Source organism: Episyrphus balteatus, chromosome 2 (assembly GCF_945859705.1).
Source record: "Episyrphus balteatus chromosome 2, idEpiBalt1.1, whole genome shotgun sequence".
Taxonomy (NCBI): domain Eukaryota; kingdom Metazoa; phylum Arthropoda; class Insecta; order Diptera; family Syrphidae; genus Episyrphus; species Episyrphus balteatus.
In genome coordinates, this window is record NC_079135.1 from 9645613 (window position 1) to 9933970 (window position 288358).

A 288358-nucleotide genomic window follows, 5' to 3' on the forward strand; every position below is an offset into this window, starting at 1 on the left:
ATCGGTTTCCTGAAATATTCGAAATTGCATTAGTTGTGCTTGTCGTCCCAGCGACTCAAATCACAGTGGAAAACACATCTTCGTCTTTAGATTTTACTTTAAACTAAAAGAGGTATAATCTTGGGTCTAAAGAACTTTGAGAGTCTATTTAATACAAAAACTTAGAAAAAACATCCTTTTCATTTTTATTTTTGCAATATAAAGGCATTCTTGATATATTGGACATTTTCCTTTGAATTGACCATTTTTTATTTATTTTCAGCGAAAACGGTTAAAGGTTGACCTTTTCCATTTATTTTTTTTGTAAAAATCTCAACCATTGAGAGATATTTAAAAAAATAAAAAATAAATCTCATCCGATAACCTTTATTTTTGATTTTTTAAAATAAATCTCAAACCTTAACCGAAACTATTTAAAGTAATGTGGTAACTCTCAGAGAGAAACCGATTGAAAATAAAGGTTGACTGTTATTTCTGGTCTCTGAGATAAACTGATTATAACTGTGCTTCAATTAGAGTCAACGCTTGTATATGAATCCGCTATCTAGTGTTGTAATTAGAGGAAGAAGAACTGTTATAATTAAAATAGAACACTCGAACTATATTTTAAGGTCTATGGTAAAACATCAGTTCTCGCTTTTTTTTGCTCATATATAAATCGGAAAAAGTATAACAGTGCTTTTATCAGGAGATACAGTTTACTATTTAGCCGTTTGTTTTATCTGATATTCTTACGACTAAAAAACTGTTATAATCTCCGCCATAACCAAAATGGATTCTAATATGTATGGCAGCTGTCGAATGAGAACCTCGAATCTAAGCTGCAAAGTTTTCAGTTAAAACCCAGGCTTTTATTCCGTTTCCCCGGGGGCTTATAAACAAGACATTTATTTTCGAAACTACCCATAAGTCCAATTCAATCTTCAACAACCCACCACAATCTTACCTCAAAATCCTCTAACATATATTTTTTTTTATATGGAATCTGGAATAACATAACCGCCATTTTGAATAATGTATTATCTACTTCTCCGTTATTATTTCTTTTTAAGATAATCGGCACATTTACGGGCCCTTTTTCGGACCCCCTTAAATGCATTGCTAAATTTAAAATTATCTGTCACGTGGTGCCATCTATGTTGTGAAGATGTAAAATGATGATGATGGAAATATCGATGTCGTTGTTCATTATTCTGCCCGCCACTACTGCCAGCGCATGCGCCACCACCATTCAGACCCGATACCGAAGATGCTGCCGATGCTGGTGATGTTGGTGAAAATTGATAGTTAACATGTCCGTCATTGAAACTGCCATTTAATGAGCTGCGATGTGACAACAGATTATTATCCGATGCTTCGGTTTCGAAGCTCTCAAATGTCACAACTGCTGGTGAAGAAATCGATGGGACACCATCTATAACCCTTCCTGCCGACTTATATGATGGCTCTCCTGAAGGTGCAATCTCATCAATACCCAAAGGTTTATCGAACTGTGAATTCGATGACATATTGGTGTAATCGTAAGATGGATACGTGTAAGGGAGATAACCAGAGTGATGGGCTTCAGCCGATACAACATTCTCACGAGATGTATTTATGAATTTCACTTCGTTGGCATTGCGCTCGAGGTAGGAATTGAAGACAATATTAATATTATTCGAACTTGACGATAAATTGATGTTTGTTGGTGAGAGTGGTGTTGAATTTCGAGACTCGAGTGTGCTGCCATCTGTTGAATTTTGATTTAAATTGGTTTCTTTTGTGGAACTTCTTCGTGATTCTAATGATGCGCCACCACCACCGCCTGCACCAGCAGCAGGGTTATTATTGAAGTTATTTTTGTATTGAAATTCTAACGCGTTACAAGGTTGGAAAGGATAGTTTTTGGAATTGTTCAAAATCACACCTTGCTGATTGCCTTTTGACAGATACTCGTGAATATCTTCACTGGTGATTTGAAGATCATGATCGAGGTATGAATTGCATTGAATGTAATTACTACAGCAATTATTGTACGCTTCGCCCTCCTGATGGTACAGAACAGTTGTAGACTCTTCGTATTCGTCTGAAGTACCAGCGCCACCTCGTATATGCAACGGACTATCACGACATTTTCGGCTACCACTAGTACCAGCTCGATCATGCTGATGATCTGATCGATGATCACCCCCACCATGTCCTCCTCCACCACTCGCTGCAGCTGAATCATAGTCAGTAGGAGATTTTCGAGTACTGCCATCAGCTAAGAAGCTCCATCGTATCGGTGATGGAGAGCAGGCATATTCGGGAAGTTCCTTATTACTGCCGCCGCCATCTTTGCCCGATGACTGATGCTCGATGGTGACTTTTGAGGGGGAGACAATCATTTTGCCGCTTTCAATTTCTCGTGCACGATCGAAGATTGAAGTTAAGGAACCCAATTGGCTATTTGGCTGGCTAGCGTTAAGGCCTCGAAGGGATATTGATGTGTACGACGGTTGTCGATGGTGCACTCGTTTTCTACTGCGCATTGTCACTGATCCTGATTTTATCGAATTTTGTCGACTCAAAGATGATCGTGAACCATAGAGGCTAGTTGAGTCCGTGTGATAGCAGTAATCGGATGAAGTGCAACACGACGATGGGCGTCGAGAAGTTCCGTAAAGGTCTTCGGCAAAATATTGAGCCAACTCTGTGCGCGATGAGGTACAACAACTTTTTCGGATGAGAATTTCTTGAACTTCTCGATCGGGACACGAAGGCTCGTGGCACGTATTGATCGAGGTTGTCGAAACGTCAGTTGCTGATCGATGGCGTTTCGGGCAGCCCGATTCATGATGCTGGCGCCGTTGTTCCCCATGGCCGCCGCCATGGTGGTGGCCATGTCCAGAACCAATAGTGCCACCACCACCTCCTCCTGTTCCACCATTGTGATGGTGGTGATGTCGCCTCCGTCTCCGATGATGATGGTGCTGCTGCTGATTGTGAGAATGATGCCGTGTTACCTCACTGTTATCGATTGTAGCGGTACGTTCGTGATCATAATGCTGATGGGTCATAGTTTGGTGTGGTGACGAATGCAAGCTGTGACTGTGATGGCTGTGCGGTGATTGGTGATGTGATTGCTTTTTATGATGGCGCAGCGTGCCGTCATCATAGTCCGATTGCTGCTGATGCTGTTGATAATAGTGATGATCGCCGCTGTGATGTGCCACTGGATCATCACACACGATGTCCTTTTCATAGCTACAGTGCATGTGATGATGCTGTGACGATGAGGGTTGATGTTGATGGTGCTGCAATTGTTGTTGTTGCTGTTGATCGGCGTTCGAATGTAGGCTAGCGGTCTCAGGAGGGGAGGCGTTCCTCAGTCAAGGCCCGCTGTTCTGGCAGGCAGGTACTTGCTGACGAAGGTGATGGGGCACAGAGGCAGCGTTCCGTTGTGTATTTCGGCCGCCTTCTAAACAACGCTCGGATGCAGCTGTTTGTGGTGATAAATTACAAAACAAGATTAATCAAAATGTTTATAAAATAAAGTTTAAAATTGTATGAGTTTTTGATTTTTTTAGTTGTGTGCAGATTGTTTTTTGTTTTATTATTTTTTTTTTATTATTTTTAATTCAAAAACTAAAAAATAAAGCAAGTGCATGCAAGATTAACATGCCAACAATGTTTAAAGGCTTTTTTAATTTGTTGATCGCATTCAACAAAAAATTTTGACACATGAAGAGGGAAGCTTTTCAAAAAATCGCATGCGTCAAGGATAAACGTATAATTTTGAAAAATGAGTTTTTACATGCTTTTCTGAGGAAAAGAGGTATTTTTGAACTGAATTTTTTTTACATAGGTAAGAAAATGATACTAATTTGAATGAAGGAATGTGAATTGTTTTTTTTTTTTTTTTAATTTTCTAAATGATGTATGGATGGATGTTCCATAATGAAAATGTGTATTTTGGCTTAAAATGATATTATATTTTATTCTTTAAATAAATTTTTTTATATTTTGTTTGCATAAATTTTGTTTGGTTGTTTTTTTGATTTGCACACATTATTGGCATTGTCTCTCTCTCTTTCATAGATTTGTGGAGTTTATATCTTTTATTCAAATTTTTTTTTTGAAATTTTGCTAAAGGCATTTTGCAAAGAAAAAAATGTTTGGTGTTTAGTATAAATTATATAAAATTTTAGAACATTATTGCAGCTGATGAAGAAGTCCTGAAAGAAACATTTAATTTTTTCTTAAATGAAATGAAAAAAAAAAACAAAAATCAAAAATAACGTTTTTACATTTAAACAAAAATCCGACCATGATATCGTTTGGGTCGTTATTAAGCATTGAAAAAAAATATTTTTAGAGCAGTGTTCCCAGAATTTTGAAATGTAACTATGTAATGTTAATGTTAAATTAATTAATGTTATAATATCATAAAATGGGTAAGTGGGACAATTTCAGGGTCTAGTGACTTATACTCCCAACCAATCATGAAGTTAGAAACAATAGAGAAGAAACAATAGAGAAATCTCTTTTTTTTTTACTTTTTTGGCTTGTAACTTGTAATATTCAGAATATCGAAAAAGTGTTCCTAACATAAATGACGCGAAATTTTATTGTCTACGTTTTTTGTATAACCAACTTTTACCTAGGATGAACAGAAGTCCAGACATTTAATAAAAACTAAATTCCAAGATGGCGGCCAAAAGGTTAAATTCACCTTCACGAGTGCGAAAAATCAGGGTTATGATACCTATTCATCCAATTCTCTATTGAATGAGCAAACAAATCGAATGAGGAAAATCCACCCTCTTCGGAAGTTGGCTCTACGGATTCTAGTGAGAGCCAATTATTCCAACATTTAACAAACCGTTTAAAAAAAAAAACAAAGGTAACCACCATTTAAAGCGAGGAAAAAAATATGATAACCTAAATTGTAAGGAAGTAAGGTGTTCTCTGGAAGTCCATTGGCAGTCGAAAACCAATGCATACGAATGCAAACGAATGCCCATAAAAGATGTTTTAGAAATGGGAAATTCATATGCGTTCGCTTTCATGTTTCCTATTAGTGGTCAAATTGCGTAGAATTGCATAAATGTACCAAATGTAAAAGTTATGAAGCAGACAACTTGGAGTTTGAAGATTTAAGTAAATGTTGACACAAAATACAGCGAAAACTTCTATTATTATTTTCTCCTTTTTAGTTTTCAAAGCAATTAAAAAAAGTATTGTTAATCTGATAAAAAAAGGAAACTACTCCTAATTTTTAAAAGAACTTTTTTTTTTTAGTGTACAAAATGCTACTTGTCAACTTTACGATATTTTCAAAATGTTACTAAAAAGATACATTTAAAATTTAAAATCGTTAAACCCCAGTGACTTAAGCTGTACAAATTTTAAATAAAGCCTTATTTTTCCGTGTGATTCAATTTTTTAGTGCGATTGGAAACACTGCTGAAGCGTTAAAGAACAAAAACTTAAAAAAAAAATTATAAAACATTTATCCAGCAGTATAGTTGTGACTGAAACTGAATGCTTAAACTTCTTCCTATATAAATTATAATTACATATTCGTATACAAAGTCACAGCCATTACGTGGATTATAAATTACGTGAATAATCAAAATTGTGAGTTATTATAAATCAACACTTAAAAAAAAAAATATATTATATTCAAATTCAACATAAATGTCGTGAAATTCTTTTTCATAGCAATTTATTTTTTTGTAAAATTTTACTTCGGTGATTACATAGAAAAATTAATATTGAAAAAAAATTGCTGTATAAATTTTTTTGTTTGTTAAATTTATTTATTGTTGCAATTGTTGTAGTTTCTTAACTTTTTTTTTTGTGTGTGTTGGTTGTTTTTTTGTTTGCAATATACCTGAGGAACATATTCTTCCATGCGCTGAATGCCTTCGGAAACTGTCTCTACTGTAGTAACATTTTCGTATAGGAACTGGTGTATTAATATTTGTACCATAGTTCGTATAGTGACAAGTTGAGCTGCCAGCTAAACTTGTTGGACCCAATAAATTGGTGCTATCGCTTAATGGGTAAGGTCCCATGCCTTCAACCGTTAATGAAAACGAAGTGGTCCCAAAAACTTAATTTTTTTTATTTAGGTATAGGTATATATATTTTTTGGTTTTGTAATGCATGCACAGTGTTTTTTTTTTTATATAATTTCAAATTGTTGACGTTTTTTATGATTTGGCCAAATTTTTTTAAGTTTTGAATTTTGTTCATCCAATATGGGTATTATAATCCAGAGAATGTGTAGAAGTTTGGTTTATTTTTAATTTTTTGTTTGTTATTTTTTGATTCAAATGAAAATGTAAGGAACGCAAGAGGATTCATAAAATGGGAAGAAAATTAAATATCTTTATTGGTTAATTAATTTGTTTTACTTTTAATAAATTTCAAATCACACAGAAACTAACAAAGCAAAATATTATAATGGACATTTTAATAAGTCAAATATGGATAATAGGTATTTTTTTTTAGTTTTAATATAAAAACCAGTGGATTTGTTAGTTTTTGCATCAGAATCTAGCGATATTTCAGAAATTATTGCGATTTTTCAGCAAATTTAATGGGTTTTTTTATATGAACTTTGCGATATTATAAAAAAAATATTGGCGTTTTTGCAGCAGATTTTCTAGTTTTACATCCGATTTTTGCGATATTTCAAAAATTATAGAAGTTTTGCAGCAGATATGCTAGTTTTGTATTCAAATATCGCGATATTAAAAAAATGATTGCTTTTTTTCAGCAAATAACCATAGCAGTTTTGCAGCAGATTTGCTGATATTTTTATTTTATTCTGAAAGCTCGTTATCGAATTGACGGATTTTGTTTGTTTTATAAAGACATTACATAAGTTTCATAAACTCTATTATCCATATTTAAATTTATTTTGGAAACAAAACAAACATTAACTACGACAACTTAATGCATTTAAATGAAATGTAGGTACGTAGCACAAAAATTATAAATTTAATGCATATTTTAAAATGATTTGACTACAAATTATAAGTTAATTCAAGCCAATTTTATATGAAATTTTATAAAGTTTACTTTATTAAAAAAAAAAAAAGAAAACAAAAACGTAACAAAAACATTAAAGATTTTAAAACAAAACATTTCATCTCAAAATAAGACAGACAGAGACAAAAGATGAGACAGTCAATATTAGTTATGTTTTTTTTATAGAGAGCAGTTATCATATAGACAGTAGAGTACAGTAAAAATAAAAATATAAAAGAGCATTATGTTAAATAAAAAAAAAAAAAATATTTAAAAAATTAAAAACCACATAATAATTTTATGAAATAATTTTTAATACTGACACAAACTTATTAGCATTTTTTTAAACATTTTTTTTTTGTATTGATTTGTGAAATTTTTATGTATAATGTCGGGTGTTTTGATAAAACATTTAAATTCAGTGTCGTTGTGTTTAATTATATTTTTTTTTTACTTTGATTATTATATTTTTGTTTATAAAACATTTATGTATATAAATATTTTTTTTTTATATTGGTTTATGTATATTTTTTTTAATAGAAAAAAAAGACATTTTGGAAGTTAATTTAGTAGATGAAATTCTTACGTGAATCATGTTGGGTTTTTTCCTCAGATACCATCAATGCGGCATGTTCGATGCCAGAATTCATACTTTGCGGCTCCAAACTATTTACGCAGTTTAGCATACTCCTGAAATTCGCACACTCTACGATTATGTTTTAAGTGTATTTTTTAAATGCATTATATATAGATTTTTTTTTTATATTATTTTGGTTTTTTCTTAATAAAAAAAGGGTGGAAGTTTTTTTGAGTTTGGCATTTTTTTTTTTTTTTGTAGTGTGTGACTTTTGAAGTTTCTATTTTTTTTGTTGCTATTTTTTCATTTAATAATATAAGTAAGACGGTATTTTTTAAAAAAAGTTAGTGTTAAAAATTGTTTAATAATTTCAAACGCAAGGCTAGTTGAGTGTTCGTGCTTTAATAATTTGCACATAAATTGAAATGTTATAAATTAACGTGTTACGGCTTTTTTGAAATATCTTGATAATATTTCTAGCTAATGAAGAAAAATTAAACACTCTAATGAATTAGCAGGCTATCATTATCCCTCTGTCGGCACACGGGTGCGAATTTGGCAGGACAAAAATAAAAGGTGTTCACAAAAAAGTGTCTTTATAAGGGTGAAAATATCTTTCTTTGAAATTGTGAATACAATATTCGAATTCCTCGGAAAATTCTACATCAATTTCGTATATGATTCTCTATAAAATAGATAGACAGAAAAAAGTTCTGGCGACATGAAAAAGTATACACCAAATTCGCAAAAAAGAGGTGTGCCTACAGAGGGTTATTACGAAGACCTGTTTTAGTGCTTCGAACTGATCTATATCAAAGCGATTGATGATATACATCATCTGTCACTTGACGTTTTTTTTTATAATAAACGGACATTCAATGAATTAATCTACCCTTCATATGGTATTAGGAGGAGTTAGAGTCAGTTTTGAAGTTCTGAATTTCAAAATTGGATGTAAAAACAGATGCGGTAAATACCACGGGCTTTTATTTTTTGATGTAGGAGCCTAGATATTGGAGAAAAAAATTGATTTTGCTTTAAAAAATAATACTCTATCAATCCATGAAAAACAGACGGTGCCTTTGAGCGCGAGGTTAGGTCATTTTTTCCGACCCTTTAATTGAAGTTACCAGTACCCAGCAAAAATGTTTCAAGGTTCCAAATGATGTAAGAGATTTTTATACTCTCCAAGAAACTTGGAAATTTATATTTAAAAGCGTAAAATTTGTTAAACATTTTGTTTTTATTTCTAACTTAAAAAAAATACCGATTTACTTATAATATGATAAACTATTTAATCTTTATTTTTGAACTATCCAGATGGTGTTGTAGTTTCCCTAAATCTTTGTAACCCTGCGATTCCTGTATTCCTAAATGTAATTTAAAATTGATAATAGAAAGAGTATTTCCTTTGTTAGGTTTTAATTGATTGTTGATTTATTTTTTTTTATATAAAAATAATAAACTTAAACAAAAATTTAAGTGTATATAAAAAAATATATATAATAATTTGCTTTTATTTTGAACTTAAAACATTTTACTGTGCATATTATAGTTATGATAAGAAAATTCGTGAAACTATTTAGTGAACAGTTAAATAAATCTTTGTTTGAGACATTTTATTTTTTTTTTTTTAATTTACTTGTCGAGAGAAATAATGCACATAAGCGAAACAAAAAAAGTAAATGAATATTAACAAAAATATGTTTTTGTTTTTTATTTTGAACTTAAAAAATAATTATATAATATTTTAAAGCTCCTTATTATTTCGGTTTGATATTTCAATGTCTGAAGAATTGCTATGCCCCGTTGTTGCTGTATCGTTTTCACTAAAAAATAAAATTTAAATCAAATTAAAAACACAAAAAAATAAATAAAAATTAAATAACAAAAAATAATAAAAGTTTAAAAATGAATGTGAAATAATGAACATCTAGTGAGTTTGTGGGTTTGAAAAAAGAGTTGATTGTTGTTAGTTAGAAAAAGGAATGTATCTCGACGATGAGTACTTTATATTCAATTACTTATTGCTTTTTTTGTTTATGATAGTTGATCATGATGAGAAATTGGTGGTGGATCGATTTTTAATGTTCCTATTAAAAATTTGTAAAAATAAAGTTGGTTTTTAGGAGCATGCATTCAAGCATTCACAAAATATTTAGAAAAGGTATTTTTTTTTTTAAGTTTTTCTACTTTTGTCAAATTATCATTTTCGGAATATTGTATTATTTTTTTTTCATAGATGAAATTGGAAAGCATGAATTGTTGGTATTTTTTTTTTTGACTTGGAATAGAAACTAGTTTATATACTACAAATAGGCTGCGTTAAAAAAAATATTAACCAAAATTTCCTTTTTTTTTTTTTTGATTTTTTATTTGTGTGTAACGGTGTAGTTCATCATGCAACTTACCCATACAGTCTACTATCTCGAAATGTCCTTCTGTGTTATATATTGTATACAAATTCAATTACAAATTTGAAGAATTGAATATACATATAAAAAAGGTTGGGTACATAAAAAAATGATCAAATTCTATATTATTTGATTTATTTTTCAAAATAGATTTAAGTCACAGGTTTTTTATATTTTCTTAAAAAAAAAGTCTTATAAGTCAATTTAAATAAGACTTAAAGGATATAATGACAAGGAATGAGTCACGAAATTTACTAAATAGAAATACGTAAGAGAAGAACATTTTTGTTTTTTTTTTTAAACTTATTTGTGTGGGACATTGTGCTTAAAATTGGTTATTTTGTTTTAATATAATTGTGGTTGTCACTAACTAAAACAAAATAAAACTAGAAACAAAATAAAAGTAAAATTATAAAAATTAAAATATATAACAACAAAATTTTAACTCTCACAAAAAAAAATTATTTCGTTATTATTTGTTTGTCTATCCCAGAGTAATTTGGAAATTTTTGTATAATTTAATTGGACTAGTTCCAATAGTAAATTTACGAAGTAGGAGTCCGTAAACAACGAATTGACTTTGTATGTGTTTAAAATAAAAATAAGTCAATTTAGTTCTTTTTGATAACCTTAAGTTTTATAGAAAAAATTGATATTTCATTTTTATTTTCAAGTTTTTCTACATCGTAGATAAAAAGCAACCAGCGGAAGTAAGATGCTATAATATAGTTTAAATTCTTTGTTTAGTTTTGCTTCAAAAGCTGTGGGTTATTGTTAAACGATTTTGAAAGAAATTAATTTAGCAATACTGACAACAGAGTGTTGTAAAATTACATTCGTAGTTTAGAAATCAATATTACTTAATTTGTTTACCTACTAAACTTTTTTAACTACATTTGTAATTTTGGTACTGAATTTTTGTAAGTACATTTCTTTTATGTTCCCAGTTCCTAATTTAGGTACTAAACTTTTTCGGTAGGTACATTTCTGTATTGTTTTCAGTTCGTAATTTAGGTACTGAAATCTTATAAGTACATTCATGTACTGAGTATAGTGAACAAATATTTAATTGATTAAAAACTAAGTTTTTAGCTAAATGATAACCAAACATGTTACTATTGACATTTATATACTTTTTAAAATCTGCTATGAACAAACAGAAGTTTAAAATATGAGCTAAAAAGCAAAGAGCTATGATAAACCTTTAACGAGTACCTGCGTTCGTATTGAGAACAAAAAATTGGTTACTAAAAGTATGAGTACATTAAGGTCCATTTTCTTCACTCGGAGTTGAACAAAACTTGAGAATTTTTATATTAAAAATTCTCAAGTTATGTTCAACTCCGAGTGAAGAAAATGGACCTAATTATTATTGTGTACACAAAAGTATGTACGTTTTTATCAGTACCAAACAATTTTACTCAGTATAGTACCGTACATAGCTACTCTAATCAAAAAACAGTCTGGCGAAAGCGGGGCAGATAGTACAGAATTAAATATCGACCTTTTTTGAAATAGATTATTATATATTATTTCCGCTGGAGCTCACACAACAATGCAATTAAATAGTCAAAGCTTATTTTTAAGGATGTTTTTTTTTTTATTATTACTAATTTATTTTGAAACGTTGAATTTTGGGAAAATATTATTGAAAACTTGTTCCTATTCTAAAAAAAAATCCTTAAATTCCTCCCAATTTCCCAAATTGACGAACCTGTTAAAAAGTGCTATTTTATGTATTTCGTGAGTATTAATGTTTATAGTTTTTTTTTTACAATAATTTATATAATATATTAAATATGTTTTTGTATAAAATTTAAATCGAAAGAAACATACCTTCCATTTCCGTGTCGGAATAGTGCTAAAATTTCTTCGAATGTCTTATTTTTGGTCTCAGGAACCTTTTTATAGGTGAATATCCAAAATATAGCTAAAAATACGCTAAATGGCAAGAATGTATAATTTTCCAACGCAGTCTGAAATAAAATACAAAAAATATAATAGTTTCTAGTTTAAAATGTATATAAAAAATTAAATTCACCCTTATACTTGGGAAACCAATTCCGACGACAAAATTTGCCATCCAATTGACTAGAACAGCAATGGCCATTGCACTTGGCCGAGGACCTTGTGAAAATAATTCGGCAGTTATCATCCATGGTATTGAACCTGGTCCAACGGCAAAGAAGACCACAAATGCTAGTACCGAAACCACAGATAGATATGACATCCAGTCGATCATTTCCTGTACATAACCAAAAAACTCCTATACAAAACGTGAAATAACAATGTCCTACTCGAGTTTGAAGGCTTTTTAAATGTTCTTTTTTTGCTCTCGTTATATTATTTATTTTCGTATGAATTTATTTTTTATTTAATTTTTTTTTAATGATTTTAAAGAAAATTTTTTAAAAGGAATAAAGAGAAAGAGGGGAGTAAATTAAATTTAACTTAAAGTAGGGAATTCAATTAAAATTATTTTTTTTACTAAATTTGTGTATTAAGTATAAATCTGGTATTTTTTTATTCTTTTTAATCTGCACTGTAAGAGGTTGGTTCTGGTATATATTTCCGTGGTGATTAATTAAATATTTTATCTTAATCTTAAAAGCAATATAAGAAACACAGATGATAAATATTTTAATTTAAGGTCCAAATATAAAATATAGCAAACAAATACTAAAAATAGTACCTACCGATAAAAAATTATTGAAAAGCAATACTGGTATCTTAAAAACACAGAGATGGTTTCGGCTGTGGTTATTGGAAATTTTATTAGCATTGTTTTTTATTGCAAAAAAATAGAACAGGGACGGTATTAAGTGGGGCGTCCTAAATTTTGATGATACTCTATGTTATTTTTAAATTTTGACTTTCACAAAGGTCAATCTATTTTTATATCTACTTTTTTTGAAAGGCAAGGGCCCCATTTTTTTTTTCAATCCATTTTACTCTTGCAAAGACGTCTATATTTTTAGCTTCACACTTTTCGATGGATGAAGGTGTGGGGATTTGTTTGGGATGTGTAAGCCCACTTTTTTGGCCCTTTTCTATTTGAAGTACGGAGGTGCCTGCAATCATCTTTCAATTAAGTTGGTTTTCGTAGAGGTCTCCCTTTTCTTTTTGTAGGACGAAGTTGTCCCAAATTTAAACTATAAATATATATAATAAACCGTTGTTCAATTTATTTTGACTTTCACAAAGGCACCCTTATTTTTAAACCTATTATATTTTTAAAGAAAAACGTGGCCAATGTTTGCCTTTATTTTAAGACCTTCTTCGGAGAGTTTATTTTTCTCTTTTATAATGTTTCTCTGTTTGTTTGAGAAGAGTGCAAATGTTAAATTTTGCAAAGCTGCAGTGAAGACAAGAAGTTTGTGTTTGAAAAATATTGGCAAAAAAAAAAAAAAATAAAACCATAGGATATAACATGTAAATATTTGATTTTTTTTCGTGATTTAAAAAATTATTTGAAAATGAAAGTTTTACATTTGCAGAGGGCGCCACGTGAAATCTTGCTCAGGGGCACCGGTAGTACTTAATCCAGCACTGTTAAGGCGCTAAAAGAACCAACGATTGCAAAATCACCAAGGAGTGGAAAATCCAAACTGTTGTTTTTTTTTGAAGAAACATCCAAAATAATGCTTTTTCCCTTCTTATTTGTAAAAATCCTGTTTTGCGAAAAAATAAATCTTGTGGTAAATTTTGTTCATTTGATCCTGTATTTTTAATAAAACACATTTTTTTAGAGGTCAAAACTATTTGAGAAGATTTTTTTTTGTTATTTAAAATCAGATTTTATATTATTTTGTTTTTATAAAATTTCTTTAAAAAGTAAATTTAAAATATTCTTTCATAAATTTTTACATAAAGCAACAACCAACAACCTATACCATAAGAGTAACTACATTATTCCCTAAAATAACAAGTTACAATTCTAGGGGCCCTATTGGGTGCATTTGACACAAGGTCAACTATTTTATAGAAATTTTTTGTAAATGTTTTTTTTTTTGAGTATTCTACTCTTTTTTGTTATTTTTGAAATTTAAGATAATTTTCAATTTTAAAAACTAATTTTTATAATACGATACGTAACGTATTTCTGTTCTTCATAAATTATTTAAAATAGTTTTTCAAAATAATTAAAAGCATTATAATATTAGAACTATTTAAAGTTAAAATTTTTAATTTAAAATCATGCTGTGTTTCTTATATAATTTTGATTAATTAATTATTTAATAATAAATATAAATCATTATTTTGATCATTCTACAAACCATTTGATTTATTATTTATTTTCTTGAATAAGAAAATAGTGAAAAAAAAACTTTTGCTTGCGTCTAAAAATTATTATTATTATTTTTTTTTTTTTTTAATAATTTATAAAATTAAACCTTATCGATCTATATTAGCTCGTCAAGTTGAGAGTTTTTGCTCATCGTAGGTTAATTTTTTGCTTGCAATTAATTAAAAATTAAAAACCATCCGAACGAGAATTAAGTATAATTGATTCTCTTGTTGTTAACTGTTTTGCAAGTTTTTATTACATTCGATTCATTATTAAATAAGTTTTAAATTAAATAAATGCATTAATATGAAAATTAAATAAAAAATAAAATAAATAAAAAGTAAAAATAAAGAATGTGATTTTTCACTCGTGTTTTCTTTAAAAAGTGTGTAAAGAACTAAATCAGTATTTTGTTTTTAATTAGTTCTTATTTGGCAATAGCTCGCAGTGTATGAAAATTGCTAAAAATTTTTGTTTTTTTGTTTTTATTTTACTTTAAATTTTGTTTTTGTTTTATGGGTGAAAAATAAATTAGTAGAAGTGAGTAAATAAATTTACTTGTATAGATACATGTGTGTTGAGTTTTTTTTTCAACTGATTTAATGTGATGCTATAATAGTTTTGCACGTTTGCTTAAAAACAAAAGCTACATAAATAAAATAAATAAATAAAAACGAAACAAATTGTAAACAAAACATTTAATTTTTTCAAATTTGATTTTAAATCGATTTTTTGTTCTATTTGTCGTTATATTATTAATTTTCCAACCCAGTGCAGAATGTATACACAGTGCTTACGATTTTGATTTTATTTTTTTTTTGTTTGCTTTGCAAAGACGCTATACACAATTTTTTTTTTATTAAAGTTTTAGTATTTTTTTTTTTTCGTTTCAAATAAATATACTGGACACCACAAGAAAAAAACAGAAAAGCGGTTAAAAAATAATCAAATTATAAAAAAATTTTTTTTTGTTAATAAATTTAATAAGGTGGTAAACAAAAAACAGAAAATGTTTATACGAAAACGTTAGTATTTTTTTTAATTAGTTTATGATAGTTTTTATTACGGGACAAAAAGCCTGGCAAATCGAGATAAGTTTTAGTTTAAAAAGGGACGAGACAGCTGAATAAATGAGTTTTCTTTTGTTTTTATTAAAATTAAAAAAAAAATGAAACAAACAAACAAAAAATAAAAATAATAAATATTTATCTATAACTGTAAGTTTTTTTTTATAAAATAATATAATGCGTCAATGGAAGATTTCAATGGTCTAAAATTTTGTAGACTCCAAGACCTAGTTTTATGACTGCCAATAAGCGTTTTTGTATCTTAACTTATGTCTTAGTAAGCTCTCAAACTTTTCCAATTAAAAATTTTAAACTTTTTTTACACTAATCAGCGATTCAGAAAAGTCGCAAAGACGACTTAAAAACAAATAAAATTATTGGATTTTAGTAATGTTCGAGTAGAAAGAAAAATATAGAAAGAGTCTCTATCTTGTTGGCAATTTCGAGCGATTTCGGACAGCTTGGCGCATCTTTGAGCAGTTTCGCACTGTTGTTATTTTCACTCCAGACGTCATTTTTCATTGATTCGTCTTTATAAAAGTGCCGTAATGGCCAACATGTGAAACAGGCTCTAAAAAGAGCATTTTAAGGGCAAAAATACAATTATTCTGAAAGGAAAATTTGTTTTGCCATAGGAAGAGTATAATTTGCTCTTACACTCAAAAGTCCATTGCATTTAGCTTATATAAGAACCTAGACGTAGACACACAGCAATGCGAGAAGGCAGAAAAAGGCCATAAAAAGGGTCCTTTTTGATATTCAATAGTTGATTAAATACATAAATCAGTTATAACAAAATCCCTCCAAATACATAAATCGGTTAAAAATTTCGCATTTAACTTCAATTTTTTTTTGTTCGTGGACTTTTTTGTTCAAAAAAGACTTAAAAATTTTGTAGAAAAATAAAAAAAAATTAAAAAAAAAAAAAAATAAACTTAAAGAAGAGTTATGTATATTAATATATAAAAATATCAACTCATTTATTCAGCACCTTAAACCTAATTACAACACCAATAGCTACAAATGAAAGCAATGAACCAAAAAACTATTTAAGAAAATAAACAAAAACACATATAAAACACACTTTGTTGTATTTTAAATTTAATATTAATGAAAGTTAAGCAATAATTAGTATGTTTAAAAGCTTATAGCGTTTATAAGCGAAATATTGTATTTTACATTAAAAACATAAAAAGAAATATTTGTTAAGTGCGGTATATTGTGAGTTTTATTTTGTGAAAATGAGTTATATTGTTAAAAATGTTAAAATGTATTCCTTATAATATTTTTATATATAATAATGAAAACTAAGCATTTAAAAGAAAATTATTTTTAATTTCATTCCATACTTTCTTTAAATATCAAAATTCATTCATTAAAAAATATTCTTCAAAATAAAATTAAAAAAAAAATTATTATGAAAAAAACTTTTACGAATTTTTCATGTTTTTTTTTTTTATTTCATAAAAATTTTTAAAAAATTCAAAATAAAACATGCATGTGTCTATACATCATACCAGTTTTAGTAAAAATTAACCAAACTTTTATTTTATTTATTTTTTTTAACTTTGGCAAAAACTTCAAAATATATAATTTTATATTTTTCAATAAAATATAGGTACTTCTTCCGTTTATTTTTTGTATAAAATAAAAGAACAACTCTTCAAACTTTAGAGATTGTTAACTCAAAGATAACTTATAAATAGAAACATATTTTTTTTTTTGTAAACATACAAACCGTATTTTTTTGAGATCCTTTTGTACTGTCTTACCAAATAGTTATAGAGAATTTTGAAATCAATATAAATTGTACTTGCCTTAATTAAAAATGATATCGTTATGAATATCGAGAATATAAACATTCCACCTAAACCGTACAGATGGAGAGTTCTTCGACCAGTTCGGTCCATTAAGGGGATGGATACTAGAGTCATAACAACCTGAAAATATTCTCAATTTAAGTTTAAATCTTTCTTAACCCTTTTTACAAACTTACCATAATAGCACCAATACCGATAGTTGCAAATTTGGCGCTCTCTTCTGTTAAGCCTGAACTATTAAATAGTGACGTTGAATAATAAAATACCGCATTGATACCACTAAATTGTTGACTAAGTTGCATAACAATTCCTATAACAAGTGGAGGCCTCAGAGTTGGCGAACAAATTAGTTCCATAGTTGATATATGACTTTCGCATTGTTGGGCACGCTCTTCGGCACGCATTTCTTCAATATCTTCTTCTACTGAACTCGATGCACGTAATCTTCGAAGAGCTGGATAAAAAAAAAAAAAACAGAATTTGCATTTGTAGTTTTTGAAAAATGAGTAAATGACTAACCTTTTCGAGCTTCTTCTTCCCATTGTTTTGTAATAAGAAGATATCTGGGCGATTCCGGACATACCGGTAATAATATCAATTGTAATACAGCTGGACATATAGCTAAACCAAGTAATACTGGCCAGCCTTCATTGGTTCCTAATATTTGTTCTATTCCCAATACTTGAGATAATAGTAAACCTACTGTCACAGCCAATTGATTTACAGTACCTAAACCACCGCGTAAATTAAGTGGTGCTATTTCAGAGATGTACATTGGCACCAAAGATGTGTTTAAACCTGGTTAAAAAGTATGTAAAAGTTAGTTTAATGAAAATAAATTGATGAAGAGTTAATAACTTACCGCAATTAACACCAATAATAAATCGGCCGAGGAATAACATTTCATAGGAATGACTGACTTTAGTGAATCCCATTAGGCAAGCTCCCGATATGCCAAGAACGTTGTTTAGTAATAATCCCCCTTTCCTAAAAAAATTAAATTTAAATCTTTAGGTTGAAATATTTAAATTAGAAAATTTGTTGCACTTCAAAATCTAAAACCTAACCACTCCAAAATTATGCCCTAAAAAATATTGAAACCCAAGTATTATTACGGATAGACAGACTAACAGACAGACAGAGTTGCCGGATCCACTTTTTTGGCATTCTCCATCATCCTAATGTCATGTCAAATTGTTATCTCGAGTTCGATTTTTTTACGAATCCTAAACTTGCCATATAATATATAATAACACAGAGGGCTCTCATGTCTTCTAAAGATAATTCGAGTATGCTGAACACGATGGCGTTCTTAGTTTTTCTGGATTAGGTCAAATAAGAAATTTTGTTTGCACATGCCAAAACTGAGGGTGTAAAACACCATATATTTTTCAATTTTTGATTTTTTATCGATGAAAAATAATGGAAAATCTATTTTTTCGGAAGTATTATTTGTAAAAGAAGTTATTTGAAAAAAAAAATCTGTCGAATGACATTTTAAATCATTATTAAACGTCGATTTTTCATCAATTTTTCTTATATTTTTCGTATTACTTAAATTAAAATGCAGCACTCGGTGGCAACGATTTGATCTTGTATTTCAGGTTAGAATATGGCTTTGTTTACAAATACGAATACCTATCTACAATATTGGTTAAGCCAAAATAAAAAAATTACAAAATGTTTAAATGCAATACATGTATTATTCATACTATGTTGTTCATACAACAACAATAATAAAACTGGCAAAACTTTCAATATGAAAAAGTGGCTTTTGGTATGATCGACCATGTCTGAAAGTATGAGCATGTTTGGTTGAAACGCCGATTTTTCAAATAACTTCTTTTACGTATAATAGTTCCAAAAAATAGATTTTCCATCATTTTTCAGCGATAAAAACTGGAAAATATATGGTGTTTTATACCCTCAGTTTTGGCATGTGCAAACAAAATTTCAAACGCAAAAATCTTTTTTATTTGACCTAATCCAGAAAAACTAAGTACGCCATCGTGTTCAGCATACTCGAATTATCTTCAGTAGAGAGCCCTCTGTCGGAAAAAAAGTTCCATTTTCGAACACAGTGTAATTATTTGTTGCAACTGAAAAAAATTTGCATTGAAAGTAAAATTTTTATTGAAAATTAAAATATTTTGCATTAAAAATAATTTTTTTTGGAAATAATAAATTTTCAAAATTCAATGCAAAATGTGTGCAGTAATATTTTTTTTTGTTAATTATCGTAGAATTTCTTACAATTTTGACTACATTAGGTTCAGTTTTATAATTTTAATATAAAGAAATACAGGGATTACATATCGACGGTTAAACTGCAAAACCTCGTAAGTCTAAAAATTCGAAAAAATATTATTAATGCAAACAATTCAGAAAATTCAGAGCTATCTTTTGGTATATTCAGCTTAACAATGTTGTTCTGAACATTTTTCAGAAATGACAAAATTCAAACACTCGCATTGATAGATCCCATACAAAAACAAGAAACACAACACTTTGTTTTTTGATTTCTGAAAAACTTGCAAAAACGACTTACGAGGTTTTGCAGTTTAACCGTCGATATCTACTTTTGCTTATAGGTGTAATACGTACCTAATCAGTAAATGAGAAATGAAAATTTTGTTGTTCAATTTATTTTACAGTCAAATGTCATTTCATATTTTAATTTTGTTTTTTATGTTTACCTGTATTCCATAAGCGAAAATAATTGACTAATGTTTTGTTCTTTTTATATGAAACTGCAGCGGGAAATTTTGATAAGATGTTTAAAGAAATATTTTTTTTTTAAATTCTTATCATAACTTTATGACATCATAAAATAAATACAATGCATCATTGTGAATACACTTTTATAAGATAGGTATACAATAAATCTTAGGTATGTGGCAATTATTAACGAAATAAAAATACATTTGGCATTAAAATGACTGAAAAAAGAAACAAATGTATGGTTTTCATTCACAAAGCATTGATTTCACTCGTATAACTTGAAATGGTTATAATAATAAAAAAAAAGTCTTAATAGTTACACCTTCGAGAATGATACATATCAAAGGCCTAGTGATAACAGTTTATATCAACTCTCAAATGAATTATTTTATTAAAGTATTTTTTTTTTAGTAATAATTTTTATTGTGCTTGAGTTTGAAAATGTTCTTAATGGTACCACTTTAATATAATTTAAATTTCTGTTCTTATTTAATACTAATATTAAGGAAAGATTTTCATAGAAATGTTGGAACCTTTAGGATTTTGCTGATTGTCCTAAGTCAATAATGAAAATATATTGTTGTGTTTTAATAAAGCTGACAGCTGGTGTTAGTAAACTAAGTCTTTGGTTATAGCAAAACCAGAAACAGCTTAATGCTTCTATTCACACATCAACAACATATCTCTACACCTTTTCTTTATATAAGAATACAACCCATGAAGGCGCATAGAGGTATACTACAATAATCCTTGCCACAATAATCTATTTCTATTTTCCTTAAACCATCTTTTGGTATAGAATCTCCACAAATATTTGTGTCAAATATAACCCTCACAAACATTATTTATCTCTATCATCCCTGGATAATAGGTGATACATTAAGTCCCCGCATACCTAAAGTTTTCATACATATCCTCGTATTCTATCTATTTGTGTTTCTATACTCGTAGAATTTTTTCTTTTTATTTTGTTCCACACTGGAAACTCACCGTCCAAATCGATTTGCCATCCATCCACCACTGAATCCACCCAGCATACCACCGATGGCAAATATCGATACTGCCACCGAATACAATTGCTGTATGAATTCCTCGCTAATATCCTCCCCATATCGATCCTTGTACACGTCCTTCATGAAATTCTCAATATTCTTTTCTGGTGCATTTATCACTCCGGTATTGTAGCCAAACTGGAGCATTCCCAAGACGGCCGAAAATATCGAGTACGTCAGAAAGAACGTGAGTCCCTGTAAAAAAAAAGATTGCAAAAATTATTTTAACTTTTTTTTTTCTTTTGGCTAAGTTAATTGAGAGAGAGAAAGAGAGATAGGATATTGAGAGAGAAATTTTAAAAAGGTTCAATTAAAAAAAAAATCAAAGATTTATTTCCAAATTCGTTCAATTCAATTCAATTTTTTTATTTTTCAAAATTACAAAAATCAACCAAAAGCTATTTTTTTATAATTGAAAAATGTTTAAATAAGAGAAAAAACAGGTGCATTTTTCTAAAATAAAATAAATTATAAAAAAGGCGGTCAATTTTGAAGTGGAGTGGAGTGCAAAGAAAAAATTTAAGAAAAATTATGTGTTTTAATTTTTTTTTAACTAGAAAAATTGGGTTTTGCAGAGTAAATTAATAAGTGTTGTTTGTTGTAGATCATTAAAAAAAAACAACCAAAAATAAATTAAATTTCGTTTACAAAATTAAAAAATCTGCCATTTTTCGAATTCTTGATGAAGTTTTCTAAAGTAAAAATATATTCGAAAAAACAAAATGAAAAAAAAATTTCTTTTTCATTGGGAGCGTAGTATTACACTTTTTTTGATTTGTTCCATTTTTATGAGTTTGGAATGGAAACTTTCAAACTTTAAAGTCTATGAAGTAGGGTGAACCTATCGTTTGACCGGAAGTGTATATATGAGGACTGAAAAGGTGGTCAATAGGTCCAATTTTTGTATTCTCAGTGTTCAACTAGATGTATTCTTATAATTCATCGATATTTATGTATGTAGTTTCTAGGTTAACAAAACTAATGGTTCGTTTTAACCTCTCACTTACACATTTAGAAAATCAATAAAAGTTGACTGGAATGCATTTTTGTTTCTATATACATATTTAATTCTATAAAAATGCTTGTACTGACAGGATTATTCTTTTAAATTAAATCCATTTTACGGTCCATATTTCAATGGATATAAATTGAAATTGCATTTCAACCCAAAGAGATCACAACAACGGCAATCATTGTTGTGCCTTTCAACCCCAATCCGGGCGACTTATCCTGTTTCGCCCACAACTTGTCACTTTGTTTCGTGTACATTTTAAAACAATCACTAGTATCATGGTGATGTGTGTGGTTGTTGTGTTTTCACTATAATTATTTGTTTACCACAATATTTATTACTTTGGTTTAATTTTTTTTGTATGTTTAAATGTATCGAAGAGGCAGAAATACAGGAATGTTATCAAACAACATTAAAAAAAAATTAATAAATAAATAAAAATTTAATTGCAATAAACAAAAACCATCATCATCATCGCTTGTCTGCAAAAATCACCATCTGGTGTATAACTTTAATTTAATAAAAATTAAATTTATAATCTGTTTAAATAAAAAAAAAAACAATTTGGTATGTGTGTGTGTCAATGATAAAATAATATATTAAATTTTATTTTAGGCATAAATTCACTACAAAATAATATTAATTCATTACATAAATTATCGTCAATATAAAATTAAATTAAATGTTCTTTTTTGTAAAATGAATAAAAAGAAAAAAACAAACAAAATAAATTTTGTTTCAGTGTTCTTTTGCGTATTTTTTGTTCATCATCATTTTTTTTTTAGTTTTTTTTAATTTTTCTTTTTTTTTTTTTTTGTTGGAAAGTGTAGAAGAAAAAATGTTAAATATATTTAATTACACAACATGGCAAAAAATTTAAGCTACAAACTTGTTCTAAAAGTCTTAGCTTCCGTCTGTGCGTGTGCTCCTCAAGTCGATCCACATATTCACGAAGCTCTTCGATTTCTTCTTTAACTTGTTGCACTGTGTCCAATTCATGTTTTATTGCTACCATATCACGTTTCACCTAAAAAAAAAATTAATTTTCATAAAGAAAATATTATAGGGGAAAAAATTTCACATTTCTTTTATTAATCATAGCGATAAAATTTACAAGGCTTGAGCAATTGCAAATTTGTTTTTTTTGGTCATTTGAAAAATTAAATTTAAACTGAGCCTTCAAGTGCGCATATATTTTGCGGGTCGGAATTAACGGAGGTACTTGCCATGGAACCGTTTTCTTGATTTGTGACCTCGAAAACGACACGACCGATTTCAATGAAAATTTTTTCTATAAAAAAAAAAATAATTTTTGGATTTTAGTTCTATTATTGTGAACATTTTCATATTAAAAAACTACATATTTAAAACAAAAACGGATCTAACGTTTTTCAATTTTTTTTTTTCTAAAAATTCTTTTTTGGAAAATCTGAATATTTTTTTTTAACTAAGTTGATTTTTTTGCGTCACAACTACCAATTGTAAATTAACTAATTTGAAACTCGTTTTCCATTTTTTTCAACTGTTTTCCATATTATTTAGATTCTAGAATCTAGAGGCTTGAAATCTTATAAAAGAAAACTTTGAAATAAACTATCTTCACAACCTGAGTGGAAAAAAATGCAAAATATTTAATAGAATAGAAAAAGGCACGTATACGCCACAGTGACCAAGTTTGATTTCATAAATTTCATCAATACAGAATTGCGAATTACTTACTGTTTTTCAGTTGAGTATAATTTTTAAGAGCGTTCTGATTATTAACAGTAAAATTAGATTCACAATTCTTTGTTTTAATGATAGATTTGTGAAAAGAGGTAACATATTTCTCAATATTTACTTTTTATATATTTCGCAGTTTACCCAAGCCTTGTAATTATTCACTTTAAAAAATATAAAACTAGATTGTTTTTTCTGATTTCATTTTTTTTTTTTTTTTATTAAACTTACCTCTGAAACTTCACTTTGGCAACTCTCAACGGATTTCGTTAGCTCCTGCAGCTGTGTCCGTATTTCACACAAGGCGACTGTCGTCTCCAAGTGTCGATCGCCTCTTTGAAGCTCATCCAGCTTGGCTGACAAATTCATGCTCATCACGCTAACTTGCTTTTGCAAACTATTTATATGCAAAAACATTATTATACAAAACGTATGTATAACACGCAATTGCAATTTGTTTTTAGTTTTTTACACCACACGAAGAGCACAAACACAAAAATAAAATTGAAGATACAAAAATTTATATTACATTAAAATTTATATTCATCAAAATATATCTCATTTGTTTTATATATTATATTAAATTAGAGAATGAATTATATATAAAAAAATACAAAATAAAATAGAAAATCAAAAATATTATTTTATTTAAATTTATATTGCAAATAATATGAAATGAAATTACATGAATAAATGTATTTAATGTATTTTTTTTTTCACGAGAGAGGTCTACTCTATTTTTTTGAATTTTAATTTAAACTTTAAATCTGCTATGTAAATAAAAAACGAAGCATTATAATAAGCCCTCTAGCAAAACTACGAATGAAAGAGGTAAAAAAATTATCATCCTAAATCCTACCGAGCGAAGGATCTAGACCAAGAGGCAAGAGTACAAAAAAAAAAAAAAAAAAATAGAACTGAATCGAACTGTATATATTATTATATTAGATTATAAATTGGGTAGGAGCAGCGCAAACTACTTAGCTAACAAGTTATTATAATTTTTCTTCTACAAATTTCGCGGCATTTTTTTTTTCAACTTTATTTGCATATTTTTTTTTGTTGCGAAATGCATTAAAAAAGTAAATTGCTATATATGCAAAGGACGAGGAAATGAAAAATAAAAAAAAAAATAAAAAAAAAAGAACTGACGGAAAATGCCATGCAAATTATTTAAAAATGAAAAATAAACTGCACAAATGCAATCACAAAACGGCAGCAGGGGAGCAGAGCAGACAAACACAGCAGAGTGCGGTGGATCAGCGCGATTGCGGGTGGGAAGACTGCGGTTTGGCGTTGGCGGACGGAAGCAGCTACATTATCCTGTCGGATGTGATGTATCCAAGACCGTGTTTATCTATCTATGGGATGATGTGATGTGTTGATGGGATATACTATTTCTATGGAACTACACATACGTATATATAAGTAGGTATGCAATATGCACCTGTGGATATTACTTTCTATATGTATGAAAATATGTAAGTGTTGTTGTTGTTTTTTTTTTTTTTTTTTTTTTTTTATTTTTCTGCTCCGGATGGTCGCAGTAATGCATTGCAGAGTCCTGAGCAACATTAATATGTTTTCTGCTGCATGCTGCAAGATATAACCATCACAGATAGATATGGTATTATCAAGAAGCCTTTTGTCCTTTCACCAGTTCTCTGGATTATATGGGAATATTTTTTTTATCTACACACACACAGATAAATATTTATAAAAAAAATGCTATGGTAAGGGGATAAGAGAAACTATATTGTGGTATAATTTATTGGTACCGGAGGAGTTGATTTTTGAGTTCTTTCATACAGAAGGTGTAGAGATAGGTAGTTATGTATATGTGCATATTGCATACTAGCTCTGCACAGGAATTCTACCTTTTGTACATTATTTTTGTAATGGACGAGATAATTTTGTGAAAATGAGTTGATTTATATAATGAAAGTAGTATGTAGTGTGAAAATGTGTGTTAAAACGAGAGACATCCAGAGAAATTGGAATAAAAAAAAAGAAGAAATCGCCTGGATGTGTTTTGAGTTTCCTCCTTATCACATTAATTATATAACAACATAATCTAAATATGAAATACTGGGTCAGCTTCCAGGCATATTGTATGCATTTTTTTTGAAATTTCCAAGGCGGAAGCAAAAATCTCATTCCGACTTTTTTAAATACATTTTAAACCTTTAATTCTATATCTGTATTTTTGTTTTACTTGCGATGCACATAATGCGAAAGTATGTAAGTTTTTAACATCACAAAAAATTATTAAAATGAATTTCTGTGCATTTTATTGCTGTATAAATATTTAAAATTTCAATATGAATATAAAAGTAGGTATAAAAAAAGTTAAAATTTGGACCTTTTAAATTCTTGGAGTCAATACAAAAAATACAGTATTATGTATTGCATACACTGAGGGAAAAGCCACCATAAAATCACGTAAAATCAATGAAAACCACATTGATTTAACTATTATTTGGAATGATTTTGAGTTGAAGATGAACATTTTAAAATCAACGTTGAAAAAAGGTTAATTTTTGATGGTTTCGTATCTTAAAGTCACATAAATCAAAGTAGTTCATCTCTGAAACAACAGTGTAAGTTGACTCAAATAAAACAAATTTTTTAATTTAAACTTGGACCATTTTAACTTGAGATATACCTAAGTATGACTTACATACAGCTAAAATTGTCTCAAAAAAAAAAAAAAAAAAATAATTTCATCACATAAAATTAACAAAGCATTACAGAAACGATAGCCTTATAGCTTTTGTCTATTTAATATGTTAGTACGAGACAATGGCAAATGACAGCTTTTTTTTAATTGATCAATAAAATCCAAATAGCACAGCTATCAATATTGAAAACAATATCGTGTGCTGAGGACACTTGAAATCAATTTCAACGTGAGCATTGACAAGCTAAAAATGCCAAAACTAGTATACAATTGTCATTGGAATAATTTTTAAAAAGCTATCCATTATTTATAAGCAACCAATTTTGAACTACGAAAAATCACCATTAAATCAAATAAGAAACAAAATGAATCTGCTTTCGCACTATATGTTGATAAAACTTCAAAATTTATGCAAAACTATTTCCGGAAAAATGATTAAATTGTTAACTTAAAATCAATATTCTGATATTTCATTTTAAAATACTACAATATTAAATAGAATTTAAATATTACGTATACGCCCGAGTGTCTCTCAATTTGGTTAGCCTTAATTTATTATTTTCCTCTATCAGAAAGAATGAATTCTTGTTTCCTTGCTTTGTCTGAAATACTGACTGCTATGAAAAAACTGTCCATATTCAATAGTACATAATGGACTATTTGCCCACTTGGGTGGGTTATAAGTTCAAAAATCAATTTTGAATACAACCCATCCGATTGGACCAATAATACACAAAGTGAGCTAGAACTCCTTAATTTAAAAAAGTTTATGGATTAAAACTGCTTAAGAAATAATTATTTGTTAACAATAAGAATTTTTTTTAATTTATTTTATGATATTAGTTTTTTTTAAAGAATTTTTCGGAAATAGTTACATAATAATTTATTTATTTGTTATTATTTTAATTTTATTTTTTTTTTTTTATTTAGGGCCAATTTTTCAATAGTCAGTTAAACAGTCAGTTAGTACTTATTCCTAAAGATAGAGAAAAAATCAATTTTTCAACAAGCAGTTATAGCTTATTCCTAAGAACAAAACTATCTGCTTCTTTCAGAGACGAATAAAAATTATTCTAAGGAATAATTTCAACAAAAATATTGTGTCACTTGTCAAAGCTACTTTCAAAGAATTTTGACAAAAAATACAGAGGAACACAAGAAAACAAAAACAATCATGAATAAAAATGACGTTTAATTTTAAATATTTTTGAATTTGACAATATTTTTTTGTTATTTTGTAGAATAAATTATTCTTGATTGAAAAATTCAATGTTTTTATCTGATTGTTTATGAGCCTAATAAATTTATTCGTCGAACAGTTAACTGACTGTTTATTAGAAGATTGAAAAATTGGCTCTTAAAATAAAAAAAATTGTAAGCAAATATGAAAGCAATAAACTGCTGAATCTCTCTCGCTAACGAAATTATTTTCTGTTGGTAGTATGTATGTTGACTTTTCATACTAAGGGGAATACATCAACAAACTTCTAGCCACCTTTGCATTTAACATCAGAAATTTGTTAGAATTCTTTTAATAAGTGGACATAAAATTAAATGGAATAAAAAAGTACGTATACGTCACAGTGTACGAAATTCTTTCCATACATTTCTGACTCGAATTTATCACAGTATTAGCACTTTTTTGACCACTATATGTCCCAATAAGTGGTGTATGTTGAAATGTGTCAATAACTGTATAATTTTTTTACGTTACCGAAATTGTTTTTCGATAAAATAGACACCGAATTGAAATTCTTAAATTTCAATAGTTTCATATAAAGTATGAAATGAAATACCATAAGGGAGTTCTATTTTATAAAACTAGAGTGTAGTTGTTATAACACTAAGCAATTGAACTTATTTACATATAAATAATTTACAAATCACTGCACATAACGCAGTAAATTTGCAACTCAGGTGAGTTTTTTGTAAATTTCAAATGCAAATTATGCACTTTAATTGAACATTGTGAAATAGTAAATCTAGCAGAATAAATCAGAATAAATAATTTCATATACAATCAAGTCTAAATAAATATAGCACAAGGTAACCAGCATTCTTTACTTTTTATTTAATTTAAAATAATTGTTTGTGCAGTTTAAATTTTCTTATTTAAGAAGAATTTGAATTGTAAAAACAATACAAATTATTATAGTCTCCAAAGTAATTCCTTTGTAATATCTGTAACTGCATTTTGTTGTGCATAAAGCTCATTATGAATCTATATTTGCATATTTGTACATATATTTGTATACCCTCAAGATGTAATACTATTTGAACGATTTGCCTGTAATTTTATGTTTTTTGTTCATTTATATTTTAACATGAATCTTAAAATCAAATCTCTCAAAATCTAATATAATTCATTCATAAGATTTTGATGACATCAAATATTTGTATGCTTTGCAAAATGCTGATTGGCTTATCTCTGACATAGCATCATAACCAAACATAAAATTAAATTTCCTTCTCTTGTAACAAATCCGTCTTATTGTTCAAGCTCATCATATCATAACATCCTTGAAAACAGGAATATTAAACGAAAATTCCAATCTATCTACATTTTCATATACCTAACAACACTCACTGAAAACGAACAAGTGAACATGTTTATCAATTGACCCATTCTCTATCTCTCTCTTTCTCTAACACTTTATCTGTATCGGGATGTATCTTTTTTTATGTGTGTATTGTGTTATTAGAAAATTTTTGATCATATTTCATTGTCAATCACCACATAAATGTCATGTGATATCATCGCACAACTTCACCTTCTGCACTATGCATGTGTGCACTCAAAACAATAAATTCTAACACCTTCCTTGTCATTTAGCCTCGTATCTATCCCCTCTGTACTCGAACTCGTACACCTAAAATGAAACACACCAAACACGAATGCTATACACCTCCTCTGCTTTACTGCAATACTCTCTCTCAGATACGTGCGCACGAATGAAATATTTCTCGATGAACATTCAGGAACCATATCTAAATTGTATCCAATCTTGTGTACCTGTATTTTTCTTTTTTTTTTGTACATTGTACTCAACTCCCCATGCCTATCTCTAAAACCCCCCAACCACCTCCTAAAAAAATCACCTTCAACTCCGTTGAATTTATAGTCGAATACTGCACAACACAATAGCTGAAAGAATGGAGTGCAGAACCAACGAAAATAAAACAAAAAAAAGTTACTATTTCGTCTATTTATCACTGTTACCACAATTGTCCTAAAGCATCTTTTACAACCTCTAACACAATTCCAATCTTTTTTCTCTCCTCCCACATTTTCTTTTGCAAGTACAAAAAATAATAAAATGTAGTTGCTGAGAAAACATGGGCGATGCAAGAGAAAATATAAAAGAACTAAGAAGCATCTTTAAAAGTTTGGTCCTTAGAAAAAAACAAAACAAAAAAACTTAGGAAATACAAAAGAGTAGGTAAATGCTTGCAATATTCACATTAATACATTCTGATGCAAAAGGACGATAATTGCCAGTTATATATTCATAGGATGACATTCTTCGTTTAAATCTGGTCAAGGGACATGTTTTGCTTGATTTTTAATGAATGTGGTAATTTTTTGAGAAAATATTGTTTTTTGTCAAGAAATTTGGCAGGTCAAAGTTAAAATTTTTAGAAAAATATCGAATAAACTTATTGTTGTTGTTTTTTTTATAGGAAAAGAGAAGTATTTTTCAACTCATTAAAAATTGAGTGTCTGGTAAATGCCATAGTCCCAAAACAATAAAGTGTAGAATATTTAAATTTACTTTAGGTGAAAAAATTATCTTAGCAGAAAAAAAAAATAGATTAATTTGTCAGTTTTCTTGGAAAAAAAGCGGAGAAAATTGAAAAAAATTCTTTCCTATGGTAAGCTTATAGACGTAGAGATACTCAAATAAGCCAGAAATATAGGGGGTAAAACAAAACTTGTAATTTTGTCAAAAAGTTATAGCTTGTATCTTCGAAAATAGAAGTATTTAGATGAATTAAAAATCCTTAATTCTTCAAGTCTAAAAATATTTCCTCCTTTGGAGCTGCGAGGGAATAAACCTAATAAAAATAGTTTTTTGTTTGTTTGTTTTTTTTTTTTTATTAATTAACCACATTACGAGTTGAACGCTATTGTTCAGCAAAACAAACTTTTTTCGGGCGTTCAAACTTTTTGATCGCCTGATACTTAATCTATCGTTAAATTTTTCTAATGTTCGAAATTTAATACAAATAAGTAAGTGTCCCAGAGCTTTGAGAAATTTCAAAACAGAGAGACCGCCAACTTTTTGTGTTCCATAACATCTAAACTTAAAGAATACCTACTTAAAATTTCGTTTTTTTAAATCTCACAAGTTTGAATTTTAGCTATTGTTTTCGGTAAAAGAATTAAGCTATGATTACACGGTCAACGAAATCGGTCAACGCGTTGGCTCTCTGACGTAAAAATGACGTCAGAATCTGTCCCAAGAGTGTCACGTTGTGCGATCGTCAACGAAAACTGTTGTCATTGCGTTGACGGGTACGATGACACTCGCGTTGACACACATTTTTGGGTCAACGCATTGACTATTTTCGATGACCGTGTAATCTCTGTCAATGCCATTGGGACGCGTTGATAGGGTTTTAGGACTGGGTGTCATCGCAATGACCCTGTCCCAGCATTGACGCGGCAGAATTTAATACCGTGTCATCGTTTTAGAATGACATTGTTTTTTGTATAGAAATGTGATGAAAGTTGGATTGGGAAAATTTTTTGTAGGACGATTATTTGAATGGTGTACCGTTTTGGAGGGAGGGGGGTTCTCATTTCACCTTTTTTGTTTTTTTTTTACAAAAAAAAACTTTTTGGTATGGCCATGGCTTCCATGTTGGATGCAAAAATTTTGTTTCTACAAAAAACCAAAAACCATTTGTATATTCTAAGCTACATTTTAAGACCATAACCATTAACATTGGGTGCGGCGTTCCTATGCTATAAGCGTCTGAAGGTGGCCATGTTGATTTTTTTTTTCGATTTTTTTTTTCGATTTTTTTAAAATCAAATGTCGAAACATTTTTTTTTTTTTTATAACTTTTCGACACAAATTTAAAAATTTTAAATTTGTATTCGTTCAACAATCTTACCAGAATTCATTTAAGACTTTTATCTTAAAAGTGCATTGCGTATATCTCGAAATATTTACATTTCAATGCAACAATGTCAAACATATTTTCCTTTAATTTTTCTATGAGAGCTTTTTTTAAATCTCATTTTCTCCGCTTTTTTTTTTACAAATATTTTTGGAAAATTTAAATTTTTGCTTTGTGTCAAACAGTGTGATCAACAAAGTTTTGCGAGTCAACGCGTTGACACTGCTAAGTAAAAGTCACGTTGACACACCTGCGCGTCAACGTAATTTAGGACAACATTGACGCAATAGTGTCAATCGTGTGATAGTCAATGTTTTATGCATTGACACTGTGAACGTTGACGGTGAGATGACAGAGAGAATATGGATTTTTTCTTGACGTCAGAGAGTCAACGTGTTGACTGATTTCGTTGACCGTGTAATCATAGCTTTAATGAGATTTAAATGGAAATTTTAAATATATTGTTGAATTTTATGTAAAGTGGTCCGTTGTTGAGGTATTGATTGTTGAAGTGGGTATGTTTTTTTTTTGATTTGATGACTTATATTGCAGTCTAAAAAATAAATCTTAGTAAAGTTAACGCAATATAAACTTTAATTCATGTTATCAGATCAGAAAAAAATGTCTTTCCACTAAACTAATATTTCTAACGATTTTGCGATTACGGCAGTTAAAATAAAAAATCTTTTGTACTAGAACCGTAAAACTATATAACATGGATTTTGTTTCATGTCGAATCAATCACGATTTTTTTTATCCTTAAAATTTTTGGACTAGTGTATTTGAAGGCTCAAAACACCCCAACAGTACTCCTTAAAAAAGTAATACAGGTTACAAATCTCTGAAAAACCTGAAATAAATCCCTTACCCTCGAGTAAGGACTTTCCGTAAAAAAAAAAACTATTTTGAGTGGTGTCACAAAAAGGCATGAATGCGCGAGAAAATTTAAACTTATAGGTTAACTTAGTGTTAACCAATTGCTAAAAAAATTTCTTACAAAGACCAAATAACGAATCAAGAATCAATTTTCTCAATATGTATTTTTATCCAGGACATTAATATATATTAAACGCAAATTTCATATCCATAAAAATAACTAACTCCTATTTGCAATTTTTGTCTTCGAGACTAAATTTAGTTTGGTGGGAAGCAACCTGCTGTATTTATACTTTTTTAATTTTTTTTTAGTCCCAAATTTAAGACAATATTTTATTACATTTTATTTAGTATCGTAATAAAAGAGAAATTATGACGACAATGTTGAGATGTCCTTCATTATATATATCACACACTTGAGTATACACCACATACATGAATTATTATAAACTATTCAACAATCCTCTTGAGGATCCACATTTGAAGATATCTCTAACAGAGCCTCTTGAAACCCCACTTTCACACCTACCACAACCCACTTCTACCATACGTTTTCTCGAAAAGGCAAAATTACCACCACCACACACTTGAGAAGTATAGAAGAAGAAGATACCAAGGCGAACAATTACACGCTTCACGTTTTGGATATTTTCAATTCAAGGAAGGTGTGGTTGTGTTAGTGTTATAGTTTTCTCTATATTCGTTTGGATAGGTAGAAGATTCCTTTTTGGAAGAAAGAGACTTTGCCTACAACACTGAGTGTTGAAGTAAGTCAAGCGTCATATGGGAGCAATTTATTATGGCTGCTTTGTGTGTTCTCCTTCGTATAAGGTTATGTGAATGCCCGTGAAACCTATTTAACAGATTTCATCTCGATATATATGAAGATAATGTATGAATTATGATAAGACCCAGCACGACCTCACAAAACCCACCGCACAAAACACTATCATTTTCAAATATACATATACCGATACCCCCTTTCTGTCCCCACTAAGGAATGAAAGCAAGAAATATCATTGTGCCAGGAATAGTAGTAGAAGAAGAGCGCATAAAAAAACTGCCTGCAGCCATTCTACAACATCCATTTTGTGAATGCTAGAGGAGGTGCTCTTTAGCAAATCAACTTCATTCTCCAAGATGGCTTTTCATGATTTCATAAAGCCATTTTACACACTCTCGCTTGCACATATATGATAATATCTATAAGGAGCAGCACCAGAAGCAGCAGCAGCATCATAGGAATAAAGTATCTCATTGCACCAGAGATATCCTTTTTTTCTTTCTATTTTTTGGTTTGCAACTTTCTTTTAAATATTTGTCATTGTGATTATTATTATTCCTCGGCTTGGTTCCATGGGAAAGAGAGCGTTGCTGCCATTCGTGTTTTGCCACCACATCACCTAATGCTGCATGGTGGTACTATACACAGCAACAGTGTGAAGTGAAACTGGGATTTATTTCATCTTCATCCTACCTACCTCTACTCGTATCTATAGTTTTGGTGGCCTTCTCCTTTCACCTCGAATAATGCTTAGATTTTCAATTTTCTTTTTTTTTCTATTCTATTTTTTTTTTTCAATCTTTTGTTTGGATGTTTTTTCATAGAGATATGGATATATATTCTATATTTAGTTTTTTTTTTTTTTTTTTTGTTTTTGTTCTACTCCTGTGTCGTCCTTCTTCGAATGTCAGGATTATTATGTCTTTGTTTCATTTCCATATCTCTTAATGAAAAATCCTCGTGCAATCAATCAGAGGCCATGTTTAATTATGCGAAAGATGTGACTCGTAGACATTTACTTTGAGATTGTTATTTGAAAAGCACTCGCGAGGGTTAAGACTTAAGAGTTATTAGTTTGCTAGGGAAAAAGCTATGCTTCTCTACTCAGAGGCAAGGCACAGCACATATATAGAATTCGTTTTAGAAAAGATTTTATATTCCAAGGTACCCGAGAAGCTAGAGAGTATAATGTATGACTTTGTTGTATGTGTTTGTGTGTGTATAAATAAAAGAAGTATTATTATAGAAATATACGCGTATCTACTACATCATCACACAGAGGAAGCTTAGATTCATTAAAGTATAAGAAATTAATATGCGAATCCACCGTCATCAATCTTATGAGACCTTGTTTTTTTTTTTTTTTTTTTTGATAAATTGTGTATAGGGGAGATTACTGATGATGGCTTTTTTTTTAAGTATAAATAGTTTTTTTTTTTAGATTGAAAGATTATTCAGCATTCTGAAGATTGGAACTTTTGATTTTAAAAACTAAGCTATAAATAGAAGTTTTGACACAAAATAAGAATTCAATGAAAACATTCTGTTGGATTTTTTATTTCGTTCTTATAACGACCAATTGAAAATATGGAATTGAAGATTTCAAATTTAACTTTACCTTGAGTTTGAAAAAAACCTATGGTTTTACCAAACTTTTGGATAATAGTAAATAATAAATGGGCAAGAAGCGAAAAAGAGAAAGCAAAAGTTTTTGCTGATTACCTAGAGAAAACATTCAATGGGCAAGCATTGTATGATAGATACTGCAGAAATGTAAGAAAACTCCTAAGGCAGGTTTTATAAATCTCATTTATATGTATAATAAAATGAATGCCACGAATCTATTTTAATTGTATGGGCCCATTGCACTTCTTTTTGAAAGATCGAAACTTTTTGAGAGAATTTTAAATCCTCAACTTTAGCCAATAAAAGAAAAAAAAACCATCTGAATACCATCAGTTCAGTTTCAGAAGCAATCCCTCGACAATTAATCAAATCCTTAGATTCACCGGAGTCATTGAGAAAGCTCTTAGATTAAAAAAAAAAAATATTTAGCGGTATTTTTAGATGTGTTCAAGATTCTGATAAAATAATGGCACGAAGGTCTCAAATTCAAAGGAAAAATTTAGTGCCCCGTTTACAAAAGACCAAACCTTCTAATTTGCATCATTTTAAAAATTACTTTTCAAGAGTATCTAACAGTTTTTTTAATTTTTCTAAAATTCGTTAAAAAAAAGAAAACATATATAGAAATAGAGTTAAATTAAGAAATCCACTTTTTGGAAAATTTATAAAGTTTTTAAAGCTGGCAATTCTAGGTTTTACTTTCGTTAATTCTTAATTCATCTCTTTTAAGAACTCAATTTAATAAATTATTTAATATTAAAATCCTAGATGCAATCCATATTTGATTGAACCAATTTTTTTCGAACAGAAGTTGATCTTTAATTCCAAAAAATGGAATTTTTCACTTCAAGAACAAGAAGATAAAAAAAACAAGAAAATTTGTATTGAAAATCGTTTAGATAACATAACAAAGAACATTCCTTTCTTTTTATTACAAAAGAAAATAATAAGAAAAAAAAATGTTTAATTGTCTTGTCGCCTATTCTCAATGAGGACAAAGAAACGACAACAAACATGTTGATATTCCTTTATTATTCAAGAAAGGTCATCTCTTTCAACTTAACTGCAAGAAAAAAAAAAAAAAACTAAATATATTTGTACCTATACCAGTAGTACATGTACGTATGTACGAGTAGGATATAATAACAGAAAAACCACTTACAACCCCATTTCAATTCAATTTCTAGGTCATTTTAGTCATAACATGGTCTAAGTGGCTGGCTGCTCCTTGAGTTATAAAGTATACAACATGCTGCTCGGTATACTTGAGACTCAAATGAGTAATGGTCGCAACATGTATCCGCTCTGCCGCCTTATTTTTTCATGTTATTCTTTCAAATATACTTATAGTACATTCGTAAGAATAGCAAACCTCATGTTATGGTGGAAATAATGTATTTTAGATTGAAAATGGAAGAGAACCTTGTTTTGTATTATAGAAACTTTTATCTAAGTAGCCTTCTTAAAAAGCTCCTAAACACAGCCATGACAGTTTCTCTTTAGCTGTTTGACCTTTCTTGTACAACAGCTAACCTACCGACAGATATTTTGTTGTTTTTCTGAATCAGCACTAGCGTTTTATGCTCAATTTTACTTCTGCATGTAATATAGGTATTACAATTAGAATTTACTTCGAATTTAAAAAGTTTTACAGTAAATTAGACCAGTTTATACCAGTCAGAAGAATAAAATAGAGTACTGTTTTTAGTACTGTTTGGTAGTACAGTTCGAATAAAAACAAAAGAAATTAAATCAGTCTTTATGGATTTCAGACCAGTTTATACCAATCAAATAAAATGTAAATATTTTCTTTAACTAATTTGAAAAAAAGATATTTTTTAAAGTGTTCGAAGATACCACGAGCGATCCAACTAATTTGTTAATCATATTCGCTGGTTTCTCTTTCTTGTTTCAGAAAGGTCTAATTTGTGTTTTGTAGAAAGTTTAAAAAAATGAAAAGAAATTTGTGTAAAATTGTGTATTGGTTTTATTTTTTGTAGGGAGTAGGGGATAGTATTTAATTGGCACATTACAACATTTTCTTGTTCGATTCATATTGGTACTCATACTTTTTCACTATATCGTATCTTGACATATATGACATTCACCAACTATGCTGAAAATAGAATAATTATCTAATCGAGATTTTTTTTATTTAGCTTTTTTCATATTATTTTCACAAGTTTTCGCAAAATTATAAACTCTTTCATTCTAACCTTGGCCGCGTGAAAATTTGTTAAAAATGTAATAAATTGAATTTAAATTAAAATACAAATTATATATTAAAAGAAAAGTGTTTTAGTTTTTTTTATTGAAATATTTATTATGGGGCCAGGAAGAGAAAAGAAAACACGATTTTTATCAATAACAAAAATAAAACAAAAACAAAAATGGACAAAGACAAAAGCATGATTTGGTGAAGAGGCCATTTTGATGCCAATAGATAAAATATTTGTGCCAATTCGTTTTTGCTTGGTTGAATATTTGAATGTCAAAAGTTTTTTTTTTACAAAGATGGTTGAATCAGAGAAAATGTGTGGATAGCTTGTAGACGATATTATGGTGGTACGATTTATAGTTGAAATGATTTAATTCTAAATTTTTGAGATTGCTTTTGAAATGATCAAGCTGATTGAAAATGTTGATGGTTAAGTGTACTCGTACATATACATACCTATACTAATATTAAATTGATCAATTATATGATATTTTTTATATTCTTATTTTTTATTTCATATTTTCAACTTTAGTTGAACTATAGTTTCAACTAGTATGTGGAAGTAGAATGGAAATTGATGAACAATTTTTTACTGGCGTGTATTGAAATTTTTCAATATTTTATGTCTGATTCTAGATTTTCGGAAAAGATAGACTTTTAATCAAATTTTAATTAAAAATGTTCCCTTTTTTTAAACATAAAGACATTAAATTTGTTAATCTACATTGTACAAGGATATTTATAGATCTGATTTTATTGCAATTCTAAACGTTGAAGAGGATGTTTGCATTGTAGAGTACAAAACGTATGGTTTTCTTCTATTTTCTTTTATTTAAAAAGTTTAAAATTTGATTGTGTATTATACACATAATTGAAAAAATCTGAAATTTTTGTGTTACAAAATATTGGAGTCGTTTTACAAGGTAAACAATGACAAACGATTGCTTAGGATTTTTTTCAAAAAAAAAATCACTACTATTTTTTGAAAAAAAAAATTAATTTTCAAAAAAAATTCAAAATTTATGTTTCTGAATTTCCTTTATTTTGTTAATTAAGGGCATTAATCGTTTCTAACAAAATTTTTTGTTGAAATCGGTTTGAAAGATTTACGAGAAAGCCAGAAATGAAGAAAACGGTTCTATGAAAGGTACCGTTAGGTACAGCCATAGCTATCATTGGTTTTCATCATTAAAACCAATCTTTGGATTTTTTTCATAGCAATCATAGCAAATTTCTGTCAGTGAAACTTCCTCATTTTTTCTTCGAAATACATTTTTTTTATTGAAATCGATCTGACAGAAATCTATCATTAAAATCGAAACACGGATTAGTTGAACGATTCATTTTATTATTTTACTCAATAAAGTCAGCTGTTTAGGAAAATTAATTTTCCTTCGAAAAATAGAAAAATATATTTTTAGCAAAATTGCTCAATTGAAGTAATTTTTCTCAAAAAAAAAATTATTTTTGGGTAATTTTTAACATAATATTTTTAATCAAAAGAAAATACACTAAAAAAACAGTTTTTTTTATACATTTTATTTTGGTAATACAAATTTCAAAAAAGGAAGGTATAGAATATTCATGACTTTCAATTCGAGTTCAGAAAAGTAGGTATATTTTGGTTCTTTTGAAAAATGTTTATGTTTGTCGCTCAGTTCAAATTAAAAGTTTTCATAGTCTTAATATTAGGAATCTGGTAAAGAAGATATCTATGCTCTTGTTAGCTGCAAACAAAAATAAATTAAATAGGTAAATTGGCTTTTTAATTGAAAAAATACTCATCAATACATTAGTTTTTATAACGACTTTTTGTACCAAAACTTCTTGCATTGTCTTAATTTGCAAAATTCAACTTTTCATATATCATTAATCTTTTTAGATCTAGAACATATAGATATTTGCCTGGTGTCCGAAACTCACTTCTCCAATGGACAAAGTCTAGATAATGTAATAGAAAACTATTCATGTTACCACGCTCCACATCCAGCTGACAAGGCAAGAGGTGGATCGGCGATTCTTATAAAAGAAAGCTTAAAACATTATGAAGAAACCAAGCTTACTAATGAAAATATGCAAGTAACAACTATTAGTATTGGTATGAAAAAGAAAGAGTTTAAGATAGCAGCTATATACTGCCCACCAAGGTGCTCCCCGACAGAAGATGACTATACAGATCTATTAAATCTTCTTGGGCATAACTTTCTTGTTGGTGGAGACTTCAATGCGAAACACACCCATTGGGGTTCAAGACTTATATCAACTAAAGGCAAAAGACTTTTCCAAGCAGGCCGTAAATACAATTGCGAATTCTATTCCTCCAGGTCGCCTACTTACTGGCCTTCCGATACTAACAAAATACCAGACCTTATTGACTTTTTCGTAGCTAAAGGAATCAAACGAAATCACATTAGTGTCGAAGGTAATTATGACTTGTCATCAGATCATACTCCAGTGATTCTATCACTAAGTGAATCGGAAGTAATAGAAAAAAGTAATCCAAAGCTTGTAAATAAGAAAACAAACTGGAGTGATTTTAGAGAAAGGCTTTTAAGTTTTATAAATTTAAGATCTCCCATGGATACAATCGAGCAAATTGACCATGAAGTGGAACAATTTATTGCTGATGTGCAACAGGCCGCTGAAGAAAGTACTCCAACATTTTCTAATAGAAGACAAAATGAAATAAAATATCCTTTAGAGATAAGAGAGTTGATAATAGAGAAAAGAAGAGCTCGAAGAAAATGGCAAAATACTAGATTTCCAGATGATAAAACAACGTTTAACCGTATAAGCAACAATCTTAAAAAACAAATTTATAAATTCAAAAATGATTCACTCAGTACATTCCTAAAGAATTTAACGACTGATGCTTCAACCGATTTTTCGCTATGGAAAGCAGCCAAGCACCTGAAAAGACCGCAGTTACTAAACTCTCCCTTGAAATCTCAAGATGGGAAATGGATCGGTAACCCAAAAGAAAAAGCTAACCTTTTCGCGGAGCATCTTGCGAATGTTTTTAAGCCATACCCAACAAACGCGGCTGAAAATAGCTTACAGCTTGTTGATAAGATAGATGAAAGTGAAATACCAATTGTAAGATTAAAAGAAGTAAAAAGTATGTGTTTACATCAACTATCAAATAAAAAATCACCAGGTTACGATCTTATTACTGCTCAGGTTATGAAAGAACTGCCTTTGAAAGCCTTCATAAAACTCCAATATATAATAAATGCATGCCTTAAGCAACGGTATGTCCCACACCATTGGAAAATTGCTGAAGTTATTGTCATACCCAAGCAAGGTAAGCCACCTACAGAAGTGACGTCTTACAGACCAATATCGCTTATACCAATTATGGCAAAAGTTTTTGAAAAACTGCTTCTGAAGAGACTTAGCAAAATTATAGAAGAAAGAAGGTTAATCCCAAATCATCAGTTTAGCTTTAGAAATAAACATTCCACGATAGACCAAGTTCATAGAATAACGGATGTAATAGAAAAAGCATTAGAAGAAAAACAAGTCTGTTCAGCTATTTTCTTAGATGTTGCTCAAGCCTTTGACAAGGTTTGGCATGAGGGACTTGAGTAGTAACTGCAAAGGGATCTTCCCAGACAGTACTATGAAATATTAAAATCGTACATCTCAGACCGATTGTTTAGAGTAAGGTACGATCAAGAATATTCGGAATTGAAGAAAATAGAAGCCGGTGTACCACAAGGAAGTGTCCTAGGTCCTACCCTGTATTTACTATACACAAGGGATATCCCAGTTGGGAATCACACCATAATGGCTACTTTTGCAGATGATACCGCAATTTTGGTACCCGACAAATGTGTCTCTAGGGGAGCAGTAAAGCTGCAATATGCCGTCGACACAGTCAGAGATTGGACCGAAAAATGGCGTATCAAACTCAATGAAACAAAATCTTCACATATAAACTTTACAAATAAAAAGATAAACAATATTCCAATATTCATTAATAATCAAGCTGTACCTTACGCCAATACGGCCAAATACCTTGGAATGACTTTGGATGCAAAGCTAAAGTGGAAAGAGCACATCAAAAAGAAAAGAGAAGAACTAAACTTGAAATATAGAAAAATGTACTGGTTACTTGGTAACAACTCTGATTTATCAACCCAAAACAAAATAATGCTGTATAATCAAGTACTAAAGCCTGTTTGGACCTATGGTATCCAATTATGGGGCTGTACAAAGAAAACAAATACCGAAATCATCCAAAAATTCCAAAACAAAGTCCTTCGTGGAATAGTTAATGCACCCTGGTACATAAGAAATAGCGATCTACATCGTGACTTACAAATAGAAACGGTTACAGAAGTTGTTAAAAAATACGCTGTATCCCATAATCAGAGACTGCAATGTCATACCAATTCTGAAATGGTGTCCGTCTTGAATACAAGAAACCATGTTCGGAGATTAAGAAGAACCAAGCCTCATGAGCTTATGGTCTAAAAAAACATGGGAAAGTATTAAAAGTTTAAACTTCCCCCAAAGTGATTTTACAAAGTTAAGAAAGAAAAATCTGATGTCGATCTCTCAAGATTGGTCCTGATAAAGAGGTGGTTTTAGTGGTTAAGAGTCCCACACTACTTGGTGTCGAATACTGCCAAGTGTCTTTTGAAGATTTCCTCCCGTCAAAAAAAAAAAAAAAAATATATCATTAATAGATTATTTAAAATATCAACATTTTAGCTTCAAAAATAATTAATATTAGTTCAAATTTTAATCTAGGTATTGATTATTCGGACTTAATTCGGGAAATATTGAAAATTCTTACCGATACGCACAAAAAGAAGATAACATTCAAAGAATAAAAATGTATTCTGTCGGAGACACAGTTAAAAATTATTTTCTTTTAATACTTTTTGAAAGATATGTCAATCAATAATGGTCCAATTTTTTTTTTTTTAAATTATAGAATTCATTTTTGATAAAAGAAAATTCTTTAATTACAAGAACCATTATATTTGTTTAGTGTTTGAAACAATCAAAGTATTTGAAACAATCTTGCTGCAAAATTTTGAACAAATCTAACCGTGTCGATTAAGGTTAATTGGATCTTAATGGTTAATTTCTTCATTGGAATTATAATGTCAAACGATAATTAAATACTCAAAGAATTTTATTTAATTGATTGACATTTCAAGCTGAATGGAACAAATCATTAAAGTATTATATTTTTATATAAATTTTAAATATTTAGTGGAAAATTTAAAGATATAAATTTAAAGATATAGAAACTTTGTATCAACAGAGAAATTATCGTTATCGTTTTCTTAAATTATCGCTAAGTCAAATTTGCAGATAGAGGCTTACTGGAGAAATTTTGTTTTCTTAGAATATATCCGAATATAACCACCCTTTATATTTTCCTAATCTACTTACTTGTAAAAAGGAAATGATAAAAATAATATTTCTTTTTTCAATATTATGGTAGTGTCAAACTCTTAAAAAAAAATCATCGTAGTGATTTTAATACAGATATAACATTTTAGACGATGCGATGTAAGATGCAAACGAAAGCGGATACAAAACACGAGTTGTTTAAATTATTCAAACATCAACTCCTGATTTAAAGGAAAAAATATTAAAAATATTTCTTTCTGAAGTTATTACTAGAAATTTTATTTAAGGGATAATTAATTCTGCCACTTTTTACCGCTCCAAATAACTATAATCATTAGATCGATAAATCTGTTTGGGTATTTTAAAAATTGTTTGGGCTTAAAATATTCTCTTTAAAACTTTGTGAGATTTGTGCATGAATTAATGAAGGAATGGTGCATGAAGTGATGATATAAATTTTGTAATTTTTTTTACTTGTAATTATAATTGGTGCTTTAATACTTCAATTGAATCACGTGCTTTTGGGGGTAAATTACTTGTTGAAACTATTTCAACCGCAGATTTTGTCTAAAGCCTTGTCTTCTAATTTTATTTTATTAACATTTAACTTTCATAATTATGAGGATTGTTGCTAGTTTCGTTTCAAAAGCTTGCCAAGGTTCTAATTATAATAAAAATTACTTATATTTTCCAGTATTGGGTGTTTGTTAATGCTTACATGACATGCAAAATGGTGGAACGAATGAAAAAGAAAAAACAAAACTCTACATAAATTTAACTTTTACTTATAACAATTTGCATTTTTTATGAAGATATAATGAATAATAATAATTTACAAATATGTATGAAAAAATGAAACTAGAAATGAAAAAGAAATGCATTGAAAATGAGAGTTATAGATAATAGACAGGACAAGATACATGTGTGAAAATGAATAAAATCAGCGAGAGAAAAATTAAACAAAATAATAATAATGAACCAGCGAGAAAATGTTTATAAAAAAAGTAAGTAAGTATAGTATTTGTTTAAAGTATAATATAGTTTGTTCAGAAAGTTTCATACTCATTTAGTGGTGTGAGAACCATCCGACTAAAAGTTTCATTTTTAATTTTATTTTAAATTTTGTTAATGTTTTTTTTTGGTTTGTAGATTTAGAGTTTTTTTTTCGATTTTTGATTTAATGATTTAGAGTTTGAGTTTTTTTAAGTTTTTTGTTTTTTTTTTGAGTAATTGGAGAAGAAGCGAAAATAAATAGAAAAAAGAATGAAGTTGATGATTGTAGAGACATATATTTTAGTAGGTAGTATTATTGAATTTAAGAAAAATTGTGTGTTCCATGATTTTTTGTTTTCTGTTTTTTTTTTCTTAATTTCAAATATAAACATAAAATTATGGAATACACAAATAAAGTATTAAGGGATCCAAAATAATTATCAAAATGACAACGAGAGAGAGAGGGAGTGTATATTTGAATTTTGTTTTCGTAAACAGCGAAAAATTAATTTTGACAAAACAAAAAACAATTAAAACGAAAAAAATTCAATTATTTTTTTATAAATTTAAATGCAAACAATACACAAAATTAATATCCAAATTTTTATTCCAAATTTATTATGTAAATTGTATAAATATATTAAATTTTGAAATAGTTTTATTTTTAATAATTTTTGTTTTTGTTAATAAAAAAAATAAAAAATGTTTGCATAAATATATTATATTTTAAGATAAATAGAGGAAAAATAAATGAATTGATATGTACCTTGGTGGCATAGTGCCCATCATTTTGATGCTTTTTTTGTTAGATACTTTATTTTTGTCAAACTGGATTTGATTTTTGTTTATGAATGCGCGACTTTTTTGGAAGAAGCAGCGAATAAGTTTAGTTTTTATATGTTTTTCTGAATTTGCATTCTTTGAGGTTTTTTTCTTTACTTGATTTGATTTTTTTAAAGGAATCTTTTTTTTTATATATATATATTTAAGGTTTATCTCTCAATTTGATTTTATTTAATTTTTCTTTTTTTCAGGTTGGTGAATGTCGTATGTGCCCAAAACAGACTAGGCTATAAAGTGTGGTAAGTTTGGTTTAGATATTATTTATTTTTTAATATTATTGTTTATCAAAACCACACTTGCTAACATAATCTGATCAATTTATGCATATCTATAAACAAACAAATACAAAAAAATATAAATGCTTTAATTGCGTTTTTTTTATTATTAACACTTAAATTTTTTGTTCGAAATTTAAACAAAAATGAAAGAAAAATGGAAAACAAATAAAAACCTTAACCAAATGTGCATATTTTTAAATAACGTAACATTAGATAATTTTTGTTGTTTTGTGTTTTTTGTGCTTTGATATATATTTTTTGAGTTAGTTCATATTTTGCAATTTATTTATTCGAAAGAGTAGTAATGGTGCTTTCTATAGACAATTACAATATATTGAAGTGTGTAATTCAGTGTTAGAACATGTAGATATTTATAATTATATTATTGTGTTCCCAATTTTGCATTTAAACATTTGTTAAAGTAAAAATCCTTTCATAATGATAAAAATGTGAAGTTTGTTTTTTAATTATACATAATTTCGACCGAATATAAAATTAAATCAAAACTTTTCAACTGCTTCATTTTAACTTACTGCGTTTTGAGATTAGATATTAGCCTAACAGTTCTTTCTCCTGGAATCGTAACGGGAAGCTTATTTCAGTTTTTTTATGAGTTCCTCAGCCTAGCCTGAGCCGAAAAACAGTCATTGGAGTGCACTCTTTAAATTAATAGATCTTTGCGTAATTTACTAAGAAACTTTCATAATTTCATTCTGAATTCAAGATAGTTCAGAGAGGCACGTAACACCTAGTTTCTTAAAAATTTTTCTGTTCTAATTTTTTATTCGAATCACGAAAAACGCAAAGATTTCGTAGAGATTCAACATCATTATTGGGTTCCAAGAAACAAAAATTAAGTCTTTTAATATCACACGACAGCTCAGAAACTAGAAAATTGTCACGTCCCTTATTTTCGTGGACACTTTGTTGAGGAGTAAAAAAAAAGAAGCTCACAAGTTCTAGATAGTCAAAAGCTTTTTAACTTTAGGAGCTACTAATTAGCATTTAAAATAAAAAAAAAAAATGTTTTAATTCCGGTTTGTTATACCAATGGACAACAGCTTAAAAAATTCCTTTTTGAGTTTCACAAAATATTATTTTATAAAATTTTCTAAAACATGAATTGCAGAAGTTTGTTTTCTCAATTTAAAAAAAAAAAAGAAATGCGGGGGTACAAATGAAGGTCCACACGGCATACGTCTATAATTCAGTTGGGACATAACTCCACATTTTTGTATGACTTAATTCCTTGTAGGTACTATGTCGAAGTCAGTCTGGTATTGAAATGCCTTATTTTTATCACTTCTTGAAAATGGTCTAAGTTGGTGGGACTTATGTCCCTGAAGGAATTTGGGTTTTATAAAAAAAAAAATGGGGCTATTTTGCTAGGTTTTATATCTGTAAGGTGTTGGTACGATTGATTGGCAGAGATTCTGTAAGCAAATGCCCGAACTCAATATCGATTCTTTTTTGTCCCACCCGTGACTAGGATTTCAATAGCATAGCTTATATTATTTGATGGAAAACTATGCTCAAGTAGTTTATGTCTAATCACTTTTTAACGTTTTTTTTTGTCAAACTATATACAAACAAATAGGTAATGTAACATTTTTTAAAATTTATAGTTTTCATGATTCGAGTAAATCAAAGAAAATAGCAAATCATGAAATGTTTCGTTTATGAACCAAATGAACTATGAGACTAATCGTGGTCTGAAATAAAAAAAAAAGAAGTAGCTAAGAGATGAATACTTGAAGATTTTAATTGTATAGGAAAGAATTCGGCAACAAAAAAGATAGATTAAACTTTTATTTTTGTTAATTTTTTTGTTTTTTTTTTTTAGAAAAAGCTACTTAAGCACACAATTTAAGTGGCATAATTTTAACACACGACATGCGGGCATCAATTAAAGAAAATTGTATTTAATTTTATTTTTTTTAAAGAAACAAGATTAAGAAAAGTAGAAAACTTAGTTGAAGAAGAAACATTTAAAGAACGTTTAACATAAGTAAACTTAGTATTACCATGGTTAAATATTATAGATTATATGATAGTTTTGTTAAAGTAAATTTTGAAATTTAATTTTGTTAAAAATTAAAGCAACACATTGATATCGAAAGGATTTTTACTCTATTTTTCATGCTTGTATTTTAATTTTATTTTTGTAATGATAATTTTATAAATACTCTCGTAATGAGAGTATTATTTAAATAAATTGGTGTTTAAATACCAAAAAAGAACTAAACACAAAAGCTATCAAAATTATAATAAATAGTGTATGAGTATATAGAAACAAACAATTAAATTGTTGTATTGTTAAACATTTTTTACAGGTTGATACTGTTTTTTTTTTTGTTTGAATGTGTGTAGATTTTATGTTGATGCACCAGAATGAAAACGTTTTTTCTTTTTTATTATTATTATTATTTTTAATGCACATAAAAAAAGGACATTAGTTATGTACACATGTAATTAAAATGTATTTTTTTTATTTTAATTTTTTTCAAAATAAAACAAAACATAAATATATTTTTTTTTTCAATTTTAAAATGAAAAATAATAACAAGTGGAAAATTATAACAAATAATACAAAAATATATAAATATATACATTTGATATTTTTGATATTGATAGAAAAAAAAAAATGAAAAATAGTTATTTTGTTTTGTATTTTATTTCATTGTATACATACTCGAGAAGCAATTGTCGCAGTGTTGCTTCGTCCTCCCCATGACATCTCCTCGATGTATTTGATTCTCGTTCACCACCACCTACGTTTCTGTATCGTTTTGGTGCATAACTAAATGAATGTCGATATAATCTGCCATTATTTACAATACCATCACTTCGATGATGTCCCGCTGAAGGATTAAACAAATAAATATTAGAAAACTGCCTGATATACCCAACTAATATTTATGTAATAGGATAGAAAAACAATTTATGAGTTTTAAAATGAATTTATGCATGATTAATAATAATGTTTGCTTTAAAGAGATCGAAATAAAAAAAAAAAAAAACAATGCATAAAAACAAATATTTTGATAGGGAAATAATTATTATCTTCTAAACTCTGTTAATCTACTCCGAACATTTCCTTTTAAAATTCAAATTCATAAAAAAAAACTGTGATATTTAAAATAAACAATTTATGTTAAAATTTTGTTCAACATTAAAACAAAGGATTGTATAAAACATTTTTTTTCTCTAGTTTGTGCAATTTTGATAACATCGTTGCACCAAAATAAATTATTAAAAACTTTCATAATGCGACAGTCATTTTAGCGCATCACTTACTTTTTTTAGTTTTTCAACCTGGAAAATTAAAAAAAAAATTATAAAACCCATCACAAAGCAATTAAGCCACCAAATAATAAATTTTTCTATTTTTCATAAATTACTATTTTTGGGAAAAATGAGATTAAACACAGAAAATACAATTAGAAAGACCTTTTTTTTTTTTGTTATAAATCTTGAATTCTTATTTCCCTTGAACATTTTAAAAGAAGAAGTTGGTATTTTTTCGTTTCCAAAAGACACCAAAATGTGTTAAGAAACTTTAGTTTTTTTTTCACTTTGCGTTTTTACTGGAAAATTTATATGATATACCTAATATACTTTGGTTCAGCTGTCTGGAAAATTTGTGTTTTGGGCAGTGAAATGACAGATTTGTTTTTATTTTTTGAATCTACTAATTTATTTACAATACCCTAAAGTATCCCCAAACATAATTTTTTTTTTCTATCCGATCTCAGTAAAGTTTCTCAAACATTATAAACAAATACATATAAAGTTTTATTAGTTACATTATGAATAAACTTACCTTCAGATCTCAGTCTAATTGGAGGTGAGGTCAGCTTAAGTGTTGATGAAGGTGGGGTCTTACGTGGACCACCAAAAACATAATCGTAGGAGTCTTCACTCAAATTGGACACTAAATTTTTATTTTATTTTAAATATTAATACAAATTTTAAATTTAAAACTTTTTTTTTAAATCACTTTTACAATAATTAATTAGAAAAAATAGAACAAACAATAAAAAAAACATACAAAAACTATAAAATTGCTTTTGAAAAATATTATAAAACAAAAAATTTTACACTAAACTAAATAGGAATTCAAATTAAGAAAACTATTTTGTTTTAATTTTTTTTTTTAATAAAATTAAATAACTTTAGTAACTTTTTTGTTTTATTTTTTTAAGGCAAAATACTCACTCTACAACAAAATCAACGATAAAGCCACACGTTTTTTTATATTTTTTTAAGTATATAAAATTAGAAACGAAAGAAGAAAAAAAGAAACATATGTATATTTTATGTTTCCTCAGACTGTAAGTTTAGTTTGGAAGAAAACTAAGTTTCTTTTTTTTTTTGTAAAATTTAAACAAAAAAATAAATAATAATAATTAATTATTGTTATTATGTGCAGAACTGTTTTTTTTTTTAGTGTGCAAAGGATTGCTAAATTTTGAAATCCTATTAAGATGGTGCAGAAATCAAATATAATATTGCGCTTGTGAAGGGTAGAATGATGTTAAAAATAAAAATATAATTTTTTGTTCATATAAATTGCAATGGATACAAAACCAAACAAAATAGAAAATCATAAATATATTCCATCTATTTTTTATTTATTTTTTATTTTATAATCTCGTTTAAAAAGCTAAAACTAAAAAATCTTTAATTTTCCAATGGTAGGTATAAGCCTAAGACCAATCAAATTAAAAACACAAAAAAATGTCAACTCAAGAGAAAATAAGAAGCATTGCGCTCTTAAAAACCAAATAAAAACAAACTAAAAGAGAAATTACAAGAACAAGTTTATCACACCTGGAAAAACCGATAGAGGTTGAATCACTTGTGTTGAACGCAGTGGCGGTGGTAGTGGCGGCAGCTGTCCAAAAGGATCTTGGCCGTTTGAAATGGAAGACGAAGGGGGTGAAATCATCGAAATGTCACCGTAAGCCGCCATTTCATACCTACGGCCAGCTGAAAGTAAGTTTATAATTTTATATATTTTTAAGGATTCTGAGAAATATTTTGTTAATGGAAATAAAATCAAAAAGTCTTCAGAGAAATATTTTACATAGTTTTAGAGAAACTCACGTTCCGACTCACTTACACCTTGTGCTATCAAAAAGACTAATGAGTTAATCAGCTATTCTGACCACACAGAATTTGTTTCATAGTTTTAAATAATCATTTTTAACAAAAAAACAAAACCGACTTCCATTCATAAAAACTGGGTTTTATAGTTTTTCTCTTAGTTTCTATGGCAATAACTGCACGAAATTGAAATGGGACCAAACTGCAGGTACCAGCTTTCCAATACAAAAATAATTAGGTATCAAAATTGGTTCACTCAGTCCAAACATAAAAAAAAAAAATAATACAAAAAAGCAGACGAATTGAATACCTCCTCCTTTTTGGAAGTCGGTAAAAAATTATTTTAATAGTAGGTAGTCATTACATACAAAATTGTTCTTGGTTTTGCCTTTAGAGGGCACCATCCAAATGCAATGACATATAGCTTTTGACCAGTAGACCAGCAAAACGCTTCCAATGGTAAAATCAGAAATGTTCACTGTGGCGTATGTGTAACTTTTTTTTACAATTTTTGTAAAACTTTTTTTTTTTAATAGAAATAATGCTGCTATTGTTTTTAAAAGTTATCTCTGTTTTTAAATCTACTAAAAGTAGAACCTTTCGCTACTATCGTAATGATTTTCTGAGATAATTTGTTTGTGAAAACAAAATATCATTGTAATATTTGCAATAATTCAAAGAACAAATCATCTAATATTTTTGCTCTTCAAAGCTATCAATCATGTTACGATAGCTTTTTACAGTAAAAACTTTTTCTAACACAAACTTTTTATTCCCGAAAGAGTTAAAACCAATGATTTTGCATGTTTGAAAATATTTTTTCGATATGAATCTTTTTTTTAAGGAATACGTCGTACCCAAGGGCTATCTTTTCAAGGATGTAATGTTTAATCTTTTTTCTGCTTCTTCTTTGAACTTTAAGTTTTTTTTCAAATATTTTTTTCAAACTTCTTTTAAAAGCTAAAAGTAGCAAAAAAATGTTTACAGAAAAAAATATATTTCCAAATTACACACCTTAAGGACTTCACCATATAATCCTTTAATGAAATCCACTTTCGTCCTCAAGTACCTATACACACAAAAAGGGTATCTACCTTATCTTATCAGCAAAAAAAAACACATTTAAAAACCAACCAATTTCTTATCGCAAGCACGTTTGGAAATTTTCCTAGAAAAACGTGTAGGCATATATAAATAAAGAAATATCCTTTTCTTGTATATCCTTGTGGGATACCATACCATATCCAAACCATATACAAATACCTACAAGTATCTAATCTAGATGTAATGCAATATGTAAACGAGGTCAATAATATCATTACATTCTATCGAATTGCTGTTTCATTCAAATTCAAAATTTGCCGCGATCCTTCCTGGACCCATTGGCATAACAATGAGACAGGATATGTGTGTGTGCAAAGATACGATATACCCAAAAGCTTCAAAGATCCACTTCTTCCAGCATCGAGTATAAGGTACCTATAGAGGATTTAGTACATGATGTGTGCATATAATACAAAAAGGACTCTTGTCGTTGAACAAAAATGAGAAGAGAAAAAGAACAAAACCATAATGAACCACTGGCGTTTGTCTATGAATAAAAAATTAGCGTACAAGGGTTAAAATCCGGGTTCATGAAGCCATCGCGTCGTGCATTATCTAAAACCGTTGTAAAGGGACACCACACAAATACTTAAAACCCATGTCCCATAATGTTTTGTGTTCATGTTTCCGGTACAGAAAAAAAAATCTATAAAGAAAAAAAAGGACGACACATAAATTGTCAGTTTTGACTACACACTCCACTATAATATTATATCCTTGCAGAACATAAATATGTATAGGTATGGGAAATGATGGTGGGGGCACGGACGGGAGCCTATGTATTTATCTCTCACTTTCTGGATAAGGAACTTTGTAGCTTTTCATGGACACAGCCACCATGTTCCAAACCAACCTCTAACTCTTGGCTTGGAGATGATGTTTGAAGAAGAAAGGCAGGCAGGCAGTAAAAATGAAAAAAAAAGTAGGTACAACAAAAAAAAATCCTTCTAAACGCATACAAGACGAACCACCACGACCAACTATATATGATAAAGAGGAGGAGGACCAGGCACATCAGGACGACCGACAGCCAATGTCTATGACATCGTTGACGTTGACAACGACGACGCACGGTCCTTAACCCTTGCTGGTTGTATGACGATGACGACGATGATGATGATGGTTCAGTTCAGCTGTATGACTTGAAAGAAATCTAAATATTTGCTCAAGTTGTTTTGAGGTTGAAAATTTTTCTGTTCGTGTTTGCTTGCATGAAATGCGAGAGGGAAACGAGCAAAATGACATCTTAGATAGGAAAATACGAGATTTTTCTTCCTTTTTATTATATTTTTTTTTCTTTTTTCCATTTTATGGTTTGGTTATGTTTTTTTTTTACTCTTCTTCTTATTTTTTTTTTTTTTGTTTCGTTTGACAGGTCTACTTGTATCTTTAGCCGCAATGTTGACAAATGTGTTCAGGCGGGGTTAAAATTTTCCTTGAAAGAATTCAAAATAACTTTATTATCGTTGGGTTAATCTCATAAAGCGCCAAGGACCAAAACAGTTATAATGTATAGTATATGGATGGCAGGCACTATACGGCAGAGAGAGGATGGTTGACTGATTTTTTGATTAGATGGAAGAGAAAGAATGAGATTTATTGAATTGTATCTTCGATGTTTTTTGTGATACCTAAATAGTTGCTTGGGGCTTTTTTTTTATCAGTAAAATACCATGATTAATGGAAAAAAGTTAATACTATATCCTTATAACAGATGGGTGACATTTTAAAATTTTGTCTTTCCTTTCTTTCTTTTTTTAATCGAAAAGTCGTTTTATATTAATCGAAAAGTCACTCTTTCCTTCTTCTTATCTAGAAAAAGATATGGTTTTGAAAGTGACCAATTAAAAAGGTCTGCAGAGATATAATTGTTTCAAAATTCGATATTTCTTTTAAGTGTCAATGTAAATTTGACATTCGGTTTGTTATATGCTGGTTTTGGGCTAATGAGGGTGAATTAGATATTACCACTAAAAGAAACTAGTTCTCTTCAAGACGACACACAAGATTCAAACTTTTTATTACTCACCCTGTTAGCTAAAAAAAACTTCAGATTCATCACAAATGCAACTCAAATTTTTGTTCGATACTAATTTCCAGGTTATCATAGCCTTAAGGTCCGTGTTCCAACGGGTGCGGAAAGGTAAAAAAAAAGACTTTTTTAACACGAAAATTTTGTATTGCTGTAATATAAATAAAATGATTGGAAAATATGTACGTTTGTACCGGTGTTTTCTCACCTATTGCCTATTCTATCATAGCTTCTAAACTACTCATCGTAATTGGACAAATGAGGTATCGTTAAAAGCGTGTTGCTGGTTAAATAATACCTTGAGTATAATTATGGTGTCCTCTAGAGACAAAAGCATCTACAATTTTGTTTTAATGTACAGTGACTCTGATAATAATTTATCACGAGATGTTATCCCCAAAAGAATTTTAAAGTTCGAAAACTAAAACCTGACTACTCACCAAGTTCTAAAAAAAATAATATAAGAAAATATTACTTTAATAAAGACTTTAAATCACCCTAATCATCGCCTCACAAATAAAATCGCTTTGCATCTTAAAAACAGAAATGAACAATTTTTTTCGGAATGGAGAAGACTGAGCCTCGAGCATGATGTACAACTCCAGCTAGAAAATGAAGTTTATTTAAGAATAAACCTGCAAACTCTTTTAAGTAAAAATGAAAATTCAGCTAGGAACACTTTCATCGAACAATGTCAACAAAGTTAAACAAGAAGCTCCTATAAGTTTTTAAACCATTTCCTGGGAGAAAACAACTACTTTAATGACCAGAATAGTCTAGATGTTATCAGTACTATCTTTAAAGCGAGAGGCGAACTTCTCAGACTAAATTACGTACCTTACATAAGGGAACAAAATACGGAATGTACCTTGTGCAATATGAGAACTAGAGAAGACATATGTCATTTCATAGGCATCTGTCCTATCTTCAACTCAATCAGAAGATCAATCTGGAGAAAAAATACTCTTACTGGAGATGAAATTCAGGGTATACTAAATGGCGATAATTGGACACTTCTTTACTGCTACATCAAAACTGCCTATAAATATCGAAATCAAATCATAAATGAAACTTTTTGATCCTGCCTTAAATTTTATATTCATATAATAATTCCTTTTTTTATTTTTTTATTAGTTTATCTACTTGTTATTAATGTAAACTTTACGTAAAACCAATTCATACGTTGTATTAAGAAATTTTAAAAGCTCTCTTTTTCGGCTGACGGCACATGCCAATGCTCTTTTGTGAAAAATTTTACACCAAACTATGTAATTACTTCTTATAAATAATGTAAATAAAAATCACACTTACTACTACTACTACTACTACTATTACTTTTCAGAGGTAAAAAACAAATGAAGGGTCCACGGGAAAAAACAGCACAAGTCCATTCCAACTCATTTCGAGAAAAACGCATTTTAAAACTTTGTTCTCCATACAACTTAGTACTAAAAGCACACAATTTATTTATTTTTTCAGCAAGGCTTAAATTTGTTTTATAAAAGTAAGGATGCCATCAGATAGTGCTCAGTAAATACTACAAGACCTTATCATTAGTTTATTTTTGACAAAAAGTGGACATGTGCCGTTTTTACCCTGGACCCTTCAAATATAGAGTGTCTTAGCAGCTCAACCAACAATGTCCAAAATTCGTATTGGCTTGTCAACAAGCTGATTAAGGTTGTTCAACTACGCAAAAATCTCAACAAACCTTCCTTCTTGTGTTGTCTGACCTGAATAAGCGAAGCCAAAAAGAACAGTGTAAATTAAAATTGCCCGTAATGACAATTTCGGTGCGAAACAATCCATTGAATCGTGTTGGAAAGAGCCTCAAATTCGATAGAAGATGAGTTATTTCCAAATTACAAATAAAAGTACTTTTAAAAAGTACCAATGTGGCCTTATTTCCATGATCAAAAATGCCTTTTTTGTATTCATTTGAAATATGACCGGTTAAGTGATATTTAAATATTCTCATGGAAATAAAGTCAAATTTGAAATGTGAACCCGTTTCAAAGGGTTTTATTTCAATCCAAGCATATCGTTGTGAATTTAAGTCCATGTTCGTCTTCATAAGTATTGGATACGGTTTCGCTTATTACCTACTTGATAATAGTGTTTCCTGTTGGTAGTTCTCAAAATGAATTACCTTTGCAAAACAAATTTATCAACAGTTTCCTTTCAACCAGGGGTACTCATTAAGTTCATGGAGGATATGTAAAAATGTAGGGTCATAAGTCCATAATTTAATTCTAACACACTTATGCCACAAATCAACTCACCAATGTGGTTCAAAAGTCCATAACAATTTTTGTGGACTTATGATCAATAGATAGTCTGTGAACTTTATGACTCACTTATAAAAACCAGAACTCCCCAACGCTCTTCGACTAAGTAATGTCAGGTCCAAGTGTGTACTTTCTCCTTTTTCTATATCCTACTGTAGCATTGTCTCTTGTGGTCACGTACTGTGGGATTTTAAAATATTAAACGATAAAGATACTGAAACGTTTTCAAGTTTCTTATCACAAAAGGCTAATATGGCTACATATTTTTTTTTAGAAAATATCACTGTGTAGGTAAACTGCTAATTATTATTTTAGATATTCTGGTTTAAAGAGCATACATAAGCTCCTACACTCAACATAACCCTATTCCTTTAAAAACGATTATCTTTCCTCAACCAATTTAGTTAAGAACCATATACACTCTATAATGTTTGTCAAGAATATAAGTTTCTTTATTTTTCTCAAAACCACGTTTGAGTACTTTCAAGAAAGTAGTTTATTTTACGAAAAATATTCGCGTCAACATTATTGTCTTGACGGTGAAGTTCAAACAAAGTAACATATTTTTACAGAGGCATTATAATATCTACTCTACATGCTGCCGTGCGTCATCGTCATCATAATCCTCGTCGTCGTTGACGATGACGACATTCTATTGTTTGCTTTTATGCTTCTTTGACTTATCTTCTTGCGCCAATTGCCATAAACAAAGAGAAGAAAATGCTCAGCAAAATTTTATGCCCAACTTTTAATTCACATAAATTTATACATACTCACACAAGGACAAAGACACACATGAGAATATAAAGGTGTGTACTATATGAAAATGGAAGACAATATGAAACAGAGAGGACATACGAGATACTTCATCCTTATCTCCTGATAATGATGATGAAATGTTGAATTTTAGCAACCCATTTAACTATCCTTGTCATCGTCATCTTCATCGTCAATGAACTTGTGCACTTCCGGCAAAATTCAATAGAATATCAAAACTGGAACTTCCGCACAGTAAAATATGCACACATGCACACACACATTCAGTTGCTGCAGTCATTATAGGCTTCTATATTGGGTAGACAAGTTAGTATCTTACCTCATTTTCGTCCTGAATTCTAGATCCTGAATATACATAGATACGACATAATGGCTGTTGCAGACTAAAACACAGTGCCCAAATGCAGAGAAGCAGACACACATAAAGGGATTAATGGCACAAAATGGATGTGCATCCTTCTCCTAGGTACCGGTCGGTACTTACAATATGGGATAGGGATATCCCTTCTGTTCTAACTGGAGAATAACTTTTGAATGGCTGTTTGACTATGCTTTCTAAAAATTTGTCCTCTTATCAAAAGTAAATTCAGTCAAAGCGTTTTCAATGACTCTCTGTCTCCCTGGTTAGATGCAATTTTCTTCAAAAACAAAAAAATGCATAACAAGGATCTTCTTTTTACAAAAAAATATATCGAAAAAAAAGGATAACAAGGAATGATTCCTATTTTTTGTTGAAATCAACTTAATGATGACAAAAATTCACTGGCACGATGATGATGCTGACAATGATGATGATTCTGATGGCAAAATATATGTATAAAAAATCCACCAAATGCGCTGAGCATTCGGAAGAGCTTAGAGGTTGTTCAGATTTATTGTAAACGGCCAAATGGAATTATTGTCAATAATCCGTAATTCAATTAAAAAATATTCCTTTATTTTTTTATATTTTACATTTTATTTAAATGGATTTTGATTTATATATTTTTTTTTGTATTTTATTTTTATTTTTGTTGGTTGTGCATGAGATTATTGGACATTTTGATTAAAAAATAAAATTGCAGAGGCAAATAAAATGAACGTGGAATGGGATTTTACAATTTTTTTTTTTCAGATTCGTATAAGGGTATCAGATAGATACCTTTTTTTCTGTAAAATGTAGTGCACCTTTCATACATATAATAGAGTAGTATAAGAGGACTTCCTGCAGCTTTTGTTTTATTAATGTCGGAAATGGTTTTGCGCTATTTTAAGCGGGGATCGAATATCAGAGCCTTAGGATAGTTGGATTTACATTTTTTTCTTTCTTTAAATTCGAAAACTAGTTCCGTTTTGCGTGCAGTAGAGTGCATCAGAAAATTTAAAACTCAATTTTTAAAGTACGAAAAGTTTATAGAGAAACAATTATTGTCAAGAATTATCGAAATAAACAGGAATGAAGATTGAAATATTGTAGCGAAAATAATTAAAAATAAATAAAACAAAATTACCTTTCATATTGTATTAATTCAAATCTAAAATTGGTGGTGTGCCCCAGAGGTCCGTTTTTTCTGACTCTCTTCTTCATTGTTTTTAATCACTGCGTGTCATTTGCATTTATTATTACTTTTAGGTAACTTTTATTTTTCAAAAATTAACTTGAGACAAAAAAAATACTCTTAGCTTTCAAAACTTTTGGAAAGTCGATAACATTGTTAACGCAGTCATTAAATAAAACAAATAAAACTCCATAAAGTCCATTAGGTTTCATATCGCAAATTTTTTTATCGATTTTCCAAAACGGTCACTGTGGCGTATGTGGAATATTTTTTCACAGTTTTCTGATTTAAAGCCTAGTACGATGCTGAAGCGGAACGAAAAATTTTGAAGTCTCTAAAGTCAACAGCTAACATATTAACAAAAAAATACAGTCGGGAATTATAGCAAAGTAAAAATAATAAAAATACAAATAAAAAATTCATGAAAAAACTAATCTAATTTCGTTCAAGATTTCGTTAACGAAATTTTTTATGGAAAATTTCGTTTCGCTTTAGCTGCGTACTAGGCTTAAGCAATTTATTTGTTTTTTTTTTTTTAAGGAACCAGTTATCAATTTTTATATTTTTGGAGTAGATTCACATCAAAAAGGGAATAGTTATCGTCCTTTGCAGCAATGTAGTTCAACATTCAGAATAAGTGTATTCAATTTGTATTAGATAATGGAAAATTCTTTATTAATTCCAAAAGAAAGCAATTTAATACCAGAAAATATTTCTTCAAATACTGATTGCTCACATGCGGTTTAAAACTTTGAGGTTTGAATGAAATTTTTCAATCTCTTGAGAGTTGGAATTTTCTCAAAAATTTCTCTCCCAAGACTTTTGAGTGTTTCAATAAAATATAAAACTTAAAAACTTCATCAAGCGCATTTGACCAATATATCTCTATTATATCCCAACCTGATACCAATTTAGTTTCAAGAACTTTCTCAACTCATATATATGCGATGTGGTTTCACTATCATCGTCTTTTTGATTCAAAATACCAATCTACCTACCTATACATAAAATTGCAACAAAGTTTTATTGCAACCAATTCAACTTACGGGAATTTATATTCAATTGATTTTCCTCCTTCTTATAGTTCAATGAAAATTCACAACTTGCTATACGAAATAGGTATTTCCATAGAAACCAAAAAAAAAAAAAACCCAAAAGCCTCTTACATTATACCACTTTTAAAAGCGTAACTTTCTTCCTATTTCCCACCACAAAATCATTAAGCATCTATACAAGTGTAGGTACTTGTAGTATTGTGTCTTTGCGTGTGGTGCAACGTTGGCGTTGGTTGTTCCATGTGAAGGACATACATACACACATACAAACAAACAATAATCCTGCTGCTTCGACTATTTACGATACTCTCGAATCGTTTGAGCAAGCTCGTATAGCTCTTATAGAAGAACGTAGGTATATGTACTTCCCTCAATACAAATGTTCTCATTTGAAATTCGATTAAGTGCGGCAAACATTAACCTCAAAAATAAAAGATGAAAGGATTCAAGCAAGGAAGGGCGTCTGTACAACGACTATTTGTGTCCTTCTAGTTTCATTTCATTTAAGGAATACCTGTTATTCCGAATACAAACATCGCTAGCCCATGCATACGTAAATATCATCACTTTGAAAGGACTTGCATCAGAATATCCTTGTGCTCAGGAATATCTAACTCGTCTCCTTTTCCTCGGTGGTAACTGTTAGCAGTAGCAGTTCAACAAAGTGGTTTCATTGTATTCCGACAGTTGAACTTGCCTTTGAATACTATGTAGTCATCTTATCGTCGTATAGTTTGCGTCAGTTTTAGAACACTGAGGTTTTTGTTTTCTTCGCTTCTCAGAGTTAACTCTCTGGTTTAAGTGGTGTTTTTGATGCTTTTGATGTCAGCCTTCCTTCTGCTTCATCTTCAAAATCGTGGTTACTGTTGGGTTGCTTTGGAATTCTTCTTCACAAAATTGCATACCTCGATAAATTGCATTACAAGTGAAATACAATTGCTAAATTTACCAACAAAAAATAATTATTTGCAATGCAAATAAATGTGCATTATCATCAAAAACAACAACATCATCATCATCAAACAACAAGAAGACAAGCATTCTTGCATTCTTGAAGTTTTTTGAAAGGCATCTCTTCCAATCTCCTCACAAGATATAGAGATGTGTTCTCTGCATAAGCAGAATATTTAAATGGCAAAAACATTTGGTATGGTTAACCAGGCTTTTCGACTCAACTCTCTCAGAGACACAAAACCTATGTCGAAAAACCATGTGTATAGTTTCTATCTAAAATACAAAGACAAGACAACACAATTGATGCTTTTTGAAAGCCATTTCAATGCGGTAAGCTGCTAAAGACAGTTGTTTTGTAAATTTGGGTTTAATAGTTTTTCATTTGAGAAGAACAAATTGACCTCGACTTATTGTAAAGTGGTCTTTATAATAGTTTGCAAAACATACATACACAGACTTACCTTAATACTTATGCCAGCCATATCGTAAAACTACTTGAAGGAAATTCTGTTGGTGTTTCCAGTTTATCGAAATAAAATGATTCCGGGTCTTTGATAAAATTTTATTGATGTGTTTTTGGTTTTTAGAGTGTTGATTTGTTGTTGCTCGAGACAGAAAGTGAAAAGTATTGTTGCCTTTTTTGTTTTGGTTTTTTTTTCTGTTTTTCTATTTGATTTTATATTGAATGAGGAAATATCCCAGCAAAGTTTTACCTACAAATTTGTTGCTAATTAGTTTTGTGGTTTATTTAAGTTTTAAGAAGTCGATGCTAGGCTTCCATTTTGTTATTGATTTTAAATGCCTGGAAAGAAAAAAGAAAAACAAATATTATATAACAATTTAAGGATAGGAGAATTTAGTTTAAAAAGCAATATTATAATAGAATTTCATAAATATGTACATACGAGTATGTTAACAAGAATGCCTGATCGTACAGTTTTTTTTGTATACACACATTTTTTAAAATTGGTTTGTACATCTCAAAAAAGTATTGATCTGCACAGAAGAACAAAATTGCAAGACAAAAAAAAAAATGAAATAATTTTTAAAAATCCAAAATGGGTTTTTTTTGAAAACTTGTCTTAATTTTGAAATAAAAAAAATTTTCGTTAAAATGGTTTTAATCTTTCATAAGAAAGTCAAAAATCAAGCGGATCCTAAACTTGCCTATAGAAGTGAAAATACTTCCGTTGTCAAAGTGAAGTGACATGCTATTTTAGAGTAGTTTATTCGAACTATTGATTATTCAAAAAAAAAAAAAAAATATTGAATTTTCAAAAAGAGTTTTCATTTTTTCTTTTTAAAAATGTATTTTCTTCAATTTATATCTTAAAAAACTCTGAGATACACAAATCGTTGGAATTGAACAATTGTTTGAGAGCAAATCAGAATAAAACATTTTTCACCACATAAAAAAGTAATTCTCTATTATTTTATGAAATCGAAAGAGCCGTTTTCGAGAAAACTTTTCGCAAAAAAAAACTGTGGGTTCCATAATTTTTTGCGAAAAAGATATGTCTGAGTAAATTTATTTAAATTTTTGACAAAAACAGTTGATTGTATAGCGTTTTTAAAATAATGCTTTTTAAAATTGCTTGTATTCAAGAAATCTTAAAATTTGAGTATATGAAAACAATTTATACTTATATGAAATTATTTAATTAAATAGCGTGAGCATTTAAGTATCATAATTTAATTTCTTAAATGTTCACTTTCGTTCTTTTTCCAACTTGCATGGAACTACCCTGCTCTATGAAAATTAATATTTGTTCGTAGATTCGTAAAAATGACTAAAAAATTGGTTCTAAATACACCTACATTCAAGTAAAAATTAGCTTGCCCTTAAAAGTTGGTTAAAAACCCAGTGAAAAAGTATGAGTATTAATTTCATTGCAGTTGTAATTAAGGTTTTTACCAATTTCCCTATTTTCCACTTCAAAAATTTTCATCAAAAAAATTTTAAAGTGTTGGAGCAATTTATTTATAGCAATCACCCTCTGCAACCTATATTCCATCTCAAAAACCACCACCACCGAAATTTTTCAATACAAACAACTTTCAACCCACAAAACAAAAATAGTCCTTTGAAATTTTGAATAGTTTCAAAAGAACAAGTTCGTTTTGTTCGTGTTGATAAGATTGCGAATACGAAAATTCTCCAATCTCTCTTCTAACTTTGTCCTGTGATTTTGCTAAATTTATACACAAAACATTCGCCCCTCCTTTTCTATCATTTATTCTTATGTGACAGAGGCAAAGTTTTATCTGAGGCAATAGTCGTCCACGATTGGTATAGAACAGTTAACTATAAGAAATAGAAACTCTACCATCGTCATGGTCGTCGGTGTCGTCGTTATTCCACTAAACCAACCAATTTAGGATTCTTACACCTTCGGGCAATAGTTTGCTCTAAATCCGACCCCTTCTTCTTCTTCTTCTATTCTTCTTCTTCAACTCTGGTTTAGTTTTGGTTTGGTTTTTGTTCCCATTTAACACACACGAGCACACACACAAAGCAGCAGCATTCGAAGCAAAGCATACAGAAAACTAATTTCATATGAATGAGAGGAGCAAAGTTCACATCAACAGCATTATTCTGGAGCTCACACGTTCTCCCCTCCTCCGCCCCCAAAACCACACGCGGCACGGTTCGCAAAACAACAGAGAAGCACTCATCAGGCTCATGTCATGAATGATTCAAAAATGACCACCTTCTTGATGACTATGATGGGATTGTGGTTAAGGCCTCCTACACGATCCCTCTCCATTTCTATATACATGAAGATCCTTTGCGTCCCCCGTTTGTGGGTGTAGTTGGCTGTAATTTAAAGTTAACTCCATAGCTCCCCCATCACACAAAGGGGTAATGGCAGTGCTGGAACATTGGAAACACTGAAATCGCTGCTGGGTCTAGCATTTGGCCCATGGTTCGTTCGTTCGTATAGTGGTATCTCTTGTGGAAGCATCACACAGGTCTTCCCTTCTGCAGCACATCACTGCTACATTGTAATTTCGTTTTATGATTTTTACTGTTAGAAGTTTCCATTTTGTGTGAGTCATTGCCAGAGCGGAATGGTGCTCATTTCATTTTGAGTTGTTCATAGTGATGTTGGAGCCTAGGAACTTGGAATGGGTTATGGGGTTTTTGTTATAAGCCAAGTTAGGGTGTGCAGTTGGGGTGGCAATGGCGAGAGAAGGAGACTTAAGAAGATTGAAATGTCCGGTTCAGTTTTGTATTTTGTCAATGGCCTCGTCATCTGCATCCGAGAGCATCATCAACATAATTATCATCCCTTTCCATCGTTTTGGGATTCCGCATGGACACAAAACTCTAACCTGGCTCGGCTATTGAAAAATAGCCCCAATCAACTATGTACAGTTATAATAGAAGGGATATAGAGTGCACCTACATACAAGTACACCTCCTATACGTATGCATCATTTTAAACTGATTCAAGTTGGCAACTGGGCAACTAAGGGAAGAGAGTAATCTCTGGTCGAGTTGATGGGATTTGCAACGGGAATTTATTTAAAAGGATTACAATTCAGGCGTGTGTATGAGTGTTGAGTGGAACGCATGTATATTGTACTGTACCTATACAGTATATGAATGTACATTTCGATTAGCACTTAATGCTGTAGCTTAATCAAAGCAAAATGATTACGCTTGATTACGATGCAATGTGATCTACAGGAGTAACGTTTTATATAGGTGGCAGGCAGAGTATGCTCTGGCTATATGTATGTTAGCGAAATTGTGTTAGGCTGGTTAATTAATAGCAATTGCGATTTACGAAGAATTACAGGATTTCGCGACTAAGAGTTGATGTATGTTTCAGCATTACAACTGTATGTTATTTTGGATTAATTATTTGTACGTCTAGGTACATTAATTGGTAGGATCCTTTAATGACTTGTAATGCTTTCAAGGTGTAGGACTGATTTTTTTTTTTGAATAAATTAAAAAAAAATGTATGCACACATTTTTTTATAAGTTTAGCTCACAAAACATTGAAAATCAAACAATATGCTTATGGTAGTGATGCCTTTAAATTTAAATTAAAATCAGACGAAATTCTCCCAACGACTTTCGTCTGAACGAAAAATATTAATTCCAGTCACATTGTAGAGTGATACCATTAAAATAAAAAAATATATTCGATAAAGTGGTTGTATGACATTGGTAGACGAAAAGTAAGAAAAGAATCTTTTCAACATTTTTTATTTCATTTGCAAGCATTTCATAATACAATGCTGCCTTCTCGAATGATAGCTTTTGTTGTAATTACAGAGAAATGCTATTTTGTGTTTATTTTAAATTGAACGAAAGGAATTGGTTCTGGGGATTTCATTGCTTATTTGACTCAATGTATCTAACAAAAATAATACCAAACAAAGCCAAAAAGCATTAGAGAAGATAAAATTAGAATGAAAAACTAACCCAATTCTTGTCCGTCCTCTTTTGAACGCAAATATTCTGTTTCATTATTATATTTTCTTAATTTCAAAAAAAGTAACGGATATCAACAAAGAATGTTTGGACATAAGAATGTCTCTTATTTTAACAGCTGAATTGTATTACAATTACATGGGCTCAAAAATATGTGTTCCCAATGTTTTTAATCTCTATCATTATATTTGCCCGTGACAAATTAATTTTCAATGTTTCTATAGAGCATTATAAAACATTTTAAAATAATATGTCTATGCCCCGACTTCATGGGCTTAATTTTTCTAGCTGATCGACTGTCTTCTGCTCCTCTACTCTTTCATAATGCGGTGTTTAAAAAAAGGTGCGTATACACCATAGTGTACTTAAACAAAGTGAAAGTATTATAAATTGTAAATGTTGATAGAAAATTTTCAAAATTTGCAAATATCTTAATGACTAAGTGAAGTGCAAGAAATAAGTAAAAATTTCAATAGAAACTCAATAATTTCAAAAACTGTTTCGATATGCTAGAGCTTCTACACAAAACCTTAAAAAAATTTTCCACCCCCATGGAACCGCTCAAAATTTTGTTGTTTAGAGAGGAAATTATAAAATATCATCTTACTCGACTAAGATTGGTTAATCCGACCGGTGTGGAATCTAACGAAGAAAAAAAAATAATGAAAATTATTTTAATTTTAAGTACCTACCTAAAGTGATTGAATAAAATTAAATTTTAAAGTTCAAGTGGAATATGTATAGTATAGTTAAGGCTAAGTATTTTCACCCTAGCTCTAAAAATAATGCTAAAAGCTACATCGGGTAGTTCTGCTTGAAAATAGTTGTCAAATTGAAGTTGTTCGTCTCCATCGATGTCAATGCTTTTGCAAGACTTCTATTTTTGATGTGACTTTTCAAAAAACTATAGCCAGGGATCCTTATTTCTTCTTTTTATCAACAAATCAGAATTAGTTTTTATTTTTTTATGTAAATTGGACTCAACGTGGGATTGAATATCTTGGAGTGGAATTCGGTAAAAGAAATAGACAAGTAAAAATGGTAAAAATTAAAGTAAAGAGAAAATCTGTTCAAAAAATAAGTTTTGTCATGTTTATGCAAAAATTAATTTTTGTGCAGGATTTTTTGTTTTAACTTTTCTATCTCTTGTTTGAATCTTTTTAAATGGTGATTCTCATCATACATACAGTAATACCCTGAAATGTTACTCAGAAAATTGATCTTTACCTGAAATGATATGAAAATTCAAAATTCCACTTTTTATTTTTGAATAAGTGAAAGCATTAATAGCCACTTACAACAAGTCACCCCTCAATTATTCTTTTAAAAATTATTGATCTTGATGAACAGGTACTCAAACATGCGTTTTTTTCATCAACAAATTCCTAACCTGATTAGTCTTGTAAAGCCAAAACCCTCAACTACCAAATTAATTATTGACACCCGCCTAGCTATTATATTCGAGTTCGATTTTTTCAAACCCCATTGCAAGCATTTTTATCTGAAAAACAATTTTTCACCAGTACCTATACCTATCGGTAATCAGTCACGTAGACGTGTCTATATGTGAACCTCTGAACGTTATCTAAAAACCAAACTCATCGCATGTATCAACCGAATAACAAAACAAAAAAAAAAACCGAAAACCTATCATCAGCACTTAAAGCCACTTCCATTAGTTCGTTAATCGTTCGGACGATAGATTTTATTATTTTGTCGTGTGCGCTCTATCCCACTCGATAAAATAAAGGACATGTAAACGAGGATTTAATGTGTCCACCCTTTAATCGAATGAACACCATCCATCGTTGTTGTCAGTAATTACATTTGCCAGAGGTCAGTATCCTTGTTGAATCAATATAATAGTTGAGAGGACTCGTGTACCTCCATTAACTAATCGCACAAAATAGAACAGAGTAGAGACACGAGTCGAATATTCCGAGAGTACAAACAAATAGAATATAATTCCCTGCACTCAGGATTTGCGTAACGAATGTTAATGTACATTTGTTGGTAGGTACCTACTACTCTCCACTCTCGCTCGTACAATTCTGAACTAAATAGAAAACCATTTCCAGGTATTTAAATTTTCATTTGCCTTATACTGCAGTGTACCACCGTCTGTATACCTTTTTCACAATACACCATTCACTATGGTGGTTATTTACAGTTTAACACATTTTTAAAGCAGCTTTCTCAACTCAAAGTCAACCAACCCAATCCCAATCTGAATAATGTTGAAAGCTGAAACCCAAACCATCAAGTTGGGACTCCTCTTTCCTTTCCCTTTGTTTATATAAAATGTGTACCCTCAGTACAGTGTTCTGGTGTACCCCTTGCTTAACCAACTCACAAAAGCCTTGAATTTTAATGTCAAAGTTGTGCTCCTTAGCGTATGCCATGCCAATATACTAGAGGAGAAAAATCTCACGCTAGCTTCGCGCCCACTTACATTATATCGTATAGCTTGGGTGATGGTGATGGTGCTGGTGTGCCTTTAGTTCTTCTTCTCTAGGATCTATATGAGAGCTCTCTTGTCGGGGTTGGACACTGGATTTTCTGTGTGTATATTTCCTGGTACATTAAAAATGCAAAATGTATGCAGAGCGCTCTATCTCCCTATCGCTATGTCTCTATCTCTCAGTGACTTATGTATATCAACGGTGAATAGTGAATAAATGAAAACGAGGAGGACGAATGACCTCCAAGGCCCACTGCAATAACACAACGTCGTCGTCGGTCGTCGTGGATGTCGATGTTGGAGTCGAAGCACCAAGTAAAAGTAAAAGAATACGAATACGACAACGCGATGACATCAGAAACTGTCGACATTAAATCCTTTTCACCAGGTCGTTCATTCTGTCGTTGTCATCGTCATTGTCGTTGTCGTCTTCGACTTTGTCGTCGTTGTCAGTGAGAGAAAAAGAGAGATAAAATTAAAATGAAACCAAATGACAGTGTTGGCAACCCACCGACAGCTCTATGACCATGTCGACAAGAAACTCTAAAACTAGCTTTATATGAGTGTTACTAATAGAATGCTAGAGATATCCTTTTCCTTATACCCACAGCACAGAGAGCGCGCATAGTGCAACAAAAGAAAAAAAAATATAAAAAAAAAAGAATAAGAAGAATATGTTGCATTGAGTTTTGGGTCCTGCTGTGTTCGCAGTCCTATATAACAGTCCCAGCTCCCAGTCCCAATGGTACAATGGATTTTCTGCTTATTACAGTTATACAGTGGGACTGCTGGTTGAAATAAGAAATAAAACTACTCAAGTCGAAGTTGGTAAACATGAACATGAATATTTTAATGTCTTTCTCGGGGTGCAGAAGAAGAGGATGAAGAAGAAAGTATTATGGTCCTTGACTGATGCTCTTCATTTCGCGCCTTGTTATGTAGATGTATAGATATCCCTTCACTCAGGTTGTAGGTAATCTTTAAGGAAATTTTCTTCTTCTAAGAGTAAATCCCTTGAAAATAGTTTAAATAAGCACTTTATTTTGACAAGTTTAGTTTCCCAAAGATGATTCTCAATTAAAGGTCAAAGTGTCTTAAGTTGTAAGCTTTAAAAAGATTTACTTCTATTGATTGAAAAAAAATTGGGTTATCACTATTCAAATGGGAAATTTATGTGGCAACCCTTTCAAAGGAAAAATTGTCACATTCAATGACTAAATTTGTCATATCTTTGTAGTTTGGTTAAATAAAACAAAATTTAAAATGTCAAACAAGAGCAAAAAAAAATAAATATTTTTAGGAATGTAGACTAATGGTAACTCTATTCAAATTTAAAAAAAAAAATTTTTTTTAATTTTTTTTTTGAAAAGTAAAATTTTGCATACAAAGACTTAAAATACACTAAACTATATCTAAGACTCTCTTTCAAAATAAAAATTATATAAAAATTAGACAGAAAATTGCAAAAGTTTACCTCGATATTAGAATTAACACCTTAACAACAATCAAGGTCTGTTTCAAGCGTTTGATTTTCATAAAACATTTTGTGTTAACGCTAAACTTAAATTAGCTTTATGAACGTTGAGCAACAAAAATTGCATCTTAAATCGTCACTTTAAATAAAAAAAATTTCGATGACAGTTTGCAACCATTATTATATTATAAATCTTCAATATACCTAATCAAATTTTAACAATGGAATATGGAATTAAGAAGGAAGTATAATAAATATTGTACCTATCAAGTTTTTGAATGTTTAGTGTAGTTTTTCAAATTACATCACAAGAAATTATTTTTCAAGTGATTATTGAGTAAGTAAAAAACAAACAACTCTTTTATGTACTTGTTTTGCAATGTAAATTTCTTAAAATATGCATCTATGCATCAACAATTTTAAGATTAACTTAATAAATGAATAAATTATTAATTTGAATTGCTCAATTATTGTAATTGACAAGACCCATTTAAATAATTCTTAACCACACTGTTAAATTACTGTTAGGTTTTATCAATTTCTGTTTACATAGATATACATATTTTGATTATAAAAGTTAGAATGTTGTTATTTCTTTGGTAATTAACTTTTATATTTATAACCACCTCTCCTATCTAAGCAATTATGATGATAGATACTGATTCTGGAAGTATATGCAAGGAAATTTTTTAATGAATAGAAGAAATTTTAATGCATTTTATTGCTGTCCTATAAATTGATGAATGAGTCTCGATAGATTAGACTCGAAATGAGCTACGATTTTTTTTTATGGTTGTAAAAAATTGAAAGATATTAAATTTAATTTTGTTTATCGATCATGATATGAAAAAAATAAACATAAACCAATTATAAAATAATTCACATAATTATTTTTGCAGAATTTTCAATTAATCAGTTGAAGATCTTCAGTCCCAAATGACGTCAGTAATATAAAAGTTCATAGAAATTCTTAAGTTAGCGATAAATCATTCCTCACAATTTACCATGAATATCATAAACAACTAAAATAGACAATTGGAACCAATGTTTATTTGAAGCAGCATAAATTTAACATTAATTTTTATGAGTTTTTAATATATGTTTGTTTAGTATTCTCAAGTAAATAAGGACATAATAAGGTCATACATTTTTGCTCATAAAAATGAAATGTTTTTGGATTATCTAGTTCAAGTTGAATATATTTTAAGGTCAAAATAGTTTCATTTTAAAGACATTATTGTAAAGATTATCACAACAAAAACATTACTGTTAAAAAAAGAGCCAAGTTCTCCTATTTTGAAATTATGCTGGCACAAAAAGTACTGAGATGTAAAAGTGTACCAAGTTCCAAAGTTTGGGTTCAAATTCGTATCAATAAAATTTTGATTGTTCCCTTGACAATTTTTCTTTTAATTACCGATTTTTAAAGTTATTTCAAAAATTGTCAAGGGAACAATCAAAATTTTATTGATACGAATTTGAACCCAAACTTTAGAACTTGGTACACTTTTACATCTCAGTACTTTTTGTGCCAGCATAATTTCAACATAGGAGAACTTGGCTCTTTTTTTAACAGTAATGTTTTTGTTGTGATTTCACTACTTTTTGCAAGATATGGCTGTATAATAATTAATGAAAATAATTGATGAAAATTCAGCGGAAATGGGCGGTTGCCACGCCCCCTGGCTGAAATTTTCAAATTTTAAATTTTTTCCTTTGTATAAACTACCAGCTCTACTATTCTACCAAATTTCAAGATTCTACGATAATCAGAAGTGCTCTATAATATTTGCTGAAAATTCAGCGGAAATGGGCGGTTGCCACGCCCCCTGAATTGAAAATCTCAAATTTTCGATTTTTCTCTTTGTATACACCACAAGTCCTATCACCGTGTAAAATTTCAAGTTTCTACGTTAACGGGAAGTTCTCCATAATTTTGATGATCTGTCAGTGAGTGAGTGAGTGAGTGAGTCAGTCAGTCAGTTACGGTTTTTGCGATTTTTGAAGCCCTATATCTCAGAAACTACTCATCGTAGAAGGCTTTGTGAGGTGTTTGGTTTTGACCAGCTCAACAAATGTAGCGAGTTTGAAATTTCTGGCATCTTTGGTGTGGAAGTTAGAGGGGGGTCGAAAATGGCCTGAGTTGTTTCCTGTAAATAAGTGTTTAGTGCCAAAGTTGCTAGAGAACTTGGCTGGGCACTACCGTGCCCCTTGATTTTTAATGTTAATTCCAATATTTACCGTCTGAAAGTTAAACCTTAATTATACACTGTTTTTTTTTTTTCTATTGGATCTTTGAAAACAAACATCTATGCGATAGATAATTTTGGATTTTTTAAGTTATTTTGTTGCAAGTCATTAACTTGTCCTTTAAAAAATTGCATTTCACAATGTGATGAAATGAATGAAATTTTAAAACCATTAATCCCTTTATTACCTCTCCCAAACCAAAGGAATGTTTATAATCTACGAGTAGGTATAACTTTTTTTAGAATTTAATTGTTTAATCATGCATAAAACATCTCTCAAGTTAATTACACGTAAGTAGTATTACAATAGTAAGCTTATGTAATTACATGTAAGTCAGTTGTGGTAATGTGGTTAGTATAGAGTTTTGGTACAAATAGGAACAATACTAACAAATATACGCATTCTATAAACATATTTCAATCGAAATAATTGCTTGTGGTTTTTGTAAGGAATATTGGGTTCATTTATATGTCTATGTGTATGTAAATGTACCTACATTTCATAAGAAACCACTTTATTTTGGTTGTATACATATTGATTAATATAATACTGATACATGTGTTTAGCCATAGAATTTCGTTTTAAATTCAAATATCTTTGTACTCATTTACTCATGTTTCAATTTTAAGTTAAATTGTATTTAATGCGTCAATAATATCTTAATATAAACCTTTTTTCTGTTTGTTTATTTGGTTTGACATTCTATCAGTATGGTTTGTTTATTTTATGATCAGTTTTTTCGGTTGAATTCAAGAAAAATATAGACAAAAGCTTTGAACATTACAAACATGAGTATGAAGCAATAAAATTGAAGTAAAACAGTTGAATTTTATATGCAGTAAACGTCTTGAATAAAACAAAATTTGAATATTCTTCAGATAACTTCGAATAATAAAAATTAGGTTCACAATTATTGGGTTCTTGTGAGAAAAATATTTACTTTGTTTGCACCTCATGCATTGTTATTTAAATTTGTTAAAATAAAAATAAAAGCGATTTACGATAAATTGTAAAAACATTCCGAATAAAACAGAAAGTGTTAACACTTATGACAACAAGTTTTTTTAGGGTATAATTTATGAATCTTTAAAAGTTTCATTAGAAAAAAAATCTATAACGAGTATTTTTTCAATGATTATTTCCTGTAAACTATAGAGTTGAATGCAAAACCACTACCTTTTTATTTTGTTTTTCTGAGTCTACCGGGTGTATACGTAACTTAATTATACATTTTACAACAAAAACAATTGTTCGTATGTTTACCACTAATCTTGTGTTCAAGAAAAATTTCAGCACCGTTCGAGAAGCAGATTTGTTTTCAAAAAAAAAGTCCTCATGACTCTTCTTCGAATTGAATGATGCATATTCTCCCTCCCTAGGATTGTTGCCCATTTAACTCTCCGTCCCGCAAACTTATTAACAATTAAACTATATGAAAAACCATAAGAAAACGTATTCCTTTAGTTTATTAAATTTAAATAAATAGTTAGTTAAAGTCCGGGTTTGTCTCGCAAGGTGGGGGCAAAATGACATGTTTTCATATATCTAACGATCTTTTGATTTGTTTGAGTAATTCTTGAAGAAAGAATAAAAGAAAGAATTTTCTTAATTGACACCATTTTAAATTCTTAATATAAGAACTAATGGTCTGTCATTTTTTCTTAATCTGAACTCTTCAATCTCGGCGATACGATTAGGACTCAAGATATAAGCTGTTTAAGCGGTTATGTTTCGGAGTCATTTGTGTTTAGTTTTTTTCTTTTTTTTTTTAATTTAAAACTCCGATATTGTAATTTGTAAGTTATAAAAAGCCTAAATACACCCACAAAGAGTTTCAGTTTAATCTAGCATACAAGCTCTCTTAATATTTGTTCACTGTTTTTACCATTTTCATATGTAAAGACCTTATTAAAAGGAAAATTTGGGCCAACCTAACTTAAGTTCTTCTCACGACCTCAATAATAGAACAAAAAAAAATGTTCTTCAAAAAAAAATCCAATAAAATTTCTAAACTAATAAAGGTTCTACTTCAAACAACACAACACTTATGTATTATGCATACATTTACTGCACCTCTATGTTAATCAATAGCATTTTAATAGTTCTAATGTTCTTTTTTTAACCCTTTCAACACATGCACCTCTTCTAAAATTAACATACCGCATCACAAAGTTGTATATAAATTTTATCTTCTAAGATGTCTACTTTCTTATCAAGTTTATTTTTAGAAACTTCTATTCAAGAAAAATTAACATTTTATCTCATGAAAAATCCAGTGTTCATAATGAAGCTAAACATTTGTAAGAAATGTTTTGAAAAAAAAAAAAAACTCAAACACAATTTATTTATTGTTTATCATTATCAATAAATCGTCATTGCATGCGATTGAAACACTGACTGGCAATGACCTTTCCCAAAATAAATTTTATTACCTACGACAGAAAAAAAAAATTCGAATTATTGTATACCTTTATATGACTCCAAGTTTGAATGCATTCATTTATTCCTAAAATTAAAAAAAAAAACACACTTAATCACTTAAAAATGATAACCTTCTAATTTCACTTTCACAAATTAATTTTTTTTTTTATTAAAATTGATGACTACTAATACAACTTTAAATATGTGCAAATGCACTTTAATTAACATTCACTTTTTCCTTTAATAAATTTCTTTATTTTTTTTTTTAATCAACGTGTCATAAAATGACTACGATTTTTTCCATAAAGCCTTAATACGCTTGATCACACACTTAAGCAAACAAAAATTAATACCATAAAATTAAACAAATAGTTTTCGCCATATAAAACAGCAAAAAAATTATAATAAATTAATTATCATTTTGCGTACGAAAAATGATTAATAGAAAAGTAACAAAAATGTTGTACTCTCTAAACAAAAACGATCAAAGTCAGAGTATTCGAGTACTGTTCCGTAAGTGAAAACCAAGTGCTATGGTACCGAGGAAAAGACTAAAAAAACCGGCTGTGTTGAATCCGGCTACAGGTTGCAATCAAAACATTGAGAGATCAACGAACAACAAAAACCAGCTGAGCAATGAATGCCAGAGTCAGAGCCAGAAAGTCAGTCATCACAAAAAAACAATTATTATCATCACGATCACCACGTTGTTGGTTGATCGTATAGTTAGAAACAAGTTTGTATAGAAAAAATGTGAGTTTATAGATTCATGGAGATTGGATTTTATATTATGGTGGGAGAGTTAAAGCAGTGGATAAATAATGATACCTAGTTGTAAAACAGAATGAAAGTGTTGCCATGCATATAGGATTTTTTTAAAATGAAATTGGAATTTTCGAAAAAAATATAAAAACAAAACATAAAATAACGATTTGAACTATGCATTAGGTTTCAGAGTCAATCTTTCATTAAGATTTTATAACGCTGTTTTGGAAGTGTCGAAAGAAAGAAACACATCTATGTATAAAAAAAACGTCTTTGATGTTCAAATACATGTCTAACGCCTCTAGAAACTGTAAAAAAGATCGAAAAGCTACCGTTTTATTACCCTTTTTTTTAACTTTTTGACAATGTTGCTTATAGCAAAATAAAATGAGCACACCTAAAACTAAGTTTCAGCATTCCAAGAGTGCCAAAGTATAGAAAAATCAAAAATTATCAACATTTTGAAATTTTTTTCATGTAGGTACTTTCTTTCAAAAGATTTTTTTTGTAATTTCAAAAACAACTTTTAAATCTTTCAAATTTAGTTAACATTGCAATCTCTTGCATTTTTACATAAAAATCTAAAGCATTCAAAGTACCTAACTGCCAAAAGAACAAGTACGTGAGACTCAGCTGTGCATTTAATATTCATTATCTTAGATCTAACTATTTCAAAATTATCGGCGTAAAAGAAGAAAAATGCTGAGTAAATTTTTTTTATCAATAAACTACAAGATAGAACGTGTTTTGGTTTATGCTCCAATGACTTGTGTCATATCCTCCTGAAAAACTTAAATCATAGTTCATCATAAGTCTAGCAAAGATAAGTGTTGACCAAGCTAATTTTTAATTGAATGATGAAAAACCGATTATAATTGATACTTGGTAATAAAAAAGTCATAATTTAAAGATTAGCCAAATCTAAACTTTTTAATAGAAATACTATCTAAGAAATTATTTACTTATCATAGATAATGATAAATCAAATTATTAAATTTCTTTAATCTTAGATTGGAGATTTAAACTGATTTATATTTTTGTAGATACAACACTTTCTGTCTTTTATTCAAGTACTTATGATTAAAAAATGACTACCAGATTTTGATAAGAATTTTGAATGGATTGCTGGCTAATGTTCATTCTTAAAAACTTGCTAAGACATAATTGGCACTTAACATTTAAAGATTATAACTTTTATCTAAGTAGTGAGCAATTGAACATTTCACAATGTTACTTTTAAAAGGTAATAACACCTTGTGAACACGTAATCGAGACATTTCCGTCAGCGTATAAAACAAAGGAGTACATTTTTTTTGGAGGGTTTTTGAGATTTATTTGGTAGTAGGCATGCCTGCAAGTATCAAAATAGCCTAATATGTGTATGCTCACAAATTCCTTTTTTTTTCATCGAGCATCTTAATTTTTTGGGCCACCAAGCTCAAAAATCCTTTTTTCTTCTTTTTTTCAATTAATGCATTTTAATTCCACAAAGCTTTTGCCGTAAAGTAAATTGAACTCAGAAACTTTATTTTTCAACTTTTTTTTTATGCCAATACCCATATGTAGTATTTGATATTTTGTAGCACACAAATATTCAATAGTGTTTGTTTAATAACTTACTGACTATGTCTGTACTGAAAATCTGAGTGGCTCATTTCTTAAATTTTCCAAAGAGGTTTTAGAAAATTAATAGTATCTAACCTATAAGTGTCACGTTTTGATACTTTGTTGCAATTTTATCTTTCAGTAGAAACGATTTTAGTGAAAATTCTATCGTTTTTCTCATATGGCCTACCAAATCCGAATTCATTCAAAAATCACTTCAACTTGGCAATGCTATTCTAGTATTGAAGATTTTATCGTTATGCATCAATGAATATAGAATAACCATTTGCAGGTGCTTAAATAGCTTGTCAAAGAGTTTTAACTTAACGATTTTCAATAGATTATTCGATGGATCCGTTTTCAAACCGTTAAATCAGCAAATAAAATATATACAATGTATATTATACATATTCAATTTATTCAACATTTAAAACATAAAAATATATCTACTCACTTTTGCTTAAATAATAATTATTTAAAAACCAGCAGATGGCTCATATGGGAATTTCTAAAATTTAAACATTTAGGCTATCTCTACGACGACGTGCATTCTAAACACCCAGCCTAATTTAGTGTTCCTCTTATTTTATTCTCTTCATTCTAATTCATTCTGAGTTTTTTTTTTTGTGTTTATTTTTTTATTTTTCTGGTTACCTCTATCTCTCTCAACTGTTAAATGATGCTTCTATATGTGATTTAGAGTTGGTTTTCAAACAAAAAAAAAAATTAGAACGAAAATTCTAAAAACCAGTTTCTCTAGCAAAATGCAACCACATTATTCTCAATGTCAATGTATGCACTACCAACGACCGTCGTCGTCGTCGTCACTGCTGTGCCAGTGCCGTGCCGTGCCGTACAAAATTTCCACTCACGTCAGACCGCATGACCACTCTCTGACGGTCCAGCAACATGACCACATTAAAATGCCAGCGGATGTCAAGCAATATGGCCACAAAAACTATGGCTAACGGTTGATATTCTATATAAATGAATATATGTGAATGTGTACTTATGCCAACCCAAACCACCATCACAGTAGTAGAGAGCACATTTTGTTGGTTAGGCAAAGCACACTGATACTCCAAATATGCATAAGTTTGCTTCTCTGCTACTGCTGCTGAAGCTGCTCCGAACCAAAACGAAACGAACTAGTTTGAAGGATTATTTGTCCTTCCTTTATTTTTCTTCTTAATTTACTCACAAGTGTATTATATCCTTGTGAACAATATTCGAGCCTCCAATTTCTACTTCCAACCCACCCATCCACCCACTCACTCACACTCATACTCATATACACTTGGCCTGTTTACATGAAGAAAATATGAGTTGTTTATATGTGTGTGTGTGTGTTTGTGTTTATACTTCATGAGAAATAGGGACATAATTTGTTAAGGACATGAAAGCAAAGGCACACATTCTGTGATTGGCAGGTGCACCCCCTGCAGCCAACCCCATCTCATCGTCCTCTCGTCGTCATCGTCGTCGTCGTTCGTAGTCGTCCTCGTCATCATCATCTCCTTGAGTTCTGGTTAACTTTGCAGAAATTGTAATAAATTCTTATAGCTCGCACTTGTGTCGCTGCTGCTGCTGCTGTCGACTCTATATGTAAGGCCGGCGGCTCTAGCACCGGGGTATGTGTGCTAATACGTCCATGACCCACACAGCAGATGTAGGAGGAACGACAAGTGGTGGCCGCAGGCCCTATAAGCATATAGTAACGCATAAAAGGATTTATACTTTTTTTTTTTTGTTGCATAAAATATACACGATTTATGGTGTTCATTTATTTAGACGTGTCGTCGTCGTCGATCCACCATGGGTTTTATTTTTTTTTGTTTGAGTGTGTTCCAGCTATAACACTTACGCACAACCAACCCCAAAATGTCACCTACCCTATAGCCTCTCCCCCTTTTCTTTACAAAACCACAGCAAGTCGACTCTGAATGAACTATCGACGACATTGATTTCTTGGATTTATCCATACGTATATGTGTAACGGCAAGAAAAGATACATACTCGTAGATAGTTTATTATTTGTGTATTTATGAGTGAAAACATGAAAATGGTGTGAGGTTGGGGGAGGAGGTGTGGTAGTGACTGGTTTGTTTTTTTTTTTCTTTCTTATTTTTTTTATAAGACCAGCGTAATAGCTGTCGTAGTGATATCTTTCAGCTATTTCGAGACATTTTGAAATTGGCTATGAAACGTGATACAATCAGGCGAGAGTACATACATATATACGGCGCAAATCTTATGGGCTGTGCTGGAGATCTTTTTATAGGCGAGTTAATGCAGGGATATGACAACGGGAAGGGGTGGAAGGCGAGGATTTGACTCTATGGTTAGAGGTTAAAGTTGTAAGATAGTGAAGTTTATTAATAGCAAGCTGTGGAAGATAATTTTCTGATTTTCAATAGACTCATTATGATTTTGAACGAGTCTATATGTGTTCTTCATTTTCTAGTTAAGTTTGTCACATAACAAAAAAAAATAAAAAATAAGGTAGAGATGTTTAAAAATCTTTCTTTAACTATGTATTTAACTTTGACTGTATTGTAAGAGAGATAAAACTATTTTTAGGGTAGTCAAGTAGAGACAAACTACTAACGCAGTTTTGTTAGAAAGACCATTATATACACCAAATTTAATCGAAATCGTTAGAGTCGTTTTCGAAAAAATTGCAATACCTCGAATCTTTATATGAGATACACAGACCAAACCAAAAATTTGTAGCTCGCGAGTGAAATAAAAAAAAAAAACAATAAGTTTGGCTGGTATCCAAATTTGAAGATTTTGAAATACTTTTAAACTCCATAGACATCGTTTTTAAACCTTCAACAGTTTTTTTTTTGTTTTTCAAAACTCCGCTCAAATAAGACTGAAGTTAGCGGGACAAAAATAAGAAAATTGTTAATATTTTGATATACAAAATTTAAGCTTAGGTACTTAAAACTTATAAGTCGCTTTTAAAAAATATTTCGTAGCTCCGATGAGTAATTTTATGTATCAACTTTAAAAAGTATCAGTATCAGTTTAAAAAGTGCACCTTGTTATATTTATCGCTAAACAAGCTCCTTGAACCTCTCACTCGCTCCTTAAAATTTTTATTTCCGACTTATCGGATTTTGGCTCTTTTAATTTTGAACTTGGGCTCCTTTCAAATCAAAGCATTTTACTACAAAAATTATCAAAAAATCAAAAATCTCATTTCAAAATAATATAAAATTTGGGCCATTTTTTTAATGCGGCTATTTCTGAGTCCAAGATTTTTTAAAATCGGCTCCTTGACTCTAAAATATTCGGGGAACACTGGTCTACAAGAGTTTTTGGCACTTCTTTTCAAGAATAGAAAGTAAGAGGGATAGATTTTCATACGAAGACGGTGTTGTCGACGTGTGGAAGATAAACCTTGAAACCTTAAGAATTTTTTTTTTTTTTGCTATTATTACGGAGATTTGTGTGCGGTAGCTGAAGCAAACTAATTGAAATGTCAAACGTTAAGCTGAAAATATCGGAAACTTTTTGGGGAAAACACGTTTTTGTACTATCTTCCAAATTTTTTGTAATATGCTTGAATTAGTAAAAAGTAGATCACTAATTTTTGCATATTTGAAGTCTAAATCCATGCTCAGGATCGAGAGTATAAAAAATTACTTTCGATGCATTCCTACTCACGTACAAATATCAGCTTGCTGTCACAATTCAACGATGAACTTTTAAGCTAAGATTATTGTATTTAAAAGAAATGAGTGTCAAGGAAATTGATACTTGTGTCCTTGAAGGAAAAATCATTAAAAAAGAATTTCTTAGATTTTAAGATAAAAAGCACTTAAAAAAAGCTAACCTGTTATTCATACAGATATCAACAACTAAAGAGAATAATTCTTTCTGATTTATGTACAAAATTGAAAAATAAATTGCATATTTTCTTAACAAGTTCCTACTTATACTTAAGATCTAAAAAGCACTATACGCACTTCTTTTTACGAAGAAATAACTCTACCTAGATGATATGATAGCAAAATATCCTTGATTTACTTTAACTTCATTTCGCCTTAAGTGTTTTTTATTTTCTCTTTTCAAATACACATACACCCAGGTAGATATATGGTACCTTAAGTATGCACCCAACAATCAAGTATATACTTCCGTAGAAAACAAAACTTGAAACTTTATGAATTTCCTTTGAAATAATTAACATTTCATTCAGTATATTGCAATGTGCAATGTGCATACTGTGCAAAGGCGGATAACAAAAAAAAAAAAAAACAAAATGAAGCAGGAATAAGTTGAAAAAAAAAGAAAAAAAATAAAAAAAAAAAAAGGATATGAAATTGTATTTCTCCACAGCAAATAGTTTGCCAGGAAAAGAAAACACAGGAAAAGCGAACTCTTATTCACTGCACGACTTTATCGATTTATCGCCTCATTTCCTCTGTTTACGTCAACTTTTAATTAAAATCGAGTGCCTACTCTCATCTATACTTACAATAAAAATACATACACACACATACGTTTGCATACACACACACGCATGCATATGATTCCGCATATAAAATGCACATGTACACCAAACACAGTAAAACGAAAAAAAAAAGACTTATGCATGCACAAAATTTATATTGTTTCGATTTTCCGCCGATTGGGTATAGTTTCCACTCAATTCACCCACACTCAACTCAAGTCTTCTCTGGGTTTTTATTTTTGTTTTTAGAAGTAAAGCTTTTAGCAGAAAGGATAAACATTTTCCTTGTTGAGAAGTGCCTCACTCACTATACTCTAGCCCCCATTCTCATCCCCTTTATAAAACTACACCCTATGCAAGTCATGTGTATCACAGTAGATCCAGTTAAGCGTTTTAACTTGTAAGGCGGTATACAAAAAAAAAAGTTAAAAAATCACAAGGAAACTAAAATAACAAGTAAAGAATGAACGTCCTTCTTGCAATCTCCTTTAACGTAGTAGTCTAAGCCCAGGAAGAAAAGTCCTTCCTGTAAGGAGGAAAGAAAAAAATCCAAATGAAAAACCAAATAAGAAAGAAAAAAATAAAAATGAGAAGGAATGAATACAATAGAAGAGGAAAGAAACTAAAAAGTCGACTTTATTTTTAAGCTATGCTTGGTGATAGTAGGGCATTGCTGATGATGCACTCTCACCAGCTTCCCATCGAATCGAGAGTCGAGAGGTGGCAGGATGTTGCAAAGAACTTATACGAGTATAGAGCCCGAGACCGATATAAAATAAGAAGAACTATGAAGGAAAATCAACTTGAGATATAAGCGCCAAGTGTCTCTATCGCCCGGTATACATTAGGAGAGCTACCAGCTACAACATCTCTTTATTTATTTTTTTTTCTTCTTTTTTTTTTGTAATTATGATGTCAAGAGTGAAGTGCTTTCTCTTATTCCAGAATCAGAGTATACAGACAGACACATAGCATAGCATCATGGTGAACAAGATTAAAGTTCTATAACTTCTGACATTTTTATGAAAAGAAGTCAGATACCATCGAAGCATGCGGTGATATGGATATTATACTTGCTAGCTGCTGCTGATGCTGCTTGCATGATGTTTTGATCATATTCATATCATAAAACGGCTATCTATGTATTTACATCTTCTCTCTACAACAACACTATACATCAAACAATGCTTATAGCAATTGAAAACAAAAAAAGAAATAAGAGAAGAAGAAATCTATGACGATGACATAATTACGTGTCAAGAACTGATGACACTTGAAAATTTAGAACAAAACAAACAAAGACAGAAAAATCTTCTTCCAACACACTTTTCACTTAAATAACACTTGAAAATTTAAGATATTGGTCTGCATAGATTATATAAAAAAATAGAGTGTTAATATGTAATATATTTTTATTTTAAGTTGAGTATAATGAGTTTTTAATGCAATCTGCATTGCAGCACTAATTAGAATTTATGTATGGGAGGTTATGTAAAAGATTTTTTTTTTGGGTTAAAATGGGGAAGTATTAAAAAAACTTGAGAAGTACTTAATAAAGAATTACTCCTAGATAAGGTTTTTATGCAGTGTGGTATTGTGGTCAAAAGAAGAAAACCATTTAATAAAACCACTTTTTTAAAGATTTTCCAAGAGAACTTTAAAAAAAAAAAAATTACGGATTAAAAGAAAACGTTACATTCTTGATGAAACTGCTTGGAAGTTGTAAAATAAATCTTTCTGAAGACCCTATTTTATCGTACTTTTTCATAAACTGAATGAGATTTGAATTTTGGTAGAACTTTTTTCTAACTTTTCATAAGTTTTGACTTATATTGAAAGATTGCTCGAAAAGAAAGCCTTAACGAGGTCTTATAGAAGGTATAACATGTGAAACTTTATTGTTTTTATTTTTGAGATAGATAAATACATTTAACCTGCATTTACATAAAGTTTTTATTTTTAATGCAAAATACAGTCGTATAATATAATACGCAAATAGATTGTATTGAGAAAATTAAGCTTTAATACGTGTTTCTTTAAAAAAATGTCCTCCAGTTAATTTTGATATCAATAGGCAGTTGCAAGGGAGGCAGGAAAAATGTAATTGTTCGGTTTCAAAATTGTCTCGTATTTGGCTACGAGCTACATTTAACATTTGTTATATAATTTAAAAAAAAAAACACACACACATACGCCACAGTGACCCTTTAAAATTTAAATCTCAAAATGAAGTCCAGTTGATGTTTATGAAAAATTCTGAGGGGTATGTACATATATAGACTTTAATATTTTAAAATATAAAATTCGAAGTAAAAATGTATGACGTCCCATTTTTTTTTTAATATTAATTTACTTAAAAAAAATAGTTGGCAACAATATAACCCCAAAAAAATGAAAAATAGAAAAAAAAATAGGAGATATTTCAAAATTGTGCTATTTAAACGCTTATTCTGTCCGCCATTTTTGAGCCGCCATGACTTTTCGTCAATAAATGCAAATGATATTTGATGCCAAAAAGCACCCACAAATATTTTTGTAGACTCTTGTGATCCTTCATTTTTACAGCAAAAAGAAACCTTTCATCAATTTCTATGAGGGTAACAAATTCAGTAAAAATATGTTACACATACGCCACAGTGACTTTTTTTTTAAATTAAACTCAAAAAATCGTCTCTTTTTTATCTTCATCTGATCTATGAAATGTCAAGCTAATTTCTCCTGAGAATGCAATAGACTTCATTTTAGTGCATGTAAAAATTATGGACTAAATAGTCTCTACTTAATTAATTCATACTATCGTGTCATGTTCAATTAAATAACTTTTTTAATATTTTGCTCCTTTCCGGGTCGAGTAATGTTTACATAAACATGCAATAATTTTCAACTGACGCAAAATGAGGAAAACATACTTGCCATAATATTCAGAAAAGAAAAAACCTACGAACCAAAATCACGTTCCAGACCACACCGACAGATGAGCAACGAGAATTACAACAAAAACAAAAAATTCAATAAAAATATAAAAAGAAATCGAAACTCGAAACACAAAAAAAAAAATAACCAGAAAGCAAGCATTGTTCTATAATTAAGTCAATTAAATTATTTAGCTGTCAGTTGATGGTGGCTGCCTCTTGTTTTATTCATACGATTTTAATTGTCTCAATGCACCATCAGCCGACGAAGCAGCAGTAGTACCTACAACAACCACATACATACATAGTTCAGCGATGCAGAAGTTCCCACTCCGAAATCAATGTAAGCCTCCGTCGAACAACAATAAGGTGGCATTTGGATGCAGTACCAATAGCAGTAGTAACACCCACATTCAACGACGAATGCGACGAGATTGTTGCAGTAGTCCTCACGAAATGCCACTACCATCTGGAATTCAACAAAAACTACAAAGGATATGCCAACCAATAATACCATCTGCTCCTTCTCCAACTGCTACTTCAATTGAAAAACGTCAATTGTCAATGGAAAAGCCATCACGACAACAACGACGACGAGTGAAAGTTTGTAACCGAGTTTTTACCGAAGAGGCTGAAAATGTTGCCACTTGGGATGATGTTCTTTGTAAAAAGTACACCAACAACAACAAGCAGGTGAGTGAAGTCTTGCAATCGCGCGCCTGGATGGGGATACGAGATGTGTGTATTGAGGTGGATTTAAGGTTGCGCTCAATGATCCTTCGAGATCCTTTTAAAATGCAAATTAAATTTTATTAATTCATTGCATTGTTAATTTTTTTTTTGTTTGTTTTGCTTGAAGAAAACTCTGAGCTTTGAACGGATTTTCAATGTTATAAGAATCCTTCAGAAATAGTTCAACATAACCAAAGATGTCGATAAATGGCAAAATCCTTTTAAATTCTTGTCTGTTAATCTTTTGTCTCGACTTTTTTCTAAGCAGCAAAAATAGAACATCATTTTTTGTCTGAAAGGACCTTTAATCATCAAGGTCCTTTTGTAGTTCAATAACCATTTTTAAACATAGACCATCAATTCTGCTTTAAGAATATCTTGACAGAATTAAACTTAATTCAACTTGAAATTTGACATACTTTTAGGAGCGCTTAGAACTGAAATATTATACATTTCAAATGGACACTTAAGACGACAACCCAATATCTCTCTCTGGCTACTAAACCATTAGAGAAAGACTAACCAGCAGATACTTGACGTCGCTAAACACCTCCTCAAGTATGTGTGTTGTAGTAGGTTGTTAAGAGTGTTGTGTATTTTTATCGTTAGTTTTATCGTATATCGTTTCTCATTCAATGAGGCTAATGTCCATTTCATGTTGAGGTATCCTTTGTTATATCCTTGTTGGTTGTTCCAATGCCATATATGTAGTTGTGTGATGGTGTCTTTACGACTACAAAAAATGTCGACTTTTTTTTTTTTGTTGAAACAACCAACCAAGACAACGACAACGGAAATTCTTATCTTTATCGACGAATGTTAGCGACGCTGCTATTTACCACTACAATTCATCGTTGGGAACCGCTGTTGTTACTAGCGGTGGCGTCCGTCGTCCTTTTTTCTTCATTTCAAATCAATTGTGAAGGGCCAACGTAAAACCGTATACATATCGTGTCGAATCGTAAGGAACAACAAAAAAAGAAAATATTACAAGCAAGCTTTTCGTATACTCTGTGTGAGAAAAATTAAATATATAAAAAAAAAGGACGACGAACAAACATTGAAATGAACTTTAACTGGCACCTTTATGTACGAAAGGAAACTATTAAGATAGAAGAAGGAAAATAATGTCGGTCTATGTCCATCAACAGGCAATTAAAATGCCCCTTTAACTGTTTCTTTTTCACCGTTTAGACGGTTTTTTTTACCTCTCTTTCTCACTATAACTGTACTAAAAAAGGATATAGATAGATATGTATGGTAGATTGGCTGGATGGCGTTTTTTTTTTATTGACTTGAAAGGTCGGATTGGTAGTGGTGGTGTGATTCAAGTTTGTGTTTTTTTGTTTTCTTTTCTTAACAAAAGTGTTATAAGCCTTTGTAATGGGATTTCTAACGGTATTTCTATTTTTTTTTTTTGTTATTCTTTGTTATTCTATTCATTTTCAAGGATTTTATTTTAGGATTAGACCACTATAAGCTTGATTTTATTAACTTTTATATACAATTTTAGATTTTATCTTGAGAAAAGGAATGGAAGTCATTTTGTTTTGTGTAATAGCTATTATATTGTTATCATTTTCTTGCAATTTTTTTTTTGATAAAAAATCAACAGAAAATTTCTTCTTAAGTTTGAAAATGTTTGAGGCAAGATATTTAAGGTCTTCTTGGGTAAATATTGTATTTTTATTTTACTTGTATTTACCCAATTATATAAGAAATTATTGTGAAACTCGAAATATTATTAAAAGTTTAATAAAATTGTTGTCTCTCTATACCTACATTTCCAGTCAAAAATTAGAACAACGATTACAATACAATTCGTTCGATGTTTTCATCAATTTAATTGAATGCTTTCGATGAGGACTAATATGTTTAATTCCACATGATTTAAAAAAAAATTATTTTTCTTGGTAGAAAGTTCATAAAGACAAAAAAAATTAAATTTTGCTTTGGAATACTGGTTTTTGATTTATTGATTTTATTCAATTTAATCTCAAAGCTCCGTCAAAATTAAGGACTTGGAGTTCTGCCTTATTTGTTCAAGAACGTTTTTTCGAGTAAGTATTATTCATAAACAATATTAATGCCGAATCGACGTAATTACACTTTTTCATGTTGTGTAAATTGGACAGAACGTAAAAATTCGGGCTTATTTCACTTTCGTAAGTCCGAATTTTGAAACTTGTCCGAACAAATCAGATCAAAAAGGCAGTCACACAAGTAGAAGTATCATTTTTACCAGTTTTTATCACATGCCGTTAAACATTCGATAGCGAATAGATGCAATCATACAACATGAATGTAAATGATCAGGGGTACCAAGTAGTCAAATAACATTTATTTTTTGATAAAGATTCTTTAAAATATGGTCCTGCAACAAATTTCTACTCCCTTCATGTTCACAATGCATGTTGGCTAAAAAATATTTGAATCTTTAGAATAAAACTCATAGTCCGAGGTTTATCGGTATAATTTTTTCTATTGAATGACGTCATTATGTTTTAGCTGTTATTTTATACTTAAACATTTCATCGGTATCGCATTATTGTTCTTGTATTATTATTGTTCGAAAATGCACCAATACTACAACAGCAATTGTCTGTTTGATAGCTAAAGGAGGTCACAATGGTTTCACGAATAAATATCGGGTTGCTGCGCTCTGTTATACAGGGTGGTTATGGGAGGTTTTTGGTATATTTTTTTTTATTCTTGTTTTGTCTTTTCTTTCATCCATTATGATGGTGTTTGGACGATATAAAAGCAGAGAGGGATGCAATGAAAAAAAAAAAAAACAAAAAACAAAAGGAAGGAGGGGTAGGTAGTTATTGTAGAGATCTCTCTCTCTCGTGAAAACGCCAGGCTAAAAGATACTAAACTGCAAATTTATGCAAATTTATGAAACATAATCATGTAATTGTTTTGTCGTCGTCCTCGTCGTAGTCGTATAGTGTGGTTGGTTAGTGGTGGTTTGTATATGAAACTGATGTTGTTGTACTAGATGTTCCATGTTGTTCTTGTTAATCCATTCTCGGTTAATCTCTACTTTTAGGAAAATTGAAATGTGAAAAACATTTTGTGTGCTTTTGTTTGTTTTGTATATGAGAACGAGAAGAGATAGGATGCGGTGTAACGGCGCAATGATGACGACGACGAGGACAACCGACAATGGCGAACATAGCAATATATGGCACAGCCGAAGGAAATTTGTACAAATATTTGGGTTAGTCCTAATTTAAATGGGACAGGGAACGAAATGAAGAAAAACAAGCGAATCCAATGGGATGGTTTAATTCATTCTTATTTTTTTCGATTGTTGGGAGGGAAGAGAGGAACTAATAGTATTTAGTTGGAGAATATATTAATGTTATTTTGTTCCAAAATTAAAAAAAAAAAGAATGTTTAAAAGAACAAATGTGATGCAGTACACAAGCTTCTATTCAGATGTTTTGTTTGCTAATTAAAGTTTACCAATATTCGGACTGAATAATGTAATATTATTGGAGTTGTCAAATGTTTGGTTATTATGTCGTTATGTGGCAGAACTAAATGAATGCTATCTTAATGATTAGGGTGAACATTGGATTTTCTGAGGATTAAGGTTCCAAGTTAAACCACAAAATCATACCAGGCCAACAAATCAACTTAGTATATTTTCAAAAACTACATTTTTGGATTTAAAATAAATGCATACCTATGTACATATAATTGATTTTTTTGAGTCAAATTTTCGAAAACGGAACATTGATTTTTTTATTTAGGTTTTAGGTGTTCTTAATAATTGCTACTAAATGGCATCCCAACTTTATTTCAAACAGTGATTTCCGGTTTTTTTTTTTCTTCATTAAAAAATTATTTTTTTTCTTAATTTGCATCTTAATAAAAATACTTTTTTGGATCTTAATTTCATTTAAGATGTTGTTTTTTGCTTTTGAAGATCGCAATTTAGGTTTTTGTAAATTTGTTTCTTCTTAACATTTAATAAATTTTGATACAAAAAGTTTTAATGTTTCTAAGCAAATCCAGTCATGCATATATTGTTTGTTATTTTTAGAACTTTTCTTGGAATTAAGCTCCTATGGGCCCAAACGAATTATCAAAATTTTTTTAAGATTTCTAAAAATATTTTTTGAGATTTCGAGTCGATTTTATGCTATTTTGTAAAGGATTTTCCATAGATTATTTTGATATACACTAATTTTTTGAAATGTACATTTTTAAGACTATTACAAGACAATACTTGTTGTAAGTTAAGCCTAACAATGTACGTATGTATGTACATGTACATATACAACACAAATTATACCATTTTTTAACGCAATTACAACACATAAAGACCATTAACCTTTTAATGTAGCTATATAATAATTCTTTATGTATTAAAACCCAACTAAACTTACTCCCAAATTTGAAAACAAAAGCTTACTTCAGGGGATCCAGAAAGCCACATTAATTTAAACACGCGAATGATGCAATTCTAACGCCTTTTGCATGAGACTAAAAATAGTATTTGAAAGTAAAATTAATTTCATTGGATTATCTCACGAAAAATAAATTTGTTTAAGTGGATAAATTTTAATACCTTTCAATCATTACCTTATTCCTTTGTGTAGTATTTTAAACAAACGTTTCAATTCATTAAATGCTCTTATCCTGGCTTTATTCCACTCAAAACTTAATATTTCAATATAATAAAACTTTTAAAGCTTCAAACAATCCAAAGTACCTGAATGCAGTCCTAAAAAAAAAAATAACCCAAAGATAAACCTAGTACCCACCAAGAGAAAGAGCCACACAGACGTTATTTTATTAACTTTTTTTCACTGTTCATGCTTCCGTGGAATGATATGTGGTTTTTCGCCACGGTTAGGTTTTCTAGGTTGCGTCTGGACATGGACAAAGTCCTGCTGCATACTAAAATAACTGTAAATCCCTCCTGCTGTTAAAAATAAAAATGAAAGAAAAAAAATATAAGAAACTTTTTAACAAATTAAATATTTAACATAATATCCTTGTGCTAGGTTATTTATTGGGGAAACACACATAGATACATACATATATATACATTTACTAATGCATACAGTTTCTCACTTTCTACAATTACATTTTTTTTCGTTGGCTGTTGTTGTTGTTGTTGTTTTTGTTTTCAAAAATGGATTTTTCCTTGTATATTTTCTTCTCTGACAGAGCAAATCCTTGCCGTCGGCTGTATCCTTTGCTTTGGAGAGGGAGCGGGAGGTGGTGATGGTGGATTTAAATGCTCCGCCAGTAGGAAGGATGGAACCAGTGCAGCGAATAACATCAACAGCAGCAGCAGGAGGAATATTAGAAGTGCCTTCCAATGTAACTGCATCATCGTCCAACACCAACAAAAACAACAAGAACAAGAAAAACAACAACAAAATTGATAGTACCAATGGAAACAGGAACAAGGACGACGTCGACGACGATGATGATGACAACAATCGTCGCAGTCGGCTGGAGAAGCAGCAGCAGCAGCAACAAAATCATCAGAGCAAAACACAGGCAGAAGCTGCAGCAGTAATGCCAGCAGCTGCCTCAGCTTCAGAATTTATAACCTTTGAAAGACTAAGACTTGGAGATCAAATAAATTTTCTTCTATTCGATCCGTATCGTACGTTAAAGTTCTTGATTACGGAGTTGAAATCAAGATTGAAGACCGTGGTACCAGGTAAGTTATATACCTATACATATGACTATCTAAAAGTGTAGTGGGTGGAAAGGATGTGCTGAGGTTGTGATGATGCTCCAAGCTGATTGTGTGGTGTTTGCGTTATGCATTATAGTTTTGTTGAACCAACAGCAGCAGCAGCAGGAGCAGTAGCAATATCAGAAGCAGCAATATGTAATGCAGCTATCCAAGTACAGAGTAGAGTATAGTGTAGCATTACGGGTCCGGGTACATTTATCCTTGTTTGGTTTTGTTACTTCATATATACGTGATTAAGTTGGGAGAGAAGAAGGACGTGGTTTCAAGGAGTGAATTAATATTGGAGCATGAGCTAAGTTAATATTAGTGTTGTGACTACTCTGGGCTGATCTGCTGACAAGAATGCAGCGCAGAAAGCACATAGAGAGAAAAGGGTGTGTGGGCTATAAGGTTCGTATGGATAAATTAATTCAGTTATTAGAGCAAATGATGAAGACAGCCTAATAAGAGTTTTGTTACTGAACCTGATTTTGTTTTTGGCCAAGCGAGTATGTGTAGAAAAAGGAAGTGTATAGTCGTTTAGGAGTTGTTAACATGCATGATGCAGAATGGTTGCAGTATGTGGTAAAGGTTCGTTAAGTCACGATAAGTGCAGCATGTTTTTTTTTTTGTGTGTGAGAAGAAACTTTGTTCTAGGAAATAGGATGAAATTAGTTTAGAAGAAAATGTTTATTTAATCCAAACGTTGGAGCTTTAAGAAAACAAAGAGAATATGGCTAAGACAATGCATAGGATGTAGAGAGATATTTTTACTCCCACGAGTGTAATTAAGGAAGACAAAAAATGTCATGTTTGTGGTATACACGAAAAGCATACAAAGTTTGTATACTTTGTTTAACAGATAACTTTATATTATAAAGATGATGATTGTACACAAGAATGTGCATACATGAGCATTATAATCCCTTAATTTTACTTGTGAAGGTAAAAATATTTTAAAAATTTTACATTTAATTTAATTTAATTTTTTTTTTTTTTTTGGTAAATTTAATTAAACCTTAACCGTTCTAAATAGCATAAAACCGATAACCAAGTATAACAGGCTATTTATTTTAAATAATTTAATTTTATATCTCAGTATTAGATACCGTCCAAGAATTTTCATTATTACATATTATTATGTGAAGTTGGGTCACTCGGGCGTATACGTAATTTTTGTTTCTATAGAAAAACTTAAAAACAATAAAATAAAGTTTCTATCGTTGGACAATTGTTCAAACCAATAAATATATTCTGATCTAAAAGCAGTTTTTTTCTCCAACAAATCCAAAGTATGTATCTAGTACTAGGGCTTAAAAAAAATTGTCTGATTTTATCGGACACAGGCTCAATAAATTCTAACTGAGTTGATTAAATGAAAAACCAAAACCTTTTTTGTAGAGCGTTCAATTCTCTACAAAAATCTTTGATCTCCATGGCAGTGGAATTTCTCCTCCATTAGTTATAAAGATCAGAAGTAAAAAAAAAATTTCGGTGTTATTCTTATGGGAAATAAAAAAGCGCGATGCGGAAGTATTTAACATTAATATTAAAGGCTCAAATTTTCAGGAACCCATCTTTGGGTCTAAACGAAACTTTTGAGCCTGTTTCCGAGAAATTCAGCCTTTTTTGAAACGCCAAGTATGTATCAAACTGTTAAATTTGTTAAGGCTTCAATTCGTAAAAAAAAAGTGCACAAAACGTTAAAACTAAACACTGAAATTAATGCATCTTAAGGTGCATTATATATTTTCGGTGTGTTTGTTAAACAAATCTCTAGAAAACTAAATGTTATTCAAAATTAACAGACTCATGCATCTTATACCCAACCAAGGAATTAACAACAAACAAAAAACATTGTATACCTTATCGTTTCAATTCAATTGTTCTGAAACTCAGTATTTTCATTTAAGTTCCGTGTGCTTTAAACAAATCCTTAAGGATAAAATTATACTGTCATACAAATATTCCATGCATTCAAAAATGTATCTTAATTTTTTTGTTTTTCACTTTTTGGTTTCTGTGTTTTGTTTAAAAAAATATATATATTTTTTTTTGTTATGTCTTTTCGTGCCACAGTATAAATCACATCCTTCCTGAATACAAGCAAACAAATAATTTCCACCTACAATGCAAAAATATGTATTCTTCCCTTTCCACATAACTATACAAACATATACCAACCATAATACATCTTCTTTTTGGCCAAAAATAAATAAACCAAAATGTTTAACTTTTATTTATTTTTCTTGGTTACATTTTCATTGTTAAACCTCGGTAAATATCACGGCTATTTTTTTTTTTTTTTTTTTTTGTATTTATATTTTCGTTTACAGACGACATAAATGTTCAAAAGATCCTTGTAGAGATTCAACAAACTATCAAAAGGATACGACTTCCAAATGCAAGTGAACCACCACAACCACCAGAATTGCAATCGGGAGTTGTAGTACCACGAAGGGTGACAAGTACAACAGTAACAACAACAAATTCAACAGAAGGAACAGCAGAAATAGTGACATCAGCAGCGGCTGCAGCTGAAACAGTTAAAAACATTTCCCCAAAAGAAAGGTGTCATGTAATCAAGGTACATACATTTATTTATGTTGGTTTATATTTTTTTATTTGTCCTCTTAGATACACTCTTACCATCTACCTATACCAACAACAACTATATTTTCAACTTGATAAAATATTGAACTTTCGGAGAAAAAGGATTCGACTTCCTTTTTGTATGTATGTAAATATTGAACGTGGCATTCCAGTTGAGTTGCTTTTAGGTTTACCTTAAATCACCCATGTAAACAGTCGAAAATATTTTGTTACTTTTTTGCAAATAAGAAAAAATCAAATATTTTGAGGGAAAATTCAAAAAAATGGATGCCGTTAGAGTTATTATTTCAAAATCCCTTAATTGTTCGCTTTTTTTCTTCTTTCAATGATGAATGTTTCTCATTACTCTCTTTTTTTTTTTTGTGAGTGTAGAAATCCATCCCAATGCCATTATTTAAGTTTTTTTTTCTCGCTACCGCACTGCTATGCTAATGACATAGTTTTTCATCATTTAAACCATCCATCTGTCGCCGTATTTAGTCAAAGAAAATTTACATAAACTTCAAAGTCGTCAAATCTTAAATGTCTATGCGTCTAGACGCGCAGTACCCCATTATGTAGTATATACCAAACCAACCAAGTCGTTTGAAGAAATTCAACAATTGCTTAATAGCTCTTTGCTCGCATCCTTCCCATTAGAATCATCAATTTGTATATAAACAAGACAAAGCTTGTCATAGCTTAAAAGATACAAAGCAACAACAACAAAAACAGAACCCAGAGAGTTGCAAACTTTTTTTAACCAAAACCCTGTCGTCCAATTGTACATAAAAAAAAAAATCTGTTCATGTGTGTCTCTCTAGATGATAACTTAGAACAAAAAAAAAAAATTAATGGGCAAAATTGGATTCCGCTATTTTTTTTCAAGAAAGGATGCTTTTGGCGAGAGGTAGCGCGCGATGTGTGCGGTTGGTTAGCATGTTTGAGAAAAATACAGAAAGACTCAAAACAAATAAGACGCTTCGTCCTTGCGTGTTGGTTGTTGTTGTTGTTGGTTGCCACTCCAGGATTCAGATACAGATAGCAACTATAAACACACATCTCGCGGCATAAATGGGCTTGGGGGAGGTTTATATTTTGTATTTACACCATAGTCGTACATATGCGAATAAACCCATTTCTCTTTAAGCTCAAAGCAATGACATTTTTTTTTCTTTGGGTAAAAATCTCGTTATGTTTTTTTTTTTCAATTATGAGTTGCCAATGTTGCTGTGTAATATTAACACTCTTTTTGAAGCTAAAGAGAAATCAATTACTTTTTTGAAAATTTAAAATCACGCAAAAAAAACTTGCAACTGAACACGATACAACACCTTTAAAAATATTTTTTGGTTGTCACATGGTATTTTTTGGGCAAGCAGAAAAAAAGTTCTAACCAGGGGATTTGACTATGTTTTTAATATGTTTTTTCGGTCGCTTGAACTGAATCCGAAGACCGTTTTACTCGATCACGTCAGGGTTTCTAGATAAACTCAAAACGAGGTCACAGACAACATGACTTAAACATTTTTTTTTTTTTTGAATGTGACATTTTTTGAGGTTATCTGGGAAATCTGACGTGATGGGGCGAATTGGACTTCGGATTCGGTTTCAGAGACCCAAAAACCATTTGATTAACATAGTCACACTCCCAGGTCAGAACTTATTATATTCTAAAGATTCGTGTATTTTAATAACAAGTTCAAAATTTGTAAGTTTACAGCTTTATATTTTTCAATGACTTTTTTACTTTTGACTTTAAATATTGCACTGACTTTAAAGCCTCAACAAATCTATGCATTTCTCAGACTTCAAATATTTTAAAATAAAAATTACCTCTAAATCATCAGATGAAAATTCATTTTCTTCAAGAACTCACGACTCACCTGAAAGTAAAAGAAATGGATATTAAAGTTTTTTGTATGTTTAATTTAATTTTTATTGTTGAAATCTTAAAAAAAAAAACTGTATATATTCTAGGAATAAGTATTCAAATGATATAAATAAAATTTATAATTATAAAATTCATAAAAAATATAAAAGTCAAATCTTAAGCATTTCTGCTTCAAGATTTATATATTCTGTTTTATATGCCCCATTTACAGACATGCTTAATATATGCCTCAACAGAATATAAAAAGCAAACTTTTAGGGAAACCATTTAAGAAATTGTTCATTTTAATTTTATTTTTGAAAATAAAATTTAACAAATTTAATTTTCCCAGCTTTTTTTTCTGTTTGCTTTCAATTGCCAACGTATTTTTATGTTTAATTTGAAAATAGAAAAAAATAAACATTTTAGCCGATATAATTTTGGCCTTGTTTAAACAAAAGAGCTGAGCAACAAACTTTATCCTTTTTTAAATTAATCTTATTTTTTGTTTAAAAATTAATTGAGTGTGTTTCAAAAGTAAAAATGAAATTTTTCTTATATCTTATATATAAAACACAGTAAGTAGTTGTGACTCTGTGAGGAACAGCAAAATTCATTTATCAAGTTCTATGAGTAATAGAAGCCCCAAAGTTTTTTCGAAATAAAATTTTTAACCAATTTTAGAGAAGCTTGAGGAAGCCTTTATTTTGATCACTATTGTTATTATCTGTCTTACATTCAGTTTAGGTGACATTATGGCAACCCTACAGTTCCACCAGTTTCAAATGCGTTAAAAACCTTGCGGATTTATTTGTAACACTTTTCAAGTGTCGTCGCTTAGTTTTTTTTTTTTGTTCCTCTTCGTTTTGTTTAAAAACACAAACCTCAATATCCCCTTCCATATCAAAGTAGTTCCATCTTTTTTTTTTTGGTTGGGGAAAGAAACTTTTTCAAGTCGAGATCCATATGATTGTCAAAGTTGTCGCTAACTACTCGCGACCATTATTTACTTCGCTTATTTTTTCATGCAGCACAAAAAACCACTGCAGCGCGGCGACAGTCAACAGTATTTTCTATTTTGATGCTCTCGAGCAGTTTTATCGTTTCACATCCAGAACGCAAGTTCCAGTTTTCAATGCGGCGATCCATGAGAAATAGACCAAAAAAGAGTCACTCTGCCTCCTGTCACATGGTATACAAGTTTTGCTAAAGTATAGTAGGTACCTTTGCTAGCTTTTATTTGGTGTTTACATTAAAATTTAATTTTTGTTCCTTATAGTTTGAAGAGTTTATTGTTGGTTGAAAGGGGAAAGAACTAAAGGGGGCAGATTGGGTAGATTTTTTATTTTGTTTCTGTGCACTTGGCAAAAAAGCATTAAAGTATTACTTCTCTACGACGACGAGCATAGAGAATCTAGAGTTTGTGCAAACAGTTTCGAAAGTATCCACAGAATAAATTTTATCCATTTTCATCCATCCTTTCAGGATGCACTACTTTTTTACCTCGCCTCGGTCGCAATTTTTCGTTGTTTTAGTTTATCCCCCCTCTACTATCTACGACTATACTATAATACCATACTCTATCTCTCGTTTATATAAGGAACCATTGCTGGTTGTGATGTGGGGCTTTTAGTGGATGAACTGCTTCCATCTTCTTACCACTCACTGGCAATGGCGATGGTCATGGACAAAAGTTTTTCATTCCATCTAGTGCGCTACGCTGGGCTCTGATGCTGGTTATAGATTTATTTATAGGTTTACGGTGCAACTCTATATTGCATTAAAGTTGTTTGGTTAACTTTGGATCTCTTTTTTTTTCATTATTTTATTTTTTTTTTTTTGAAAAAAAAAAAAGTTAAAAGTTAAGAAAGAAAAAAAAAAGAAAAAACTGCACGAAAAAGTATTTGTGAAGCGTTAAGTGTATACGTTTTTTTCGGTATAAGCAACATTGAATGAAAGATGAAACGGATATCTTATTTCTCTGTGGGTAAAACAATGGATTGTGGTAATGAAATTTCATTACGTAAAGTAAAACCTAACGAATTGATATTTTAAAACCGTTTTCTTTTGGTTTTTTTTTTTCATTTTTATTTTTTGGTTTTAAGTTGAGAGAGAGACGTTACTGTTGAAGGGAAAACTTTATGGAATTTGTTGGTTTAGGTTTTGAAAATGTTTAATCTTCTATATTTTTGATGGGGTTCTCGTCTATTCATATAGTTTGGGATATTTGTTTTAGAAAAATATTCAGTTCGGTAAGTAAGAAAAGGATTTAATTTTTTCTCGGTCGGCCTTCCATTTAGTGTAAACTTGATTGAAAGTTCATGATTACAAGAATTTTAAGGTGTGGTCGTTGAATCGCTATTGTTTTTATCTTAACAAAGACTTTTAAGTGTTTTTAAGAGTGTTGCTAGTAATTAAGGACTTTTATATTCTAATCTATGAAAAATCTATTAAAAATAGCAGAAAATAGAATTTCGGTGGAATGCAAATCGGTAAATGTCGAAAATATAGGTTTTTCGTATATTACTCAGAAACAGTAAGTTGTAAAAATTTGGTAAAAAGTTAAAAAGTGCAAATTGTTCGGTATTTAGGTATACTTTAAAAAAAATTAAGATTCTTGTAATATAAATTTTAAATAGGGTTTTTAAATTATGGAGTTTTATTTAAATTTTTGTACCACCACCGTTTGTTTATAAGATATTGCATTTTTTAAAACTGTTGATACAGTAAATATCAGTTTTTTTTCTAGAGGACTTCTAAATTGTATTTGAGTATTTTTAATTGCAATATTTGGGATTAAGAGATTTCAGAATACGTTATTTTAACATGCGAGATTTTAAAAACGAAACTTTTAAATGCGATTAATCGTACCCAATTCGAATTTTTTTATAGTTTTTTGTTCAATCTTTTGTTCGTTTGATTCATTTGAAAACTCTTAAAAAAAAAAGTTGATACCATTGATTTAAAAAGCTTATATAAAATAATAAGGCGATATCACATATTATGTATAGTTTTTTTAACTTAAAAAAAAAAAAAACAGAGATCAATGTGGCGTATGTGGAACATTTTTTTAAAATCAATTTTCCTTGGTTTGAATTTTATTATATCTATACAAAATGATACAAATGTTAGAAACTTTGGTAATTTTTGGAGCATGCAGTTTGGCGTATGAACCTTAACTAAAAAATATGCCATTAAGATTTTGGAATACTCTACTTTCAATAATTTTGAATGAAAAATTAATTTGGAAAAGAAATAAATATATTTAAGACAATCACCGTTTTTTACCTGTTAGGTAGGTATATTTTGTTTATATTTCTTATGAAATTCATTAAAAATTGAAACTATAATTAAATAAGTTATTTCAAAAAACATTTAAATCATGTTTCATTCACAAATAAAAAGTGATTTTAGAAATTTTCTTGAGTTGAGTTCCTTTGGGCAAGAATTTCAAAACTATATTCAGCTTTAAAAAATTATTTTAAATCGGTTTTATTTGTGAATGAAAAGGACTTGTTCAATTTTGTTTAACTGCTTAACCTTACTTCATTAAGAGTTAGATTTGTAGCTTTCTTTTCAGCAATTGAATAAATGTTCTCGACTAAATTTTCTATTTCCCCATACAAAATATAGTCAGTTTTGATAGTATTTCATATAAAATAGTATACAAGACAGTTTTTGGTTTAACTATTTTATAGTGAAATACCCTCAAACCCCGACATAACTACGTTGATGATTTGATTGACTTTTGCAAACTCTTGACTTTTGACTCTCTACCCTCAGTCAAGCCATTGATTACATTAAATATTCTTGAAGTACCATCTTCAGAAATTGAATGCAAATGAAAACTTACAAAATTAAAAAAAAAAACCTCCTTTAGATACCTTATTCGTTTTAGGAAAATTGGAAGAATTTTCATCTTCATAATTTTCAACTTGAAGATGAAAAATAAGTAAAAAAAGGACACAAACTTGCAATATACAATTTTGCTCTCCTGATTGCATTCTATAGATACATCTGTCCATCATATATCTAAATTAAGAAATCAGCTTTTGGTATTGCTCTGGCTGCTGGTGAATCTGTCAAGTAGGTAGGTGATGGTAGGTACTAAGAGGTCGAACGTGACTTCTGACACCGACAATCCCCAGTGGTATAGAAACGTATAACTTCTGAGAGCCTCCTTTGGTCCAGGACTCTCACACGTCACTTTTGAGATTATGATGGGGTCCATTGGACAAAGTTGAATGATGTCGTGTTGATGTATTCTTCCATTACTCTTCGAGGATACTGTCAATTCTCTGAGAGTAGTTCTTGTCAAAAATGACGAAGAAAAATAAACTATACCAACCCAGGATGACATAATACAAAAACCACACAATGAAACTGCGATGTCGAAGCAGCCAGAAGACTCTCTACGCTAAAAATGATTGATTGGACTTGCGGATGGAGTCGAAGTCATCACAGAGAGTCATAGCAAAGAAACTTGGAATAAATATGAAATTTTATAATTTAATTCTGTTCTGCATTGTAATTGTGGAATCTCATGAACTCCAGAGAGAGATGCTGGCTGTGTGCACAGGCACAGAGAATGAGAAGAGCCTCTGCAACTCCAACTCCAGCCTTCAACCCTCTCTAAATGCCTGTTTAATTAACAAATGCATTTAGATGAAACTTTATCCTACCTGGGAGTTGTAGTATTGCAGTGCACAGTTGTTTTTGTTGTTGCACAAAGGACAACGCTAAATGGATTCTCCTGTAATTGGGTAATTTCTAATTGTGGTTTATATACCATTCCCTCTAGAGAGTTATAGGCACAGAGAACGAGAGGGAGATAGAGATATAGAAAAAAGTATAGAATCCCACCGGATGAATGGAGTGAAACAATTGCATAGTTTTTTTTTTTTTTTTTTGGAGGAGGGATGGATAGAATAAAAGTTTCGAGTTTATGAGGCGGCAAAAGTGTTAGACCACTAAATATTCAGCGGTCGCATTTGCTGCTCTTTATTAGATACTGGGATCTCGTAAATTGATATTAAAATTGCATATGCGGTCTTCTATACAATTTTCCGGGCAGAATATAATACTATTTGCAAAATATCCTCTATACCCCTTTCTTCTACCCCCTTCTCAAACATACCCTCCAAAAACTTGTAGGTATCTGTCGGAAAAGTTTTGGTGTTTTTTTTTTCGTATTTTCTGTCAGTTGTTGTATAAAAAAGGGGTTAATTTGATGCAGAGAAAAACCTCTCGAGGGGTTTTTTTGGTTGGAATTTTGACTATGATAGCCTCTGATGCAATTATATGGCGCTAGCTAGGTATGGGCTTTATGCGGAACAGAATTAAAATAAAATTTGAATCACCGTTAGTGTATTAAATAGGGATAATTAAATACCGCTGGGCTTGCAAAGGTAAATATACAATTCACGACGGAAAAACTATTTCGAAATTCTAATGTGAATTAAAAATAGAAAAAAATAAAACAAAAGCTAGATAAATTACCAAGCTTAGCAAATAATTGTTATTTAAATTTTTAGAGTATCTACATAATTATTTTTCAGAAAAAAAAACTGTTTGGGAATTTATGCAATGTTAAATAGAAAATTATGAATATATTTTGAAGCAGAAATATATTTTATACTCCAAATAATTGGACAAAAAAAAAACTAGAAAACTACTACGGATGACTGGACTGTTAAGTTAGTTTGGACTCCCAATGTTAGAATTTATAAGGAATTTTCAATTAACCTTGGTTCTATTCTAAAAAATACACGAACCAGAAACGTATTCGCTTAAATCAGTTTTTGCATCTTAAAAAAAAACTTAGATTGTATCAGTATTGTTATTGAGCTTAAAAACTTGGTTAGGACCAAAAATAGTTTGAATTATGCTGTTTTTTAATTATTACCTTTATTTTTCACGTAGCCCAAACGAAATTTGCATAAAAAAAATTATTTCGAAAAAGGTCGGTATAAAAATTGCTCACAGTACCCAAATAACATTTCTGCTTCTATTAGGTATTAAAGACGTTGCGTATTAATTTCGGTAAGGTTTCAAAAAAGTTTATCGCCAAGACAAAGGAAAACGTTATAAAATATATATTCTCTATAACAATGTTCTAAGCTGTGGTAAAAAAAAAGCTAAAACAGGTCTTTATCGAAATTTTAAAAATTAATTAAAAACTTATACTTTCATATATTCTAAGATCTTTAACACGCCTTTATATTTCAATATTACTGTCGAATGTTTTTCCATCAGTTTGAAAACAAGTAAAATTAGTTTCAATTAAAAAAAAAAGAACGTGAGTTTCGACCGATTGTGACCTTACCATTTATTTCCAATATTTTAGAGAAGATGATGAATGTTCAGATTAGGACACATCTATCTGAGAACACTCTGGATTTCTATCTCTTCAGCAAGGCTATTTTATTTTAGGATCTCTAAAAACTATTCTGCTTTAGAATTTCTTATGGTTAAAAGAGGTGTTCCGTAGTGTTCAATATTAGGACCAATATTTTTCTCTGCGTACATCCACGATTACACTTATGGGCTTAAAACTAAAACTATTTTCTAAAAAAAAAAAAAAACATAACAACAGTCTATACGATTGACCTCTCAATGATAGCCCCCATATTTTTTGTGTAAGAATTATTTTGCAATAATTCATTTCAATATTAAGTCCTGCTAATCTAAAAAAAAAACCAAACTCTCTCCAAGTATTTCTTTTTTTTTTCAAATATATAAAAGATACACAACATAATATATAACACTCCAAGTCCTTGTACATGACAGGAACCTTTTTATTTTCATGCCTCAATAGACCCCTTACCATCAATTTTTCATTCAGCAAAAGCAATAACATTCGAGGTAAAAAGCCCATCAAAAGATTTATTTGATTGTGAAGTTTAATGAATGACAGAACTGGCCCAGCACACATTCTGCTGCTCAGTAGCAGCAGCAGCAGTGCCAACCGAAAATCATCACAGCCAGCAGAAAAGCAGAAACAGAAGTTGTGATGTGATGTGTTGTGTGGTGGTGGTGGTAGTATAGTACATATATCTAGTAGGCAGTGCCAATGCCAGAAAAAGTAGAACTTTGCGGGCAATTAGCTGACTGATTTCATCCCTCACTGACCTACCAAATAAAGGCACTTTAACATGGCCGAAAAATATAGGGACTACAAGCAACACACACACACACATCAATAAGAAAACAAAACAAAAAAAAAACAGGACGAAAACAAGAAAAAAAAATACATTCCAATGAAATTGCTAAAAAAGGCAGCCAGTCAGCAAATTTAACCCCCTAAGCTAAGCTCTTCACATTCCCATATATACAATCACACATAAACCAATACACAGAAAAAAAAAATAAAAGAAGAAAATAATCAAAATAATGAAAGCTACAAACCATCCAACATCCAAGTAGCAGTAGCAGCAGCGGGGATATAGCAACACAACAACAAAAAAATCCTCCATTGACCATATGAACTATTAATCTACACCGCAGGACAAGTGGGAATGGTTTGTGCCTTTTGCACCCTTCTGTTTCATCTCTATCGTCCATCTCCTCTATATTCAGGGTAGCAGGCCATCCAAATCAGGATCGTTTCGATAAACATTCATATCACACACATGACTTAACGCACACTCATATACATACGAACGTTGTGTTTGTCATCCAAATCAGGATCGTTTCGATAAACATTCATATCACACACATGACTTAACGCACACTCATATACATACGAACGTTGTGTTTGTGCGTCCCAAAAAAGCCAAAACCTCCATATATACCGAATGGTCAATCTCTCTTCTTCTAGCTCCCTTTGTCCCTTTTGGTCAGCAGTAAACGGATGTGTGTATGGAAAAAAGGATTCCCTTCACAAAACGCACGCACAACAACAAAAGCAATTGTGTGCAGCGTTCTAGCTCGACAAATTCCCGCTGCTGCTGTTGTTGCTGCTTGCAGCTTAATGGACCACAGGTATAATCATTAAATCAGCCTTCAAAATTATGTTAAGGGCTTGTCCGAACTGGGAGCCGAGGCGAGGCTAACATAAAACCAACCGAATGCCATTAACTGTGTGCAATGGTATTTTGTTTGTACCTATACGGAAATAAGTTTAAAGGGTAGCCAGCGCTACATAGTTCGGAATAAGCACATTGCCCATAACACCAGCAGAAGTAGCAGCTTTTTAAACAGATGAGTTCTCTTAAAACAAGAAAATTGAAAATGATGATTCATAAAAACCCACACCTATAGAAGTGCATTTCAGTTAAGTGACGAATACTGCAAAGTCATTTTGAGCAGGTAGTTTCACAGAAGCATTGGTGTATTTGAGTTTGCAGAAATTTGTTTCCATGAATTTATTTTAAATTTTGATAAAAATTTAATGGATATTTGAACTTTTTTTACGAAGATTTTCCAGTTTTCTCTTTTCATTAACGTTTCTAAATATCCGAATATCAGTTAAAAATATACATTAACAGTTTTAAGGAACCATGTTTAGAAAAAGCTATTAGCTCTCTAAAATGTGTTTGTAAATTCAACATTGGTTAAAATCGGAGAAGCAGAAAGCTAAAAATTCAGTTTTTTTGAACTTGTTGAAACGTAAACCCAACACTATTAAAGCACAAGTCAAAGTTCAAAATATTTGCTTATGTTTCTTCAACTTATCTCATGTTTCGAAATAATTTTTTAAGCTCCATTTGAGACATTTACGATTTTGACAGAATGTTTTGAGCATAAAAATGTTCAAATCTTGTTTAAGAATTTAAAATAAGTGATTTAAGCTATTAGGACATGGGATGGTACCCATGTGCCAGCGAAGCCAATACTCCTCCCGCCCAAGTGGTTTGCTAAGCCTGCCAAAAACATTCCTAAAATTTTGTTTTAAAAATGTATAATTTTGAACGATTTGGGGCGACAAGATATTTTGAAAACTCAAGTGTCTGAATTTTATGAGTAAAATTTGGAATAACAAATACTTTGGTTAAATATTTTTTTGGTTTCTCAAAAGTATAGGAATTCTTAACCAAGAAAATTGATTTAAAATAACGTTCCACATACGCCACAGTGGCCTTTGCATTTTAAATTACGAAAATTTATAAAAATTTGATATAGCCTTATGAATTTACCATTATTTTTTTAATTTACTTCAAACATATACAAAATCCACGAATAAAAGTTTCGCTAGTGAGAAATGTAGTTTGGTTTCAAACAATTAATTTTGGTAAGATATCTTTACTTTATTCAAGACATACCATAGAGTTTTTAATTTTCTGGTTAAAACAACAAGTAGTTTTAAATGAGATATTGAAATATTAATAAATATAATTGACTCACACATTTCAATGCTAAACGTGAGTGTCATAAAATGCATTGTGCACGTTTAAAATTCTTAAATGAATCGAACTCGAAATTGATAACACATTTCCTCGTAAGGTTCTAACCGATTTAGATTTTTATTTTTTTTTTTTTTTAATTAAACTTTTTGGTAACTTGGCTGCTAAATCTTGTGCATTTATTTCATAATAGAAAATATTATTTTCAATTGATATTTGTACAAAACTCAGAAAACCACTTTGAGTTATCATCAAAATTTTATTTGTCTCTAAAACAAATAAAACAAAACGAAAAAAAACAATCTGAAAAAAACTTTGGAGTGAGAATTCATTAAATCAAAGACTTTTCCAACAGCTCTTTTACCCCCTCCAGACATGGGCATAGGGTAACCCTTAGGCACTAACTGTGCTAAGTTAAACAAAAGCATCCCTTTCGCTCTCTCAGATATATTTCATTAGCGAAAATTAATCCTTGAGAATATCTCTCCAGTATAACTCTTTTTGGTTGCAGTATAGCAATCAAATACATTTAGACCATCTAACAAATTAATGACCATTTATATGCTTTAAAATAAATTACGAAAAATGGGCAAAAAGAAAACTCTGCTGATGTAAGCTGCTGCCAAAAAATTGTCTTTTCTCGTGAAGAATCCAGAAACAAAATATAAAATACAAACGAAATCAAAAAAAGGAGGAAAAACCAAACAAAAAAAAAATAAAGCAAAGAGCAGAGGCGAGTCAGTTCACAATTACCAACTCGAGCCGTAATTATTCCTTGGGTTAGGCAAAAGCAAAGGCACATTGCTCGTCATCTTCAGCATCAGCAGTAGCAGTAGCAGAAGCACCATGGCATAACCCAGATAATGTATAGCAGTTAAAATTGTTTTACATGAAACTGTCTTTGCAACTGGGCACAGCTGGAAAGCTCGAAGTAGTGTGCTGCTTCTGCTCTATACTGCTGCTTGCACGGTGATGATGGAAGAGTGTCCTTTTTTTTTTCTTGTTGTTTTTTTTTTTTTTTTTTTTTTGTTTTTCTTTCGGTATATTGCTGTTTGCCATTGCGAAACGAAGAAATGCAGAAATAATTGGGCATATCCTTTAATCACTTGACTGCAAAATGAAAAGGACAAGCACAGAGTGGCGAACACAAACTGAAACTTAATGGCCAACGGGGCTCGCTCGCTATTGCTATACAAGAGTGGAGATTTGCTGCTTTCACTCTCTTGGCAAATGACGAAAATCTGTGTCATGAACGTGCGTCTTTCGGACACATTCGTTCGTTTCTTGTGTTTGCTGGATGATAGTAATGGTAGCACAACGGTGCGGTGAGGTAGTGTATACTTGTCCGGCTGGAAAAAGACCAAAATAAGAATTTGCGCTAAAACTTTTAGTTTATCGTTCAGTTCATTTGGGCATGAAATTGCTCTTTTACAGAAGAAAAGTTACTTTATACTCAAGGACAGTAACGCGATGTCATATTGTTCGCGCAGTAAGATAAGGATTTTTTTAATATTTCCGAAAAGGAAACTTCCTTAAATATTTTATTTTATCGAATTTCATTTCACTTAACATATAGAAGAATTTTGTAGGAAACTGTTTGTCATTTTTTTTCCTTGATGGGAAGAACGCAGTGGGGGTAATTTTTTCTTTCAGTAAAAAAAAAAAATGGTTGGAAAAACAGGAAAGGAAGGACATCTGGTGAATTACTTCATCAGGAATGCTTCTGTATTATAAATAATCCTTTTTTTTAGACTGTTAAATTTTTGCTACTTTCTTAATCGAAATCCTTTCTTATGGAAGTTTTAAAATAATTTTTTATATTAAAAGAATGTTTTATATGAATTAGTCAGATTAAAGAAAAAAAACTGCAAGGATGTTTCTAGAAGTTTTTTTAGTCTTAACCCGAGTAAAAATAGAAATTGAATTTTTAAAGAAAAAAAAAATACAGCCGCCGTTTGCAGGAAAACGAGAATCTAGTCAAGGCTGCTTCGGCGGTGGTGATGCTGCAGAATATTAATGTTGTATCATGGTGCGGTTGTAGTTCCGCGGTGATGCGGCGGTGATACCGTGGAATAGAAGTTCTTGATTTTGGTGCGTCGGTAGATCGGCTCTAAAAAATCCGTGTGCCAGAGCCCAGAGGTACGGCGGTGGTGCGGCGGAATTCCATTTTTAGTTGGGAAGACTTCGGGCGATTTCAATAAAATGCACTTAATGCAGAAAATCGAATTCAATGCAGATGGTAAGTCTGCAAAATGATATTTGTGTTCCTTCGTTGAAAAAAAAAATATAGACAATTCAAATTTTCACAGTTATATGTACATATGTCCTTCTAATATATATTAAAAAAAAAATGTTCCAATATTAAAGAAACTAATACAAAATTATTGAACCATTTAAAGAAAGCAATGTGCTTTATTATATTCACTCTTCACAAGAATTTAATTATTCCAATCCTTGGAATTACAAACGCCTCTTATTACATATACACAAAATCCAGATGTTTCTCGTTTTTCAATCGAACTTTCTATATATAGTCTTTGTGTTCGGTATAGTGTTGTCCCCATTTATCTTGTCCATACTAACCTACATACATACATTCAAACGTATGGTTGTCCAAGTTGGGCGTTATCTAGGATTTACTACCCGGACCCGATTAACAAATTTTCTATCTTATTTTGTGTGCTTTTTTTTCATATCCTTTTTTGGGTTTGGCTAAAATTCAATTCTTCATTCTGTGTCCCTATTCAAAATGGAAAGTATTTCCCCCAGAGAGAAGGGAAAGAGTTTTTCCCTCACACTTCCATCTCTTTCTCTCTCTCTTTTTTTCTCTATTTATTTAAGGTGAAAAGGGTAAATGTAGTTTTACAACCGTACACCTCCGCACAATTTCTTTTTGTTACTACCAACACTTCGTTCCCCCTCTCATCATTCTGCGCCCTCTTTCGTTTTTCCATTCAAAATCCTTTCTTTTGCTATGAGAAAAGAAAAATAAACTTTGGCAACCAACCGTCGAATATCCTTTCGATAACCGATTTCTTTCTGGTTACCACTACTACCATCACCACATCCTAATGTACTTTTTTTTTTTCTTTTTGCTCTATGAAAATTCGTAGATGGAGAGAAAAACGGAAATAGCAGCAGCAGAAAAAAATATCATCTAAAGGCGTAATCCCATGAGGACGATTTAATGTCATTATGCGATGTGAATCATTTTTATTCGGTTGAAAAAAAAAAGTTGGGAAAAAAATATCCTTCGAACTTCTTTATCTGGTCGAGTTTCTGGTTTTGCCATATCTCTCCACACAACTATTACTACTGCAAGTTGTCTTCGATTGTAAAGATAACGAATATTTTATTGAGTTTTCCTGTTCCAGATCCGGTTCATTATAAAAAAAATAAAAAAGGAAAAAACCAAAATGAACGATGGAAAGGCATTTCAATTGACATTCGTGTTGTTTTTTTTTTCTCTTTGCCATAACTGTAGTTCATTTATATAACTCTTTTTTTCTTCTTTTACTTTTTTTTTGGTAGAATGATCCTTTGATAAATCATGCGAGTAAAGTTAATTCATCCTGCCAAACAATAGCAGCAGCAGCATCACAGCAGTTGCAGTTGGAAAATAATGTAAACGCTTGCCAAATGTGTGAACATCATCAAGTCAACCATCATCAAGGCATCACAGTCGTCACAGTAGGATGTAATCAGAATCGAATAAATGAGAATAACTACAGCAATGCAGAAGTAAAAGCAGATGATGTTGATGATAACGATGGGATGATGGAGATAAATTTAAATAGGGCATACCAGGAGCGATCAAAAGATCACCGGAAGGACACGGAAGTGCGAGAGAGTTTCAGTTGCAAGTAAGTGTACAGCAGTACAAATACACATACTCGTATATATTTTTGTATGAGGTTCAGTTAAGCGTTGATTAATTAAGCATTATTGAGTTTTTAATCTTTCCATTTGAATGACTCACTCGAATGGGGTATGTTGTTTCCGATGGAAAAGATAATTGATTTTGGGGTAAAATGAAAATTTGTTTCTAGGGAATGACGATTTATTTTAAAAAAGGTTCCAACTTTAAGAGTTGTTATTTAGAGAATGCAAATATATAGCTAAATCTTTATAATTTGTGTATACACATAAAATCACAAATTTTACCAAAAAACATCATCAAATGATATTAAAGGTACAATGATATCAAGAAACAAAAGAGTTGATGCCAAAACTTATTTGATTACAATCTTATTAATTAAATACTAAAATGACTTCTTTAAGACAAATGTTTTTGTAGAAATTACCAAAATTAAAAATTATCTGTTTGTTTACGAAATCCCACCAACAAAGTGCTCTAAAGCGAAATCTCCCCAAAAACTAAAATATTGCCAGGTAATAGCTAGTTTGCAACATTATCATTCATATAACAACATAGAAAATAGATATTTTTCTACGGACTAGAAGCGGTGGAGTTGAACAGACCCTATTTTAGAACGTCGAACGTGTACCACACACAAAATTTTTAACTTATATAAATTTCCTCTAAAATGACTCTAGCGATTTTGATTAATTTTTGCACACACATCAATTAAAGTAATTGCAATAAAACTGCACTTTTAGTTTTTCTCAACAAACTTGAATGAAAAAAAGGCGATGTCATTAAAAAAAAAAAAGTTGGTTCATCCCGTATATCAACCAAATTAACCAATATAATAGTATTAAGTACATTTCATTTCATTATGAGATTCATAAAAAAAAAAAACATTTCTGAGGATTTCTGTGTCTATATCTCGTTAACTATCTTTTTTCGCCCCTTGAGCATTTGAACAATTTTGTGGAGGATGTAAAATACAAAATATTAGACAAATTCATTGGGAACTCAAATCCATACATTTAGTCCTTTATCTAAAGTAGAAAAATAAATCTTTCTTCAACGTGAAAATTAAAAAAAAAAACTTAAATGTTTTTGATCCAAACAAATAAAATGTACGTGGATCTCACGTACTTGCTCTAATGTCAAAAGTTTCTTGGAATATTAAAGATTTTTAAAAATTCATAAAGAATACATTTTTAAAGAAATTTAAAAATAAAAAATCTCGTAAAAATAATATAAAATGGTTTGGACCTCCAAAAACAAGTATGCCATTTAATTTCTTGTGTAAAAAAGAATTTTTTGAAAAAAATTGAAAATCGTTACAGCGGTTTTTTTAATGCATAATAGTTTTTTTTTATAAATAAAAATTTTCAAAAAAAAATTGATATGTGATTAAGAAGGAAATATTAATCGACACATAAAAACAAAGTTTAAATAAATAATAATAATAATTAACAAAATTTAAACTTTTTTTAAAATCCGAATATGTTTTAATTTTTTGAACATTTTACTTAATTTTTACAATTGAGTTCCTTGAAAGTTTTTGTACAAAAAGTTCATTCAAATCGGTCGTGCCACTCAGGAGAAAGTCTGGCACAAAGAAAACAGTTATGTGGCAAGTACCGTTAGCGTTAATAACGTCCCAAAAAATATTTGTTTTTGTTTCAAAAGTACGATCCACTTAAAATAAAAATAATAATTATTATTATTTTTTTCTTCCTTATAACGATCGTTAAGATCGTTTTTTGAGGAAAACATGTTTTCTATTTTGGTCGTAAGGCAAGTACTTACTGTTAATTTTAGTTCTAAAAACCAATTTCAATTTCTTCTCTAGGGAATCACCAAAAACTTTTATATATGAAGTTTTAAGTTAATCGCAGAGATAGAGAAAGGCACACAGACAGATGGACAGACAGAAGCCAAACAGGAAATAACAATAGTCACGCCCATAACGCTTGTTTGTCACATCCTAAACAATATTCAAATTAATATGTTTCATGGTTTTTCATTGTTTTGTATTTAGTTATAAGAGGGATATAAATACACGCATATAGGTATGTATAATGTATATACATTTTGAAAAAAAATTTGCATAACTCATTCAAAAATAAGGATTTTATAATTTGTCACAAACGTAACATATCAGAATTGGAAAACCTAATCAAATCATTCATTTAACTCAGTATTGAAGAGCATCTGAGTAATACATAACATTATGAGTAAAACTGTCACACCCGTAACCATGGAAAATTTACAGATTCGAATTGCAGGATCTTTTGTTCCAAATTCATCAAAAATATATATATATGTAATAAGCAGGACATAAAACGTTTAACCTTCATATGACTTTGTATGACTGTTATTAAACTAGAAGGTTTTCAGTACAGAATAGGATTTTGAAATCTAATAAAGTATCCTCTTAAAAATAAAGATATGACACTATAAGTGCATTTTTCAGACGACAAATTTTTATACATTCTCAACAAAAGATTCGCAGTTTTATTTAAAAAAAAAATCCTATTTTACTCTTAGGAAACTGAAAAGAGATATAATGAATAAAAAACTAAAAATTACATAAAAGATATTTCACATGATGGAAGGATTTTTATTCCTTTTTTTTGCCATTTCTGTTTTAAACTTAGCTAATTATGAAGAAATAATATGTTCAGGACAACAGTTTCCGTATTTCATTGAAAAACTTTTGAATGCTCGTCCTGGTCCTGAAGCTGCTGCCGTAGTAGAAGCAGCAGCAGCACGCATTTAACAGAGTAAATTCGTTCTCACCACTCCCTCTTCCGATGTGTAGAAAAAAGTTATTTCTTTTTACCTGATGAAGTACGGCAGAGGGCACATCATAGAATTTATAGTACCATATTCCGTAGGATTTTTATTTTTTATTTTTGTGTAGGTAGGTAGTTTTTGTTTGTTTTGATTTTCTGTATACTCCCCCGCTCCTTCCTCTCTCTCCGGGGGGGAAACCGGCCCCCTTGAACTTTTATTTAACATTACTAATGCGATTGCGGAGCGCATATACGAGAATATGCTTTCTCAATGGCAGAGTTGTATGGTGATAAAGGGGACTGGAGGTGGAAGATATAGAACTGAGGAGAACTTTGAATATGCTTAGTAGTGTAAGACAACTATTCTTAATGTGTTACGTACACACACGTATCAGCACCGAGCCGAGATGGAGATGGATAGTAACGAATGCAAAATAGAATATGTCAACCGCTCGCTCTCTTCTACACTCATAATACATAATTTTCCATATTTTCCGTTTTTGCTTTTTTTATACTCAAAACAACATGTATCCTGCCGAGTCTTTAGAACCGAGCACAAATTAGCGAAACAGGATACTAAGTGTGAGGCTATCATTCATCATCATATGGCCCAACATGAATGCATCCTGAGCTGAACTGAGCTGAGCTTCACTGACTGTCATGATGACGATGCGATGGTGTGAGTAGGGGTGGGTTTTAGGGCTTGTGGCATGGGTTAGATTTGAGGTTGGCGGTAGTGAGTGGGTGGTGAATGTGTGTGTGTGTCTTATGTCTAAATGCATTTGAAAGCAAAGCGTTTTCCATTCATTGAATAAATGAATGAATATGACTATGTAATTTGCGGGAGGGAATTTAATGAGATATACTATATGCAGTCTGTGTAATGAATACAAAATGAGTGACACACAGTAAGCTCCCCTTTTCAAAGGACATTTAAGCCATAAATTATGTTGTTGGACATACAAAAGCCTTACATTTTATAACCGAGCCAAGTGTGTGTGTGTGAGGGTTTGTTTGTGATCAGATACATTCGGAGCGTAAAGTTTTTTTTTTTTTCTTTCTTTTCTTCTTCTTTTTTATTTTTTGCATCAGTCAAATTACAATGACATATAGCAAAGTAATGTGATATTTTTTCTCTTTTGTATTTTTTTGTATAATATTTATGCTTTGCATCCTGTCAGAGAGGCGAAGAAGGAGAGCTAATGACATATCTATGGAGCTGACTCTTGGGTAGCAAAGGAAGTGCTTCAACAGCAGCATCAATTGCAAGGGAAAGAGAGATAAACTTTGAGATTCAGGAAATTGTTGGAGAAGTGCGCAGACCAACGACCTGAATTTCAATAGATAAGGATGCGTTTGCTGTCTTAACTAATTTTATTGACATTTTTTTTTCTTTTTTACATTTACATAAATGATAGGATATCTCGCATTTATAATTGAAAATATATAAATTTTTTTTCTTTTTTTTTTTTTTGGAAAAAGAGCTTATCAAAGTTACTATTGTACACTCTTGATATGAATATTCATTATGTATGGAGAGGGAAGCTATACATAACTCTGTTGAAGTAATTTACATTATAAGTACGATGACCAAGTTTTTAATACAAAAGAGATTTCTGGCTTATGGTAGGTAGTAATGGCAGGAGTATGAATATAAAATCAGTCAGTCAGGAGGGAACAGGAACCAGTGTTGCATATTTTTGTGCGAATTTATTGGAATGGAAAATTGAATAAGTAATTTTTTGGTTTTATACGATTTTAAGCAGTGATTTTGGAAAGTGACATTTATGTAGGAATTTGGTTGACGTTTTTAAATGAGAACTTATGGGGCTTCTAAATAAATTTTCAGTGAATTTATATTCAAAGTCAATAAATTTTGAAGTCTATTAATAAATCGTGTTGAAAATATTTGAATAAATAATTTTGAGTGACGTTCAGTTGGTATTGATTTTTGAAAAATACTTTTCTCATATATTTATTTACTAAAGTTTTAGATGGTATTTATAATGATACAAAACAACTTGTTTCGATTGCCACATATTGCATTTACCCCAATCAAATCGTATTTAAAGTAAAAAATCCTGGTGTAATTGATTTGATTTTACAACTTCAGATTCGTGCTGAGCACTCCAAAAAACACAATGTAAGCCCTGAAACATTGTGTTTTTTGAAGTGCTCAGCACGAATCTGAAGTTGTAAAAAAAATTATGGCAACCATGAAGATTTACAAAAAATTCAATAAATACTTCTTTTTTCTTCTTTTTAACTTAAAAAAGGGTTCTTTTTTCCAAAACAATTTTCACAGTACAAAGAAAAAAAAAAATAATAATTAGGTTAGTGTGTTATCATGTTTTTGGCCGACTTATGGGATCGACTCAAAAGAGCACTGAAAACTCAGTACAATGCAGCACTTTCTGAAAAACAAACAAAATACTTAGTATCTACACATTTTTGTATAAAACAGCACTGATTTGAAAATTATTCAACGCTCTTTTAAATAAATAACGGTTAAATTACCTCTAACCACTAAATGACCAATTTTTACTTTGACATTTAGGCATAGCTTAATATACCCAAAAATATCCTGCAAAATTAAAAGTCGATTTTACTTGCCCCTCCTTTGTTGCAAAAGGTCAAACCTTTCAACAGAATTAAGGGGTTACATTTTTTATTTTTTATTGTTTTATATTTTTAAAATTTACTTAAGTTGTTTCAACTTTAATTTGAAATTTGTTTGTGTAAGTTTTTTCAACAATTGGACCACATTTCGTTGCGTTTTTATCCCACAGTGTAGTTTCTGTATTCTGAAATTTTGAGGACGTATTGCTGATAACATGAACTATTATAATAGCCGTGTTTTATTGGTAATTCAGTACTTAGCTCATTAAAATTTTTCACGGGAAACAACAACAAATGATTGCTAAGGATAAACAAAAGTTTTATATTTGTTGGTTTACAGAGAAATTTTTTTAAACATTTTTGACCCTTCAACAACGAATGTTATAAATAAATAAATAAAAGTAATCAATTGTTGTTGTTTATAGCATAATATGTTTACTCAGTAACATACTGAGTACCAATAAAACACGGCTAATGACACCAAGTGTCCTTATTTATTAATGTTTACTCACATTTTAAAATGACAAGAAAAAGCAAAAATGTTGAAATCCTGCAGTTCTATTACCACAGGATTTTGAGATACATACATATGTATGTTGTATGTATCTTGCGTTAAAACACTGCAAAAACAAGTTTTTTTTTTTAACTAAAAACACAATATTTTACCGCAAAACGGGGTTACTTTGTCTCTTTTTTTGGAAGTTTTTTTTTTTTTAAATGCCAAAACTGATTAAAATCTTAGTTAAATGTTTTGTTTCTAATCCCGCTATACGTTATTTTAAAATTTCAACACTTATTTTTTCAGACAAAAACAGATTATTTTAAACTATTTTATTTTTGAAAAATAAAAATAAAAAAAACTTAAAAACCTCACACTCTAAATTGCATCATTAACCATTCCGTGTCTGTTTAAAACCATCAACTCACAATCTCATCAAAGAAAAACGCTTAATTGTTTTTTCCACTAACACTGCAGTGCTATACCAACCAACAAAGTGCTTTATCATTAATTTTAACAAACAGAATTCAGAAAGATAATAATCATTTTAATTGACATCTCAACCTCTTAATAATTATTTCTTCATTAATTTTTCATGATTTCCCTTCTTTCACTTTATTCCAATCCTATAATCGCCTAGCATAGCATTTTGGGGTGTGTACAAAAATGCATACCAAACACACACACACCCCAGACTATGATAATAAATCGCATACCCTTAATTCGTCATCATCATCATCATCAGATTTAAATACCTACCAACATACCTCTACCAATCTGAGCCTACTATCATCATAATTCAGACATTTCCATCATCACAGGTAGAGAAAGAGGTATGGCAAATGAATAAAAGAAAAAAAAATAACACAGATATTTGCTTAACATTCATATACCTTTTACCTCGCCCATCAGGAACCAACCAACCCGTAATCATCGAATCATCATATTCGTCGTTAATAACATTTATTGAGCGACAAATAATTTATTTGATGACAAAAGTGACACGATTTCTCTTTATTTGATATCATCGTCGTCATCATCATCATTGCCATCATAGTTCATTCAGATATACCTACCCCAAACCTAGCCTAGACTAGCCCAGACACAGAGAGAATTAAGGACATTTTTATCATTTTATTGCCACTTTTTGCAATCGGACAATGTCGCGTCGTCGCGCAGTCGGCAAAACGACAATCGGCATAATAGTCGAGAGTCAGTTCTTGTGTTTGGCCGTAATAAAATTAACGAGGTGGATTAATTTTAACGTATTCGTGTGTCGTATATTCATTCTACAACACTCTCACAACTCATACTCAAAATTGACTAAAATGCGAAAACTCTTGATATAGTGTAAGCACGAGCAGGCTCCATAAGCTCTTATATATAGGGCTTATAATAGACAAACTATTATATCTAATTCGATTGGTGCTGCCAATCCAGTCATAGAAATGTTTGAGACTACTGCGACGACAAGGACAATAACGGATGATGATGATAATGATACTTCATTTTAACACAAAGCTACTTTCTGTCATTTTTGATTGACTTAATGTCTTTATATTGATAGTGTGTCGAATTTAAGTTTATCTTGAAGCACCTTTCATATAATATAGGTACCCATACCTTTTTGAAGTTCAGTTAGTGGGAGGAGGAGGCAAAGTATTTTGTGACTTTTGAAAACGAAAGCTAACTTTTGATAACCTCGGGAACTTTTTGTTCAAAATTATTAACATTAACTATGATTTTAAGCGATCAAATTTTCAAACAAATTTTGTTTATTAATTCGTGAAAGTTGAGAGGATTTATAAAATTTATATACAGGGTGTCCCAAAAGTAATGAATGAAAGATCAAATGAAATATGGTGATATACCAACTTAAAAGCTCTCAGAATTTTGTAACTTGTTTATCCCAAATCCTTACAGTTTTCGATTGAATGCAGTTCTTGTGAAATTTTGAAAAATTCCTACTTTGCAAGAGTATTTTGCTTCCTCCGCCCATAATATTTGATTTTCGTTTTTTTACAATTCTTTCACTAAAAAGTTGAAACGAATAACATTTCATTTCTAATAAATTATGTAAAATAATTTTATTACATTAATTTTTATAATTTATTAAATCTTTTAAAATCGAGAAAAATAAAATTATTTATTTTTTATTTGAATAACAATAATTATTTAATTTAATTAATTTAATTTAAATTAATTAATCAAATTATTTTTCATTTCATACGCCATTTTGCTGCAAATGAATAAAAAGTTCTAAATTTTATTAAAGCTCAATTTCTTATTATTTTCAGAGCAACACGCCGAAAATTTGTAAAGTGTGAAACTGGTTTAATATTTTAAAAATTCATCCCGGTAGTTGCAGTTTTCAAAAAAAGTATAAAACTTCCCAAAGTTGAAGCTAGATTATGTTTAAAATTAAAATCTATGTAGTAAAATAAATAAATTTACTGAGTTGGCTTTTGACTATTTTTGAAAAATTAAGTACCTAAGCAAATCAGCTTCCAATTTTTGTCTTTTTGAGTTTTGGAGACATTTTTATCAAAGGAGGTTATTTTTATTAATTTATGGCTTAAACTCAAAAGTTTTTTTTTGTATCCTTACAAATGAAAGTGAAATTAAAAAAAATAATTTTTACGTGTAAAAATGTATTATTATTTTTTGCTTTTGAAAACCAACCTTAGTTTTTCACCTACCCAACCCAATTGCATTTAATTTTTCGTCTTATTTTTTTTTCTTGTTTTTATTTTAGCATGCTTTTTTGAAAAATAATTTTCACGAAATTAATTAAAATTCATTTTCAAATTTGGTTTAATATTCAATTTATTTTTAAAAACACTGCAGAAAGTGACCAAATTGACCATTTTCTTACAAGCCAAACGATAAACTCAGAGCTGGTTTTAGGGGGGGCAGCCTGGGCCGTCGCCCAGGGGCGCAAGAATTGAGGGGCGCCGCAGGCGCCCCGAACTTTTACAAAAGTTATATAAATAACGAAGTTTCTCCAATCGATGTTTTATTTTTTTTACATTCACAAAGGCGCCTCAATTTTTTTCTATTTTACATTTTCAACGGCGCTCGTATTGTTTGTCCTAAACTTTTTGAAGAATGAATGCGCCCCCCAATTTTGGGTTAATTTATTTGGCTTCCGGAAGGACAATGGTGTCCAAAATCTTTTGAAAGACTAAAGCAATCCTAATATTCCTCCTACCAATTTAATTTTTGCAAAGGTGCCCCTATAATAATGAATAAGGAAAGAGAAGGGAGACGGACAGAATCCCGAAATTAAAAATCCAGAAAGCCCAAAATCCAGAAAACCCTAAATTCCGAAAACCCAAAAACACAAAATCCCGAAAACCCAAAATCCAGAAATGCCAAAAATTGACAGCTTCTCCATTTCTCATAAAAACTGCGTTTGTGTGTGAGAATAAAAAAATAGGTCTGTTCGTTGTTCCCCCCTCCAGGGCACTCTAAGTCATTTCAATTAACTGTGAAAAAAATCTGAGTTTCTCGGGTTTTCATTTTACATCGAACACCTCAGAGCTTTAGTTTCATCAGCGAACATCGAACACAGAGGATATAACTCTGGTTGAAAAAGGAGCTACAAAAAACGCTTGACAACGAATTCGGAGCGACCCAGAGTGCCCTAGAGCTCACAACGAACAAACCTTATACTTATAAAGGTATGTTGTTTTCGATTGGCCGTCCGGAAGCGCCTGGAATCATTAAGAAGCGATTCAAAGTTTTTTATTGGATTTCAGAATGAGTGAATCATTGAGTGATTCCAATCGAAAACGACATTAATGTACCTAGTTGAAAAAGTTTTTGAAAAAATATTGTTCAAATAAAACCAGCTGTACCTAATCTTTAAATGTGTTTAAACAAAAAAGTCAGAGATAAAGGTAGTCTTGTCAATTGAGCCTAAATGACATGAATAATTAATTTTTTTTTTACGTTAACCTTTTTAAGTTAATACACTGCACATTTTTAATAAATGCATTAACAAGTATATGAGAGGTAAGACATAATCTGCTATTGCTTTTTTTCGTGATTTAAAAAAATTGTTTTTAGATGAATTTTTTTTAGAGGCGCCACTTGCAATCTTGCCCAGGGGCGCCGGTAGTGCTTAAACCGGCACTGGATAAACTTGATGGTATCTGCAAAGTTTCAAACTGAAAAAGCAATATTATTTCAAAAGACGGACAATCTCATCAACCTGAAAAGGAAAACACTTGTTTCAAAGTAAAGTTGAATGAAGTTGCATTCAAACATTTTACTTTTAACAGAATAGTGTCTCTCAAACCGCTTTTCAACTTTCAAATGAATGAAGATAATTATAATTTCGAGTGTTTTTTGATCTTTTCATCAACATTTTTCGAGTTAGGTATACATTTCAAAAGATGATGTTTAAGATTTTACCGAAATACTTTTCTTTCAAAAACGTCATCAAAATTCCTTTGCTTGATTGTTCAAGGGTTATGCGGCAAGCCGCATTTGATTACTAGTTTCATCTTAAAGAAGTCCTCATCATTAAGGTACTTGAGAATATACTTATACCTATCTTTTGATTTTCTACTCCATCATTATATTCTTCTTAATCCTTGTCTTTGAAGTCAGAGATAAAATTAATGCATTTATCATGATTCACGACTACTCTGTATCTGTACAATGTTCAACCTGAGTTAAGATTGCTCATTTTGCAATGTGGCATTTAATTAATTCTGGCTGTTCAATTGTTCTTCTTTTTTCTTTCTTAATTTCGTTCAACCCTTTCTAAGTTTATCTAATTTATTTCTGGAATACAGGGCGTATACGTACTATTTTTTTTTTTTGTCTTTTTATTTATTTTGCCAAAGCTTATGCTTTTATTCTACTTTCTTGCATCCTATTAAATATTTCAATTGAAAAAGACATTAACATGAAGATCTTACTTTACTTTTTTGTTTTATTTTTATTCTTTATCATCATCGCACACACAGGTCCCTGCAAGACATCATTGAGAATTTAAAAATTAAAAACAATCCATTCTCGCGTGACACTCAAAGGATTATCACTCAGCTGGAGACTGAACTTTTAAACTTTCAGGTAAAAATACGAACGAAATATATGAAAAAGATAAATGGAAACTGCATTATGTTAAATTTTTCCCTCTCTAAGTTCTACCTTAGTTATGCTGCACAAACACACTCTTCTCTTAAATGCTTCAATAATATTTTGTAGAGAGAAAATTATATTTATATTTATATTTAACTTTATGCTCACTTTTTTTTATATATTTTTTTTTTTAATTGAAAGTACAAAGTAGAAGGGCGAACTTAAGAAAAAAAAAAAAACATCAACTTTCTCAAACACTATAAAGCGCGCTATTTATTATTGTTTTCATTTTTCTCATTCATTCATTGTATACATATGACAGCGGGAATTGCAAAGGACCTCTTCTTCTTCTTCAACGTCGTCTTCTTTATCTGTGCCGCATGATGGTAGCAGGCCTCTTGGGAAGGGGTCAAAACAAGAAGAATATTCAAAAGTGCAAAGCAAACGTCGTCTACTGCTGGATGATAAAAAACTAAAAAATCCAGAACAAGAACAAGACCAAAACGTAAACGAAAATGAAGAAGGACAAGAACAAACTTTTCCGGACTTGGATTTTATCGCGTAAGTATTTCGCAAAGAAAATATGAATTCTCTGATTTAACTTTACTTAACCCTTCGGACGCAAGGAAGGCAGCAGCAAGCTGAGTATCGTATATTTAGGCTCCTGCTCTCGGTCTAGGCGGTTAGGGAACAGAAGTAAAAAAAAAAAAAAAATATGTTATAAAAAATCATGGTCGACCACCAATGGACAAAAGACAAAAAAAAAAAATCAGCTTATTGCAAAAGTTATTGTTTGACTTTTTCTTTTTAGTAAGGCGAACTTTTTTTTAGAAAAAAATTGTATGAGCAGTCGATTTCAAAAACGGAATGAAAAGAGAAGAAATTTTCACTTTGGTGCCTTTTGAAAAAAAAAAAAAAAAAAACTATTTTCTATGTATGTCTAGAGTTTTCGCTTTCTCTCAATATCACAACATTCTTCTCCCTATACCTATAAATATACTGATTATTATTATAATTTAAAGTTTAGCAAAAGTTTTTTTGCACAAAGTTAGGGAAATAGTTTTGATTATCTTTTACTCACAGTTGGCATAGAAAAAAGACGAAGAAAAAAATCACTGTGTTGGGTTTATTTATGTTGATTGTACGTACTGATATTTTTGTTAATTTTGCACAAGAAAATATATGAATTTTTTTTGCAACGCAATGGATAATGGCTTACCTGTAAAAAAAAGAAAAAATATTTAATATCAAGGAAAAAGAAATATTTATTAAATTTTTGAGTTTATACAAACAAATGCGAAAAATTAATTTTTATAATTTGTTTAAAACACAAATTAAAAACTTTTAGAAAATTCAACAAAAATATAACAACTTAACAACTTGTTTATATAAACTTGCATTTTGAAGTAAATTCGCAAGAACTTGGATTAAATAAAATCACATTGGTAAGTCCATATTTTGTCGTATCGTTGTCAAATATTTTTACATAAACTGCGATTTTTTAGAGGATTTTATGCAAATAAAAATAATATGATAGAATATGCGGTCTTTCAAGAAATTCTTAATTTCACTTCAAAAACTGAAGCTTTAAGCCATTTGATGGAACGAAAATTAATTTTATTTAAATTGAACACAAACTCTTATTCCCTCCTTTTTCTTCTTCGTAAACAGTCACATAAGGTTTTATGAAATACTTAAATCCTTAAGAAGTTTTGTCTCATCAAATTACTTTAAGTTATAAGTAGTTATTCTTTTTTTTTGTTTTACAAGTGTTTTAAATTCTAAAATTAAGGATTACCGGTACTTGCTATAAGACTAAAATGGAAAAGTTTGTTTTTCTCTAAATGGCTCTAAATATTTTAATAACAAAAAAAAGTATTTTTATTGCACATTCAGTCCTACATTTGAAGTAATTCAAAAAAATTGTAACCACTAAAAACCGTACCTGTTAACCGTTTTCTGACTTTCTCCAAAACCATTTTACCGATTTTAAGGACATTTAAAAATGTTTTAGTAAATTAAATGCAAAAACTAAGAAACATTTTCAAAAGTATTATACATACGTAATTTAGGACTTTTTTAAAAAATTTAATTTTTTTCTGAAAAATAATTATTTTTTTCAAAACGAAAAATTGAATTTTCTTAAATTTTATTTAAATATATGAACACATTATGAATATAAATATATTCTCAGAACAATAACGAAGAAAAAAAATAACAAAAATAATAAAAAATTATTATTTTTGAAAGTTTTGACATGTAAAAAATTATTTTTTTAAACGACTATAGATACCTACAAGAAATTATTTCTTATAAAATTAACGACGCCACAAGTCTCAACAAGTATTGAGTACTACTTGTAGGTGTATCTATTACATTTTTTAAATGCCTTTTAGAATTTCTTCACTTTAAATTACCTCTAAGCAACGTCACTTAAATTCTTATCCATAATCGAATTCCCAATTGCACTTAACTAAACGCAAAAACAAATTCAAATCTGTCCAAAATCTATCACTCACTGCTTAAGTATACCATTTCTATCACTAACGATACTGAAAAAATACTAAAAAATCGAATTTATTACACCATGCAAATTGCAAATATGGATGCTGAAAAGGGCTCACATCAGTTCCTTTACAAAAATGATCTAGCCTTGCAGCTTCCTTTCAAAATAATATATCAGCTCCATTTGAATATTGAGGCATTAGTATGGATTTTCAAAAACACTTTCTTGCACCCTATAAGTACCCAGAATTATACTTAAAGATGCAACATCCAACAAATCTTTAAGATTAAATCACCTACATCAGCAATTAATATTTGCTTCAAGCTCGCAGATTAACAAAATCAAAAGATATTTTTTTAAATATTATTCCTTTGTTTAATGGTTTCTGACTTTGGTTTGTTGTTAACTTTTTGAATTTAATTGAAATTTTAATAGAAATTACAACTCTGTGATAACTAAGAAACACATTATCATCATCAAAGACCTCAATTATATACATTTTCTTCAATAGTGTGCTAAAGTTATTTTTAATTGGGTTTCTCTACATTCAACTTTTTTTAGCAAAAAAAAAAAAACAAAACAAAAATGAAAACAAAAACTAGAAAAACAAAATCAATTCAAAGTAAAAAACCTTTGACATAACTTTTAATTTTTTCGTCGTTTCCTTTTCTTTTTTCGTTTCTATTTATAGTGACAAACTTCAACCAAAACTTTGTAAACAACATTGCAACAGACTTAGCTCATCATCGACCCATGCAACTACAACTCCAGCCGGAGCACTAAGCACAATTTCAAAAGAATCGCAAACAAACTTAAAGAGTCCCACTCAAATGTTTTGCCATTTAGAAAAGGAAAAGTTACTGGTAAGTAACCATCCACCATCTTGGTTATTTTAAAAACATTACATAACCAAAAACTGCAAACAAACAAACCAATCTAATTTGAATATACTATAGCTCATGCAAGAATTTCGAACATCAGAAATGCAAAGCATCCAGGGAGATCTTAATGAACTTCATGTATTCATCAAAGAACAATTGAATGCTATTTACCACAGCATCACACGAGACTTTAGCAATCCAAATTCAATGTACTTTTCTAACGAGCCAAGTCGTCGAAGACGACTACAACAACAACTTGCTGACAAAAACAAACGAAAAAGTCGACAAAAGATTTTTTCTACCTTGCAACACCATCAACCGGAAAAAACAAAAACTAAAGGACTATCGTCGCCGCCACTATTATTATCATCATCACCATCGTTGACAGCACCGACATCATCATCATCATCAAACCAACAACGACTACGAATGTATGAAGGAGCAATCCCATTCAAATCGTCCAAGTCGAAGCTAACGTCCATTCTGCCAAGACATTACAAAAAATCATCATCATCGCCCATTCGAACTGATGACAACGGAAATGCAAACAACACCAAATCAATGATGAAGCAGAAGTCATCATCAAGTTCACTATCGACAGCAGGAGCAGGAGCGTTAACGGATGCAAAGAAGCAAGACCGTAACATTAGTGACGTTGACAAGACGGATAAAGCAGTTTGTGGTAGTGAGAAAAAATCAAAGGACTCCTACCAGCAGCTTTATGGCCATCAAGAGGAACACCTCCGTGCTCGTTGTAGATTCGCACCAGAAACGCCCTTTTATAGTGATGGTGGCAAAAGAAATCATCATTTCTCAAATGTCGATTGTGGGTGTCGAGGTTTTTTCCCACTCAGTACTCACGGTACTCAAATGGACGACGATGGAAAAGTTCAGAGAATAATGGCTGCGAAGGCTACCACCACCATCAGGACATCAACAACTAAGAGCGATATTAATTCAACAAAGGAGACCCCTCGTCATCATGGTCCAGCAGTGATGACCCACCATCATCAACGCCATCAACAACAACCAGCGACAACGACGACAGGAATAGCTCAAGAACGAATTCAGTTAATATCTTCATCGTTACCAGCATCAAAAACAGCAGCAGCAAAACCATCATCATACATTACGACAAGGACAATAACAGATGATACATCAGTGAGTCCTGATACCGTGACGAATGCAGCTGTCAAAACCATCATAAAGGATGCTTACGCGACTACTGTCACTGCTGTTACCGCTGCTGCTACCGCCATCGCCATACCAAGACCAGAAACAGCAGGACACTCAAATGGCATTAGGGAGCAACCATTGCCATCGCACCAAATCCGCAATAGTTGGCAACGTGTTAACCTCAAAAATCCCACTGGCTGTCAGATGAAAAAACAAATTTGCGGTCCTGATGGATACGAGCTCACAATCAACAACAACAATGACAACCGCAGCAACTATCCCGAGATTCACGATTGCCAAAAATACCGGGCCAACAGCAGCATCAATCCGTCGTTTTGTGGATTGTGTTGGACTAAAATGCATGAAGTTGGCGCTGATAATGGTGCAACTGCTTTTGCTTTTGCCGCTACTGCATCCGACAAATACGACGACGACGACGAAAATGTCGACAGTGAAAACGACAACGATGATGTGGGTTATAGAGATGATGTTGGTACTGGTTCTGGTGCTGATGGTGATGGTCCTATTAATTGGAAGGAAGAAAACGAGTCGTCGTCGTCGCTAGCCATTGAGGAGGGGGATTTCACATGTCATCATCCCAAAAAGCAGCGACAGCGGCATCAGCAGCAATGGCGATGGCGGCGACGGAAACAACCAACAAAGCTGCTGCATTGCTGTGTTGCTGCACAATCAGCGTTTCAAACAGATTTGGAAGAGTTTAAGGAATTTCTGGGTAAGCGAGAGAGAGGCTGTTTTATATTATTTCTTTTTTTTTGTGTTCATTCGTCCTCATTCTCAATATTACGGAGATAATGGTAGTGCCCAAGGGGTTCGTTAGTGATGCACATTGCACATGCAGAATATCAACAACGACGATTAAGATGACGTCGCGGCGAGACGACACGATGACTATATGACGACTACAAGGACGAAAACGAAAACGACAAAAACGCGATGAAATAGCATGACAATAAATTTTTTGAGAAAATTATTTATTAAGTTTGTTTAGCACTTTGTTCTATAAACTCACTCGAAGTCTTGTTTTTTAGGAGTTTTCCTGGTATCTTGGTTTTAAAAATGAATACAACCCAAAGCTCTTCATGTTTATGTTGAATCGGGCTTTTCTTTTGGAACTAACTTATTTGTTGGTTTTAACTCATGGTTTTGATGTCCAAGTATAATGTAGTGAACCATATTGTATTGTCTCTTAAATCTTCAACTTTTGTTTTAGGTTGAATTTTCGAAGACACGTTTCTTGATACAAAAATATGCCATATGCATGTATAGGTTAATCTCAGGAGGCTCATCCACTTTCAATGAGTAACTTGACGCACTAACAAGTGCGTTTTCTTTGGTGGCACCCATGAAATGAATGAAGGAGTTCATCGAAATTAGGTAAACTAGCGGAAACTAGCGCCACCTATATATATATTTTTTTAAGTTGTCCTCTGATGATAACGGATGTGTGACGTCACATGAAACTGATTATGAGGCATGTGAATGAATTAGACGAGGAATTTATTTAAGGGTCGTTATTCTGCATTCCATAATTCTGTACGACACAAAATTCTGTACATGTGAACATAATTCTATATTCCATTATTTTTCCTCTCTATTATCCTGTATTTTTCAAAATACTGTAAATTCTGGAAAACAATTCCAATTAATACAAGTTCCGATTTATTATTTTGAATTTTTTAAAACAAAAAGGGTTTTATCAAATTCATTTTTGAGGAACAAAATAATTTTATATAGGTACTTTTTCAGGTAGGTAACCCAGAAAACATTCCGTTTTAAAAATGACTTCCTTTGTCGTTTACGTTTTTAATACATTTATATTTAATGTTCTTGTATTTAAAAAAAGAAGACGAGTATTTAATTTCAATTCTTACCTAGACAAAGTTAGTGAATTTCGGCCATTCCAAAGTAACGGAGAAGACATATTGACCTTGTTTCCAGTTGTTCTCGTTGAGAAAGCAATCTATTTTCTTGAAACTTGGTAGGTCTTAAGGGCTCATGATAAAGTTTCACGAAAAAACTAATTAAACGTAGCCAAATTATTCACAGGTAACGGAGAAAACGCGTACAATTCTTCTCCGTTACCGTCTTTGTCTGTTAATAATTTAGCTATTTTGAGTTAGTTTTTCTTGAAACTTCTAGAACTTTAACTTTATCATAAGACACACCAAGTTTTAAGAAAAAATATTGCTTCTTCACCGAGATAAACTGAATAATAAGCGTGAAAATGCCCTAAAAATGCAAATGGAATTGCCGATTTGTACTTTTGTGGTGTAAATGTTGTACTTTTTTTAATTTTGGGACAGTTTTAAATGAAGTTTCGTTCATTTGACTAGTTTTTTCTTTGTAATTTGTAGGCAATGATGATGAACACACACCACACACATTTAAATTCTTTGTCAAAAATCTGTTCGGTTTCTTAAAACGTTCTTGGTTAAACAAAGTTATGGCTTTACTTACTTTTAAAACTTACTGTATTGCGCAATAAAAAGAGGTGGGCTGCGTATATTTAGCTTAGAAAATGATGTATATTAAATTTGAAAAATGCTCTTTAAATATGTATATGTACTTCAAAAATGTACTTCAAAAATGTACTTCTTCTTTTCCTTATTTTCTTGTTTATTAAAAATCAATTTATGTAGTTTTTTAATGTAATTTATATGTTTCATTATTTATTTATTTTATTATTTATTTGACAAAATTTGAGCTTGCTTTTCTTTTTTTTTTTAAGAGACGAGAGAAATCAATCCAATTGTTTATTCAAATCCTGTTTGACTGTATTTCAGTTCTTAATTGATTTGCAATTTAAAATTTAACTAGAGTCTATTCTACGAGTATATTGACAATTTTCAATTAACGATTTGCAATATGTAAATATTGGTAAAAGTTCTCACATACGCAATGTGTTAGTACAAGTCTATACCAATCAACGAATAAATAACAAGGAAAATAATGTGTAACATTTTCATCAACTATTCAACTAAATATATCAAACAAACAATTTTATTTATTTTGTATACATATACACGAAATCAAGCACATTTAGGTTATATTTTTAAATATACATTACATATTTTTAGATTTTTTTTTTTTATTTCTTGGCATCAAAATGGACTATTTTCATCACTTTATTTTATTGCAACACCTTTGTTTGTTATTTCAGCCAAATAATCAAAGCTTTTTGCAAAAACACAAACTTTAAAACTAATCAATATAAAATATTTTTTGCTAAGTATTGATCCTCTATGTATCTTTACCTATTTCTGCCAATTATGAAACTCTATTTTTGAGTTTCAATGTGATTGTGGTATGATGGAGATACAAAATTAGAGCCCTCTTGCATTCTAAAAACTCTTCTCTCTAACCCTCTTGAAATTTTCTATTTGCCAAATTTATTTGGCCCAATTAAAGTGTGGCCAATTTAAAAGCGCAGTGCATACACGGCTAAATATTTGGTGTACAAGCTACATGTTGTGTGTAGGTATATTCTTTTTCATAACACCGAGCCATCCATATACAACAGTTCAAGCCCTTGAAAAAGGACCGCTGCTGATTGAAATAGAACAGCGTTTTATTAATTGGCTAAAATACTATTCTACTGCTATAAAACCATATCCACCATACAACACACATTCACATAAACGAGGGTGTACGGACTATTTTGAGATTGCTTTTTGCAATTTTATTACATGAAATTGGCCAAAATTCTTTTTACAAAAAAATAGGGGAAAAAAGAATGGAAATGTATTTGCGAAGGAAGAAGAGGTTCTCCACTTTACATTTTATTAGCAAATACTCCCTGCACATTTGGCCGAAAGCACCGAAAACAATATGCAGTTTAGTGCAGAAGACATTAGCACTTGATAGTAATAGAACGTTAGATCGGTGTGTAAGCGAGAGATATAGCAAAGGAGCGAATCCATATTGTTTGTTAACTACATCGACAAAAACAGTGGGAGAAAATAAATTTGATTCAGGGTGGAAAAATATTAAACAAACTTTTTTTTTAACTTTTCGAAAGTTTTTTTACTCTTATTCTGCCGCCCGCCATTTAGGAGTCACCATTTTTAATAAAAAAAAAGTTGGCAGCATTTTCGTGTTCTCAAATATCTTTGAGTTGAGCAAATTTAGTAACTGTAAAGAAATGGCTGCGCAAATTATTTTGACGCCAAATAGCATAAAAAGCACCACTGTGTGGCGCTGTAATGGTTACATCGAGGTGTTTATACTATCTTTATTAAATTAACTCTTTTGTAAGTTAAATTCATTCTTTTGCAAACCAAATTCACCCTTTTGCAAATCAAATTCATCTTTTTGCAAATCAAATTCACCTCATGAAAATGAAATGCTGCACTATTTCAACATTTACATTTTTTTTAAGCTGAATCCTATTGCTTAATCGATTCCAATCAAACAAATGAATTTTAACTTAGCATTCAAATTTTTTGTTTTATTCCAATTCTGAAGCTATTTTGTCCCACTATATGACAATAGTGCAGTAACGCGATGGGTGGTATTGCATTGTATAGTGAGTGTATCGAAGCTTTCAATTCAATGATTGATATTTACGGGCATCAACAAGAATAGTATTCTTTGCTAAAGCAGTAGCAAAGCAGCAATAGAGTAATAGCTATTGGCAGTATACCTATAATAGTCCTCGTTGAAACGTTCGAATTTCAGTCTGTTCTTGATGGTTCGTTCTTCAATGAGAGAGAAAAGCTTCAACTACCACCTTTTGAAAATGGAATTCAACTTTTTAATTTAAAAACATCCCCATTCCATTTTCGTCCTCTCTCTCTGATTTTTTGTATAGAAGGATGAAAAGGGAGGCAATGCTCCATTGAATTGCTTTCTTACGGTTCAACTGGCCCCTATATTCAATTCTTCTTCTACATACGAGTAGATGAGCTAAGCTTGCACAAGAAAATGTACATGTTTTTTGTTTTTATGTCGATCGAATTGAAGTGATTAGGTTGGAGGATATAACTGGCATACCTATTGGATGCCGAAAAATTTATTTGTACCGTCGATAATACCGCTTCTACCATTCTAAGACCGTTAAAATTACTTATGGAAACTTTTTGGAAACGTTTTTGAAATACATAGGTCCGTGTGTCGCACTTATATTTTCAAACCGCGCCAATTTGTTCTACTTATGCAGAGATGGAAAAAGACTAAATTCATTCGCATACATAGAAAACATACTTATAAAGGATGTTGTGTATCCTTGTTATTTATATGTATTTGTATATGTATCGAGAAGGAGAGCGATATTTTTCGCCGTTTTCATCGCAATAAAGGCGATAATTTATTAGTTTATTATGGCTTGAATGTTTGGAACGCTTTTGTAGTATGTGCGCTGGCTGTATAATGCAAGATGAATGTGTTCTCCTTTCGTTTAAATGGTGCAGTAGCCAAACTTATGGTGATTGCACAAGCATAAAGATATATACACTTACAAATATAATATAGATATCAGAGCTATGTATGAAGGTAACGTATAGAAATGTAAATTGTTATAAAAGTCTTATGACTTGATTTAGGCAGATTTATGATGTTCGGCGAGTTTTTGTAAGATTCTTTTTCGCGTACGTGATTGGTGTGATTAAGTGTTTTTTTGCTTCTTCTTTTTTATCTTCAATAAGAAGTATAGATTTTGTAGAATAATTTAGAATTGATTTAAAAAATTTAATGTAGCACAAAGTTGAAATAGTCTTCAATTTCAATATTGAGCAAAAAAAAAAACAAAAAAACAAGAGGTAAATTATCATGAGCAGTTAGATATAATTTATTCACTTTATTTTGTTTTATTAAACTTAAATATCGAGCTAAGAGAATTAAAATATTCGGCAGCGGGTCAAAATTGTGTCTTCGAAAATCTGTTTTTAAGAAGTCTGCTTTTTTTCTATTCAGTCTATCAAAATTCTGATTTTTAAAATTCTGCTTTTCAAAGTTCTGCCAAAATATATTTATACAAAAAAAATCTGCTTATTCTGTTTTTTTTTTTTCAGCATGTGCGCTCACACCCATAAACCGTTGAAAACTAATTAGAAACGATTTTGGATGATACAAAATATTTACAGTCTTTTTCAATTTTTTGAACATTCATTTTTATTTGATAAATTAATAAATGTTTTATTATTTCTCGAAAATATTTAACATTGGCTCAGAATTTTGAAAAATAGAATTTCGAAAACCAATATTTTGAAAGCTGAATTTTGACCTTAACCCCCAACATTCTAATAAATGTTTTATTATTTCTCGAAAATATTTAACATTGGCTCAGAATTTTGAAAACCAATATTTTGAAAGCTGAATTTTGACCTTAACCCCCAACATTCTACTCCGGTTAAACGATACACCTTTCATCGAAAATTTTGAATGACAAAAAAATATTTAAAAAATACTTGGTGGTGAAATTTTATACATGGAGTCTATAAAAAAAAATATAACGTATACGCCTCAGTGACCAATAAATCGTTTGGTTGAATAGAATATATAAATAGAATAGAATAGAAACTTAGCCTCATTGAAACCACATACCCATAGTCATCTATTCAGATTCTATGAAAAGGAAACTCAATCATAAGTACCAATTGGATTTCTAATAAATGACACGACTAACAATATCAAAAACCTTTCAACAAAATACCTTTTTGTTTATTTAATTTCACCCAGTTTGTTTTAACCATTTCAAAGGCAAATAAAATATAATCAAAAATCACCCATAAATAAAAAAAAATTCCCTATATGCAATTTCACTAATACAATAAATCGATTTTCAATATTTTCCACACCACAAGTCTGGCCAATAAAGTCACGTTTTTATGAATGTATACCTACATTGTATAATGGTAAAACGTATATATGGCTGACAATGTGCCATAAAAGTCAAATGGCTGTTCCACTTAACTCGTTCCTATAAAACAAGCCGTTTTTAAGCGCGTTCATATTCAAATGAACCCGCGTCCGTTTAAACACTTTACCACAATAAAATAGAGTGCTATAATTTGTGTCCTAGAGGGTGATTCATATAAATTCAAATAGAATTATGGCAACATAAAAAAACATACATACACATTTACACACACACACATATACTCTTTTAAGTGAATTCATTTTAATGTCACTAATGATTTGTCAAGAGCAGGGCCTGACTGACGTCCTGTGTTTGCCTGTTTTGGCTGTTTGTTTACATGTATACCTACTTATTATCGTCAAGAAAAAGAGGAAACCTTACCGGAAAAGAAGGGAAACGATTTCGTTGCCAATTCTTTTCTCGCTCATTTTAGGTTATTTACTTGTTTTTTTTATTTTTTATTATTTGCTATTGCTTTACACCAACACCAAAACAAGAATAAAAACAACAACATCAAGAACGTCTATGTCTACGTCTATGTCGACACTCGACAACGACAACTCTAAAATGAAAACGGGTATGTTTTTACATTTTTCATCCATTAAATTGTATGAACCTGATCGCTTAGATGGAAAAGACTGTTGGCGACAACGACCAAAACGAAAACTATTGCCAGTGTCCGGCATTTTGAACTGTTTTTAAAAACGACGACGACGACCCAATCCAACCGAACCAAAACCTCGACTCGACTCGACTTGACTCTACTACCGGATTTTCTTTCTCAGAAAACAAACCAAATGAAAAAAATAAAAATAAAACGACCTGCAAAAGCCAATTCGAGTGTAAATGGTCAAAGTGAAATGAAATATACGACTGTTGCCGAACGTATAATTAGGCAAAGAAGTACTCATGTGCCACTTGAACTTCCGTTAAGGGTTTGAGTTAAAAGGGGGAATGCTTCGTTCGTTCTTATTGCCAAGCACGAACTTCACAGTACACACGGTGCAATTTTCAGCGGTTGTGTCACGCAATCTTTTGCTAGGACATAGATCATTTGAAGAAGGACAAACAGTAGTTAAGTGGTTCTCGGAGTGAGGGAATTGAAGGGGAGGGGTTGTAATATTATGATGGAGTTGATTCAACATCTGCAGCTTATTATTAACTCACAACACAGTTCGCTGGTCGTGACAAATTTTGCATTTTGTAAGGAAAACAAACAAAAAAAAAACTAAAGGATTCCTTTTGTGTGGAAGGCAACTCTGCATTCCAATCACATTATTCACATTAGTCAAATAGTTTGGCATGGAAAAGAGAATCGTTAAGGATATTTGTCAAAATCAACTATTTTATATGAAAGATGGCAAGCGTTTTGTCAAAACTATGTTTTTGAAAGTCTGTCTTGTGGTAGCGGGGGTGTTGGAGATATCATGTATTCACAAGAGAGAGGTCTATGCATGTTCGTAAACGGTTTTTTTTTTTCGAAAAAAAAAAAATGAAAATAAAGCTCATGTTACTGTGCTTGTTTAAGAAAATTGAAGATAGGTATAACTTTTCATAAGTGACGGAGTGAACATTTGAAAAAATTAAAAGAAAAGAGGGCACGAAGTTTTTATATTTGTCTGCGTGTGATATTAATTTGAGTGAGTGACAAGTTGTTTAGATTAGGACTTGTTTAAAAGTATGAAAAGAAACAGAGAGAAGATATTTCAAAAGTGTTATCTGCCGTGAGTTTTAACATGAATGTAAAACAAAAGAGTACTTTGGTGAGAATTTCGGGTTTTGATTATTTAAAATGACAGAAAAGTGCTTTAACTCTTCTAAACTCCAAGCAGATGCAGACAAATTTAAGCTTATCCTTCTTGAAATTTTACCTTCATCCACACATTCATGTTTTTAACTTCTATATGTACAATATTGTGTTTTAATTTAAGTTAAAAGAAAACTGTTTTAAACCCTGGTAAAAAAAAAATGGCCAAGTACAAAGTGAAAACTTAAAAGAAACTCTTTTTAATTCCCTCAGAAAGTAAAAAAGAAATTAAAAAAGAGGTTATTATCTTAAAGAGAAAAATATCAATGCCCGCATATATTGCCGGATTACTAAAAATCTTTAGAAAAATTGTTCATCAGGCAACTCTCAATTTGAATAAAAGTTATAATAGTTGCTATTATGTTTATCTTACATTTTAGTACCTATTCCAACTGCAAATACTTCAACTCTTACAAAAGTTATTATGTTTTAAAGTTTTTAAGTTTTTAAAGTTTACGATGACTTTGGGGCAGGAACAGGAAAAAGTCTCAAATATGTCTCTTCTATGTACATATGTATTAAAACAGAATTTCTAAAAGTGCAACTTTTTTATGCTACTTTAAGAGCTTCTACTATTGATAACTTCTCAAATAAATAAATTTAGTCAAATTGTGATCTTCTATGTTCAAACGCAATCCGATAGAAATGAAAATAGTTCTAGCAATTTCAAGCATTGAATTGTTATGTTTGATTCTTAACTCGAGTTTTAAGTTTAGTTTAAAAAAAAAAAAAGTTACGTATACACCACAGTGACTTCATTAATTGCTTCTTATTCTGATCCATCAAAGTAGGGAACTTTATTAAATACTAATTTTAACGGTAAATTGATGATAAAAACCAACAAAATAGTAGTAAGGTTAAGTGCAATACGTAACTTGATGCGACTTATGAATGTCTTTTAGCAAAAAAAGTTAAATCTTTTCTGTTTTAAATATATCCATTTCGAAGATTTTATAGAATGGAAAATAATTTTTTTTATCTTTTTTTAATTTGTGTTTTGAGCATTTAAAAGTAAATATATTTATTTGAAATGTTCAACCAAAAATTTAGCAAATAATCAGCATTTGCTAAAACTCAAATTTTTATTTAACTTTACTATGTTTTCTTACTTAGTACTAAAATATTTAATTTTTTATTCCAGATGAGATTGCATTGTCAACACCTCGAAGAAAATGAAGCAAACAAAAAATGTTTTTTGGATTATTTTTTAAAAATCCATGTTTTAAATTCAAGTTTGCATATTTATTTAAATATTTATGTATGTATGTTATTTTATATTATTTTAGTTAATTTTATTAATAAATAAATTTGATATTTGTTGATTGGAGTCAAATGATTTACTAAATTATTTTTTTTTAGCTATCAGAATAAATAAATAGGTAATTTTTTGTCATTTGTCATTTTTTGTCATTTGTCATTTATACTCGTAAATAATTTAACTCTTATAATTACTACTTTTAGCACAGAATTCTTTTATTTTTAGTTAGTTTCTTTTTTGAGTAAAAATAGCTTCAATTCACATAGTAACATGACAGTCCCAACATTTAATTACAAATTATTTGCAACATATTATATCAAAAGGTCAAACCATCACGAAAATGTAAAGCAAATATTGCATCTATACAACATACTTCATATGTATAGAGTTTATTATAAATGTTCATACACTATGTTCATATTTGTTATTTTCGCATGTTCTATATGAATGAATATTTTTTGATTGATGGTGACGCATGTCCCTGGGGGTAAAAGCAATTTTCTTAATCAAGGCTAAGTATTCATGTTACAAGTTGCAACAACATTAAACTATTATATCTATGTAAGAAGGAGACTATATTTATTGGTGCAAGGATGACATGAGTCATTTTTATTATTGATTTAAAAAAATAGAGCTTTTATGAAAAAATAGACGATTTTAAATTCTATTAACACATATATTTAATAGAAAATTCAAGTAAATTCAAAAATTAAAACACTAAAATATCATAACTTTGAGTTACAATACTAATTACTCTACTAACAAAATTAGCAAACAAACTGAGTACCTATATAATCAGTAATTTGTACCTATTTAACATAGTAATTTACATTTTCGTTTTTTTTATCAACACAAGCTCGCACCATATTTAAGCTTTACCAACCGGAAAAGAGGCAAAAATTAAATAATTACTTCCCCATCTAACTTATCACATTAATTTCTCATAAAATCGCTTGAGCATGAAAAGAAATTGTATGACCAAGCTTGCAAGCAACCATATTGGTGTAATTATAAAATATCAATAAACTACCTAATTATACATCCTTATTTCCTACAAATTCAAAAAAAAACTTACTTTCACACCCTAGTTTCGTACATAACTAACAAGAAGACTAAAGTATAGTTGAGGGAGAAAAAAGAGGTGTAGGTGTACGTACGACGACAAGAACGACGACAACATCACCAACTTTATGCCTTCTATCTACCTCTACATAGTACCTTCTACCTACTATCGTTTACAAACAAAATGTCAAGAGAGATATTTGCATGGCCATTAATTTTTAATTAAAAACTTGAAAATCACTTCAGGATAAGGAAGATAGGTCTGCTGTGTACCTGCTTACAAGTACATATACCGACACCGGTACTGGTACCCTTGCTATACTTCAGAACACAGCCCTTTTTAAAGAGGATATAATATCTTGGGCTGTATAAGATAATAAAAACATCAATATTAAGTACCGGCAGACATGTTGGCAAAATATATGTATTCATTGGTGCCGCAGTGATGCTTAACCATTTTCAAAACTTCTCTTCTTTCCCTCTTTGTAAAGAGTGGGTTGGTTGGACTTGTGTTCAAGATGAAAATACTCTCAAGATTGACTATAAAAAAAAAAGAGAAGAAGCAAAAGAGGGAACCTTATTTTCTTAATTCAATATTGATTGGCAGGAATTTCTCATTAGTTTGACATTTGTTGTAGATTCGAAGTGAAAGTTGAAGTTAAGTTTAATCAAGATAAATAAAAGATAGTAATAATTTCACATTTCTTTGGAATTGATTGACTTTTACTTATTAATTTTAACAGAAACATAAGGTTCTCGAAATAGAAGAGAATATTTTTGTAATGTGTCTGTTTAAAAAGCTTTTAAAGCTTGATTATTTCATCAATTAAATATTTGTTAAAATCACTTCACTTCAATATCTGGAAATAATACTAAGTACTCAAAAGGGAAGTTCAGAAGACACATTAATCCTTTTTTTTTTGGCATATGTTTGTTGCTTCGTAAAATAAGACATTTTTCTTTAAATGCAAAACAAAATTCACTAGTGAAAGGGTAGCAGCCAGAATAAAATTCATTTCAAAGTGTTAAAATAAAACAAAACAAACTTTTTTAATTTAACACATTCAACCAAATCTATGTTTTACAAGAAATATTTCAAATTCAAAAATAATTGTTATTAAACATAATCTAAAGAAAATGGCAATTACCATATTGAATCGACATGAAATTATTGAAATTGTTGTTGCATTGCAACATCATTGCGATAAAAACAGCCATACCATAGTGTAAACCCTTGGTCAAATAACACTTCAAGAAAGTCTAAAAAGTTAAAAAAAATTATAAAAGAATGAAAAGTATGTAGGCTTGCTTTTCTGGCAGCTGTTCAAATGAAAAAAAAAAACACTAAAAAAATGTATTTTGAACAAAAAAGTAGGATTTTTTACACACATTTAATTTTTCCTAACACTCCCTTCTGTACAAAAAAAATGTCGAATGTTATCTGTAAAAAATGACCAAGTACTCTGCAAGTACTCAAATGCATATGCATACGTCAGATTTTATGTTTATATTATTATATGTTGTGTCCAGTGCTATTTTTAAAACACAAACAAGTACTCGAAAATCCTAATCAAATGCTAAACCACAATGAAAACACAAATTTTTTAACCAAAATAAGTGATGTAGAAAATTGAGTTAAGGGCTAAAAAATACATATGATTTGAATTGAGACCCTAACTTCACATCCATAAATAACATGTTTTTTTTTTTAATAATAATTTTATTTTCCTCATGTGATATGGTTAAAAATGACACAACGTTTTTGATTGCGATATTGATAAATCTAGAATTCCGAGACCTCACAGCACAATATTTAAAAATTTAAGTGTAAAACTACTTGCAATTGATAATCACAGAGGGCCTTACTAATAATCAAATTTAAAGCTCGCTTTAATTTTTACCTTAATTCCACATATTTCACAATACCAAAAACCAATTTAATAGTCAGGTTAAAGGCTAACTCTAGGTTAAATTTTATAGTTGAGTTTCCCAACTATAAATTTTAATCGAGCATTAGCCGTTAACTTGACTATTAAATTGGTTTTTGGTATTGTGAAATATGTAGAATTAAGGTAAAAATTAAAGTCAGCTTTATATTTGATTATTGGTAGGGCCCAGAGTGTTTAACAAAATTTATTTTAATAATAAGTTAAAATAAATTAACACTTGTAATGACCATGTGGCGTATGAGTAACATTTTTTTATAAAAACATGTAAATTATGGAACATTATTATAAGAGAAGAACAAAAACGATTTTTGCAAATATAAAAGGTATACAAATCCGACAGCAGACAAATTTTACAAAATTTGATATATCCCCGTTAGTACCTAGTTAGGATATTTCCTAATTTTTTCCTCAAAAATGCGTGATTTTGTTTGTTCTGTTATTGTAATATTTTACTTGAATAGCGGCTAATTTTGTATACACCATCTTCATTCAAAACATACATTTTCACAAAATTTTATCAAAATCCAACTAGCCTAAGAAAAATTTTGTTCTTTATTCTTAAAGTCATTTTAGGGCTACGTTTCAAAAATGGTTATCCTCTTCTTCAGGCTTTTAAATAAAAGTGTTAAATAATAAATTAATATATGAAGGATACAATTAAAATTAAAATGAATTTAAGTCTACAGTAAAAAAGTTGTTTTAAATATAAGAAAAGAAAACCTTTTGTTTTGCATTATATATTTCAGTATTTTTGAGGTTATGTAAAATAAACTACCAAAGTAAGAATTGTAAATCTTTTAGATATCTACATTTTTTACATAAAACTTCAGTTCGATAAGAGGGGATCTTTTCCCTCCAATCGATTTTTCCTCTTATCTTATAACATTCTTACCAAAATTCCTCAATGAGTCAAAAAAGTTCATTTTAACTCTCAGGCTAGAAGAGTGTTTTTGAACATCCTTAAAAGAAAAAAAAAACCTTAAACCTAAGATAAATAAATGATTCCTAACATTGATCCTTCCTATAAATGCAAAATGTATACGGAATTTCATAAAAGTAACAAAATGCTGTACCTATTGGTACTTGTTCAACATCTTCCCATAGCTCTCAAAATATAGTTAATTGTATTAAAATATACCAAATATTTTAAACGTTCACCAATTTGGTTTTTTTTTTTCTCTTATCTTCTGTTTTATGTAGATACTTTACATTACTAGTAGCATTTTATAGCCATCATATTAGCAACCATAAACACAACCAAAATGAAAACAAAAGAAAAACAAATTGAAGTATCTAACCTAACTTGTCAAACACATTGTAATATCCCATTTAGAACTAACAAAAACAACAACAAAAATGTCTCCTTCAAAACGAACACAAATCTAACAAAACTTCCCTCATCCTCATCCTCATCTCAACTCTCAAACCAACAGCCTCAATTGTGTGGTTTAAAGAACATTAAAACTCTTCTACTTTCCTTCGAAGATTTCCGCATCGTGGTTGCACTTCACCGCCAAAGGAGACCGCCCACTCTAGCAATCTTTGAGGTTAAATCGACATCTCAATCGCATTGTCTACCCTGGGTATCTGTACATTTATATAGTCATCGTAGTCGATGGATTTTTTCCCATCATCCAAAAGAGAACAAAGATGAAGATGGAGCCCCCGTTTATAGTCCTGTTATATAGGTACAACAACACTGAGCGCAAAGAGGGTCTCTATATCACATGTGTGTATTTGTGTAGGAAAAAAAAGGACCCATAAGATCATCCTTATTTCTCGTCTTTTACCATCAACCATAAGCAAAGATAAGAGGGTGGTGGAGTAAAAATCACAAAATTGAAGAAAAAGAAGCAACAGCAGGGAAAGTTAAAGTGTGTTTTTTTTTTTTTAATTTTAATTCGTTAAGGAAAAAAGCACTTCCTGTCATGTCGCCCGTATATTTTCCTCATCTCAAAAAAAGTGGCTTTTTGTAGACATTTTTCCTGGCTCTCATTCTGTCATTCTCTTTTGGCTACCACGACGGTGTACTCTCAGTCAAGGATAAAAGTCATACGCATGCGTCACTTTGAGCTAATTATGTAAAATAGATAGTGCACACATGAAGGTGGTTGGTATTCTCAATTTTTTTTTTTGTAGCCCACACATCCTCTCCTCTTCCCTTCATACATTTTATCACATTTCCTTGACTTGAGGAAAAGACCTAATGGGGTACATTCCAACGCCTGGTTAGAGATTTGAATGGTTGGATGGCTTGCATGCCGTCTCTGGACTATGCCTCCTGCTGAAGCCGATCCGATGGTTGTACGGCGCGCGTTAGTTTGTTTCTTTTGCTGTGACAATGGCAGAGAAAATAGCTTTCGTTGGACCAGCCACGCCGCCTGAGCTGTTGCCATTGCAGCCGCCGTAAGGGGTTTCAATTCTTTGAAATTTACAACTTTTTTTTCATTTTATTTTGTTGATGTTCCCCTTGGAGTGGACAATAGAATAGTGTAGTTTTTCCGTCATTGTTGTCGTCGCCAACGTTCGTTCAAATATGCTTTTCTGCGTTATCCTGGTTGGACGACACATTGTTTTTGTTGTTTTTTCTAGCAATCAGCAAGAATGAATCTGTTATTTCTTTTGCATGTCACACAGAGAACAGAAAACACAGATGCACACCAAGCACCAGGCACCAAAGCAAGGCACAAGGCAAGGCACCATGAAGTATTAGACAGCATCAGGCATAGGCGCAGCAGCATACCACCACCCCATCACAGTGGGGCAGTTGTACAGAAAAAAATAACCAAAAAAAATATACAAAAAAATACAAAAATAAAAGAGAATCAAACGATAACATCTATCGGAAATATTTCAATGCCTGTGGCATTTAGATATTCTCCTCTGATGCGATTGTTTACTCAATGTGATTATGTGTGTGTTTGCAGATGAGAATGATGATGAAGAAAAACATGGGATTTTTTTGTTTTTGTTCTTTGTTTGTGTTATCCTGCTGAGAGCGAGTCGAGCTAACGGCTTCGGTGCGGGTGCTTTCTATTTTTGCTGCTGCTATACTTTGTACAGAGTTACCATTGAAGAAGAAGAGAATACGTAGTGTAGAAGGTAATTGTTTTTGCACGAATTTCATTTAGAAAAGGGGTGTGACGAAAGTTCTAATTATAACAAAGTGGTCGCTTCTAATAAAATGAAATTGGATTTGCAATGGGTTGCCAACAAAAGATTTTATTATGATAACCACAGGAGGATTTTTACCTTTTCTTTTTCATTTCTTTCTTCTGGTTTTGGTTTTTTTTTTTTTGTATTTTTATTTGAGATGAGAAATTAGGTGGAAATTGTTGCCAAACAGTTTTGCTCTCGAAAAAGTTTCATTCTATATTCGAACAACAAAAAAATATACATACGAGTATATGCAGAAAAGTTAAAGTGGGTCAGTAAGGTTATATAGCATCCAGAGGTGAAAAAAGTGGGTGTTTACACTTTAAAAGTTATTTCTGCAGTCTGGTTTATTATGGTGACCCTATCTAATACCATCCGAAATCATACATATATTCGTACTTACATATTAGAAGGAAAAATAATCCTCTTATATATTCTAACAAATATGAGGGTGCTGACTCTTTTGGCAGATATCCCTTGAGGATTTTTAATCGGAGTAGGTATTGCTTTAGTTTTTTTTAGAAAATCCTCCACATAAATCTTGTGTCAAAACAGAAGGCTTTTGAAAACTATTAGTCTTGGCATACCACAGAAGGGACTATTTGCCGTTTGTTAGAATTAACTTTATGGTAATTAAGTACCTAACTTTAATGATTGGTTATAGGAATGATTTAAAGGATGGAGAGTTCATCTGTTAAAGATTGAGTTGTTATTTTTGTTTTTTGTTTGTCTTTCAACAAAAGTTAATAATGGTTTTTTATTAATTTAAAATGAATTGAAGGAAGATAAAGTTATTCTGCGGAAAATGTAACCTAAAGACTCTTTTTATTGCATTGGAATTGCGATGTTCAAGAGAATCTCTGCGTACCCCGTCAATAAGGCAATGAAATGCAACATCAACTAAGAAGAGAACAAGAGAAATAGGCCTAAAATCTACTGATACAAGAAAAACCAAAAACTCAAAATAGAACAATGCAAAACCGTTAGGCTTTCGGCGCTTTCTCTCGATATTGAAGTTCCCCACGGAATAAGGGAAAAAATTTTTGAAGCAAATTTAGATCACAATCACTCACAGAGAATGATCAAAAGGTTCTAAGTACAAAACAAACTTGCCGCTGGACTCGCGTTTTTGTCCAGTTGTTTAAAAAATCTTGAGTTAATTATGATGTTATTCAGAGTCTGACCTTAAATATTTATTAATGTATGTTGGAAGTATGTATGTAAGTATAGCACTAAATATGTAGGTATTTGAAATTTGAAGTTATTGATTTTTTCAATGATAACATAATGTACTGCATAGATATGTACATTTTTACTTTCTGTATAGTGTCAAAAAAAAAATCGAGGTTTTAATCAAAATCAACATTACTATGATGGAGAAGTCCGAAAAAGTAGATCTCATAATTCCGTCCATCCGAATTTCGAAAGTTGTTTTTTATTTTATATCTCGCTTAGAAAGTGTATCAGTGTACAATATTTTTAGTTCTTGTTCTTGTTGTTAGTTCTTCAAGAAAACGGCTCAAACGATTTTGATTTAATTTTACTGACGTAATATTCAATACAATTGCAATATACTTGCAATAACAAAAAAAAATGTTTCATTGAACAATTTTTTTTTACTAACTTCCAAAAAGGAGGAGGTATTCAATTCGTCCATATTTGTTTTTATGTTTGTTACTTCATAACTTTGGACTAAGTGAACCAATTTTGATAATTCTTTTTGCTGATGCCTGCAGTGTGGTCCCATTTAAATTTCGTCCAGTTATGGCTATAGAAACTATGAGAAAAACCATTAAACCCGTTTTGATCCATGTACGTCGGTTTTGTTTTTTTGATAAAAATTATTATTATTTAATTTTAATTTGTTGATTTGTTGTTGATTTAATGATGTTTTATAATTAAAAAAAAAACACTTTAAACTAACGTTGTTCTAGTTTGATTTTAAAATTATCGTCTGCAACGCAAAGTCATTCCGGAAAATAGTTAAATCAAAGTGGTTTTTGTTGATTATAAGTCGTTTTTTTCAAACAACAAAAAAATAAGCAATTGTGTTACACTCGTTTTAAATTGAAAGCTAAGGTAAACGTGCTACACGAATCATTACCTTTTCGGAACTTATTAAGAATTTACTCTTTCTGTTAAACACGCCCTTTCACACAATATAACAACTTAATGGAGTTTTTAAGTTCTTGATTCCTATTTCAATTCTAAAAAAAAAATGAGATTGTTTTTAAAAAATTTAACAAAAAGAATTAGTCGAAATAAATGATACGATTCATTTCTTCTTTATATTGATAAGTAAAGAAGAATGTGCACAATGATTTTGATCCAATTTTTCATCAGTTCTTTTTGCTACATTTGATACTTGATGAACAAGTTCTATCATTTTCTATAATTAAAACAATCAAAGTAAATTGATTTGATCACCCATCTATTTAGATCTTTTGTTGAATTTATTTACAAATATAAAACTAAACTTCTTTGAATAATTGACAGTCAAATTTCGATTAAGTTCACACAACTCAACATACAAGGTCTATGGACTGCATTAAAATGATTGAAATATTCTGTTATCATGTTTCGAATCGTACTCATTATTGAGAACGGTTGAGAAAGGTCGTTGGTCTACATAAATTTTATTGATAAAAGGCTTAAATACTTTTTTTTCCTTGAAACTATTGATCCCTACTATATTAACCAGCAATGTCTACATCCAATCATATAATAAAATCTTAATAATAGTTCGATTTTAAAATAGTGCGGCTATATTTAAAAAAAAAAATGCCATGTTTATTTCTCCAATGAATCTTGCTTATTAATACTAATACCTTAGAGTATCTATAACAAAAACTATAATCATTGAAATGCGTTATCTATATCTGCGATTAGCGCCAATCAATAAATAAATGAAACCGATACACGAACGAACAATCGTCCCTATAGACTTTATAGTCTATATTGCCGTGATTATTGTTATTTGATCAATCATTTCATTTAACAACACAATAGACAAGCAGAAAATTGTGCTACGGTTGTGAATTGTGGTCTATCGAGAGTAGAGAGGGCTTGCGTTAACATTCCACCAAGCAGCCGCAGATGTCCTGATATTCCAATTCAATCCACAATCCTCACAATAAAATAGATATCCTCTATAAATAGCGGCGGCATTCGTTCGTAACATAATATACAAACAAACACACATTCATATTAGATTGAAAACTTTGGCTTTTTCATGTTCTGCCAGACCGCTCTCTCAACTGAAACATGCTGAACCGCCCGCCCGCTATCGCCGCCGCCGCCACTACCACCGCCAACATTGCTAAAAGAACAGATAGACAAACAACTTTGTTGTTCAAAATTGCATGATAAAAGTAGTCCTTAGAATTTAAACGATGTGCTTTTGTGTGTCGGTTAAAATATTGGGACATGAGTTCCGCCTCCTTCTTGTATTTTTCTATAAAATTTATAGATTTGACATATGTGTGTCATGTCCTTTTTCTAAATTTTGAGAGTGTGCTCTGATTTTTTGTTGTTGCTGCATGAAATTATAGAGGATTTTCTTCTTTATTTGTGAAAAAGAAAATAACATACTGAGTAAACGTACGAGAGTACATATTTTAGATATTTTGAGGGCATAATTGTTGGTATCTTATATGTTGTTATCTTTTACAAATACTCTTGTGTGTAACTTAAAAAGGAAGCTATAATTTGAAATAATTCATGATAGCGTGCTTGCTTCAGGGTAGGGTTTGGCTATATTTGCAGGTTTTTGTATTGATTGGTGTCTACGTTAAAATCCTTGCACGTAGATGTAGTCAAACCTGCTTACTCCGCCATAATACATTTAATCAGCATCAGTAAAAAGTTTAACGTGCCTTTCAAAGTCTTGATACTTGTGAAACCTCATTGCGAACATGTGTAGTTTTCTACAAATAGTTCGAAAAAGGAAGAACCTTAACTGAGACAATTTTTGACAATCGAGTTGTCTTCGTTTAAGTGCTAATCCGAGTTTGACTTATTTAAAAATCATTGGGCAGGTTCAGAAACGTTAGGGACTAAATATTTATGTAATTTCTCGGCCTCTGATTGGTCAACTGTCAAAAAAAATCCTTCCAATTTAGGTAATTTATTGGAAAGCTGACTGGTAAGTTAGGCAAGAAAGTTTTCCCTAAAAATTAAGGAAAGTTTTTTTTTGTCAACATGACAGATAATTGTTTTTAATAACAACAGAATTAAATCTATTTGTGTGAAAAACGAGTGGAAAGTGCATTATTAGTTATAATTAATAATATTTATTTATTAAAGTAAAATAAAATTTGGTTTCTGCCCCACGGCAGAATAAATTATTTGACAATAATGTCGTATTCAAACTAATTTAGTAAATTTACTCAAATTTCCGTTCAGAAAATGACGTTGCCTAAATATCTAGTCCCTAATATTTCCTGAACGTGCCCATTAACTTTTCTTCCAATAAACAATAAAATAACTAAACTCAAATAAAAAAAAATGTCTGCTATGACCGGATTCTGTTATTGTTTTTTCGGGATTCACTGGAAATTTTCAATACAAATGCAATTCGTAATAAAGGGCGAATAGCTTTTGAACATTATGATCGAAATGTCAGCACCGCGTTCATGGTTTCCAGATAAACGCCAAGAAATTGACCAATTTATCTGTCAAGTTTTGATTTAAACAAATTCGTTATTGTCTGTTTTTGTTTATTTACATATTTATAATTTTGGTTAAATCTACTCACGAAAAACAAAAAAATGGAAATCCAAAAAAATGTTACGTATACACCACAGTGTACTTTTTTTATTCTTTAAAACCACTTTTTATTCAAATATGTACTAATTTATATTTTTTAAGGATACAACAGAAATTAAAAACTACAAGACAAGTTGAATAATTTCAGTCCTTAGGAGTTTAAAAAAGAAGAATGGGCACTTTTTACTTTTTGCGGCTGTTAATGAAAATGGTATTAAATTTAAGAACTAACGTAGAAATAACTATCGATGATTCACTGTATTGGATTAAAAATTTAAGATATTTACAATACATATTAGAAGTGTTAATTCACCATTCAATGTGTGTCAAAAAAAAATAAAATAATTCTAAATGATTGTATTTTGAGTTCTTTTAGTCGTATAAGATTAAGGTCTTGAAACTCTGAAAAAAAAAACAACAGAGTATCATATTTTGCACTTAAAATACAATTTAATTAATACAAATTATAACATGAAAAAATCTATACTATAAGTGTTAATGCGAAAAATGAATTTAACTCGTTTGAGAAGTACGTCACAATAAAATTTCATTTCAATATCTTTAAAAGTTGACAACATCACCTAGTAATAATATAATTTTTGGGCTCAGATTAACTACATTAAAGAAAAATCTAAAAACAAATGGCATTAAACGCAAAGTTATCACCGAGACTTGGCTTAGTTCAATTGGGCTCATGGCCACACCTATTTCAAAATGTGTCATATCAGTGGGCAGGTTCAGAAACGTAAGGGACTAAATATTTAGGTAATTTCTCGGTCTCTGATTGGTCAGCTGTCAAAAAAAAATCCTTCCAATTTAGGTAATTTTATTGGAAAGCTGACTGGAAAGTAAGGCAAGAAATTTTTCCCTAAAAATTTAGGAAAGTTTTTTTTGTCAACATGACAGCAGATTGTTTTTAATTAAAGAATTAATTTTGCAAATTAAATTTATTTGTGTGAAAAACAACTAAAAAGTGCATTATCGGTTATAATTAATTTTATTTATTCAGTACAGTTAAGTGAAACTTGGTGTCTTACCCATGCGACCGGTAAAATTCTTAAATAAATTTCGAAATTTGACAATAGCATCACATCCAAACTAATTTAGTCAATTTACTCAAATTTCCGTTCAGAAAATGACGTTGCCTAAATATCTAGTCCCTTATATTTCCTGAACGTGCCCAGTCACTTTTTGGATTGGCATTCAAAGTCGTTACTCAATTTAAGATTTTCCTCAACTTAGGCATTTGCTCAAGCAAAGTCTTTATTAATAGCAAAATAGAGCGGTCATTTGAATAAAGTAAAATCTTAACTTGAGGAAAAATTTTTCTCAATCAAGCTAACAATATAGTTTTTGTAAAAATTCTGTGATGGTTTGATTTTCTGTTTGTCACGATTTAACGATATTTAACACTAAACATAAAATATTTAAAATCAAACGAGTTAAAAAAAAACTAGAGCGTTTCCTCAAGTTTTGGTTTTTTAGTGTGAACTGAAGAATTGCTAAAGTAAAAATGCCTCCTCAGACGAACACTTGCGAAAAATTTCGATTTGAGTGATTAGGGAATGCTTCAGATAATTCTCAGCTTGAGTGACAACAATGAATCCCGTCTTTAATCTTTCGAATTACTCTTTTTCATTTGAAGTGGCGATATTTTCCCATTGTTTTCTATATTAATAAAATTAATTAATTTTACCGGGTCACCGTGGTGTATACGTGTTTTTTTTTGTAATTTTTTTCAGTTACTGAATTTTAAGTTTTCCTAAACTTAAGCATTCACTCAAGCGAAGTCTTTAGAGCGGTCATAATAATAATAAAAATTTTGACTTAAGTAGAAACTTTTCTCAATCAAGCTCACAATGTTTTTTTTTTCGAATGCTGTATCAGTTTGATTTTCTGCTTGTCGTGATTTAACTATAATTAACATTAAACAAAAAATATTTAAAATCTCCTTCACTACAAAAGATTAAAAAAAAAACTTTAGTGTTTTAAATTTTTTAGCGTAAACTAAGGAATTCCTCAAAGAAAAATGCGTCCTCAGACGTTCACGTGACGAGAACTTCGATTTGAGTGATGACTATGAATAAGGATTTACTAGAAGCAATGTTTAATATATTTCGCAATCAGAGTCACTATGGTGTATACGTGCTTTTTTAACTGTTTTTTTTTTCAGTTTTTTTGCAAAAGTTTAGTTTTTTTTAATTTTATTTTAGAGTTTTAAGATGAAAATAGTATTTCTACTTTTCCGAAACACTATACATTTTTGAACACTTTGCACTAGTAGTTGAAAGTAACTTTAAGTACTAATCAGTAGATAAATGTGCCCAAAGAAAAGCAGCTATTGCCATCAATTGATGTTTGGTTTTTGGTAAATAAACATTCTAGGTTACATTCCAACTTTGATGTGGTATAGGAAAGAATTTGGAAATCTTAACATTAAAGTATTTACCACAAAAATACATTGTAACTATTCTAAAGAAAAACTATTTGGTTATAGGTAATGGTAAAGGTACCATTTTTACCCAAAAATGTTGGTTGACAAATTTTTAACTCTGATATGTATCTTTGATCTTTCACATTTTAAGAGAAAAGGAATTTTACTGTGACAAACTCTAAAATATTAACCTCTTCTTTTATTTTATGTTTTTTAACCTCAAAACAGATGACAACATAAATTCCTGGGTAAAATATAGATATTTCTAAATATGTATCTTATTCTAAAAATATCTCCTCTTATCTACATGTACCTACTTACAAAGAAATGACTTTATATACATATTCTCATATTTAAAAAGCCTAATTGCTTGGAATGTTGTTTTAAAGACTCTATCAGGAATTTTTGAAAAAATTCACAAGAAGATAAAAAACATTCTATCTCTGTACAGGAAAGGTATTTTCTATATTCATCAATCATACAAAAATAGAAACAACCTGTCGTTGAAATATTTTTTCTCTGATAGCTGCAAATTTGTAACACATCCTAGTGTAAACATGTTAACACAACCCCTTACACCCAATCAACTATATACAAATCGACAAAGAAAACCAATATAAAAAAAAACAAAATTTGTCCTACCTAGGTGCGATTTTTCCTCTAAACAAAATCAAAATTGCCTCTCACTCTCTGAGTTCGGTTCGTTCTTTCGCTCGTTCGCCCAACATAAACAAACACCCCAAACAGTGTCAATATTCCTCTACAAAACCAACCAACGACTCTGTGTGATAACCAAGTAAAAAAAAATCAACAAAATCCATCACAAATTACCATCTCCATTCGACAGAACCGCTAAATCAACCCCGCTGATAGGTACACAAATAGGAAATATTTTCGATATCATCTCTAAGCCCTGCCAGCGCAGCGCCTTGCCTTGATTTGCTTTTCGCTTTGCTTTGCTTTGCTTTTACCACCTTTCTATGCCCATACCTACTACCCTCATTGTGTTGCTGCTGCTACTGTGCCACAAAGTCAATCTGTCAAAAAAAGAATGTTTGTCAAGTGACAAAATATTTGAAGGGGACAAGAGCTAGAGCAAGTTATTCACCCCCCTCTCCGTCCACCCCACAAAACCAACCAACAAACTAGAGCTAGAGAGCTTTAGGGAAGAACAACAAAAAAGCAAAAAAAAAAAAGTAGAAAAAAAAAGGATTTCACTTGGTTGAACATACAGTGTTGACGTTGTTGATGACGTTCGCATCGGGTCCCTGATCCAATTTAAAAACCAAAAAGTAAACGCATTGAACCAAATATCTATTTACAACGATTTTATTTTTTTGCGCACAGAGAATTGTTACACAAAAGCAGTCAGTAGGTAGTTATAGTGCTGCTCCGTGTGATCCCCCCAACCCACCCATCCTCTTCTTTTCCAAAAGTAAGTAACACAAATCAGGACGAAACAAAAAGCAGCTCTGAAGCCGTTTTTTAGGGCGTGAAAAAAAAAACATACCCCACAGTTATATAACAAAAAAAAAAGAAAATAATAAATAAAACAATGAAATATAATTTTTTGCTTTGTTTTTTGTCAAGGATCTGATAAAGTAATTTTTAATTAAAATTAACATACCTTGCTGCTTTTCAACACACAAAATAATATGAAAAAAGGACCTCGTGCAAGAGTGGAAAACTTCACAAACACTTTTCAATTCCTGCCACGAAAAGCTTAATCCTTTGCATAATCGTTTTTTTTTTTTTATTTATTTTTTTTTTTATTTTTTTGCTCTTGCAAATGTATTTTTTAGCAAAATTCTATTGTGTTCTTGTTATGATTTCCACTTTGAGCAAACATTTGAACGAAGACGACGGACAAAAAAAAAGGAAAAACACTCACACTCACATAAGACGAACGCTAAAAGGCACAAAACAATCAGAGCGTAGTTTTTCCTTAGCCAGCAGGATTAAAAAAAAAAAAACACACAGAAAAACGAAGAAATATATAAAAGTTACGATAACGAAAAAACGACGAGGAACAAACGACAACGAGGAGCAGCAGAAGCAGAACGAACAGAACACACAAAAACTACTACACTCTCTGCTCTTTTGTGTTATCCTTTTTATCCTTTATTTCTCATTAGATTACTCGCGCTCTCTTTCGCTCCTTCCGTTTCCGTCACAGATGCAGACTCAGAAATATATGTAACTCGATGAGATAAATGTTGAATGAGCTGCTGTTTTTACTGGACTGGACACACTATCCTTTTTTTTGTGTCAAAAAAAGGCAACACTCTCAAAATTACAACATTAAAATCTCCAGCAACCTCGAAAACGCCTTTTTTTTAATTTGCAAAATAAACGACTCTAACCACACACAGTGTTTGAGAGCAGTGTTTTTTGTACACTTTCACATACACTTTCACTTTAGTTTTCACTGAATTTCCAACACATTTTTTTTTTGTTTTCCTTCTTTTTTTCGAATCGAATCGAATTGAAAATATCTGAATCTCGAGTGTGTTGGAACTTGTCAAAGTTGTCGAATTTTGGTCGTCGTTAAAAACGGGCGAACAATAATGGGGTTTCTTTTTGGTTAACTTTGCGTCTACAAGACGATTACACGATTAAAAACAGGAGAAAGTGCCTGTGTACCTGCAAAAAGGGAGGAAATATAATGGCTTTTACATTTTCCTTCGAGACATGTTTTTTTTTTTCTTCTTTTTTATAAGCGAATATATAATTTGAAAAACGTTATTTTTTCACTTTATATAACTCAACAAAAAAAAAAAAGTCTTTTTTGGGAAAAACCAATTTTTCGGGCAACAATTTCACTAAAGATTGATTTGAAGTCAAAAATTGGAGAAACAAAGATAATTAGGAGATTCCTTGGCAGGGCAAACGCTTTTTTTTTTGTTTCTTTATTTTATTTTTTCAGTAGGACAGGACGAGGACGAAATGGAAAAGGATTCCCCACATACACACATAAAACAGAAGAAATTTTTATCGAAAAAAAAAGTTATTTTTCAAATCGACACAAAAACTGATTTATAGTTTTTTTTTATTATCCTTTTGTTTAATTTAAATTTAACAAAAAAGTTTTTTAAATATTTTTAAGACAAAATAAAATATCCTTGAATTTCCATATTTTTCTTTTCACACGCGATTCATTTGTTCTGCGAAAAATCGTTTTAGATTTTCATCCAAGAAAAACACATTCCTATATCATTCGAGGAATTGGTAGAACAGAAGAAAAAAAAAAACAGGAAACATAGTCCTTTTTCTATTTCGTTTTGGAAAGTTTAAAAAAAAAGTCTTAAATATTTATTTTTATTATAATAATTTATATATAATTAATTAATTTTTCTTATTAATTTACAATTATTTTATTTAATATTTTTTATCCGTTTTTTTTTATTTTATTTTTGCACGTCTTACTGGTCTGCCTGCCTGCGGAACCGCCCTAAACAGTCAGAGGAAAACTAAACGAAAAGATGGTGAATTTAACGATATAATCGAGATGAGTGAGAGTACAACGACGACGACGAGGACGACTTCGACGATATAAAATAACAAGAAGAGGATTCGTTTATATTCCTGGTTTTGCTAGGTTCTTTTTTTTCATATTTCATTTGTGTGTTAAGGATTCGACTCCCTGGGCTGGGAGAGAAAGAGAGAAATTATGTTAAGGCAATCAATATCAATGCAATTTCTCCAAAAAATAAAACTGTTTGTGTATGTGTTGTGGTTGGTTTGAACTGACAGTTGAATTTCTCTTTTAGCCGTTTTTTTCAACTACCTATGTTGGTATGACGAGTAAGTAGATAGTTCATTGTTGATAGATGAAGAATTTTGTATCGCTTTTGGTGGTTAACTGCGACTCTGTGAGGATGTGCAGAAAAGTTTTTGTAGAGTTATGTTTTTTTTGTCGTTGTTGATGGTATACACGTCAAGGGTTTTTTATATGTATTGTATGGAGAGTTAATTTATCTTTCTTTGTCGCTCTTTAGATAGAATGTATATTTTTTCTCTTTCGTAAAGTTTTCGTTAAGTTCAGGATAGCCAACTTTTGGAATACAAAAATAAGCTTTTTGTAAAGGATGTTCTCAAAAAATGTAAAAACATGTTTTAAAAAATATGTTTTAAGGAATGCAATATTGAATTTGTTTAAAAGTTAAAAAGCTCTCAAACCGCAAGAAGACTATTATATAAATTGTATTGCAAGCCAGGAAAAATGGGGGACCCGCAACCAGGAACGAACCATTGGGGCAAGTAACAAAGTAAAAAGAAAAAATATTTGACATGAATCACTTCGGACAAGAAAAATTATATACATTATCTTAGGGCCCCAAAAAATATTACTTGAATCTTAGCGACCAACAAATAATAGAAGTATTCACGTAAACGCGGAAAACCCATAGAAACCGTAGAATTTTCTATCGGTAGAAATGAGCTGTCAAAATTTGTATGGGAAAAATATTCTGCAAATTATAGAATTTTATCTCACCAATTTGAAGCAGAAACCGTAGAAAATAAAATCTGATAAACTAGATAGATAGATAGATAATATTCTTTATTTTTTCATCATAAAATTTTACAATTTGTATACTTAAGAATAAGGACATGGCAATACTGCCGTCTGCCTGATATGACATTTCATAATATGATTTAAAAAAAAATAAAAGAAATAAAATGCAAAAATAAAATTATAAAGCACAAGAAAATTTGAATAAAAGGTTTTTTTTCCAACTTTTATATACAGTAAAACCCGGATAAGTGCCTCTCGCTTAAGTGCCTAACCCGCATAAGTACCTTTGTTTTTTTAGAACCAAAATTTTAAGGATTTTTTCATATAAAATTCATCTTTTAAGTACCTTTCGCTTAACTGCCTTCCCCGCTTAATTGCCTGGCTTTTCAAATACTTATAGTTGAATTTACTTGCAAAAAATTCTTTTAAGTACACATTTGAAACAAGTTTGAACTGTAAGAAAAACTTCGTTTCCTAAACCGCTTTAAATTCAAAAATTCTACTAAAGGTAGAAATTAACTAGTTAGCTATTTTGAACTTTCAAAGTAATTTTGTTTTGTGAATATTATGTTTTTAGTAATCAAACATATTTTTTTTTTATTATTTAATAAATATAGAGAGTGCCTATGAGCACTTAACTGGGTTCTTCTAAGTACCTTACCCGCTTTAGTGCCTGTCAAAATAGTGCATTTAAGGTGAGGTACTTATCCGGGTTTTACTGTATAAAAAAACTTCAAACAAATATTTTTTAGTTTGGCAATGTTATCAATTTTGCCGTGATTTGAAACACAAAGATAAAAATAAACTACACAATTTGCTTTAAATATTAGGTATTTGTACAAATTATTAACAATCTTTTCAATTTTGATAAACTGATAAACTATGGGTGTGTTCAATCACATATCGGATAGGCTATCTGGGATACCCGTATCTGGAATATCTTTTTGAACGCGATTTATGTCTTATATTCAGATAACCACAAATAAAATATGTGAATATTGAAAAGAGAATATTATTTTATTTGAGCAAATTAAATTTTTTTTATTATTGCATAGTATTAAATACAAATTTTGCAAAATTAGCTTGACTTTATTTTTTTAATTGAACAAATTTTATAAGTTCAATTTGACGTTTAACAAACAGCTGTTTGTTTCCCTTTACGCAATTATTTTCTGCAGGGGTGTTGATTTAAACCTTTTGCGGAATTTTCTATTTTTCTGCAAAGTAGAAAATTATCTCTTTACGTGAATACCCTTAATAATCAGGGGTAAAAAAAAACAGTGTGGCGTATACGTACTTTTTTATTGCATTAACTTTATTGGTGTAAGGATTAACTAGTACCTATCGTTAATATAAAAAACTTTTTTACAAGAACAATAACGATAACAGAGTTACATCAACGATAATTTCTTGAAAACAAGTTTGTTTTAACAAGTTAGTTTTAAGGATTCCAATAACCATGTCTCGAAGCAAGAATGTCGTTGATCTTTTCAACAATGATCTTCTGTTGTCACATCTAATGTTTAAGAATTATTCGAAAATGTTGATATTTGACGTTTCTGTGCTTTATTTTATTAGGGAAAAATCCTTAAGGGACCGGCTACTAGTAACTCTACCCTAGTTCATTAGGGCTAAGATCTACATAGACTGAATAATTTAGTTGTTTGAATATGTATTTTCGACAATGCTGCGTTTGAAATTCCAAATCCATAGAATTTTCATTGGGACCTAATAATAAACATCATTGCCAAAAATCAAAACTACTTGATTTAACATATCGTCTTCATCTACAGACAAGAGAAGGTCATGTATTGTTTTTCATTTTAATTTAAGTTTTGGTTACTTTAAAATACATTGCAACAAGTACGGTTATAATAATGGTGACCATCCGTCTTTTTTTTTTTTTTGAGAGGACAGTCCTCTTTTTCGTAACTGTGTCCTCTTTAATATATTTACTAAAAAAGAAAAGTAAACTATCCTTTTTTTCAAAACTGTCCCTATAATGTCCTTCTTTCCGTAAATATTTTCAATAATACTCGTAATTAGGTTAGGTTAGGTTAAATGGGCTGACAGTTGATGTTGTTACCGTCACACTTAGATCAATGTAGATCCCTTGTGAATTGTGATACCCTGAAGTATTTATAACCTCATTAAAAAAGTGTAATCCTATGAATCTTATGGTTTGTGGAGCCATTTGGTAGACTTGACAAAGTTCAGTAGGCTGTTGCCTGACAGTTCTGATAGTTCTTCTAATTCATTAAAGAAGTAGTTCCCTAAAAATGTTTTTCTAGTGCGGCAGAGTGCTGGACAGGGACAGAGGAAGTGAGTAGTATACTCGTAATTAAAGGAAGATATACAAAAACAGAAAAGTGGCAGAGGACTTTTGAAAACTCATGTTAGTTTCGGCAATCTTAGACTAGGAGAACATTTTATGACTCCCGATAACGATCGCTGTTCGCGTTATCGTTCGCTGTCTCGTTCGAATCACTAGTCCAAAGTATGAGCAAACCGATCGATAATTTTAAAGTAATTCAATAATTAATTTTGTTAAGAACGAGTCATATGAAGTCGGTTATCATTCAGGAAACGAGGAAGTTGCGCAAAAAATAGGTTCTGATGCCGTAAACTACCTAGCATACGTCAGTGCTTGACAAATATTTTTAGTTATGATAAAAGTTCTACAATATTTTTAACGATTTTTCAGTGTATTTCCTTTTATGAAATGTCCTCTTTTAGCTCAACAGAAAAATGGTCACCGTAGTTATAATTCACTATTCCCTTCTTAGAAATCGATACCACAGTGCACTACTGCCTTTGCATCTCATTATTTACCATTACCGCGGAATTATTAATAGGAAATATGCATTTATGAAAGCACCCTATATTTGCTATTTTGAACGTTTACAATGAGTCGAACGTTCAATTCTATATTTCTTAATCATTTTCACTTGTGATCTCCATGAAATTGACCCATCATCGAAAACTCTGAAACAACAAAACTTCCAAAATGCAAATAAAACGCAGAAGTTATTTTTTTTTATATATATATATTCAATCAAATATTTTAATTTGCCTATAATTTATTATAATATTCATAATTTTTTTTAAAAGTTTTTCTGTATTTGTTGTTCTATATTTTATTTTTTTTTTTTTTGTTTTTATCCATAAGGTTATTACAGTATTACATTAATGGTTTAGTATTTTTTTTTTTTTAATTTTTGTTTTGTTTGTTTTATTAAATTATTTGTTTATTTATGATAAGTGCACTTGCCAATTTATTAGATTAATTTCATTATTATGTTTACGTTTATTCATTAATAATTTTGATTTCTAGTAAAAATTGTTTATTTTTATTTAATATATATATTGTTTTCTTTTTTTTGTAATTTTGTTTGTTCGTTTTTTAAACATTCTTGTCTTGTCATATAAGGTATATTATTTTTTTTAGATTTAATTTTAATTTTTTTTTAATAATTTTGTTTAAGATATAATGAAGGCGTATAATGCATATAATATATTTTTTATGAATTATTATTTTTTATGTGTTTAATTGTTAAGCTTAGCTTTTTAACATAAAATGTGTCCCAACAATTTAGTTATTTTTTTTTAATTTAAATAATTTTTTTTTGCTTTTTAGTTATTTATTTTATTCTTTTTTTTTAATTTTGTTAACGTCATCTACTAATAATCTATTCTAATGTATGCTCTCAATGGACAATTTGAACAACTGGTTTCGCACAAAATAAAAGGAAAAAAAGAAGATTTACTTAGGAAAAAAATGCCTACTTAGTTATTGAGTGTTAAATTTAAAAGCATAATCAAGACAAAGATAGTGGCTCTTCTTTTTTTGAGTTTTTTTTTATGTAACGACTGTTTGAAACATAATAATAAGATATTACAAATAAAATTTAAATTATTTAAAGAAAGTATGTCATGTGGTTGATTAGATGTTACAAGAATGAATACATACTTAAATGGAATGATATATAAAATAAAATATATATGATTAAATTGAAAAATCAGAAATTAATAATTTCAAATAAAAAGTGAACAAGCTTAGAGCTATAGTTCATGCCATTTTTTGACTTTATCACAAACTCTGCTTTAATTTTTTTGTGAAGAGTCCAAAAAAACTAAAACAAAATCCATCTAAAGTACAACATCTGAAAAAAATTGACACTGATTGGATTCTTTGGTCATTTTTTTTTTTCGGTTTCTCATATTTTTCTGAATTAAATCATCCCTTTTTTCAATTGTCAATTTACAATTCGCTGGCCGAGAATTATAAGGTTGTATGTTTTATGGGAAACCCTGCAAACATACAACCCTATAATTCTCAGCCAGCGAATTGATAAAAATTTAATTTCATATCTTATCAATCAATCGATACAACTTTTTGCCACCGAGATTAATTGAATTGAAGCTGAGAATTAGTGTTAAAAACTTTTTCATCAGTAAATTAATAATTTTAAAATACACAATTTCACATGTTTTTCAATAAATCAATTGACACTGACAATTGATAATTGATAATTGACAAATTCAATAAAGATGACTTGCATTCGTAATAAGACTAATACACAAAAATTATAACTCCAAGCCCATGCATGATAACACAGCCAATGTCAATCTTTACTTCACAAAGGGGTTAGATGTGGTGAGATCAACATATATTTCGTCCAGATGGTGATACAAATTTCAATGAACTGAACGGAAATAAATTTTATAAAAACTAAAGAAAAAATGTGTTTTTCAATATTTTCAATATTTTTTTTAGGATTTAGAGCCGAGAAGCGAGAAAATAATTATTTATTTAAAGAAACAATTTTAAATGTCTTTAAAAAGCTGAGAAGAAATTTATTAATAGCCAAAACTTTTTTTAAAAAGGTGAAAGAAATACTTGAAAGTTTGTGTGAAGATAATTGAAGGAATTTACAAGAGATAAACCAGATTAAAGGGAATCTTTTCATACAATCATCATTCAATTTCCACAAAATACCATTAACATTTTTTTTTATAAACTTAACATCAACAAATTATAATTTTTTAGCTCATTCCTTGGAAATAAATAAACAAATTAATGATTTATACCCCCAAACAACTTATATCACTTCGACTTTTTTTTTGTAACAATTTAAAAATTACAAATCAATTAAAATTAAAATTAAAATATATTTCAAAATAATATTCAATTATCATCATAACACAAGAACCACAACTCTATATTTAAAAAAAAAAAATATTAAAACTTAAAAACAAATATATTATATTATATTTTTTTTTCATTTCATTTTTTTTTTTGTATTTATTAAATTAAAGGTATTTTTATTTTGTGTATCTAAAATTTAGTTCTCGTAGCAAAAAATGTTCCATTTTGTATGCTAGTTTTGCTTCGTGTTAGGAACGGTTTATTATATTTATTAATATTAAATGTTTATTAGAATATTTATATTGTATCATTGTAGTAAAACAATAAACTTAAAAAAATTAAAATATAAACGCAACAAAATAATTTGTTTGTTTTTTTTTATTTTTTTGTTTTTTTTTCATTTTGTTGTTTTTTTTTTTTTTGTTTAATTCTCTTTTGACATTGCCGTTGCTAGTTAACCTTATTTAATTTGTTTGCACGTTATTTTATTTTATTTATTTTTTATTTTTTTTATCTTATAAAAGTAAAAAGTTTATACAACACACATGCAAATTTTACCAATTTTCAGTTATGATTCAGTAGACTTCTATGATAGATTGGCACATTAATATACATATGTATATATATTTCTTTATTTATTCTTTTTTTGTTTTGTATTCCCTTTAATAATAAAATATTTGTTTTGTTTGTTTTAATTTATTTTTAAATTTAATATTTTTAATGATTTTTTTCTTTGAATAATATTTATAAGGACTACTTATTTAATTTTAATATTATGTATAAATATTTATTTTTTTGTTTGTTTGTCGTGTAATAATTGTTTTTTGTTTGTTTGTTTTTTTTTTCAGCTTAAATTTATAATATATAAATATGCATACATATAACTACATTCATATATTTATCTGGATTTAGACTTAAAATAAATTATATTTTTTTGTTACTTTTAAAGTAAGCTTTGATTTAGATTTCTGTTTTTCTTTAATTTTTAATATTATTTTTATTAAGACATACAAAATTTATATAAACAAATTAATATTTGAAAACAGTCGGAAAAATGTTTTATTTTTTTTGCATTATTTTTTATTATTCAGACAATATTATTATGATGCATGATATAAATTTTGTACTAAATTAAGGCTTTTGTTTATCTATGTTTGTAAATATAAGCTACGCAGAGAGACTCAAAATAAATGAATATTTTGTTTTAACTGAGAAAATAAAAATGAAACTAAATCTGTGTCAATAAGTTAAAAGAGCTTAAGTCAATTTTTATCATTTTTCAGTATAAGCAAATGAAGTTTGTGGACCAGATTTTTTTTTACTTTTTTTGTGATTACTTTTAAACTGTTGCCGCTAAACCAACAATTTTTTTTTCTGGGTACAGGCTTGTTATACCCTTAATTTTCATATGTATATTTTTCCTTGAAAACGTTCGGGACGGCCGTTACATTTGAAAAAATAACTTACTTTGACTTAAGTATACAATTTTGCAGACATTTCAAGGAACAAAACAGCTTATGTTTACTTAAGCTGTTTTGCAAAATTGGGTTTGGTTCAAAATGCATTTTTTAAAAATGACTTGAGTCGACATAAGAACACAAATGGTTCACTCGACCACAAGTTTAAAATAGCTTATGTTGACCTAAGCGATGAATATATTTGAATTCAAATTGTCATAGTAGCTTATGTCATGACTTAAGCTTATTTAAAAAAGTGTATTATTTTTAAGATTTTGACGATTTTATACATAAGCTATTTTGCAAATGCAGTTTTTGTCCAAAAAGACTTAAGCTATTATGATTTTTTTTTAATTTAACGGTTTATATTTTGCGTAGAGAAATGAGACCCAGACTAAAACAAAGCTGAACAAAAGGTGAACATGTTAAGCAAATAAAATCGTTTTTCACTTATGTCGACATAAGCTCTTTTAACTTATTACCACAGAAATCTAAATAGCAATATTCAATTTTATTGGCCCTATCATGAATCTCCATCCGTACTCAAATCTCTATCAACTCATTTCTCCCCTCGAGTGCTAAAACATCACTTTTTCATGGGGAAGAACTAACTAGAATGAAGCTCCCATCTGGGAATGAGTCGCTATAACCTACGAGTGGAAATACTTAACGTCCAACTCTGCAAAAATGTCTCGGTTTACGGACAGTGTTGAAAACCAATTGCAAATAAATTAAACCAACGAAAAGTCATTACTTACGAGCTATTATACGAGGATATAGCGATTAGAGAATATATGTAATTTGACAAATTTTCTTATAAAACAAATAAAAGCATTAATTTTAAGTTTCAAATTAACTACCATAAATCAAAAGTAAATATTGTCTTTTAATCTTAAATTATTATAGTTGAAAAACAAAATTGATTTTTATACTCTCATAATTTTCCGACTATTTACAAAAACCATTACACACCAAATTTATGCATATCTTCTTGTTCAATACCTACATATCTTTTTTTAATAATTTTTTTGCTTGTTTTTTTTTCTTTTTCTTCTTTTTAATTGTTAAAATATCGAATTTGTATGTTTTGTACAGATAATTTAAATGAAAAAAAAGTTCACATACATATCAATGTTAAATGTTAATAAAAAAAAAAAAAGATTTAAAAAAACAACAACTATTAAATCGCATTCTTAAAGCTACATAAAATGTATGATAATATAATAAAATTAAAATTGTATTCATTTTAAAATATACATATATATTCATATATTATTATGTATTTACAATAAAATGTATACAAAGTTATAATATAACATTCTTATACTTGAAACACATAATATATTTTTTTTTAAGGATAGTCCTTAAAATGATTTTAGTTCAGCAGTAAAAATAAAATTGTGTTTTTCATGACATTTAAATTTTTTTTTCTTTTTTTTTTTTTAATAAAACCAACAGTGAGATAAATTATATATTTATTAATAGTTACACAGTGGATTTTTTCTTAATTCATAAAATAAAAATTATATTCATAACATTCTAAATATCGCAAACCAGTTGCATTTATTCCACATAATCAACTAAAGTATGTAATTACGAATAAAAAAATAAAAACAAAAGACATTGGTTATTAAATCTTGGTGGTTATAAGTTTGTTGATTTTAAAAATGAAAAAAAAAAAAAAATAGTGTAGCTACAGTTTTTTTTTTTGTTTTGTTTTCAGTCTAGTTAATTGTGAATATCAAAAACAAATTGTGAGAAATTGAAAAAAAAAAAATAAAAAAAAGTTAAAACATTTAAAAAATATTATATATCCATGCACTCACACACACATTTATCGATAGGTATATTTACTCGTTTTTTTTTTTGTATTTTTGTTTAATATTTTCAGAAACAATAGTTTTTTTTTCTTTGTTTGTAAAAAGTTTAAGCTATATTTATAATAAGCACAACATATTTCATTATTTACAGCATAATATGAGTTATTATTGTTCATCTATGTATGTACCTATGTATTCATCGTTATTCCCGGATTTCTTCACGTTTTCTCGTTTTGTGATATTTTTTTTTTATTTACAGTTTACTTAATATTAAAATTTCATTGAATAAATGATATTGTTTTTTGTTGTTATCTTTGATTTGTTATGAAAAAAAAAGTGGTGATAAAGAATTTTACTCCTAACAATATAACAGAGCAGGAAAACTATTATAACAAAATTAAAAAATATTTTTGTTTTGTTTTGTTTTTATTATTGTATGCCCAATTCAGTTAGTCAGAGTGTGATTAATACCTAACTAGTGCTAAAAGCAGATTTAACTTTTGTTTATAAGAATATATTCTTTTTTTATATAATAATAATATATTTGTTTTGTTTAATTTTTGTTTAAATAATACCAGCCACATTAAATATTAATTCTTAAAATAAAAAAAAAAATATTTATACATAAAAACTAATATCCAGTTATTTAATAAAAACCTATCTGAATTCGTTATGATAATAATAATAATATTACACATATCTTATTATCTAGCATTACAATTATATTATTACGCGTAAAACAAATTTTATTTTTTTTAATGAACTCAATACTTATAATTTAAAAAAAGTTTGTTCTTCTCTTTAAACCATGCAGTCACCTACCTATATGAAAATATATTTCTAACCTAAAATATATTATAATTTAAATATAATCTTACTACTTATTCGCATTGGCATTAGCTTGAAGTGTTGTGTTGGTGGTTTGTGGTAAATTGGGCATTGTATCACAACGTCTGTAGTAAAGCAGGTAGGGTACACGTGGTATTCTGGGCCGCAATACATTGTGTTCACTTACTGGTTTCACTGTGCTATCATCGAAACGCAACCAACTTGAATAACCAGTATGATAAACATCGGTGACATAATGTCCTTTGGATGCTTCTTTGCCATCGTGATAAACTACAGCAAAAAGACGGTAAACGCGTTGTTTTTGGGAGTATTTTTTTGATGAAAGAATTTCTGGAAAAGATGAAATTTTGTTAAGTTTTTTTATTTAATTTAAAATTAATAATATACATATTTTATGCAAATTAATTTATAGAAAAAATATATTAATATTTATCAATAGTAAAAAAAAAAAACTGCAACGTTTGTGGTTAGTTAGCTTTAAGCCTTACTTTTTAAGCAAAATTTTACCATTCAGAAACTTTCATACAAAAAGAGCAAATCTAAAAGATTGAGTGAAATTGTTATTTTACTTGACAAGGGATCCTGCAAAATTAACACAGAATACCTGCTTTTTGAAAATATCATTTCTTTTTCTATCACAAATTTTAACTCTTATACCAACTTAAATGATAGAAAAGGAGTTTTCATGTGACAGATTCAAAAACTTTCATACAAAGAGAGCAAATCGACAAAATTAAGTGAGATTGTTATTTTACTTGACAAGGGATCCTGTAAAATTAACACAGAATACCTGCTTTTTGAAAATATCATTTCTTTTTCTATCACAATTTTTAACTCTTATACCAACTGAAATGGTATAAAAGGAGTTTTCATGTGAACCCTTCAGAAACTTTCGTATAAAAAGAGCAAATCGACAAAATTAAGTGAGATTGTTATTTTACTTGACAAGGGATCCTGTAAGATTAACACAGAACACCTGCTTTTTGAAAATATCATTTCTTTTTCTATCACAATTTTTAACTCTTATACCAACCGAAATGATATAAAAGGAGTTTTCATGTGACCCCTCCAGAAACTTTCGAACAAAAAGAGCAAATCAACAAAATTAAGTGAGATTGTTATTTTACTTGACAAGGGATCTTGTAAGATTAACACAGAACACCTGCTTTTTGAAAATATCATTTCTTTTTCTATCACAATTTTTAACTCTTATACCAACCGAAATGATATAAAAGGAGTTTTCATGTGACCCCTTCAGAAACTTTCATACAAAGAGAGCAAATCGACAAAATTAAGTGAAGTTGTTATTTTACTTGACAAGGGATCCTGTAAGATTAACACAGAACACCTGCTTTTTGAAAATATCATTTCTTTTTCTATTACAATTTTTAACTCTTATACCAACCGAAATGATATAAAAGGAGTTTTCATGTGACCCCTCCAGAAATTTTCGTACAAAAGAGCAAATAGACAAAATTAAGTGAAGTTGTTATTTTACTTGACAAGGGATCCTGTAAGATTAACACAGAACACCTGCTTTTATGAAAATATCAAGATTATTCTATCACAATTTTTAACTCTTATACCAACTGAAATGATATAAAAGGAGTTTTCATGTGACCCCACCAGAAACTTTCGTACAAAAAGAGCAAATCAACAAAATTAAGTGAGATTGTTATTTTACTTGACAAGGGATCCTGTAAGATTAACACAGAACACCTGCTTTTTGAAAATATCATTTCTTTTTCTATCACAATTTTTAACTCTTATACCAACCGAAATGGTATAAAAGGAGTTTTCATGTGATCCCTCCAGAAACTTTCACACAAAAAGAGCAAATAGACAAAATTAAGTGAAGTTGTTGTTTTACTTGACAAGGGATCCTATAAAATTAACACAGAATACCTGCTTTTTTGAAAATATCAAGATTATTCTTTCACAATTTTTAACTCTTATACCAACTGAAATGATATAAAAGGAGTTTTCATGTGACCTCACCAGAAACTTTCGTAAAAAAAGAGCAAATCAACAAAATTAAGTGAGATTGTTATTTTACTTGACAAGGGATCCTGTAAGATTTACACAGAACACCTGCTTTTTGAAAATATTATTTTTTTTTTTCTATCACAATTTTTAACTCTTATACCAACCGAAATGATATAAAAGGAGTTTTTATGTGACCAATCCAGAAACTTTCGTATAAAAAGAGCAAATCGTCAAAATTAAGTGAGATTGTTATTTTACTTGACAAGGGATCCTGTAAGATTAACACGGGACACCTGCTTTTTGAAAATATCATTTCTTTTTCTATCACATTTTTTAACTCTTATACCAACTGAAATGATATAAAAGGAGTTTTCATGTGACCCCGCCAGAAACTTTCGTACAAAAAGAGCAAATAGACAAAATTAAGTGAAGTTGTTATTTTACTTGACAAGGGATCCTGTAAGATTAACACAGAACACCTGCTTTTTGAAAATATCATTTCTTTTTCTATCACAATTTTTAACTCTTATACCAACCAAAATGATATAAAAGGAGTTTTCATGTGACCCCTCCAGAAACTTTCGTACAAAAAGAGCAAATCGACAAAATTAAGTGAAGTTGTTATTTTACTTGACAAGGGATCCTGTAAGATTAACACAGAACACCTGCTTTTTGAAAATATCATTTCTTTTTCTATCACAATTTTTAACTCTTATACCAACCGAAATGATATAAAAGGAGTTTTTATGTGACCCCTTCTGAAACTTTCGCACAAAGAGCAAATAGACAAAATTAAGTGAGATTGTTATTTTACTTGACAAGGGATCCTGTAAGATTAACACGGGACACCTGCTTTTTGAAAATATCATTTCTTTTTCTATCACATTTTTTAACTCTTATACCAACTGAAATGATATAAAAGGAGTTTTCATGTGACCCCTCCAGAAACTTTCGTACAAAAAGAGCAAATAGACAAAATTAAGTGAAGTTGTTATTTTACTTGACAAGGGATCCTGTAAGATTAACACAGAACACCTGCTTTTTGAAAATATCATTTCTTTTTCTATCACAATTTTTAACTCTTATACCAACCAAAATGATATAAAAGGAGTTTTCATGTGACCCCTCCAGAAACTTTCACAAAATTAAGTGAAGTTGTTATTTTACTTGACAAGGGATCCTGTAAGATTAACACAGAACACCTGCTTTTTGAAAATATCATTTCTTTCTCTATCACAATTTTTAACTCTTATACCAACCGAAATGATATAAAAGGAGTTTTTATGTGACCCCTTCTGAAACTTTCGCACAAAGAGCAAATAGACAAAATTAAGTGAGATTGTTATTTTACTTGACAAGGGATCCTGTAAGATTAACACGGGACACCTGCTTTTTGAAAATATCATTTCACATTTTTTAACTCTTATACCAACTGAAATGATATAAAAGGAGTTTTCATGTGACCCCTCCAGAAACTTTCGTACAAAAAGAGCAAATAGACAAAATTAAGTGAAGTTGTTATTTTACTTGACAAGGGATCCTGTAAGATTAACACAGAACACCTGCTTTTTGAAAATATCATTTCTTTTTCTATCACAATTTTTAACTCTTATACCAACCAAAATGATATAAAAGGAGTTTTCATGTGACCCCTCCAGAAACTTTCGTACAAAAAGAGCAAATCGACAAAATTAAGTGAAGTTGTTATTTTACTTGACAAGGGATCCTGTAAGATTAACACAGAACACCTGCTTTTTGAAAATATCATTTCTTTTTCTATCACAATTTTTAACTCTTATACCAACCGAAATGATATAAAAGGAGTTTTCATGTGACCCCTCCAGAAACTTTCGAACAAAAAGAGCAAATCAACAAAATTAAGTGAGATTGTTATTTTACTTGACAAGGGATCCTGTAAGATTAACACAGAACACCTGCTTTTTGAAAATATCATTTCTTTTTCTATCACAATTTTTAACTCTTATACCAACCGAAATGATATAAAAGGAGTTTTTATGTGACCCCTTCTGAAACTTTCGCACAAAGAGCAAATAGACAAAATTAAGTGAGATTGTTATTTTACTTGACAAGGGATCCTGTAAGATTAACACGGGACACCTGCTTTTTGAAAATATCATTTCACATTTTTTAACTCTTATACCAACTGAAATGATATAAAAGGAGTTTTCATGTGACCCCTCCAGAAACTTTCGTACAAAAAGAGCAAATAGACAAAATTAAGTGAAGTTGTTATTTTACTTGACAAGGGATCCTGTAAGATTAACACAGAACACCTGCTTTTTGAAAATATCATTTCTTTTTCTATCACAATTTTTAACTCTTATACCAACCAAAATGATATAAAAGGAGTTTTCATGTGACCCCTCCAGAAACTTTCGTACAAAAAGAGCAAATCGACAAAATTAAGTGAAGTTGTTATTTTACTTGACAAGGGATCCTGTAAGATTAACACAGAACACCTGCTTTTTGAAAATATCATTTCTTTTTCTATCACAATTTTTAACTCTTATACCAACCGAAATGATATAAAAGGAGTTTTTATGTGACCCCTTCTGAAACTTTCGCACAAAGAGCAAATAGACAAAATTAAGTGAGATTGTTATTTTACTTGACAAGGGATCCTGTAAGATTAACACGGGACACCTGCTTTTTGAAAATATCATTTCTTTTTCTATCACATTTTTTAACTCTTATACCAACTGAAATGATATAAAAGGAGTTTTCATGTGACCCCTCCAGAAACTTTCGTACAAAAAGAGCAAATAGACAAAATTAAGTGAAGTTGTTATTTTACTTGACAAGGGATCCTGTAAGATTAACACAGAACACCTGCTTTTTGAAAATATCATTTCTTTTTCTATCACAATTTTTAACTCTTATACCAACCAAAATGATATAAAAGGAGTTTTCATGTGACCCCTCCAGAAACTTTCACAAAATTAAGTGAAGTTGTTATTTTACTTGACAAGGGATCCTGTAAGATTAACACAGAACACCTGCTTTTTGAAAATATCATTTCTTTCTCTATCACAATTTTTAACTCTTATACCAACCGAAATGATATAAAAGGAGTTTTTATGTGACCCCTTCTGAAACTTTCGCACAAAGAGCAAATAGACAAAATTAAGTGAGATTGTTATTTTACTTGACAAGGGATCCTGTAAGATTAACACGGGACACCTGCTTTTTGAAAATATCATTTCACATTTTTTAACTCTTATACCAACTGAAATGATATAAAAGGAGTTTTCATGTGACCCCTCCAGAAACTTTCGTACAAAAAGAGCAAATAGACAAAATTAAGTGAAGTTGTTATTTTACTTGACAAGGGATCCTGTAAGATTAACACAGAACACCTGCTTTTTGAAAATATCATTTCTTTTTCTATCACAATTTTTAACTCTTATACCAACCGAAATGATATAAAAGGAGTTTTCATGTGACCCCTCCAGAAACTTTCGAACAAAAAGAGCAAATCAACAAAATTAAGTGAGATTGTTATTTTACTTGACAAGGGATCTTGTAAGATTAACACAGAACACCTGCTTTTTGAAAATATCATTTCTTTTTCTATCACAATTTTTAACTCTTATACCAACCAAAATGATATAAAAGGAGTTTTCATGTGACCCCTCCAGAAACTTTCGTACAAAAAGAGCAAATCGACAAAATTAAGTGAAGTTGTTATTTTACTTGACAAGGGATCCTGTAAGATTAACACAGAACACCTGCTTTTTGAAAATATCATTTCTTTTTCTATCACAATTTTTAACTCTTATACCAACCGAAATGATATAAAAGGAGTTTTTATGTGACCCCTCCTGAAACTTTCGCACAAAGAGCAAATAGACAAAATTAAGTGAGATTGTTATTTTACTTGACAAGGGATCCTGTAAAATTAACACAGAATACCTGCTTTTTGAAAATATCATTTCTTTTTCTATCGCAATTTTAAACTCTTATACCAACTGAAATGATATAAAAGGAGTTTTCAGAGTACCTGCTTTTTTTAAAATACCACGATTATTCTATCACAATTTTTGACTCTTATACCAACCAAAATGATATAAAAGGAGTTTTCATGTGACCCCTCCATAAACTTTCGTACAAAAGAGCAAATCGACAAAATTAAGTGAGATTGTTATTTTTCTTGACAAGGGATCCTGTAAGATTAACACAGAACACCTGCTTTTTTGAAAATACTACGATTTTTCTATCACAATTTTTAACTCTTATATCAACTGAAATGATATAAGAGGAGTTTTCATGTGAACCATATAGAAACTTGCATACAAAATCAAGTGAAGTGAAATGATATAAGAGGAGTTTTCATGTAAACCATATAGAAACTTGCATTCACAAAAATCCAGGTCTAGAAAAGCGAAATCGAAGAAATCAACACTCAAATTGTTTCTTTTTTTACAAAGAAATCACATTAGAAATTTAATATAATTCCTGCTACAAAAAAGCCATGTTATTTTATCACAAGTTGTTAACGTTTACATTTACACATAATATAAAATACATGCACAAATATTCATGTGACTTTTTTAAAACTGCATTCAGATTATAACGGAATTTCTATTTTGAAATATCAACAAGTTCTCAGAAATTGTTCAGAAATGTCCATACTCAATAATAAACGAACAACATGATTTACGCTTTGGTAAACAATTTTAAAAAAAATAAGGAAAAATGAAGCAATACATTAGAATACTACTTACTTGGATCAATTTTTAATTCCACTGGGAATTCTACAGTTTTAAGAATCTTTGTGCATCCATCAGATCTATAATTGAACCATTTCAAGTGTAAAATCAACACGACAGGCAGTTTTTCCAATGTCATTTGTTGCCATGCAACTACTTCTTGTTTGCTTTTACTGCCCGTTACACCTTCCAATTGATCTCGTCCCACGAGAATCTCAAGTGCTTCTCTTACAGATGCGGCTTTCTATAAAAAAGAGAAAAAAAAATTAAATCAGTTGTAATCTTAAAACACAACATCAGCGTCACAAATTTACCTCAATATTAAGTTGAAGTGTAAAGAATGGTGCAATTAAATCGGTACAGTATTCACCTTCGCGTTGCAAACGAGAACGTACTTCTCCTCGGAAGATATCACTCAATGGCGTTCTACCAAAATCTGTTTGTCTTGTTACAATGCCCTTATTACGATTGTTGATTATCTTGAGTGAAAATATGACAAGAAATTAATTATCTATCCAAGAACGATAAATGCAAAAATATAATTCGTATTTACCTGCCAAACCTGTCCTTCGTCATTCTCAGGAGCTTGCTCATTTCCATTCTGTTCTACTGTTGGTTTTGCAATTAGCTTAATAACCTAAATATAATAATTTTAGCTTAGTTTTAAAACGCTGCCGTCTAATGTCTGTCTTACCTCCAACATTTCATCGTTTAATTTGTTCAACACATAGCCCAGGAATTCTTCAGCATCTTCTTGTCTTCCTTCAACATGTTCCTCACGACTGTCGTTCCATAATTTATAAATTGCTGTTGGTTCAAAAGCAGGATCGCAGTGCAATTCGCCGCCGATTTCATCTTTACCTTTAACTTGTTTGAGAGGACGACTGAGACGCAATCCAGTTGGTAATGAGGAGAATTCTGAAGCGAACTGCAACCTGAAATATATACAAAAATAAATATGCGTTAACAACTAATATTCTCTTTAAAATAATTTAAAAATAAGTAACATTCTTTTATTAAATAAATATTTTTTATATCTAAATGTCTACTTTTCAACTAGGAAACAATTTATAGTAAAATTATTTCAACTCTCTAGAAAAGCTTTGAAAATAAATCATCCACCAAGTTAGACTAAAACAGTCCACCATAGGTTTCAAATTTAAGCTCAGATTTATCTGTCACAAGTGTAACGCTTTTTGTGGCAGAAAAGGCCGCAAACCGCTGACTGAACCTGTGAGCATGTGGGAATACAAAAAAACTATTTTCTAATGTTCACTTTTCAACTAGGAAACAATTCAAAATAAAATTATTTCAACTCTTTAGAAAAGCTTTGAAAATAAATCATTCGCCAAGCTAGACTAAAACAGTCTACCATAGGTTTCAAATTTAAGCTCAGATTGATCTGTCACAAGTGTAACGCTTTTTGTGGCAGGGAAGGCCGCAAACCGCTGACTGAACCTGTGAGCATGTTGGAATACAAAAAACTTATTTTCTAATGTTCACTTTTCAACTAGGAAACAATTCAAAGTAAAATTATTTCAACTCTCTAGAAAAGCTTTGAAAATAAATCATCCACCAAGTTAGACTAAAACAGTCCACCATTGGTTTCAAATTTAAGCTCAGATTGATCTGTCACAAGTGTAACGCTTTTTGTGGCAGAAAAGGCCGCAAACCGCTGACTGAACCTGTGAGCATGTGGGAATACAAAAAAACTATTTTCTAATGTTCACTTTTCAACTAGGAAACAATTCAAAGTAAAATTATTTCAACTCTCTAGAAAAGCTTTGAAAATAAATCATCCACCAAGTTAGACTAAAACAGTCCACCATTGGTTTCAAATTTAAGCTCAGATTGATCTGTCACAAGTGTAACGCTTTTTGTGGCAGGGAAGGCCGCAAACCGCTGACTGAACCTGTGAGTATGTTGAATACAAAAAACTTATTTTCTAATGTTCACTTTTCAACTAGGAAACAATTCAAAGTAAAATTATTTCAAATCTCTAGAAAAGCTTTGAAAATAAATCATCCACCAAGTTAGACTAAAACAGTCCACCATTGGTTTCAAATTTAAGCTCAGATTGATCTGTCACAAGTGTAACGCTTTTTGTGGCAGGGAAGGCCGCAAACCGCTGACTGAACCTGTGAGCATGTTGGAATACAAAAAACTTATTTTCTAATGTTCACTTTTCAACTAGGAAACAATTCAAAGTAAAATTATTTCAACTCTCTAGAAAAGCTTTGAAAATAAATCATCCACCAAGTTAGACTAAAACAGTCTGGCATTGGTTTCAAATTTAAATTCAGATTGATCTATCACAAGTGTAACGCTTTTTGTGGCAGAAAAGGCCGCAAACCGCTGACTGAACCTGTGAACATGTGAGAATACAAAAAAACTTATTTTATAATGTTCACTTTTCAACTAGGAAATAATTCAAAGTAAAATTATTTCAACTCTCTAGAAAAGATTTGAAAATAAATCATTCACCAAGTTAGACTAAAACAGTCTACCATAGGTTTCAAATTTAAGCTCAGTTTGATCTGTCACAAGTGTAACGCTTTTTGTGGCAGAAACGACCGCAAACCGCTGACTGAACCTGTGAGAATGCAAAAACCTATTTTCTAATGTTTACTTTTCAACTAGAAAACAATTCAAAGTAAAATTCTTTCAACCTTCAAGAAAAGCTTTGAAAATAAATCATTCGACTCTCTAGAAAAGCTTTGAAAGTCAACCATCCACCACGTTAGACTAGAACAGCCTATCATTGGTTTCAAATTGAAATTAAAATTATTCTACCACAAGTGTAACGCTTTTTGCACAAATAAAAAAGTACAAACCGCTGACTTAGCTTGTGATGATATTAAAGATCATTTCAAACAACAAAAATAAAACAAAACTAAATATTTACTTACATAGCATTTATGGTGGGTGTATTAACTTCAGTACTGAGTGCAACCAATTGTTTGGGAATTGATTTGATCAAATTATAGAATGGTGCACATCCCATGAGAGCTTGTAGAATAGAATTGATGTAGCAATAATTAGATGGATTGGTTAAGCCTCTTGGTCTTAAACTTGCTGCTGAAAAGTCTGTCTTGGATTTTGTAAGAAAATCGGCAAACTTGTATGACCATTCGTCGATGTTGCTATTTCGTGCTGCTGTTGACAACAAAGTCTCTGCAGATACTTTTTGTTTTGATGATCCCACTTGGTTGTTGTTACTGTTGTTTGTTGGTGGTGGAAGATTCTGAGCTGAAGCTGCTGAATAAGACAGAGCACCTGGAGTGACAACAGGTGGAGTAGGAGTAACTGGTGTTACACCCTCATATGGAGCTACTTTAGCAATTGGTTTCTTTGCCGAAAATGGAGGTGGCAATGCTGGTGCTGGACTTGCCGAGGTTGAGGCCAAAGATGTCGTGAAATTGGTGGTATTTGCACTGACAAAAAGACTTGCCCATGATTGGGACGATGACGAGCTAGCAGTGGTTGATGCATTTGCAGAAATTGGTGGAGCTAAGTTAAGAACTTCGGTCTTTTTTTGAACTTGCTGTTGGACGACTGCTGCGGGTTGTTGTTTGACTGATTCTGTTGAAGCCAAATGTTGTTGTTGTTGGAACTGTTGTGGAACCACTGAACTAGCAATTGAGGTAGTCGATACCGAGGAGGACTTGTGTTCCATTGTTGCACCTGGTCCATTGTATTTTCTTTCTGAAGAAGGAACATTTACTTGTTGAGGTGGTGGCGCGGTTGTCATCAAATTATTGATATTAATGTTTTGTGAATTTGCAACGGGTGACGATGGTGTTTTCATGGTTCCATAGTTCTTTACTTGTGGTTGTTGTTGTTGATGATGGTTGTTGTTGTTTGACGAATTATATGACGATGATGGTTTCGCATGATGATTATAAGGTTTGTGTGTCGATGTTGGTGTGGCAGTAACCGCTACAGATGCAGTACTCTTTTTCGTATGGGAGTTCGTCCAGGACATTGTTTTGTTAACCATTGGCGCTGCCGCCGATGGCAGTTGTTGTTGAACTGAAGAGTCATTATTGTGGACAGTTATGTTGCTGTTTGTAGGCACAGATGGATTTTGTTGCTGTTGTTGTTGGCTGTTATTGCGATGGTGTTGTTGATATTGTTGGTGTTGTTGTTGTTGATGATGGTGGTGTTGTTGTTGATGATGGTGTTGTTGCTGCTGTGGTTGTTGTTGTTGCTGCTGATGTTGTTGATGGGATTGGTGCTGTTGATTTTGTGGTTGATGTGGTTCATCAATGTGAGTATTGTAATGCGGATTATTACTATGTTCTTTTTGTTGTTGATTTCTTGTGTTCGATAGATGTTGTGAAGCGCTATTTGGCACATTTTGATTAATATCTCGCATGTTTTCTTTTGTGACAGTGTTTTGGTGTTTATTTGGAACATATTGCTGAATATGTTGTTGCTGTTGTGGTTGTTGTTGTTGCTGTTGTTGTTGTGGAGGATGTTGATGATAGCTAATTGCTGGAGGAGGTTGATTTTGCTGTTGGGCTAGTTGTGGCTGCTGTTGTTGTTGTTGCTGTGGTAGTGGCGGTTGTAGTTGTTGTTGTTGGGGTATTGGTTCGACGCATTGCTCAGGAATTCCAGCTTCGAGAGCAACATCGTTATTGTTTGGCATATGTTGTTCATGAAGAGAAATTTCAGATCCTGCAAAAAAAAAAACAAATACAAAAAAATTAGTAAAATATTGTTGATCAAAAAGCTACAAACAAATTCAAATTGATTTTATTTATGTTCCAAATTGTGTTCATCAAAAAAATTTGTTTTCTTTATCAATTAAGAACGGAAATATGTGAAATAAATAAAACGAAAAAAACTCCCCACCGTGTGAGGAAATGTTCAATTTAGCATATTGACAACAAGTTTTTTAGGCAACAAGTCAATTTAGATAAATAAGCGGCATATTTTTTTTTTTTTTCTTGTATACATTTATACATAAGCAACATCAATTTCAATGTGAACTTCAAAGCAATTAGCAATATATAAAATTTTGGTGGTGGCTGGTATTGACAAGTAGGGTCAATTACTAGGTTACAAATAAGCTTACTGTTATAATTATGTAACCGAATATGTTCCAATGTATAAAATTCATAGGACTAATAGAATATGATGAAAGCTTTATGAAGAAACTACTATTTTCAATGTCAATTTTTCAAAAATCAATGCAAAATTCTTTTGATTAATTAATCAATTTGTTGTGACAACATACAATTCCACAGCTCCATTACATATTGCAGATTAGCCTTGAATGAGGTTACTCAACTAGCTTTTGTGATAAATTTATATCCAGGGTGATGAAATGTTCTACAATCTATTGCATTGCCATTACAGAAACAAAACAAACAAGCAAAAGTTTTCGATAACAACTTCCCCATATCTTCCTTGAATGCATTGTAATTCTTTCAAAGAAGCTTAACCGCTGTCTGCGTTAAAAAAAAAATAAAAGGCGTATATGGTTGCATATATAAAAAAGTATAAATATGTATACATGTGTCGAAAAGATAACATAATATTTTTGTTGCTTAATTGAACTAAATTAATACAGGGTGTCCCAAAAGTAATGGATCAAACGAAATATGCTGATAGGCCAACTTTAGGGCTCTCAGAATTTGGTAACTTGTTCATCCCAAATCCTTACGGTTTTCGATTTAATGCAGTTTTTGTGAAATTTCGAAAAATCCCGACTTGGCAACAGTATTTTGCTTCCTCCGCTCATAATTGATTTTTGTTTTTTACAATTCTTTCACTAAAACATTGCCAAATAATAAGAAATAACTAATTAATCAAAATATTTTTTATTTCATACGCCATTTTGATGCAAATTTATTAACAGTTCCATGTTTTATAAAAACTCAATTTCATACTTTTATTTCAGAATAACACCTTGAAAAAAATTTGTATGGTGTGACACTGGTGTATTGCTTTAAAAACTTGCCGTGTTATTGCAGTTTTCAAAAATGTATAAAAGTTTTCAAAGTTGAAGTTAGAACTAAAGATATTACAATTTAAATGCAACAAAACAGGGCTTTTCACAGCAAAATAACAAAGAAAAATAAACACATTTTCTCGGCTGTTGTTTGTTTATTTCTTTTTGAATAAAAGCCTCGCTTTTTGTTTGTTATTTTGCTCTGAAAACCCCTGTTTTTTTGCATTTAAATTGTAATAACTTTCGTTCTAATTTCATCTTTGGAAACTTGTATACATTTTTAAAAACTGCAATAACACGGCAAGTTTTTAAAGTAATAAACCAGTGTCACACCATACAAATTTTTTCCGGTATGATGCTCTGAAATAAAACTACGAAATTGAGTTTTTATTAAACATGGAACTGTTAATTAATTTGCAGCAAAATGGCATATGAAATAAAAAATATTTTGATTAATTAATTATTTCTTATTATTTCTCAATGTTTTAGTGAAAGAATTGTAAAAAACAAAAATCAATTATGAGCGGAGGAAGCAAAATACTGTTGCCAAGTCGGGATTTTTCGAAATTTCACAAAAACTGCATTAAATCGAAAACCGTAAGGATTTGGGATGAACAAGTTACCAAATTCTGAGAGTCCTAAAGTTGGCCTATCAGCATATTTCGTTTGATCCATTACTTTTGGGACACCCTGTATAAGCAACATATCAACACCCTAGATATTCTGATCTAATTTTTCCATTGTTTTTTTTTATTCGCTCGAATTTATAAAAATTCAAAACCTAGTGATAAATTTATCATCGGTATTGGTTTTTTAAAAAATTTAATTAAAAAAATTGTTCTAAAACAACTTAAACCAAAAGATTATCATATCATACGTTCAAGATATCGATAAACGAAAAAAATTACAAAACTAATTGAGATAATTTTATATATTTTATTGATGGCAATGGCGAGCAGAAAAGAAAATCAAACATTTATTTAATAAATTGATGATAAGACGTGTCGTCGTTCGTCCTAAAACTAGACATTTTCAACTTGAGTTTTGTTGTTCTCATAAAATCTGCCAGAGGTTTATTTTAGGATTATTCGATTGGTTTAAATGTATTTAAGATAATACTTTATTGATATGTTATCTTATTTCATTAAGTACTTATTACACACTTCAAAACTTATTTAATCCAAAGTTAAAAATGAAAAAATAAAACAACTGAAAACAATAAAATGGCACATGTGCGTTCGATTTGTTCGATATAGATTAGGTTAATCGCATTTGCTACTAAGCAAATAATTTGTATTATTTTCATTGAATACACTAGAAAGACACAAACTCCAAAGATTTTTCTTGAGAAATGAGTCTTATCAAAGATTTTTCAACAATGGATTGATGATGGCCTAGAAGTTTAGTTTACATTTCCTTAATGATCAGACTTGTTGTTTATTTATTTTCTAAAGAAAACAAGTAAAAACCTATGGACTTGCTATTTATAGTGAAAATCTTTATTTGCTTGGTATGTCTCGTCTCTCGTATCCTTGAAATCTGTAGTTTGCATTCAAATCATGAAAATAATTTTAAGAGTAGCATCCATATAGAATTTGATATTATCCAACATTTATGCAAACCCCCAAAATCCTTCCATTACGTTTTTGCAAAGTTCAAGTTTACATTAGTGCCTCCTACCCTTTCTCCCTTGTTGAATGGCGTTAAACAAAAAAAAAATATTTTGGGTCATTGTGGGTATGCGGTAGCCTTATAATAATTTGAGATATTTTTGTGTCGTGTTGGCATCGTTTTTTCATTCATTCTTTCAATATTAAAGCGAGTTTTATCGAATGGATTAAGCCTTTTGAAATAATCAGTTTTTTAATTAAATGCAAAAGAAAAATTTCTGTATTTAGTTTGAACTAGAAGGCTTAGGTTACGATTAGGGTAAACGAAGTCGGTTAACTTGTTGACTCTCTGACGGCATCTTGAAGAGGGAAAATACAATTAAGAGGCCAATATTAAAGCATTTTTAAATATTTTTCTAACTCAGAAGTTTGTATTCAAAAGTTGACTAATCGTAACTTGATTAGTGGTAAAATTTTTCTGAAATCGTTAAGACTCGTAAATGCCTCAGAAAACCAAAAAATACAGATCATGTGGCATTTGGAATCCGGAAAACTCATTTAACTTCTTCAATGTTTGCAATTTTACCGGCATAAAAATGAGAAAACTTAATTTAAAAAGTTTGTTTAAATTTCTTTACCAATAAAAGTAAATCAAATTGAACTAAATAAATATAAATTGTTATTTTATTTTTTTTTTTTTTTTGCTCAAATATGTAAATTTAAATTACATTCAAATGTGATAATACATCAATGTCAGAATCATGTTCAACGCGACACAACTGTACTCACAATATATTGCAATGAAAATCTTGAATTAAATTCAATCACGTTTGCACTTCAATACTGCCAGCCAGCCAGTGTTAACCAAACTTTATCGCTTTGTTTTGCAATTTAAAGCAAGATAATTTTAGTTCCGACATATGCATATAATATCTCAACAGTTTATCACTTAAAAATTATAATTAATTTAATAACAACCAATGCATTCTAATTAGCATCATTGTACTTATCAAAACTTATCAGCTGGATCAAGTGCTAACAACTTATTTGTTAGCATCCAAGTGGGGCTCTTAATACTTAAAGATAATAATTGAAATGTTAAGTAGGTGATTGGGTGGGTTTGAGTAGGTGGTATTAAAATAGAAAAATAGAATTGAAAATCATATAAATACGGCAACACTCTCATCATTAAATGAAAAACCCTATAGAATTCTGTCATAACAATCAATGCAGGGTATAATGAACTAAACCAAGTACCTACAACAATGCAAACAAAAAAAAAACACATTGACAGGATAAATTACATTGCGTCAAAATTCTGTTTTACTTCAAAAACCTATACAATTAAAACATTTGCAATTTCCTAGAACAAACAATTATCCAAAAGCTTTTCCTAATTTATTTTTATATATCTTTTTGTAGTTATTGTGTGAATCTTTGTTCTTTGAGTGTATTTTGTGTTTGAGTGCTTTTTTTGTATTAATTTTTCTTCTATAAAATCAGCTGAGTAGAGATTTCCCCTTTACTTTTACGCTCTCACTCTCATTGTTATACGCGAGTGGTCCACTTGTATAACTCTTCAAAAATTGTATTTTTATAGTTGTTGGATATGAACTTTTATACAAAAAGTCAATTTGGGTGGAGAAATATGTATCTTTACTAAATAATGCATGAGTGTGAAAGTTTTGAACAAATTTCTTTTCGAAGACCCGAAGACGACAACGACAATGAGAACAACTACGACGACGCAGGTAAGTATAATAGTTTTTAATTTAGCTTTTCTAATGAGCTTTGGCTTTGGTCTGATGCACTTTTTGTGTTTGTACAAGAAATACTCGTGGAGTGAGAGCAAACAATTTTTTGAAGAGTCAGCTAAAATACTTTGCTAGCTAATTAGCCACTATAAACTTAAAAAAAAAAAAACAAACAAATTAATGTATTACAATATTCTGTGTTGCTAAGCAGACTTAGAGAAGAGGTGTGGCAGTAGGCGTGTGAGAAAAAAGACTGTTTTGTTTTGATTCTTCAATCTTAAGTTTCAATTCTTATTAAGATATTACAAATCATTAGAGGAGAACGACTTTGTTAGACAGCATCACTTAAAGAAAATATTGCAATTAATCTTTCACACCCTGTCAGGAATTAATTGATTATTTCATTTTGTTTTTATTGGATAAGCTGACTAAGATGTTTTTTCATCATTTTGTTTACAACAACGAACGGAATTCTTGAGAATATAGGTTTTTTTATGATTGTTGTTGTGGTTTTTGTATGTAAGAAAGTATAAGTTGTACTACACATCCGGCAGATAAACTGAATTAAGGATTAAGAGTTACGACTTTTGGGAATGAAACAAAGGTAGTTTCCTTAATATTTGGATATTATGAATAATAATATTGTTTTTGGACACAAATTGAATTTATTAAGTTAAAAGTGTAAAAATTACATCCTTAAGGACGATAATTTTACGTGAAAGAATTACAAAATTAGTCGTTAGCAAAAAAAAAATAGTATTGGATTGTCTTGGGATGCGTCAGACCTCTGGCGCATAAGACAAATCTTTTAACGGTTTAACACCCTGATCTGCTGACTCTTTACACTTATGGCTGTCTTAAGTTGGACTTGAATTCTTAAGACTTGATCTTTAAGATAAAATTGCAATCTAAGCCAACCTGCTAACAGGCTCAGGTGAAACGTGAGGATGAGTCACACTTTTTCAAGTCAAAAAACCTATTTAATTTTACTACATTTGATGTTTTGAATTTTTTTTGGATTTTTTGGATCTGTTACTGAAAACAAGTTGAAGAATAGGTGAAAACTGATCAGGTAGGTGGAAAACTTAATTTGCGCTGGAATGCGAATGGTTTAAAGATCTTGGAAAAGCTGGTAGGTTGGTAAGCTGAAAGAAGCGGGGCCAATTCTAGTAAGAGAGTTCGTCGATATAACTGGATACAATCAAGTGTTCAGATAAGAAACCCGCAACAACACCACAAAGAAGCCTCTTTTTCAAAGAAGGAAATAAAAAATTAAACATTTTCAATCTGTAATGAGTAATGACTAATTATTGTTTTTTTGCCATTTAGTATGCTTCTTATCTCTTTTTCCGCACATTTTATTATATTTCTTAATAATATAATAAATGCACTCGAGGGTAAACATACATTTATTGAATTATTTTGTTTAATTTTTTTATTATTGAGTAAAGTCGTATTGTTAATACCCATTATTAGTCATCTCATAACTAATAATAAACAATTTAACAATTAGAACTAACTGAATGTATAATAAAAATGAATGAAGTGTTTTCGTGATTTTTGAGTCTTTCTTTGGATATTGTTGCAATCTTTATTATTAATTTTATTTTGTTTTTCTGTTCTTTATATACAAAACACCCACGCTAGTAATAATGCACTTTGTACTACATATTAAATGCTTTTTACATTTTTTCTGTTTAAAGAAAAGAAAATCACAATGGGCAGACACAAAAGAAATCAGTGGTGATTCATTGCAATTCATAGAATTTTATTTATTCTTGTTTTTTTTTGCTTTTTTTTAATTTGTGCCAAGAATAATAACAATTTTCTTGTTTCTTCAGTTTATCCATCTTTGTTTTTTTTCTTCCAGAGACAGATGGTGAAAAAAATAATGAATTATAAAATTATTTTTGAACTGTTTATAGTAAAAGTTGTAAAACAACAAATATCCCTTAGTTTTTAGTACAATAAATATATACAGACATAAATGATTCAGATATATGTACATACATAGAGAAAAACTTTTAACCTTGATAAATAGAACTTCAACATTCTTTCGTCTTTAATCGATTGAGCTGATGGTGATGATACACAAACAAAGTATGAATTGAAGGAATTATTGCGTGTCCTTCGCAACGAGTAAACTTCTAAACTTTCTTCCTTTTGTGACGATTTGTCTTGGTGTGTAGTATTTTTGTTCTTTTTTTTCTGTCAGTGATTACATATTGGAAGGTTTATGAATATACATTCATACCCGACCCAGTAAGCTAATATAAAGTTATGTAATTTGAGTTTTTGGCATTTTATAGAACTTTAGGTTTATTAAAAGATGATTAAGAAACTCACGTGGTATTTGAATATAATTGAATGTGAATAATAATGGAAAACCCATTTAATCATTTATTTCTTATGTACAGAGTAGGTAATAACAATTCAAAAGAAAACATAAATTATTAAGAAAATTAATTCTTTGGCTATAATTATGAGTTTAACATTTTACCTTGCATTTATATAACATGCTATTAATTAAGGTAACTAAGTTTACCAGAAGAAAAATATGTAGTATCTACCCTTGATGTGAAATATTGGCTTATATGCAAAAAGAAAGAGCTTAAGCTCTATCTCACTTTTCAGTACATTTTCTAGAGATCTATCTCAAGAAAATGAGATAGATCTCAAGAAAATATACTGAAAAGTGAGATAAGAGCTTAAGCTCATTTTTATTGCATACGAGCCATTGTTTAATAATATACCTTTTTAACTAATCTGAGATAAAAACCAGCACAATTTTTCAATCAGATGTCATAAAAAAGTACTTTATACGTATGAGTATGTAAAACGTACGTGTATTATACTAACACATTGTTTCCAAAACCAAAACTAATGATACAATATTCAAAGAAATGTCCTTGACCTTGCGTCGCGTCAATACAAAACAGAAGTAAATGTATAAAGCTAAAACTATGTTAACACAAAAATCAATCTTATAAAGACGAATTATAAGTTAATTTCAGAATATAATACAAAAACAAATCTTACATGGAAACAATTTATTTGATATGGACCTATGGATATAAAAATTCCTAGGAGACTTTTCTTTATTGATACTTAAGGATAGGGCTTCCTTGCTATAAAAGAGAATACATTTCCTCAAACTCCTTTGCCTTCAAAGAATAATAATTGTTGTCTGTTTTCATTTTATTTGTGAAAAAAGAATGTACGGAATTTTATTTAAAGATGCAAATGTACATTATATTTTTACAATTCGAGAGATCGGACCAATTCCAATTAAACCTATTGCCAGTCGTTTTAAATGAAATTTTTTATAGTTCTAACAAACGGATCACTGTGGCGTATGTGAAACATTTTTTTTTTATTATTATTTTTTATTCTTCTACAGAAAATTACTTTACTTTTGACGGCACTTTGTACCCAAAGAAAAATCTCATTTTCAATATTGTCTCTAATCAACAGTTTCCGTTAGTCCATAAGTATTTTGATTCTTCATTTCGTACAATGACGATAACGAAAAAATAATTCACCCAAAATGGAAGATTTTTCTCAAGCTAATTTTCAAATGTATTATGGGCAGCAAAATCATAATGTACTATTTATTTGATATTTGATAACAACAAAAGCACAAAGAAAGTTTATCATTTGTTTTGTTCGCAACAACTCTGCATAAAATATAAAAATCAATCAAAAACTTTCAAGATTGACAAGGATAATAAGGCGTGATTATATCGACAAATAAAAGAATAAGTATTTGATCAAACGTAAAAGTGTAGCATTCCTTAATTTTTCGTATTTTTTTTTATATACATATTCTTTAAAATTATGAAATCTACACATATTTATATGTATTAATTACTGGTTAGTACAAAACAATTTACTGCTTTTATATTATCGATAAGATTTTCAATTTGGAAAGAATTATTATGATTGATAAGAATCTTAATCTAGTCTAGATTATATTTTACAAGCCATTTTAGCCATTGGTAACAAGGCGATGGGAAAACACACCAAGTACAAGTACCTGTCCTAAATACCAAAAATAAAACATTGTATAAACTTGGTCTACATTATATTAATAATTACGAAATTTATTGTTAAAATGCCCAATCAAAGTCACACAACACCCGATAATAAATTATGTTTTTTGAGTAAACAACACCGATTAGAATGACTATAAATAGTATAAGAGGGCGGTAGTAGCCAAGCCACTTAGAATAAAATTTCTTATCCAAAAATAATATAACAAAATTTTAACCTCAAATATAGTATCGCAAAACAACAGACAATCAGTTTGATGGGCTAGAATGATCGGCGTGTGCTTAATATAGCCCATAAAATAGAGATGGTGCATTTTCTTAATTTTAAAGTTAAAACAAAACAAAAGCGACATTGCCAATGCATTCATGAAATTATTGTCAGCAAGTGACAGAAATTGAAGGTCAATGTCTATGTATCCCAAAATTTAGAAGTTATGTAGATTGTAAATGCAAAAAAAACTTGTGTCGTATATATCGATTGCTTCAAAAATAGATTTGCGCGTAATTTTTCTTCCGCAACTGAATGCGTTTAACTTTACATTTATTTTTGTATGTAAAATTATACAAAGACAATGCCAGCAGTAAAAATATATATCATTCGTTTACTGGGCTTCTTCCCTTAAAACTTAGAAATGCCCAAGGGGTTGGAAAACTTTAAACCAGTTATTAAACGTCATTTCAATTCAGAACAAAAAAGAAACCTTCATATCTGTGTGTGCTATACACATACGTTATGTTTAACCCAGTTTCTTATTCATCCAAATACGATTGCAGTGTTTTCAAGTCATGATGTCTTCAGCTTTTGTGTAATAATATCAGGAATTTAAATAATGTTCAGTACATCCACAGGGAGGTGATGTTAATGTTTTCTTTTTCGTTCGTTTTTTCTATTTATTTTTCTACTGCTGCTGCTGCTTTTTTTTTAATGACAAGCAAGGGGAATTTACATTATTAAGAGACGATCAACATTACTATTTTAAATTGATAGCATGACCTAATCCTATGAGTTCACTAAAATGAAAGGAAATAGAAAATATGTATGGTCAAGGAAGAACAAACTGGCTGTCGTCCAGTTTGTATGTTTGCCAAAAGTTAAGCCAGATGTTTGAAATAAAAATAAAAATGAATTTTCGACAAATTTCCTCAAATAAAATAAAGTTTTTTTTCCTTCGTCTGTATTTTAATGCTTTCAGTCTAGAGAAACTGCAGTTAGTGTTAAAAAAAAAAACAAGTGCTTTTTGCCGAAAAAATATTTCTTCAGTCTTTTAATCAATGGCAAACAATGCAATCATTTATCGTAGTTTGCATTCCTTCTTTATACGGCTGACTTAATTTGTGCCAATTATCTTCTTGTTTCTACTGAACAGAAAAAATGAATCATTTTAACCGTGTGATCGTCAACATTTTTGAAATATATCAAATGCTTGGATGAATTTTTTTTTTTATTTTTTTAAAGGGATGCATTGCTTTAATCATTTAAAGAAAACAACAAATACATTACACAAAAACGCATGATATCCGCCGCCTTAGTTTTATTTTTTATCATTAATTTTGTGGAAAGGAAAGCCAGCTTTTTCAACCAACTCATCGTGCATGATAATAAAATTGAAATTAAATTCAAATATACAAAACTTTGTATCTGACGAATTTCATAACTTTTATGCCATTGCATGTATTGCAACAAATATGTTTTTAATTCATTTGCATGTATGTCTTTAATTTACTTATGTGCATGTAAAATATATTACTTACACTGCACATTTTACTGCCCGGTAACACACAACTCAAGTTTCACAAAGAAAGCAAGAAAATAAAAAATAAAAAAACAATATTTCAAACACGAGTAATCAAAACCAATAAAAAAAACACACATACCCGTCGCTGTGTTATATTAATTGTTTATCTAATATTGTAATTTGTCAGTGACTTGGTGACTCTGTGTTGCCCCACTTTTCCCCCTTGTTTGTTCATCTATTAATTCAACAACCTGCATTTTTTTTTGTTTTTGTTTTTCTTTTCAATAGGAAAATAGTGAATACCTGAACTTGCCCCACTAACACAGAGTGTGTCGTCTTTGCAAGGTGTTTTGACATTCAGTTAACCTTTTTTTTTGTTTGTATGGTTTGTTGTTGTTGTATTTGATTAATACAGTGAGACATGATAGGAGGCATTGGCTTTTGTAGGAAAAATGCATCATTAAATTGCGCAACATAAAAATGTTGATGCGTGCCGCATCATGCCGGTTTGCCATGATATTGAAATGCATTTTACCGGTTGTTGTTGTGGTTGTGGCGCTAAACGCTTAGTCGTTTGCATATATTTCAATTTATGAAATTATTTAATTTGATGGAAAAGCTTTTCACGTGACATGGTTTCGAAAAATCCTGCAACTCTTGAATGCTGACACACAGTTTCCTACATACTAAGGTTTCTAAAACGGAAGCGGATACATTTGTAATTTTAAAAATGATATCAATTTCATTAGAGGCATACAAGTGGAAACAGCTGCAGCCCACAGTTATTAACACCTTGTTTGTGGTGAGATATAATCAAAACTATATACAAGAGTTAATTTGTGGTAATTTGCTGAAGCATTTCTCAATCTTAAATCTCATTTTTATTGCTAATAATATGTACGTCTTTTTGGTTGAAAATTAGAATTATAGGGATTTGATAAACCTTATTGGCGTTGTCGTGGAGGAGCTTACCGCCTAATGGTGACTACTACTATAAAACTCAGTAAAATGACAGCGGAATTCCGCTTCAAAAATAATTTACCGATTTTGTGTTTGAATTTTAAAAATGATGAATTAAATAAATTATAAGTTAGTAGGTACTCAAAAACAAAACATAAACTCTTCTTAATACGAAATTCATTCAATTTACCTCAATATTCATTTCATCCATAAAAAAAATAAAAACCACTAAAATCACGTGCATATTAAAGTATATTCTTCCAACTCTCATATTTCTTACAAAAATTTGTCACAATTTTACCTAGACCACCGCTGTGTGCTATGTGGCATTGTAAAGAAATCCTATTAAACTTTCAACAATTTGTACATACACTTTAATTTCTTTAAAACATCCCTTTCTATAAAGTCTATACAAATACGTCATACACAAATCGTCTATTTATAATACTGCGTTGTATGGTTGTTCGTATGCTCGTCGTAAAAAGAACAATAACCCTTTTTTCTTAAAATCAATCGTAGATATTTATGTTTGGGATAGAATGAAATAAAAAGAGAATTAAGAAAAAGAAATTAAGGAAAGCAAGCATTAAGTTTAGATGCGTCTACAACAAGTTTCACGTGCCTGCCAACCAAAATGTGTGTGTGCGCAGCAATCGACAAGTGTTTGCAAAGTGGTTTAAGCAAAAACAATGTTTTTAAATATAGAAACACATGGTCGCACAAAATATGATAGAATCACAAAAAAACACACATTTCGATTTATAATGTTTTTGTCACAATTATAAATTATTTACCATGTCAGATTATAGCAACCAGGTGGATATTGAACCTTTGTTGCTCTGAAGAAAAAAAAAATACGACAAAAAAAACACCTTTCTTGGTTCTACAACAATGCCTATAACTGACACAAAAGAAACAAAAGAATTTAATTTTAATTGATAAACTCTTTTGTGGCGAAGTAATATCAAACAATTGAACTTAAAAGAATGCCGTAGGGTTGTTTGATCCATGTTCGCTTCAAAATGACATATCTGAAATGTTCTCAAATATGAATTTCTCTGAAATTGACAAAAAAGAATGGAAATAATAATTTTATATTTTTTTCTTTATAAAAAAAACAATGTTACTATCGAATTAATAACTCGTTGAAATTTATTATTGTAACCATGAAACAAATTTGGGCTGTAAATAATTATATATCTTTCGATAACAATCTAATAAAATACTTTGGCACCATCAGTTAACTTATTTGTCCTTCAATTTAAGTATATTTGTGTCAAACAAAAATTAAGAAACACCCAGTTTTGTATAATAAAGTACAAATTAATTATGAAATGTACTTGAAATGATTTCTTTTTACTTAAAAAAAAAAAAAAAAAAAAAAACAAAAAACAAAAATATAATAAATATAATTTCTAGTCCTAAAAAATTGCCTCAAAACTCAAGTGCATATCTATATTTCTTAATTAATTTTATAAAATTGTTTTTATACTATCTTATCTAGCTTGATAAGTACTTAGTTATTTTTATGGATAGAATTCTACAAATTACAATCTACTAAAAGGCGCCAATAAAAATCAATCTTCTTCTATTGACCAGTTTTTTGTGTTATTTTTAACTTTTTTAAAATACTCAGTTTGTAGAACTTTTGGGTTGCAAATAGAAATAATAGTATAAGAAAAGAACTTAAAAAAAATAGATAGTTAAAGCGCAATGTCGATATATGTATGTTGTGAAACCTAATATTTCTCTTTCTAAAGAAATATTGATTTATTTATTTTTTTTTTCCTTTTTTTATTATTCAAAGGTTTCTCCTTGTAAGTACGTTGTTTTTGTTTAGTATTAACTTTCGCTTTCATATAAAAAACTCAATACTCAAGTCGTCACGCATTTATGAGAGTGAAGCATAAAATCATATTCCTTCTTATTGAATAAACTCAAAGCTCATCTTTATACGTATATAGAAAAAGTAGGTAGGTAATATTTTTCAAATGTGATAAAAATTATTGCTGACAGTTGATTTTCATATTGGCTGAGTGAGCAATTATTCATTTCCGTACTTGAATTTCCAATCAAAAATATATTTCCTCAATTGGAATGTGGCAATCAAAAATTTTATTACAAAATGTCAAAATAAATAAACCAAGACTTTGATTACATATAATGTATATATCGATTAAAATCTGCTTCATCATACCTAAAAGAAAATAATATATGTACATTAAAGTATGGATAGAACCTAACCTACCTATGTATACTTAGGATACTCTTGTCCAGCACTCTTGTCGTGTATACCCTCTTGCTGTTGCTTTTGTTGCCAATTAAACTAAGAGTAAGGTCAAGCAAATCTATTATAATTTAATATTCACTTGAGAGAGTGAAAAAGACCCTTTACTAATAAAGGTATGGGTATTTGCTGCATACAAGTACATATGCGAGGAAGAAATGTTATCACTCTTTTTTATCTTAAAGCTATGCACAAGGCACACGTGACAACGAATGCAACAAAACTTGGCAAGGCAACAGCCACATCCACTGATACTGTCACAGTCACATTACAAGAAAAAGTGCACTTAACTTGTTTTTTTTTTCTATATTTTCGATTTCATTATGAAGCAATGTAGGTACTAGGTGTGTGTCAGTATTTGAGAAAATCGAACAAAGAGAAGTGATGACACTTAATAATTTATTTATACACAAACAAATTTATAGTTTACCTTAGTAAGTTCAGTGGTTGTTGGCTTTCAATATGTACCTGTGATGCGCTTTTTCTCTGCATTTCACACGTCTATACTAGGTAACCCCTTTACTTCCTCCATGCACTCGTACTCTGCCCCCTTTATTCATAGTAGGTAACATCATTCTCATCCCATATTATGATACAATATCAAAATCGAACACATCGAATGGGGTTAAACTAGATTATCGAAAAGCTTTGTGTCACTCTGAACATTAAATACCAAAAGGTAGGGTTAGACACGAAGCACATCACACGTACCTAACCTATACCTCCTAGACTAGACTCTCTAATTCTCAGGTGTTAGATTTTTGGATGAAAGAAAAAAAAAGAGCGCGCATGTGGTTTTTAGCCGCGCCGCATTGCCGCGTACCGGCAGTAGACCCCTGAAAATGTAGTCTCTCTCTCTCTCAGCGCCGAAGCTAAATCTAATACAAAACAATATAGGTAAGGTAAGCCGCGTAAATAACATAACGAGTTGGTAAATTTTGTATTTGTATTCGTAGTGAGAGGATCTACATACACACATTACCAACTTTTGTGTTAGTAGTTTGCAAATGCTTTAAATGTGTATATAAGAAAGTTTAAAGGGGAGAAGTTTGGCGGATTTTTTTTTTTATTAAAGTACCAGTTTTTATTTGGAGAGGTCATGTGTAAGTAAACGTTGGATGAATTTTATTCGGGCAACATATGAATTCTCAATGGGAAAGCATATCCATCACACCAGCCATACCATAACCATGCCTATTGGCAAAACACGACGAGACCAAATGTCAGGGAACAAATGAGTCAGTTAAACTTATGTAACACAATCTGTGTAATTTTTATAAGAGTGTGTAGAGTTCGCATGATACTCGTTATTATATACACCACGTTGCTAAAGGAAGTTACAAACGCAACGAAAAGATGGTGGTAGGTATTCTTTCTTGCCCTATAAGCAAATCTGTGAACTCGTTCTCCCGGTACGGTGCTAGAGCCTGGATTATAGGTAAAAAAAAATTAAAGTAGTTCATCACAAGCAGAAGCTTTCAAGGAACTAAACTCGACTGAGTATAAAAGTTTAATAGATTAATATAAAATCATCGTTCTGGTTTGCAGAAAAATGTTGCCGCTGTACTCTAATTAAGTCGACGTTTTTTGTTAACATAGAGGCAATAATTGATATCACGTATTACGTTAGCTTAAATGTTATTACTATCAAATTATTGCTATGTATGATTGCTATTAATTTATGCCTTATTATGGAAAACAAGGCATTAAATATATAAAATTTCCCACCCGTGACGATGAAAAGCATCACAGCTTGTACCCAAATATGACCAAATGATCTAAAAAGAAGATTAAGAACTTGAATTGCATGTTATATCCCATTATAACTTATGCATACCCTTCTAAATCTTGTACTATAGTTTTGAAAAACAAGTTAAAATATTTTAATATTTAATTAATTTTGATCGGTGTAAAACATTTAAAAATATTTGAACAAATCGTAATCAAATAAAATTAGTCTTTTGCCCCATGCTATTACAATCTAAAAGAATTGATAATATCTATTTGAAAATTTTGTTTGTATTAGTATTATGTATTATAATAAAATATTTCTCCAAATCCAAGTAGAATACATATATTAATTTTATCTGAATTTATTTTAAATTTTTAAATAAAATTCTTTTATAAACAAAATTTCATATGTTGAAAACCCTTTAGAAAAGCAAAAAAGGTTGAGAGCCCCTGGCTTAGTATGTTTGTTAACCTTCAAAATGTACGTCATCAACGTGAAAAAATAAAATGCTCGACTGGGTTGCACGTAGTTGTTCCTATGTTTAAAGTTGCTTGAAATATTAATGCTCTTCAAAAATTCATAACGATTTTTTTTAGTAAATTAAAAAGCAACAAAAAATCTCCTTAAATGGGTTTGACCTCAATAAATCATTAAATTTCTTGTATTATAAAGAATTTTTAAGATTTTTTAAATAAAAATTTGTTCAATTTTCAAAAATTTTTCAAAAAAAAAAATATGGTATGGCATTAAAAACTTCAATGAAATTCATTCATCCGTTTTCAAAAAATTCATTATTCAAAAAAAAAAATTGAACTTTTTTTTAAATAAGTTTAACATACATATGTAAGAGTTACGAAAACGTTTTTGTACAAATATTTTCATTGATATCGGTCGTGTTGCTTAGAAGAATGACTGACATCAAGTAAAACAGTCCAAAATATACTTTTTCTTTGGCTCTATAATTCCGTGTCAAAACCTTAATTATATTTTTCTTCTTAATTCCAATTTAAAAAATATCTTTTTCTTTCTTAAAAATATGTAAATAATTTTACTGCTGAAATGAACTATTTTAGGTACTTTGGATTTGGTGTAGGTAGATGAAAAATTTTATACATTATTAATTCAATAAATAGAATTTACAAATGGGTATTTGCATTCTACCGAATTCCCCAAAAATCACCACATATTTTTTTTCAAAATTCAACAAAATAGGTACCTACCTACTTTTAATCTCTATCTATTAAATAAATTCTTAACCTTACAAGTTTTGTTTGAATAATATTGGCATTGTGTCTCCACATCATAAATAAATCTTGAGTCATAAATTATTTGAGCCACAAGAAGCGCAGTTACAAGAAGCTAATGATAAATATTTATTTAGATAAAATTAAAGGAAAATTCTCCAACAAACCAACAAAAACTATATCTTATCAAATGTAAATAATAATCAAGATTTTTCCATTAAAATTCTTTACAAAATAATATAAAGTCTACTACTTAATCATCCGCTGGGCAATGCAAAAAAAATCTGAATACCTTTTTTTTAACTTTGGCAATTCATTGTCAAAAACACGTTTTTATTATTTTCTGCTCGTCGTCGAAGGGGTAGAACTTCGAATCAGAAAAAGAACTTTTTATATCACACACATCTAATATAAAAACAAATATATGTACGAATACATATATGTATGCATAAAATTTATCTTTGTGTGTTATGAAGAGAAATGAGAAACGGTTAACTTTTTGGGAGAGTCTCCATGTTCATATACACTCCAATATTTATTGTGAAATAAATACAAAAACAATTAAAACACACAACCTTCAAATAAAAAAGCATGAGAATATTATTTTTGTGAGTATAACAGTTTTCTATACTAAATGTTACGTCGTGGTTTTATTTCATTTCATAAAGTCACCACGGGCGAGAGAGTACTTAAAACAAAAATAATACAGAAATTCTTTTCGATTTAAAAGAATTCTATAAACGAAATTTTAACCAAGAACGATTCAAGACTTTTTTTTTGTTGTTAATTTTGTTCATTTCTCTTCACTCTGTATTATTTTTGTTTCCTCAAAAGTCTTTTTTTTTATAATTAATTTCATTTGATTTGGTTTGGTTTAATTGTTGTTGTTGTTGGTTCTTTGCTTTACATAAATGGATTTTTTTCAATCAACTTAAATTCGATTTTTCGCCCACATTTCCTATAATACCACACTTTGCTAAATTTTTTCCCCCGAGTGAAATATAAAAGAAAAAAAAACACAAGTAACGACGACGAAGGCAAAATAGAAAAACAACATACCATAAAATAAATATTTTAAAAAGAAATAAAGAAAAACAACGAGAAGAAAAATTGATTCATCGTATGTATATATTTTCTGAATAAAAACGAAATATATATTTAAAACAAAAATCTAAAAGAAAAAAAACTCTCCATATATTTATAAATATTTAGTGAAAGAGGAAATTTTCCACTTGCTGTTGTGCGCTAGGTGTACTTTGAATTTCCTTGTATTAAAACCAACCAACCACCCCGAGACGACATCGACATACAAAAGTTCGTTATTCGGTTTTTCCAACAAAAAATAACGAGACGAGCCGCGGCAGTTTGGAAAATCGCTGACTTTTTCAATTTATAAAGTATTAAGACTCGATAATTTCTTTAAAAATAAACGTGAAATACAATACAATGAAAGAAATCAAAACAAAGCATTAAACAATTTTTATAATCATTTATCGGGGTTCTTCTAGAGGTAGTCGAGTCACAGCAGTTTGAGGGGAACAAACAACAAAAAAAAGGAGAGTAAAATTCAGTTCTGGCGAGGGTGAGACACGGCAACGGGAGAGTGAGCTTTCAAAAAACAAAAAATTAATAATGTCTATGTCCAACTACTAGTTTATTTCTGTGACACAAATCAAAACAAATGCGATTTTGAGTGTGAATTTGATGAAAATTCAAACACACAAGAAAGAAAGAACTTTTTCCATGTTACGTTTGTATGGCATTTTGATAAAAATGTCACAAATTTGACAGATACAACTGATACCATCGGCCATAAAGGAGTTTTATACCTACAAGCAAGTGGGTTTCTGAAGTTAAAGAGGCAGTAGCTCAACATTAGATCGGCCACTTCAAATTAAGCAGTCCAACGGAATAGTAGTATACCTCTACCTTATATCTCGATGTGGCCAGCTCTCTAACTACATACTACTACCACCACTATTGAGTAATATAAAAGAATTTAATTTAATTCTAAATTACTAGATAACTCTATTATCACTTTAAAAATAATGTCAGTGATAAAAACCAGCCACAACAACAATTACACTGGTCTAACTTCATCTAACAACAACAACACTACAAACGAGGAGAGTCAAGAAGAGGGAATAATCTACAACTACTTTGCAGTAGTAACAACTAAATAATATTATAATAATCGGCGAATCGGAATATCGATAATAAATTATTGTATAGTGCTGGCGGTGATATTTATTTAGTATTAAACGATGAGTGTGCGAAGAATAATTGCCTTCTGAGACTCTGTGCCGCGCCAATTCTTTTTAATTCTTCAATTTAAATTGTACACGCCGATAAACGTGTTTATAATTTATTTTAATTTAAATCCACCTAAACTAGTGTACCTTTTCAACAAACAAACACAAAAAATCCCTATTTCATATCGAATGAACTGTGAATTGTTAAAATAAACATTTATTTTTTTATAAATTATAAACTTAAAAAAAAAATTAAACACAAACATAAATTTAAAAAAAAAAAAAAAACCAGTATAAATGGCTGATTCAAATAACTCAAAAATCGCTTCGCGACTTCGAAAAATTGAAAGGACTGACAGCGAAATCGCCTGCGAGGAGGCGGCACGCCTAACAGCTGATATACAAGAGGGCAATAGCCCAGACGATGATGATGATATTAGCGAATATCAGGATCTTCCGCCACCACCAGACGGTGGATATGGCTGGGTGATATGTTTCGCTTCATTTATGTGCAACATGATAGTCGACGGTATTGCATATACTTTTGGAATATTTTTGGGTGAATTTGTCGTATACTTTGGCGAGGGTAAAGGTAAAGTAGCATGGGTCGGAAGTCTGCTGAGTGGTGTGTACCTTAGTGCAGGTCCTATTGTATCTGCGTTAGCCAATAAATTCGGCTGTCGAGCAGTTTGCATAGCGGGGAGTGTTGTTGCATGTATAGCGTTTGTTTTAAGTACAATGAGTACGTCTGTAAATATGCTTATGTTAACGTATGGTGTTCTGGGTGGATTTGGATTCGGTATGATTTACTTGCCGGCCGTAGTTGCTGTCGGCTATTATTTTGAGACTAAACGGTCGCTGGCGACTGGAATTGCAGTTTGTGGTTCGGGAGTGGGAACATTTGCGTTTGCTCCTTTTGCAACATATCTATTAAAATTATTCGGATGGAAAAATTCACTTTTGATCTTTGCTGGGTTAATTTTGAATTGTGCTGTATTTGGTGCAATGATGCGACCACTCACTTATCCAAAGAAGAAGAAAGTCAAACCTTTAATGCAACGAATGTATGAAGAGAAGCGTTTGCAAATGGAACGTGGTTCAATTGGTGGATCGCATTTTATGGTTCAAATGCCCGATGGTACAATGGAGCGTAAATTAAAAATGCCCATTAATGCCGATCCAGGTGTACATTCTAGTCTCAATTTAGATTTATTAGCATCGCAACAACAAAGTGGTACATTGCATCCTGTATCAACATTGCCCACAATTACCGAAGCCAAAGTTGCAGAAAATCAACATGAACAAAATCAACAAAACTCCCCTGATGGTCAGAGTCAATTAGAGGTCCGTCGAGGACGTCGTCCATATCGTAATTCAGAAACTGATGCCAGCAGCCCATACAACTCAAATGACATGATACGCAATGCTTCACAACCGGCATTCACAATCGACTACCAAAGTTTACCAAAGAACGGTTCGGTACCGTCTTTCGATAGAGTAAGAAAAACTTCTAGCAGTGAACGTTATAAGCCATCGCTGGCAGCCATTCGAGCATCTTCAAGAGGCGATTTAGAAAGCAATGGTGTTGAAAATTATTCATCAAAAATGTCCTTGTCCCAACGCAACGATAGCGGCAAAATGGTAAGACCACTCTCTCGAAAAGATATTTTCTACTCAGGTTCAGTGACAAATCTACCACAATACCAATCACAAAAATCACTAACCAACTACAGAAATTCGGTTCTATCACTAACTAAATATGAGAAGAGCATGCGGGATGTTCGTATGATAGATCCTTTAGCTGAAGCAGAAAAACATCGTGAAGAATATGATCTATGCCCATGCTGTGGAGTACCAGATTCGGTTAAAGCAATTCTCAACACTATGTTAGATGTAAGCCTACTCAAAGATCCTGTTTTTATGCTTATTGGAATTTCAAATGTTTTCGGAATGGCTGGGCTTTATGTTCCATTCGTATATTTAGTTGACGCAGCTATGCTTGATGGAATTGATTCCAATTCGGCCTCATTTTTAATTGCAATCATCGGAATTACAAACACATTTGGCAGAGTTATTTGTGGTTATGTTGCAGATTTTCCGCAAGTCAATTCACTTCTTCTAAATAATATTTGTCTTTTGATAGCCACATTTGCTGTGACAGCAACACCTTTATGTTCATCGTATTCTTCCTACGTAGTTATGTCTATATTCTTTGGAATAGCTATCTCTGGATATATATCCCTAACATCAATTATTCTAGTTGATTTGCTTGGTTTAGAAAGACTCACAAATGCATTCGGTCTACTCATTCTCTTCAGAGGTTTTGCCGCCATCATTGGATCACCTCTAGCCGGGGCAGTATATGATGCAACTGCATCATACGATATATCTTTCTACATGGCTGGAGCTTTCTTTGCCATCTCAACAGTGACTAGTTTTCTAGCGCCATGTTTGAAGAGCTGCACAAGCACTGACGAAATGCCAGTTCATATGGAAGTCCTTACGCCAATTGACGAAGAACAAGCCGAAGATTTAGAGGACGATGATCAACCTATTACAATTGTGCCCAAAATTGTGAAAACCCTACCAAGTCCACAGCAAGAACAACCACCTGGAGTTATGAATAACAAGCAGTCCGAATCAGTTTTATGAGTTCAAGAGAGATTTTAAACTAAATTTATAAATTTAAAAAAAAAATGCCATTTTTTCTTCTTCTTAGCAGCAGGAGCAGCAGCAACAAAGAGCAAAAAAATAAACAGCATAGCTTAGCATACCAAATAAATTTGAATCAACAAATAATAATGAGAGAATGTTAAAAAGAGAACTAAATATATATTATATTATAAAATAAATATACATTTTAGAAAAATAGTTTGTACTCTATTACACGATAAAGTAAATTTAAAATATTTTTTTATTGAATTTTTTTCTTTAAAAAATAAATTGTTATTTTCAATCGATAGCCCTTTTCTTTATTATAATTGCAACAAATTGCTACTCTATTGAAAAAAAAATTAAAATGAAAAAAAAAAAGAGATAAATAAAAGTGTTGAACACGATGATAGTGTGAACAAAAAAAAAATAACAAACAAATTTTGTACATTAAGTAGTTTTTTTTTTTAAATTGTTAATTTTTTTGTATCTTCTTATTATTATTATTAATGTGTATGTCCATTGTTTATTTTTGTAAATCTAGTTTAAGGATTCATTTTAATTCTAGTATTGAATAAACCAAAAAGATAGAAATATCAAAAACAAAAGTCTTTATGTTTAAAAATTTTCTTTTTTTGAAAATACAAATAAAAATTAAATGTGAGAGAAGAAAATTAAGAAAGAATGTAATATAATTTGTATAAGCAACAAGCAAAAAAACGGTATTATATACTCTTACTACAAATTTAAATAAAAAAAAAATCAAATACAAATAATAACTAAAATAAAATAATATTTAACTTATAAAAAAAAGAACCTTATTGGATTGAACAATTATTTAAAAATATGTCAAAACAATTTGAAGGAAAAAAAAATAGTTGTTATTTATTTTTTAATCACACGATTGTAAAAAGTTTAATAAATTGTAATAATAAAAAAAATGCGCGCTGTTACATTATGTCAAACATTCACCTAAATTTTTTTTTAATTTTTGTTTTGTTGATTTAATTATTTTCTTCAAGAGAAAAAACTATTCGTGTTAATCGAAAATAGTATTATTTATAAAGGAAATCAAACCAAAAAATATCAGATAAAAGTACTAAAACGATGTTATTACAAAGAAATTATAGCAATTAAATAAACAAACAAACAAAATGAAAGAGAGAAGGGATATAAAGAAAAGAAAACGCCATAAAAATTAGCAAACAAATAAATGCATTTTGTTTTATTTTCGTTTCAATTTGAATTCATCTACATTAGGAGGGAGGTTGTTTCGATATATGCAGCAGCAAGGTCAAGAAAAATGTTTCTTAAAATCTCTTTGGCATTGTCGTTCCATAACTCAAAACTTAATCAACAAATACTTTATCGATGTAGGTATGTAAAAGTATTGTAGGATAACAATGCGTTGAGTTGTTGGTTGCTAAGGAAAATCTTATCAGATTTGTGGCCAGCGAAATCTTGTTTTCCAATCATTTTATTATTTTATTGATTTTTTTAATGAAAGATTATGTATGTACAAATAAAATAGATTAAAAGTCAACTGATAAAATAGTTGTTTTTAGTGTAACCAAGAATCTGTAATTGAAAGACTGGTCATCGGGGAACATATTTATTTGAAATTCCAAATTGAAGAATAAAATAATAGTTTGGATCAGGAAATAAATACGCCACATTCTAGGATAAATGTTCACTTAAATAAAACATCTACCTGAGGGCGTTATACAGGTTGAATGCATTAGTAACTTTTAACAAAAAGTCAAAATTTTCTTCCAGTAATAGCTTTTTTTTAGAACGGACCTTGCCCTAGGCCCAAATTTGTCAAAATTCATGATACACTTGCCCAAAAATTAATGGAACATTTTGAAATTTTCGAGGTTCTGTTTTAATGTGGGGTAATTCATTATAAATAAATTTGTAACGGTTATTATAAGAACAGATATTCTTCTTTCAAAAACTGTTTAAATTTTCCTGATATCTCTTTTATTGCTCGAGATATCTTAAATTTCATTTAATAAGCCAAAGAGAAACTAAACTTAATCTAAAGTTTAAGTCACTGGTCACAGAATTTTTGCCACAAGAATCAAAATATACTTTTCTGGAGGTTTTCGAATTGCTGAACTCAAATCCGTAATCGGAAAAATTCTATTAGCCTCCGTTCTTGAGATATAACCGTTATAAAAAAAAACCTTTTTTTGCATTTTATAACGGTAATATTTCAAGAACGAAGGCTTATAGAATTTTTCTGATTGTGGATTCGAGTTTAGCAACCCAAAAACCTTCAGAAAGGTATATTTTGATTCTTGTGGCAAAAAAAGTTTGATTTGTTTGGCCAGTGTTGTTTCTGATTCAGAGATCGCTACTTAAATTTTAAATATCTCGGGCAATAAAAGAGATATCGGAAAGATTTAAACATTTTTTGAAAGAATAAAACTAGCTCTTATAGACACAGTTACAAATATATTCATAATGAATTACTCCACATAAAAACAGTACCTCGAAAACAGCCAAAATTACGTTTTTTGACATTTTTAACGGTAATATTTCAAAAACGAAGACCAATCAAATTTTTCTGACTTCAGATTCGGATTCACCACCCCAAAAAATACTAGAAAAGTATATTTTGGTTCTTGTGGCAAAAACCTTGTTGACCAGTGTAATAGGTTTACTGTGATACCATACAATGTTGCGAGGTAATTCACCAATAATTAAATTAGTTGGGAATTTGATAAGAGAGAAGGTGCCTAATAGTTTTCTCTTCATTCATGCAACTTAGCCCTTCGGACTGGGCAGAAAATGTAGCCACTAGGCTTTCATGGGTTCCTCGCGAGAAAAATGTATTTATTTAAGTCAAATTATATTTAAACCTTGTGGCAATTAGGTATTTGATCTATGTTAGTCGATTGGTAAAGTAAGCTGTTTATGTTTTTTTTTTTTAATATTTAAACACCGTATGATAAATCGTATAAGAAAAGCGTTAACGTTTCATAATTCACATGGAAATACGGTTTATGTCTGTTTTCCAAAGGTGAGTTAACTCAGAGTTAGTCAGTCCTTTACATAAACTGAACGATGTAGAGTTATACTAAAATTATTTTACTTCCAGTTTACTACAGTGAACAGTTTTTTCTGCCAATTTTGTCCGAAAAACCAGAATTCAAGAGAGCGAGTTTTTTCCAAGACTTTATAGTGCCACTAAATGAACTAAAAAGATAGTGTGGAGAAGTTTTCTTTATACTCTCTTTATTTCGAAGAAGTTTTTAACCACGTGTAAATTTCTTTTATGTATCATTTTTTGAATATAAGAAGCATGGGGAATGAGTTACCCACTATCAAAAATCATTAAACAAATCTTTCTTTCCCATTTTCGTATTTACTTTTCTTAGAGTAGTGTAATAAGAACTTTAAACCCCATTGGAATTAAGTAGATATAAGATTACGAATACACGACATAGATTTTTAAGTTTCGATTGAGCTAAAATATAACAATGAAATCAATAAAATCATTAACATGATTTAAAATAACTGAATAAACATCCAAACAAGTGTTTCACTTAAACTTAGAACTGGGTGGCATTGTTTGAAACATATTTTTTTAAAACAAACATTATTTTTTGAGCATTCTTATGGCAGGTGAAGACTAGACTTATAGGAGAGCAAATAGGTAAAAATGTTTCTATTTATAGATTTTGAGGTCCATATATGCATGTTTAAATTAACTTTATTTACTTGCTCGGAAACAGAAATGGATTTTGCACTTTTCATTATTTTATTTTGTTTTGATATAACTTTGATATGAAACTAAAAAATGAATAAACTTTCTTGTTGTATATAAATAAAATAAATAACAATTGTGATGTAATCATTCAACTGAAAATGTATACTTTTCATCACATTCCTTAAACTATTCCAAAGTGAATGTGTGCAAAATAGATTTGTAAACATGTTAACATGAAAAATAACATACAAAGTTAAAGTCAATCATATTTCTTTTTTGATGACAGAAAGTTTTCAAGAAGTTGGGAGATATTCAATAAATGTAACATAATTTTCGAAGACATAATACAGCTTCCATAATAACTTCTGTCTTTTATGATAAATTTATTTTTCTACAAATTTGTTATGCATAAATAGAATACAAAGTATATATTCTAAGCGCACCCATTTTAAATGGAAAAATATAGAACGCCTTTGCTGCAGCAGCACATTAATGAAGACTAGATGTAGATTTTATTATGGTTTTATTTTTTTATATGGAGCACATGCACTTCAGAGTCAGATAACTATTTTTGTGTCCATATTAAACAATTAAATGCGATAGCGTTAAGTATTAAGAGAAAATAATTACTTGAACTTGTCTTTGTTTACTTGTCACTTTATCTGTATTTATTCATAAGATACGGAAATAAACACTACAAAATTTTTGAATTTTAACTTTAAAATAATTTACGAGTATTATTTCCTTAGAATTTACAATTTACAGAAACTGTTGAAGAAAACATGGCAGACTATAGAAAACCAATTAAATGTTTGGTTGTTCACATTGAGTTAACTATGAGTGTGGACAATAGGGAAATCGAAAGAAATTGTTGATTTTTGATTAAGATTTTTTTATTTATTGAAAGATGGTATGTATCGCATATCGCCTTTGAATCAGGTATCATTCTAATTTTGAAATAAGAAGTCCCATTTTTAAGTACTTAGCAAATAAAATTCATCAGACAATCGATAAGTATGGTAAAAGCATATTAAGGAGCTCAAACTCCTTTTCAAAATAATAACTTTGCGGGTGCTTTTTATCGTGTTTTTATGAAACCAGGCCTAATGACTTACACCCACAAAAATTCATTTTTGGGAGTTGTCGGAAAGATAGTTTAGAACCGAAGCTTTACAAGGCGCTAGTCGATGTTGAGGGCAATGAGGGCAAAAAGGAGTATGTGCTGTCCTCAAAAAAGAAAACTCAACATCGTCGTATTGAAGAAAACTTCACCATAGACAGCCATAACTTCGAAGTAGTAAAGGACTTCATCATTCATCTACCTAAGCTCCGGTATAACCATAGACCGCTGTTTCTTTGGTTTGAGAAGGCAATTGACCAGCAAAGCCCTCTCTCGAGCAACTAAAGTGTTCCACTCTTATCATCCCAGCTCTGCTATAAGATGCAGAAGCATTGACTTTGGCGAAGGCAAGAAAAAAGTTTTTCGCGCTATTTTGGTTCCGTGTGCATTGATGGTGATTGATGAAGATACAACATCGAACCATACGGGTTGTATACAAGGACACTAACCTAGCTAAGAGAGTAAAGGTGCAGCGCCTGAAATGACTAGGTCATGTGGAGAGCATGGACAACAATACAGCCGCCTTAAGGCGCTGGTCAACCTAAGCAAATTATCGATTCTCAAAATAGAAGCTTTTGGTGTGGTTTCATCGTTTTGTCCGTCTTCTAATAATTGATCGTAATTGTGAATTCAGTTTATTTTGATTGTCATTTTTACATGTTCTTCAGTTGCATGCACAATTTTTGCCGCAACATCACTAGAGTAACCGCATGACTAAAAAATGACCTAATACTCTCATATTTTAGTAATTTCATTTCAATCAACAATAAAAACGTCTCGTTGTCTGATGAATCTACTGCTCAGTCAGTACTCACCAAATAAATAAAGGGGAATATTAGAATTCCCCACATTCATGTTTTTTTTATAATTTAAGTAGCTCGAATGAACAAATTGCGGTAAAAAATTTTTGGTAGTTGAAAGAAATAAATTTAATTGAATTTAATCAACAAAGCATACCGATTTACATCCAAATAAAATTATATATACGTACAAACATTTAACGTTTCGAATAAAAATTATTTGATATATCATTTCTGTGTACTTTTCAGTTGAAAAATCTCATTTACATATTTTCAAATCATATGATCAAATTATTTACCCTTAAACTAATGAAAAACAATAAAAAGATATCAACAAAATAAAAAAAAAATATATCACACTTTCAATCAATTGATTTTACAATAACTACACCCACATTTGAATACAAAATAAAAAAAAGTTTTGCGCACCAATGCATTTCTATAAACCGCTCATCAAAGATGATCGTTTTTTATTAATTTGTTACTGCTGGCTACTGCAACACTGCTGTCAAATAGGTAAGGAGATACCAATCAAGAACAATGAGTAGTTCGAGCTCGTAAAAAATACATTTAGAGGTCAGTTTTAATTATCAAATCCTCCTTTTGTAAACAACAAGTACAACAGCGAATAAATGACGATTCATGTATCAGTCGGTGTATGTGCATTGAAACGTGTATGGAAGATCAATTTATATTTATGAATTGATGATCTTAAATACTACTTGTTTCTTTGAAAATTTCTTACGTACGACAAAATGTATTATGCAATGAGAAATAGGACACAATAGCTGTGTTTTTTTTGGCATTTCTATCCGTATCCGCAGTTGCTGTTACATGCATTACAAAAACAACACGCAGCTGCCGATAGGAATAGAAGCTAAACCAAGCTACGGATAGAATTTTAATTAGGGGTGTAAGTTGACGTTTTCCTTTCTCTTGGTGCGTGCATATAAATTTTTGTTCAGTGTTGATTTTTTTGAAATCTTACTACGGATAGAAATGCCAAAAAAACACACTTGACTGAAACTTTTTAACAATAATCTTCTAAAAAAAATGTTAGGTTTCAGAAATCAAAGACCCTTCCGGTCACACAAATGCATTCTAGTGCACCAGGGAAGCATTTTAAAAAAAATTGTTATTCTTTGCAGATGAGATGATTAATCAATCATAAGTGATGATCCTACATCCTTGAAACCATTGGGTAACCGTGGGGTGGATAAAACTACGGTAAACCCGTATTTTCCTATGTGAAAAAGGCTCTTTCCGGCAATTTTTTCCCTATATTTGGGGTACATAATGTTAAACAATGTACAAAAAGTATGAGTATATTGACTGATGATGTGGTTCAAACTATTTTTATATTAGATAAACTTTTAAAACTGAGCCTTCGGTTAAGTTACCAGAAAAAAAAACGACGAAGTAAAAATTCAAACGTATTTCTTTTCAAAAATGAGTAAATACGAAGTAAAAATTCAAACGTATTTCTTTTCAAAAATGAGTAAATAAACAGAATCCAATTTTTATTAATCTGTAGATAAACAGAAATTTCGAAACTGGGGATTCGAAAATCGGAAAGAAGATTAAATCAAGAAACCAATGCACGTGGATTAGGGTGGTCCACTTTTTTGGTTTTTACATTTCCGTTGTTCCCCACTCAAAAATTGGTTGCATATATGTTTTGTATTACACACGTGAAATTTCAGCTTTTTAGGTGAAGTGTAAGTGGGCGCTCAACAGGCTCAAAGTTTTTGCTCAGATGCTGGTATAGCTGGGTCCTCATGCCTAGTAATTAACTCCTGTTTTGATTTATCAAGTGAATTAAGTTATGATGTGGTAAAGTTTTTCATAAAAAACCAATAGTTAAGTGATATTTTCACAGATAATAATTTTTGTTCATTTAAATTCGTCTGTAAGTATTTTTTGCTTAAAGTTATCAAAACAGAATTAATCAATGAAATACGAGCTAATGACTCAAAATCAAAGAAACGTGAAAATCATTTACTTGGTTGTCGGGAACATGCGTGTTTATCATGTTTAATCCAAATTGCAACCTCAAGCCAAGTCCTAATACGATATAATCAGATATTAAGGGTAAGGTAAGGGTAACAAAGTCTAATATTCCAAAGCTGATGAGCGCCCTCTTCCTTTTAGTTTTGAAGGCTAAAACTTTCAGCATATGTTGGTATTGATGTCTGTAGCAAAATAATGGGTGGGGAACTAATGAATTATATGGTTTATTTTTTTGCCTTATAACGTGGACCACACTAACGTGGATGTGGTTTTATGATTGTTTTGCTCTAAACTGTTTGATCAAAATTAGTTTTTGGCTGAGAATGACGCGTTGCACACTCATCATGAGGCAATCAAACTACGGAATTAGTTCTTGACTTCTTACTCCGTATTAATCTTAAACACAATGCTTCAACAACACAATTTTCTTTAACAGGTTGACCGGTTGTTAAATCATATTCGTGATGTAAAAGCTTAAAAAACGAGTATCCTAATCCTTATGGATATTTGCTTTTACATTTGGGTTGATGGGTTGCAGAAGTTCCAAATGTTTTTCATTGTTTTGAAAAATAAAATTAAAAAATACAAAATAAAGTTTTTTTTTACATGTTAAACATGTAAAAATCCTGTTTTGAGAAAAAATTATCCCGCAAAACGGTAAATTTTATTCATTCTACCCTGTATTTTTAACAAAATAAGATGGAACTATTAAATATACAAGATGTTTATTAGTGTTTCGCTGTTCAGGTTCGAGACGCATTTAATTTTAGGAATGTCTGACGGAGTAGAATGAATGACAGGCTAGATGGTATGAGATACAGGGGATAGTCTTTAGAAAACATGTCCACACAAATTCAGGATACTGCATTAACAAGCACACAGCTTTAGTAACATCATAATCTTTCTTAAATTGATTCTGCTTACACCAAAAGAAAATTAAAATGAAAAAAAAACAGTATTCCAATAGTCAAACAAAATTACAAAATATAAATGATATGTTTAAGTAAACTATAAATAATTAAATGCTTGCACTTTGTCGTCTGAGGCAAAGATTTAAACAAAATTTAACAAAATCTACTGTTTTTAAAAACGAAAATTCGTTAAATAATTATTAATTATAATTAATTTAATTATATTGATGCCACTATATTTGATATTTTGCATTTTTTTCTGTGGCTAAATTGTGACAGATACAAAATGTATTGATGGAAACGAAAATTTATTTTTTTAGTTTGATCTGAGCACAACTCGGTTGAAATACTCGGGCAAATTTTAGCTCCGCTAAATTTCAGAGAGGATTTTGTATGGGAGCTAATTGGATAAGATATTTTTGTTTTAAACTTTAAAAAAAGGAGCTTTAACTTTTCACCATTTTTTACAACATTCATTTATGACTTATATTTCATGTTTAAATCAAAAAACTAAAATAAATTAAGCCCGTATCAATCGCGGTTAATTGCAAAGCCTTTAAACTTAAAAAAACTACTTTTCCTACACTTTTGATATAACGTTTCCAGGATCTATAGCAAAATTAATATTCTTTGCATTATTGAGCTAAAAAAATTGGGAAACATTTCAAATTAAATATCAAAAGTAAGAAATTGAGTCGTCAGTTCTTTCACTTAATCAGAGGTTTTATGATCTCAATATTTACTATTAACCCAGTCAAATAACCTCATTCAAATAACCTCGGAATGAATGTTAGTAGAAATTTTTTTTGCTCAATATCTTCCTTTTGCCATTCTATAACATAACTCAAAAGTCTAAACAAATCTCATGTCCGCTTGTCGCGATTTCAAGGTCAAATCGCGAAATGGAGATTTTCAAAATTAGAAAAAATAGGCTATGGTATTATATACACATTAGGGTGGGTCAAAAAAATCGAAAATTTTTTTTTTGATTTGGTACTCCGAAAAATCGATTGCTAGACCCCTCTAGAATATACACACCAAATATGAGCTCTTTATATTAATGGGAAGGTCCTCCGCTTTGCAATTTTCCATTTTTACATCAAGCTTCTACTAAAAAAAAATAATTTTTTTATTAATTGACTTTTTAGCAAATTTCTTTTCATATTCTTGTAGGAAATTGAACGCTCTACAAAAAAGGCCTTGTACACTTTTTTCGTTTATCTAACCGTTGAATAGATATTTGAGGTCCAAAAATCGAGAAAATCTTTAAAAATTCGTTTTTTGTTCTTAATTTTGTAACAAATTGAAAAATTATAATGATCAAACGCGCAAGACATATTCTTGTTGAAAATTGATTGCTCCACAAAAAAGATCTTATTAACTTTTTTCATTAATCTAACCATTCTTAAGATATTCGAGGTCAAAGTTAAAAAAAAATATAAAAACATTTTATATTTTTAAAAAATTTCTAATTCACTGAAACTTCATTATTTTCAAATTAGCAAGATATATTCTTGTAGGGGCTTAAACGTTCTACAAAAAATTCCTTGGAATGAAATTGATTGCTTTAACCGTTTAGAAGATATTCGTATCCAAATCGCAATGCATACGGGTCATAAGAAAACTATTGAAATCAGTGAGCATTGGTTTGGATACGAATATCTTCTAAACGGTTAAAGCAATCAATTTCATTCCAAGGAATTTTTTGTAGAACGTTTAAGCCCCTACAAGAATATATCTTGCTAATTTGAAAATAATGAAGTTTCAGTGAATTAGAAATTTTTTAAAAATATAAAATGTTTTTATATTTTTTTTTAACTTTGACCTCGAATATCTTTAGAATGGTTAGATTAATGAAAAAAGTTAATAAGATCTTTTTTGTGGAGCAATCAATTTTCAACAAGAATATGTCTTGCGCGTTTGATCATTATAATTTTTCAATTTGTTACAAAATTAAGAACAAAAAACGAATTTTTAAAGATTTTCTCGATTTTTGGACCTCAAATATCTATTCAACGGTTAGATAAACGAAAAAAGTGTACAAGGCCTTTTTTGTAGAGCGTTCAATTTCCTACAAGAATATGAAAAGAAATTTGCTAAAAAGTCAATTAATAAAAAAATTATTTTTTTTTAGTAGAAGCTTGATGTAAAAATGGAAAATTGCAAAGCGGAGGACCTTCCCATTAATATAAAGAGCTCATATTTGGTGTGTATATTCTAGAGGGGTCTAGCAATCGATTTTTCGGAGTACCAATTCAAAAAAAAGAATTTCGATTTTTTTGACCCACCCTAATACACATTATGATACATGATTTCAAGGTATTTTTTAATGCTGATTCCAAAAAATCTAATCAAGGCAATCTGACGTCTCTGAAAAAAGTTATACCTGTTTTTCATCTTTCAACCCATATTATTATAACAGTTGCTAACTTACTACCGAAAAACCCTTAAAAGTAATGGTAGCGGAATCATATTTTGCATGAGGGTTTTCATATCCATTATCATTAAGAATCAAAACAATGCAAAAAAACATTTATATCTATGACAAAATGGTATTTTTTTGAGAAAAGGGGAAATTTTGGGATGTGCACTAAAAAACATCCTGGTACAATCTTGGAATTAGTGCTAATAGACTAATTTTTTTGTTTCTATCTTTGTTTGGATATTCTATAACTTATGTCAAAAATCTAAAAAAATCTATGACCATCCCTGAAAAGTAATGTACCTTATTCATGTTGATCTGACACAAATATCTGAAGAGTAGTTTTTCAATTTTTTTCAAATCTGCACCTTATCTTCAAACCAAGAAAATAAGGACTTGCGGACATGAGATTTTTTTAGATTTTTGAGGGTAGTTAAAGAATATCCAAACAAAGATTAAAATGAAAAAATTAGCCTATTAGCACTTATTCCTAAGATGAACAAGAATCTTCTTTAGTGCATATCCTAAAATTTGCATATCTCTATTTCGCGATTTGACATTGAAATCGCGACAAGCGGACATGAGATTTTTCTAGACTTTTGAGATATGTTATAGAATGGTAAAAGGAAGATATTAAGAAAAAAAAATTTCTACTAACATTCATTCCGATCAAATCAATTTGAATTATTTTTTTGTTTAAAGAAAGAAAATCAATGATCACTTACCACCACTTTGATCCAAGGTTGAAGCATCAATTGGAATAACTTGAGTCTGTATGATATGATGGTGAGGTTGTTGTTCCATTGGTGGAAGCATTGGTTGCATTATAGCACCTCCTTGCATTTGTATAGAGCAATCAGACATGTCGTCTTCTAATTGTTGTATGTGTCCTGGATGAGGTTGCATTTGTTGTTGTTCATCGTAAATGTGCATAACACCCATCTGTTGTTGCAATTCAAGAGTTTGTTGCATTTGTGGATCGTAAATTTGATAATTTGGACTTAGCATGCTTGGTGTTTCTGAAGAAGCCAAGGAAGGAGCATTGTGATTCATATCATCGGGTACAATCATTTCATGATTGACAAACTCCTCAGGATATATCGGGTGGTGCCACATCTGTGGCATCATTCCATCGTTACTTCGTTGATCATCGCTATTTTCATCGAATTGATACTCAGCTGGATGCATCATCGATGGATATATTATACCTGGATGATAATTATAGATTTGAGGGCCAGGGTATACTGATATTGGACTGGCAACATATAACGGATGTCCTGTAGCTTGTTGAGCCTGTGGATGCACCATATGATTTTGTGGCGGTCCACCAAAGTACGTTGGGTACGTGTATTGATAAGCGTACTGCGGATAAGCTGCATTGGCCATTGTTTGCGGATCAACCGATTGAGCGTTTACAATCTCTTGAGGTGCTGGACTTTCCTGCTGTTGTCGTTGTACATAATCGTTGCGACGATTGCTGTTGTTGTTATTATTATTTCTTCCACGTCCTCGGCGAGCACTACGTCCTGGATTGGAAGTGGCCACAGGCAACGGCTGCATTGGTTGCATAACTTGATTAGACTTTTAAAAGAAAGAAATGACAGTTAATTTTGATGTATTTTATTAGAATTGAATTTAAGAAACTTACCTGGTCAGCGATAGCAGGTTGCACTTCACCAGGCATATAATGCTGCGGTCCTCCTGGAATATACGTAGGAACTGGATGAGCTGTCCAGCCGTGTAGATTGACATTGGCAGTTACGTTATTTACGTAAACATTTGGAGGAATGCCTCCTGGGATCATTGTAGGATAGACAGGGCCAGCAACAGGTTGTACACCATGTGCAGGCATATAATGCATTTGGTTGTACACAGGTTGAGCAGCACCTCCATGGTGTGCATAATTATTATTTTGCTGAGAGACTACAGAATTGGGAGCACTAACAATCTGTTGTTGCTGCTGTTGTTGTTGCTGTTGCTGCTGTTGTTGTTGCTGCTGCTGTTGTTGGGAAGCCTGCTGCTGTTGTGTTGTGGATTGTTGTGGTTGGGATGAGGGCTGTTGCTGTTGAGTTTGCTGCATTTGGGCCTGTTGTGGCGGCTGCTGCTGTTGTTGTGGTTGTTGTTGTTGTTGTTGCTGCGGTTGAGGTTGATGATTTACAGGCTGGGTATGCTGTGCCATAGCTAAGCTACTCAATTTTAATTTCGATGGTCCGCAAAATGTAAGTTAGTTTGTACTGAAGCTTGTTGTTCAACATGAGAGTTTACTGAAAACGTTAAATTTTATTATTTTTTATTTCAAAAACCAAAACGTAAAAATCTTATCCGATTAAATCGTGATATTTTTTACAAAAATAAAAGATACGAATTTTTTTCTCTCCTTAAGGTTTTGCTTCAAGGATTCATTAAAAGAAAGTAAACATAGTAAACAGTGATCAGAAATTTAAAAAAGAACTTAAAATTGAGTTTATTATACTTATTAGTCTAATTCTCCAAAAAAATTCCCAGGGAATCGTTTTTGGGAGAAGGGATCTAAAATTCTGGGGAGTTTTGTTATCTGTTTGCTTTTATATTATTCTCACCGGGAGTTCAGAAATAAACAAAAAAAAAATTGCAAACTAAAGACTTCCACACTTGCATTCGTATTCAATTATACCCGTGTTTTATCGGTAACTTAAGCCGTGTTTTTGTAGTAATTCAATACTTAGCTCTGTAAAATTATGCACGATAAACAATAACAAATGATTGCTAGGATTAAAAAACTACTTGTTTGTTGTTATTAATGGAAATTTTTTTTGTTTTCTGTATTTATACATTTTCGACACTTCAACAATAAAGGATTATAATAATAAATAAAAGAAATCATTTGTTTCTATGTATGTATGTACATATTAAGGTTTTCCCATGGATGTCATAGTCAGAACTATACCAAATTGAAATGGGACCACACTGAAAATACATATATACAAAAAAAATCATTGAAATCGGTTCACACAGTCGGAAGTTCTTCTTTTTCGAAGTCGGTTAAAAAGCTTCTAAAGCAGAATAAATTTTAACCTACTTTATTTAACACGCAAGTGTCAAAATTTAACCAAGGCCTTGTATACATAAACTATTATTATATATGTAGTTTATATATAGTTTATACAGTGGCGACAAAATAAATAGCACATGTACCCTAAAATTTCTAAAATGAAAGTTTTTCGCACTTTTTTAACTTAAAAGAGCTGTTTTATTAATGAGGAAGTAAGAACACAGATATATTTGATTTATTAAAAAAGAAATTAAGTACATTGAATTCTTTAACAAAAAATAACAACAAAATCATTAATACAGCTCAAGTTTTTTTATGACAAAATAAATAGCACACTTCATAAAAACAAAAACACATTAACAAAAATTTTAAAACAGTTAAAAGAAAATAACTAGTATTTGGTTGGGGGCTGGCTTGGCAATTCCATAACACCGATTTTTTGGACGGATAGCAATTGTTTCACAGACTTAGTCTTATGTTTTGGATCGTTATCCTGTAGAAATGTCCACTTTAAAGGCATTTCCTTCTCAGTAAAAGGTAGAATAGTGTCCCTTAGGATTTCCTTGTACTTAAGGTGGTCCATAATACTCCCTATCCGATGAATTGACCCCACACCATGCCAAGAAAAACATCCCCAAACAAGAATACTAGCCCCACCATCCTTAACAGTCTTTTTTTATACTGGGGGTCACATTTCAACGCGCGGGGAATTTCCTATTTGGGGCATTTGGAAATGTCCCCTATGGGGAATTATTAAAAATATAGACTTTTAAAAATTTTAACGCAATTCACATACATACGGATGAACGGTTGTGTCAAGAATTTGTTTTAGCGCTGGATTGTTATTTTTGAAGTTTGCTTGGGTAAGTGGACATCTTTGGAGGATGTGATCCACGATGAGAGTTTCGTTGCAGCTGGAGCATAATAGTGCGAGTTCTCTTTTGTATATAGGTATGCACTTTATTAAAAAGTGCGTGTCCAAGCCTTAAATCGGAGGAGTTGTACCGTATGCAGTCTATTCACCTATTCATTGTAGACTACTTTACCTGAGGTCATTTGGTGCTGTCTCAGAAATGATGTAGTTTTTCCAAATTTTTACGAAATTATGAATTATTTAAGGTATATTAGAAAGTTTGTATGTCTCTTTTGATGCATTTTTACTTTACTTACTTACTAAAAGAACAGGATTAAGCTAACCAACGAAACTCTTCATCTTCTGCGATCAGTCATTGCCTACAGCTTTCCGGTATGGTACACCTCTTGAAGAAAGCCATGAAGGAACTAAAAATGTTCGCTACAAAAATACTGAGGATGTGCGGACACCGAGAAAACAGTTAATTTTTACTCCGACTGGGTGTCGGGCATACTAATGTGGCAAAACGCCAACCCAACATGAGCATGATTTTATGAATTATTAAAAATCAATAGTATGTTTAAAAGTTTTTAACTTATCTCGTTTCTTTAATTATCTCAATCTAGTGTTTGGGACTAATAGGGCCCAATCTTATTGTGCGGAAAATCTTTTATTATTAGAAATACGTTAATTTTAAGTCAATTGTGAATAGCAAGTTCAATGAACATTGAAACAAAAAAAAAATTAAAATTCACATATACCTTTTGTTACATGCAAAATTTCAACACCTCGGTGTGTGAGTTCTGGTTTATAAAATTATAGATGTTAATACATTAGGTAAGAAAATTCTTGACAAATAACTTATACCTTCATGTTTCTGTAATTTATATGTACTTTTTTTTACTGTGTGATCTTATTTTAATCAAACTGTGTACCTATCACAATTGCACTCTTGCTCAAATAAATTATACCTTTTTTTCTATTTTAATAAGGCATGACTTGGTCAAAAGAGTTTTTAAAGTTATGAACTCATACCTCTTTTCGGTAAAGGTATGTAATATATGGGTATAAACCTAAGTAACTTAAATTATGCATATATTCATCTTCAATACACCTACCTACAACATGTAGATTAGGAAAACTTTGAAACCGCAAATAATTTTTTTAATTATTGAAAACCATACGCATCAGACAAGTGAGTCATCCTATATGTAAAACATCAATCAAGTACAGCAAATGTTCTGTCCTTTGGTTCTAGATAAGGTGGGTAGAATGTATTCAGTTTTCTTACTAACTTTCTTTCGTTTGCACACCTAGACTACAAGTTTAGTGGATCACACCTAAGAGGACATAGGTTTCAACTATACCAACTTTTCCTATGACAAAAAAAATAATATAAAACTTAATATCTACTTAGAGACACCTTATTATTATAGACTAAAAATAATAAAAATTAGTCCTAAAAAATGGAAATGCAAGATTTAATTTGACTAAAATAACTCGGACCGTCTGAAACTCAAAAAAAAAAAAATAATAATAAAACATCAGCTTTTTGACTAGGTACCTACATATGTATATCTCGAAGTTTGATCTATTTCTGTTTAACACAAGTTTCAAGTTTTTTTTTATTTTTTTATTTCGTTAAAAATTGTTTGCCCATTTCAATGGCTGTAAATAAAATTCTAATAAAATTTTGTGTCGTCTTATCACAAAAATTGCCAACAAGTCAACGTCAAGTCGAAAAGCAAATTACTCGAGCGAACAGCAGAGGAGTCATGGCTGTGGGAAGAGGAGCACACTATCTATCATACACCCTCATAATCATCATGACCCAATCCAAAACTAATCATATGGCTTGAATCATTGCACTTTTTCCATTTTTCGAATGGAAAAGTACTAAACAATTTTTATTAACCAACTAAAAATGTGCAACACTCCTATTTTTTATTGGGAGTAACTTCAAATCAAAATGAAACAGGCATTTGATTTTGTGTAAGAAATTAAAATAAAAAAAAACCAGCCAGCACTCGCAGCCAGCAATGAAAAAAAAAAACCCAACAGTGGCCGGCACAACAACAACTCTACTCTACCAGTCTCTCTATAAAATTCCATTACACGTTTCTTTCTCGGCGACGACGTTTTTGTCCCCCGTGTCCGTCTTTTCGTTTCTTTCGCAGCACCAGCAAGCTCCTCGCATTATATTTAGACAAATAATATGAAGAAAAAATAAAATAAGTGGAATTCAAACCCGCGACACTTAATTTTCTGAAACATAGCCACCAAGAACGGGAAGTAAGGAATTTTTAGAGAAGAAAAAAAAAGTACATTAAATGCCGATTTGGCCATAAGAAGACCTCAGGCGACGTGTCCCAAGGTGAAGAAGAATTTGGGTTTCTGTGGTTCTATCCGGATACTTAATTCTTACTCCAGATTTTTTTTTTAACTAGTGTAAAAAATAAAATATTGTGCAAAATATAATTTCATTGGAGCACATTTTCCAATGAATTTCATCAGGAGAATTTTATTAATAGAAATACATCTTTTTTGGAACAAACATAATTAATTACACACCGGAATAAATAATTTGTTAATAATTTTTCAGTCTAAAATCTCAGCTTTAGCACTTACCGATTCGATGGGATCCATGACATTAGGCGTTCATCATTTTTTCAATTTCTTTTTTTTTCGTTTTTTCTTTTTTTTTTTTTTTGATTTACAAGAATTCCATGCTCTGGTTGCGAAACAATGAAAAGATTATTTATTTTCAAAGTTTAGCTATATTTTCTTTGCCTGTGGAAAATTCTTGTAATTTGTTTTCTATTGGCAAAGGTTTTTCAATTATTTTTATTTTATCTTGTGAAATAAACTAGAAAATAATTTATATTTTTTATGTTTCACAAATTCACGTTGCGACCAACTTCGCACCCGGACATACTTTTCGGTTCGGCGAAGTTAATGTTAGACAAGGATAACCAAGGTCTATTCAAGCTTTAATGCATGGAGATGAAAAGAGATGGCATGTGTTACAATTAAAGATGGCGGCGTGGTGTGGTCCGTGGTGAATTTACTGGAAAGTTGTATAAGTGATGCCAGAAGTCAATTTTTTTAGCCGGAAGTGGCGTTTGTCTACCCACGTTTTAAAAATATTTTTTTTTAAGTAGATGATACTGATGTGGTTCAAAAATCTTATACAAAAATGTTCAATATTGGAGGTGGTAGTTTACTCATGAGTAGATCGCTGCTACCACAATTAACACATGATCTTCTACTCGACTAGATAGGAATGTGTAGTTGTCGTACTAGATTTCTACTCCCGAGTAAACTACCAACTCCAAAGGAACGCGGCTGTTTTTGTATGAACAAAACCCCCATTCTATTGGAGGTCGTAGTTTACTCGTGAGTAGAAAGAAATCTAGTACAACAACTACACATTCCTGTCTCCTCGAGTAGAAGATCATGTGTTAATGTTAGTAGTAGATCTACTCATGAGTAAACTACCACCTCCAATTCAAAGGAGCTAAGATTTCACACGTGAACGTCGACATTCCAAAGTTAGCCCCGTTCCACTGGAGGTGGTAGTTTATTCATGAGTATAGAAATAGTACTTCAATTAACACATGATCTTCTACTCGAGGAGATAGGAATGTGTAGTGCCAGATTTCTTCTCACGAGTAAGCTTCCAACTCCAATAGAACAGGGCTCCAGGATAGGGCTGTTAAAGCTAAGGTATGCAGATCGAGATAAATTTTAGCTTCCCTACAAAATTCACTTAAAAATTTGTTTAAGAATTTCAGCCGAATTGTGCGCAGATTTAGCTAAAAAAAATAACTCATTCGTTTCCAAGCAGAGATGGCAGAGTAGATTACGTCAGGTAATCTACTCGGTTAACTACGCGTAGTTAATCGAATAAACTACTCGCTTGATTTGTTTCATGTACTACCTACATTTGCTACGTGCAATAACTACATAAAAAACGTTATATTTCAAAAATATTAAAAAATAAATAGCTGTGTTTTCGTGAGAATTTGGTTTCGTAAAGTAAAACCTTTTCAAAGAAACCTCCCCAAAAGTCCATCTGGTTTCAAATATTCTATTCAAATTTACACTATCACAGCTATGTATTTCGATTTGAATAAGACTTTGACAATTTGGTGGTAAAATTGGCATTTCAAACTACATTTTGCGTCTAGCGCTACGTCTCACAGTGGGGAACCTTATATGGGAGAGTGGAAAAAACTCCGTTAAATCTAAACTACTGGACCGTTTTTGATGAAATTTTCAGGAATGATAGGAAATATGAAGATACATCAACACCAGTAATTTCCGCCCACTGCCCCGCCCACTAAAGTGAAAAATGGCTATTTAAGTTGAAAAAAGTTGAAAACTAGTACTTTTGTATGAAATTTAACGAAGACAACGTGACTTGCAGTAACCAAAATATACTTTTCTGAAGGTTTTCGATGTTTTGAACTCGTCATAAAAAATTAATCAGCTCCTGTTTTTGAAATATTAACGTTAGAAAATGCAAAAAAAGTTTTTTTTCTACTATTTCGGACCTTATTCTTTAATATAAGTAAAATTGTCTGAACATATTTACTAACGGTTTATATAATAACTGATTTCCTTCTTTCAAGACCTGTTTAAATCTTTTCGATATCTTTTTTACTGCCTGAGATATCTTGAGTTGTTTGGCATGGTATATCTACCATATAAATTATACCGTCATTATCTCCTTTATGATATATGAAGCCGAACCCACTAACTACATTTTAAGATATCTCGGGAAATAAAAAAGATATCGAATAGATTTAAACAAGTCTTGAAAGAAGGAAAATAGTTCTAATAGAAACCGTTATTCACGTTGTATGGGGAACTGGAAAAAACTCAATTAAATCTTAACCACTGAACCGATTTAAATGAATTTTCAGGCAAGATTATTAAAAGCAAGGGGAACCAACTCCAGAAATTACCGCCCACTGCCACGCCTACCAAAAAGAGAAAATAGATTTGAACCCTAATTATGTTTTTTTTTTCATAAATCCAACTTTAAAAAAGGTATACACAATAGTGTTGAAAATTATTCAAATTTATTTTGAAATTTATTTGTTAATTTGTTGCTTGTTGGAATATCTGAAAAAAAAAAAATAAATAAATGGTATTCCCTTTTTTATTGAATTGAAATCTTTAAGTATCTCTTATTGAATATTTGTGGCCCTCAAAAGGGCCTTTTGGAATATATCTAAATTTTTGTACTGACTGGAAAAAGTCGTCATTACAGCAACATCGCTTTTTGGATTTTGGTTCAGGGCGTAAATACGATATCAAAGGATCAGATGAAATCAAAAACATGTGCATGACATCTTCATTTGTAGCAATTCGCGATGTTTTCCTGCTATTATTCGATCGATACATCCGATAATCTTTGTTCCTGCTCTCCTGAGCTTCTTCCGATAAGGAACCGATGGGAAGTGCGCATGATTCTATTATATCCTTGCCGTGCATAAGAATCTTATGCACGCTTGCTGGTAAATAGTACCAAGGGTACAACTCAATAGCCATTTTTTAGTCATATCTTTATATTAGTTTTTTGTGCTCTGAGGGCCATTTCCTGAAACGAAACTTAAATAATTTAAGTTGCACATAAGCTCCTATTCTCTACTTTTTCCTCTGCGTAAACTGCCACATAAGAGTTTATTTAGAACATAAATGCTTAAGTTTCAGGAAACGGCTGTGAATCTAATATTCCCCAAGTAACAATTTAGCTTTCATAAGGGTCAATGCAAGCTATTTTTTGACTTTTTTAAGAAGAAGGACAAGTCTTATGCAAATCATTTTGGCGCAGATTACCGAATTTCCCCAAGACCTTCCTCCACAGGCAATCCACAAGCTAATAGCTTGTGACGAACAGCGTAAAACGACCTTATGCAGGCCTTTTTACAAAACAATGAAACATTTTAGGGAAACTATAGCTTCGCTAAGGAAACTATCATTTGCATTGGATGTTATAATAAGGCCTTATGGAGGTTGTTATAAGATGTTGAATTTATGAATAAAAAAAAAGATTTTATTGATTTTTTTTTCTTGTAATTTTTTTCTATTTTGTTTTTTCTTCTTTTTTGGCACATTTTTTTTTTTAATTTCACAAATGGCCCCGCCAGGAATCGATCCCACGTACCTCTGCATACCAAGCCAGCACCTTACCAGTAGACCATACTCGAATATTAAAGATGAGTGGCAAAAAGGGAGCTAATTGAAACCTCACATATAAATGCAATGTTTTTTTTCTAAAGTGTTACAAACATTGCATATCTGCAGGATAAAAGCTTTGCATACTTATTGGTGAAAAACATTGCATACTTGAGAGATGAAAACATTGCATACTTACAAGAACCTCTTGGAACAGGTCTTATGAAAGCCTTCTGTCACTTGAAAATAGAAAACTTCTTTAAAACGGTTCAAACAGGTCTTCTTTAACTTATATTTACAAGGCTTCTTCTAAACACTTCCAGATGGCCTTAAGGAGACCTCCTTTGTTTCCAAAATGGATGATTTGCGTAAGTAAGCCTTAAACTAAACTTATACAAACTATAGCTTGCCGAATCGAAGAAAATGCAAGTAAAATTGTTACTTGGGTCGTACCCCAGAAAATTTTAAATAAATTGCACAAAACGTTAAAAACCGTCCATTTTTTATGTATTTTTCGATATTTTTTTTTATATGTAGGTATTTTCAAACTAACGTTAGATTTGAATTCATCGGATAAAAATACATATTAAAACACATGATTTTTAAAAAAATCTTTCCATTTTTTATTACAATCTGCTTTTTTAGAAAATACGTTTTTTCACATTTGCTTAGCTTCAAATTGCTCTAAAAAGTTTATTAGGACGAACTAGGATGAGATTTTTGGTGCCAAATGTTGCTGAGATTCAACACTTTCATATGATATGAGTCCGCCCACAGAGGGAAACAGAGGAAGTAGTTAAAACAATCTTTGAACTCAAAATTCCGGAAAATTATAAGTATTCTTAAAATGAAAAATCGAAAAAAAAATTTTTCCGCTAAACTTGTAACTGATATTGTTAAACAGTTTATTTTTAATATATTTACAAAAATTTAACTGATTTTATACCATTTAAAAAATACTCATATTTACATCAGTTTTCATAATTTTTCAACTTTGAATACAAATTTCTAAATCTAGAAATTTTTTTTGAAAGAAATGCTTTCACATCTTGATTCTACAACATAATAACTGTAAGAAAAACATCCAACATATACAAAAATCCAGCTTTCACACCAATGAGTTTTTTCCACTTTTTTCCCACTGTGCGTCTGCTACATTTAATTACGTTAACTACATTAAACTACGTTAACTACCTCATTTATGTAGTAGACGTAACAAATGTAGGAAATCAAAAAAAATCCAATTTTTGCCATCTCTGTTTCCAAGTATACATTTTGTATCTGTCACAATTTAAAGGATGAAAAATAAGCCAAGAAAAACGGAGAAAAGAAATGTCAGCTAAAATTTAGAGTGATCTGCGTTGCTAGGCTTAAAGCTTAATTATAGCCCTGTTCCTTTGGGAGGTGGCAAAGTACTACTAGTAGTTTACTAGCAATTTTCAATGGAACGCACTTTCAACTAATTCAATACAAATCGTATCTATTCGGGAGGAAGTACATGAGTAGTTCTAGTAGTTAATGTACTAGATCATGTACTACTTCAATGGAACGGGACTTTTTAGGCTTTAAATACTACTACGCAGATCAAATTTTAGTCTCCGTTTTTCTTGGCTTATTTATGATTAGCGAGTTGAATATTCGACTCAAGTCGAACGAGATTAATGACAAACTCTTATTACGTTCTATTCCGATTAAAAAATTAAGACAATCGCATCGTAATGCAGCTTAAATTAAGAAAATGATGTACTTAGTCATTTTTAAGTCGACGAATCGCTAATTAGAGACCCAAAAACTGATTCGTAACAAGCCGCGTAAAAAACCGCGTTTTTGGCTTGGTGTGAAAAGGCTATAAGCTAGAACTTTGATTCACTAAATTTTGTTTAGCGATTCGCAAGTCAAAATTTACTGGGGTATAGAAGATAGTATTATAAATGCCGTTTAAAACTTAATCTAAAGAAATAAGTTATTCTTGAAAATATATTAAAAAGAAATATGCAATTCTTTAAAAGGTTGTAGTTTTTCAAAGCCAAATTAAAGTGATTTTGCGATTCCACTTTAACCGAATAGCGGAGTGGAGCTGATATTCAAGATAAGGAACAGTGGCCTGATTATGGAATATGAAGTCGGTAGTTTTAGGAAAATTAAGAAAAAAGTTCCCTGCAAAAAATTATCCCAATTTCGAAGATACTTCGCTATCGCAAATGGAAAAAATTCCGGGGAATTTTTTTTTCGCAGTAACGTTGTTTCCCACAGTCAAAAGGCAAGATGGTCCCTTTGCTACGCATTCGCCAGTTTCACCTGGAAATTTTTGAACCCGAAATATTTTTGTTCACTCGTTATTTTAAAAGCAATTGCGACTTTTTTCCGGTGGGAATTAGCTTGATTTAAGTTATCCTTGATTTAAGTGAAAAAAAAGAGCTTTTGATTACCTCATATACATATTACGTGAAAAAGTTCAAAATATGAAAATATTTGAACAAATTTTCGCCCGGAACTTAAAATAGGGGAAAGTGAAATTCAATTTTTCCGGGTGGAATTTTGTTCACGTGAAACGGTAATGATTTTTTCGACTGTTTCTTTTGATTTTACAGCTATTTTGGTTAGCTTTCATTTTTTGTATTACTTTTTGGATTGGCAATGGTCTTAAATTGTTTTATCATTAAGAAAATTAAGGGGGGAAAACCCTCTGGAATTTTTTTATTTTTGCATTATCAATTTTTTGCCTAAAAAATAATTTATCAACCGAAGAAACTGTTTTAGTGGTCTTAGCCTTAAATGAAGCCTCAAAAGTTCCCAGGTAGTCCTGAAACCCATGCGTTCCGAGCCTACCACAGTACTAAAATGAAAACTTTAAACGAATTTTTCTCGATACTCGTTTTTTTTTCGCGCCGTGCAACGTAACTCAAAAACTAATGAAGCTATCGACTTCAAATAAAAAGCAAATTGCTCGTTAACTAACCTAACCGAACCTAAAAGTTCAATATAATTTTCACAATAAATATTTTTTTTAACAATTTGTTTATAAGAAAACATTGTTTTTTAGTTTTTTTTTGGTCTCTAATTTTTATTTTACACTTTTTTTTGCTAAATTTAGGTTCATGCAATGCGTATATATTGATATAACCAAAGGAAAAAATATATGAATTAAATTTTAAAAAATTGTATTCAAATCTTTAAAATAGCTACATACAAGTTATAGCATAAAAGAATTAATTAAAATATATATAAATTTGTGTAAAAAAATCAAATTTTAAATTGTTGTGATTGTTTGTTAAATTGTTTGTGTATTGATGTATTGTTAGGTGTGTGGAATTGCAGCTATTTTTCCAATACGGTCTCAGAAGGGTATCTACCTTTTTTTTCTTTTTAAATTCATCTGTTCTAAAGTCTGTTATGTCGTCTGTAGATTTTTTTCTCTTTTTAGTCGGTCTGTCTGTAATTTATAATTGCGACTGGTGCCTCTGTAAAATGACGAGTGTTTCCGTTTATTTTTCAATTCCCTACCACTTCGTGCAATCTGGTGTTTAACCTAATAGCAGGTTAGCCGAGAAATCAAAAATAAACATCCACAAGAATACGATTTCCATGTCTATTTCTTACGCCTCACGATTGATCTAGCTGGGCCTGATTCAATGGAAAGTCGCCAGAAATAAACACTTCCACCATATTCCGCTCTCTGCTAGCGATAGCCTTCACACTACCTCACGAAATTTTCTGGTGCTAGACCTGTAAAATTGGACAGCCGTCCTCAGAATATCGCTTACCAGAAAGCATGAACGATTCCTTATTTTGTGTTCTTAGGGATAGATATAAAAAAATTAAAAAATGATAAAAAAAAAACCCAGATCATTGCAAGTCCAAGGGGATGACCTTCATAGTAAAAATCATCTCCTTGAAGTAGCAATAAATCTTTTAGCCGTTCGAACGAGCCCCACGTATATTTTAATGGAAAAAAATGTCTCTTTTGATTATAAATAATTTACAGGAGCTGGGCATTGCACGGCGCAAATGCGAGGCATCAACTTTAAACAGTTGTAGAGCCGCCATTTTGTTTTTTTATTACTTCAAAAAAATTGTGCTAAGACTTCATGATGTTAATAATATCATGTATTTTTCCAAATTTGAATTAATGCTTTCAGTTTTCCAAAAGAAATTCTTGAAAAACCCGTCGTCCAGAGGGATTTCCCCCTTAAATAAAGAAATGTTAATGGATCCATTCCCATATTTCATAAGCGGTTCATGCCGCGACTATCGTTTCTGTTACGGTTTTTTGCCTTGGTTTCGTAATTCATAATTCTCGCCATGAAAAAAAATAATCACAATCGTATTGACATTTGCAGTTTCTTTGGTTTCTGGCTTTTCGTAGCATATACGAGAACGGAACTCATATTAAACGGCCTTTCTGTGAGGCAAATTAATTCTATGAAAAATCATATTTTCGATTCGATTCTCTGCAAAATATTTAAAGTTCCACATTGAATATTTGATATTTGCTGCAGAGCAGAAAATGGCAAACATTTTTATGTGCTGCAGATTATCAGTTTAAAATCCCATAAAGTAAAAAAAATAAATTTTTGTTTTGAATAATTTTTTTATTTTTAAATGTTTTTTGTTTTTAAATTAGTTACAAATAACTTATTACTATTTTCAATACAGTCCATTGCGATAATCCTGAAAAAGAAAAAAAAATTTAATTATATACGCATTTACATACAAAAATATTACTTTAAAAAAACTGAAATCTCAGTTAAAAAATTTAAATCATTAAAATTCATAAGTCTAACATATTTTAATCTCATCATAGTAAATTAAATGATTTAGTAGATTAACATTGACATATGCTTACCTCTTGAATAAATAAAATGATTCCACACAAAGCATAAATGCAACATCTACTGCCAATTTAATGCCCTGTAAGCAAAAATAAGAAATTCTTTTTTTAATACAAAATGTTTCTAGTCGTTCTCAATAAAAATTAATAGAGACTTAAAATTCAGTAAATTAATTTACACTAATCATAGCAAATCATAGGTGTCCCAAGGTAAATGCTATATCATCACAAAAAATTCAATCACCAATTTCCCACAGTTCTTTTATGCTATGAACGACTAACTTTAGACGAAAAAAAAAAAATGTTCTGCGAAACCGGTGATTGTAAATTAAGAAGAAAATAAAATACAACTCACCTTAACTTATAGAAAAACTAAATATTAGTCCAGTCAAAAGTGCAACATCTACTGAAAATTTAATTCCCTGTAAGCAAAAAATAAATAAATTCTTTTATTAATACAAAATATTTTCAGATATTTTGAATAGAAATCTATAAAAGCTTTTAATTCAGTAAATAAATTTACACTAATCATAGGCTATCATAGGTGTCCCAAGGTAAATGCTATTTCATCACAAAAAAATTCAAACACCATTTTCCCAGTACATTTACGTCAAAGAATTCATTCATGCTAATAACGACAATAAATGTACTGCGAAACTGGGAATAGTAGGTAAATTAAAAAAAATAATTCTACGCACCTTTTGTTCTATTCCTTGTTTTATTAATCAAACCAACGCCTAATTTTGCATATTTTGCCTGAAAATATTAATAAAAAAGACGGTTAAACTAAAGCTTATCGATTGAAACTTAATTTTGGTTTTATGTTTATTTTTCAGTAGTTTTTTTGTAATCACAATGATTGTCATAGTCTAACATATGAAATTATTGAATCATCAAAAAAAAAGTGAAAATTAAATAAAAATCTAAAGTAAACCCACCTTAAAATGCATAACGCGTTCGTATATCTTCTAACTTTTTACAAATTTGATTTGGTGTGCGATACATATCACCAGCTATGCTCTTTTGTTTCGCTGGATCAATGGACAAATACTGTTCGCATAAATCTCCATCAAGAACATTCTTTACCGGATAATATGCACTTCTATAGCTTAAATGATCTCTGCCACACAGTGGCGGATTCTCATTTCTCATATGCATTTCCAGATGCTGGAAAAAGTCAAAATCTTCTCGACTGGTAAACGGTACAAGCACTCCAACAGTTCCACTTAAAGTAGAGTAGATAAGAGATTCAGATCCCCCAGGAATTAGAGTGGCTTTCTGAAGTGACATGATGATTTCACCAATATGGAATGTCGAAATATTTTCCGCTTTTTGTGATGCACCACTCAAAAGACCTCGATCCCATAGAGATTTTGTTCCGGTTGGATCTTCATCGACATCGTCAGTTACAGAATGTGGTAGCCGTAAAATGGAGACATTACCAAACTTATCAGCAGTCGCGATAGTATCGTAGTCCAATAGTGTAGTGGCAGTTATCCATCGAGGATGTGTATCATCGGCAAAAATGATCAACTGATTTTCAGCTCGCTTGTAACGTACAAAGAATACAGATTCTTGAACATCGGATACATAAATACGATGACCCATGGCTTGAACATTGACAATTTGATAAGGAATGTGTTTGTTTTCACACTTTCTCAAGAGCTTCTTCTTTCCCAAGTCATATATTCTTAAGATACGACCAATTCCAGCCAACAAGCGTCCCTGAAAACCACAAAGTGCTCCGGGAATCTCATCACATTCTGTTCGATGTAAGAATTCCAACAGTGAACAGGTTGGATCTATGCGATACACATCAATAGCTCCTCCATTGGAGATTCTGGGATTAAGTTGAAGATCTTTGGCAACTCCTACAACAAGATAATACCGACCATCAGCTGCAGCTGCGAATTTCATAACAGCCATAGACATTATAGCATCATTTTGGGTCAGAGGTATTTTGAATGTTGTTTGTCCATGAATTGGGTCTACAACACGTATTTGAGAGGCCCACAAACCTAAACCAGCTTTTGGTGAAGAGAATGTATCTTCCGGTAATACCTCGTTAATAAAAGCATCAGCCATTTCATTTGCCAATTCTTGTTCATCTTCTCCAGCAGCTGTACGCATTTCTTCAGCCATCTGATTTTTGCGGGCATTTTTCATTTCTTCCGTATATGCGTTGTGATCAGTTTCGGCGATTATCATACGGCCAGTGTCTTGATGGGTGCAGAAAATACGTGGCGTATACTCCAATGGATACGAAACTTGATTAAATACTGTGCCTAGTTTTTCCAATGCTAAGATACGCAATGTGTTTGTGGAAATAGCTACAATACCCTCATTACATTGTTCACTCGAAAAGCCAGACGCATACTCCAGCGTCTCATACGATAAAGGTGTTAAATGGAAACGGTTTTGGTAGTAGTACGAAAGCCATGTTCGACTCGACATTGCCAATACTGCTTCGGCTCCTTGCATTTTAATTCGAAATAGCTTTACCGGTCGTGAACCCAAATATCTTGTTCGGGTATCTGCTAAGTCTCCTGACACTGGATCAAGAACAGTTCGCAAAAGTACTCCGTTACTTAATCCGATATTAAGATATATCGTTCCCTTGCCTTGAGCTTGACCCTCTTCATTCAACTCACCATGGCCCATTTCTACCAAACACAAGGACTCTGCTGGTGATGGCAAGGCCTGCATTGAACAAGGTGACAAACAATCGTTTGGATCGAGTGATATAATTCGGACAGTATTGTCGGCTAAGCCAACAGCCAAGAACCATGATCGTTGTTCTCCTTCCGGGACCGTACCTAGCGCCATACACATAATTTCAGCTGGCATTTCTGACCGCTCTGTGTATTCATTCAGTTCACCAGACTACAAATATAAAAAAAAATAAAAATCTATTAAAAAGAATTCGATACTCTCAGTTTTATTTATGACTTTAATGTATTTACTCAGCACTGCAGGACACAAAGTGTCGCAACATGGTTATTCTTTTGGTGTTTTTGTCATCAGAGAAGTTTTTTTTTTTTGTTTTAGAAAAAGATTTATATTTAACTCACCTCATCCATTTCAAAATAGACAAGCTCTCGTCCGGACAATGCAATCACAACCTGCCTCTGGTTGACAGCGCACTTGGAAATCGACTTCTTTCCCGGCGCTTTCCACTCATTTACACGCTTATCGGCACGAATGTGACGAATACCATCAGGGTAGACTTGCACCAAAGCATCATCTCCCAATGAGGAGCAACTAAGTGTCGGTGTTGTACCCAAGAACCCACTGTCCGTGACTTCTTCAACCGTTTCGCCGATACTTAGTACCAGCGTGGCATTAACGAACGAGACGATGATATAAGCATCAAAATCATCTGCAATAGATATCAAAAATATAAAGATGAAGTTTATTAAAGGTCCTAGAGTTTGACCATATTGTATTTGTAAATCAATAATAATTTGGCATGGGATCAGTTAACCAAAGTTTAATCAAAGAAATTCAACTGAAACACGGTATAGATCATCATTTCAAATGCCATTTTTTGTCTAAATCTTAAAACTAAAGCAATTCAATCTCCGACTATGGAAAGAAGTCTGGAAATTGAAATTACATAAATCGGCGGCTTGTTTCGATAGAGTATAGTATCTGTTCTCAAATCAAACACCAACCGATGAGACAGATTGGATGTGTATTTTAAGAGTTGCCTTACCTATTACACAATTGTAATATATTTTTTTAAATATACGTGTTTATCCAGACAAATACCAAACACAATTGTCATTTGGCCAGTTGTTTAACCGCCTGAAATAGAAAAGAACTGGTGTTTGATAGATGTTCTTTTTGATATCAGGTTCACCAGTTGATGATTAAAACTGTTTTTTTTTTGTCTGCTTATTTTTTTTTATGTTAATGAATCTACGCATTTATCATGCAACATTGTGATTTCTGAATGAAAACAAATTTAAATAACTAACCGTCTATGCGTTTTTTTACTGTCCATACAGCATTCGGGTTGCCGGGCAATTCAGATACAGCCATCTCGGAAACTTCTAGACCATGACGAAGTACACGAATTGAAGAACGTGGCCCTCTGCCGCAAAGCAAATACATTTGGGGTGTGTCTTCATTTGCCAAATCAGCCACTTGAGATGTGATGATTGGAGCAAACGATGGCATTTCATCGACCATAACCAGATTTTTCAATGGGCGTGGTGCAAAGAAGAAAGTTTCACCTTCTTCAAGTGGCATAGCTGAACTGAATTCAGGTTCATCATCATCGTCACCCAAATGAGCAATTTGATACAAGTAGCTGTTGGTAAAAAAATTCATAATTTTTGAGTTAATAAAAATAAAAGAATTGAAAATGAAAATTTAAACTTACTGGTTGCCAAATTCAGATGCAACAAACAAAAACCCAGTTTTGAGAACACACATCGATGTTGCCGGTGGCACAGTATCGAAATATTTTAATTTAATTTCGGATACAGCATCATCGTCAGTTTCGAGTGTAACTTTAAAGATGTCCCCTTGTTCGGTTTGTACGAGGAAAAAGTACATACTTTTTGTTCTGTGGGTTGCCGAACAAATGAAAATCATTCCACGTTCGGGATCATCCAAATCGTTTCTCCGACGAGGAATTGGACAACGGATATCGTGCATATCGCCATAGATTTTATATGTCAAGTAGTTTTCAGAGCAAATCAATACTCCGGATGGTCCATCACTTCCCCCAGGAACCGAGATCAAGAAATTGGCGTGTTCTTCGAGGGGTTCAGAACGCTTTCGAACCACATGATTCAATCCTAAATCTAATTCGTAAAAAGTAAGTGTCTGCTGAGTTTTTTGAGCAGCTTCACCTATAAATATTAAGAAAGACAAATAATGTTAGGAAAAATGTATTTGTTTGAGGAGCTAATCAAATAAATTTAAATGAGTGATAAATTGTACATTCGCTTTTTGAAGTGATAACCAATAATTTATAGTCACACCAAATGGAACCGGAACGGAATCATTCTAGCACTATGCTTATTCAATGAGAAGAAGTAATGCCCCACACTGGACTATCTGCAATGTGCTATTTGGTAACGATTTGAGTACATTTAATCAGTTTCAACATCAGTTTCGACCCAAAGTTCTCATTTGGTTTTAAATGGTTGTCGAATTAAATGGTACGCTCATTTTTAAAGAAAAACACGCGTTTGTCACGAATTGACACAAACCGGTTCCGAATTAAAATTTTGAAAGCTCTGTTGGAACAGTTTAGTAGGTAGTTAGATTAAATAAAAAAATTTGAAACCTATTAACTTTTTAAAACTTCAACTAATTATGCTACGCTTGACATATGAAATCAAAGCAATGAACTTTGAATAGGCAAAACAAAAAATGGGATTTTTCAAGTAAAATATGTATACTAGTTTAAAAAATTATTATTTTCTAGGTAATAATTGTTGGCTTCTCATCAGTGAAGTGTTGACCAAAATTTTATAGTCACACCAATGGTTTAGAAGTCAAATTCATCTAGCACTTTTCCAAGCCGATGTGAGGAAGTAATACCCCACACAGGATTGTCTATAAAGTGCAAAAATTTAATAATAGATACATATTTCACTTGAGCTATTTTCGACTAATAATAAAAAAAAAACAATCAAGAAGACTATGTAGAAAAGTAAATTCCTAACCAATTTTGTAATTCATGTTTTATAGGTAGTTTCATAAAGAATTTTTTGTATTCGGTAGCTTTCGCACAGCGATGTTCGTTTATGGTGAAACATGAAGACAAATCAAATAATATTGAAGGTTTCTAATAATAACTTACTAGGTAATAATTGTTGGCCTCGCATCAGTGAAGTGTTGACCAAAATTTTATAGTCACACCAATGGTTTAGAAGTCAAATTTATCTAGCACTTTGCCAAGCCGATGTGAGGAAAAAATACCCCACACAGGATTGTCTATAAAGTGCAATAAATTAATAACAGATACATATGTACTTGCCTAAACTTTTTTTGCAAAACTAGAAAACTCTTCTCGTGAGAACTTCGCAGTTCTCTCCGGTATTCGCCCTTCTTTCTTAAAAGTTGCGGCATGATAATTGATTTACTAAAATATCAATTTTAGCTTCCATAGCCAGTCGTTTTTGTGTCGTTTTAATACAAATTAATACAATAGGGGTGATTGCTAGGGTCTTGTATACCTTGGCAATCACCCCTATTACGGTTGTCGTTTGTACTAAAACGATTCATTTCAGAAGCCAAAATTGAGGCTTAATTAAAGCAATTATAGTGTCAAAGAAAATGGGCGAAAAACAGAGGAAACTACGAGGTTAAATTTCTTATTTAACACAAATTATTGTAGCTTTTATTTTATTTCCATAACAAGGACACAATAAAAATCTGTCGTTACAATCGAGTATTGGCATCATCTAATTTGGTCCCTTCGAAGATTTTCAATGGAGAACGCTCGAAAAAAGTTAGGTACTACCACTGCTCTATTGTATTGAACAAAAAAAGTTCTTTCCTATCTTTCTATTCGTTCTAACTAGTGCCGTGCAGTATGCATTTAAAAAGACCTTAGGTCTTACAGGCATATAATTAAAAATTATTAAAAAAAGAGAAAATTTATTGTAAAAAAGAGTTAACTCAATTGTACCAAGTTATGTGCTGGCACCCCTATCTTCTATCGTTTCGAAACTAAATGGCTTGAGAGCATTTTAATATAAACGAAATGATTCGTTTCTTCTGTTCTTGAAAATTATGAACTTTAATATTCCATCCGGTGTCCCTTATCTAAACAATTTAATAAATTTAATTAATTAAACGAGTTATCTTATTCTTCTGTATCTATAATATCAAAAAGATGTTTCGAACCGAAATACCTTCTTCAATACCTACTAATTTTCTTTCTTTGACTTGGCGCATTTTTCAACAAACTAGCCGCCATTTTACATTTCAGAAACTTCCAAAAATGGCCACGCTTCATACCAATATTTTATTTTAATAATTTTTCAATTTTAACTTACCACTTGGATCATTGTCGGCTTCCTCGTAATCAATTTCCAAACAAGCAAACATTGGATTTTCAAATCCAGTATCCACGCCAACCATATGATAAGTCAATGTATTGGACTTGTGGGCTTCCAGTGGTGATGAAATAGTCAATCGTGCTTCAGCATCTCGATTGAGAATGTAAGCAAGTTTTTGTTTCTCAACAGCACCAATCATAATAGCGCGACCCCTGGGATCAATTGAAAAATATTGACCTGGGACGATGCGACGACATCCTGACTTGCCAAATGTCTCTTGATGGACCTTCTCAAGGAAATTCTTAGTAGGATTATATTCTAGAATGACAATACGTCCCGAATCTGATCCAACTACAATGTAATCTTCAGGGGGAAACAAAATTGAAGAGATTAAAAAATAATTCCTACGAGAATTTCAATACAAAAAAAATTAAGGAAGCGCTAATATTTCTCCATGTTTCAGTTCGATATGAAATAATTGATTCACATCGAATGCGACGCAGAGAACTTATTGCTCTCGCACATAGACCGGAAGTCATATCAGATTATCTCATAGAATGAGAATTCCAATATTTTTAAGTGCTTCCGACAAAAAAAAAATACTTTTCATAAATAAATCCTACCTTTAGTTCCGCCTGTTAAACGGAAAGACATTAAAGCCCGAATACATCCAAAGACCTCAGTGGTCAAGAGCGTGTGAACTTTTCCGGTGGTTGAATCTGGACGTAGTAATTCCAAACTTTTCCCACGTGAAACGATAATTTCTTGGACCTTTGTCCCGGAAAAACTTCCATGGATAGCATGGGTTATGCCTGTGGCACGTTGTAAGGTAAGATTATACAAATACATATTGATTTCTTTTGGGGGTACACTTACGTCATTTTCTAGAATATCAGGGAAATTATAAAATTAGACTAAAATTATACAGAATTTTTTTTTAGAATTTTGTTCTGTCTACGATTCCATGTGCACAGTGAGAGAAATCAGTGTGTCCAAACGATGCTAATTCAACAGAAAATTTTTTATTGCACAGAAAAAATTGCGACCAAAGCACAGACATTTCTGTGACTCTGGAGATACGTTGTGCGGAAAATATTGATTAAAGTACAGAATCAATATTTGGATCTACAAGAATGTAAGCTTACCTTTATATTTAATTTACACTCTCAAAAGATGAATGCAGATTATTTTTTTCTATGAATCTATTAACTTGGTGATATCATTTAAAACTTTCGAGGAAATAAATAAGACCATCAACGAACGTCCGACCCCCGAGCCGGTTGAAATAGAAATGACAGATTGAATTGCAAAAATGGACGAAGAGGAAGTTCATTTCAACTGAGCACACCGAGTGAAGTTGGATGTGATTTGGGAAATAAATTGGGCTCAAACGAATGCGTTCAGGAATTAATGTACGCAAGTCGTGTTTACACTGTCACACTTGAATGTTTTGGAATGCTTTGGAATCATGGTATAAAAAGAGAAGGTATGATCATTAGAAAAAACTCAGTATCGAGAACTGTCAAAACTTATGGCTGCTTAAGGTTTTGACAGCCCAGCCCATTGAAATTGTTGTTGTGAACAAATTTGTCTTAGAAATTGTTGTTGCTTTTGACTTTGCCAAATGCCAAACGTCAAAACCTTATTACCCCATTTTGTAAGATGGCGGCTCTAATGATCATACCTTGTCTTTTTATACCATGCTTTGGAATGATTTCAGAAGATAAGTGCCAGTTGTACAAACGTGGATCAGCCTTGGTTCAGGAATTTAACCCATCGATTTCGGTGGATTAGCTGCGGGTCAACTTCGGTTCAAGAATGAATGTTTTAGGCTTAAGGCTTGACCATACCCGAAAAGGTATGTATGAACCAAATTCCAAATTATAACGTCAACGTTGTGGTGTGGATTTTGTTCATACATTTACCCGTACCGCTACTGCATACCTTCCGGTGTATTCAAGCCTTTAAAGGCTTGGCCACACCGGAGGGTACGTGGTAGAGGTACAGGTAACGGTACGGGTATTTGTATGGAAAAAATTCCAAACTGACACATCAACGTTCGGGTGTGGAATTTTTTTAATACAAATATCGTTGCCGCTACCCGGGTAGAGGTAACGGTACTTGTATGAAAAAAATTCCAAACTGACATATCAACGTTCAGATGTGGAATTTTTTTCATACAAATATCGTTACCGCTACCCGTACCTCTACCGCATACCCTCCGGTGTGGCCAAGCCTTTATAGGCTTGGCCACATCGGAGGGTACGCGGTAGCGGTACGGGTAGCGGCAACGATATTTGTATTAAAAAAATTCCACACCCGAACGTTGATGTGTCAGTTTGGAATTTTTTCCATACAAGTACCCGTACCGTTACCCGTACCTCTACCGCGTACCCTCCGGTGTGGCCAAGCCTTAAGGCTTGGCCACACCGAAGGGTACATGCGGTAGCGGTACGGGTAATTGTATGAAAAAAATTCCAAACTGACACATCAACGTTCAGGTATGGAATATTTTCATACAATTACCCGTACCGCTACCGTATGTACCCTTCGGTGTGGCCAAGCCTTTATAGCTTGGGCAGACGGACATGCGGTAGCGGTACGGGTAATCTGGCAGACGACAACTATTTAATTCTTATAATAGGGGTATTCACGATCTGGTGCAACAGGCCTAGTAAAAATGTAAAATTTTATTTTTTTACAATAGATCGTGAACGCCTTTCTTCTTAGCGACAACCATTATAAACAGAATAAAAAAGACAAACTGTTTATCATGGGCGACGCGACGGTGAGCTGCCATCTGTCAAAAATAATTTTACTCGATTGTATTTTTATTTTGCAATAGGGTTAGGGTATAGCAAAAGTGCAAGACCATTGTAAAATTTCAATCCATATAGGGGTATTCACTATCTGGTGCAACAGGCCTAGTAAAAATGTAAAATATTATTTTTTTACAATAGATCGTGAACGCCCCTTTTTTTATCTATAGTACCTAAATATTGAAGCATGAATGAAAATGATGTTTTTTTTTTAACAGGGTTGTTCCTCCACTGTTGCTTCTTCTTTTTTTCCATTTTTTATAATTTAATTCTTTGTTTTGTCGGGTTAATTAATTTTTACAAATTATTTTACATCAAAAGAAACTAAATTACGGGACATGAGTACCGACAAGCCGACAACCATAATTAACAGAATAAAAAAGACAAACTGTTTATCATGGGCGACGCGACGACGGTGAGCTGCCAACTGTCAAAAATAATTTTACTCTATTGTATTTTTATTTTGCAATAGGTCTAGAGTATAGCAAAAGTGCAAGACCATTGTAAAATTTCAATCCATATATTTTGTTGTTGTAGTGTTGTAAGATTTTACACTTTTGCACTTTTGCAATGATACAAGACCAGTTGCATCGGATCGTGAATACCCTTTATATTTTGTTGTTGTAGTGTTGTAAGATTTTACACTTTTGCACTTTTCAATAGGGGTATTCACGATCCGATGCAACTGGTCTAGTATCATTGCAAAAGTGTAAAATCTTGCAACACTAAAACAACAAAATATATGGATTGAAATTTTACAATGGTCTTGCATTTTTGCTATACCCTAACCCTATTGCAAAATAAAAATACAATGGTGTAAAATTTTTTTGACAGATGGCAGCTCGCCGTCGCGTGTCGCCCATGATGAATAGTTTATCTTTTATTATTCTTATTCTTTTTTTATTTTGTTTCTTTTGATGTAATTTGTGAAAATAAATTAATAGCCTGTTTTCACTACAGCCCAAATGAGGTAATTTAGCAAATTACCAAAAAAGTGTTTTCACTACAAATTACCTCATTTCGAATGACAAGAAGTGTCAACACTGAAATGACTGAAAGAAATTTGTTTGACACAAAAAATAAAAAAAATAAAACAAACTGAAAATTTTTCAAAATACCTATATATATAATAATTTCGGAATTATAAGGTTTATTTTTAACTTTTATTTACCGACGCGACACAAAATAACACAATTTAATTTTAACCGCTATGTGCTATGTATTTTTTTTATTTTTTTTAGTTTGACGTTTTGTAAAAATTCATAATTGTGACCTATTCACAATGAAATTTTATGAGCGTTCAGGTGATTTGACTTAATTTCCCAGCTAATTTCGTTGAAATGAGATGATAATTATCTCATTTCAAATTTGAAATTTGTATGGGAAATCATCTCATTTCGAACCTCATTTGGCAAATTTGATCGAAATCATCTCATTTGCTCTAGTGAAAACAGGCTATAACCCGAACACAACAAAGAATGAAATTATAAAAAAATTGAAAAAAAGAAGAAGCATCGGCGGAAAGACAACTCCGTAAAAAAAAAGAGTGAAGCTGACATAAATCATATCATGGATTCCATTCACTATTTACTATAGATAAGAAGAGGTGCGTTCACGATCTATTGTAAAAAAATAAAATTTTACACTTTTACTAGGCCTGTTGCACCAGATCGTGAATACCCCTAATGATACTAGACTAGTTGCATCGGATCGTGAATACCCCTAATGTTTATTTTTAAGGGCCAGTTGTACAAACGTGGTTCAGCCTCGGATCAGGAATTTAACTCGCCGATTTCGGCGGATTAGCAGTGGATCAACTTTGGTTCAAGGATGGATCTATTTCAACCTATATGGACCTAGAACCAGTGCTAAAAATCAATTTTACCACCGAATTCAGAAGATAAAAGTTGCTGAACCACGGATTAAATATTTGTACAACTGGTCCTAAGAAACAAGAAATGTATTTACGTTACTGGAATTTTAATAAATATATATCTATCTATCTAATTGTATGACAAAATTTCCAAACTGGAACATCAATTTTTTTTTCATTTAAAGGCTTGGCCACACTGGAGGGTATGCGGTAGCGGTACGGGTAGCGGTGAGGGTACTTGTATGAAAAAAATTCCAAACTGACACATCAACGTTTAGGTGTGGAATTTTTTTAGTACAAATATCGTTACCGCTACCCGTACCGCTACCGCATACCCTCCGGTGTGGCCAAGCCTTAAGTACACATACCGCTACCCGCATACCTTCCTGGTGTGGTCAAGCCCTTATGTTGTTGCTGTCCTTGCTTCCGCTGCAACCGACTTATTGTGTTTCCTGCTTTATTTTTGTATGACAATTAAGTTTTAGTACTTCCCAAACTGTAAGCTCTGACGTTTAATTTGACAGAAATAGGAAATTTTTATTTTTCAAAAACAAAATTGTACTTTGTTTATCCAAACAAATTTAATTTTTCAAAAACAAAACAATGGAAAGCGCTCCTCTCAATTTGGTAAATATATTAAAAATGATTTAAGTGATACTACTTTAATTTTGTGAAATTAAAACTCTTGATAATAGGCACATTTCCACGAAAGGCGTGCAGACAAATACCTAAAACGCAATCGCTATGATGAAGCTATCAAAGCAATGGAAACTGCTCTCGCTTACATCGAAGATGCTTACAAAATAATTTCAATTCCAAAAGCCATCGAAGTTCTCGATGCCGAGAAATGGAATTGCTCACGAAAACTAAAACAAATCAATATTCGTCAGTCCCAGTACGAAGTTCCCAAGATTCCAACCATAGCTCCTCAACCAAGTGAACTACAGCAGTCCGAGACGCGACAGAATGACTTGACACAAGCTAGCGGTGTGTCCATACATCAGGCTATTGAAAGCTTTGATGCCAAGTACACATCCTCGACTTTGGAAAGTTTATATGAAATGAAACAAGATTCGGAAAAAAGTGAAAGAAATAGCACATCCAACGAAGAATCGAAAAATTGGATGGCAGAGTTGGAGTGCAAAGACTTCCCCTGTCTCGCTCCTTTGGAGCTTCCAGCTTTTGACTTAGGATTTGATACGCATTAAAAATTGATTGAAAAATAAATTTATCTTTATTATTCTATTAAGTTTTGTTTTAATTCTATTTAGCCAAAAGTCCCTGCAACATTTCTTCCATATCAGTTTCGGTCTCAACATCCTTAAGAATCAACAGAACCTGTGCCTCCATTTCGCACAAGAGCTGTGGCTTTTTGTACGTGATTATCAACGTGTTGTACTGATGGTGGATTGAAATGTTGTCTTGTTCAGGTAGCAGACTGCATCTCTCAAGTTCGGGAACTTCAATAGTTTTGTAGTACTTTTTGTTTGTTGTGCGAACTATTATTGCCCTTTTTGTTTCGTCAGCTGTAACTTGATACGTTTCGATTGGGTGTGGCAAATTTCGGATCCTCCATTCAATATTGTGTTTGGTGACACGTTTTGATAGAATTGGTTCGGTTTCACTCTGGCGCACAATAAAACCTTCATCGGGATTTTCTGTATTGAGTTTTAGGTTAGGCACTTCACCGAGTTCAAGCTCCCAATCGGCTTCACCCATGAGATTTTTTGATTTTTTCCATGCTCTTTTCTGAATAACTCCTGTATCTAGGCTGTATTCTTCAGCCATTTGGCGACCATCGACGAATTTGTAAAATACTTTGCGTACTCTGCCGCTGATCATGGAATTTTTTTCTGCATCGCGTATATCTTTTAACCAGTTGGTGTAAGACATTTTTATTTAATTAAAGATTTGTTTTTTTATATTTTTGGAAAAAAAAACACTTCTTTTATTATTGATCAAGCAACAAGCCTTCTGTTCGAAATTTTGTTGGATTTTGTTTATTATTTTTTTTGACCACGAGAAGTTTCCAGTTTCATTGGAAGTTCCAGTGGAATTTCCAGCTGTCAAATTATATGTGGAACCTGGAAGTTGTGGAATCTATTGTTTTACTATAAGGTGGAAACACAAAATATTTAGCGTTCGATATTTTAGTTTTGCGATTTTCAACAAATTGATTTAAGGGCCTAACGACATTGGTCACTTTTTGAAAAAATAGAAATGTAAAAACATTTTTTTTCTCACTTGCGTAGTTTTTGGTGGAAATCAGTGTAGAAATAGTTTTTAAACCAAATTTTAATCTTAAGTTGATGGAGAGGGATCGCAACTATGTTTCCACCTACGCTATATCCTTAGAGGATATAATAGGTGTGTTTTTTATTACAACCGGTCTTAACTGGATAAAAAAAACGCAGTCTGGGCTAAGCAATTTACATGTTAAATACAACAACACCTTAGCCCCTTGGGCTTAGTTGTTTAGCCCGGAGATTTCTCTGGGCTTAACTTTTTGAAGAGTTTTAAATCTGTGCTACCAAACTATTTTTTTCATAAATTGTTTAGAATTTGTTTAAAAACGTGAAAACTCACGTTTGGAAGGACAAAATGTATTAAAATAGTTTTGCTAGCATACATTTTTGTATCTCTTTGTAAAACATACATGAAAAATACAAGAAAATGACGAAAGCGAAAAATATGACAACTCTAAATTTTTGTTGTGTCTGCTGTTTTCGGAACATTCAATATACAGTGCTGCCAAGATTTCAGGTTAAGCCCCGAGGCGTTTTTTTTGTCCAGTTAAGACCGGTGGTAATAAAAAACACACCTAATATATGGAGTGCTTGTGCTGATAGTACCGTGAAGCTTTTATAGAGGGCTCTAGTTTCTTTAAGTTTTTCGATGAGTGCATGCCTCCATTTTATTTTCATTTGATGGCTGTCATCAACAAGCGTGTTTATTTACAGCTGCGGAACCGGACTCGCACTGAAAAACGAAGGCAGTGACCCCTATCCATGCTTATGGCGTAACAATGTATTAGGTATAGAAACAAGCACTCCATATATTATATCCTCTAAGGCTATATCCGAGATTTAGTTAAGTAGATTTACCATAAATCTCGAGATTTATTCTAAATCTCGGATTGAGAGTGGGTGAAAATCTTGGATTTAGGGTAGGTGCACCCAAATAATAAAAAAAACACACCTATTATATCAAAGTAGTGGGTGAATTGCGTTTAAATTTAGATTAATATTTTCAATTTGATTAAAATTGTATCCTGCTCTACAGTAGGATAAATTTTAACCGATTTGCGTGGCTGCATGGTGAATTTTCAATCGTTTAACCAGTCAGGTTGTAGGCAAAAGGGACAAGGATTTTTCTATTTTTGATTAAATCTTCGAAACTAGGCAATTGACATTCGAAATGAGACAACTTGCCAAATTATCATATTTCTAAATGTGTACGATTTGACATTCGAAATGAGTTAATTTCCGAAATTATCTCATTTGGGCTCTAGTGTAAACAGGCTTTCAGGGTGTAGTGAAAACAGTGGCAGTGGTCTGGCCGTGTAAACCTATTTTGAATTGGAATATATTTTGTGGATTTCATTTGTTCCATTTCCACTTCCACATAACAGAATTTGAGTTGTCAAAATCCAAATCGCCATTTAAAAAGAAAATATTTCTGACTCAGATTTATTTTGCTCTCAGTCCCTCAAAGCTCAAATTGATTTTAAACTTCTGTGAAAGCAGCCAAGATAGAACCACGTAAGTGAAAAATATTTTCAATTCTATTTATAAACTATAAAAGGCCGTCATCCATAAAAATTACAAGTTAATAATAAGAAATACTCACTTTAAAACACTCCTGTTTCCTTCACAGGGTTCACATTAAAAATTAAAAAAAAGTGTATTCCAATTGGAAACTACCAATAAATTTCTCAAAATGAGTCTTGTCTGGACTTTGATCGCCTCCTTTTTGTATGCAGAAATTGCAGTTGTCCTCTTATTGGTTCTGCCAGTTGCATCTCCATACAGATGGCAAAAATTCTTCAAATCACGATTCCTAGCAATGCTGGGAAAACAAGCACACACTTATTTCTTCCTTCTTTTGGGTGTGCTTGTTCTATTCCTTCTCGAAGCTATTCGCGAGATGCGTAAATACTCAAACACCGAACCGGCTGGTGAAATGCATCTTAACGTTGAAATGCAACACAGCATGCGTTTGTTCAGAGCTCAGCGTAATTTCTACATTTCCGGATTCGCCATCTTCTTGGTCTTGGTTATTCGTCGTTTGGTCACACTTATTTCGGCTCAGGCAAGTCTTCTCGCTCAGAGCGAAGCCTCATTGAAGCAAGCTCAAAGTGCCACAGCTGCAGCTAGAAACTTAATGTCCAGCAAACCCGATGAAAAGGCTAAGGAAGCTAAAGAGGCTGAACCTGACAACACCGTTACAGAGGTAAGAATTTAATTTTCTCCTCTCAATTTTTCGAGAGTTAACAAATAAACCATTTTCAGATTACCGATTTGAGAAAGCGCGTCCAGGAACTAACATCATCACTTAACAAAGAGAAAAAGGACAAGGAAGCCATTAAGTCTCAAGCCGAGTCTCTGAATAGGGAGTACGACCGACTGACAGAGGAGTACAGCAAACTGCAAAAGAAAGTCACAATTTCTGGTGGAGAGAAGAACGACTAAGAGTCTTCATCTTCTTCCATTTGCTTTACTTTTCTAATTTAATTAATAATTCCCTTCGAAAAGACTTTCCTTTATACACTTTGCACGCTTCTCTGTCTTGTTAACTAACATTATCAGATCAGATGCTGCTCTAACCCTTAAGTTTAGTTATGAATTACGATATAAATGTATTTTTCTACAGTTTCAGGTTATAATGGTAGAATTGATGAAATAATAATTTTGTGTATTTATGTATGTGTTATTTGTTTAAAAAACAGTCCAAAACATCATGAATAAATTAAAGAAAAAAAAGTTAAGAATTAATAATCAAGTTTTTTGATATTTCACTTGTTTTTGCCAATGTTTTGTATAAATTTCGTCACCAAAAATAAAAATGATGAATCATCATCTACTCAGCTGGAGATAACTTAAAATTGTGTGTAAATATGTTTGTCTGTATTTATATTGAGTGTTAAATCCACACATAAACGAAATCTTAATTTACTAGGTGATTGTGATTAAAAATAGAAACACAAATGAATTTCGTCGACACGGCAGCAGCAGCAACGTTTAGTGGAAATATGCGTCTTGATGTATTTATCATTGAACACTTGCGGCAAAATTGGGGAAAATGGCAAAATGCCCAAATATTTGGGTAAGTGATTTTAATTTTTAGGTCTCCATGCAGTTTGTAAGTAAAATTGTTTTATAGTCCAGAGTGCAAGGTCTACGACACAAACATGATGTTGCTTAAATTTTGTTAACATTTTTTTTATGACAGAGTTCATCGTTTGTTAGGTTGATTAACGGTGCTCTATCCATGATTATATATTTTCTATGATACCAGAAAGTATGTATTTAAGAAAACCTACGTGCTGTCTAATCAGTTGTATACACAGGCAATACTCAATATCAAGCAATATCATCAGAAGAACGTTGCTTAGTATAACTTTAAAAAAATAAGAAACCACAATGCTTTATTTTAAGGAGCGAAGGTCAAATCATACTTATTTTATGCAATAAACATTTAAAGAAGTAGGCGCTCCACTTTTTTTTCTTCCTGTATACCGAAAATTGTCATGATATCGAGTGGGATGAAGGTTTAATGCTGCATCTTAGCGCTTCACAGGTGGGGTTTATTGCTCGCCGTCCGTAGAATTCACTACTGATAAATATTTTTATCAACTAGGAAAATATAGCTTTACAAATTTGATAAAGGTAAATAAAATGAAACTCTTATCAACCCAGTCCTGCTATATGGTACAGACGAAGGTTAAGACTTTTTCGAGAGGAAAATTCTTCGGGCAATTTTTGGTCAAGTCACTCACTGGTGGTGATTGGAGATGATACAACAACGAACTATACTGTACACAACTTACGTTGTGTAAGGACATTAACCCAGTCAAGTAAAAGTGCAGCGACTGAGGTGATGAGTTCGTCTACTGACATAATGGGTGGTATGCAAAAAGCTTTATCCTGAGATTGAGCTCTGAGCTCTACATAGTAAGGAAGTACATTTGCAGTGAGACAAATCTCAATTTGGTATGCAAGGGGTTTGTCTTATCTTTTTCCTGTATCTCGGCGCTGCTATGATCTCGATGTCGAGGGGATCATAATTCTTCCACGTAACTGCTTCACACTAGTGATCCGCATGGGTTCACCAGTTTTAGCTTTCTCCTTACTTGGAGTTCTTCTTTGAACGCCTTTTTGGCGAGTTTCTTAAGATCTCTCCTTTGAACATGGCAATACCGACTGAAGCGGTCACCAGCCAAGAAATAAAAAAAAGCTTTTCTTGACACCAATAAATTTATTACTGCCACCAAAAGCTTACTGAAAAACTTTTACTTTCCGATCTTATATAGTGCCACCACTTTGGCGGCAGATATAAACATTCACCCTCCTGCAGAGTTAGATGATAAAATTTCGCATTTCTAGCCAAGGGAAATTCATCCAAATCCAAGTGATCGGCATCGATTTGCGAAGTATTATGGAAGAAATCGGTTTCATGAGGATACAAATATTCCGAATCATCTGGCGATGCCAATATAATTCGTTTTGTGCCAAAAACTTGACAAAGAATATTATGCTTAGGATCTTGATGCATTGGCGAGATAGTTCCTTTTGGTCCTAGCCATGCTTTTATATCAACTTTATCAGGTTCTTCTCCGAGACTGCAAAAAATCGGACAAATAATGTCTTCTTTGAGAATAGGAACATGATTGAATAGTTCGTGTTGTGCTAAATATTCAACTTCAAATTCCTCATCATCGTTGTTGTCGGGAGGTTTCTCGCCAAATTGCCTTTGCAAGAAGTCTCTTATTTTCATAAGTTGCTGTGACCAATCATCTGTTGTATAGTTGTTTCCAATTTCAATCGGAACTGTTCTGTTTCCTGCAACTTTGAGGATATAAGATAGATCTCGCCATTTGGTTAGAGCTGGCCAATCATTTATTGTTCCACGAAGAAGGGCTGGTTTCAATGGAATGAAGTGGTTCTCTTTGAATTCTTCCACTGACGGAGACTCCAGAATGGTTATATCACATGGAATTTCCTTATGCTCTATAGGATCAATATAAGGCAGCTTTATTAGTTGTGATAGATCTGAAAACATTGTTATAAATCAAGTTATCATTTGATTTCAAAAGTAACAGATATACCAAGATATTCATCTAAGAAACTCATCATTGTATTTTTGAATAGATTGCATTTGTCAGAAATCTCTTCAGAATATCCAATGAGTAAAGCTTGATCCAGATACTCACTGCATTTTTCCAGCTGTTGTTGATCATGGCTAGAAATTAAGCTATATGCAATCTGTGTAATATTTTTGCACTTAGTTTCAATCAAATTTTATGATAATTGTGTACTAACTTTGAAATAGCAGGAAATAGTGTAGATTTTACGTGTTTCTAAGGACACTTCGCTAAATATTCCTGTATGAATATGTTCCCAGAACTTATCGTTCAATGATTCTATGAGGAATGAATTTTCTTCGATTTCATCTGTTGAGAGATCTGCATTGGAGGATTTTTGGTATTCTTTCAGAATTTGTTGGATATTTTCACTGGCCATGGACAAAATGTAATTTGCTTCAATTTGATCTTTAGTTAAATGTTTAATTTCTTCATAATTTGGAAGATAATTTAATAAGTTTATAATTTGCTTTTCCATTTTTATAAAAACAAATCAACTTTTTAAGATTTTTTGAAATCATTGTTCAATGAAGATGCCCTGGACAGTTCCCGGCGTGTTTTTGTTTTAACTGTTCTACTATTTTGGTGTCCAAGAAAATTGTCTGGAACATATTAAAACACGATTTTTTGACATAATTATGATTCATAAGTTGTTGAAATAGATTTTTGAAAGCTATGCATTTGTTAATTGTAGTTTTTTGAGCTAAATTTTCGTTGATGTTTGTTTTTAATCTGTTCATTTTTGTTCTGACTAATTCCATACTGACGAGTGAACAGACCTTAAATCATTTGATAAGGAAAGTGTCAAAATAAATTCCTTACGATTGAGCTAATAGAAATGTTATACGACTTTCTCACAACTGAGCTACGCAAAGGGTAGTATCATAATATAAATAAGATCCAGATGTCGCTAGTGTAGGTAAGGAGTAGCTTGGGCTCAACCAGAATGATATACTGTTTGTCAGATAGGTGGCGCGTGAGTAGGAACATTATGAGGTTTTTGTATAGAATAAACGAAAGTGTGTCCGAACTAGATTCGTTAATTTCAATTTGAAATTGACAACGTTGAAACAGGAAATGGGAGCAAAATTGAATTCTTTGACGGTTTCCAAGTTTAATAAAAGAAAATCTATTCACAGGAAATAATGTTTTTTATAATATATTAAAATTTGTTTTTTCTCCAGTTTAATTTTTATAGATCAAATAGAAGTTTTTTTTCAATTATGTAATTATTGAAAAACGACTTGAATATAAGGCCGTGTGCTTCTTCTTCTTCTTCCTTTTTCTCGGCGCTGTTATGATCTCGATGTCGAGGGGATCATAACCTTCCCACGTTACTGTTTCACACTAGTGATCCGCCTGTGGGGTTCGCCGGGTTGACCTCAGAAATCGGCGTCAAGCCTCCCGGTTTTGTATTGTTCCGTTTCTGAGGCCAACTGAATGCTGGTGTTTTTGCATTTGCTTGTACCAGGAGTTTTTAGGCCTACCTTTCTTTATATCTTTATATTTATATTAATATAAGGCCGTGTGCTAATTGCGTTAAAATGTTGGGTTGAATTTAACATGGCACTAGCGTGTCGAATAAAATATGTTAAAATTTACATGTGAGTGGATTGCACACGAAGTCGATAAGACCTCAAAAGAAAAGGCCAGGCATAAGATATATGCAATTTTGTAGAACATTGGCTAACAAATTTGTAGTAATTTTGCCATTTATTGTCATTAAATATAATATATGACACTAAATAAACAGGTTGTCATCCGTTCAAATCCGAAAATGAGTCATCTGTTTTTTTTTCTCAAAAAATTCGCCACTATCAAAAAAACAAACATGAGGCCACGTGTTCCTCAGCTGTTCAATGAAATGTCTTTCCATACAGTCAAATTCTCGTCCCTTCACTTAATGCCATCATTAGAGATATAGCAAACAAAGACTCGGCGACACTGATAGTAAGCACATGGTCCTCAGGTGGTGCTTGCTTCCTAAACCAAGCTCACTCATTTCCTCGACAAGCACGAATCCGCATTAATTTTGATGATTTACTTCATGCACCTAAGTTGACACTCGGCAGCGATATTACACCTAACACAAACTGATCTTCTTATACACAGCAGAACAACTTTTCGCCAACAGGCCGTATCGTGAGAAGGTTCAACGCTCACGAGGCCTCTACACAAAAAATCATCCGAATGAATGGCATGGTTGTTGTGACTTTTGATTGTACATTAAAAAAAAAAGAAGAAAAAACTCATGGTAGAGAGGGCGAGCGGAACACCACTTTATCGCAACGTTCTGCTGCAGTGATTCCAATCTCATGCATCATGCCAGCAAAGCGAGGCCCCCACCTCAATTTGAGGGAACAACGATCGCACAACTGCTGTGCTGCTGAAGCTGATGCAGTATAGAGTGGCACAAAAATAGTCGACTTCTGTGTGAGTTATGTGTGGAAGCTTATGTTCAAAGCGGAAGTCGGCACTCCCTCGATACAATGTTAGTCTTTTTTGTATTTTTTTTTTGAAGTAGCAGAGAGGCAATTTGCAGTCAATGACTGCGCGAAATCACATCAACTGTTATTATGGCAGCTGACTAAATTGGATTTAAAAAAAAGGGAAAACAGTTATTGTCGTCGTTCGGTCATTCAATTGAAGATTTCCTGTCAACGCATTGTGGAGGCCTTGGGTCAGTAATGATGCATGCGAAATGTGATGCCAGTGCGATTTATCGCAATTAACTCGAATTACCCCTCAAATATGACTGTATCTAGGCTGGATGGATGCGTCTAGTTTTGATGTTTTAAACTACTGATTTGATAGAATTTACTCGCCCATCATTAACTAGATCGTAAATACTACAGCCACGTTTATTATGTGATGGTCTCTTTTCTTAGGTCTAAGGTCTAGATTTAGAATCATGCCGCGTTTATATTACCAACAAAATATTGCTTCCGTGGAATACATAAACCATTAACACTTCAGGTAGAATGTGAGCTTTCCGCGGTTGCACTATAGTACGTTCTTAATCGTTTGAGGGAAAACGAAATAGATCCTAACAAGCTAATACGAGTATGGACGGATATAGGTTAAATGGCACCCAACAGTTTACCCGTTGCAGGTTTTCTACTTTTCTTTTCGTGTTATTTTTCCGAATTTCATTAAATTCTTAATAAAGAGAACCTGGACATCCTGTTTCCAAATCAACAGAAAGTATAAATTGATGCAGAAGCACATTATTTACCTTAAGGGCGATCCTAGAAGAACAAAAGAACGAATAAACTTTAAAGTTTTTGACGTTAAACTTCTTTTCTGGTGTGAAAATGTACTTTTTGACAAGAATGTAAAAGAGATTAGCTAATGGCACCATCTAATAGGGCTTTTAAGCAAAAATTGCTCAAACGTTAAACTATCCACTTCGATGACACTGACATTTGTTTTTCTATTAGAAAGCATTTATGAAAATTGTTAAGTTATTTTTGTAATAATAAAATCAATTTAACAAGAGTCTTTAAACAGTCAGCAACAGCTTAGCTAATAAATTCATACGATAATTAATTTAAAACCAGTGTTTTATTAAATTTAAAATTTGTATCTGTCATGTTCATCAAAGTTGTCAGTAGAGATGCCGCGAACATTCGGCCACTATTCGGTATTCGGCCTATTTTTCTGGTATTCGGTATTCGGCCGAATAGTTTAACTATTCGGCCGAATACCGAATACCAAATAAATATAATAAATATTTATACCAAAATGTGTGTTTTATTAAAAAAATTGTAATCTTAGTACTTATAATCTACTAAAGGCAAATTGTGGTGAATGAAAACTATTTGTTCCGCATTTGCTGTGTAGTAAACAATTACATTTATCTTTATAGACTATTCCTGCTTCGAAAAATAGTCTTTTACTGTAAACACTTGTCCCAAGAGAGGAAAGGTAGACCTAAGCAAATGTTGTCAAAATTGGAAATTTTGTAGTATGTGTTGACCACCACTTGTATGGGTCCGCTGTTCGATCTTGGCGAACAGTCCTCATATGTAATTCGATTTTAGATATCTACCTTTGCAGTAGTAGGTAGTGTGTTCAGACATTTATCTTAAAAGTAGTTCAGTTATTCATCGTTACAATACGATGTTGTTGGGAATTTTTAAGCCACATCTATTCATGAGACAAAGTATAAAATTTTTGAAATTAATAACGTTTTTTTTTTTTGAGTGTCTTTGGCCGAATATTCGGCGGCCGAATATTCGGTATTCGGCCGAGGAGCGTGGCCGAATATTCGGTATTCGGCCGAGGAGCGTGGCCGAATATTCGGCCAAATCAATGTTCGCGGCATCTCTAGTTGTCAGATTTGGCTGTGACAGATTCGGTTACATCCCTATTCTCATAATTTTAATTGTTTGTTATGGTGTGAACCTACTTAATGAATTTTAATGAGTGAGAGCTGATATAGTTCAATCGCGTGTACATCAGAAACTATTTTTTTGTACAGCTTCCAAATCACTTATTTTTCAGGAAATATTTTTGTGTGTGTTAAATAACATGGAGGATTGCTGATTACCTTTTCTTCACGCATCATTTTGAACTTGAATGAGAATAAAATGAATTACCTAACTACCGCTACTACCTGACATTAAAAATATTAATTTCCGCAATCATTTATGTTATATTATAGGTACTTCAACATGCGTCGTCCAACTAACTAAACGATGTGCGCCAACGCTTGTAAAATAATTTAAAAAAATGCAGTCAGATAATGAGTCTGGCATTTAGACAGAGAGACTGCACCTACTCATATCCCGCCATTACTTTACAGGCTTAAATGAAATATTATTTAGTGAGTGGTATAAATATCTTCAATTTCAGGCTAATTAAAAAGTATTGCATTCCAATATCGTGCTCACAATTTACTTGTATGACACCTCTTTGCGCATAGGCGTCATCCCTCTTCTGGATTAAAAAAAAAAACGTACCTCATGTCACTCCTAGTCGAGAAGCTGGACATTTAGCTAGTTTTATAGCTATATTTGCAAAGTTTGTGGATATAGCGTGTGGGTGTCGCACGTTCTGGTTAAAAGTAAAGGAGATTAAGATAGATGTGGAGACTGTGAAATTAATAAGTAACACGCATATACGAATCTACACAGTTGTTGTGAGGCGACCATTGCTGGTTTTTCTGCAGAGCGCAAACACTGTCATTCTGTTCGTCTCATAGTCTGATCATTTGTCTTTTTCTCCATACAATACAGACAGTCTGGCTCTCGTGAGGCGATTAAAATCGCGTTGTTTTTCCAGCGCGTTAGCCACCGCAAATTGTGAGTAATTTATGGCCGGAATAGTGCACAACCCAGTGTGGCCTGTGGGGACTCGACCTCCTTGTTATCCTGGCTTGTGGCTATCGACAATGCGATACCGGGACTTGTTTTGTCTTAGTTTAGAGGTACACTATAGAGCGACGCGTAATATCTCATTGCTAACAATTTAATTTAATAATTTATCGGTGAATTTGCGTCGTGGACAAACGCCTGACAACGGTGCCTAATTGGTGGCGTCGCGTCGCGTCGGTGGATGGGTGGTATTGGGTAGACTTTAGTTTCTGTATGTTAAATGAATGCCTTTTGTGTAGGTTTGACAGTAAGGTATAGAGTTGTATTATTGTGTTTGGGTGCAATTAGATTAAGTTATGTTTTAATTTGAATAAAAAGTTATGATAAATAATATAGGAAATGTTTTAATAATATTAATTCTTAACGTTTTTACATTTGAATCATTATAGAAAATCAACTCAGTAGAAGTCGTGATTAGTCTACTTTTATGGAGTACAAAATAATGACAAGCCATCATAAATGATCCTGCTCGTGCTTATTCTCTTTCATTCGAAGGTTTTAATGCAGATTAGATGAAATTAAGGTCTGTATTTTTATAAGCTTTGATTGGTTAGATGACATATAAAGTTAAGTGACATTTAGGTAACTTTGGTTCTGACCAATCAGATACTTCTGAAGCCCAGTTGTACAAATATTTAATCCGTGGTTCAGCAACTTTTATCTTCTGAATTCGGTGCTAAAATTGATTTTTAGCACTAGTTCTAGGTCCGTATACATAGGTTGAAATAACTAAATCCATCCTTGAACCAAAGTTGACCCACTGCTAATCCGACGAAATCGGCGAGTTAAATTCCTGATCCTAGGCTGAACCACGTTTGTACAACTGGCCCTAATTCAAAATATTTGACAGATGAGTATGAGCTACAAAATCAATGAAAATTGTCGCTCATATAAATTAGGCATTAGGAGTTCACATTAGCCTCACTCCAGGGACTAATCCACAGAATCCGTCACGTGCATTACGTTGAAGTTTTCAACTGACAGCCGGATAAAATCTACTGCTCTTATGACAGGGTTCACATTTGCCTAATTGCGCCGATTCACTTTGACGGCTACGGCAGCCCGAAGATTTAAAATTGAAATTATCGTTACTAATAAGCGGAATATAAACGCTGAGTGTTTTATACTAATTTCTGACGCACGATATGTATATTATGATGTTATTTAGTTGAGAAATGTAAAAAACAAAAAGTATGTTCACAGATATTCTTTTGTATAAGGCATTGACAGAGGTCAACAATCCAATATCAAGGATTGTCTTAAACACCACCTTGAGCGAATGATTAAACTGAAAAAATATGCATTTTTTACTATCTTAATATCTTCAATGACTGAAGGTATAACGTATAAAACGCACATTCAAGCCTGGTACATTCGTGTTTAAAAGCTTGACAAACACTCATACATACACTTTTAACCAAGTGCAGACAATCTCTAAAAAGCTACCTGAATCTGCACTTGTGGCTTGTGTGCATGTGCATATGCATATGCATGCCATCATGCGATTGCATGTGCATATTGATGATGAAACTAGTGCAGATTTGCAAATCACCGATCTACCCGTAGATACTTTCAACGAGACGCATAGATTCACTATCGTGCCGCTTTCGATAAGCTGCAGTATAAAATCCGTCCGCCCATTGTCGGCGATAAATCTCTCCGCTGTTGGCATCAACGCCATGGATCGTGGACTGAGATTTCACTCTATAAAGGATCCACAAAACTCCTCACCGCACAATTATATGAACATTGTACATGCATTTTACTAGAGTAGATACATATAAACTCTCTTAAGCGCATGCCAGGTGATGAATGTCTATGTTACTCGATCTAATGATCCAGAAATAAAGTTAATAAATCGTCTAAGTAGAGAGCCTGTCTCCGAGGTTTTGCGCGTCTCTCCGATGATGGAGAGTTAATCGGAAAGTTGTAAGAGAGTATTATTAGCACAGACCACAGACACAGAGTTTTAATATTAAACGGTGCTGGCGTTCCATAGAGTAATCTCGTAAATTGTGGCTTTTGTGATAGATATATAATTGCAAGCGCAATCCTGACCGACATAAGACATGATCTTGGAGGCATATCTTTGACAAAAACCTGTCCGTGGAATTTTGAAATAAAGTTTAGTTGTTTTTCTATTGCTTTCTTTTCTTATTGCATTGATAAGATGACTGCTACACTGTATGAAGATGGTAGATGCTTAAATATGAGTACTCCTTAGTACTTTATTACCAAGTTTGAGTGAAACATAAATTAAAAACAGTTTCGAATTAAAAAAATCGTTTTCATTAACTCATGAGTTCTTTGTCAAACATCTAATTCAACACGGCTAATATCCAAGACATTTAATGAGTGCGTTCCTTTGGAGGTGCAGAAATCTAGTACCACCAATCTCACACTCACATCCTTTCTATTCGAGCTGCAGATCATGTGTTAATTTTAGTATTTGATTTACTAATCATCCCCGCATAAGTAGTTTACTACTTCCAAATAAACGCGGCTAATTAGGTTATGATAGTAATATTTTTTTTATGTTCGAAGAAGGTTCCCGCTCCACGATTTACGTTTTTTTTTTCAAAAAAAAACTCAAAACTTACACATTATCTGGTTATTTTAAAATGATCGCTCTCATGTCTGGGCGATGCATAAAAAGCGAGTTTCTCATGTGTTTTTTAATTTATAATTTACATTTCGATCACAGATCATCGGACGCACCTAAATGCCATTTCATACACAGTGCTGCCAATTTATTCGTTTTTTGTTGTCCAATTTTCTTCAGGCTTGTAGTAAAATCTACATGATAACAAAATCATCCACCCAGCTAATTATGTCATTCATAAAACAGCATTCAAGACAAAAGCACAATCAACAATGCAAATCGCATACCAAGTTGAATGCAAGCAAACAATTGACAGATACAGGTGGGATCGACTCACTACTACACCACATGGTGTTTGGCTTCTCGATAGACTTGGTTTCCAAAATTGGCAACCAATGATATTCTCTTTTAATTCAGTGCGTAAATCACAAATGGATTTAAAAACGAAACCTGACCAACAGAAATTGACAAATAAATTTTTTAAATGGACTGCATTCATGTGTCATGCTTGGGTAACAGAACACTTTGTCAGTGAATGGTTCACATTTCTACTTGAATTTGTAGTTCGTGTGTTGACATCTTTATAATACCTCATTAAATAAAAGAAAACTATGGAGATCAGGGATGGAAAATTACATTTTTTAATTGTACTGAAAATTTAATTTTGATTGTACTGAAATGGATACAATTGTATTGAAATATATTTTTCACACGAGAAATTAATATAAAATTTAATCAAAATGTTTTATTTGCAACAACTCTATAATTTTGCGTATACATATCACTATTTTCTTCGTAAGAGTAATTTTTATTTAATTTCGGTATGAATAAATATGGAAAAAAGTACATAATTATTCACAAAAGACTACAAGTATTAAAAAATTAAAAAAAAAAAATGCAAAATCGTGGGGACCAAAAGTGCAATTTTGGTTTTCAGGTAGTGGCTCAGTTTTGAACTTAACCCTCTGTAGGCACACCTCTTTTTCGTGACGTGATAGGCAGACGGGTGCGAATTTGGTTTGTACTTTTTAATGTCGCTAGAACTTTTTTCAGTCTCAATATTTTATGAAGAATCATACATGAAATTGATGTAGAATTTTCCGAAGAATTCGAATATTGTATTCACAATTCCAAAAAAGTATATTTTCACCATTATAAAGAGACTTTTTTTCGACCACTTTTTTAAAAAATCCTTATTTTTGTATTTTTGTCTTGCCAAATTCGCATTCGCAAAACTCTATGAAAAGACATAAAGAATAACGTGTTTTCTTTGATTTTCATGAAATTTAATCTACACTAACATGCCTTTTCCATATAAAAGTTTGCAGATCTTCGGACTTAATGCTGTACTTTGAAAATTGTTTTCATTTTCTTTTCTGAATTTATAACAGAGTGAATTCAGTGTTTTGCATTTCGACTTTATTTGTCTCTAATTTGAACAGCATTTTCAATATTTGCTGATGAATGTAAAAAAAATGTTTACAATCAGTTTTATAAATATTAAAAAAACAAAACAAGTTACTATACTCAAATTGTAACAATTATTTTGGTTAAAAAAATCTGAAACTAAATTAAAATTTAAACAAAAAGATCTTTCGTTTTAAATACTTTCGATTTCCTCTTTTTTTTAAATATTAGATTGCAAAAGAATTTTTAAGACACAGATTAAAAAATTATATCGAATTTAGACAAATTGTATTTTTGTATACTCGAGCAAACCCATTTGTATCGAATTCGATACAATTGTATTGACTTTTCCATGTCTGATGGAGATGTTAGAATATGGAGATTATATTTCGTAGATTTTCTGTAATTACCTTCAAGCGAGGTGTATGTATGACAGCTCCATATTCAATCATCTGATATCTTAAAGTTTCAGACTTTTTGAAATCCCACAAATACGTAGTTAAAATTCTTCCCAAGCGAAACAAAATTTACCTTTTGCGGAAAAATGCCTCAGCTCGAACATGATGCTGTCATTAAGTTTTTATCTTTTCTAGTCCTGTACTTGATTTAAAATTATGGGGTTATGGCGCCACACACATTTTTATCTGTCATTGTACCTTCCAGGGTTGTTTTTCGTCAACTGTGCAGGTACAACAACATCAGTAGTCTTTTATACCACATTCCTTGAAATGGTAGGTAGGGGGAGCCTCACGGCTGTCTCTCTACCCATGGTTTATGGCCTCGTTCTGTTCTCATTGCAGCTGAAGCAATTATTATTAAAATATTTCATTGCGAATTGTAAATGGGTTTGCATTTCATTACAACAACCCAGCAAAGTTGGACCACCTTGCAAGTGAAGAGATTGTTTTCTTTTATCATCTCTTGCTTTTTGTAGTTTGCCTTCATCCAACCTCTAGGCAATAAAAGATAAAAACAGAACACGAGTGAATACTCCTTAAATGGAATTCGATGAATTGTTGTTTATGGAAGTGCTGCCCCGTTTGGGTTGGGTTCTTCGTTTATGATGATTTGGATCGGAGAGATGTAAAGCACACCATAGGAAATGAAGAGAATGCACATAGTTTATGTATACACATACCTGCAAGCTCCAGCTCCATCTCAAGATGTGCCTGCTGTAACGCCTTTAAAAAAATAAAGAAACAAAAATTCAATAATTTGTTGTTTTTGTTATGTTAATATATTCACAATGAAGCCTTCGGATAATAAGCTTTAATATCAGTGCAGGTGTTATCCTCTTTGTCACATTATTAAAGAGGAAACGATTATATTTCAAATTCAAACGAGTTTGTCAGAGTTATAACTTCAACGATAAAGCCTTTAGCCTTGCATAACCTAAGAACAAATAGGTATAACTTTTCTTGTCAACGATACTGTCAGACAAAAAAATTATCGGTGTTTAACCAGAAAAGTGGCAGCACTGTATATGCAATGACATTATTTGGGCGCGTTCACATCTTTGAATAAGCAGTACGGGAACAGGCAATAGCGGCGTTAACATTGATTTACTAAACGGCCAGTCTGTTAAGCCGGTTTAAAAAAAAATTATTCGGTAGTCGTACGGATATCGACTTGTTAGTCAATTTAAACATTTTTCTGAAATATCAAATCTGTTATCCTAGAATATCTTATGAAAAAATGTAGGTATTCATAAAAAAAAAATTTCATCCCCAAAAACTAAAAACATAATTTGAACCATACTTTAACCACTCTTGCGGACCGAACAACTTGTTGATTCTTCAAGGATATCAGATTTTACCTCTTTTTATTGATGCAAAGCATAACTCAAATATGACATATAGCCATATGGAAACACGTCGTCGTCTTTTCTATGGAAAAACTATTTTTAAATTATTATGAACTCAAGCTATTTTCACCCTTTTATGATGATACCATCCGTCTTCACTCATTTAAAATGCAGCAAATATAATAACTCTTTTCAAAAGGAAATGTGTACACATTCCCCATTCCACTTTACTGTCACCACACCGGTTGTCTCGTGTCACAATTAAAAAAAAGACATTAAAAAAAAAAACATTCATCCGTTCTTCTCTAGAAGATTATTGCATTGTTTTTCTTTATTCTCTTTTCTAATCAAATTCAATTCTAATTTTAGTTACGAAGACCACCATCACCACACATGCTTAGCAGAACACGAGTTCAACATTTCCGGTTCCTGCAATGAATGCAAATTAAACTAAAAAACACACAGCCTATAAGGCCACCAGATAGATATACGCTTGTTGTTTACCTACCCTCTCGATGTCCAATAAAATCCAATCTACACCCACTCCAGCAATTATCACCCAATTGACTACATACATACACCACACATACCTCTACAAACTCTACTCAAAAAATTTTTTGTATACGCGACGGATTTAACCGATCCTAATGCAAGAGCATTGAGTATGCGTTTAGTTTACCATATCTAATCGTATCTATTTTTAAACCTTAAGCCCAGACCTCTGGAACATGGTCTGCACTTGTGTGTTGTTTGTTCATACTCCAGCCATGGAGTTCTCTGGAAGTCTTGAGCCGAGCTCGTACTCGTAGCCATGTCAACTACGTGTTTTGTAGAGGTGTCCAACAGACTTGGGGCACCGAACATAGCGCAAACACCGAACAGTTCGCAGCTATCAAGAGGCGACGCATTCGTTGTAAATAATCAGCGCTAATCACCGCCAATCAACGCTGGACTTTGAAGCCTCATCACGTACTTTGTGCGCACAGGAAACGTCTCCGCCATCCAAACCAAAAGACTCCAAGACTCCGCCATTTACCACTGGAATATTGTTGTTTTCGTCGTATACTTAGTCGTCGTAGATATGTCGTTGCGTTGTCACTGTGCCGTGTATATGAGAGCCAAGTCCAAGTCGTGGCTGAAGCGAAGTTGTTGTCTTTTCTTGGCAAAACGTGCTATCGTCTGGGGGCGATAAATTTTCATTCGCTCGATAATAGGAATTTATGTCGACATCGACTGACGTCGCGTCTTGGAGACACGGACGACACTTTGGATCTATTATATGTAGTTGAGTTGGGCCCCAAATAGGAGCAAAGGGGGTAACAAACAATTGTGTGTACAATGTGTAGTGTATACCTATCATACCTTTGTACACAGTGGTCTATTTTAAAAGGTGCGCTATTGGTGCGCAGAGAGCGTGACCGCGCTCTAGGCGGCAGCAACGTGAACGTAATCGATAATAATCGGAATATTGACGGTGATTTGTTGGAGACATTTTTCCATCTTTTGTTCTCCAAAGTTTTAACAAGGCGGCGATAATGCAAAACAATCAATTAAAAGAGCCGCCGATGATGGCCACGACACTGATACTCAGGCAAGACATAGCTTCTTTGTGTGATGGTTGTGGTAGTTCTGATGGTTGGATTGAGAACGAAGTTTTTTCTTTTTTGTTTCAAATTAAAATGTGTATGCTTGTGCACCTGGGTTTTTAAAAAGCTTCAGATCAATTCTTCGATTTTGGGTAGGCTTAATTGGACACAGAGAGAAGAGAGATGGTTGATTTGAATGAGAATCGTATTTAAATTGGATTTTTTTAATGAGGTTGATGTGGGTTATAAGGTTTGAGCGACACACGATCAGTTCGCCAAGTATACCTAAGAAGAAATTCAGATCCGGGATTGAAATGCTTGCGTCAGAGTATATAAAATATTTGACAAATAAGCTGTCAGCGCTGTCAGTGAGTTCAATAGCAGCTGAAAATGATGCGAAAATATAATGAAGATTTGGTATGAAGATGTAAGACATTAAAGCACTCAAATATTTGTTCTAATTGGAACTCTCTAAACCAGGTCAATTAAAGAGAATTGAATTTTTTTGTATCGAAGTGTTTTCGTGTTTTTCCGTGCTTCTTACGTCCAAGTTTTGACACAGAAGTAGCTGATAACTCACTGATATTAGTTTAGTTTATATATATTTTGTCAAAAATATTTAGTGTGACGCCACGCCACTTGCAATTGAGTTATTTCACATCCATAATGTCAAAATGGTAGGTATGTGCGATTGACCGTTACACGATTATAAGCGCCTATGCCAAATGTTAGCAGGTTGTGAATTTGTCAGAAGTTTAATGTGCATACAAATATTTGGAACGAAAATCTAGGCTTTTCCTTTAAGTCTTACAAACCGTTTAGAACTAAGTAAGCCTCTGTGTTTTCACATATTTTTGTCGGTTCGTACACAAAAAAAAAACTTATGTTTCCCTGATCAAACAATGATTGCTTCAGTAGTAGATATTTCTCTCTGGCTGTGTAAATTGAGCCAACTGAACAAATACCGTAACGTAGCTAAAACTCTTCGCATCTGGTGGACTCTGTGATTCATGTCCGCAAATATTTTTATGTTTTGGCCCACAATGGAATCAGATAGTTTATCGTCCGATCAGAAAGGTTTTAAATCATTTCGTTCTGTTTTGTCTTGTTTAACGCAGAGTTATACCAGTTGGCAGCCACAAAAAAAAAATGGAAACCTTTTCCCTGCGCCAGTTGCCGCTATGTGGAGCCATAACAAACACTTCGTGCCCAGCAGGGGGGTACCTACAATATACTGTATAACCTAACTCTTTGATTCGGAGGAGAAACTCCACTTCAACAAGGATTATACGCTACGAAGTGCTTTCTACAGCGTGCGACACACTTTGAATAATACTGGACACAGATAAGCCAGAGCCAGCCCCAGAAACCATGCACTTTTTTGTTCCCAGTCATGCAGAAGGAGCCAGCAGCCCCTCCGTGAACCTCTCAAAGGCAGCTGGGGTCTTTTCAGCGTAACAATATTGTTACTCTGGATTATTTCATATTGTTGATAAAAATCGCAAATCACGAAAAAGTCACCTTGTCCAACGATGGAGTCGCAGCAAATCCACAATCCACGTACAACAGTGGACAAAGTCTTGTCTCCCAATGTTGCCATGTCAACTGCATTTGCATGCAGCAGGACCGACCAAGAGATTCAGCCACACTCTCGGATGATTTGCATTTTCTCTCATGTCGCTCAGACTCAGATGCTGTAGCTGGAAAGTCTCCCGATTTGAATCTCCCCCGACCAGTTGGCAGGCAGTTGTTGTATGTACTCGTTTCGACGAATATAGGGAGTAGGGAGTTGTGGAAAGTTTTTGGGCTCCTTATCGATGCACGTGCTGTTGTTCTCCTACTACAACTACGTCTGCTGCATAACTTCTGCATGCTATCCTATCTTAGATGGTGCTGCATGCAACCCTGGCATGATCCCTGGCAACCTTCGGTGTCCAGTTCAACTGTCGGTTTGTAGATTTATGGGCGCCGTTGAATTCTTTAGTTGTGTCGTGTGCTGATTTCTATCTGTATTAGGGCTTCTGGAGTGGAGTCCGTTTGTTAAATTAAGCTCAAATTGTTCAGGCTCTGTCTCTCTCTCTATGAGAAAAGATAGATTTGAATGGAGATGGGAAGTTTGTATGTAATACGGAAGACAAGCGCATGCAAAGGATAACGAATAACTTATCCAGGATTACCTGAAATTTTGTGTGTTTAAGATGGGCGTTGGTTATAGTGGGGTGGAAGCGACTGTGATGCTGGCGAATAATTGCGTGAATCAAAGATTCATATCAAAATTGAATGGACACGTGCAGTGAAATATTTTATTCGAGTATTAAAGAAAGCCAACTGTTTACATGTATAGGGTAATGAAAGAGAAATAAGAGGGTGAAATTAAACATTTATCTTGAAAGTTAAGCGTGTAGGAAACGGGTATTATGCTGTGAGATAAGGCAAAATTGACAAGTCTATAGTCACATTTATTGTATGGAAGCAATAACCAGGAGATGGAATGATAACATAAAGTTTGTTTGAAAGATGGATGAATTCATGAATGATAAGAAATGAAAACAATACTTTTTGATTGGGACATACTCTTTTGTTAAATGAAGTTTTTTTTTTTATCCAAAAACTCGAATTTTTGCCCTTCGTTCATGAGCAAATACATAGTTAAAGTTATTGGAAAAAACTATAGTGAGTTTTAATAGAACATCAATACGTATTATCTATATTTACAAACAAAAATAACAATTCCAAATTGTTATTGAATTGTTCGAAAAATCACAATAACATTGTCTATCTTGGTAACGCAGTTGTTTTTCATATAAAATTTTGCTGTACCAGAGCTCTTCTCATAAAATAATGAAAAATTTATCATAATATCTCGCAAAATATTTAAATACATAAAAATATACTATATATTTGGTCCACAGCAAGGAATAAATCTAAGCTACCCTACGTTACCATGGTACAAAAAAAAAAACTTTAAGTTACTGTACTTTAATTTAATGGATAAGAAGCTTAACTAACTTCAAATTTAGTTTAGTTGGGAATTGGGATTTCGATGTTTAGATTCTTGAAACATTTTTGGAAAATTTGCAATTTTTAACATTCACAAAACTAGTTTTGAAACTTAAGCCTAGAACGCAGATCGCGCTTAATTTTGGCTGACATTTTTGTCTCCATTTTTTCACTAATTTTTGTGATTTTTTAGTTGGAGCTGCCCACAACTCGGCTGAAATTCTTATAAATAAATTGTAGTTCGGCTTAATTTTTAAGAGAATTTTTTATGGGAGCTAAAATTTGGCTTGATCTACATTTATCAACACTATGGTCGTAAGGGCGTAAGCAGAACTTTGCTGAAAACATGGTGGGCACTAAGTTCAAAAACTTTTTTACCTAAAAACTGAAGTATTTTCAAAAAGATGTAATTAGGATTATGTAGGTTTTTTCTCATAAGACAAAACGATGGATTTATTAGAAACTTATAGACGGTATCAATAACTTTCACACTGCACAGTTAACTAATTTAAGTTTCGAGTTTTTCTTGTAATTTTAATTTCAACTCATATATTCAATATGATTATTTTTATAATTCGCCTTCGAAGAGAATCCATGTCTTGTATTGAAAAATGGCGCCCAACACTAAACTAACATTTATTTTCAATCAATTAAATTAATTATAATAAAATGTTACACTTTAAATACAAATAAACAGTAGTAAATTAGTTAAGCTACGTAACTATCTTTTTGTCTAAAATACTTTATAACCAAATTAAGTAACTCGGTTCTTATTCTTAATAGTTTGTTTTCAATTTTCTGGACATCAATATAATAATTGTAACAAATGAAGAAACATAAAGTACCTTTAAAAATATCAGTGTTAAAAAAAGTAGTTATTTTGGTTAAATAAAATTCTTTTCAAACAGCAGCCATTGTTGTTAAGGCGCAGGCTTTCGATCAATATCAAAAATGGGCAGCCATTTGTATTCCTCTCTCATATCGGTTGGAAGATATACAATCCAACCCCAAGTATCCTTATTTGGAGACCATTAACGAAGCTCCAAATTTGAAGTTGCGTACTGAAACATAGAGTATCGAGTGAAGAAGTGGAGAATTAAAATGACACGCCTTTTCTCATTCCAAAAGAAACAAGTTTAGTGTTGTCATGAAATATTTAGATTTTGTAGGTATATGAGAAATTGAGCTTTTAGTCATCCCCCTATTGATTTTATTTTTTACCCATTTTGTTACCCCTACTATTTTTCTACATCTACCTAAAAAAAAAACATCCATTACCTGGTCTAGTGGCAGCCATTTTGAAATTCCACTTGACTTGAATGTTACATAGCTACACTTGTACAAACTTTTGTTTAGGTTTTGGGGGCTTTCTGAATGGGGTATATAACAATAAAGATGTCTTATTTAGTTGCATGTCGCTGATGGGTTTTTTATGTAAATAATATTTGAAAGCTACTTGTTATTCTGTGGATGAGGTTTTTATTGATTTTTCATAATGTATGCTGTGTGAGCGTAAATTTTATTTAAAATCGAATAACTTCTTAAGGGTAGCGGAATAAGAGAGGGTTAATTTGTTTATTTTTTTTTGTTTGAAAATGAATAATTTAACTTTTCTTTGCTGGTTCAATATTTGAATACAATAATAACAAAGATTTTTATTTTAATGTTTGGCTGGAGGGTAATTAAGAGTTGAGTTTTCACTCGTTATCTTTGCATCAACAACATCTTCTTGACGCAATGCATTTTTTGTTCATCAAAATCTCGTTAGGCCTATTGGACGTTTTGAATTTTTCAACACCTTCTTTGGTTGGCAACTACAATAATAAATTAGTTATGGTGAAGATAATTACCTAGGCAGAAGCTAGTTTTTGAAATTATGTGTATGCCTTTTTCGTTAGGAACAAAGTAGGTATATAATCACTTTGAAGAGTATCCCTTTAACTGGTGCTAATAAATCAACACTTGAGGTAATTTATCATTTTTCAAATTAGTTTGTTGCGAGATCAAGGAACAAAAGAAAGCTCAATTCGTTTTGGTGTTTTTAAAAATGAAATCGTGAAATATTTTGTTAAGTCAAGCTGTTATTAGATATGAAATTGTTAATTTATTTTTACATGGGAAGGGTGATTTTCCAAATATAATACTTTGAGGGATAAAACTATTATTTAAAAATAATGATAATTTTTACAACAAAATATTTACTAAAGCGTTGTGAGAGAAGAAATTCATTGAATTTTTTTAAAACAAGATATTCATAGAATTCGTTTTCAAAAAACAACACTTTTAAATTCGAAATTTCGAAGAAAACTTGAAACAAATTAAGTAATGATTTTATTTAAATTATGAGATTTTATCCTTGTGTCCCATATTTTTCAATAAAACATTAAAAATCTGCTGTTTTAATGCCAACTAGTTATCGAAAAAAAATTTTTGTTTTTTATAAAATGTTTATTTTTTGAATTAAAGTTTAAACGTTTTGAATTTTGGAACAAACAATAACATCACGAAATTGATACCAGCCAGATGGTATCAAAAGAAACTTATTTCAACAAAATAAAAACAAATAGTACGCATACACCACAGTGAACTTTTAAGTTTATTGAAAATTGATACAAAATTTTGTACGGAAACATAAAATGAAACTGATTGGGCGTATTGGTAACAAAAACGATCTCTAAAAATTTGAAACAAATATTTGTGAAAACGTCCAAACTACATAAATTCGTAATGTTTTCAATGAAGATTGCGTCCATTTTTGACCATTTTTTTTTAGCCTGTCGCTTGTTGCATATGGTTTTCTTGAGATTTCTCCTAACCGGGTCATGTGAATATTTTTTTTGAGAGAAAAATAACATAAAAATAAGAAAGTGTGAGAAGTTCAATAGTTCGTGATTTTGATTTTTTTTTTGGCTTAAATTTCCAACTTTAGGCATTGCTACCGAGTCTATGAAAATTGATTTCAATCTTGAATTGAAGCTTACAATTTTGTATCACTTTATTCAATATTTTACACATTTATTCACAACGGTATACTGCACTGCATTCACACAGAAGTTTATCTCATAATCGTCAATCAACATTTAAAAAATTGATAATTATCATAAACTCAATGGTTACAGACACGAACAATAATCTTGTTTTAAGAACAACATTTTCCAACGATATCTCTATATCTACTACTTCTACGCTACATCTTTGAGTCTTAATTAAAACTGCAATATTGATCAAGAGAAGTAGTAGCTAATTAATGGAAAACTTCATTTTCCATATTCAGCATTACTTCTCAACATAATTATTGGATATCGTAAGGTTACGCTTGCAATAGCACAAATGTTTGTATAAGTATCCTGATCACAGATTTCTCCAACTATGCTTCGATCGTAATTTCCGTGTTTCATTGGCTGCGGGGCGCATGAAAAGAGCACGTTCGTACCAATGTGTACATATACAGCACCGAATGGCATGGGCAAAGTCATTAATGCGTATGACCAGAGTTACCGTAGTCATAAAGAATACTTACACTGTTAATCGGCAACAGCTCTATGACTTGCAATTTATGAACAATCCAATGAGCAAACTTCATAGTGCAGAGAATTTTCTCGGGTGCACACGTTAAATGACTTGACTATGACCAACTTAGGTTTTTACACATATAAAGGTGACTGCTCTAAGTGAAAATTGTCATAATTTAGTGAAAACTATGGCGTGGCCAGGACACATATTTAAACATAAAATCGAATAGAGTAAGTCCCTCTAAAACTGGGTAAAAATTTATTATTTTTTTAGAGGAGAAATATACGTGAAAATTGGTGGCAAAATATTTGTATGTTTTATTATTTACAACTTATTTTTTATTGATAACTTTTGTGTGTTTTGTTTATGTCGTGGATTTGTGGGAGTTTGAACAGGATAAATTAAACAAGTTTCTATAAAATTGACTCTTATGTGTTCCCTCAAGTGTTTGTAAACACTTATGTCCATCTTACTCAAGTTCGTATTTTTAGTAGTGTACTAAAAATTTAGTTGTCCTGATCTCCCTCTACAATTTCGTATTTATATCCAAAACTGTACTTCTAGAAAGCTGTAGAGTTTTCTTAATTCGTTAAGAAAAGAATGTTCCTGATAATTCTCATTCTGTTAAAAGCTTTCGTAGAAATTTTAAGTCTTTCTGGTGCTGCTGTCATTAAGGCTTCTTAAGGGTCCGTTTAGATCACAAAAATAAAATTGGTTGACGGGTCGGTTTACGGACCATAATTTTGCGTGATAACGCCATAAAAAAAGCAAAGTATTGGGCTGTCTGGTGATGCGAACTCCGGACCTCTGCTGCTAAAGAAAATAGAAGAATGGATTCTGTATTATTTACTCTGAATGTAAATGAGTATCGATCTTCCTCTACTGCACTGTTCTGTTTTTGATATGAAGTCAAAAATTTCCGGCAGATCATTGTTCTTCAAGTCGTCACTACCATTCTTAAAACTATCACTAAAATCATTCGGGCATTGTTTTCCTTCGTATTCCAAGTTAAATAGTGCAATCTTCAATCTGAGAACAAATATATATGCCTTCGTATTCGTACAGTGACAAAACTTCTGAACGATATGCTGACCCTGTAGACGTTGAAATATCTCAAATTGAATTTCGACTCTACATTTTTGAGTATATGTTAACAAATTCATTTTGCAAATGTTTTTTGAACCACATTATGTACAGCTAAAATGTATTTATTTTTCTTTCTACAAAGAAAATGAAAATGGAGACTTCCGTCATTCACTCAGGGGGTTGCTTTATGTCGTTTAATTTAACACCCCAATGAAACTCCACAATTTTCTCCATATGGCATTCCCCGTTGCCGTCGTCGCCGCTAAGTTACAAAAATGTTCACTAAGGATATCCTGTTGTGATTCTGATGTAGTTCGCTATCGATTTCTGGGATTGTGTATGTACCATCCTTCCGAGAGATGTCAAGAGTAAAATCCATTAAAAAAAGGAGCAAATAAAAAAAAAGAAAAACAGCAACCAATGGCAACTTTAATGGACGAAGTTCCGGTCGTCCTTTTATAGATACACGATACACCCCCACGCTGTTCTTTGCTGTCTATCAAACAATTCAAGGAATTTCATTAAAATTTTCTTTACATAACTCATCGTTCACGTGACCGGAATTAGATACCCAAATGCCAAAGACCGAGGGGGATTCACTTATTGGAACACGTGCAAAAGGACATTTATTGGATTTCTTCTCATTAACGTTTGCATTGTATCAACGTTCGAAACGTACGTAGGTATCTACTTCTTCTTTTCTACATACTACAAACATTAAATAGGAATGAGAACTTTAACATTACTTTGGCTTCATCTCGCCTCATTCGATGGATATTGTATATGAAATTGCTTCTTGAGCACGTAAACACGGGCGCAACGTCCTTATTTACATTGTTTCACTCTATGGCTCTGGGGTTATAATGATGAGAGCAGAGAATCGTGTATGGCTTAAAGGACGCAGCAGAATGCACACGTGCGCACCTACAGGGGACGAACACATAAAACTGATTTGCGAACTTATGCGCGACATGGTCGTTTTAATATTTTTAATGGAGTCCCTGGGGGGCGTTTGTAAGATACGAATTATTGCGTTCTCCTGTTGCCTATGCCTATAGTCTAAAGTCGTAGTGCATTCGTTCTCGAATAAGATTTTTATTACACTTTAACTAATTGCAGACGCACGGTACGGTGCGCGGACGAACAGCAATTTTGTGCTCTGTTGGTGCGAATGGATAGTCAAGGAAATAAACCATTTGCATTGGATGTCGAAATGGTGTCTGCTTGTTGTGGCTGCCAATATTAAAACGTGTGTAGCCTAAAGTGAAGATTGTCCTTCGTTCTTTTTGATTGTGATTTAGATGCATATGTAAGTTTTAGTCTAATGATGTGATATCTGAAGCTGGATTCGATGTGGATAGAAAGGATTCTTGCAAATTGAGATTTATAATGCATTCCTTTTGAAAGGCAATAAGCACCACACGCAGAACATATCCCGTAAGCCATTAAGGGTCAAGTATGAAGTAATTTCCATTTGTTTTTCGAACAGACCGTAGTTTAAAAATTTAAAGCAAAGCGATGAAAAAACACTACAAATGAACATAGGATCAACGCCAACTATAAAAGAAGCATCATCCTCTGGATTCGGGTTTTATCTTCTCAATCGGATTAAAAAGGGTTCCCCGGACTGGTTTTTTAGTTCAAGAAATAACTTCCTAGAGCTAGGAACTTAATCAGGTTTGAGACTTGAAACCCAAAATGTCATTTCAAACTGTTTTCACTAATCGTTTTGAAATTTGAAGCACCAAAATTTTGATTTATGGTGTGCAGCTAAGACTTATGAGAGTGAAAGCAAGTAGTGATAAAGGTTCTTCTTGTTATCCCAAATAACATCAATCTTTTGCAGATAAACCTGTGTTTTTTTAACCGACGAGCACCGTAATTTTACCCCATAGATCCACTATTTTACAGAGGGGACTTTTGATTTTACCTATGCAACTCGTTATTTTACCAAAGAAACCCAGAATTTCACCCAATTGATCCCTGTTTAAAAACGTAATCTTTTTTTGATCCAAAAAATTTAAATTTTGTTTTAACGCCCACTTTAAAAAAAATGGTTCATTTGATTTTCTAAAATTTTTGAACATCCAAATTGTCCGCGAGTCTTTCTTGGGAAACGCGTTACTATGTTTTACAAAATGGTGGAAATGTAACCGTTTTCAAAAACGTAAAGTGGAAGAGGAAGTGAACATTTTATAAACACTAACTTAAAATTTATATCCTTTCGGAAATTAAATCCTTAAGAAAATATTATGAACATGAAGTTTTTCCTATATACACATAAACATCCCTTTGCAACAGATGTCCATCTAAAGTTTCACTAATCTTGAAAATCAATCAACATTGTCCAATATTTGCCCATTTTCATGCGTATTTAACTTTAATCAAGATTAAGTCAACAGAAATTGCTGGTTGTTCATACAGACTTTTTTCTAATCTTCACACACATTTTCTATTGCCTCAGCTTCATAAGACTTCTATAAAGCGAATCTTCATCATTTTGTATGCCCAGTATAATGTTTCATTTAAAAATATAAAAATGAAATGTTGGGAAATTGTGTTTGCCAGAAAGAGAACACGTGTCCAAATATTTCGCTGAAAAGTCTATTTTTCAATCCTTGAGCACGAAAAAATGTTTTCAATATGAAACGAACATTTCTGGAAGCGTTGCATCCGCAAAAGGGGGAGAACAGAGAGCTCATCGAAACCGTACATATGCAACCCTGTATGCGCCTAAAATTGTCTTCTTTTCCGTTCTTTTTCCCCCGTTTTGTGTGTGTCTGAACACTTGAACGCATATTCAAGATTCAAAACGAACAAAATTGAGATTTCGAAGAATTTTTCTTACCATGTGTGCGATTGTGTTTATCTTTTGATTTTGTGTTTCCGAGGGTTAGACATTTTTATTGCATCAAAATTGTAAATCACAGGATATTCGATTTGTATTCCATTCGTCCATCAAATTGATGTGAATAAGTTTTATTCACATCGCACATATGAAAAAGTAGCAATTTATTGTAATTGTTTTAAGGTTTCAAACTGATTCTATAACAGCTTTTTAAGTGGTTTTTGAGTTATGTTGTTGCTATTTGTTGGTGGCAACTTGAGTTTTCTAATTGTCACATAATAATTGATTTCATGGCTGAAAAATCTGAGTGTTTTATTACAAATTTCTTCCTGTTCTCACTTACTCACCCCTTTTGTTTCAAATTTTTCATTAAAACAGAAAACAGAGAAAAAAACCCTTCTCTTTGGGACAATTATTGGAAACAATTTTATTCCATTGTATTAAATTTTACACATTTGAATTGCATGACTATTGAGAGTGAATAACAATTTGCTATGCTTACGGGATCATTCGGCAGCGGTAGCGTTGTCTACATTAGCATGGAACTGATTCAATCACAATATAACACAAAAAACCAAAAGGAAAAGTGTCTCCAACTCCATTTCCATGGCTGAAGCCACGTGCAACTTAAAAAAAACTTTCATACCCCTACAAACCACTATGAACAGCTGGAGCTTAAAGAAACATAGAATGTATTATTAAGTAGATCGTAGTTCGCTGTTTTTTTGATGATTATTGACGAATGGAGACATGACCTCAGCTTAAAGAGGGGGTGGCCCTGATGCATTATTCACCGCACTGGCACGTGGCTTCCGATCACGAATAACACACCGCGACGACGACAACGACGTTGGCGGCGGCGGCAGCTACGGCTGTTGTTTCGTTAGTGGCCCGACCAAAATTCAAATAATACATGAACTGGCGGCTGCCAGTTTGTTTGACAATGGCGGCGGCCGGCAGCTTGCATTGAGTTTTTCGGAAGAACAAGGCATAAGGGTGTTTCGGTGGGTGGTTCGTTTTTGTTAATTTTGTTGTCTCTAGATTCAAGTTGAGAAAAAATGCTGACAAAAGGAGGCAGAAAGAGGTTCATTGTTAGTTCAGCTATTATCCTTTATTATGGAGGACACGTGACTGATATTTTATATTTTATTTCAACTAATGACTAAAATTCCCAAATCAACAATATTGTTCACTCATTAATTGGAAGATCGTAAAACTTTAATAAAGAAAAGATTTAGTTGCTATGAGGGTACCAAAACACAAATTAATTCTCTTGATGAAAATATTAGGGACATAATTCCCTTATCAAAGCTAGATAGATGAACAACATTCAGACCGAGTTAACTCGCGTTCTTCGATGGTTGAAGCATTATGCTGACCTCAAAAATCCGTAGTTGAGTCCGATTGAACCTAGGGAAATAATTACTAAGGTTTTAGTTGGGTTAGGGTCAAAATTCTGCCGGGGTCAAAATTCTTCTTTCATAATTCTGTTTTCAAAATTCTGCTTTACAAAGTTCTGCTTTCAAAATTCTGTTTTTCAAAATTCTGCTTTTCAAAAATCTGCTTTTCATAATTTTGTTTTATGAAATTCTGTAAAAAATTAAAAAAGGGTTTGGAAAATGTTAAAATGTTTAAAATATTTTGCAGAATCTTGTAAAATCATCTCCTCGATGCTTATTTGATTGCTTACTCACTTTGTCAATTTTTTGATGTTCATTATTTGTTTGATAAATCAATAGATTAAAAAATATATTCGAAAAAGTTTTAATGTTAAATATTTAAAAATTTTAAAGAGCAGAGTTTTCAAAGACATAAAAGAAAAAAACAGAATTTTGTTAAAAAGCAGAATTTAGAAGAGCAAAATTTTAAAGCCAGAATTTTAACCCGCTCCCGTCTTAGTTGTACAAACTGCAAATATTCGAAGAGTGCTTTGAGAAATCCAAAAGGCCGCACCTATTAATATTTAAAGTCGTTGATGTAGGTGATGTTACTGTTGTAGTTAGCTGTGGAACAAGCCTCAAAGCTATACATGTTCACTACAAACGGAAGTGAGTGCACAGAAAAATATCAGCTTCTTAGAAGTAAAGAGAGATAATATTGGTGTATTAAATCTTGTTACGCTGTTAAGCTGATGAAGAGCCGAGTTTGCCCATCAAGGGACTCAGTGAGGAAGCCTGTGATTGTAGATATTCTTGGACTTATTGCTTAATCAATGTAATTGGACCTATTGCTGATGGAGATGCTGAATTGTATCTGATGCCGTCAGAATGGCCAAAATATTGCAATAGAAAAAAAAAACTCCTGACCAACAAACTTTTTTAAGTTTAAAAATAATCTTTAAAAAAGGTTGGATTTATGTAACTTAAAGAGGTAAGAAAAATACTACGTCTTAAATTTTTCGACCGAACTGAAAATATTGTCGATCTTATTCTTGTAGGGCTTTAACTCTTATATACCTACTATACATGAGTACAATATCCCCCACCACACCCCATTCAAAGTATCCAACAGGGAAATATATCTTTGTTCTGTAGAATCCTAAAGTTAATCTCCCTCGTCAGCACAGTATCCATCTTTTCTGTTCGTTCACCCTCTTTTAAGCTCTTGAATTCACCAAGGAGAAGAATTCCAATAAAACTTCTCCCCAATGACGCCGACCGACGATGAAATTCCTTTTGATGTCTCTAATTTGAACACGTGCATTTTAAGCGCAGATATGTTACATTCAAAAATGAGTCATCTCTCATATAACTTTCTTTTTAATATAACATCCCTGGTGCAGCATACAAAACAACCCCACAAATGTTGGGGTGTGTCAAAGCTAACGAGCTACCATCCATAGACACAATATATACATATTCATGACCTAAAAAGTCAATGAAAGTGGGTGGTAAAACGGGGTATTTGAGATTGGGTGGAATTGGTGGTATTTCATTTATAATAAACCACCCGTTGTGTTGTGTATAGAAAGAGAGGGGGTTTGTATACGGATGGGAATAAAAATGTCCTGGTATTACTTTTTTTGGCCTCGGGTTGGTTTGCTTTTAGCCGGGTGGATTACATATAGAAAATGATTCCAAATCTGAGACAGAAAAGGTAAGGGAAAAGAAGGAAATGAGCTTCGAAGAATAATAGGGTGACTAGAAATACACCTGTAATGAAATTTAATATAAAGGTAACCTTAGAAATGACTTTGACATCTGTAAAAGTGTTGGATTTTAGAGATGGAGGGTCTGAACCTGAAGAAGCTTGTTGTTGAGGCTTTAATTAAAATTCAATTTTATTGAAAAATTAGGGAAAACAAAATTTCCAAAATGGCATATCTTATACAGGGTGTCCGGTAGAAAATGGATAAGCCTGAAATGGCTGATAGGTGCACTTTTGACTGTTCTGACACCGAATAGAAAAAGTTTCTATCGCAACCACTTTAGAAAATATTAGCTTTTTTTCGTTCAGTGTACTTTAAATTTCATCATCTTACGTTTTCTTTAACCACAACCACGAATGAATGAATTTTATAAATTTCTTATTTTTATAATTTTCTACAATAATTGGCTCACTACATACGATGTTAAAAGTTTTTATAACTGTTGCATATTTTCTTTAAACAAATTTTGAAATTTGTTTTTCGATGCAAAATGTGAAAAAAAAATTTTATGAAAATTTTCAAACACCTGTGGTATAAAAAAAATCCATAGGAACGTAGGTGGCCAACTTTTTTAAAAATATGCGCGTCCAAAGGGGATTGCAGAATGGTAAAAGTTTTTATCAAATCTAGAGTTACTAGGAAGTTATTGGTACCAAAGTGCAAAAAAAAGCCTATTAATTTAAAAAATTATTTTATCTGTAAGATCTTAAGTTTTTCACATTGCTGCCACAAATGCATGGATTCCATCAGTTTTTTTAATCAGTCATATTTTACAATAATTCTTCTTACACATAACTATTAAAAACGCGTTATAACCATTGAACAATGGCTATAAAAAAAATAATTTAACTTTTTTTTAATGCAAAGTAGAAAAAAAAATATTTGTTTGCTAATAACCAGTTTAAAAGATAAAATAAGAATTGGCTCACAATATTAACTGTAAATTAAATTGCATCTAACAAATATTGGATGTTTTTCGTAGCCCAATAAGATTGGGAATTGAACACAAATTCGAAAACATTGCAACATTTTTGATGAGGTTGCATTGGGCCAACGGCACCGAAAATCTCAATTTTTCTTTAAAACGAAATCATTAAGAAGTCAAAACTCAAAACAAGCTGTCCCGATGCACAATTGTATGCCCATGCTTAAACTGAGCAAACACATTTTTTTTTTCTACTTTGCATTAAAAAAAGTTAAATTATTTTTTTTATAGCCATTGTTCAACGGTTATAACGCGTTTTTAATTAATTAGTTATGTGTAAGAAGAATTATTGTAAAATATGACTGATTAAAAAAACTGATGGAATCCATGCATTTGTGGCAGCAATGTGAAAAACTTAAGATCTTACAGATAAAATAATTTTTTAAATTAATAGGCTTTTTTTTGCACTTTGGTACCAATAACTTCCTAGTAACTCTAGATTTGATAAAAACTTTTACCATTCTGCAATCCCCTTTGGACGCGCATATTTTTAAAAAAGTTGGCCACCTACGTTCCTATGGATTTTTTTTATACCACAGGTGTTTGAAAATTTTCATAAAATTTTTTTTTCACATTTTGCATCGAAAAACAAATTTCAAAATTTGTTTAAAGAAAAGATGCAACAGTTATAAAAACTTTTAACTTCGTATGTAGTGAGCCAATTATGGTAGAAAATTATAAAAATAAGAAATTTATAAAATTCATTCATTCGTGGTTGTGGTTAAAAAAAAACGTAAGATGATGAAATTTAAAGTACACTGAACGAGCTAATATTTTCTAAACTGGTTGCGATAGAAATTTTTTCTATTCGGTTTCAGAGCAGTCAAAAGTGCACCTATCAGCCATTTCCGGCTTATCCATTTTCTACCGGACACCCTGTATATTATAATGGCGTTCGATATGACAGATGCTTATATTGTTTCCAGCCATTTGTCAAATCATTTTTTTCCGATTTTTCCATAGGTTTTTTTTTATTTGAGTTTCAAGAATCCCCAGAAAACATTGCAATTTTTAAGTTTTATTTTCAAAAAATACTGTAAACCCTTTCGTTCCTCGTCTAAAACAGCGTTTTTGTATGACAACGTTTTTGATTAAAAAATATTCCACACCGGAACGTCGACGTTCTGGTGTGGGATATTTGTTCATACAAAAACTGTGATTGTGACGTCTTTTGTGTTCTATTATCTTTGGTTATCGTTGGTTGCCTTAAACGTTTTCATTTAAAACCTTCAAGAAATTTTAAAACTTTGAAATTTTGAAAGCTACTTAGTTCGATACTAATTTAAACGTCAATTAAAACAAATCTTGTCGTATGCTTTAGAATGCTAAATCAGGAATTTTAATGAAAATTCCTTTGCCCACTGAAATCTTTTCAAAAACGTTCCAAAACATATTTATAATCTTCTGATTTAAAATTTATTGACAGCCTCATGATGAAGTGATCAAGCTTTGAACTTATTAAAAGACAAACAAAAAATTATTTTCGGAGAGTAAAAGAAAAAATCTTGAAGCAGCTGAAAACATTTGTCGTCTGATAAATTTCCCGCCCGACTCACATGATGGTGACAACCAATTGGTCTCTTTAGCTTTAGCTTGTTGTGGCTGGCAATTGCTTGTCATTTCAATCTCTCTATGAGACCAGAGCATCGTTGCGATCGCAACGTCACTCTTGTTTGTACGGCTTCACTTGAAAAACGATCTTTTCTCACAAAGTGAAAGAAAAGAAAAGGCAAAACCACTCTCGCATCTAAAGATAACCTAGACGGGTATAGGAATTCTTGAGATTCCGTGAATGAAGCGCGCCAAACATTTGTCCCGATAAATCATTTACACAAAACAAAAAAAAAATAGGTGAAGAAGAAGACAAAACACGACGAGGACGACATTCACTCGGGAAAAACGCAACCTAGCCGTTAAGGCTTGCGAAACTTAAGCTTCTTCTAGAAATGGACAAATGATTGCTCTACAAGAATGCTGCTCACCTGTCGCTCACTTTGCAGAGAGGAAGTTGTTCTTTTTCTGCTAAGGTATTTACCGCACCACGCCGTACATATGCCTCCCGCCTATTTCACATCCACACATCTATCCTTTAACTGTTTTCATCCGTCTTTGATCCCTTCAAGCTATAGCTAGCTAGCCAAGCTATAAAGAATTGAAGGATGCCTCTTTGCCATGATGGCATGTTCTGCACGAACAAATGAGCTTGTAGCATCTGATGTGTGGTTAATTTGTTCTGCATTTGCTAAACGCGTCACGCTCACATAATACTCGCAACATCAAGATAGATAGATATATGCTGTCTGTGCGATGCGATCTGAGATGCTTAGAAGCTGAGATGATTTTAATCGCTCCCAAAGTAGATGGATGCGACATGATGGTGGTGATATATTAATAGATGGCCGCGACAGTCACTGCGATGTGATGCATAGTTGTCTGCTGCAGCCAGCATCAGCAGCTATACAGCCAGCTGCATTCAATTATTTATTAACAGACTGCATCCGCGCGGCAGATATACAGCAAAAGAATAAAACCAGCCAACAGCAAATAGCAAGCATATATAAACTCGGAGGATGAAGAAGATGCTGCAGGAATGCGCCGCGCCGCGCAGATTTTGACTTATGCGCGAGGCTCAAGCGATGGCCTTGTTAAACATGGCTGGATGGATCAGGTGCATCTTGTGTCTGCAAATAACTTTGTTACCACGTCGTCATTGTCGTTGTCGTCGGTCGCATTGGCGCTCAACGTTGTCAATGTGGCAATATTTTTTGTTGTTATATTTCAAATTGATTGCATTTTTGCACTATTTTATTTTAAATGCAAAATAGTTTCGCAACTTATACTCACTCGTTGTTGTCGCAGCCGAGGGATAAACAGCAGGTGATAGAATTTGTCTGAAGAAAAAATCTGTGTGTTCTAATGAATGATATTAAGGATTAGTGTTGTAGAGGAAATTCTTGCTGGATTTGTTGGAATAAGAAAGTTATAAAGATTTAAGGACTGTCACGCTATTTTGCAACAGATAAACTCAAATTTTCCGAGCTGACTGGCTGGCCAACACGCATCTTTCTTCTTCACAAGTCGTGTTTTTATCTCTTGGGATCATCTATAGTGTTCCGTACTTGTTTCAGAGCTTTTCAAGAGTTTTCAACGATTTTATGAAAAGATCTTTGCCAATATTTTGTACGGGATGCAACCTTATAATTCTCAGCCACCGAACTGTCAGAAAAATGTCTCAAGAGAACTTGGAGGTCTCCAAATCAATGAAACGTTTTGATGTCTGAAAGTTTTTGGGATCCTAGATATCACTCAATATCTGATGATAGTAACTATCCAGCTTCGCTGTTTGGTTGGTTTCACAAGACTACCGAAACGAAACCAAAGATCGATGATAAATAATAAAGTAAATTAACAATAAACCGGGTCTAAAATTAATACAGTTCACCACTCACAACTATAACTTTAACTATTTCCAGTAACTTTGACAACGACTTAGTCGCAGGTTTTATTTTTTAAGAATTGATTATCTAATTAATCGTTTAAAACTCATTGTCCTATAAAAAATGTAAATCAAGATGTGGCGAAGGAAACTCATGTCGAATAATTAAAAAATTCAACATTAACTGGCGCCCAACGTAGGCATCAGTATTGTATTTAGAGTTTAAGGGGACATTGTAACAAAGTATATATAATACAATATAATAGGTGTGAATTTTGGCAATAAAAGTTTAGAATTGACCGTATCACACTAAACTTTTATGTAGGGTTTGCTGTTAAGCGAGCAAAAAAGATTGAAAGTAGTTTTTGTTTCAAATTTTCAACTTTTCAAAAATTGCGACTATCACAGCAACTCCAACTGTACTCGTAAAAGAAACAGTATTATAACAATTTGATGGGGTTTCATGTAGTATTCAATAAATATAATTGAATCATTTCGGTTGTTATTGAATCATTCAACACTTTCCAGACAGAAATTCTAATTTCCATTGATTTATTTTAAGACTGCACTTTGCCATGAGAAAATAAATAGATTTCATTCCACACAAAAATGAATGCGTTTGTTGAAAATGTAATAAAATATTTCTATCCACACTTGCATTAATATTTTCACATTCCATAAAAACTTTCCCCTCTCAAAGCTCTCGGCGTTGTGTGGTTTTGCTTTTTCTCCAGAAAACTTAAAAATGCACTTTTATGCCAAAAAACACCTACAAATTTTTATTGTTTTCTTGCCGCCCGTCAGTCGGTCGAAGCCACAATATAGAGATTCCCACGCCTGCAAAAATAATAATCTCACATGTGTGCACTGACGAAAAATAACCAACACTGCTGCTACCGCCTTTCCCGTCCCGCGGCGGTACGATGCTGCATTATTTGTTCATCGTGTTCAGGCTACAAAAGATCAACAAAAAAGTTAATAAAAATAATGTTTTTCTATTTTTAAACAAAAGAAAAATCAATTTTCATTTCATGATCAGCAGCCAGCAGCAACATTGCCACCCAGATATCCAAAAAGTGAGGGAAAAATTCCCTAACTTTATGGGGCTTTTGAGGCAAAAGAGATTATTGTCTCATAATTCTCGGTTTATTGCCCGGACATGCCTTAAGGAGAGAAGTGTATTGCCACATGGTGTGGCCTTAGACCGCTAGCTGCGGTGGTGACTTGCGCTGCACCTTTACGTTTAGTCAACATCAGTTCAGCTATATGTAATGTAGAGCTCTTTACTCCTCTCCCATTGTGGTGCATCCAATTGACGACGAATTGGGAATTTATGATGCCATTGTTTCTCTGTAAAAAGCCTTACAACGACAAATTACAACCTAGGATCGAGAGTGCGGGAAGGTAATTCCATTCCGTCCTTTGCGTTTCACTGCGCTCTAGCGATCAGTTTCATTTTATTTTAGCTTTTTTTGTCGATTTTGTATGTCTTTGGGATGTCATCACTATCACTAGTAATGTCCAAAGCAGCTGCTGTCTTCACAATGACACAAAGACTGATGATGCAATGTTATCTTTAGAAATCACCATACAAAAATCCTTCACCGCGTGGTCTTTGAGCGAGAGCGCACACCTAGATTCCGAACTTTTGATACAATAAATAAGAAGAATTCCACACCAGACTAGACAGGTGGTAATTTATGAATTTGTTTCTCATAGAAAAGATGCATTTTCGGTTATTCATTCAAAGTATCTATCTATTCATCCGCGAGTTCTGTAAAATAAATTGATTCTGTTGCCAAAAGAAACAGCAGTTTTTCTTATATGTGAGAGAGTCTTGTCCAGCAGCTGCTGCTGATGATAGTTTTGAAGGTGGGTGATTTGGTGACATTTAAACATTTAACAGCTTAAAAAATGTATATGCATAGTTTCTATGACAGATAAGATTTAAAGGACTGTCATTAATGTTTATTTTTCTTAAATCGAAAGAAACATTAAGCTGCATGGTGCTATAAATTAATATAAAAGCTTCTACCTATACAGTTTTTGTAGGTAAATAAAATGAAAAATAAATATTTTTATGGGCAGTTTGTTTAATTTATAAGTTTCATTTAAAAATATTAATTGCGGTCTTGGTAATAGTTGCCATTAAAAATAACAGATGGCTGTTGTGGGATTTTAATTGGTCTGAAACAAATTATTTTAGGATTGGAAATAAGTTATTGTGTTGGCAACTAATAAAAGCCATTTCAAACATTCTTGTTTTTCAGATTTAAAAGGAAAATCAACATTTAGTCTAATTTTCAATGTGGAATTTATAGAATTCATAATGCTTTAATATCTGGCGCCCAACGTGGAAATATTAAAAATCTACATTATATGCCATATTAATGTAGGTTTGATAAATAAGGTTTGAAATACATACCTAAGTTGGAACAAACTTTATTAACTGGCGCCCAATGTGGGAATTTTAAAATTAGCAGACCTTATAAAACTAGAGACATGTTAATCTTTTAAAAGCATTGTGTCACGAAAATTAAATACAATGATTTTGGAGACGAAAGCTTATGGTGAATAAAAAAATCTGCATTAATTGGCACCCAACGTGAGAATACTAGATGTCTATGCAGTATGCCTTAATAACGGTTTAAGATAATAATAAATGAATAAGGTTTGAAATAAGTTCGATTAAGTAAAACTATTTTCGTTTTATCAATATCGTTAAACATTTTTTTGTAACTGGCGCCCAACGAAAAATCAGTTTTGAATGTTACAAAACATTTTGTGAGTTACTGGCCCCAAATTGGAATTTTTGAGAAAACATAGCTTAGGCCAACTTAGGCATTAACAATAAGTCATTGTAACAAAATATAATAGATACATTGACATTAAAACAATGACAAGGAACCCAGTAAAATGTTTGATAACTGGCGCCCAACTTGAGAAAATTATTCATCTATAAAAATTCCAGTTAGTAGGTTTTTCCCAAGCTGTTCACGGGTAGCTTTTTACTTGTATGATCCATATTTCTTCTGAAAATGCTGTGTTTATAAGAATTTTCAATCCAATTTCAGTGACATAGTAGGAATGAAGTTTTCTAAACATCCTTAATTTTTTTTGTGTAACTGGCGCCCAACGTGAGATGATGTTTTTATGAATTGATTGAATCTATACACTATATAAGTTCTAGGTTTTTGTGAAATATGGTTTGGCCAACATCCAATTTGCGTAATGATTATAGCATCTGGAAAGATTAAAGTTTTAGAACTGGTGCCCAATGTGGAAATAAACACCATTTTTTTAATGAAAAACTAAGAGTGTTTTAATTGGTGGGTCCTTAGAGTGTCTTTCTTTCAATCCTCAAGAATTAATAAAACAAATCGTATTAAGTTAAAAATGTGAAATATAATTTTTGGGATATTCAACATGATGATAATAATATATATTTTGAAAATTTTAATATGTATCTCATTAATTTTTGGTTCTTCATACAATATGTTCTATACATCAATTTAAAAAGAATTTTTTTTTAATGAAGAACAGGAAAACAACTGGCGCCCAACGTGAGGATACTGAACGAGTGCTTTACAGCCTTGTTTTTATAAATTGTAATATTTCTAACTGATGTATAGGTACTAATGAATTTCAAAAGAAAAAAATTTTCAATTGATTTACGAGAATTTTTGCAATAAAATCAAACTTTAAAAGCTCATTTCAGCTATTCAAACTGACAGCCAAAAAAGAGTTATTACATCCTGTATTGTATGAAGTGTTTAATAATAAATTGATGTTTATTTACAAATTCCATCTGTATTATGTGCTTCCTTAGATCTTAAAAGAACTACTAATTTCTTTCAAAAATTTCACAACATCCTGTCTAATGTCTATCATTTTCGACCTCCTGCCATGCAGGTTTTCAAACAACAAAAAATATATTCAAAACTCTGATCAATAAATCTAATTAACAGCAAAACTCATCACTTCAATGTTTTTGAATGATTAAACGGAAAATATAAAAACATATTACAGCCATGTGCAAGAGTTAGTTCCAAGGAATGTGTGGGGTAATGTTTCGAAAACACTCGAAACACTTTTTTTTCGTTTTTCAATTTTGTTTGATGGCAACGGTAAAATAAACCCTCTGCATATTCATATCGCTCTCACATTATTCAAAATGTACTCGTTTACCAGTTGTTAAAAATATTTCACTGTATTTATAATCTTGTTGTTTTATTGAGTCTATCTATCTTGTGTGTAAGATACATTGGTGGACCACCTGTGTGGCCGATATCAGCTCAATTGCCAAAAAGCAATTTTTCGCTTTCGCTCGCATTTCATCGTCATAATCTAGCATGGCATTTAAAACCTATCGAAGCACGGTGGTGTGGCAGCCTTTGCTTCGTCGTCGTCGTTGTCGGGGAGTCATGATTCCGCGTGCTTCTACACAATTTTGTTTAGCCTCAAATATTATAGTTTCAAACAGCCTATAGAAGCTACCCCATTCATTGGCGTATATATCAATCTTGACCAAATGTTTTTGGCTTAAATCATTGACACATAATTTTTAACACAGAACAGGTGTGTGCTATGTATTTAGTTCAGCAGACAAATGAGACGGGTGTAAAATATTTGGATGATGCGAAGAAGGAAAGTCTATACATTTTAGGTGGGATGAAATAATGAAATGTGTACGATGGTGAAATTATTATGCTATGCTCAATTGAGAAGCTTTCGGGTGAAGATGGAGTCTCTGGGTGGGGTAGAAATCAGTAGAGAGACTGTCATTGGAATGTTTTTGGATGTGTTTGTGGTTTGTTTTGAAACAAAATGGACAGGTGTTTAAAATTTTTGTTGGCTAAGATTTATTAAATGACAATGTTATTTCATATTCCGCTTCGATTAACATTTTGAAATTATGTGAATGACACACAAATTTGTGTATACATAAGTTCTGTTTTTATTGCAAAAAAATAAACAATCAAAAAAAAGTTGACTCATTTTATAAGAGAAAACTGCGAAAAAATATTGCGACGCAGACTTAATTCATCATCAACTAAATACGCAACGTCAGTCAAATGAAATACAAAAATTTGTATGAAGATTTATCTTTCGTGTGTTATAATTCACACTCTTCATGAATTGTGTTAATGATCAAAAGCCTTTAGAAGGACTTTTTTATGAACTTTTAAATCACTGTGAAAGTGTCAAATCACCCCGAGTATAAATAGATTTAGCCGCGATACCGCCGCAATAGCACCACACGGGCTTTGCACCACCCGCCGAAATATCAAAACACCGTCGCAAACAACCCGAGTAAAGTAGAAATACTACCGCAACACTCAATACAATATTTTGTAAAAGATAAAATATTTTGTCAAGTGTTGTAGCGGTGGTGTTGCGGCGATTAATAATATATTTTTTGATACGTTTTCATATTTACTCTGAGTTTCTTTGTATCTAACTAAAATAAATTAGGCGGTGGCGGTGGTTCAATGGAAAAGCCTAGCTAGAAATACAAATTTTGAGTGCGACGGTTTTGCGAGGGTGTTTTGGAGGTGTTTCGTAGGTGTTGTGGAGGTTTTGCGGAAGTTTTGAAGAGGTGGTGCAGTGGTATTGCGGAAGTGTTGGGGAAATGTTGCGGTGGTATTGCGAAAGTGTTGCAAAAATGTTGCGGAGGTGTTGCGAAGCTGTTTCGGAGGTGTTGCGAAGATGTTTCGGAGGTGTTGCGTAGGTTTTGCGGAGCTGTTGCGGAGGTGTTTGGGAAGTATTGCGGAAGTGTTGTTGAGGTGTTGTGGAGGTGTTGCGGTGGTATTGCGTAAGTGTTGGAGAAATGTTGTGGAGGTGTTGCGAAGATGTTTCGGAGGTGTTGCGTAGGTTTTGCGGAGCTGTTGCGGAGGTGTTTGGAAAGTAGTGCGGAGGTGTTGCGGATGTGTTGCAGAGGTGTTGTGGAGGTGTTGCAGAGGTGTTGTGGAGGTGTTGCGGTGGTATTGCGTAGGTGTTGGAGAACTGTTGCGGAGGTGTTGCGAAGATGTTTCTAAAGTGTTGCGAAGGTTTTGCGGAGCTGTTGCGGAGGTATTTGGGAAGTATTGCGGAGGTGTTGTTGAGGTGTTGTGGAAGTGTTGAAGAGGTGTTGCGGTGGCATTGCAGAAGTGTTGTTGGGGAAGTGTTGCGGAGGTGTTGTGGAGGTGCTGCGGAGGTGTTGCGGAGGTTTTGGAGAAGTATTGCGGAGGTATTATAGAAGTGGTGCGGAGATTGGTGTCCATTTTAAATCGATAAATCACCCGAAACTGTCTAATTACATCAAAAACTGGTTAATCACGTAAAAATTGCTATGTCACAGTAATTGCTAAATCACAGTAAATTTTTCAATACTAAGCTATATTGAGAGCTGGTGAATCAAGGCCGAAACTTGTAAATCACTGCAACTGAAACTAATAAATGCAAGCTATATTTGTTTAATATATGTGCCCTTAGGTTAAAGAATTAGCAAAAAAAATACTACTTTCTACTTAAGTGCATTATTGCAATATTTTGCTTTTCTGACTTAAGAAAACAATGTCTTCTATTGAGTAAAAATGTTTCCTAAAAGTAAAAAAACAAAACTCTAACATTTTAAGTGAACTTAAAAATACCAAACACATGTTGTTTGTCTTCTTAGAAATAGGTACCCACTTAATATAAATAATATTCTTTCGTATAGACGGTGTCTGATTTCATGCAACATTTCTAGTTCCAACAAACAAACAACTGGCACTCTACTTAACAACTGGGAGCCACGCATTTAAAGTTGATTGACATTTCATTTCTTAGTCCCAGACAAATGCGCGAATGTTGCATATTTATTCTCATATCGCGCATTTAGGCCAGTCATTATGTCGGAAAAAACGGCTTAGAAATGCAAAATGACCGAGAAAGCTAAATTTTGGATATGTTGTAGAGGATGCTTAAAAAAGCTTAACTTGAAGTTTTCGACCAAGATTTCCTATGAGCTTTTTCCGCCATTTTGAAAAAAAGGATAAAATTGGTTTTTTGACAATAACTCGGCTATCTGACGAGATGCGAAAATTTTACAAGGAGCTTTTTTGTAGCTTTAAACGAGTTCTACAATTCATGCATACACATTTTTTATGTATCATGAACCGTTTTCGAGATATCGATTAAAAAAGTCAAAAATTTAGGACATGCCATTTGTTTTTTGACATAATCTATTTTTGGGTGATGAATATCGAAAAAATTATTAACATAAAATTTGTAGACCACATTCAGACCTACAATGTCGTATTTTTATATTTTTTTTTGGACAAAAATTACGACTTCCAGCCGGCCGCAAAGCCGTTTAGTCCGCTCCCACCGCCAAGCAAGCTGCCCGTTCGGTTGTAAAAAAAACAATCATTCATGTTTTTTTTAATGTTTATATCATTATATCAGTAACACATACATACAAATGTATGTATTTATTTAATAAATAATGAGAAGAAGATGGTAATGGTTTTTTGTTACCCCAATTTTATTAACCCAAATTTTGTAAATACAGTATACCGGCTTTTTGTGTTGATTGTGCGTTTTGTAATTTGCTTCAATCTCTATATTATTTAGTTCATCAAAATTGCAATTAGATCAGTGCCAATAATTTTTTAAAATAAAAAAATTATTAGCAGCATATGGGTGGTTGGAAAATTTGGGATAAATGGTATATGAAAGCGGAAAAATAAATTGCCCACAAACTAATTGGTGGAAAAGGGTGGGTGGGCGTAAAAGGTCTGTCAAAAGTAGACCTCCTATCAAAAAAAGTTAAATGCAAAAGTTGTGGGTAATAAAAGTGTCACAACTTTTACTAAAACCATTTTATTTATATACTCTCAAAAATATTGAAAAAATGCAAAAAATACTATTTTTTTTTTTATTATTTTTATCTTTTACCAAAATGGTTTGATTTTAACAAATCTTGGTTAAAAATTACTTTGTTATGTTTTCTATGTATTTTAAATGTTTTTTGAGCAAAAAGTTAAGTTTTGGATTTTTGACGAATTTAATTTGATAAAATGGCCTATTTGTCAATCCAAAAAGTTTTTGATTTTTAAAAAGCTTGGAATGTAGTTACTTAGATTAAAACCTTTTATTTAAGATTGTATGGAAAACTATACTTTTGATTTAAAAAATATTGAGAAAAATTGAAAAAAAAAAAAAACGATTTTTAAGATCGATTTTTCCGTAAATGACATAATATTGGCGAGAAATAATTTTCCATAGAAACCAAATTATACTTTTCTAATGGCCTTTGACCTTCTTAAATTCAATCTAGCATTAGAATAGCTCTAACGTGCAAAGTTTTTGAGATATTGAATTTTGAACGTTCAAAACACTATTTTTGTGATGTATTGGCATGGTTATATCTCAACGTGATAGAATTTTTCTGACTAAAGATTCGAGCTCAGCATACAAAAAATCATTAGAAAAATATACTTTGATTTCTATAAAAAAAACTTTTTTACTAGTGAAATCGAACAAGGCATTCACCCGCCCCCTTTCCACCAATTAGTTTGTGGGCAATTTATTTTTCCGCTTTCATATACCATTTATCCTAATTTTTTTATTTTAAAAAATTATTGGCACTGATCTAATTGCAATTTTGATGAACTAAATAATATAGAGATTGAAGCAAAATGCACAATCAACACAAAAAGCCGGTATACTGTATTTAAAAAATTTGGGTTAATAAAATTGGGGTAACAAAAAAACCATTACCATCTTCTTCTCATTATTTTTTAAATAAATACATACATTTGTATGTATGTGTTACTGATATAATGATATAAACATTAAAAAAAAACATGAATGATTGTTTTTTTTTACAACCGAACGGGCGGCTTGCTTGGCGGTGGGAGCGGACTAAACGACCTTGCGGCCGGCTGGAAGTCGTAATTTTTGTCAAAAAAAAAATATAAAAATACGACATTGTAGGTCTGAATGTGGTCTACAAATTTTATGTTAATAATTTTTTCGATATTCATCACCCAAAAATAGATTATGTCAAAAAACAAATGGCATGTCCTAAATTTTTGACTTTTTTAATCGATATCTCGAAAACGGTTCATGATACATAAAAAATGTGTATGCATGAATTGTAGAACTCGTTAAAAGCTACAAAAAAGCTCCTTGTAAAATTTTCGCATCTCGTCAGATAGCCAAGTTATTGTCAAAAAACCAATTTTATCCTTTTTTTCAAAATGGCGGAAAAAGCTCATAGGAAATCTTGGTCGAAAACTTCAAGTTAAGCTTTTTTAAGCATCCTCTACAACATATCCAAAATTTAGCTTTCTCGGTCATTTTGCATTTCCAAATGTATATAATGACTGGCCTAATTCTATACTCGCCTCATCGCTCATTTCATGGAAAATGAATTGCAACTTGCAAATTAACACATGCTATTGTCTCCTCAGTCCATGACTAACAGCAGCCAGCAACATAAGAAGTGATCCTGTTGCGCGTAGAGGCACACTGATCTGCTGCTATACACCAACACAGCAGTGCTAATGCTGTATAGTACTGGGGCGGTGCAGCAGCCAAAAAAGACTAGTTCATATAACTTTAACGCAGAATAACTATACAAAAGCCGCAGCATGTGGCACGCGTATCGTAATTAATTACACGCAATAGACAACCCATGCAATGGCACAGGATGCCAGTACCATGATAGAGAAGTTGGTGTTGGTTGGCCCTGATTTAGTGTAACGATCAAAATATCTCGTAGTTTGAATTTTCTGCAAAATGACAGCATAGCTCGACACCGGCGAAGGATACGAGCCCCAAACGCACATGTGCGCAAAAAACACCATCAGGCTCCAAACTTGTATAACAGCTGCTCTATACATATTGGTCTATGCGATCTTTGCAAAACAAAACTGAGAAGCGTTTTCAGATTGCAGCAATCGCTAAAACGTCTCATTTCGTAAACAAGTGCTTCGTTCGGTTTGGTAATTTACTACTACTAATGTTGATATGGATTGGAGGAGAAAGATGCAGGAGCAGGAGCAGGAGCTAACTGAAGCGACGCCTCTTTGACGAATGACTCAAGTGCTTGGGAGTGGTGTATCGTGTTTTGTACCATGTCATGTGTAATGATTTTGATGGATCACGACTGATGGTCAAGTTAATGTGGCACGATGATTGGAACTAAACGCACAATCTTGCACTGTGTTGAAAGTTATATGAGTTTAGTCATTAAGTTTGATGCATATTATGTAGTGAATAAATACAACTTCCGGGTTAAATTCTTTAATTTATGTGTTGAAAATAATATATGATACCAAATAGTGTTACATGAGTGTTGGTAAGTTTAGGACAGGTGTTATTGGAAAAAAGTGTGTCAAAAAGTGTATTTTAGAAGTTTACCAGTTCAAAAATAGTACCTTTCCGAATATGGTTTTCTAAGTTATCAACAGCTTTCCTTAAAAATTTACTTAAAAGATCTAGGTGTTCAAGCTTAGGTTCATAGAAGCCTTTGAGAGATTTTCTACAAATAAAAAATCTCTCAATACGAAAACTTATGGAAATGAATTTTTATAAGTCTTTTCACTATGCAAAATTAAATGAAATAAAATCAAAGCTCATTTAACGATGAAAGGCACTATTTTTACTGTCTTCCAAATAGGAGGAGGTTTCGTCTGTATTTTTTTTTTAATGTTTGTTACCTCATAACTTTGGACTAAGTGAACCAATTTTGATAATTCTTTTTGTATTGGAAAGCTGGTGTGAAATCCTATTTCAATTTTGTCCAGTTATTGCTATAGAAATTATGAGAAAAACCATAAAACCCAGTTCTGATATATGGAAGTCGGTTTTGTTTTTTTGATACAAATGATTATGATCTTAATGTTGCCAAGAATAGTCCTGCGATATTACTTTGGACTATGAGTAAGTAGATCTTCTCTGTAGTTCTGACATGGAAATGGCTTTTATTTCAAAGAATCATGAGTCCTGGCATTTAACCTTTATCTTCCCATTACCACAAAATCACATTCTGGTAATCATCAGATTGTTTAATGATTTGTCTTTTGTACTAGAGGCCTGGGGTTCGAGTCCCAAGTCAGCAAAATAAATAAATTATCACGTAAAATCATCGCTGTAAACCGACTTTACAGACAACTTAATTTTTGTTAGCTTTAAAGTACCTCATTACATAAAGGTAAGTGAGTTAAACTGCCTAAAGTGATTTCTCACCTTGTCTTGCAGAAAATGTATATATTTTATATATTTTGGGGTATGCGAATACCTGAATACCCCAAAGTTTGACCAAATTGGAATTAGAACTAATCATGAGACCGTTGATTCCATCAAGAAAACTTGTGAGTTCCTTAGGGTATACACTCTTCGTTGCGGGGTAATAAGCAGCAATAACCTTCTCCAATTCGGCCTACTTTACAAACCACGTGTGGTCCCTTGATGATGCATATGTAAGCGATCGCTCGGCTCTTACATTCATAGTGGAATTCACCGTTGACTCCTCCACCAAGTCAAGGCTCAACTCAATGATGACAGCACCCAATTTTACTGATGTGAAAAGTACTTAAGAGATCTTAGGAATCATGAGTTCTTAAGACACAAATATAACCTCAAGTATTTTATTTCGAAAAATTTCATAAACGCTAATTAAAGCAGATTTTTCCGGACCAGATCTTTAATAACCAACGTCATGCTTGCGGGCTAAACAATAGGTATACGTACCATTTCTTAAATTTTCATAACAAAAAAAAATGAATCACGGATCATATCAAAACTAAATTCCCCTGAGGCATAATTCAACCATACAATATACCTAATTGATCTAATTGATGATTGTTTGAGTCGAATTTTAATCACGTTTTGTATGAAGCAATTACGTGCACCTATCTAACCGACGATGACGATAGATCAATTTCTATGAATTTCCGCCTCACGGCAGGAGATTTCCATTCAAATTATTAACCTATAACTTTCACTTGTAAGCAAAAAAAAGATTCAATCGCGGAAAAAGCTCCCAATATACTCACTCGGTTACATGTCTACGCGAATTATACGATGTATCCCTCTTTTCTCTTCTTTTTTGGTAGGAGGTATCTATTTGATGATAAATGCCAGAGATCTTTTCAATCCACCAACCATCATCATCGGAACTTTCATCGCGCGGTTCAGTTCCATCACGATCTTCATCATCATCATCAGGATCATTGTGAATTGTGATTGTTTGACATTGTGAATTCGCGAGAGCAAATCAAAAGAAAATAAACCCGCACACGAACTAAACACAAAGCAGCAGCAGCAACAATCTACAGTCGATTATCTTTGTACATGTACATGCATCGATAGTCACCTCCCGCACCGAATCAGCTGGATTACAATCATTGTAATGTTTTATAAAATACACATCTCTAAGTACATGAACATGATATTGCTGCCTCTGATCGCTCTCAATGCTTCTGCGAATGTGCCAAAAACAGATGCGAAAAATTTTTCCTTTCAATGGAAATTGCCTGCCAACACATCACGCAGCGCTATCCAAAGTTATCGGCAATAATCGATTTATGAATGATTTGTTGAGATATTTTATTTTTTCTCTTCTGCAAGATACTTTGTATCGATCTGTGTTGCGGAGGCGTGTCGTCATCGACATAGCTTAGCTATGAGAGAGCTCAGGGCACACACAGCAACCAAGATCATATGGCCTGGATGCTTCCACCAACTCCGGGGGCATGGTTCTTATCAAAGAACAGATGCACATAAACAAGATAATTAATGTTGTGGAGTTAAGTTTTCACGCAGCATGATCATGTGGTAATCTTGGCTACACCCGCTGAGCAGATACGCCAAAGCGGGTGGCCTGGCTACTCTCTCTGGATCGAATCCAGAATATGAGTAGAGAGATGTATGCAAATTGCGTATGAGAAAATTTATGTTGTTTCATTCAAACAGATGCGATGGATAATGGTCGGTTTTTATGGTATACTCTCGGAGTTAGGTTGTGTTAATGGAAAACTTACTCACATTTCAAAGGTGTGGTTTAGGTGTGAATCAACACAAAATCCATCCAATATTGAACAGATGTTGGAAACATTAAAATTTGTACAGGGAAAAGCATTTTATAGACAAATATTTTGTGCTTAAACATAAATCCGGAAACTCCCCCACAATTCCAAATCAAAGTTATTTCATTGAGACATAAAATTTGGTGCTGTACACACTTTTGCAATTCATTGCCGTCACGGCGAATAAATCGCCACAAAATCTCGGTATCATCATTTGTATAAATGCGTAAGTTCTCCTCATTCTACATCTCTGTGCGCTTGAGCTCATAAAATCACATCCTAATCAAGATTGATTGTGCGAAACCTATTTAACCACCCCACACTACCCCAAGAGTTTATTTGAAAATATTTTAAACAGGGTTGTTATATCAGTGAGAAAGAGTAAGCTGATTTAGTTTGAAATAGGCCGACCCTTATATTTGGAGATGTGGCCGTGAAGTTACATAGAAATAAAAGTAAGTTGACAGTGAAAAAAATAGGGTTGCCACTTTTAAAATTGGATTTTCTATGCAATTTTTTCATATCTTTGATAAAATAAGAAAATGTTTTAAATGCCAAACAGATGCCTTAATATATAGTTGAAAAACAAATTAAAAGGATAATGTGAGGAATGTATTCTCAAACATTTATGGCAACCCTATTCAAATGAAAAACCCTACCAATTTTTTTTTGGAAAGCAAAAGTATAATTTTTAATACACTTAAGTGCTAAAATATACAACAAACTTTAGCTAACACTATCTTCTATCAGAAAAGTATAAAGTGCCATCTCTCAAACAAAATAAGTGCTCGGCAACCCTACCCCAATCTTAAATGTAAAGTTGCTAGGAAATACATCATATTTTTAGTGAGACCCAATGTCAGTGAAAGAAGAGAAAGCGTTTGCAATGAAAGCTTTTCATTTTGGTTTGAGAATTTTTGGACAATAAGACTTTTTGCTTGCTAACAGAGCCATTAACATATAGACTTCATTACAGGAGAAGATTTCTTTAAGAAAATTAGGAAATTTTTCAAACTTTTGGACTGCCTGATAACAGAAGCATTAATCCTTTAAAATATCAAGATCCCTTAGTTCTTGAGTCAATTTCGTCTTGTTAGGGCTATGGCAGGGACTTAGCAATTTTTGACAATTTTGATTTTGACAATCGGACTCGATACACTGAAAAAACAAATTTTAATTTTTAAGAGGTTGGTAATTTGAAAAAAGTTTTTTTGCAATAATTTTTGAACTAATAATGGGTTAACGAAAAAAAGTGATGTAATTTGTTGGAATTTCCAAAGTTAATTCAGAAAGGTCTAAAAAATTTTATTCGTGTACTGAAAAAGAAATCAAAATTTTGTATATTAATTTGTTGTTACTTTTGAAAAATGTTTGGATAGATTTTACTAAGCATGTAGTTTTTCTTAGGTGCTTATATGGCAAACCAAAAAAATTAATGATTTTTAAACTTATTGAAAAAATATTTGTATGTTGTGGTTTTTAAGGTGAAATAAAACAAATGAACTTAAGCTTATGTACTAAACAATCAAGTAAAAATTCTTAGTCAAATAAATAACATTTGAGTCACTCTGCCCACACCAGTGGATTTCATTTTTCTAAATTATAAATTAAAAAAGTCACTGTGGTGTATGCGTACTTTTTTCTTAACAAATTCTTCTATTTTTTGAACAAAGCGTAGGATAGCGAAAATAAAAGTTGGGCTATCCTGGGCTTACCTCGGGCAGACAAACTACGGTTTTAAACTAACGATTTTTTTAAATATTAATACAATATTTTCGGTTTCTGATATGAAAAAAAAATTTTTTCTTCTATCTTTTGAAAGAATAGTGGAATAAAGAAAAAAAAATTTGGGCTATCCTGGGCTAACGTTGGGCAAAACACAGTGCAAAACCAACAATTTTAACACTGAATAAAAAGAAAATATTTTTTGTGATTTTTGAGGTAAAAAAAAAAATAGTTCCGTTATAATTTTAGAACTAAGGATGGGCTAGCGAAAAAAAATCTTGGGCTATTATGAACTAACTTTATGCAATCGAAACAGGCAGGTTTGAAAAAAAAAAATTAGCATTTGGGGCTGCCAACTTCACATAGCCGAAGTCTTGGTATATTAAAAGGTTAGGAAACTGCAAAATTATCACCGAAATGCTTAACAAAGTCTTTATTTCCCGTTTTTTTTTAATAACAACCCTGGTGGAAATCTAAAAGCCTTTACCAAATTATTCGATTGCCATCTGATAGTGCTCGAACAAGTTTTCCTCATTCCAAAACTCATTTTGACCGACCCCATTAAAAACATCCCTTCTCTAGCAAATATCCCATAAAAAGCTTCATAGCTTAGACAGAGGGTAGAAACTAGAAACAAATGAATGCATAAGCATGTTTACCAACACAAGGGGTGGTGTTGGGTTGGACACAAAAACCTTTATATTCTTGTGAAGATGAGTCGTGTCGTCGATCCGCCGCCGCCGCGCCGGGAGATAAATATACGTCAGATTGTCTTCCCTTGTCTTCCACATTTCATTAAAAAGGTTCTATGGATGTTTTTCTTTTTCGTGGTCTTGTGGTAATGCGAATACACTTTTACCTTCACACAGAGACACGAATGATCATCATCGTGTGTTGATGTTGTGTTGGTGACTTTTTAGCGGGTACATAAGTCTGTTATTATTAGAGTTGTTCGTTTCCCGTTCCTATTGTTTGTGGGTGGATTAGATGAGAGAATGGGGTGACTTTTCAAGAGGGTGTCGACGAGTTGTTTTTTTTGTATCTCTTCCCATCAAAAAAATAAAATGAAAAACTGGGAGAAGTGGAATGATAAGGTTTCGGTGTGATGGCTTTTAGGAAAATTAAACGACACATGGATGCATTTGTATGGATTGAGATATTGTTTCGTTGCTATACAATGATAGTGTCTAAGCGTATTGTTGTTCAGTCCTTATGGTAGTATTTAGTAAGGACATTAATATGAAATGAAATAACATACGGTTAAAGAGTACAGAAAGTAGGTAAGGAAGGACAATTGGATTTATATATGCGAACGAATTGCATGCCGTATGGTTGGTCCTGTGGGATAAAACCTTTTTCAAGAATTTTAATGAGTTAAACTTCGATTTGAAAATTAAATCGATATAGCATCTGCATGATGATGGTTCACAGTATTTCTTATTCGCTTTTTTATATTTTATATGAATTTTAGACGAATAACCAAAATTTTTAGAAAAGTACTTAACTAACTTAACCTATCCACTTGCTACCAGAACATCGACCTATACATCAAGTGCTCGTTGCAACGACATAGAATAACTGATGTGAATTTGAACCCGTCTTCTCATTATCAAGAACTGTAATAAAAAGTGTAGGGCCCATGACACTACTCTGGTGTACACCAACTTTGAATATAAACTCTTCGTTGACTCCTGCGAGGCATCTTACCTTCGTTTATAAATAAATGTTTATTCTATGTCTATTCCTTTTCTATTCCATGTTTATTCTTTGTCTATTCTATGTCTATACTATGTCTATTCTATGTCTATTCTATGTCTATTCTATGTCTATTCTATGTCTTTTCTATGTCTGTTCTATGTCTTTTCTATGTCTATTCTATGTCTATTCTATGTCTATTCAATGTCTATTCTATGTCTATTCTATGTCTATTCTATGTCTTCTATGTCTATTCTGTGTCTATTCTATGTCTTTTCTATGTCTTTTCTATGTCTATTCTACGTCTATTCATTGGTATTAAATTAGTTTGCCATATTTTCAAAGTTTTTTTTACAAACTTGAACAACTATAAAAAAGGGCTTTTTTTCTCCCTAATCTATGAACACTAAACTATTTTCATCATCACAAAAGATCTAAAAATATACCTGCCTCATATCGCATGAAATGAATTATAACGCACTTCAAATTAAATCAACAAAACAAACAAATCACCACCACCTGCGGCCATCAACAAGTCGTCGGCCGTGCCGCCATATCATCGACCGTATAGTGCCGCATTTATGTTCCAATAAATTTGATTAAATTCATCTATCCCTTCTCCCCCCGATTTCTCTTCTTCTCTTTAAATAGCTGATAAACTAAGTACAATCAAGTAAACAACACAAAAAAATAATATCAATAACTTCTAGGTGCAAATGAGAAGGGCCTTGTCTTTATCTAAATCTTGACTACTTTTCTGGTTCTTTGGGTACATTTTGAGTGCGACTGTACTGAATAGCCTTAGGCATATTTATTATCAGAAACTTGTCAAGAAAAAATTCTTAAGATAACTTCAACAACAAAAAACCAAACAGGTGGATGCACCTTTCATGGTGAAAAAAATAAAAATATCTTGAATGCGAATCGAATTGCGCGAAGGCAATAAAAAGTCAAATATGAACTGATTAGGAAATAGATACGGTTCTCAATTTGTGTGATATAGCAGCCTAGCACATAGAACACCTGGGAAGCACCTCTATACCTTAGTATAGCTTTATAATGTTTTCAATATAATATGTTTTCATACTTATAAGCGAGAATGTACTCAACAGGATGGGGTTTTATCTGAGGTTGAATTGTCATAATGTTGGTTTGTACTCGTTTTGATACTTTGCCCGCTTTTTAGTTATGATTACGACAATAACGTAGCGCTTTTGAAAGAGTGTCAGGTGTTTGTACCCGGGATATCTGAGTCAATATTGTTATCGCTAGCAATGGAAATGATTGTGTGTGGTGTTGCAAAGTAAATTTAATTTTTCTTCTCGAAAATTTTGTTATCTTGCAAATGTACTCGTTATTTTGTTTAATTAGCGTTAATCATCTTTATTTTTTGCTTTTGTTTAAATTTAGCAAGATTTTGATAGTATTTAGGTACATTCAGCTGTCATACTTACTTATTTAATTTTTTAATGCGCATTTTTGTTGAATTGAAAAGAGTATAGGTACCGCAAAAACGTTTATTTGACTGCGGTATCTTCTTATTTATTTGATTAGTTTAATTGAAGGAAACATTTTTCTCCTAAATTATATTTTCTTCATGAATACAATTTTCTTTGAAACAAATCTAAACTTTAATGTACATAAAACAAAGTCACACTTATTCAGTACAGACAAGTATGTACTCATTACAGAGCTTTACTGAATATGAACATGTTGGTAGTAAAATCAGACTTTTATGAAATGAATGCATGCCACATTTTCTTAGGAACAGTTCTCAGATTTGTATACATATAGCACAGTCTTTTATGTACTCAGTAATGAATAACTTTAAAGATTCGGAAATCAAAATATTGTAATCAGTACTTTTTTCATTTTATTGATCACAGTAATTGATATATAACAAACAGAAATCTTATTATGCACCTACTTAAAACATAAAAATGTACAAAAAAAATACAAATCTTTATCAGGTACATAAAAATGTGTATTTAGTGCATTAGTGTTCGTGCTGAACATTTTTCAGTAAGTATATTTGCCCTATTTACACATACATTTTGTAATTAAATTGTGTTAAGTTATTGGCACGATCCATAATGTTCCGTAGTTTGAATAGTCCAATTTTCTGTAGGAGAATCGTTCGCCAAAAACAAATGACTTGAAATAAACCGAGATCAAAATAGGGAATATTGTACTCATTGCACGTTTTTTCTTTTATATGGAAAGATTCATTCAGCAGAGTAATTAATGTAATCAATACATAAAATTGTATGTAGGTACCCAAACAAAATACATATACAAATCTTTACCGGGTACATAAAAATAAGCTCTAATAAGGGGTTCACTGGGTTGACCTCATAGATCAGCGGCAAGCTTCCCTGATTTGTATTTTTCCATTCCTGAGGCCATAGCCCATACTGCATTATTTTATGTTAAGATTAAACATATGTACCAATATCAGGTATTAAACCTTAAAAATCTTATTGAGCATTTCTAACTTCAAAAGGTACTAATAAATATTATTTTTACCTTAACAATATTTTTACTCGTTTGTGTTTTGTAGAATTTTGATAAGGCAAAATACACACCCAACAACTGTCAATTTTCAATATTTACCATAAAACAACTATAAACAATGTTCTCTTCCATCCAACCCCTAAAAGACCTTTCTTAAAATTTTGTCATTGAACAAATGTGCAAATTGTGTTACATACTCAAAACAAAACACTTTTCAAACATCCAACACCATCAACATCGCACCGTATAATGCTTCGCTTATCGAAAAACATGTAAATTAGTCTTTTCGGACCATTTGCTCGATATTTGCACTAAATTAAACGCAAGTCTGTTCGAATATTTTTTGTGTTGTTTTGTCTTTTTTTTTTTTTTTGGTATTCCTCTCAAAAATCCTGCAAACACTTTGTATTAAGGGATAAAACAAAAAAGAATGTTTTTATCGACATTTGGTTGATTGAGTATGCCATATGATGACAAATGATTGGGATTGCCATAAAACCAATGTGTTCCGTACTTTATATGAGTACATCCACTACATTCACCACCACGATTATTACCACTATGACAGGAGGTGGGTATTAAGGCAATCGAATATAAAAAGAAGGGGCTAAAAGGGAGCTTCCTTTAATTAACTTAATTAAATTGGAATAACAACCGACATAGAGCAAATAGTATCTCATTTGTAATATCGTTCTGCCTGTTCAAATAAGGGGTTGCCGCACGCACTCAAGTCGCAACATATAAATTAATGAATGTGTTATCTGAGAGACTTTGTATCGGATTATAGTCCTCGCATTTCTATATGCCTTCATAAAATATCCATAAATGTAACAAACCAGTCTTGAGATTTTTACATGCATATTATATTGCCATAAAATTAATATGTCATGTGCGATGTGTGTTCTCTCACAGATTCAATCCAATCTATGATAAATCTGTGCACATTTTCTGTCATAATTGCGCACTGCACTAAATGACATAAGGTGAAAATCTTTTATTGACAATTCTACCCAACCAAACAGAATATAGACTAGTTTTTTTTTGTGTGTTTCGCAACCCAATCAGGTAAGTAAACAGGGGCTGTGTTTCTGATTTATTTGTATCTCAAGAACGAGAGTGACAAATGTTCAAACAAAAGCAACACAAAAGGCATACATAACATAACACCACCACCGCGTATAAGCTATATTCTCGTCCGTTCCTAAACGCTTTAACAACCCTCTTTGAATAGTCCTGATGTCATGAATTCAGCGGCCTTCTCTATTAGGGGATATTATTGATACGAAATACGAGAAGAAGAAAAAAGGGGTTGAGAGAGGGTGATATAGGAATAGGAATTGTTCCAATATGCAGTCAAGAGTTTTAAATAAATTTACAAATGTTATGTTTTCCCGTTTATTAGGTTTTATGTCATCATTGTGTAGGCTTTTAATATATATACAAACCAATGAAAATGAGTTAGGCTATTGCAATGATGCCACATTGTTTGACAGTTGGACAAAATGTTTCACGGGTGTTCTCTCTGTATATGAAAAAGAAATTATAATTCGTTGAATTGCTAAGAGGTTTTTAATGAAAATTGGTATATTGCAGAGGGTTGATAGGATAGTACAAAGTTCAGTTCTAGATTGTGTGAATTATTAAGGAAAAAAGAGAACAGTTTTTTTTTTTTTTGTAATTTTTCCTAATAGATCTGCTAGATATTCATAGAAGATATGATAATAAGATTAGAGCTCTTCGTAG

General features: G+C 31.5%; 9 protein-coding genes and 1 non-coding gene across 14 annotated transcripts; 4 read left to right on the top strand and 6 right to left on the bottom strand.

Annotated features, from left to right (window-relative positions):
• Positions 1-359: 359 nt before the first annotated feature.
• LOC129912224 (glucose transporter type 1) lies at positions 360-72474 on the bottom strand. The gene is given in 17 exon segments (XM_055990368.1): positions 360-3460; positions 5858-6079; positions 7589-7692; positions 11830-11969; positions 12035-12238; positions 17166-17288; positions 17345-17622; positions 17688-17966; positions 18031-18155; positions 20880-21136; positions 22843-22980; positions 23904-24069; positions 47163-47331; positions 48294-48404; positions 49304-49462; positions 59789-60129; positions 72431-72474. Coding segments are annotated over 15 exon segments (4881 nt in total). The 5' UTR covers positions 49446-49462; positions 59789-60129; positions 72431-72474; the 3' UTR covers positions 360-1037.
• A 9359-nt stretch (positions 72475-81833) lies between these two features.
• Positions 81834-131786, top strand: LOC129912225 (uncharacterized). Of its 3 annotated transcripts, XM_055990369.1 has the most exons (9): positions 81834-82823; positions 88050-88554; positions 90909-91159; positions 105913-106244; positions 117133-117238; positions 117570-117808; positions 120445-120616; positions 120710-122543; positions 131636-131786. In XM_055990369.1, exons 1-9 carry the CDS (start codon positions 82446-82448, stop codon positions 131668-131670), a joined length of 3852 nt encoding a protein of 1283 aa, XP_055846344.1. In that variant the 5' UTR covers positions 81834-82445; the 3' UTR covers positions 131671-131786. The 3 variants fall into 3 exon arrangements, with proteins under 3 accessions (XP_055846344.1, XP_055846345.1, XP_055846347.1); XM_055990370.1 differs by lacking the exons at positions 117133-117238; positions 117570-117808 and having other exon boundaries at positions 81835-82823; positions 131636-131784; XM_055990372.1 differs by lacking the exons at positions 105913-106244; positions 117133-117238 and having other exon boundaries at positions 81838-82823; positions 131636-131783.
• A 22072-nt stretch (positions 131787-153858) lies between these two features.
• LOC129912241 (putative mediator of RNA polymerase II transcription subunit 26) lies at positions 153859-209687 on the bottom strand. Its single transcript, XM_055990392.1, has 10 exons — positions 209359-209687; positions 204495-205110; positions 203572-204427; positions 168537-170307; positions 166322-166562; positions 166181-166264; positions 165942-166106; positions 165643-165871; positions 156728-159241; positions 153859-156013 (listed from the first exon to the last, which is right to left on the bottom strand). The coding sequence occupies exons 2-9, from the start codon at positions 205023-205025 to the stop codon at positions 158940-158942; spliced, it is 4179 nt and encodes a 1392-aa protein (XP_055846367.1). The 5' UTR covers positions 205026-205110; positions 209359-209687; the 3' UTR covers positions 153859-156013; positions 156728-158939.
• On the top strand, positions 187616-193079 carry LOC129912242 (monocarboxylate transporter 14). Its single transcript, XM_055990393.1, has 2 exons — positions 187616-188081; positions 188174-193079. The coding sequence occupies exon 2, from the start codon at positions 189511-189513 to the stop codon at positions 191863-191865; it is 2355 nt and encodes a 784-aa protein (XP_055846368.1). The 5' UTR covers positions 187616-188081; positions 188174-189510; the 3' UTR covers positions 191866-193079.
• A 7823-nt stretch (positions 209688-217510) lies between the features above and the next one.
• Positions 217511-226077, bottom strand: LOC129909220 (splicing factor 3B subunit 3). Of its 2 annotated transcripts, XR_008771425.1 has the most exons (11): positions 225918-226077; positions 225396-225656; positions 224770-225135; positions 222135-222609; positions 221728-222062; positions 220819-221126; positions 218686-220630; positions 218446-218503; positions 218103-218169; positions 217763-217827; positions 217511-217587 (listed from the first exon to the last, which is right to left on the bottom strand). XR_008771425.1 is itself a non-coding variant. In XM_055986255.1 (7 exons), the coding sequence occupies exons 2-7, from the start codon at positions 225619-225621 to the stop codon at positions 218687-218689; spliced, it is 3654 nt and encodes a 1217-aa protein (XP_055842230.1). In that variant the 5' UTR covers positions 225622-225656; positions 225918-226077; the 3' UTR covers positions 218684-218686. The 2 variants fall into 2 exon arrangements, 1 of the variants encoding a protein (XP_055842230.1); XM_055986255.1 differs by lacking the exons at positions 217511-217587; positions 217763-217827; positions 218103-218169; positions 218446-218503 and having other exon boundaries at positions 218684-220630.
• Positions 218252-218329, bottom strand: LOC129912841 (small nucleolar RNA Me28S-Gm3113). Its single transcript, XR_008771937.1, has one exon. It is a non-coding gene; the product is annotated as a small nucleolar RNA Me28S-Gm3113 (small nucleolar RNA).
• A 3892-nt stretch (positions 226078-229969) lies between the features above and the next one.
• On the top strand, positions 229970-230709 carry LOC129911831 (nuclear receptor-binding factor 2). Its single transcript, XM_055989784.1, has 2 exons — positions 229970-230091; positions 230160-230709. The coding sequence occupies exons 1-2, from the start codon at positions 230068-230070 to the stop codon at positions 230670-230672; spliced, it is 537 nt and encodes a 178-aa protein (XP_055845759.1). The 5' UTR covers positions 229970-230067; the 3' UTR covers positions 230673-230709.
• Positions 230676-231473, bottom strand: LOC129911830 (protein DPCD). The gene has a single exon (XM_055989783.1). The coding sequence runs from the start codon at positions 231355-231357 to the stop codon at positions 230728-230730; it is 630 nt and encodes a 209-aa protein (XP_055845758.1). The 5' UTR covers positions 231358-231473; the 3' UTR covers positions 230676-230727.
• A 1594-nt stretch (positions 231474-233067) lies between these two features.
• Positions 233068-234461, top strand: LOC129911734 (B-cell receptor-associated protein 31). Its single transcript, XM_055989634.1, has 3 exons — positions 233068-233225; positions 233341-233916; positions 233976-234461. The coding sequence occupies exons 2-3, from the start codon at positions 233404-233406 to the stop codon at positions 234153-234155; spliced, it is 693 nt and encodes a 230-aa protein (XP_055845609.1). The 5' UTR covers positions 233068-233225; positions 233341-233403; the 3' UTR covers positions 234156-234461.
• A 1473-nt stretch (positions 234462-235934) lies between these two features.
• On the bottom strand, positions 235935-237559 carry LOC129909911 (bifunctional peptidase and arginyl-hydroxylase JMJD5). 2 transcript variants are annotated; one of them, XM_055987074.1, is made up of 3 exons: positions 237006-237559; positions 236897-236948; positions 235935-236735 (listed from the first exon to the last, which is right to left on the bottom strand). In XM_055987074.1, exons 1-3 carry the CDS (start codon positions 237303-237305, stop codon positions 235945-235947), a joined length of 1143 nt encoding a protein of 380 aa, XP_055843049.1. In that variant the 5' UTR covers positions 237306-237559; the 3' UTR covers positions 235935-235944. The 2 variants fall into 2 exon arrangements, with proteins under 2 accessions (XP_055843049.1, XP_055843048.1); XM_055987073.1 differs by having other exon boundaries at positions 236792-236948; positions 237006-237556.
• Between the last annotated feature and the right edge of the window lie 50799 nt (positions 237560-288358).

Bases quoted from the DNA above. Each gene is read 5' to 3' on its own strand.
- LOC129912241 (XM_055990392.1), bottom strand. From the start codon at position 205,025: ATGGCACAGCATACCCAGCCTGTAAATCATCAACCTCAACCGCAGCAA. The intron at 166,265-166,321 runs GTAAGACAGACA...TATTATATTTAG, and splicing joins TAAACGATGAAATGTTGGAG to GTTATTAAGCTAATTGCAAA. The intron at 165,872-165,941 runs GTAAATTTGTGA...TCTTTTTTATAG, and splicing joins CACTTCAACTTAATATTGAG to AAAGCCGCATCTGTAAGAGA.
- LOC129909911 (XM_055987073.1), bottom strand. From the start codon at position 237,305: ATGGAAAAGCAAATTATAAACTTATTAAATTATCTTCCAAATTATGAA. The intron at 236,949-237,005 runs GTTAGTACACAA...AATATTACACAG, and splicing joins CTATTTCCTGCTATTTCAAA to ATTGCATATAGCTTAATTTC. The intron at 236,736-236,791 runs GTATATCTGTTA...CAATGTTTTCAG, and splicing joins TTTCTTAGATGAATATCTTG to ATCTATCACAACTAATAAAG.
- LOC129912242 (XM_055990393.1), top strand. From the start codon at position 189,511: ATGGCTGATTCAAATAACTCAAAAATCGCTTCGCGACTTCGAAAAATT.
- LOC129911831 (XM_055989784.1), top strand. From the start codon at position 230,068: ATGGAAAGCGCTCCTCTCAATTTG. The intron at 230,092-230,159 runs GTAAATATATTA...TCTTGATAATAG, and splicing joins AAAGCGCTCCTCTCAATTTG to GCACATTTCCACGAAAGGCG.
- LOC129911830 (XM_055989783.1), bottom strand. From the start codon at position 231,357: ATGTCTTACACCAACTGGTTAAAAGATATACGCGATGCAGAAAAAAAT.
- LOC129911734 (XM_055989634.1), top strand. From the start codon at position 233,404: ATGAGTCTTGTCTGGACTTTGATCGCCTCCTTTTTGTATGCAGAAATT. The intron at 233,917-233,975 runs GTAAGAATTTAA...AACCATTTTCAG, and splicing joins CTGACAACACCGTTACAGAG to ATTACCGATTTGAGAAAGCG.
- LOC129912225 (XM_055990369.1), top strand. From the start codon at position 82,446: ATGCAGAAGTTCCCACTCCGAAATCAATGTAAGCCTCCGTCGAACAAC. The intron at 82,824-88,049 runs GTGAGTGAAGTC...CTTCTCTGACAG, and splicing joins ACACCAACAACAACAAGCAG to AGCAAATCCTTGCCGTCGGC. The intron at 120,617-120,709 runs GTAAGTAACCAT...AATATACTATAG, and splicing joins TAGAAAAGGAAAAGTTACTG to CTCATGCAAGAATTTCGAAC.
- LOC129909220 (XM_055986255.1), bottom strand. From the start codon at position 225,621: ATGTATTTGTATAATCTTACCTTACAACGTGCCACAGGCATAACCCAT. The intron at 222,063-222,134 runs GTAAGTTTAAAT...TTTTACCAACAG, and splicing joins GCATCTGAATTTGGCAACCA to CTACTTGTATCAAATTGCTC. The intron at 221,127-221,727 runs GTTAGTTATTTA...TATCTATTGCAG, and splicing joins AGTAAAAAAACGCATAGACG to ATGATTTTGATGCTTATATC.